This window comes from Xiphophorus maculatus, chromosome 9 (assembly GCF_002775205.1).
Source record: "Xiphophorus maculatus strain JP 163 A chromosome 9, X_maculatus-5.0-male, whole genome shotgun sequence".
In the NCBI taxonomy this organism is placed as follows: domain Eukaryota; kingdom Metazoa; phylum Chordata; class Actinopteri; order Cyprinodontiformes; family Poeciliidae; genus Xiphophorus; species Xiphophorus maculatus.
In genome coordinates this window covers 21,089,016-21,360,281 of record NC_036451.1, presented here as the reverse complement: position 1 = coordinate 21,360,281, position 271,266 = coordinate 21,089,016, and the positions used below count along the sequence as shown (strand labels likewise).

The 271,266-nt window shown below is 40.8% G+C and overlaps 11 protein-coding genes across 20 annotated transcripts; 4 read left to right on the top strand and 7 right to left on the bottom strand.

Annotated features, from left to right (window-relative positions):
- Nucleotides 1-22,394: 22,394 nt before the first annotated feature.
- Nucleotides 22,395-26,044, bottom strand: LOC111609735. The gene is made up of 3 exons (XM_023339808.1): nt 25,799-26,044; nt 24,402-24,444; nt 22,395-24,229 (listed from the first exon to the last, which is right to left on the bottom strand). Exons 1-3 carry the CDS (start codon nt 26,042-26,044, stop codon nt 23,865-23,867), a joined length of 654 nt encoding a protein of 217 aa, XP_023195576.1. The 3' UTR covers nt 22,395-23,864.
- Nucleotides 26,045-38,345: 12,301 nt separating this feature from the next.
- fam20b (FAM20B, glycosaminoglycan xylosylkinase) lies at nt 38,346-58,818 on the bottom strand. The gene is made up of 9 exons (XM_005795557.3): nt 58,617-58,818; nt 55,836-56,145; nt 55,093-55,340; nt 54,147-54,233; nt 53,942-54,051; nt 46,528-46,699; nt 41,681-41,872; nt 39,474-39,533; nt 38,346-39,377 (listed from the first exon to the last, which is right to left on the bottom strand). Exons 2-9 carry the CDS (start codon nt 55,962-55,964, stop codon nt 39,146-39,148), a joined length of 1,230 nt encoding a protein of 409 aa, XP_005795614.1. The 5' UTR covers nt 55,965-56,145; nt 58,617-58,818; the 3' UTR covers nt 38,346-39,145.
- A 4,845-nt stretch (nt 58,819-63,663) lies between these two features.
- ralgps2 (Ral GEF with PH domain and SH3 binding motif 2) lies at nt 63,664-152,285 on the bottom strand. Of its 7 annotated transcripts, none has more exons than XM_005795558.2 (21): nt 151,979-152,283; nt 128,045-128,160; nt 125,236-125,367; nt 124,209-124,316; nt 123,050-123,100; nt 107,827-107,910; nt 104,173-104,262; nt 103,355-103,447; nt 103,061-103,187; nt 79,185-79,322; nt 77,587-77,677; nt 76,687-76,754; nt 76,482-76,611; nt 76,098-76,249; nt 75,945-75,999; nt 75,290-75,367; nt 71,468-71,573; nt 69,954-70,046; nt 68,187-68,292; nt 67,416-67,507; nt 63,664-67,315 (listed from the first exon to the last, which is right to left on the bottom strand). In XM_005795558.2, exons 3-21 carry the CDS (start codon nt 125,299-125,301, stop codon nt 67,286-67,288), a joined length of 1,758 nt encoding a protein of 585 aa, XP_005795615.1. In that variant the 5' UTR covers nt 125,302-125,367; nt 128,045-128,160; nt 151,979-152,283; the 3' UTR covers nt 63,664-67,285. The 7 variants fall into 7 exon arrangements, with proteins under 7 accessions (XP_005795615.1, XP_023194671.1, XP_023194672.1 ...); XM_023338903.1 differs by having other exon boundaries at nt 125,236-125,363; XM_023338904.1 differs by lacking the exon at nt 151,979-152,283 and adding an exon at nt 147,164-147,252.
- Nucleotides 81,216-97,872, top strand: LOC102218337 (angiopoietin-related protein 1). Its single transcript, XM_014471505.2, has 7 exons — nt 81,216-81,620; nt 82,984-83,421; nt 92,020-92,267; nt 92,342-92,950; nt 95,404-95,597; nt 96,391-96,661; nt 96,741-97,872. Exons 3-7 carry the CDS (start codon nt 92,078-92,080, stop codon nt 96,926-96,928), a joined length of 1,452 nt encoding a protein of 483 aa, XP_014326991.1. The 5' UTR covers nt 81,216-81,620; nt 82,984-83,421; nt 92,020-92,077; the 3' UTR covers nt 96,929-97,872.
- Nucleotides 152,286-152,773: 488 nt separating the features above from the next.
- LOC102235623 (cytochrome c oxidase assembly factor 7) lies at nt 152,774-155,566 on the bottom strand. Its single transcript, XM_005795560.3, has 3 exons — nt 155,444-155,566; nt 154,553-154,693; nt 152,774-153,541 (listed from the first exon to the last, which is right to left on the bottom strand). Exons 1-3 carry the CDS (start codon nt 155,547-155,549, stop codon nt 153,096-153,098), a joined length of 693 nt encoding a protein of 230 aa, XP_005795617.1. The 5' UTR covers nt 155,550-155,566; the 3' UTR covers nt 152,774-153,095.
- A 198-nt stretch (nt 155,567-155,764) lies between these two features.
- zyg11b (zyg-11 family member B, cell cycle regulator) lies at nt 155,765-168,050 on the top strand. Of its 2 annotated transcripts, none has more exons than XM_014471130.2 (18): nt 155,765-156,009; nt 156,355-156,520; nt 158,166-158,377; nt 158,473-158,790; nt 158,866-158,979; nt 159,689-159,805; nt 159,888-160,028; nt 160,173-160,349; nt 162,943-163,007; nt 163,111-163,210; nt 163,282-163,332; nt 163,427-163,588; nt 163,736-163,783; nt 163,887-164,084; nt 164,169-164,221; nt 164,898-164,995; nt 165,593-165,787; nt 165,860-168,050. In XM_014471130.2, exons 1-17 carry the CDS (start codon nt 155,785-155,787, stop codon nt 165,775-165,777), a joined length of 2,430 nt encoding a protein of 809 aa, XP_014326616.2. In that variant the 5' UTR covers nt 155,765-155,784; the 3' UTR covers nt 165,778-165,787; nt 165,860-168,050. The 2 variants fall into 2 exon arrangements, with proteins under 2 accessions (XP_014326616.2, XP_023196053.1); XM_023340285.1 differs by having other exon boundaries at nt 155,812-156,253.
- Nucleotides 168,051-168,215: 165 nt separating this feature from the next.
- On the bottom strand, nt 168,216-174,562 carry echdc2 (enoyl-CoA hydratase domain containing 2). Its single transcript, XM_005795680.2, has 11 exons — nt 174,203-174,562; nt 173,170-173,237; nt 173,014-173,101; nt 172,846-172,932; nt 172,666-172,758; nt 170,627-170,683; nt 170,465-170,527; nt 170,253-170,377; nt 168,809-168,859; nt 168,673-168,720; nt 168,216-168,514 (listed from the first exon to the last, which is right to left on the bottom strand). The coding sequence occupies exons 1-11, from the start codon at nt 174,441-174,443 to the stop codon at nt 168,437-168,439; spliced, it is 999 nt and encodes a 332-aa protein (XP_005795737.1). The 5' UTR covers nt 174,444-174,562; the 3' UTR covers nt 168,216-168,436.
- Nucleotides 174,563-184,434: 9,872 nt separating this feature from the next.
- On the top strand, nt 184,435-212,226 carry LOC106699836 (leucine-rich repeat-containing protein 52-like). The gene is made up of 2 exons (XM_014471421.2): nt 184,435-185,663; nt 204,174-212,226. Exons 1-2 carry the CDS (start codon nt 185,015-185,017, stop codon nt 204,500-204,502), a joined length of 978 nt encoding a protein of 325 aa, XP_014326907.1. The 5' UTR covers nt 184,435-185,014; the 3' UTR covers nt 204,503-212,226.
- Nucleotides 212,227-231,533: 19,307 nt separating this feature from the next.
- On the bottom strand, nt 231,534-234,939 carry mmachc (methylmalonic aciduria (cobalamin deficiency) cblC type, with homocystinuria). 2 transcript variants are annotated; one of them, XM_005795681.3, is made up of 5 exons: nt 234,826-234,939; nt 234,427-234,624; nt 232,923-233,075; nt 232,648-232,824; nt 231,534-232,193 (listed from the first exon to the last, which is right to left on the bottom strand). In XM_005795681.3, the coding sequence occupies exons 1-5, from the start codon at nt 234,937-234,939 to the stop codon at nt 232,011-232,013; spliced, it is 825 nt and encodes a 274-aa protein (XP_005795738.2). In that variant the 3' UTR covers nt 231,534-232,010. The 2 variants fall into 2 exon arrangements, with proteins under 2 accessions (XP_005795738.2, XP_023195090.1); XM_023339322.1 differs by having other exon boundaries at nt 232,652-232,824; nt 234,826-234,916.
- Nucleotides 234,940-238,376: 3,437 nt separating this feature from the next.
- On the top strand, nt 238,377-258,496 carry LOC111609675 (uncharacterized threonine-rich GPI-anchored glycoprotein PJ4664.02-like). Of its 2 annotated transcripts, XM_023339269.1 has the most exons (6): nt 238,377-238,444; nt 244,359-244,402; nt 244,858-245,319; nt 253,237-253,746; nt 254,848-254,999; nt 256,421-258,496. In XM_023339269.1, exons 3-6 carry the CDS (start codon nt 245,226-245,228, stop codon nt 256,463-256,465), a joined length of 801 nt encoding a protein of 266 aa, XP_023195037.1. In that variant the 5' UTR covers nt 238,377-238,444; nt 244,359-244,402; nt 244,858-245,225; the 3' UTR covers nt 256,466-258,496. The 2 variants fall into 2 exon arrangements, with proteins under 2 accessions (XP_023195037.1, XP_023195036.1); XM_023339268.1 differs by lacking the exon at nt 238,377-238,444 and having other exon boundaries at nt 244,313-244,402.
- Nucleotides 258,497-262,273: 3,777 nt separating this feature from the next.
- On the bottom strand, nt 262,274-269,773 carry LOC111609674. The gene is made up of 12 exons (XM_023339267.1): nt 269,558-269,773; nt 268,737-268,805; nt 267,203-267,245; nt 266,933-267,081; nt 266,337-266,418; nt 265,459-265,621; nt 265,279-265,352; nt 265,103-265,179; nt 264,917-265,017; nt 264,130-264,218; nt 263,904-264,050; nt 262,274-262,492 (listed from the first exon to the last, which is right to left on the bottom strand). The coding sequence occupies exons 2-12, from the start codon at nt 268,800-268,802 to the stop codon at nt 262,338-262,340; spliced, it is 1,146 nt and encodes a 381-aa protein (XP_023195035.1). The 5' UTR covers nt 268,803-268,805; nt 269,558-269,773; the 3' UTR covers nt 262,274-262,337.
- Between the last annotated feature and the right edge of the window lie 1,493 nt (nt 269,774-271,266).

The window sequence follows — 271,266 nt, the reverse complement described above, 5'->3', positions numbered from 1 at the left end:
GCATTATATCAAGAGTAGATCCAAAACTCATCCTCCAATTATTATGACATCACATCTTTTTTTAAAATTTTTTTTATTAGATGTGATTAGTTTTCAAACCATGACTGAAATTCATGTCCTCATTACAGCAAACATCTGCAGTTTCCAGCACAACGCACGCCCGCCTTGTTGGCTAATGAGTTACTCCTCGCTAGGAGCGGGTGTCACGTAGGGGTGAAGTTACCAAGTCCTGGCTTTGAAAGAAACATCCGCCCACCTTTTCTCAGATATTTCATTCATGTCACCATCTGCGTCTCGCTAAATATTTGCACCGGGTTTGACTGACATTTGCCTTCAGACTTGCTTTCGTCCTTTATGGCGTGTAGTAGATTATGAGGGATTTTTGAACAAGAGCCATGGTAGTTCACATGACGGCGTAATGCTGCAGACCCATCAGATGACTCTCCTGCTGTGAACTCAACGTTAAGGTACCGGTTTGAGACAGAGCGCTGTGACATGCGGCTGCAGAGAGCCACCAGACGACAGGCCCACTGATCCCTCTTTTCTTTGAGTTTTACATATTCAGGTGGGAGGCATCATGAAGCACAGGAAATGCATAATGATACAGGACTTTCCATTTAATACCATGCCAAGTTCTGTTCTCTTAAGTATCCAAATGGCTTCTTCTTAGAGAACCCTGTGCATGAAATCGCAAAAACTCATTACTTCTGTAAAGGAAAATGATTATTTGTTGGCGTTTAATACAGCTAATATACGACATGTGTAAAGGTACAGCCAACACTCTTATTTGGAACAGTTTTCTGTTGAACATGTGGGAACTGATATAGCAGGGCCCTTTTGCCTCCCCCACACACAGAGCAATAAAGTTACATTCCGATGGGGCAGAAGAGACTTCTTGGCGCCAGGGATCTTCCGTATCAGGCAGAGATGACCACGGGGTAGTCCGCCCTTTGCTTAGATAAAAAACAGACACCTTTGCTATAAATGAGGGAGTCCCAACTTTCTCTGGGGGCCTGAGGGAGTTCTAATTGGTCAAAGAGCAGAACGCCTACTTTGCATATATTAAATAGGGAAACGCCTCTTTAGTTAAAATTCTAGGTCAGCACCGGAGAGTCAGAGGTTTTTTCCATCTTTTCCTCCACATTTTGGGCGCCTTTGTCTGTCTTATGTGTTTTGTGTTTGTCTGTCTTCCCCCTTGTGTGTTTTTTATTTTTATGAGAAAATGCATATCTCTGTATCTCTGCAGCTTTGTTGTCGATTGCTCTGTATGAATTAAACTCTGCATTTCTGTGACGTCATTGGGCCTGCCGTTTCCTTGCCAGCTGTGACGACATCCGCTCAGGACCCGGCTAACAGGAGGAAAAGGAGAGCCATGCTTTTTCCAAAATTTAAGCTAACATAATAACTTTCCTCCTTAACACTTCTGGACCAGAAGGTTAATGCTGTTGTCTGTCAGCTTTATATTTCGTTCTTGCAACTCTTCAGAGAAGCCTAACTTTCAGCTAACATGCTTACCGTGTTTATGTTGTTGTTGTTGTTGTTGTTTTGGAGATCTGTTTCAGCCCAGATCATTTCAGGTTAAAGCACAATCTGAATGCAAATGAAAACGTTATGAATAGGAGGATATCATCAAAAGGCCTAATATGTGTTTGGAAAATGATACAGGATGGCTACAGGGCAGCAAAGGTTAATTAACAAGAAAATCAAGCATTAAAGTTGCACTAGAAATGTGAAAATAATGAAAAAAGTTATTATAGATTAAAACTTCAAGAAAATATGAGTAGTAAATGAAATAGTTCACATAAAAGATACATTTAAAAACATATTCCAAAGATGCAGACGGAGTCTTTTGGGTATTCAGTAATTTGGTTTCTTTGATGCTGATCCAATGGTTTCATAGTTTTGGGACAAAGTTACCAAAGGTTTAGCCTCCTATCTTTTTTTATGCCTGTTATAGGGAATTTGCAGTAGATTGTCACTTTAATGGCTATAAAGCAGGTTTGTGATCTGGTTTGGTACAAAGCCACTTAAAGGTTTGGATAAGAATCTTTATCTTAAGTCTAAAAGTAATGGGATTTGATGTGTTTTCTCTTGTTTTGAGTCAGTAGCCCAGAAGTAATATATTGGGCAATTTTGAAGCAAATTTGACCTTTTGAATACTCCTGAAAATATTTCATTGTTTATCTATTCCTGTTGATGCAGAGGCAAGAATCATGTTTTTTAATATTTTTGTTAAATTCCTCAGTTGGAGTTTAAGTTAAATAAATTACAGGTTAATTGGAAAACCGTAATGGTGACCACAGACATTTTCCCCTCTCCATTCTTGACCTCTCCCAGGTTTTGATCATCACAAATGTTTTCACATTCACATAAATATGCAATCTGAAAGCTATCCTTTGTTTTCCGGTTGCCTGATGAGAATATTTTCATAGATAGCTCAAAACGTGAGATTAAGTGTGAGTTGTTTCTGTGGTTTGTTTTAGAAACGCTTGCATGCAAAGAAACATTTACGGTCTTCAGTGTTGAAGTTTAAAAATGGAAACGCCTGCCCAGCGCAGACTGATGGCAGACACTGAACACAGCATGGCCTCTTCTGTCGTACAAACCATTTATAAATCACCAAACATGTCAGGTAGGCAACAAGATGAAGATACTTCAGCAAATATTTTATCACGAGTTGCATTCGACCACAAAAAAAAGTCAAATTGCAGTCGCTGCTGATTCTTTTTTTTATTATTATTATTATTTTTATCTAGACGTGTGATCGTTTTCTCAACCACAGGTGGTCTGAGACGGCGGCTCAGCTAGAAGGACAGCATTACCTGTGCCGTAGCAGGCAGACACAGAGGAAATCAGCTGACCTGCGTGGTTTAAACTCTGGTGACACGTAGGGGATGTTTATGTGTCATAGCGGAAAGACAGACCATGACAGTGGTGTGCATGCTAGGTTCCAGCTTAACCTCCCCCGGTAGATCAGAAGTAAAGGAAATGGATGATGGTGGAGAGATGTTATGTAGGCGTGCCCCGGTTTGACAGTACACACACACACACACACACGCACACACAACAGGGGGGATGTATAAAGCCGATCAGATGGGCAACCTGTTGGACTGTGGTATAAATGGAAAAATGAAGAGCTTAGTGACGTACGGCATCGCACCACAGACTTTCCCAAATACACGATAGAGGAAAAAAATCATCCGCTGACTCCTACTTGCCCCTGATAATAATGCTAAACATACATATAAAAATGTGGTTAGTAATAAGTTCACTGAGGACAACTTAAATGTCATACTTTCCATTTCTATGGTTAGTTAATAACATCATAGTCTGACACTTTAGCTCATACTACTGTTACTGTAACTGAGCATTTCAATAAATACCTAAATGCTACTGAGATTGTGCAATAACTACCTTTTACATAATATTAATATTAGTGGCTTAGAGCAACCTCTCCACGTGACAAACCGCCACCCTGCAAATCTGGTTTTTACTGAATCCAATTTACTCCATTCAGATCAGTTCAATTCACTGCAACACAATCCATTTAAATATCTGTATTCTACAAAAAAATACAATTTGAAAGTCTGTGTTCCCTCTATAACGAGATTTGGTTGAAAATGAATTTATGAGCTTTATATCATGCTATGATGTCATTCTCTCATCAAAAACACACCTGGAGGCGCGTGCCGTGGTGGGGGTTAGCGCGACCCACATTCAGAGGCAACGTGGCCTCGACGCGGCTGTCGCGGGTTCTACTCCCGGACCCGACGACGTTTACCGCATGTCTTCCCCCCTCTCCTTCCCCCTTTCCTGTCAGCCTACTTTGAAAAAGGGACACTAGAGCCCACAAAAAGACCCCTTGCGGGGCGATAACAAAAAAAAAGAAAAAAAAAAGTTTAAAAAAAACACACCTGGAGTGTCGCTTTGACTCATGCATGGCGTTTTGAGGAACCCTTGCATCTCCCGTGGCAACCATTTGAGGGTCCCTAAACACTTCCTGATGAGAGGCACCGCCTATTTCCCCAAAGCCGTCCCACACAGGACCCCTCCCCCACAACACAGCTCCACAAAAACCTGGTGCAGGGTAGATCTATAGGGTAAATACCCCCCACACCCATGTTCATTTACCAAAAATATATAATTGTAAGCACCAAGGGTGTAAGAAAATGGATGGATGTAATTGTAAATATAATCTCAGGTTCCTGAAAAGCATAGTTACGGCCCTGCATAAAACACAGCAGCACCTGCTGGTGCTGACACATTTAGGAGGCTGTTATTAGGAAAAACATAAAACAAATGTAACTTAAATTGCATAACCAGAAAGGCATATTTATACCTTTCACAATAAAGGATAGAAGCATTTTCTATCTTCCAGTCCCGTTTTTTAAATTAAGCATATACATATATGTATAAAGCACTTTAAAAACAGCAGCCATTAACCAAAGTGCTAAACAAAATGATTAAAATAGAACATGAGAATTAAATACAAATAAAATTATTAAAATTGTAATACAATACAATTCGGATTAAAATGAATTTAACAACTTATACCAGGTAAAAAGCCAAAGAGTGTAAATGGGTGTTAAGAGCGGATTTAAAATTGTGTGGTGAAGATTTTCTCATCAAACTGCAGCGGTAAAACTACAGCGTGAAACGTCTGATTTTCTGAGCTTCAGCCGTTTCCTCGACACTTCCAACCACATCTGGTCATCTGATCTGAGCGACCGAGAAGCGGATTGTTTTTATTTTGGCCAGTTGCACCCTTTAGTATGAAAAACATCACACTGACCCGGTCTAACTTTGCACTGTTCACCTGTAAATGCGACGATAGGCGTGCTGCTGCACTGTATGGGGTTAAACATAAACCCCACCCCCCAAAAAACAACACTTTGATCAGCTGCCAGTTCAGCCTGGAAACGATCAGGAAACCTCCTGAGCCCTGGACCAAACTGAGAACAGGCGAGTAGTTAATCCATGAAGTGCGCCGTTACCTTGAACTGAATCTTTTCATTGAAGTAAACGGATATTTCCGCTCCACACTGTCCAGGTACAAACATTCGTCTAGGACTCTGAAAGCATGATATAAAAGTTTAATATAAGCACCACTGAAGACATTTCTCAAACAGTGTTATGAGTCACTTTTGGAACCACATTAACATGTGAGATAAAATTGTGACCATCTGTTACATCCCCCAGGCAGTCTAGGGGTTTTAGAGGGGGGGCTGTAACAATAGATAAACCAGGGAGAAATGAAGAGACAAAACCAGGAGGGTAAAGTTAAAGGTTTATTCTTTAAGTGGGATCGGAAGAAGTCTCAAAGGTGAAAATGGGAACCTAAAAGAAAAGATAGGGGAGAATAACAACAAACACCAGGGTTTCTAGCAGACAAATCCTCCATCACAGCACCACAAAGCTGCAGCACACATGCTGCCCAATTGGCCAAGAGGCCCTGAAAGTCAGTTTCCCAACTAACCTTATACTCTGCTAATCAAGAACCTGAATTGGGGGGGAAATCCTACATGCAGCCACCACTGCATGCAACACCATCCACAAATGAAGCTAAGGTGGTTTGCTTTTCCATTCGTCTACCAAAAATGTGTTCATTTCCAATCACGGAAATAAGGCAGTTTTTTAAATTTTTTTTATTTAAAGGTTAGACATACCACTCACTGTCCCAGTGGTTCTGACCAGTTTCCTACTTCACCAGCTGAATATTAATCCACCCCCACTACACTGACTGAGTGGGCAGCCTGCTTTCATTCTTCTGAGAAACCTTAATACGTGACCAGAGATGTTGATGCTTTTTAGAGACAGAAAGAAATAGTGAAAGTTTTATAAATAGAGCTGCTGCATTCTTTGGTCATATGGTTGAAAATCAAAGTCTGGATTTTTTATTTAGGTTTTATTTTTCATATTACTGCCTTTTGTCTGTAATCCATAAATGAAAAAAAAAAAATACTGGAGCAACAAGCGTTAACTAAAGTAAAGTGTAAATGTTTTAGAAGGCGATACTTCATTGAGGACTTTAATAGAAAATGGAAATAAAAGTTCCCATGTGCTCACTTCTTTATCATCTCATCATCCTCCAAACACACCCTCACTTCATTTAAATGAGTGGAGGTGGATGTTAATACACACGCAATTACCATAGAATTAAAAAATAAACTTCTGGAGCAGGAGTGGGCAATTATTTTCCAAAAGGGTGTGTGTGTGTGCGTGTTTGTTATTTCATATACAAAGATAAGCACCTAGATTGTTAAGAGGAGATCATAAATCTCGTCCAAGGAAAGTCAAAATTCTCCAAACACAATTTGGGTTTTCTCTCGATTTCTTTTGTAGCTCAAGCACAGTGTCCAGGTTTCCACTGGAGTCTTGGCAAATAAAAACTAAAGTATTTATCAGGATAAGTAATTAAAATACTCACCTAGGATATTTAGTTAGTAATTGTGTTTTTATTGTTTTGTATTTGAGAGTCCCTTACATCTGCTGATAAAGGAAATATTATCAAATTGACCATCAAAGACCATTTCTGGGACCTATTTATAAGTCATTTGATCACAAGTACAAACACCTACATGCTGTATAAAATAGGATGAACAACGCATAATGTGTGAAGAAAAAAAAATCCCCTCACTGTCACAGTTTTTCTGTGGTTTGGAAAATAAATGTGTGTGCCACAAAGTCAGGTTTGGGTGAAAGGAACATCGACAGACTTTGTCCCAGAAGAGTGTAAAATTTTGGAAAGCAAGGCTTAACAGGTTTTATTGGGGGGGGAAATACAGAAAAAAAAAATTTTTGTTTTCTCTTGTGCAAATGTTGTGGTATAGTTATTTGAGTGCAGAGGCAGAGCAACCAGCAGTTTACATCATACCAGAGAAATGGGTTTAACGACAGAGCAGGTAAACAGTCACCGTACATATTCAATGAATCCACACACACTCTCCACTGACTGTTGGGATGTCAGGCGACCGTACAGATTGCGACGTTACTCGTGACAAAGTCCATCATCTCCCACAATCCAAACGAACACTGGCAAGTTTGATGAGTTAGCTGGATTAGCTTAGCCCCCCTTTCTCCTCCGCCAGGTCATCCACCGCAAACCGGCAGCCAGCAGCAGTACGGCTGGTGCTCGTCTTCGAGACTCTCAACCTTATCAACTCAAGAAGTTTCCAATAAACACAGATTCCCGGCGAGCAGATTGAAGATGCCTCTGAGCACACGTGTCAGGTAGACATCCACTCTGAGTCTGTTTTGACCTCAGCAGAATGAAGTTAGTTTGGTTATGTGATTGCTCTTAATTGACGCAATAAGATTACTTATCATTCAAGCACTCTGATTGCACAGGCAATCAAGACAGAGTGGCCTGACTTGTCACTCCAGAGAACACGTCTCCGGCGCTATAAGAATTTAGTTCCGGCATGTTGTAAACCGTTTCCGGTGTCCCTAAGTTTCAATGCACTTAGGGACATAAACCTTGGAAACAGCTTCTTGGACTTGGAAACCCGATCCATTTGAATAGAAACAAAATATTCTTTATTATCCCACGATGGGGGAAATTTCTGTGCAACAGCAACAATGTGGCAGGCAATCAAAGCAGGTGGACTCTCAGTGGATATAGAAACCGAATAAAGATTTTTGTGGCTTTACCACTTTGTGGTGAGGCCACAAAGTTGACTTTATTACCAGTCACGTTTACGCTATTATAACTTTATTATGACTGTGGAGTATTTTGAAGCGATGATCCTTTCAGGACGAGGGTAAAGTCTTTTTGTGGTAGTCAGCTGGAGCTCTCGAGAATGATCCGTTCTTTTGAAAATTTTTAGAGAAGATGCATGTAGGCATGCACTGGATTTTATACACCAGTCACTGTGGAAGTTGCCCGGCCATTGCCTTCCAATGCAACTTCACTTGATTTAAACCTCTTTTCACTTCTCAGTTTGGGTTTTCTCTCATTGACTTAGACTCCTCCAGTGGAGTTTGCACTGGGCCGATCAGCGAACAGAAGAGAAGTTGTGAACAATGACGTCAACTTTCCACACCGTTTTAGGATTGCAGTCTGCCTGTAGTTTTAGCAACGGCAGCGGAGGAAGTGAACAAAGCCGTTCACTCCGTGTTAGCCACGCTTCCAGATATTGTACTAACGTTAACAGTCGCCTCATTCGGATCGACGCTTCTCTTTTCACAGTGGAGGATGGTTGTTCACAATGCAGGTGATTTCCGGTAAGCTTCATACCGTCGAACTGGTGAATTTTATATGACACAGACGTACATTAGTGATTGGGTAAAACTTCAAACTTCAGAGACCCACCTCCAACAAGGAATCATTTTTGGATAGTCGAGGGTCCAGAGCCAAAGCAAAGTGTAGTACAAAGGGCTGGTCTTTACCTTTTGAGGTCAGTTCAAGGGCTGTGAGGGGTTAGCAAACACTTGTTGGTGTAAGTGTTGGTGTAAGCTGTTCACTGGGCCTTTTTAGATGATTTGGGCCAATAAAGTCAAACACAGTAACATTACGCTGGACATGTTCCTTGACTGTGACACTAATCTATTAATTGTGACTATCAATTGCACAATGTGACAGTGTCATTTCCGCCCAGACTTGGACTGAGTCATTCCTAAGATCTTCTTCTTTAGAGAGTGTTGCACAACTGGCACCTTTGGGAGTGAAACATGTGACTCTGTGCCAATTTATTTTAACCTGCCCATTTTGTAATCTTGGAAAATCCCAATACCATTAGCACAAAAAAGAATCAATTAAAGTGATAACTCATCCAGTAAGTAATTAACAACATTAATGACAGACAGCAGTTTCTGACAGAGAACTTTCTTTCTGCACTTTTTTTCCACAAAAAGTTGCATGTTCCATTTAATGTTTTTAAAGAGACATTTAAAATCCAAAAAGTAATCTACAGGGAGGGCAGCACTGAGGCCTACCAGCAAGGGCAGGGCTGTCCCAGCATGGGGAATTGGTTCCTAAAGTACAACAAAAAGGTAAAGCCAAATAAATCACCCCAGACACCCGGATACACACTCAGTCGAAGAAACGCCCAACACCAGCAACTCGCACAGCGCAAAGGACCAGAACCCCTGGAGGCCCTCTTAGCCTGGACACAGAGATGAGGGTAGGGTTATTCAAAGAAAAGAAATACTACAGTTTAGAAAGATTTACAAGGACTAAATAAAGTCATCCCAACCTCAAGCACATACGTCCATTAAATGTCAAGGCTTTAATTAAATGACTTAAATCCAAGGCCACTACCAGCAGCTGGAGGCCACACAGAGCAACCCCAAATGGAAAAATAACCCCAAGCAAACAAACGTAGCAAGACAATTGATTTTGTTTAATTCACAACAAAATGCAGCCCCAAAACACGTTGGGGCTGCATTTTGGCATATGCAGCCCCAACGTGTTAGGCCAAAGCAGCTGAAGGTTGAGCGTCTGCTGGCGATTTTTGTTTCACAAAACTGGGGAAGCAAAACAGCAGGGAAACAAAACAGGGTGTCCACCAAGCTGCTGCAGCTTTCTATCTGAAATGACATTTTAATAAGCCAGTTTAGGCAAATAGTAGCATGAAGAGGAAGCAGCAGCTTTCGCCTTACCAGAGCTGGTTTACGCCAACCAGAGAGCTCCTTCCTGCCCAACGGCAGCAGCAGGATCAGCTTGCCAGTGATTTGCAGGGGATGCAGGGGAAACAACGCTTACTGACGTTAGCAGTTCATGCTGAAGTGTGACCATGTCAGGGTGTAAAGCAACAGGTGAAAGAGCCAAGTCAGCAGGTTTTGTAAAGGCCTGGTTGCTAAACATTTATTTGATCAAGAAGAATTGAATCAATCTGAGTGTTATTTCCCCCAGATGAAGCAACGCATGCAGGGCTTGTGGGCACACGTGTTAGACAGAACCTGCGGTGTTACTTCTGGCATTACGTCACAATCACGGCATGCCGCTTTGCAGCTCCAACCAGACGGACTGCATGAAAACCTCACTTCCTATCACGATTTGCATGTGAATTCACATAAGACGTTGTCAGGGGAAGTTGGTATATGCAGCCCCAACGTGTTAGGCCAAAGCAGCGGAAGGTTGAGCGTCTGCTGGCGATTTCAATCGCAAAAGAAACTTCTTCGTTAATACACAAGTGTAATACGCAGCTATAACACGTACGGTGCAAAAACACCACATTTTAAGACACGTTTTTGGTCTAGATTTGAGTTAAAATATGTTAGTGCACTTGATGTAAGACAAGACTAACTTATAACTAACTTTTTTTTAAGGTTTTGTTGGCTCTAGGGGCCTTTATTTGAAAGTAGTTTGACAGGAAACAGGGTAATGAGAGAGGGGGAAGACATGAGGCAAATGTCGCCAGTTTTTTTTTTATATATATATATATATAATTTATTATACATAAAAAATCAAGGTACATTGTACAGTATTATACAGCGTATTTACAGCAGTACATTAAATTAATTCCCCAATTTTTGAAAACTCAAAATTTAATAAAATACAAAACATTGTCATAATTGAAAGAAGAATATACAGAGAGAGAGAAAAAATAAACACATTAAAAGTTTACACGTTATTTTAGGCAACGTTTTTACAGCATTGCGTCTGTTTCAGATTATTTTTTTACAACCTTTTAATGAACTGTGCTGTCAATTCACAGGTTACAGGTATTCATCTTGAGAGATGAAGATGACTGTCAAGGATTCTCTCTTTGGTTCTGTTGGTGCGAAAGTGAGATTAACGCACACTTCGCTATTCCAGCGGTGACTGACAAGAAAGCAGAGCGCATTATGAATTGCCTTCTATATTTACCTGTTATTGAAATACTTTTACAAGCTGCAGGCTCGATTTTCGGGGTGAATCTCCCCAAACGGAAGCTTTGTGTTGATGTGGGCTCATCACAGGAGGTGAGTCTGCTCCCTTAGTGCGAGCTTTCACACCTACCTCTGCCTGTACGCAACTTTAAAAACAGCCATCACGTCAAGCGAAAGCAGGTATGCACTTGTCAAACTTGATTGATCTCTGCACAGCATAGTTTCACAAGTTATTTAGAAACATTTCAAAGCCATCCCGATCACACTTTATAAACATGAAAACGGCTGTCTGTGCAAGATTTGAGTTCGCCAGGAACGAAGAGACTTAATTTTGTGTTTTTGATCACTGGCATCTCTTCAAAGACAAAGAAGACGGTCTGTGTTTGGTCCGCTGTCATTTTCACTTCTCGCTTGTCGCTCTTATCAAAGTGGATGAGAGTGAGCTGCTGATGGGTAACCTCAGAAAACTTCACCCAGCCGTAGACTAGATACTTTGCAGAGTCGTCTGCTGTAAATATGTCGTACGTTTCCTTGCGGTCACTCTCTAAAGAAGAAGTGAAAATAATTCCCAGTGAGTGCACTCAGACAACACAACGTTTCATCACCAGCAGCAGAGAAACGATAAACTGCACTCACCTTTCCATGTGCAATTTGTCATTAGTGCTCCAGGATCCCTCGCAGGTGGAGCTCCCTGTGTCTGATAGCAGGAAGCCACAGGAATAAGCAGGTAGAACCAGTATTAATACATGAACAAGAAGAGGGGAAAGCACCGACAGTATTTTTAGTATTGCAAATTATCATTTTTTCCTACCTGAAAGAAACAGTAGATGAAGGCAGTCAGCAAAACCACAATGAGCAGTCCCATCACAGCAACCAAAGCAAGCACCAGCTTAAAACGTTGCTTTGATCTACTTGATCCACCAGTGGCTTCCAGAGCCCCCGGTGTCATCCTCTTGCCCATCAGCGTCTCTTCCAGTGCCACTTGCTGCTTTTCCATGATGCAAACTGTGAAAGCCACAGGTGAGGATGCCTTAATATAGCCGTCTTCCCACACACACAGAGACAGTGTGGGAATCCCACACTCAGACTCCGCCCTTGAGCAATAAGGAAAGAAAACAGAAATGAACGAGGGAATCCCTCTGCAGCTGCTTGCCAAAAGCTGTTTAATTATTAAACCTGACCACAAGGAGCCGTCCTTACTTATCAGGAAGTTTTTCCTCAGGCAAAGGGAAGGTGACGGAGGCATTGCCTGCCTTCTGGAAGTTGGAAACAAGTCTCAGTGTGTAATTTCTCTTTCCAAATCTAATCCTGAAACACATTCCTATACGGTTATAGCACAATAAATGACGATACAATCAGAAAGAGAATTTGCTTCACTAATTCAATGCAGAAAGTGAAATTCAAGCGTTTTACAGAGTCATTGTGCACAGCGATATGTGTTGGATATTTTTATTTTTCTTTACAATCATGGGGGAGACAGGTGTCACTGAGGCCTCCACAAAGAGGTTAAGTCACAGGAGCTTGTTGTTAAAGATGCTGGCTCTTCAGAGAGCCTCGCAAGTACGATAATGGAAAGTTGAGTCTTATTTTTTTAAAAAAAAGAAAGCACAAGAAACGGAAATAACTGCAGACCTGACAGGACTTTGAAGCAAAGTCTTTCCATTCAAGAGATTTGGAAGAACAAGCCGCTTCCTGAACGTGGACTGCAACTTTCACACTCCTTTTGTTTAGCCATTTTTTATCCAGAGATAGTCTTAGTTAATGTCTTACCTGGGCCGAAGAGACAAAGAGCTGGACTACTACTCGGTCCAAAGTCCTCTTTTCAGATAAAAGGACACTCTGTGATTTCTTTGGGTAATCAAGATTTCAGAGTGCGGAGGAAGACGCAGACTACAAGGTGCTTAAGGTTCAGTGTAGTTTCCACAGTCTGGCTGTTTCAGAGGCCATGTTGGTCCACTGGGTTTCATCAAGGCCAAAGTCAATGAGGGAATTTTAAGGGTCTTCCATCTTCTGACAAGTTTCAAAGGGATTTCATTTCCCGACTGGACTTGGAAGCTGCGCACACTGCCTGAAGCACCAATACCTGTTGCAATGACTGTGGTACCGGCGAGGCCCAGTGACAGACTGGAAGCTATGGACTGCCTCACGCCCAGTGACCACCAATGACAGTCAGATATTATAGACGTTGTTTCCATTGAGACTCTTCTATGCATAGATTAATGCATATTCTATGCTAAATGTACTTAGAATATAGGACTGCCCCAAAGAGGCATGCAGATTTAGCTTGTACTTATCATCAAGTTTAGGATGAGATCATTTGCTAATGTTCTTTGTTTCTTCCTGCCCCTTGATTACTTTTGATTTTCTTTTTAATAATTAGCTTCTAAACTAATATATATGTGTTTAATTATACAAATCATTACAGTTTTCTACACTGTGATGTTTACATGCACAGCACGGACTTTATGTCTTGCAGATCAGGCAGCTGTGCTATAGAGAAAACTGTTGATTCGATGTGTAATTCGGACCCCATCACAATAATTCTGACACCTGAAGACACTCATCTCTGGCTTCTGTTATGATTTGTAACCTTTTCATAATCCCCATGCATAGAAACCGAACGGGCTGAGAGAAAGTTATTGACAGCCTTCCACAGCACCAGTGAGCCTGCACAACCTCCCATTCTGCTGCACCCAGGATATTATTACTCCTCCTCTATTTCCGCAAGATGCTTCAGTCCAAATATAATGGTGAGAAAACCGAAACCCTGACTGAAACACAAAGGTACAGTGAAACACGAAGGTGGGCCCCCATCTATGTTTTTCTGTTCTCTGCGCCGTAGCCTTGAACTACTTGGCAGGATCCTCCACGAGAGAAACTGCAGTGTTACATCACAGTCATCGTCCCACCCACTCACAGAGATTAACCTCCCACTGACTCCCCCAGTTGCGTCATTTATCAGTCTTGACTTCCAGTCTCACTGCCGGTCATGCTTGCAGCGAACATTTCTGACGAAAACTGCACATCTTTCTGCTTCTATTGTTGTTTTTCTTACATTACCTGAAACACTTCCTTATCTTGTTTGTGACTGTCCTGAGTTTCAGGTTTGGTGGTTTGAGTGCAGTTACACTTGGAGTTGGTTTCACACCAAAACATCACATATTTTATTGGAAGCTACTGGTTGCTATTATTGATTGCTGCCTGTTTTTTTTTTTTTTTGCTTGTTTTTTTTTTTTTTTTTGGCAGTTGGAGATTCGTCAGCGATGAAATAATACAATGAATTTCACTCAAAAATCTAATTTAGATTTTTCCAGCTGTCAATAAAACCTCTTTTTTATTCTGTTAAATTTAAAAAGTGGTGGTTAGCTACTAATATTATAAAGGTTTCCACTTGTCAAACGTTTCTATGAGTTTTCAACCATTTTATCACATTTTAACCACAAACGTCAATATATTTTGTTCCTTTTTTTTGAGTGGCAGACCAACGCAAAGTGGTGCCTAAAAGTGAAGTAGGAGCAAAAGTAAATGTGGTTTTAGTTCCACAAATAAGTGTAAAAGATGGTGGCGTGCTTTTGCCCTCTGACCCCTTTACTCTGGTACCCATAAATAAAGTGCAGCTAGCAAAAACGGGCTGCAACACATTTCAGAAACTAACCTGCAACTAAATTAAACTGTGCTTACAATTTCTTAGCTTTTTCACAATATTTTACATGCAGAATAACTAAATAGTCTTGAAAACACAAAAGAATAACTTTTTATGCAATAGTACGTAGCCTACCAGCACAATGCATGTCCTGGTATGCTATGTACTGGCTGTGCACTGTGCATTAATCACGTGTAAAAGCAAAGTGACGAGACAAGATAAGATGTGGTAAAAAATAAAATAAAAATCACAATGTTTTGTCATCTATTTAAAGTGATTGTGGATTGTGAACAAACTGGACTGGCTTCTAAAATCTACTTTCTCAGCAGGAATGTCCGTTTTGCAAAAAGGAGTGGACCAACCCTAATAATCAAATTAGCCCAGACATGCAGATGGTTGATCTTTGGTTGAAACACTTGACAGTAAAAAAAAAAAAAGAAAGATCTGCACTGCATTGTGTTATGCGGTGAAAAATTGTGATTAATGTCGCTGCATCTCTGCCTGCTGAAGACACAAATACAGGCATGCACACCCCCAGCTAGGTTCCCTTGATGCTTCACATGTGGTTTTAATTCTGTCTGTCTGTGCAGCACATTGTCTGACACCTTTGCACATAACAGACAAGCTAAATACAAAATAAATACAAAAAATAAAAAACACGTGGCTGAAACAAAGGAATGCATGTTGATCGCTTCGTTTTGGTTAAGAGTTGAATTTTGGTCTAAGAAAGACTCAAACCAGAAACATGTTTGAATTAAATTCGAAGGATAAAATGGTGAACTCTAGATTTTTTTTTTTTTTTTTTAACACAAAAGGTTGTTTTTTTTTCACCCCTGATTTTTCCAATTAGAGCATATTCTAGTTTATATTTTTTTCTGTCAAAAAGCAAAACTGGGGGAGTGGAGTACACAACCTTTTTTTTTTTGATAAAGAAAGAAACACATCTCCTTCTTTCTAGGGTTCTTTCTGGATTAAGCTAAAGTGGTTGATAGATGTGAATTTAGTCACATTTTCCTTAAAAGTTACCATCTTATAGGCATGTTTCACAGTGACACCTATATTATCTGATCCATAGGGAGGCTGCAAAGGCTTCTGATACTGCAGCAGTATGCAAAATCAGAAACACCATCTGTGAAAAACATATGAAGTGAAAGATGAATAAAAAAGGCCTTCGTTTGTAAGGAAAAGCAGACCAGAGTGAAACTCTTTGCTGCAAAACGATAGAAAGCAATTCATGTTTTACCTCTCAGCCTTTGTTCTTTTTGTGGTTGCAAAAGGCAAGAGCAAAACAGCAGCACCGTAAAATGTCAGAGTTCAAGGTCTGCGTTTCTTTTTCTTCTTTTATACAACAACCGTTGCCAATTTTAGGACATTATCCGGTGAGCGAGACACTGCAGCAAGACATAGGAAAATTCTACTGGTTTGATCGGAAAGAGAAACTTGCCGATGTTGCAACTTACATAAATGTCAAAAGGCCAAGACTTTGCCACTAGGAAACTGCCCTGGAGAAACCTGTCCTGTGTTCGTACGCATGTCATCAAATTTCTTGTTCTACCAGGCGTCTTTTGATGATGTAACATGCATGTTGTAACACGCAGAAGCTTCTTATTTTCTTTCTCTTTTTTTTTTATTCGAAACTGCTTATGCTTTGGTCCCTGTCTGAAAACAGATTTTATATCTTGAACGGGACTTTCTATAGTTGGGAAAAGGATCCATAAAAGGCAATTAAAATAAGATTAAAATGGCATTTACTACCAGTTGGCACCTGGCTGTTGTTTTCTTTAACTGTAGTTTAAGAAACATTTATCCAGAACGGGGTCAAGTTGTGTTTTGTTTTACAGCTGTGCTCATCTGTTGACATTTAATAGCAGAATTTTAGATTTTTTCACAATTTTTTTCAGAGAATATGACTAACACCAGGTGTTTTTCACTTGTGGTTAGTGGTTAGGTGAAGCTATTTATTGTCAAACAATTGTACCACTTTACAAGTCATTATGACTACAGAAGCTACCCCAAATACCCTCATTAAAAGTTTGCATGCCTTGGTGATTTTGACCTTATAACATGCACACAAGCTGGAATAGATGGTTCTGAATGGCTACTAAAGGAAACCATCTTCATCTGTGATTTGTTTGCTTGTAATCAGTGTGTGTGTGTGTGTCTGTGTGCGTGTGTGTGTGTGTGTGTGTGTGTGTGTGTGTGTGTGTGTGTGTGTGTGTGTGTGCGTGTGTGTGTGGGTGTGTGTGTGTGTGTGTGTGGTGGGGGGGGGTGAGTTTCTGGGTTCCAGACAGACCCTTGCATCTTTCCCCCAGTGCAGCATCGATGTTTCTGACTCACGGGGGAAAGTGAAAGAAATGTGAAATGCTCTGCTGGGAAAGGCGATTGAACAGTTTAATGCAGGAAATGGAGACACAAAGATGTCCAAGGAACTGAGAATCCCAGTCAGAGGTGAACAAACTCTAAAAATGCAACATGAGGGATTCTGTTGAAACCAAACCGCAGTCAGGTAGACCAGCAAATGTACAGCCACAGCTGCCGGGAAAACTGTCTGAAAACCCACAAATAACTTCAGCTGAAATGCAGAACTTCCTGAAAAAAGTAAAATAAAATGGCCGTGGCCGTTTCCAGATGCACTTGAAGAAAAATGGACTGCGTGCTAGAGTTGCCAGAAGAAGGGCATCACGACGCAAATGCAGCAAAGGTTCTCACTTACTATACACCAAGCAGCGCAGAGACAAGCCTCAACCACAACCACAAACTTTACATTTGGAGACAAATCATCAAGGCCCTACGATGAAAGGTGTGGCATTCCTGCTGTGCAACACAGAGGTGGATTGCTGACGTTTTTGGGGGCCTGCAAAGGCACATGAAGGCTGGTCAGAGTTACTGATGAGTTGAACGAAATACTGGAGAAAAATTTCCACTCATCTGCCAGAAAGCTGCGCACAGGAAACCCAAGGCCAAGTCAATCAGTTACTGGCTGCAGCAGGACACAGTGGTGTTTCTGGAGTGGACGTCTTAGTCTCCTGACCTCAGTACCCTACAGTCAGTCTGAGGAGAACTCAAACGCACACTTCATGCAAGACAGCCCAGTAGATTACAGGAACTGGAGGCTTTCTGTTATTTTTTTCATTTTAACATACAAAAATGTATATTTCTGACACCCAAGAAGAAAACAAAAACACATGCATGCACACACTATTACCTAAAGGCGGTTAGAGTTGGTATCTAATCTAACTTGCGTGTTTTTGAAATGTCGATTAAAAACAGGAGTACCTTGAGAAAAGCCAATGAATGCATCGGGAGAAAACCCATACAGGAACAACGATCCTTTAACCACAACATTTTTACGTTGGAGGGACAGATGTTTTGCTTTTGATGCATCAAAGACATGCTCCAAATTAGTACAAAGTGGTATTTGTTATGTTTTTACATTTGTAGTAACAAGTGACTATGTCTGGGTTACTGTATTCTGTTTGGTCTCGGTGCTTTGATGACATACTGTAGGACTTTTCACTGCTTCTGGATCTCAGATCAAATGTTTAGCACAGGGAAATATTATTATTATTATTATTATTATTATTATTATTATTATTATTATTATTATTATTATTATTATTATTATTATTGCAGATCCAACTGTTTCAAAAAGCCACTTTAATAAAACTGCCAGGTTAACATTTTGTCAAACAGCAACCAGTGTTATAGTCAAGACCACCTAATCCGAGACAGAGTCAAGAGCAAGACCGGCGCCCCGCGCTACATGACACAATAAAACGTGAAATATGATCAAAATTGCTTATCAAAATTGTTCTGAAAGATCCATATTCTCATTTAAAAAACACCTAGATATTAAATGCTTAGAGTTTAAATAAATTATAATTATCAATTCAAATTCTTCTTTCTTCTGTTTTGCTTCCATCTCTGTGCCACAGTCTGCAGAGGTCTCAGATCATCTTGTTATCCTACAAGATAACGCCCTGGGTGGTTGCTCACATGGCCAAAGTCAGGAACCACCACTGTCTGCACCATTAAACATAACAATCATGACAATGCTCCAACAGTAAGCAATGCTCAACTATGAACACTGACCAAGGAGCAACAAGCAAGAAGTAACCAAGCACACGGAGAGCACAGTGACTGTTGTCACTCTGTCTCCCGCTGCATGAAGACAAACGATGAAAATAATCAAAGATAAATGAGCATTCTCTTTGCGTGATCTTACGTTCTTATTTATTTATTCGATGATTAAACTAATAATAATAATAGCTACTGCAGTGTGTGCAAAGCATTACAAAAACAAAGAACTGTTCTCAGTCCTATTGTTCACATTGAAGAGCCGTTCAGAAGAATCGGCTCGTTCTTGAATCATTACATTCCAGACTTTGGTTACAGCTTCGTCGCACATGTGCAACACGCCAGTCAACACCCCCACAATAAGCGCAGGAAGAGCATTTAGAATCGGAAATGCAACATATGTGTCACTGTACAGCTAGCTTAGCTAACATCCACATAGCTTAGCTAACGTCCACATAGCTTAGCTAACATCCACATAGCTTAGCTAACGTCCACATAGCTTAGCTAACGTCCACATAGCTTAGCTAACGTCCACATAGCTTAGCTAACATCCACATAGCTTAGCTAACGTCCACATAGCTTAGCTAACGTCCACATAGCTTAGCTAACATCCACATAGCTTAGCTAACATCCACATAGCTTAGCTAACGTCTACATAGCTTACCTTTCTTTGAGCTTCCTTTCAAAGTGACGCCAGAAGTTGGACATAGTCCCCACCGTCTTTGAAAGCAAAGCGCTGCTGAATTCACATGTTGTCAGATGCTTTCTTATGATTTATGTAGGTAAATTTATTACCGACGATTAGACACATCATCTCCCGCTCCGAGACAAACACTGGGCTTGTCTCAGGGAAGCGACAGGTGGCAGTGGGAACAAAAACACTAATTACTAAGTCACGTTACTGCTTGGACTTTGATCCAAGTGTTTTGCATCCAGTGAGAACAAGAATGTTGACAAATGAACCGAACCGTATGCTGACAATTTTGTGACATTTCCACAGTTGTGGTCAGAACACCGGTCTTGAAATAAAATCCTGAGTCCTCAACGCCGAGACAGAGACCATCAAAAAGTGGTCTGGAGACTCCAGTACTACAAAACTACTTGCAACAGTTTGGAAATTGAACCAACACTGATTTCATTTTACAGTTTATTTGCATTTTTTCCCCACTATCTCCTAAAAGATTAATTGCATCATTTTGCAATTTTAGCTACAACTACAAATACATGCTTTCCACCATTTGTTGTAAATATCTTGTCTGTTTGATGGACATACGTAATGCTACATTTCTGCACGTCTGCTGCAATGCATATCGCCCCTCGTACTTTGAGCTCTCTGTCGACCATTGTTGCACTTCATGGGATCTGACTCATGACAGCATCCAGGAAGCAATGCTTTGTCTGTTACTTAAGAGTAAAACATGAAAATACATGCAATCCTTTTGCTGGATGGACCAGTACCTGAATCTCACTGTTCCACCACATGACTGGGTTGTGGGGTTTCAGTCTGTGCAGTTGGACCCCAAGATAAAGTCCAGGACATTGGACAAAGCTAGGATCACTAATGCTAACAGCCTGGTTCGATTAATTTGAAACCACAGGGATTTTTACAACGGTCTTGGTTTCACATCCATAGTTCAGTAGTTCTGCAGAACAGCGATGCGAAATGCCAGACATGTAATCAGCAGCGGTTTAGAGATCCCACAAGTGCGGACGATTGAGTTTTGATGTGCTTAAGAGTCGGCTGCTAGCTTTCCGAGGGCAGCAGCCAGCGTCAGGCCAATGTCAGCATTTGTTCCTTTTGGTTGCATAAACAATGTACAGGTTTCTCTGCACAGACAGACTGCTGATAGATGCACCAGAAATAGAAAGTTGACACAAAGTTGTTTTTTCCCCCCACTAATCATAGCTGTAAGTTTTGGAGTATGTCTCTAACAGCTCTGCGCGTTCAGTGACTGAAATTTTGTACGTTGTTGGCCTATTTTCAATTTAAAAATGTTATTGCATTAATTTTGACCCTGTGGGAATCCCCACGGGCCTCAGGGCGAACTGAGACAAAATACTTTTTAAAATTACTAGTCAAGTGCGAACCATGAAGCCCTGGAGCTCTGGAACAAAGCGCCTGGAAAGCTGAGATGTACCGAAACATTTGGGTCTTTTAAAGTCAGCCCCCAAAAACATTTCTGTTTACTGCAGCTTACTGTAAGAGGCCAAAGTTGCTTTATCACCGTGTCATTGCTTAAGCTTGCCTAAATGTTTCATTGTATTTTTTTGTAAGTCAGAGTTGCGTTTTATTCATGACACTTAATTTGGCTCACTTTGATGCATCTCTGCTCTTTTCCAGTGCTCTGTGCTACACAAGTGAACTTGCCTTGAAGCAAAGCAGGAGTGCAGGTCAGGTTCAGACTTGCTGCTTTCACATTTATACGTAGGAAAGATTTTGTAACGTTTGCTGCTTTCGTCAGATGCACCTTTCAGAGAAAACAAAACCAAACCTTTTGATCTATTTATAGAACACAAAAGTTATAGGGCTAAAAATGCCAAACAGATTGTCCTGTTCAAACAAGAAACTAACTGCTGCTGCGAAATGAAAAACAACCTCAGGGTGTCTGATCCTAACTGGTTTCTATTTTTTGCAGGCTTGCATGTTTAGACAATGGACTATTTTTATGCCACTCTTATTTAAACCCTGGAGCAAACTTGCAATCAACGCTAATAAAAATGAACATTTTTAAAGCGAACAGAGAAGACCTGCACGCAGTTCCTATAAAAAAAGGTGTTTACATATGTTTTCGTTTACTTGTCATTATTTTTGGAGAAATCAGTTTTCAGTTTTTTTGTCAGAAAGGCCAAATTTTGTTGGCCAAAAAGAAAAGAAAAGAAAAAGTACCAAAAAGATATCCAAATCGGTGAAAACTTTTTAAATGAACTGTACTTGAAGATTTACAGAGCTAGACATATTTGCCCATTTTTGCACAGCTTTCAGAAAGAGAAGAGCTTGTTTTAAGTCAGTGATTCTTGACTGTTCATTAAAAGCAGCACTAGTAGTTTCTCTTTTCACTTATAACAAAACACTTTTCTCAATTGTGAACAAATCTGCCAATGAAACCCGTAGTCTAAGTAGAATTACTGACTTAAAACAAACTCTTATATCTTGCTGAAAAGTTACTTGTAGGTTAGTTCAGTTTTATTACAAGTGCACTGAGATATTTGCACTAGAAACTAGACAGACAATTCCTAGTAACACCTTCTGTTTTTTGCAGGGAAATATAACATAAGGGCCTGAATAAAATGCTGCAGCATGACCTCAAACAGGTGGAACTTATGAAATTTTTTTTACAAATTTCCCACGCAGTCTTTTCGGCCTTTGTGGCAAAACCAGCAACTGGCTTTATAGGACTTCTTCTTGCACAGGTGCACAAAATAAATCACTTAACATTAGTTTTGTACAAACCGACATCCTAATCTGACACGAAATCACGTCCGACACATCTGAAACATTATACCGTAACAACAGTGAAAACATTTGCAAGGGAAACAAATGCGTCTCGCATGTATTTACAGAGATGTGTCTCGCATTCAGATTTAATTTCAGGGCTCAGCAAAGATGACAGACGGCCGCCTGAAGCAAAACAGACGGTGTTGCAACACCGGGTCACTGCGTGACGTGACTGCTGGGCTTCCCCCCCCACCAACCCCCCTCTCTCAGCTCACTTTCACTTTTGGTTGAAGAGCGTTTGACGTATCAAAGCAGAGATGATGAAACTGTCTGGTCTCGCGGCAGACCCACCCACACACACTCACGTGCCGCCCGAGGAGGCGTCACGACAAAAACAAGGAGCAGGCAAAGATAGCAAGAGGGAAACTTGTTTTTATTAACGTTTCAACACAGAGACGAGCTGTGCCAGAGGTCAAAGGGGAGAATCAGCGCTGTAATCCCTGGGGTAAAGTACACAGGTCGTATCACGTCACACGGTAGTAGTTTCAATAAGGTCGGCTTTATTTCCGCCCCCCGTTTTTGCACAACCGCAAGTGAACACAACAGTAAACCTCTTATGTGCTTCACATTTTACAATAAGGATACAATCAATTGATGAGCTGCAACCTCATTCATAATAATAATAATAGTAAAAATAAAGAAAACATACAAACGCACACCATAATCCAGTGCTTAAGAAACAAATGTCTGCACCATGAGTGAAGAACCAATAATAATAATAATAATAATAATAATAATAAAAAAGATTCATTCATCTCCTGTCTGGCCTTTTCCCTTTGGCTTGTGTGCGCCAGTCCGGTTGTAACGTCAAACGAGTCTGAGATTAGTTTCCACAGACAGCGTTAAGACTCCACAGACACACCGGCACCGGATGAGTCGGGTCAGGTCGTGGGCGTTTGGACGTCTACTGGAGGTAAAACTGTGGAGGGATCCGGCCGGACCGGCGCGCACGCAAAGGTTACAGAGTCAGAGCGGAGCTTCAGTGCACCAACAGCAAAATACATTCATTTGGTTCCATCCAGCAGTCAAGATCAAGTACAACCAGGGGAGCAGCTCAGCAGTGCAGAGCTGATGAGCGTCCGTGTGGTTTTCCCAGCTGCACAGTCAGATTTAGCTCTGCTGTTTCATGTCATGCGAAAATACGGAGAGTCAGTTATCATTTGGCATTCAAGTCACCCTAAAGCAATAACACCAAAACGCACCATCCGGCTCCAGCTTTTGGGAAATGGTTTCTCCGAGCTTGCAGAAGAACCAGCAGAGCAACGTGTTGGTCACGCAGGCAATGCGACACGAAACTGTCACCGCAGCACCAAGAAACTGTGACATTCCTTGCTTGGTTTGAGTATTAAATAACAACAATGATAATTATGATAGTAATAATAAAAATAATAAACAGATACATTTTTGATAAATTAAGAATTAGCTTCATAACTTGTTTTCAAAAGCCTTAAATATAAATGAACAAAGAAAGAAAACATTTAAAATACAGAACAAGGCACTTTGTTAAGGAGGTAAAATAGCTTCTTTTTTTGTTTGTTTGTTTGTTTTGTTTTTTTTAAGTGAGAAATTAAGACTAAATGTCTTCAACTGAGATGCATTGATTTGCTCTTGTTTGGACACGGACATTTCCTGCCGACAGTCAAACCACGAGGCTCAGCAACTCCGGCAGAGGAAATCAAACCAGACAGTCTCTTAGCAGGAATCAATCCCGCTCACTGGCTCCCTGTGTCTTCTCTTAATCCATCCAGATCCGGTGTCTTCATCTCATCCGCATTATTACTTCTTTTTTTTTTAATTATTATTTTTATTTTTTTTTTTTTCATTCTTTGGATGGAGTCAATATTCACATTTATTCCCAAGCAGGTAGCTCAGGCCCATACTCACGTTAACCATCCGAAACCCCGTTTGTGAGGAAAAGCGGAATCTGGCTACATCTTCCGCCACCAGGTAGACGATACTGTGGAGCCCCCTGCAGACCACATCTCGCGTTGCGTCCATGGCGAAGGAGCTGACTGGCAGAGTGTGTTTCACCAGCAGCGTCAGGCTCCCGCTGACGTTCGCGGTATTTCCCATGCTCTCGTAGCAGCCCTGCATGTGCCAAACGTAGGGCCCCGTGCACCTGATGGTGACGTTGCCGTTGTTGTTCTGCAGCTTGTTCCCGCTGGACGTCAACAACTCCAGATGTGTGTTTGATCTCAACGCTGGAAGATAAAAAAAAATAAAAATAAAAATAAACAAATTAATAAAAATAAAAATGAAACGGTAAAACGGAGGAGAAAAGGTTAAAACGTTTGGGGGAGGGAAGAGGGGCGGGTCCCCCAATGTTTGAGTTTTTGAAAGGAGGAATATTGAGAGTTAAGGTAATGTCCTCACCTGAGTACGCTTGAAACTGTATGTACACGGTGTCTTCTGGCTGCTTAGAGAGAGACAGACAGAGGGACATATCAGAGACACGTGGTGGGTGTCTTGTGTTTTCTCCTGATGCTAGCTGGCCCCTCAAAGGCAGCGTGACTAACGAGAGCTGCAGAAAAGGTCACGCAGCGCAGCTCTGAGTGGGGATCCCTTGATGTTTCGTCTCAGGGAAGGAGAGACGGAACATCAAGCTTGTTTGTTTGATACCGTGGTTTAGCTTATGCAGTGTGAAAATAGACATGTTGACAGAAACCAGGGAAAATTTCACAGTGGGTGATTAATAGCAGTAGTGAGAGCAGTGTATCACAAACCAAACAGCACAGTGTAAAAGTAGAGCAGATGTTAGTCACTGGAAGCTGTGCAGAGAGCTGACCTGTCACACGGAGCGGCGCTCAGCAAAGCTCCGGGGTTAACATGTCCGTTTCGTCATGTTCATGTGTTTCTTCCCCTGACACCGACTTTGACTCATTCAGATTCACGGACGCTTTTTGCAACTTAACGTGCACGACTGCGGCGTATGAGCCAGCTGCGAGTCACGTGACCTTTGAGTTAAAAGCACAAACACTTTTCAATTTGTTGTCAGGGTTTTTTGTTGTTGATTTGTTTGTCAGGTTTTGTTTTGTTTGTGTTTGTAACAGATGAGTCTTAATCTGTCCCACATTTTCTCAGGAGCTGTGTTTTGCTTTTTTAAAACAAAAAACTTTTTCTGCAAGTTGCGGTTTTCAGTGTGAGAAGAAGAAGAAAAGAAAAAAAAAGCACACGGAAATCCCAGGTTCACGCCGCAGGTTGATTTCACAGGACCGAGTCCTGCAGGATTGGAGCTTCCGTAGAATCTGTCCATCCGATTTCAACAACGAAAAGTTTGAAGTTTCGCACACAGATCCTTCTTTCACTGACTTACAAAAAAGTCCAGCTCATCATTAATGTCCAGCCCTATTTCTTCTTTTAATGCAAAAAGTATATATAAAGTAAATAGTAAACATGCACGTCCAGACTGTAAGTTTCCCAAAACGTCTGCTTTACATTTTAAAATGTGGTTTTCCCCAAATATGAGATGGAAGACAGATTTACAAACTCAGTCGGAAAACAGGTGAGCATAAATGTCACACATTAAAATTATTCATTCATTTATAACCAGGTTTTTTTCCCCCTTTTATTTATATTCAGACGTCTTGCCCCCTGGTACCGCTAATTATCCTGCAACAGCCCTGCTGAGATAAACTTGTCCGTGCAGGAATCTGTCTGAAAGGACTCATCTGGAACAAAATAAACCCTCATCGTGACTTTTAACTCTTCTCACAAGTTTAACAACAACATTAAGCATTTCCCCGCCGCCGCCGCCGCCGTGCTGAACTCACCAACGCCAGAGACTCCAGGTAAATGTAAGCGGTGACCAGCAGGCAGGTGACCACCAGCAGGTTCTGCACGGCCACCACGATCGCCAGCCTCCCCACTCTGCTGCTCCGTCGGACCGCGCGACCTCCCTCGGCATCCATCGTCCTCTGGTCGATCAGCGCTCTGAGCTCCCAGCCGGAGCTGCGGGGCTTTTTTAACTCGAGTGGGCTCGCTGAAAGGTGGGGAGTGACTGGAAAGAAATTGCTCATGATCGACGCTTTATTTTGTCTGAGCTTGTGTGGGTGGGGGCGGGAGAGGGGGGCGCCGATCGCGCGACATTCACGCCGATTCTCTCTCTCTCTCTCTCTCTCTCACACACACACACATACACATACACACACACACACAAACAAACAAACACACGCGCGCGCGCACGCATACAGACACTTCTGCGCGAGCGCACTCTGAGGAGAATCGGGAGCGAAACCAGCGCACCGGACGCTGATTGGTTGACAGTGCGCTCATGCTGCGCGGGGATCCTCAGCGGCACAACGCTGGCACTCGAGACCGAAGCGAGTGAAACCTCCCACGTCGCGCAGAACTTTACGCTTCAATCACGGCCATGTTCCCGTCGTGCTCGCTCGGGAGGCGCGGGGACAGATGTGAGCCCGCCGAGGAAGTGAAGGCACGAGTTGTTTCTAAGAAACCAGAGGCACTTCACTCTAACCCGTTCAGTAGTGAGTGAGGGGGGGGAAAGACGGTGGTCGTTCGTTTCAGTTCGTTTGACGAAGCCTGGAGTAGGTCAGAGGTCAATCTGATGCTGTGAGCATCTTTGGGAAGGACGTCACCGAGTGTGGTTGGCTGGTCAGAAATGCGTAACCTTGTCTCAAGGATGAAGGAGGCCATATTGGCGCAGATATACAGTACAGACAACAGCTGTGTGATTAACTTTTATTTTATCAGTCAAATCACATCCGTAAAGCACCAAGCCGCAGCAACGCCAAGAGACGTTAAATAGTATTTACTTTTAAGAAATGGGTAGGAATGCAGAGGAAGCTGTAATATTGTAAGTTTCGGCCCTGTGTTAGAACATTCATGACCTCAACTCATTAAAGTGAGTTTTATGGCTGTTACTTTGAACTGCTCCCAATGTTGTCGCTTCATAACCACAAACATTAGCTTTTTGTAGAAATGTTATTTCATAAACCGAGAAACGGGACTCAATTGTGAAGTGGAAGGAGGTAATAAAAGTTTTAGAATAAGGTGGGACACGGTAATAAATGCTGTTGAGGGAGCGTGTCCAAATGGATCTTTGTGGTTTTACATATTTACATGACTTAATGATGAAGCTGTAGCCGAGTCACCTTAATTCTACCATGCCAAACGTAACGTTTGACAGAGTTAAGTTGTAAAACAATGACAGCTCCTGGTTACCATGGAGATGCTGCAGAGAGCCACAGCTCAGGTGGGAGATTCTGGCAACTGTGACTTGTGCCTCCCCCCTCCCCCAAAAGTCACATTTACAAGCCACACATTAACCACCCGAAAGGCGCTGTGGTCAGATGAGACTAGAATTGAACCTGCCTGCAAAACCCCTGCTAGGCCGCATTACCCTGACCCCACAGTGAAGCATGGCGGTGGCAGCGTCATGCCGCAAGGAGAAGAAAAGCTGGTCAGAGCTGATGGATGGAAGTTAAATACGGAACAGTTTTGAACAAAAAGTCATTAAAAACAGTTAAAAATCAAAATGATGTTTGCACTCTCCACCTTCAGTCAGTTTTGCTATAAATGAGGCAAAAACGTTAGTCTCACCTTAGTATGTGCTCAAGTTACACTGACGTATTCTAGAAGACCTTTGGGATACGTCTCTATCAGCTGAGATAAAGATGACTGTCATGTTTTCACTTGTTAAGAAAAAAAACTGAATTTTTCCCCCCCTCTGTTCCCCTTAAACGTTACTCTGTCCTTCGCATTGTCCTGCAGGGAGGTTCAATGAGGACGGGGAACTCTGTCAGCCGATTCATCTGTCTCCTCGGCGGTGATTGCCATGCACTCCCCCTCCAATGGAGCTACAGAAAGCGAAAGGACGTTCCACGTGTGAACACTCCCAACATGTAACCCGTTCTGACATGACGCAGCCTCCTCCCCGGTCAGCGCGTCTCTCCTGCAGTTTAACTTTTTTGGTGCAGCGCAGCGAAAGTTGCGCTGATATTTGGCCTGAATTGTCATGATTCACCCTTCTCCATTTCCATTGCTTCTCTTTCCCTTAGTAACAACAAAAACGCTGTCTGCTGACATCTTGAAAGGCGATATGAATCAATCCGAATGTTTGAAATAGGTCAGCCCGTACAGAAACATACATAACGACACAATGCGAAGGGTTGTATACATTCGTCTCAACCAAGAAACAGCCTTCGCTGCTGCCAGGAGGCATAAATATTTTGAGCAGACATTTACTTGTGGGGTTTCCCCTGTCCTTCTGTGCTGTATGTGCTTGTAAACCATCTAAACAGATTTACGAAGCCAAGAGTTCAACCTGAAATGGAGAACTTCTAGAACATCCCTTTCCCTTGATGCAGGCTGTGCCGCTCGAACTGTTGCTCAGGTTTCGAGGCAAAGGAGGCATTTTATTGATAAGAATTGTACACTTGTGCACTTTTTCAGTGAAATCTTTGCTTTGAATAATAACGAGTCAAAAGAGTGCAAACTAAAGAAACCCAGCTGATGGTTAAATCTACCAGCCAAGAGACTCTCGTAGCTTGATGGCTCAGGGTTCTGTGTCCAATTCTCAAACTATCCAATTTCTCTTGAGGAGCCAAAGCCAACCAGGAGGAGGTCGTTCTTTTAAACTACCACATGCTAAGTACAAAATAACTGTAATCAGTTTAGCTTGGTCACACCCAGAAAAAAACAACATTTGTCTCATAATTTTATTGGCAGTTGTACAAAGTCCAAACGTTAAGACTTAGTTTTTGATACTAGCATATTCAAAACTTGAGGGAGTTAGTACTTGCCTCTAAAATCTGCTCTAATTGAATTTTAAACACTCCATAGATTTCGATATGCAGAAAAAAAAAAAAACTGTGATTGTAGTTTAAAAAAATACATTGTAAATTAAAAAAAAGAGTCGGTTTTGGTAACATGCGGTAGAGCGCCCGGTGTTTTTGATTTACCGCCATTAGTGCCAGTCCTCCTCCATTTCCTGCCTGGTTACGGTGAATAAAGGCCACTGGAGCAGAGGCAGTAAACGCTGTTGAAGCATGCTGTTATGACGCATCCAAAATGCTTTATTGTGGCCGCAGCATGACCTCTTGATGATGTTTTTGAAGGTTTTGTTGGCTCTAGTGGCCTTTTTTTGAAAGTAGTTTGACAGGAAAGAGGGTAATGAGAGAGGAGGAAGACATGCAGCAAATGCCGCCAGGCTGGGAATCGAACCTGCAACCACCGGCACGAGGACTAAGGCCTCAATACATGGATTGGGCTTTGCCCCTGCACCACCACAGCACCCCAATGACAATGTTTTTAATGATGAGAACGTATCCGAGTGCTTATAATGCTAAATGTATCATTTGAAAATGTCTGACACCTGCAACTGTTTGGAAAAGAAGTTTGAACTATAGTAAGATCTTTTACATATCCTGGGAATGGCTACATATCCAGCAATTCCCAGCATTTTTCATGTAAATGAGTGACAGAGGTTTGTGGAATTCAGATGCTGATTAGAACCATTGGGCCTCCTTCCACAGCCCCACCACCTCTCAGGCCCGTGATTCATTTCTAGCAGTTCTTGGCACAGAAAAAAGCAAACACGGTCCGTAAACAGCTGTTAAATGCTGGGAATTGATCGAGTTAGTGGGTGTTCACAAGACAAGAAATCTGTTTTTTCTTTCTGTGTCATGTTTTTCTTGTGTGTATTCCTAATCAAAAGATGATTTCCTAATCTTTTGATTAGGAAATGTGAGCCAAAAAAAGCCTAACATGTCAATTATTACACACACTAAAAGAACTAGGTGAATCTATATATTTTTGTGCCTTAAATCTGCAAATAAAGGGATCATTTATGTTAACTTGATGTTTTTCTACATTAATTTCTTGCATCAGGGCTTTAGCGGGCAAGTGTCACTTTAGTTTGTTGCAATTTTAAATTTTGAACAATGGGATCCAGGATAAATGGTGTGCAGCAGGCGAAAATAAAAAGTGAGGGGGGGGGGATGAAATATAGCTTTAAAAAAATTAGCCAGAATGACCATTGGTGACAAATTTACTGTGCTGTCCTTAACCACACTTCAGTTCATTGCCTACTTGCAAAAAAGTGAAAACACAATAAAGTTTTTCAAAATAGATACAAAACACCAGCGAGATCTACATCGACAACGCTTTTGACAAATCTGACCTTTGAAGGAGGTAAACATGTTAAACTGGTCAAATGAGTCCAAAATGAAACTCTTTGGCCTTCAAGCTAATGCTAATGCTAATGTAGGGATGTGTGTATTCAGCCCTGATGCCGGTCAGAGTCGATACATGGCGATAAACAAAAGGTGATCCTGGAAGAAAACCTTCTAGAGGTCACAAAATGCCACTAAGGCAAAAGGCAACTTCCTGCAGGATGTGGATTTAATTTTCAGTTCAGTTTATTGCAGTAGTGTCACATCAAATGTCACAAAGCCCTTTACAAGGCAGTCAGACGATCTATGTTGCATATTGCCTGAATAGGCAGAGTCAACGTTAGTTACATTCCTAGCTTGGTGTTGATCCTAGTTATAAAACAATACCTTCAAGGTTAGATATTAAGTTTTGTACAAACTGTTAAAACATTTTCTGCCCATAGAAACCCAGGTGACTGCATCGAGCTAAAAGCAAGCATGCATGTGGCAGCGGCGGAAAGGGAATCCCCCCTTTAACAGGAAGAAACCTCCAGCAGAACCTGGCTCGGTATGAGTAGTCATCTGATAAGACTGAATGGGGGTTTGAGGATACAGAGCACGCACACACACACACACACACACACACACACACACACACAAAAACACAAACAGTGATGACGGAGTTCTTCCTGCGTTAAAGAAAGAGCAGAGTTAGTGGCAGCAGTGGCTCCTCTTCATCTGGGAGAGAAACCGCTAAGCAGATGCGGCAGATCCTTCCATTGCTTTGTCTGGGAAACAGACGGAGTTAAACCCAGAGAGTCGAGACCAAACGTTTCATTTCTAGAGGGAAAATGTGAAGTTACCGGGGTGACGGTGGCTGGAGTTCGTCCTGCTCCGTATGTCTACAGTATAGCTCAACACCGTCGGTGCACGAAAGTCTGAATGTAGTGTAAAGTGCTTTGTAGTCCTCTGGACTTGATAAAGAACACAGACCATTCTCCATTTATTGGCAGCAGTAGCTCTACTATTGCCCTCCAGAACATCAGGCCAGATGTAGCTTCTATGAAGAGGAAAAGAAAAACAAAACAAAACAAAAAAAAAAGCAGAACAACAACCTAAGACAAACAAACCTCCATGTACTGCTTTTATACCTTTATAAGTTTGGCTGTATTACCTATTTAGGGATCATATTTTTCAATTTTTTTTGTTTTCAGGGCGTTTAAGTAATGTACTGTATATGTGTTCAGATTCAGGGGCTGCTTCCTTTGAGGGCTACGTCTGAGTTTATTTCACAGCCACGCGACAAAGGCTTTTCAAATCCAAAGGTCTTTTTTTTTTTTTTTAAAGTTTTTATCATCTCTGGTGCCGTTATTTGAGAGAGGTCCTGCAGGAAAGCGGGTTGTGAGAGAGGCTGAAACCTGTCAAAGTCATCTGCCACGTCGTGGACCGAGGCCTCTCTGTGCATGGCTCTACTCCTGCAGCGTAGCGTCCCACAGACATGGTTTTTTTAATATAATTTTTTAAGAATGAATTTAATTCATTCATTCATTCAATTAAAGAAAAAGGATTATATAAATAATGTGAAACTCAGCAAGATTTCAAGCTTGTGTTTTGCTTCATCACAGCTGCAGATTAATCTGAAACTTAGGCCAAACAGTTTCACCATCGCTCACTTTGGTCTTCATTAGCTGGATGAAGCTAATGAAGCAGGTTGAACAGTCTTGGCCTTTTCCTCACAGAGGAGTTTTAGATTTCAATAAAAAGATTAACTGTGGTAACTGGTGCAGACCTGCTTCACAACCACGGCAAAACACATGCATTTTGAACATTTCAGTAACAGTGATAGTTTAATTTATTTTGAAATAAATTAACTTTATTAATAAAGTTAATTTATTAATTAACTGACAAACCCACAGATTTTAAATGGCAAAACGTCTCAGTTTGGTGCTTAAATAAGCCCTGTAAACAGACCGGTTGTGTGTTTAACTGCGTAAAGTATGACGGGTTTTTGTCATTCTCAAAGGCCAAGCATGGGTCGTGTCAACGTATGACTTACCGAGGCAGAAACAGCAGAGTGATGAAACCAGCCTGCAAAGCCTCCTACGTTTTGGTAAAGAAGCCACCTTGGGGCTGTAATTGCATCATCTTTCACCTCAGTGGTCTATCAGCGGTGGATGTAATCTATCCCCTTATGGCTTTGTACTTTCACATGACATCAATGTTCAACAAAGGTGTTACCAAGCCTGGGTTCTGTGCTGAAGAGGTTTAATGAATCATAGGTCAGTTCGGGGTGATTAATTAAGAAACATCTCTCTGAAAACGGCCACATTAAAGGATCGGACCGTCAGAAGTGGTGATGGAGATCGCTGTGGAATATTACAAGAAACTCTAGCTCACTGGAAGCAAAACAAAAAGAAGCATGAGGGGCAGGGAGGCTGATAACATTGTTATACTTCAAAGTAAACAACAAGAGATGTGTTGGGTTTTTTTTTTATGAAATATCCCACGTTGCTTTTTTGCTCAGAAAAATGACCCTCACTGCCTCATTTATAGACCGATAGCAAGTGAGCTTGTGGCACTTGGTTTGAGTCAAAACCCTCGGCGCCATTTCACTGCTTTATTGTAAGATACGACACATGAAAGGTCTGGTGATTTCTGCAAGCGTTGGGACTTGTACAGCGGCTGCCGCATTCAGTATTGGATTTAAAGTGCACAGTTCTGGGTTGACTACACTTTAATCCTCGTTTGTCTGAAATGTGTTTACTGCTTGTAAGCCACAAATTGTTGGTAAACATAGAAGGGGGGGTCCGTGCTGTGGTGGCGGAGGGGATAGTGCAATCCACGTTTGGAGGCCTTGAGTCCTCGACGCGACCGTCGCGGGTTCTATTCCCGGACCCGGCGACATTTGCCGCATATCTTCCCCCCTTTCCTGTCAGCCTACTTTCATATAAGGGCACTAGAGCCCCACAAAAAGACCCCCTAGAGGGGAGAAAAAAATATATATATAGAAGCGGGAAACAAAACTAACAGCACTGATGTGAAGATCGCAACCTTGTACTGTAAAGTGACACTCTGTGACAAGAAGGAATGATTCGAATGCCATTCTTCAAGACCATCAGAAGACCCTTCAATCCACCTCTGTGTAGAAGTGTTGCTTTTTCTTTGAACGTGTGCTTTGACATGACCTGACATGCCCCAACATGACAAACATTGTGGTTTTGTTCAAAGTTTCAATGTTTTGATATGTGTCCAAAGTAAAACACCTGCTTAGCAGAACCGAAACAGGTGTCCCACATCAGGAGGATGTACAACCACACAACAGAAACACACACGCACGCACCCCCCCTGCACACACACACACACACACACACACACACACGCATGAGATGCTGGATGAGGCAAGAAGACAGCTGAGAAAGAACATCTGCTCGTGGGAAAAGGGAGAGGGGTGTCTGCATACTTCATGGTTTCATAATGATGCTTCCCCTTCCATAAGCGCAACAAACACAGCTCAGGCAAAGCGTGCACGCTTTGCAGTCGCGGTGCCAGCCCTGGCCATTGTTAAACACTTTAAAAGTAAATGTCAAGCGATAAGAATTAGCTGCTGTGGTGAAAGATGATGTGTATCAGGAGAGCATGCTCAGACGGGGAAAGTCCTTAGCAAGAGATACTGTAACAGTGGTGGATTAGCAGGGATGAGGGAGTTTTTTCTCTCTGTCGTTGGACACAACACGGGTATTTCTGCTTTAGCTGACACACTAAAACGGACTAGGAAAGATTGAGTCTGTGTTGGAGCAGTGAGATTTTGGTTATTCGTCGGCAGCCCACGCACATCCTGAAGGGTGCTCGGCCGGGTTTCTAAAATGTGACGACTCATGCTCTCGCACCTGCTTGCTCGAGTCGGCCCCGGGTCTGGAGTCAGATCTTGAAGACAGGTGGAAGAGGTCGGCCCGCTTGCAGGTGCCCTAACCACAGCTGAACTCGATCAATCGCAGTGCATTACCCACAATACCTCACAACAATATTTCTGGTGGTTGTTTTGATGTCTAACTGAGCACCTCACCGCACAGCGGGGGACATTTTAGTTGTTTTGCTCCACCGATTTGCGAGCGATTTGTGAGCAGAAATTAAATCTGGATCTGACTGAAAGCTGGAAAAGTGAAAGTAAAAGGTTTGCAGAAGGCAAGCCTCACGAAGATGAAAAGTAAACTAGATTATTAGAAATGAGAGGAAAGTAACAAGTCCTGCGCCCGAGATAAGAGCCGTGACACATTCTGTGTCAAATCTGAGTGAAATAAAACACGGCAAACAATAAAAGTAAAAGTAAAACGAAAGTCCCTTCCAGAAAGCCCTTCATTTACTGTCTAGACATAGACGGGGCTCTGAGAAACCAGCAGTGCTTTAACAGAAATCCTCTGCTTTGGTTTTTCTTGGCACTTTCAGACCGTGAGACAAAAACATTTTCAAATTCTGATTTCATTCATTAGTTGAAGATGGTGGTGTCCACCGTGGCAGCAGCAACAGTGGATGGATTTTGGCCCACTCTTCTTTGCTATTGTTTGGATGACATGAATATCTGGTTTCATCACCATGCCAGTCAGACCACCATCGTTTTTCAGTAACGAGTAATCTAACGTTACTTATCGAAATCACTGTGCGTTACTATCTTCTTTTGGATTTTAATCGTATTTCCTCTACGCCTCTTGTCGAGTGACCGACGTCTCTATGCGACAGAAATGTAAACAATGGAGGGAGATGCACATTTTGTTGGTGGACAAACTGGAACTATTTTGAGTTTCTGTCGCCAAGTCCGATTATTATAAGCGGCTTTGGGCTTTATTTTATTTATTTATTTTTTAAGTAACTTGCAAATTTAATGAGTGGCGGGTTGCGCCTTTTTGGGCTCGTTTTTGAAGTTACTCATTTGTGCTTGGAAATAAGCAGAGACTCATAATAAATCCCAGAATTTGTCCGTCATTAAGGTCAGGCTCTCCCTGCCCATCACTTCCCGGATGATCCGCCCCGCTGTGTCTTTGTTAATGTCAAGTTAATATATCACCTCTGAATGACGTCGAGCTTGGCGCTGCGCTCCAGAAAACTGCAAACATCGAGACTAATTTGAACAGCGCAATAAACGTGAAAACAGCCACGAATAAACGTGTCCGTAGCTGCAGGAGGAGCTCTGTGCGCGGTGCTTTGACACCAAACACAGGGCCGTAACGCAGAACCTGGAGGCTGGGGGGAAATATGGGGGCTTTAAAATCCTTCTTAGAGTTTTCCAGACAACAGTGGACCACACAAATTACTCACGTTTTTTTTTTTTTTTTTTTTTTTTTGTACTGTTATAACCATTAAAAAATCTCCCCTTCAGTTCAACCTTATAAATGGAGACACGTTGTTGATGTTACCATTATAAAACAGCTTACAATTAAGTATTGGCAAAGATCAATGTCATTTTCACAGCGTCGTTGTCAGCAGCCGCTGAAAGTAACTATAAAAGTTACTTTTAATGTAACTTAGTTACTTTCCAAATCAAGTAGTCAGTAATCTAACTGAGTTACTTTTTCAAGGAGTAATCAGTAATCTGATTAAAGTTACTTTTTCAAAGTAACTATGCCAAGTTGATATATATATATATAATATATTTTTTATATTTTATTCATAAATTATTGTTTGTATTTATGCCTAAGGAGAATTTAGAAACCAATTAACTAAACAGTCATGATTTCAGACTGTGGCAGGAAGCCGGAGCGCCTGGAGAGAAACCTGCAAACAGGAAACCTGTCAAATCTTTTTACCCTTTTGTCCCGTAAATTTAAGTCAGACACATGTTTGGTCCCAGACAGATTTCTCCAGCCTCAAGATGGTTACTAATTAGGTCTTCTAGAAATTTTTCTTCTTCTGAATTCAATATTTTTGGCTCCTCTCCAAAGGCACCTTTATCATCTTCCAGAGGAAAGGCTGGAGAAACTGTAACATCCGGTGTCTCATCATTTCTTACCTTCTCGTAAATGTAGATCAATTCATTTTTGGACATGTCTTCACTGCAATCGTCGTCTGCAGTGAAGACATGCTCTCCTTTTATTAAATAAGAGTAGAACTGGGTTGGCTTTGAATCTCCACAGATAATGGAGGAAAGGTGGAACCTCTCACTTCCACATTCACAATCTGCAGGCACATCCATGGTCTGATTGGCAACTACCTGGTGTATCCTGGTCTGGCTTTGGAGAAAAAACACCAGCACGTTGTTATCCGTCAGGCAGTGTTTCTTCTGTAAGGCTGACCAGCTGCCTGAACAGCGACCTTTGGCCCCCAAATCCAACCAACTGTTAAAAAGTTCAACTATGTCTGTTGGATATGTTGCCGATGGAAGGGCAACCAGGGGGCCGCTGTTCAGAAGCTCAGACATCTTGTGGGAGCAAGACCTTGCTTCAACAATCAGACGCAAAGTCTTGCGTCTGATTGTTGCTATGGAAACGATCAGATCAGTTCTGCATGACTCAAGCTGACATAAATGCTTAAATAAAAAGCTTTTTTTTTTATTTATTATAAAGAGATTAATAGATTTGTATATGATTTAATTTTTGCATTTGTGGTTTTCCATACCTGCTGTGGTAAAGCATCAGGCAGTGATCAGACTCCATCAGGGAGGACTGTTTGCTAGAAAGTAGTGGGAGCAACTTTTTTGGCAAACACCTGAGGCCACAGAACTTCTCTGTCCACTAGACTTTACAACCCTTTCGAGCTTGAAGACGTCAGCAACTTTTCTTCTGGTTGGCGAGACGTGAAGCTCTTTGCAGTCTTATTTTATGTCACCAGATAGATTTGTTTGTTTTAGTAAATTTCTTGATTTGACAAGTGAGGTAGTAATTAGTGCTGGGCTTGGCTTGTGAGACTCCACGATAATAATCTGATTAATCACATTTACTTCACATTTGACTTCACACGCAATGGCGTGATTAAGTGACCTTTTGCTATCTCACGTGAAAGAATAATGTGGGAGGTCAGCCCGCCTCTGTTATGCTATTCACTCACCAAACAAATGAAGAAGTCGCAGACCCGGATTGGCTTCACGAGTCGACGAGTGTTAGAGCGATGACCAATGACCAGTTACTTTCTGACAAAGAAAGTGATATAATTTAAATTTGATGCGTTTGCTCAACTGTCAATAGGATCCTTACATCATTAATGTAGGGTTTCACCAACTCAAACTTAAGATTTTCTAAGATAATTTTGAACAGAATTTAAGACCCATATCTCCACAGAAACTGCGATGGACTGGCAACCTGATGACTGGCCAGGGTGACACTAGCCTCTCGCTTGTTGACTGCTGGCGACCCCACTAGGGACAGGCGCGTTAGATTGGTGGATGGATGGATCTCCACAGAAATGTACAGACTTCGTTCAGCCAACTCAGAGTAAATTTGCACTTACTCATGATAGACGCAAAAAAGCTAGCTAGCTAGCTAGTCACAGAATGCAATGAAGATGCTCGAGTGTGACTCAAAGTTCGATGTGAAAACTAAAAAATAAAAGGGATTAACCCTCCCGCCTCCTTAAGAGACAGGGTTAATAGCAGGGTCATTGCGGGTTGGCACTGACCTCAAGTACACTTTTACAATTTTCTTTTATGTGTGTGGTTTCGGGAACTGACGGTCTGATGGGACACCACACTTTCCTGCTGTAAAACCATGACGATACTTTCCGAGGTTCACGCTAAGACCATTGGAGGGTCTAATAGTCCTGTTAATTCAAAATTTAAACCCTTTGATTAACGTATTAAAGGTCAACTTACTTTTCCGAACAAATTTAAGACATTTTAAGGCTTTAATTTGAATGTAACACTTTTTGCGGACTCCCTGTAATGTTTTGAAAAGAATGCTATGAAGTCTTCCAATGCCTCCTGTACTGCCCACTATATTGTTTAAAACTCATTTGTACTTGATGTCACCATCTCCTTCTCTTATGATTTACAGTCACAGGAAACTCAAGAGGCAGCTTTTCGTGGCACGTTGATGAAGGAAATGTGTTGTGATAGAGATTACGGTTAACTCCACACTCAAAGCAAAGAATATTTTCACATAGGCTCAATGACTTGGATAGATTTCTTGCCATAATCAACAAATCCTCATTTGAAAACTGTTTTTAGGTGAAAGTCTAATGGCAAATTATTTTGGTGACCAGACTAAGAAAAAGACAACTTAGGTAGACAGATGTAGACCATAGTTTAATGCCAAAAATGAACTAAAACACCCTAAAACCTCTGACCCCCACCAAGATTCAAGTCTGTCATGTCAGTAGCTTTGAGTTACGGCACAGTATGGCACATCATCTCATTCTCTCCTTTTTACTCTCTCTCTCACACACACACACCCACACACACTAAATTTCATTTAATATTATAGTCCAAATATTTATATCCCATCAGTTCATTAATCTACATCACTACTTAAATATGTACAATACTGAGCAAAAATGAGTCAACTATCAGTTCCGTTTAAAAGTCAAAATAAATTGAAGGAGTATTTTTTTATATATATATAATTAAAGTAACTTCTCAGTTTATTGGCTCCTTCAGCTCTGGTCTGAAGTGTGGCTTTCACAGACATGTCGGAGTCTCATTTCAAGCTTTCACACTTCTTCATCCGTCGTCTGCGGATAATGAGGCGTACATCAACAAGCATGACCGATGAGGGAGGATTTGGCACGAGGTGGGAGGAACATCGACACCAGCAGTGGTAGAATTTGCTTGCAGTGTTTGCTTTCCTTTTCACAGCGGTCCTGAGAGGCTGGATGTGAAACGGTCGCACTCTCCGACTCTTTGGCCAGAGTTCTCCATTGAGGATGGCATTTCTCAGAGAGTCGATAAACGGATGGAGGGTGAAGAAACGTGGCGCCTTTCGCCCACCGTGCCGTTTCATTTGCTGCTCCTGCTTCCCCCGAAGCTGCAGAGCCACTGTCTGAAGACGGCTGTTCGGACGAGCCTCGCCGCTTGTTTTTGCTTTCCTACGGATGCGGGAGGTTCATCCGATCCTCTATCAGCGCGTTGTCTGGGCCTTGTGCTTCCATGCACTGCTTCACAGTTGCTATGACTCCGTTCAGACGCCTGTCCAGAGCTGCGAGGTGAGGCTCCGCCAGGACGGGATTAATGGGATCAAAAGCGAGCGCCTGCCGCATGGCCGAACTCAGGACTCCACCTTTCAGGAAGCTCAACCTGTTCCAGGTGGAAACACGAATCCTGCCGCAGGGAGTTGAAAGCAACAAAACACGCAGAGGCGATTGGTTATGGGAGAGACCAATCTGATGAATGTGACTTGACCGTGTGGGGACTTACATGCAGCACTGGTAGAGGGGCGCCAGGATGCTTCGCTCATCCAAAGAAGGATTGCCGAAGCTGCCGAGAAAACACAACAGAGATGAACAAGAGAAGTTAAAGGTGTGTGAATACTCCATGCATACATAGAACTATTGAGCTCTTGCCTCAAAATTATTGAGAAAGGACTATTTTAAAAAAGAAAGTCTTTATACTGAGCACCGATAGACAACAGATACATGTTAATGTTGCTCATATTTTTACACTTATAGGTGAAACACTCAGCCCGCCTTCATTCGACCCACCAACATCAGGATCACTCATCCAAAGAAGCAAAAGTCATCAGACCGTGACCTACTAGTAAGGCCCCACACTATTCACGCTATTTTGCATGGGCAACCACCGTTAAGACAAAGAAAAAGTACAAAAATGTAAATAATAATTATAATTACTGAAGAAATGAAATAACTATACAAATAAATAAATAAAATAAAAGTAAAATCCCTGCTTGATGAGATTAAGAAGGTTTGGCTTTGAGTCTGCCTAGGCTTCCTGGATTCCAGAGAGAGAATAATAATTTATCCCTAAAGCTTGTTAGTGTATGTCTGATATTTTTGTTTAAGCTGCATCAGATCTCCTCGCTTTAGACCAGCTTTTATAGGGCCTTTGGATTTATATTTGTAATAAATATCCTTGTGTGTGCAAGCAAAGTAGTGAAAGCAATGGTGTGTGTACGACTTTTCCTAATTATGAGGAAATATAGCCATTGCTGCTTTGGGTTGTGGATTAGTATTTAACCACTATGGCAAACAGGAAGAACTATTCGAGGAATAGATCTTCCTCAAAACTGAAGAAGTAGAAACTGTTGTGAGATATTGTCACATTCTCACTTTAGTTGAATACATTAATTGCCTTTCCTTTTACTCCATTTTCCTCCATTTTTCACCTGTGGCTCTGTTTTTGTTTCATGCTCCGCTTCTTTTCCATAATCTCCTCCTTCTCTCTCCTTCTTCCCCCCCACAGTAATAACGTTGTTGAAATAAAATTCTCCAATAGGCTTAAACCTCTGACTTTGTTTGTTTATCTTTCTCGATTCTCAGTTTGTGTCGCACCAAATGCTGCTCCAAAAGCCGCTAGCAGCAGCAGCACGACCGTTGTCTGTGTGGAGTTTGTTTTTTTTTGTTTTTTGCACAAAAATGCAACATTGTACGGGTTGGCAACGGAAGCGAGCCAAAGGCAAAAACCGACGTCGTCCCAACTGGCAAGAAATTTGCAGTCGACTCAAACTGTTGCCTGACGAAAACTCCTGTGAGGAAAACAAAACCCTACATAAAAGATACGAGATTAAATAGTCCTGCCACTACAATATTTTAAGACGTATGGGGAATGCATTTAAAACCATCTTATGTGTTTTTTAAGTGAATTTAAGACTTTTTAAGGCCTCGATTTTACGATTAAGGCTTTTTAAGGAGGTATAAGTTATTTAAGGTGGTGCGGTTTGTTAGAGAATAATCCTCATCATCCACCCAATGTAAAACCAACACTCCCTCATCCTACCACAGCAGCAAAAACGAAGTGGCTCAATGTTCAGATGAATATCTGCTGTTTGGTCCAGAAGCAAAAAAAAATAAAATCAAATTTAAAAGAAATCAGATACGAAATAATGTATTTGTTCTGCCAGGGAGAGACTTTACAACCAGACAAAAAAAAAAAAAAAAGCCTGACACCATGCTTCTCAGAAAAAAAAGAGAAGTTATCAGTAAAACTGTTCACAAACCAGACTGTGTTTATAAAACAAACAAATTTAAGAGCAAGACTAGAAAAACCCTCTTCTTTCCATCCGAGGAGTGGGTGTGTATGACTCAGTTATAAAGCGGTTTCAGTGGCGGTAAGTTCTTGAAAAAGAGATGGGCAAACTGGAAGAGATGAGTGACAATTTAACAGGATATCAAAAGTGAGATGTAAAAAGTGGATTAACAATATCCTTATGGTGCCGATACGTTTACTAAAAAGGAGAATTTTACTGTAACTCTTCAGGAGTGACTAATCTGTTTGTTCAGTGTCAACGCTGCACACAGACTCCGCTCCAGAGTCTCAGTTACGGTAAAAAAACAAGGGACTTCTTTAAATTTGATGCAAAACAAACATGGTACGACTTCAAAAAAATAAACGAATAAATAAAAAATGCAATCAAAATAATTTCATCTTGTGGTTTCATCACTCCTCACCTCTTGGCGTTATCTAGCAGGATGAGCATGCTGGCTCCGCCGTCATCCTGGAAACTCTCGTAGTGATGGCGATCGGCGTTGCCAATCAGATAGTCAAAAACGGCTGTATCAATCACATCAAGGAGCCGCGGCCCCGCGTCGTATGGGGGCATTTTCTTCACCGCTTCGCAGTAGCTTTCATCATACTCCCACCTATGTGGAAAAACAAACATGAAAGTTCTTTTGATAGATTAAAATAAGTTTGTTTGCAATGGCAACTGGAAGTACCTTCCTGTCAGCCCACAAAAGATAAGATCAGGTGGTTAGAGCCGCACTTAAGAAGGAAGCTAGGTTGACAGAAAAGTCATTAAATTACAGACATCACAGAAACCAAACGGCCAAATAAATTTTACAAGACAGGAAATGAGGTGAAACGTCGGGTCTGCAGCTCCGTTTATTTTCTCCCAATATGATTTCCTTGAAGCTCTTATTGCTCTTATTGGAGCCGGTGGAGTGTGCTCGTAGCTGCCCTCTGTCTACACGGTGCAGCTGTGCACACACAGGAGCCAGAAAGGAGAAACCAGAATTCACGCAGACAGGAAGAAAAGTCAGTTAGGCTAAATTTAGATAAAGGGGAACAAACTTGTAGGTCTGGGCTGATGTGAGTTAAATTACTCAGAAGAGGGTACTGGCAGCCACTTAAAATAGTTATTTCATGGACTTTTTAGCTCAGCACGTAGCAGCATGTTTGAAGAAATAAAATAAAATAAAATAAAATAAAATAATAAAAATAAATTGAGAATAAAATGCAAAATAAATGGCCATGGAGGAAGGTGTACACTTCTGCCAAAAATATCGAAAATATTGAGATTAATTTGACATTTTTAATATTAAAGAAACTTGGATATTGCCTGACGTCAAACTCAAAGCCCAGAGAAAAATCTCTATACATTTACGATATTAAAAAGACATTCTGGGCGTGCCGTGGTGGTGTAGAGGATAGCGCGACCCACATTTGGAGGCCTTGAGTCCTCGACGCGGCCGTCGTGGGTTCGACTCCCGGACCCGACGACATTTGCCACATATCTTCCCCCCTCTCCTTCCCCGTTTCCTGTCAGCCTACTGTCATATAAGGGACACTAGAGCCCACAAAAAACCCCCTGGAGGGGTAAAAAAAAAAAAAAAGACATTCTGACATGGTCAAGTAAAATATTTTGAAAAAGAAAAACAAAGTTGTGTGAAATTCTAAAGTCCACTTCCAGGTAGAACTTGGCTTTTTTCCTGCGTCAAAACATCTGAGGACCCGATTCGATGCAGCCACAGGTTTCTTACAAGTTTCTGAATTTACAATTTCAAAGACTACCCTAGTTTTAATTTCATAAATATATATGCCTTTAATCATGATGAACTGTAATTTTTTTTTATGCAAATGTACAACTTTTCAACATCAAATAACATCACATTCTTTTCTTGTAAGCATTTCTTTGGGCAGAAATTTATGCCTCAGTGGATATTTTTTAACGGCTCAAAATTCTTTTAGTAAAATTACTATAATGATTTGTACACATGAAAATGCTTTGCACTCTATTATGATCAAATTTGTTATTAATCTACAGAAACTGAGAAAAAAGTGACACGCTGTTCAAATAAAACTAACTTTTTCTTTACAAATTTCCTGTATAGGTTGAAAAACATTTGAAGTTTTAACTTTTCTGTGGCTCACTTTTATACTTGTAAAGTATTTATATATTAAATACATTATTCCCGTGTGCAAATATAGTCCTGGTAAGAGCTACTAACAAACATTATTTAGGTCTCCAAAACTAAGTTCTAGTTAATCTTGTATGAAATGTGTCTGGTATTTCAGATTAGTATTATTAATTGTCAAAAGTTATTTAAAAGTAGGCATTACTACAGTATATTCAACGAGAAAATGCAGCCCAGTCTTGACCGAGTCTTCACTGGAGGTGGAAGAGTTTCATTTTTAAAAACTTTCCGTTAACCTTCAAAAGCATTTAGTAGGTTAAGCTTCACCCACTGGTTCTAATAACGTCATGTCTGGTGCAATAAATGGCCAGGGAGTCTGCCAAATTACACAGTTTACAAACCACTTGTTGATGTTTGACAGATAAGCCGGTTTCATCATAGACCAAGCTTATTTGGCATTTATTAAAATGCATCTTTTGTTTTGGAGTAACGTTGGAGTCTTTCGTTATTGTCCAAATCAAAAACCTAGCAATAATGTTGTGATGTGTCTTTAATGCGTTAAAAATCAAGCTAACGATTTGAAGGAATCGTTCGCCCACCTGTAGGTGGATTTATACGACTACATTTTGAACAGAACCACTAGTAATCACCTGGAATTTTTTTTTTTTTTTTGAAAAACCCTGTAATTTGCTACTTTTATTGCATCCAGTTAATTTCTCTTTCCCAAAAATCAAATTCAGGGACTTCCTCTTTACGATGATCTTTTCACTGATCTCATTAAAGAATGTTACTGTGCTAGAAGTTCCCAGGCAAAATACCATTTCACAATAAAGATTCACCAGGACATCTCACTCTGCATGGGTAATGATGCTTCCCTACATGTATCCGTCATCTGGACCTCCTCTGACTTGAACAGTCTTGGATTTATTGATACTCCTCTCTCCTTTCTGCCATCTCTTAACTAAGAGTAACTAATAAAATATTCTTCTTCACATAGACATGCTGTACTTTTTCTTCTACGGCACAATATTTATTTACCCATCATAAAAAAATACACCCACTAACATTCCTGCTATCCGACAACATAAGCTCTTCGTGACCAGCAGTCCATTTTTCTAAAGCTTTTGACACCATCGTCCACTTCACATCACTCAAATGTCTTCCAGATGTTTATCCTAAACAAACTGTGAAAGGTTTGGAAATGATCTCATAAGTAGTACCAGGCAGTTCAGATGGACGGTTCTATTTGGACCCATTGCAAATACCCAAGGGAGTTCCACAAGGCTTAATTCTTGGCCCATTGGGGGTTTTTCTCTTGTTTTTAAAAGACAAAAATAAAATAACCTGGGAGGATTTAAACTTTAAGCTTGCCAGATATTCAAAAGTAAGAGATGAATTGGAATAGGGAAGTGTTAGGTTGCTGGCACTTAGTGCTCAAAACAATCTTCAGAATGGAACAACCTGGCAAAACAAAGTCAAATATATAAAATAATGAGCAATATCAGCGTTGAGGACTGAAGATGTGGTAAGGCATTTTAAGGATCAGCATCTCCAGAATGCTTACTTCCCATTTTCTAGCTTGCAACATAAATGCACAGTTCCATAAAATAAGTATTTTTCCTCTTTTCTGACAGGTGTATATTTTGTAGATCAATAAACAAATTTTAATAGATGGTTAATAACAACAATTGCCGTGGAAGTGTGTCTCCTGTTTAAGGTCAAGCTAAACCGTCAATATATTTTTAGTCTGGACTTTGACTTTGCCTCTCTGAAATAACAACTTTGATTATTTTTCTGGACTTGTTAATGTGTTTCAGATGATAATTCTTTGTAGTAAAACAAAACAAAAGTCTTCTCCCAGCTATTTCATCACAAAACAAACAGAAATAAAAAAAATAAATAAAAAAATGAACTGAAATCTAAAATTCTGACGAGTTTTTACAAAGATTAGCACATTGGTTGTCCTGGTGAGATAAGAGATCTGGTCAATTTTTCAACATATTATTATATTTTCTTACAACAGCTATTACTTCAGTAACAGTGGCTAATAATTTAGACATAAATGCTAATGACTTTGTCTTTCATCCATTGATGAATTGCTTTAACTGGCCTACTTCGTGTTATCAGAGAGGTTCCATTTGTGTGACATCTTGATTCATGCGGGCCAGGGCGCCATCAGGCCTGGTTGATCTCAGTTATTTTTATTGGGGGACAGCCCTTGTTTTTCAAATGAGACCATTTTAAAAATAGCTTTTGAATTGACATGTCTGTTGTTACTTGAGTGCAATGAGGAAGCAAAAGTAGAATAAACTAGGGGTCGGGGTTTCATGAGAAGTTGTGGAATGATTGTGATAACGACAAAAGTGACGATACAAACTATTCGGTTCTTTTTTAGGCAACTGAATGTCCAGCAATCATAGCTCCACAAATACAAACTATGCTCTTGAACATTGGTAATGTGCTTCTTTGGGACACCAGTCACATAAAAAAAGTGTGATTTGTATGACTAAACTCTACACAGCAACTACATCTAATCATATTTTCAAATTTATTGATACGTTCACTGAACAAACAGTGATACAAACAATAATAGCAAAACTGACAATGCCGACAGTACAGATGCTTTTGGGTTTTTTTTGGTTTTTTTAAACAGCGTTAATTGGAATTTATTGTGACAACCAATTAGCTTTCTTGTTATAATAAGAGGTTTTTCACTTTTAATGGCAAATTATATGATGAATGCCCAACCCTTAGAATAAATACTCCAATCTTTTCTCCCAAAACGCAAAACATTTCCTCTTTGTGCAATAATTGCTAAAAGAGAAGCAGACCACCATCATCTATACCGCAGTTTTCTGCTCCATTCACCCATGTGAAAGCCACACTAACCATCAGAGGTCTCTTGGGAAATGATGGGATGTCTGAGTCTGCAGAAGGGAATTTGTTGCTGCAAAGCAGAACTGTGTGTAACTTCCCTCACCAGCCGAAACAGCGTACACACCCGAACTGCATTCTGACCTCATGTTATGAGCAATCAAAGCTCAACCACATTCAGGCATCATCCTGAACAACGCAACATTTAAATTTTTCTTGATAACCATCAAACCGAATCGCGCTTGTGTCACAGAATTGTCCCAGGCGGCCATAAATTCCTCACCCACCTGGCCAGTTTTCCCTCTCTGTATGTGCGGCCCCACGGGTGTCTGTGTTTCTGCAGGGGCCACACGTCCGGCAGCCAGAGGGTCAGCGAGCCCTCCATGGTTTCACCGTCCGCACACGCCGGCTCCGTCTCCCGGCAGTAGTAGCACTTCCCATAGAAACACGTGTTGTTACCTGAAGAGAGACACGATGAGAACGGGAATGACACGGCTGCTGTGATTTAGCACAAAAAAACAACAAAAAAAAACTTAAAATATACGTTTCGTCAGGAATAAGTCATGAGACTGACATTTTACGGAAAGTTGTTAAAAATATTCCAACTTCATGGGCAGCAGTGAAGTTATTGTGTTTTTTTTCATCGTCATACAAAATGTACTCTGAAAGTTGCAGGTTTGACTGACGAGTTCAAACTTCATATGTTGCTCATTTGCATTATAGTAAAGCAAAAAGGAAAAACAAGAAAGCAAAATATTAACCCGGGTTCAGAGATGAGTCAGCGTGACGTACTGAACCAGCGGTGAATTCACAAGACGTTTAGATGAACCGTTTTATTTTTTCATTTTTATTTTTTCATTTTTATTTTTTCTTTCCCCCTGCGGTGTGATGTGAAAAAAAAAAAAGCTTTTCCAGATTTGTATGATGTTTTCAGATGATTTATCAGTGTGACTAAAATCTACAAAGATTAAATGTTTCTGTAAGATTTCAGAGTTGATTAAAAAAAACAACAAAAAACAAGGTATAAACTATCCAGAAAGAAAGAAAGAAAGAAAAATACTAAATCAGCCAGAAAAGCTATTGTACCACTTGGTGTTTTGGTTGACAAAAATAAAATGTAAAAATCAAGACAAAAATCTAGTAGAGTAATTACAATAAGAGTCAGCAAAGGTCTGACGATGGCAAGTAAATTAATGTTAGCAAATTAAAAACTGTAAATATAGAACGGGTCCGAGTCAATTCAGCCCTTCATCCAGTCCAGGGGCCTCCAACCTGCGGTTCCGGAGATGCAAATGGATCTTTGAACCTTCTGCAGTGGCTCTTAATAACTTTGGCTAAAAATGAAAAAGAACCAGCTAATGTTTTTAAATTTGGAAATAACAACCAACACAGGTCTTTTAACAGTTACTTAGTCTATTTCTACAACATTTGCATTGAATTCTAACAAAGAATGACACTAAAAGTACTAGTAATATGTTTTTTGTCATTAATTTGTAATCTGTTTTATTTTACTTTTAAAAACAATCCAACCTCTTCTTGCTAAATTTTATGTTTATTTTAAATTCTACAAACAGAAATAAAATGGTTGCCGTTTAAAAATAGCTAATTTCCTACAGTAGACATTTACCTAAAATTAAAAGTTGTCCTTTTTCAAAAAGTCGTGACATTTGCGGCTCCAAACGAGTTTTATTTGGCTGGCCTGAAAGACCCCTCTATGTAGTCCTACTTCCTGTTTCCTGTCTATGATCTGCCATTTCAGACAAAAAAACCCTTGCTACCCAGATACTGAACCATAGCGGATCCGTCTACTTTTCTCCACAATTTCACATCAAAAAGATGCTCAGATTTTGCTGATAATTTAGTTCTACATTTTATCACCGTTTCAATTGAACTGGTTCTAATCCCACTTTGGATTGAAGGCTCTTACAATATGTCAGATTGTGACCTGGGACCAAAACTAAATAACTGCGAGACCTCCTGCAGGAGAACCCAAGTTACCACATTTTAACCTGAAACACTAAAACCTGTTTGTGTATGAAAAGGTGAAGGGCTGAAAATGATCTTCTCACAAAAATACTGAAGTTATTAAATGAGTAACAAAAATAAAAACAACATAAACATAATCTATAAGTCAAGTTGGTGACACAGAGCGAACTCGTGTGATTTAAATGGGCAACTCTGCTGCACTGTGCAATAAAAAAAAAGTGAGCCAGAGCTGCCTCTGTACATACTTCACAGAAGAAAACTCTCATATGCAAATTTCTACACATTCTGGATTTTCTCTGCCAGTCTAACACTCACAGTGTAAGATATCACCTTTACCTGTGATACAACCTGATAAAGCTGCACAGTAATATAAAAGCCTCATCGATCGTCATTTAACATCTGAACTGCGACTCACCGACACGGAACTCTGTCGACTGTATTTATCTTCTAAGGTGGTTTTATATAAAGCTTCTCCCAAAAATATCGATTCGGTCTCCAGATCAGTGATTAAATGAATCATTTCAGCCAATCAGGCTGGAGAACTCGACAATCCCCAAAGGAAATGAAAATGATCGGCCATAAAGTTTCCACACTCCCCCCAACATCAACCTGTGCATAAAAATCGGCCTTTTTGCTTTTGTTTTATTTCAGGGATAATCGCAAAACTAATTATACTTTTCCATGTAAATTTCTGCCATCTGCCTGAAACTTGACGTGTTTACCAGAGTCATGCGTTGATTAAACCTGCCGTCTTCTGTAATAATTAGATTTGCTTCTTTTCCCCCGCTTTGATTTGATTTAGTCTAGAAACGTTGTAAGATTCCTGCAAAGATGAATATATTCTCGCAATTGATCTTCTGTTTATTTTAGATTTATCAACCGTAATATTAACTAGATCTGGATTACTTTCTTCTACGACTGAAATATGTTCTAATTTTAAGGTATCTAAAAAGAAAAAGTTTTTTATCCCCTGAGAAAGTAAAATACCACTGACGTAAAAACACATCTTACATCGAGTATCTTTAATACAGAGTCAATGCATTTCTTAATCCTGCTATGGGAGTGTGGTGTGGGTTTTATGACTGAACTGAAAGGGCAAATAAAACCACATTTTTGAAATGTCTGAAATAAATAACAATAGATAACAGAATCAAACGGTTTTTCAGCATCACAAATCAAAATGACTGATTTTTCATTTTACTAATGTGTCCCATTAAATATAAAGCTCATCCTGAGTCTGTTTGTCTTTAAGAAATTCTGTTTGGTCTAGCAATTATTTGCAATATTTAGTTTATGCTTGTTAGTTTAAAAAGAGTGCAATCAAAATGACTTGGTCTGACTTTTTCCCCAAAGAAATTTTAAGGAACAGAAACACTGGTTTGCTTCAACACGTCCAAAAATGGAGGAGGAGCAGCAGCTCCTCTTCATCTTTATGAAATAAAAACGGACTTATAGAGCAGATAAAGAACAAAGAGCATTTTTATACAGCTCTTTTCTAAAATGAGGAGCCTCTCTGGTAAAGGCATCTACAAAGACTTAAAATAAATTCATCTTTTATTGTTGTGACATAATCACAAAAAAAAAAAAAAAAAAAAAAAAAAAATCGGGGTTCAATTTCAACGAGGGAAATCCCACAAACACAGAATATAATAAAACATTTTATTAAAGAAATTAATCTCAGTAGTTTGACTCAACATGTGTTTATTTGTGTCTCAGAAAATCCAGATATTACAAAAATATATACATATAAATATATATACACTGCTCAAAAAAATAAAGGGAACACTCAAATAACACATCCTAGATCTGAATGAAAGAAATATTCTCATTGAATACTTTGTTCTGTACAAAGTTGAATGTGCTGACAACAAAATCACACAAAAATCATCAATGGAAATCAAATTTATTAACCAATGGAGGCCTGGATTTGGAGCCACACACAAAATTAAAGTGAAATAACACTACACGCTGATCCAACTTTAATGTAATGTCCTTAAAACAAGTCAAAATGAGGCTCAGTATTGTGTGTGGCCTCCACGTGCCTGTATGACCTCCCTACAACGCCTGGGCATGCTCCTGATGAGGTGGCGGATGGTCTCCTGAGGGATCTCCTCCCAGACCTGGACTAAAGCATCCGCCAACTCCTGGACAGTCTGTGGTGCAACGTGACGTTGGTGGATGGAGCGAGACATGATGTCCCAGATGTGCTCAATCGGATTCAGGTCTGGGGAACGGGCTGGCCAGTCCATAGGTTCAATGCCTTCATCTTGCAGGAACTGCTGACACACTCCAGCCACATGAGGTCTAGCATTGTCCTGCGTTAGGAGGAACCCAGGGCCAACCGCACCAGCATATGGTCTCACAAGGGGTCTGAGGATCTCATCTCGGTACCTAATGGCAGTCAGGCTACCTCTGGCGAGCACATGGAGGGCTGTACGGCCCTCCAAAGAAATGCCACCCCACACCATTACTGACCCACTGCCAAACCGGTCATGCTGAAGGATGTTGCAGGCAGCAGACCGCTCTCCACGGCGTCTCCAGACTCTGTCACGTCTGTCACATGTGCTTAGTGTGAACCTGCTTTCATCTGTGAAGAGCACAAGGCGCCAGTGGCGAATTTGCCAATCCTGGTGTTCTCTGGCAAATGCCAAGCGTCCTGCACGGTGTTGGGCTGTGAGCACAACCCCCATCTGTGGACGTCAGGCCCTCATACCATCCTCATGGAGTCGGTTTCTAACCGTTTGTGCAGACACATGCACATTTGTGGCCTGCTGGAGGTCATTTTGCAGGGCTCTGGCAGTGCTCCTCCTGTTCCTTCTTGCACAAAGGCGGAGGTAGCGGTCCTGCTGCTGGGTTGTTGCCCTCCTACGGCCTCCTCCACGTCTCCTGGTGCACTGGCCTGTCTCCTGGTAGCGCTTCCAGCCTCTGGACACTACCTGACAGACACAGCAAACCTTCTTGCCACAGCTCGCATTGATGTGCCATCCTGGATGAGTTGCACTACCTGAGCCACTTGTGTGGGTTGTGGAGTCCGTCTCATGCTACCACGAGTGTGAAAGCACCACCAACATTCAAAACTGACCAAAACATCAGCCAGACAGCATAGGTACTGAGAAGTGGTCTGCAGAACCACTCCTTTATTGAGTGTGTCTTGCTAATTGCCAATAATTTCCACCTGTTGTCTATTCCATTTGCACAACAGCAGGTGAAATTGATTGTCAATCAGTGTTGCTTCCTAAGTGGACAGTTTGATTTCACAGAAGTTTGATTTACTTGGAGTTATATTGTGTTGTTTAAGTGTTCCCTTTATTTTTTTGAGCAGTGTATATATAAAAAAAAAACATAAAAGGATTTTTACATTTTGGTCCCGACTAGTAAAGACCGATACATAGTTTGTGCTACAGACAGAAAGATCTCCACAAAATGGAAAACCAAGAAAATGTCGAAGCAGAAGGAGCTGGATGCTCAGAATGCTGCACCTGTTCATGGAAAATTGAGTGGAAGGGAAAAATGTGGCAGAAGGTTCACAAGCAATGAATCTGACTGAGAATCTGCAGAGTATTTTCAGGAGGAAGGTGTGAGAAGTAATGATTCAAAAAGATCAGAAATGAAAGTTTGGACGATCTCATACCGTGAGATTCACTTTCTGAATAGCACTCCAGAAATAAATTAGCGGTTTGATATTCTAATTCAAAGAGGCGCACCTGTTCCTTAGAGCTGGTGTGAAACCGAGCTGTACAGTAATATCAAAATAACATCATCATTCATCAGATTAGCCTGTCACCAACACATTGAACTACATGCTACTTTTCTTCAAACTAATCTTCTCAATCTTAAGTCAAACTCTCTCCTGCAGTGGTGTGATAAATGTTCTCCCCCGCATTAAAATGTTTGAGATTCAGCAAATTCTAATATTGGATAAAGATAACCTGAGTCAATACAAAAAGACGTTTTTAAATGATTTTATCCTTAAGTGTGGGTGGGGGGAAATTAATCAAACCAGCCTGGGCCTCTAAATCATAAATCAGATGTCAGTAAAGTACATTTTTATGAAAGCTGAGCTCAATTTTAGAAGCCAAACTAAGGCCTGATAATCATCTGACCTTATATATTTTAAATAGAGTCTCTCTGAAGGCTGAAAGATTTCAAACAGTTACACATCATGTAAAACAATGTAAAAAAACCTAAAGGTTACAAAGTCATTATTTTAGACAAAGTCTAAAAGAAGCTGCAGCAGTGCTGAACCCCACAAGAAGAACTACTCCTAGAGCACATCGACAACGTTTTTCCCATGATTAAACTAAAGGTTGAATTTTTTTAAACTAATGATAGATAGATTTTTTTTTTATACAAGCGTTCGAAGCGAGCATCTCTCATAGGGCGGAGGAGAAACCCAGAACTGACTGGAGAGGCTCGATTTCCCGTCGGGTCTGGGAACGCCTCGGGATCCCCAGAATGAGCCGGAGGACTGGATGGATTTTCATAAAGTCGTTAAGGCTTTTATACTTACAGTAACTGTGGTGTTAAAGGTGGAAAAGTCCTGAAAATGTTTACAGAACATGACGCATCATCATAAAATTGCAACTTTATAAAAATTTATTGTTTTTTTGGATGACCAAAATCAGAAAATCCTTGTTGATGCATGTCTGAAGACTTTTACAGACTACAGTTTCTGTGGTGTTTAATTTGACCTTTGTACCTGCAAAAAAAAAACCCCGAATTGGATCATCTGTAGGTTCCAAAAATAAAGAAAAGATTTTTATAGATAAAACAGACTTTTATCTATAAAAACCAGCTGAACTAACTTTAATCAGCTCTATTCCAAAATTTCAAAGTAAAGAATGGAGTACAGTACGCTGATAATAGATGTTTTTAAAGCAGAGTTTGGACACGTTTTACCTTTTATTAGTTTGTCAAACTCTAAAAACAATTGTGCAAAGTCCTTGGTTTGGATGTCTAGACAGGAGATGAAACTGAACTTTTTCTGATTTCTTAATGCGCGTACATTCAGTCATTGTGTAAAAAAGCAAAATACTGATGGCTAAAATGTGAAACTCCAGGTATGATGTTGCAATTCAAAAATCAAGAATGTTGATTTCACATAAAATAAAGGTACCAACTGTGAAAACCGCTGCATTTCTTCAGGGTTTTTTTTAATCTTTGTGCATCAAAACAAACACTATTTCTCCAACTCTTATCATTTCCATGTTCCATGGGAAATTATACAAGCAAATTCCCGGCTCAGGAAGAATAATAATTTGGTGTTTATGATGTACTTTGTCTTTTTAAATCTCAAGCTGGTCCGATGCATACTTCAAAGCAGATTCACACAACAGGTTTCAGATTATTTAGATGAAGCTGGTGCACCCAGACTGGTCAAACATGTTTATTCGGGTCATTCTCACATCCGTAATTGAAATTCTCCAGAGTTTTGCTTCATCACAAGCATCACCGATGCCACGCCCCTACAGGGTGGATTTCTAGACTTTATTCAGACTCAATGTGCGGCGAGACGGAGCCAGAGAAATACAGGACATGCCAGTTTGACGGAGAGTGAATATGAGTCTCACAAAGCTCAAAACAAACTCAGAACGAGAAGAAAACTTGACAGAAATATACGAGGATCTTTTATTCCAGACTCAAAGCCAGAGGACTGAAAACGCTCACCTCTCGTAAGAAATTTGCATGCGGAGCGGAAGGAAAGTGCAGACTCACCCTGCATGAGGAAAGTGCTCAGCAGTTGATCGGTGGCGACGGGTTTGATCTCCGTTCGCAGGTTGACGTATCGGCCCACCACCAGGGGCGCCCTCCTGAACCCCAGGATCCTGAGGATGAAAGGAAACGTCACGTATCGTTTTGAGCAAGAATAAAAGACAGCGATGTGTGACGCTCACATAAACACACACACACACACACACACCTGTCCAGGTGGAAAGCAGCCACCTCTGCATTGTGTCTGTCGTATCCTGCGTACGGCTCGCCTTCAACCACGTAGTCTCTGTTGTATCTGAGCAAGAAAATCAGACAAAGTCAGAATTTTAACCACTTTAAAAGGACAAGAACACCACAGATGGATGCAAGCAATTTATTGACTTACAATTAATAACTTATTAGATCAAAATTAGTTCCAATCAATTAGCTAATAATGTCTGCTTAGATCTTGCATTAGTGTTGTAGTTTGGCCTCCATCCAGCAGAAGGCGCCGCTGGTCATCCTTAATAGCAGCCAGTAGATACAGAAATAAAGAAGGCAGAGCCATACAAGGATGGGAAAAAGAAACGGTCCAAACAGAGTCCGGTGTGGGATGTAACATGAACTTTATGCTGTTTTGTTTTGAAATATAAACACTTGAAAAGCTCCTTTAGTTTCATCTTAACACTCATGTGGTGAAAGAAAAACAGAGGTTGTTACGCAGAAAAATTATTTATGATCGAAACAAAAACCATGTCAATTAGCATGATTGATTTTAAAGACTATCACGACTTAACGCACTTCATGGAGCAAAATTTTACTATTCCGTCAAGAGCAGCCGCACCATGAACATATCTGTTCATGGTGGATTAAGTGTTTCACATATTTTCATCTGTTATTGTTCTATTCAGCAGGAGGTTCCTGTTTGGTTATACTTTCTAAATACGTGAGAAAAATCACAAATCTCTTTTTTATTCAGTCAGTTAATACAGTTGACAAAATAATGTTAAAATGTTTTTTTGTTTGTTTTTTTTAATTCAGCACATTATGAAAAGTGCATCCATGCCTTCATGTGTCAAAACCCAGGGTTTAAAGACAATGCTTATCAATTCATCGTAAGTCAATCAATCAACACATTAATCGATATCTAATCACAGAATGATCTGAAGTCTGACCTCTTGGGTTTAAAGACCACTTTCTGGCCTCCGTCCAGCACCAGCAGGGCTTTGAGCTGCGTGCCTTTGTAGCCCACGTCGGCGCGCTCTATCCTGGCCGTGCTCAGCGAGGTGAGCACGGCGGCCAGCTCGGGGGTCTCCTCGGGGTACACCTCTCGGGGGCCCACCCACTGGCTCGCTATCTCCCACGGAGACTGGAGAGTGTGTGTGAGGTGGGCTCCCCGGGGCAGAGAGAGACCCGACTCCATCTGTGGGGATTATCGCGCAGTTATAAACGCAGAATGTAAACACGGAACAGATGGACGGATGAACTGCCAAACAGATGAGGAAAGCTTTATACAACAAAAAATTATTTTTATGCACAATCTCTTTCATTTTTATTGCGTGAAATCCTTTTTGATAAGACTTTATTTGAAGGGGTGTGCATAAGACTAACATGACAACACTTGTCATGAACATGAAGGAGTCTTCATGAATGCGGTCATGAAGTGTCAGTCGGTAAATAATGACACTTTTAATGCAAAAAAATCACACATTTATTGTAACTTTTCTTTAAAAATGTCATTATCCACAGAATGACACTTCATGGCAACAGTCACAAGCATTCATGAAGACTCCTTCATGTTCATAACAAACGTTTTATGTTTATGACAGGGTGGTGTCACTGTCATGCACACCCCTTCGTATAAAGTGTTACCACCTTTTCAAGGAACAGGAACCCTGTCAGCTAAGTATGTGCTGACCTTCCGGAAGGCGCGGAGGTCCCGCCGACTGGCCGCAGAGCCCTCCCCTCCGTCCAGCAGGAAGATCTTGGCCAGGCCCAGAAGCAGGAGCACGGCACACAGCACCACCATGCGCTGTTTGAGCTTCATCTCCGCCTCTCCCGCCGGTGTGTGTGTGTGTGTGTCCCTCGCAACGAGTCGGCCCTCACCGTCGACACATGGCGACCGTCCCCGACCTGCCGAAGCCGCCCCGGAGGATCGAATCTGTCGCCCCGGATTTTTTGCCTTTTTTTTTTTCCCCCCTCGTGGACGTCAAACTTTTGAGTGTTCCCTGCAGGGAAAGAGGAGGGAAAGGAAAATGAGAGACGGAGCAGAACCAATCAGGACAGTTGTGCTGCTGATAACGTGTGATGAGGAAGGGATTGATCTGCTGCCCCGGTGGGTTATTCCCCTCCATCCTCTCTGCTGGGGGCGGGGGGCGACCCAGTTCTTCTGCCACTCAGTGGAAGCCTACCCAGCATATAACCCTGTTTCAGTAACGACCGCGGCTTTATTTCAACAGCAGATAAAACAGGAGCTACTGCATCGAAAACCATTGAAACCTTGTGCAAACTTTAGAAAACTGTTCTTTTTAGCTGTGAATATGACAACTGAAAATATCGTATCTACATTTTGTTTCCTAATTTAATAAGTCAATGATTTTATTTTTTGTCCTTGCACTGAATTTGTTTTTATCTTGTTTGATATGTTTTCAAACTCTCTTGATTTTTCTGCAAAGCACTTTGAATTGCCTTGGACACAAAATGTGCCACACAAATACATTTTTCTTGCCTAGAAAACTCCTGGAGTCGATTACATGAAACATGGAGAAGAAAAGTTTTTGGCAGAAAGAGAAAAGCGATAAATCATGCAAATGGAAATTATTGAGCTCGTTTTAATTTATCATGCAATTAATTGATTTATTGATTATTGTGACAGGCCTGGATAGCCTGTATGTATTTAGTGCTTGGCAGCAACATAAACAGGTTACTATGCAACGTTATGATCCCATACACATGACGACATCATGTCTTTTATCTCCGATTCTGTTCTCAGGTGGGACTGAGATGGAGTCATCAGCAACAGACACACCAGGTGGGCTTGGTGTAAGACCAAGGATGAACAATATAGTACTGAAAGAAGCCAACACTCACTAGCCGCGTTTCCGTCAATGTTTTTTTCATCCGTAAAACAGCAAAATTCAAAATAGTTTCTCCAGCTTTGCAAAAGAAAAAAATATAACAAGTTGGAGAATATGAACTCTTTTAAATACCACGGTATTGAGATAACCATGGTATTTCAATACCATGGTTATCTGGTTATTGGTATTTCAATACCAATACCAATAACCATGGTATTTCAATACCATGGTTATTGGTATTGGTATTGAAATACCAATAACCAGATTATTCAGATTGGATCATCTGAAAAGAAATGCAGATGTGGCTCACCATGCAGGAACTAAACCTTCTGTCTCAACCACCACAGTCTCCAAACGATGAGAGCCAATATCCTCTAGGAACAGGAAATTACTGAGCAGGCTTTGAATGCAACACACACCCACGCGCTCCACCATGTTGCCAGCATCAGATTAGACTACATAAAATGCTACTCTGAACATATGCCACACTTTAATACCAGTTAGTATAGCTGTCAGACGTTAAGGAGACCCTCAGTTGTATGTCAGATGAATGTCTCAGAATTACTTCGGCCGTTAATCTGGCTGTCAGTTTTTTTGGGTTTTTTGGCAATAATGAAAGCTGATGTTCAGAGAAATATTTTCAACCCCTTTGTTATTTTGCAAAGAGGAAATCGAAGTGCAAAGCTGATTACCGAAAAGACTTGCAGCAAAAGCTGCTCTGTGACGTATCAACTCGGGCCTGAAAACAGATGCGTGCCACACTTTTCAGATTGTATTTAATAATTATGTGCCGATCGTGTGATGCTTTCTGTTGGTCATGCTCAGTCTCAAACACATATATTGAGGTTTGTGGTCGTTTTGACAGAATGTGGTTATTGACTGTTTTGTATGTGTCAGTAGAGACTGTAATTTACATTTTAAACAGAACAATATCTTCACAATGAATAACATTTATGTACACAAGAATCTGACATAAAACTCGGCTGCTGTAAACTGGGTCACAATAAGACCATTAAACGTATCTGGGTCCAGCGACACCAACACTGCGAGGCAACAACCTCCTGACTTACTCTGACTCAGATAATAGACATATCATGATCCCCAGCAGTGGAGACGAGACATTATACGATGAATAATGATTCAAAACTTGTTCTGTCTGCTAAATATATTCATAAATGTGGGTTCAACCTGGGTTACACTGTTGCATCACTTATAATATTTACCTGCCACGTTAGCCAGAATGTTAGCTAAGGCTATCACACCCAGGGTAATCCTGCCAGGCTGACAGGTCAACATTTACAATACCGTAAATATGTGGCGTGTGAGCCACGCAGGCAGGCGATCCTAAACAATCGCTCTTTCATGATGCTGCTGCTTAACACCTCAGAGAAAACCAATCCAGGGGTTAAGATCCCTGACACGGCATGAAAACAGTCTAAACCTTCCCACACTGCTTTAAACCAGACGCACGCCTACGTTTTCGCCCTATTAGGTCACCAAACCCTCCGCATCTCCCCGAAGAAAGCTACCAGCCTAGCAAGCCGCGGCTCATTTATTGCATTAGCTAAAAGAAGCCGCTAGCAGGATAGCTTCCGCTGGGTTCACGGACCGGGTTGACTTACCTTACGGCCTTTTTATGCGGCTCATCGTAAATGGAGCGGCCTCTTGGTTTATCGGTAATGACGTGAAAGCCAGGCACAAATTATTCCGGCTGCTAGATTAAAGCCAGTGTCATTTCCACAATCCAGTCGGTTGCTCCCGTTTCTCCGCCCTCTCCCTCGATCCCAGCTCTGCCGTTGAGCGTTCACTTCCGAAACACTTCCTCCTGCTGCCGCAGGGGCAGCAGCCGCCCGCCAGGTGGCGCTGTTTCACCGCTGCGCCATGACGCCAGGCGGCTTGCAAGCTAATCAGCTGGAAACAAACTGCACTTGAGTCACGGTGGTTCACATGTGGGTGTGACACCAAAACCACAGGATTGAATGGTCCACTATGAAACTATTTATCATTGTTATAACAAACCATATCCAGAGGCGTAACATCAAATTATGCGTGACATGTTTTTTTTAATGATTGCAGAGGAAATTCCAGTCTTTTATCAAGATAAAACCCCCAGTTTTTATCTTCATATTATGTCTAAATAAATATATTTGAATCTTATGCTCTGACCTTTCACTTGTTGAGCTGGTCCCTTGATGGAAAATTGGTACATTATGTGCTATGAAGAAAAAACAAAACACTAATCTAATGTGGTTTTGTGGCTTAAAAAACAGTTCAGTGCTCTATATCACGTCTGTGTTACAGAGAATAAGCTTAGATAATTAATAAGTCAAATATTTTTAACAACTCCCCTAATACAGTTACAGCTCAATAAATGAGAACATCTTACAAATAATTTATTTCAGTAATTCAATTCGAAGAGAGAAATTAATTTATAAATCTATTTTTTAAAGAATTAATTCCAGTTAATTTTGGTTATCATGACTTTCGATAATGAAGTGCTATGTCGTGATCACTGTCAGGAGGGGGAGCGCCACAAAAGGGGATTGTTAAAGAGGCCAGTTCGCAGAGCATTATATCCAAATACGTTACTGGAAAGTTTAGTGGAAGGAAAAAGTGCAAAATTAATAGAAATAACTGCAACCTTCAGAGGGTTGTGAAAGTCCTTATAGGGTTTGATAGAGATTCACAAGGCGTGAGCGGCTTGTGAAGTCAATTTTTCAAGAGTCAGGAAAATGGGTTATAACTGTTGCATTGCTTGTGTTAAATCACTCTCTAACCAGAAAAAATGTCAGAAACATCTTAAGCCAAGGAGAAAAAGGACTGACCCATAGTCCTGTTTTCAGAGGAAAACACATTTTACGTTTTATCTCAAAGTCCCAGATCCCTGAAGACGGTGGAAAGACGTAGAGCTCTATCCATCTATCGATTAGTCCAGCTTCCACAGTCAGTGATTACTTTTGGAGCTCTGACATTTGCTGGTGTGGGATTTATAACTTTCAAAATGAAATTAAATAACCAAACCACATGCAAAGATTTGAAACATATCACTCTGTGTGTATTGATAGATATATCGCTCAGATTTGAGCTGAATTACTGAAGCAAGCTGACATTTCAGTGACATTTGAGATTCACTTGTATTTTAAACAAGCCACTGTCAGATGGATCCCATCACATCACGCGTCTCATGGTTTCTTTTATGTGACCACATGGGGAAATCCCACTTTTTTTATCACACCATTTTAATTATTCTCACTTCTAAATATAAAACCTTGCATCATATACGTTGACCTTTTACGTGCTTATCTGGTGGCCTGTCTGCATGATGACCCCTTTGTGGAATATTGGTACATTTCGTCCTTCAAAGACAAACCAACAGACTGATCTGAGTTATTTCTGCAGCTCATGTACAAGGAAGAGGAAATATCTTGAGGTAACATCAATAAGATGAAGCTCAGCGATAGCTTTCCGTGTACTTCTGTGTATATTCATATAAATAAATGTATTGCATGTATAGATAAGAACACACAAGTTAATATTTATTCCTTAAAGGCTTTTGAATGAATGTTTAAAGTAATAAATACAGTGTACTTAAACCTGTTTTTATGTAAATACATGTAGAACGATCAGTAGGTTCTAAGCTACAATCAATTTTTTTAGTTCAGACTTTTTAAATTTTTCTTTGGCTTTTACTAAAGTTTATGTTACACCATTTAATGATGTGATTCTTAACTTTTTTTATTTGTAAGTTAGCATCAATAGATCATGGATATAAAGAATAGATAAATAAAACAGCTGGGTTTTTCAGTACAACTTTTTCTGACAGAAAGCATAGAGCAATTTGAGAGCCAAATGCTTCACTGCATTTACACATAAATCTTAAAAAAAAAAACTAACATATTTTCTTTAATTTAGCACAATTACTCCTTTTATCTCATATTACTGTCAGCATAGTGTTAACTATAGCACACTGATTCTCATACGAAAAATGAAGAAAAAATAATAATCTAAAGGATCACTAAAATTATGAGTAGTTTTAAAATAAGTGTGCGTATTGCACATAATACATTTTTTGTCTTTCTGCTCTAGGTATGAAGTAAACTGAGCTGATATTAGCTGTTCACTTAATCCGGCTCTCTGCTCAGGCCGCCACCACGCAGCGAAATGTTCATTTGTTTCTTAAGCAATACAGTAAATGGTAGCAGCCTTCACCGACTCACCTCAGCAACATGTGGGGGAGGGGAGCTGCTGCGACACTTTACGCTCCGACCAGCAGAAGAAAACTGGTCACTCTGGTACTTCCATTAAACCTCGTCGGGATCACAAATCCTTTAGCAAATTACACAAAAAATAATAACATGACTTTTTTTCCACTTAGATAAGTTTTATTTAATTATTAGGAAAGTAAGTGTTGGTTTTACTCAATGTTGAGTAAACTGATCTAATTTTGAAAACATTGTAAGGAAAATGACGCTGTAGCTTTTCTAGCAGCTTTGAGGTTTTCCAAACAGAGCAGCTTCCTGAAACGTGAGCCGTGTGTCACAGAACCGTCGGTCCGTTTTTATTCTGCTTGGCGACGTCCTCATCCTGAATAATGTCCCTTTTATCACCATCCCTCCTTTTGACTGATGCAGTGGAAAAATTCCCTGTATGACTGTACATTTCCTGCAGAGGTAATGGCTGCCATCTGTCCTGACCCGACACTCCACATCATCAGTATCTGGGAACACGGGCTGGTTTCCTTCAGCCAGACGCCTTGAGATGACACCAAATAAACGTTTGGACATCTTTTCTAATGCAGATTCATCATCCATGACCTCTACAACCCACTGAAAGCTTTTCATTTGTCCCCCTGTGGGTGTTTTTAATGGGCTTTTCAGGACGATTGGCTTCAGACGTTTTCTTCCCGTTCACCTTTTCCTTTTTATGTTGTGTATTTTCTATTCTCAAGGAATCTTGATTTGAGCTTTCAGTCCCAAAGATTCAATATCTTCCGTGGTCTTACAATCTTCCCCTGATAGATTTTAAATAAAAAATAAAAAAATCAAACTTCAATAATTGTTTAAAATACATGTTTAAGCTGTTAGGAAGTTTACGTTGGAGAACGAAACATTGGTGCCAGATGGGATGATGGCACAGAGGAGAAATGTAAAAAAAAAAAATGCAAATTACAACTTCTACAAACCAAATGTAGTGCTGTTCTTCACTTAAATGATAAATAGTTGAGAACAATTAAAGAAAATACTGTCAAGACTTTAATTTTAAAGTAGTTTGCATACTTAATATGTGCAACACAGGTATTGCCTTACTGATCATAGTTCCTCAGATTTTTGCCGCTTAAATTTTTGCCAACTTTAGTCCAAATAGTTCTCTTTAAATGCAGACTATTTATTTTATCCCAGAGCTGCAGCTAATGAGTATTTGACAGTCAATAAATCAGTCAAAATATTAAATTAGTAGCTGATTAGCCAGGGATTTAAATCCAGCCCAGATTTCTGCAGCAGCTGCACCTTCTGATATGAATACATTATCAAAAACTCCCACAAATTAAAATGACTCTTCAAATGTAAATTGGACAAATCAAAAATGTAGACCACCTTGGGTTAGGTAACGCCGACTAACTACGTCGATGAGAAAGTGGATAATATTTTTTTAATGAATAATAACAAGAAGAGAAATTGGCTTCAATTAATCAGAACTCAATCAGTCTCTCTTTGAGCATGTTGTGAATCTGTGACTCGGTTCAGGCCTCTTCTCTTCCGCTTCCCACCGGCCCACATTCAGCCCGCTTTCAAAGCTTCCTGGAAACACCTCTGCTCAGCAGTAAAATGATTTTGAATTTCCCGAAGGATTAGGGCTATATTTACTAACCAGGTGACTTCTGAAGGCAACTGATTGCATTGGATTTAATTAGGAGAATCACAGACGAGGACTGGCTCCATATTCATGCCTCACTTTAAATTTCAAGTAGTGGACATAATTTTAAAGTTGCAATATTAAGTCAAAACTTTCTTGAACTTTACATCATGTTACGTTATTTCCTCATCAAAGTCATATTTTTGAGAGTTGCCTTGATTGTTCCAGGCATGTTTGAGAAATCTAATCTCCTGTGGCAAATATTCAGCTGTGCCTGCGTGGGACCTAGTCCCACCTTTAGAGACAAAGTTCTTCCTTGGTTTTCAAGATTCCCTCACTCAGTTCCTTCAGATTAGCCAGGAGCAATTAGCAAACACCTTATGGAAGTGCGCATCTCCTGAGCTCATTATGCAAGCTACCTCTCTGTGATGACTTCCTGAAGGCATCGTTTCAGAAAGAGGAGTTTTTAAAGAGACAGAGGCCCCATTTCATGGCGTTAAATCACATAGTCAAAGTTCTTTTTAAGTCATATTTGACATCATTTTTATAACAACTGAAGTTAACATGGTAACTTGATTGTGCTATAAAATGATGTGGCTGGAAAACGCATCCATCCTTTTAATTCCCCTCAGTTACACATCACTTTGTGCTGGTTCACTGAATAAAATCCCAGTAAAAACACATTGTAGTCTTGGGGGCTTGGGGGGGAAAATTAATCATTTTTGCTAACCACTTACTAAAACAGTCTGAATATTAAACCTTAAAGAGAACAAAAACACAGAGCTGAAGTGTGGAGTAAAAGTAAAATAATAATAATAAAAGAAACAGGGCAGAGTGTTTATTGGTTCTCAGTCTTCACACCAGGCAGCGCATCACTCAGAGGAGAGGTCACAGCGCTCGCCACGGCCACAACACAAGTAGACAGAGACACACGGAGTCAGCTGAAGGTCAAGCCGTCGTAGCCGTTCTTGGTAAACAGTGAATGAAACCCGACAGGTGGCACAGAGTCACATTGGTTCAAAGAATAAACTAACACTTCCTCGGGGTCGAACGCTTTTGCTCGACTGAACTCAGGTTAGCGACGCAAAGCGGGTAATACGGTGGAAGCTGTGCGTGTGCAGAGAGTATGGTCAGTTTAAAGGAAACAGTCTGGTGAAGCAGAGAAAAGTAAAGCCTGGTGCTTTAAGCTCTAAAGGGAGACCAATACTTGCAGTTTCTACTCCTACACAAAACAAAAATGGATCTCATGTCAATGTCGGCTCAGTATCTACCACTGAAACATCCCAAAATTAATTCAACGCGTTTCCATTATGTTGACCATACGCTGTACAGAAGTGAATAATAATAATAAACAATGTAAACCCAGGTAACAGTGAGGGGAAAACGTCACAAAAAGTGCTTGTCATGATCATTAAACTCAAATTCACAGATAACCCATAAAGCACTTATTTGCTCTGGTATAAAACTCAGTTACATAGGTTGTAATTTCATTTATCATTGTCAATTAGCATCAGATAAAGCAAATGCAAAGAAAGGAAAGGTGATCGCTGTCAGGATGGGGATCCGTTCCCCCAGCTACTTTGCTCCACAGTCCTCTCTGCAGATTCTCACATCCTTCGCTTTGATTCTCATGCAGTCACCCGGTGCCCACCGGCGCCGTCCGGTTAGGAAAACGGCCTCCAGCGTCCCCAGGGTTAAATACACTTTAACCTTCTTTGTCTCTTCGGGCCAAACCCCCGGCCGGGCCCGTCTCCACAGTTTGTGGCACTGTCCCTCTAAGCAGTCCCTTGTTCTGATCCGGTTCAGTTCCCACTTCCGAGTCCGCCTTTTCTTCACACGTCCAGCGCAAAGCAAGCCGGCGTGGAGCCGTAGCGTCAGCCGTTAGTCACACGGATGATCGGGTAAACTGGCCGCCCGCCGCCCCCCACCACTGCTCAGCAGTGGCAGGCCGCCTCACCTGGCTTTGATTACATTGCGTTTAAAAAAAAAAATAATAGAGAAGTATGAACAGGCTCTCTCCCTCACACACACACTTGCAGAGACACATTACACATGCCTTTCTTTGGCTTCCTCATTCATTCTTCCACAGGTTTGTCCACCATAACATCTCTTTTTCTCTCATTTGTTTTCCTAACCTGATCCTGTCCATCTACATAATGTCTGACCTAAACAAAAGTGGCTCTTTTGAACCATTAAACTGTACAGTATGCTGGGCTAAAGGACAGATTTTCTACATCGGGGTGTGTGTCTGTGACGTTGGGGATCACCTCAGAGATGAAGGACAGGAGGTAAGAGTTAGTTCTGAGATTTGCCTCCCATTAACCACCTGCTCTGCTCCAGCACTGTACCTCAGAGACAGGCCACACATGTGCCTGTGCACAAATCAGCTCCTACTAGTACGGTACAGCGGGCAGAGTGAAGGGGTTAGGCTGTATAAACATACTGGTGCATCGAAATAAATTACTATTCCACTGAAAATGTGGCTTACTTCAGTAATTCAGTGACGTATAACTCATATTATATAGATTTATTATAAACAGGGCGATAAGTGGCAAGGTTTTATTTCTGTTAATTTGAACAAATGTAGCTAATGGAAAAGGTTACTGCTCAGGTCGGGTAAGCCACACAAAGTTGCTGCTAAAGAAGCTGGTCGTTCACTTGAGTATCCAGGCAGATTAAGGAAGGTTTAGTGGAAGGAAAAGATGCCCATTCAAGAGTTTGGAAGTGATTCCGAAGGAGTGCCTGACTTTATGTTACAATTTCAATTGAAATAAGCTAACTTTTTGACAATTTTACAATTTACTGAGATGCACCAGTACAATGTAAACAAACACCTGTTCATAAAATGATTTGCTATTTCTGAATATCACTCCGCCCTCCTCTCCTCTACCAGGTTCTGCTCGTGAATCACGGAAGGATTTCTGCGGCCCACAGACTTTAGCTGATAACCCTTCAATGCCTCGTCAACCAGAGGGGGGAAAAGAAAAAAAAGCAGTGAGGCTGACATCACTTGGCACTAATCGCCACCTATGAGGCTTCCTTTTTTCCACCCAAGGCGCCACTTCGTTAGGAGCCTAAAACTGAGCCGGGATTAGTTGAAGCGGACAAGCAAAATTGATTTTTTTTTTTTTTCTGAAAATTTCCCACATCAATAATAAAGGATTCAAAGAAAATATTCCAAAAGTAGAAAAGAAAACAAACAAAAAAAAAAACAACAAAGAAAACATTCGTATGTAACAGACAAACCTACGTTGCTGGGCAACAGTAATACTGTGAGCTGCACCATCCCTCTCTCCCAGAAGAAAAAAACACAACAAAAAAACTAAAACAACAAAAACATATACCGAACAACACAGAAAATAATAATAATAATAAAAAAAAAAAAACAGCCTAAAAACAGACTCTGTATGGCTCCGGGTAGCTTCGAGTGTCTGCTCCAGAACGGAGGCTCCAACAAACCAAATGGGCCAGAGGGGAGCAGAGGAGATAAAATCACGAGTCATTAGTTCTTGTTTCTTTCCCTCCTGGACTTTTCACAGCTTCAAGTCTTTAGTGTTTTGAATGCGCGAGTCCAGGAAACGCAGCATTTCCTCTCTGGTGAAAACATTGGAATAATAATAATAATTAAAAAAAAACGACAACAAACAAACTGGAAAGCATCCGTCCAACCACGAACTTAGCTTAGATTCTGGGTTTATCGTACCACTGTGGACCACAGACGAGATTTCTGAAAAATCCAAAGAAGCTCCGCCCGCCCTGATGCAGTTGTACAAACATCTAGTAAATTCAGTAAATGACAGAAAAACAAGGGCAAGTTCTCCACTAAAAACTGTACACACTCAGGAAAGGAGGGAATTGTTCCTGCAGAAGCTGGAGCCCTTACGTTCAACACCGGTGTGAAAACAGAACGTTGCGTGTGTGTTTCTCTGTGTGTGTGATCCAAGTAATCGTTAAGCAAAAACAAGCAACTAAAACTGTAACATTCAAGCAGAAATGGCTCTGGAGCGTGTTCTGACCGAATGTGAGCTGGAAGAAGACGTGATTAAAATGAGCTCGCCTCTTCAGAAAGAATACTAATGAAGCTGCAGATGTTGACGTCGGGGTGGGTGTGTGTGTGTGGTGGGTGGGGGAGAGAAGTGTCAGGGCTCCGCTGGAGTGCTGAACAAAAGACACGGAGAGCGAGTGGGAGTCGGGAGAAGTGGTGCAGGTCCTTGTTCAGTGGTCAGCACATCCAAAGCAGTCGCTTGTCTCCACACAGACCTGCGCTCACACACACAGACACAACTAGGAACTCTGGTTAAGGCAGTAGTGGCAGGTGAGGCTGCGGTGAGGTCGGAGGGGGGTGAGAGTCGGTCTGTCGGGGCTCATGGCAGTGAAAGCTTCCACTTCCTCGTCCTCCTCGCTTCCGTTTCCTCAACCCTCTCTTCTCACCGTCCGCTCACTCAAATGACATCAGATTGGCTGGCACCTGCATTAAGAAACAATAATTTACAGAATGCACGCAGTGCGTTTGTGTGCATCTGTGACCCTTATGGTGTGTGGGTTTTTTTTCTTTTCTTTCTTTTTACCTGTTGCCTATTGCTCTGACAGGCAGCACTAAGATGTTTGAACCAGAGCAAAGCGTTCATCCTGTTTCCTGCCTGGTACTTGTAGGTGTTACCTAGGCAACAGAGAGAGAGAAAAAAAAAATAGGGTGAAAAGAGGAGCGCCTCGCTTCCACCAGCGCTCTCAGTGGTCTGCAAAGACGGCTGAAGTGCTGCTCGACTTTCAGGGTCCCAGTAAAATGAAAGCAAAGCGACAGTGGATGCTACTCTCATGAGGAATGCCAGATTTGGAAACTTTATATGAATTTGTCCTCCTAAAGAAAATCCAGTTTGACCGATTTTTGCCAAAAGTTCCCTAAATTGTACAGATGCCTATAAAAAGAATTCACCCCCCTTGGATGTTTTACACTTTTATTGGTTTTACAAATCGGCACGTTTATTTGCTGTGAAATCAGATTTCGCTTTGACATTTTTATTTTTTTTTGTCAAAAAAACCCCCTAATTTTGTCGATTCTAATTATTTTTAAAAGCAATAACAAAAGGGTAAAAGGGGATGAATACTTTTTACATGCACCTGACATATAGACTCGGGAAGTTCTTTGTTAATAAGTAATTTAACTATGTTTTAGATTAATATGTCTCATTTCGCTTTGAGGGAAGCAAATCCAGTAAGCAGACTACAACACAAGACATTGTAGGTGAAGACAAATTATCCTCACAGCCACAGCTGGCCATAACTGAAATAACATAAACATCAAAGTAGCTGAGGTCGTATTTTTAGTGCACGAGTCTCACCTTGCTCAGAGTCGGTCAGCAAGAAGACGTCAGGATGTTCTGGATCGTCGGCCATCATGGCCATGAGACCCACCACACACACGCTCTTGCTGGACGTGGACTTAAACTGAGAGGAGGACAAATAAAATGGACACAGTTAGTTTTTGCACAATGTGTCAAAATGTTTTGCATGGAGCAGGAGATCAGAAGCCGACATCCTCCATAAAATCACTTCTGGATGAGAATAAAAACATAGTACTATGACTGCATCAGGAAAAAAAGGGGAAACTCCATGACTAGTGTTTGCATTTTTTAAACAGTCGTCGTAGGTTCTAGATATTTAAGGGTAGATATCTTAAAATTAGGACCAAACACTAAGTAAGTAACACATTTAACATTACGTGCTTTAAGTGAAAACACTTCTATTTGTCAAATATGATTTTATCCATTATACAAAGTGGAGCTACAACTCTGGTGATCAGTCTATTGAGAGTTTACGTTTAATTACATAAAGAAACCCTTTCTAGCTTCACTTTGAGCTTTTCTTAAGGAAAATTGTAAAACTTGTTTTTGTTTTTTTAAAACTCAAATGCTTTAAAATGCATAAATATAAATATTTGCACTTACTCATGACAGTAAATGTGACTTTTTATTTCTCGCTGTATAGATCACGGGATAATGTCCGACATTAACTAAGGCTGCGGCAGCCGTTTAGTACAAATAAGAACATTTTCGATAATTTTTGAGAAAAATCTGGAATAAATCCCCAATTATTAGTGCAAAAAAGTGCACGGATTTGTTGGTTTTGCGTGAATTTCCATAATAATTCTGAAGAAACTGTAGGGACTGATTGATATAATTTGGCAGTAAACAGACAGAAACTGCACTGATTTTATTGATAACATAATATTCTGCAGGAATAAATCACAATTAATGTTTAGGCTAGAATCTAGAGGGCCAAATAAAAAGCTACGGCAGGCCGGATTTGGCCTATGAGCCTCGAGTTTGACTTGTGCTCCAAAGGTTCTCCTTAGAGAAAATGCTAAAAAGAAGTTGGATGTATACAGGAGAATGATTTACTATACACATTATTGGGATACACAGTTTGTGAGGACTCCTGCTAAACTATTCAGCCATAATAAATGAGATGCAGGTAGGTTTTTTTTCCTGTATGCTCTCTCTCATTTCTCTACTTTCCTAAAAGCCACTTATTAACAGAGGAAGCCTCTAAAAGCTCAAACTGAAGTGGAAGAATTACTGACAAAAGCTTTGTGTGAAGCCACTTACACACGGCTCCTATTATCTTCTGTGGACAAACTACGACCGGTCACTTCACACGAACCCAACAGCCTCTGGACATCTTGTCCCCTCGGCTGTTCCCTTCTCCAACCTTTCGGTTTTACTGAATCTTTTCTTCCTTCAAATTACCGAGCAGAACGATCCAGTGCATCACACAACATCTCGTTAAACAGCTTAAAAAGAAAAAAAGAGGATGTAGCTTTTTGCCTTTGTTTTCTGTTAACAAGGACAAGCAAAGTGTTTTTCTCTGAGTTCATCGGGTAATTAAGCTGTTTTTAGAGGCAAGTAATGACCATCATGTGTTCACTCCTTATAAAATACACAGACGCTTTTGGAGCATTCCTCTCACAACTGCAGCTCATATGGAGAACGAGACACTGTGAGTCTCTGTGTTCTGTTTGATGCCCTTGTCTGCCAAAACAACTAAAACAACCTTGGGCAGCGCTCTCCAAAGCGCAAGCGATGACTGAAGGTTTCAGTATGACTTACATGCTTCCTCTCTGTGGCCTTCAGGGACTTGGCAGGGTAGTAGTAAAGCTGAGTTCCACAAAGCGCGACCCAGTATTTGGTCCAAGATGCCACCTGGACGCACAAAGACATATTAAAATGAACCCAACAGTGAATAAGTAGCCTCACTTTTTTTAAATCAATAGAGAAAGCACAAAAAAAATACGTGTGCTCAGAAATATATGTAAAAGAAAAGTAACCCGAAAATTATTCGTTTTGATGATTAAAAAGACATTTTTGCAAAAATAATTTCATACATTTTCAAAGCATGAAAATTTTAAAGATGTCTTTCTTCCAGATAAATTTTGCAAGTAAAAGTTTTGAATAGATTAGATGAACTAAAGCACATACAAAGTGCTCCCGTATACATCATTTCTGTTTTTTGTGACTTAAATGTTTCTCAGATAAAGATGACTGGAGCAAATACGAAACACTTTTCAGATGAAGATTTCACTTATAAAGGGAGAAACGCAGCAATCCAAACCAACCTGATTCTACGTGCCACTTAACATATCTTCAGCCATTTAAATATGATAACTAGCCATCAGTGTGTGAAAATGTAAATTAAGAAAGGTGTTGTAGTAAGAGACAGTTCGTCTTTAATAAGACTGTGGGGAAAGTTTGGCTCACTCTTCAGCCATATTGAAGAGTTTGCCAGGACAACAAGCTGTTAAAGTTAATCGTTTTATCTTAACAAGTCCAGGCTTCAACTAAGCTTCTCGAAAAATTTATTTTTGGTACATGAATCATTGTTCTGCTGGCCCAGGCCTACTTGTGCCTAATGTCACAAACTGATGGACAAACCTTCTCTTGTAAGATCTTCTGCTAAACAGGAAGATCACTGTTTAGCAGTAACTCCATTGATTATTGATTACCACTCATCCAACAACAGAAGTAGAAAACAATCCCTGAAATCTGCTGCCAACACCATGATTCTCTGAGTAATTTTGTAATCCGGTCAATCACCGTAGCCATATAAATTACTCTGTTTATTCTCTGCTCTTAAATCTCTTTGTGCTGCTTTAGATATCTTTTCCTACTTTGTTTTGTCAAATTGGTCCTGTTCAAGTAATTTTTTTCCCAGCAGGTTTGCCAATAATCAGGCCTGGATACTGCAAGTGAAGCTGGAGCACAAAAAAAAAAAAAAAAAGTCATGGAGGTTTATGTATTTTCCAAAAGTGCCAGGCTGATTTAGAAGGATTTATCCCTTTACAGTCATAATCTGATGCTTATCTATGTCATGCATTAAAATCTGTTTTATGATCTGATATGTTTAAGTGTAACAGACATGCAAAACCAGAAAAAAACACCTGATATATTTTCATAGTGTTGCACAGGAAGCAGAGGCATTCAGCAGATCATATTCTTCCTGCACCCATTTTACACATCCGTTCTACACTACCCAGGTGTTTCTGTATCAAGTTTTTAAATATAAAAAGCACACGGATGCACACTGCATGCTCCTGATTTAAATAAGCGTATCGGCATGTTCTCACGGTTGGTTTCTTGCCCTCTTTGAGCACGGTCTTCCGTCTCAGCACCCCTTGGACGGTGACGGCTCCGGGATAAAGGTGAACGGCAAGTTCCTCCGACTCAGCCGAGCTGCAACAGAACAGAGCCAGACATCACACGCCGTATAAACAAAGTCCCATGCATCGCCATGCAGAGCAATGAACCAGAATAAAATCGGAGAGAGACCAACAATAAAAGCAGAAACAATCTGCACAGCTACCTTTAATCCCGCCTGTGCGGAACTGTAACGTTTTTATGGAACATTTTTCTGTCCGCCTTTGACAGAACTGATATTTCACAGATATAAATCTTAACGCTGCCGTTTGCGGAGGCAGGAAAAGACGCGGGGAAGGTGGTGTGCAGATTGTGTCTGTCTGGAGGATCCGAGCAGGAAACTCAGTGAAGAAGGCTGACAGATAAAGAGAACCACAGGCTTAAATATTCACCCTACAAGAAAAATATATGGAAGCAGAAAGCAGCCGTCCCCACTTTATAATATTATTGTTACTATAAGTAGTTTTGTTATGTCATATTGACAGATTCTAAGCACATGATGAAAAATATATGGTGAGGTTCGTCTTTAATTCAGTTTAATTCGTTAACCCTTGTTTGCTCTCTAGAGCTTTCCAGGGTTCCTACAGCTCATGTCATAGCTTCCAAAGTTCCCAGTCTCATTATTCATTGTGAAACAAAACTGTGAAGTTCACCGTGAACTTTTGGACAGATACATACAGACAGAGCGCGAGCTAGGTAGCAAGATAGACAGTCATCCATCTATCTCTCTAGCTGTCTATCCAGTTAGCTAGCTAAATTCCAGACTTTTTCCATATACATAACTAGCTACCTATTTTTCATATTTTCCCAGTCAGAGTAAGAAACCAGCCTCTTTGTGGCAACACCTGCAGATAGCTATGATGATGCATTTAGGGACTTATCATAAACTACGTAACTCATAAACTTGTTATAAAAACTTTATTTTTTTATTGCTAACAGATAATTTCACTGTAATCCAGCTAAAAATGTCCAAGATTTAACAATGTGATGTTTGATTATTTTGGATCACCACCACAGGACAGCCTACTGATGTTATGGGCAAATTATTTAACTTTGTGCATCCATGTTTTTAAATCTTAAACATAAGTTTTAAGCATAACTGGATCTTTGTACTTCTCAGGATTTATTTGTATAGACAGATGTGTGTTTTTGATTGCTGACTTGGAGATTTCAGTCAACGCTTTCACAACCAGATTAATTCTGCTATACATTTTAAAGCCATCTGCAGTGACGTTTTCTGACAGCAACACGAGATGAATCTTTTATAGCCAATTTAGTGTGAATGATGTAGTTTACTGGCTGTAATTAAATGCACCGTCACGGCTAGTCTGTATTTGTAGAAACATAACGCTCTGCGGAAGAGCAAACATGTCGACACCATGAACAGATGAACAGAAGGGGAGGATCAACAATTTGTCATTTTTTTTGGACTAAAACATTGATCTCCAGACAAACATCTTATCATGAAAAAACTTATTTCCTTTCAACATGAAAAATACGTTATTTTCCAACAATGAGATCCCAAGAAAAGCACACAAAAAAATAACAGCATTGACGGCCGGTTTCTGCTTCCGTAGAAATGTCTTCACTGATTCTCTTCGTTTCTCCATCAGCAATCAAGATCTACTTTGTGTCCATTAATATGAGGAGCGCAGGGTGTCTGCAGGGATTCATTATGGCTCCAAGCTGTAGAATACTTTGGAATTACATGAAGAGCTAAAGTTTACAGTCTAGAAAGATCAGAATTGACACATAAGATGTCTCCCACCCCCCTATCTAAAGCTTTAAAGTAATTTATTACCAGATAATATATACATAATTGTTCAACCTAGGAGTGGGCGATGTGACAGAAATATCAACACCATCGATTTACCGCAAATTCACTATCATGATTTTCACTCAATTTTCCAAAAAAAAAAAACAACATTTAAAGCTTTCAAGTGGAAGAACTTTAAATTTTTTTTTTTTTTAAATTCATCCATTTGTGCAATTTTGCCAACTTCCATCAACCACGACTCAAACTGAAAAAGCACTCAGCCTCAGACTGTAGAGCCAAACTCAAAGCCTGCATTTTAATTAAAAAGGCATCAACACCACTTAGGTAAATCTCACTGCAACTGTTTATAGCCGGTTTTATGAATCCAAAGCTGAAAGCTGCTTTAAGCTGCAATGGACAGAATTGCCTCACACAGGGTCTAACACTGTGCTGTTTAAAAAAAGTATTGAACCCCTCACAGATTTCTTTGGTTTTTGCTTTTGGTCAAACTGAAATGTTTCAATTAATCAAACGGATATTAATATCAGACAACAGTGACACAAAACGCAGTTTTCAAATTATGATTTAAGTTATTAGGGAGGGGGGAAAAAAGCTGTCCATACCAATATGACCCTAAATAAGAAAGTTATTGCTGTGTTGTTTTTTGAGATGCTTTAGTTACTTTATGTTGTCAGACAGGTTCATTTTAGATGATTTCATAACAGTGTTCAAGGCCAGGTCAATTTGATCATTATTTTTTCTTCCTAAGATATGGAATCATAACTATAAATCTGGTTTTTTTGCACTTACTCACATTTGATACTTCATATTTATATAAATATGAAACAGGGTTGAGCAATATGGGCTTAGAATTTTATCTTGATATTTTGTGGTGCTATTGTGAAACCGGTAACAATGTTTTATAACTATAGATTATTTCTCTTTTAGGTAACTGTATGGCTGTGAACGCATCATTCATAGCACCGCAAACAATTTGTGTTCTTGAAAGCATTTCCTTTTCAAACAGGCTTCTTCAGGACACCACTCAGTTAAAGCAGTGTGATTTATATCACTAAGCTGCACACAGCAACAGCGTTTAACCACATTTTCAAATTTACTGATATTTATTGAAGCTTTCGTGGAACAGTGGAGAAAATAACAAAAAAAACCCCATTTCTGATAATAATGTCAGTTATATATGTTTTTTTTTTAAACATCGCTAATTGGAATTTTTCAACAATGAAATCAAAAAACTTTCTACAATTGATCAACAATACGATAAATGCCCACCCCCTAGTAAGATATGACATTGTATTTACTTTGACATTAAAACTGGTTTGACAAATAACAAAAAAGAAAAATCTGTAAGAATTAAAATATTTTTCACAGCACTAAATATAATCAAACGTTTATTGGCATTTATTTCCAAGTTGTTGTCATTACAAAGGGAGAAAAAGATCCCAGATTCCATCTACAAATTGTATCATATTCTCTGTTTTATAGCAGTTTTCTTATTAATTTCTCTACTGCTGTAATCAGGCCAGATTTGGCAGCTAAAATGTTTTAAAAACATTATCACATCGCCCACTCCTACTTTAAGCTGCAGCTCTAGTCATCCTTTCTGTTCAAAGCTATCGGAGGCCCACACCTCCATTTTAACCCCCCACCATGTGTGTGTGAGTGACAGACATGCAAGAACAAGAAAATCTAAGAAAAGCCGCAGTTAGAATACAGAACAACAGCAGCAAAAAGACAGGAACCTGCAGCCCCGAAGAGAACCTCTTCTCTGTGTCCCACCAACACCCGGCACTATCACCCCAAACCCCCAGATTATGCCTCAACTCTACACCGGCTAAGCACCAGCACGCAGCGGCTCGGCAGCGAATGAAGCGTGCGGGAAACAAAAAACAAACAAACAAACAAAAAAAAACAAACAAAAAGGCTGAGAGAGATTTTTGGATCAGATGGAAGTTGGTTCTGGTCGAGGTGGGTGTACCTGCTGGGCCTCAGGACTCCTCTGTACGGGATGCGGGCCACACGGGTCACTGGGCCCAGAGAGTGATAGAACCGAGTCCTGTTCAGAAATTGGATAAGATAGGACAGGATAGGATACGGGGCACGGGTCACTGTTAATCTGTGTGTGGGTTTTTGTTTTTTTCCCCCGTTCAAACTGCACAGGTTAGCTCTGAATGAGGAGTGGTCAGTTAGTTGGAGGATTTAAAAATGGATGTGAGGTACTTTAAAAACAAAACAAAAACAATGGTGCTTTGGGAAAAGAGGTTAGGATGATTCTTCAGGCTTTTAAAATGTTATTCCCGATCAGGTCAGTGTGGCTCCGTACGTTTCACACGCGCGCACACAAGGGGGCATTAGTAAAAAGATTTATCGAAGCACAGAAATGCATTTTTAGGCTGCTGGACAAGCAGTAGCGTCTGCATATCGTCGCTCGTTTTTGAGAGCAGGAGTGGCGGGATGAGGCGTGACGGCCTGAAAGCAAACGCTGGGATTGTTTAAAAGATTTATTGCAGTTTATTTGCACAGGCTTCTTTTAAAAAAAAAAAAAAAAAAAAAAAAAAAAAACAGACATGTGATCACAGCGATGACAGTGTTTTATGATCTGCACGGTAACCTGCAGAAATGGGATGCGTTACCTCTCAAAAGCTGGCCAAGACATCTCTTCACTGAGCTCGGAGCCCTCACTGCTCCCTGTACCGGGGACAGAAACCATAAGGTGAATGTCACCGTGATGCAACCTGGCTACCGCTGTGGCTTTTTCATCAAGGTTACGGAGGCTTCAGTCTCACCGAGTGAAATGCCACTGGACAGAGTTGAGCTCTCTGCCTGTCCCCTGCTGGGACTGTGGCTCTCCAACACACTGTCATCCAGCAGATGACGGGAGCCAGCGTTGGGAAATGTGGCGCTTTTAAACTCTACTGTGTTCATCTTATGGATAAAACTGAGGAGACACAACACAGCAGAGAGGAGGGACATAAAGGGAGCTGACAGCACTGCTGTAGGATAGAAGAAAAATTAAAAAAAACCTTCGCTTCTCGCTTTCTAGCTAACTTAAAGCCATGATTGAGGGGGAGCTTAGGGCGTGGGAAATTAATAAATGAATGAATAACATAAATACGTGAATGAATAAATGGATGAAAGAATCGATGAGTGAAGACAAAAGTCAGACTGACTTGTAGCCCAGGCTGTGGCACTTCCTGTGTCCGTAGGGCAGCAGGTTCCTGGGGGACGGAGGAGTGGCGGGGACGTCGGCCGCTACGGAACCCTTACGACCGCAGAGAGGGGAGGACGACGCTTCCTGACCTGTTAAAAAAAATGAAAATACACATAAATTGAAAATTACAAAAGTCGAAGAGAGATCCAATAATTCTGACTTACCAACAAGATCCTCTTTGGAGGCGTTGGCTCGAGGGGTGCTGGTGCCTGGCTCGATCTTCTGAGACAACCTGCGTGAAAACTGTGAAGTTAGGCGCTTTCTTTAAATTAAAAATGAGATGAATAGTGATTGTCGTTGCAATAACAGAGAGCTGGAAACCAAATCAGATTAGCACTGTGAAGCATTTTGGTGCCTCAGTGGAAGAAAGTTGTTTCAGTTAAATAACCAGCATAACGAGGGAAGATTAAAAAAGGCATAACTTTTTTTGGGAGGAAAGCATGATACTGCCACCACCGTGTCTGGGATGGTGCTCAGGGTTGTTCGTGGAAACTCCTTCTCAAATATGTCTTTCAATGAATATGTCACATATAAGCATAGTAGAATGTGTTGAAGTCATTTAAGAGTATTTTTATCGCAAAACTGTTCTTGATTCTACATGAACAGTTCCTTGAAACACCACAAATATAAATATATTAAAAGCATCTGATGTGTGGCTTGCTTAAAAATACAAGTAGCTCTTATGGAGACTTGAAAACCCCTGAGATGTCCCTCTTAGAGGAACTTTGCCAATTCAGTGTTGTTTTTTTTCCCTTTTTATCTTTTCTGATTATACCCAAATAAATTTTGGGTCTTTATTGTCACAGTCCAGTTGTTTTAAACTTTTAAGTGTTTGTAGATGTGACTAAATTTAGGTAAATAGTTCATTTTGTGTCTCATGGAGATTTCCACACATGATGCACATGTCCTTTTGTCTTTCCTATTGTTAACAGTAGAGGTGTATGACATGGCTATATCTCAACAAAACAGAAACAGAAACATTAGCTAGAAACTAATGTAAAAAGTTGCAGTTTTAATTCAATTTTTTTGGTGCTTAATAAGTGAGCGACTTAAGTGTGTCTTACTTGTAATTTTCATCCTCCACAAACTTCTGCAGCTCCTCGATGTACCTGACAGAGTTCAAATACTTCTGGATGTGAGGCAACACTGGGATATCTGAGAGAGAAGACACATTCATGCACCAGAGCTGAAACATGAGTGAATTAATTCAATTTACAACAAAACAATCAAAAAAACCTCAAGATTCTGGTCTTAAGAGCCGGCAAAGGAATGGACGCACTCACCCAAAAAGCTACAATTTCCAGACTACTTCCTCTTTTAATCCAAAAATACTGATTTAAAACAATGATTTCTTTTTCTTTTCTTCTTTATTTCTCATTTAGGAATAGTTCAAAAGTTGTGCTATGCCAGTATTTGTTTCAATATTGACGGTGTTCACCCTATGGGATTTTATGGAATAAAAAACTCGCTGAACTATAAGAGGTAACGTCACAGTCTTCCCTCTTAGGGAACAGGAAATGAAGCGAAGAGATTGCGATTCTCGTTCCTCGTCTTTTTACCCCCTCTTTATTTTATTTTTTATCCTTAGTGTTTTGAATCAGCTTTCATCATGAAAAATATTTACATTTTTAAATTTAAAAAAATGCATAATGTCCACTTTAATGGATATGAAGGTGTCTTAATTTTCTCTAAACAACATATTAATTTAAAACTGCCAATAGTTGTTAAATGACATGAGATATCTATGTGCTGTTATCTATAGTTATGTATTACAAAATATTAACAAAATAGTCCTCAATTGATCCGACTGCTGGATATTCTGGCTCAGAGAAATCAACTGTGAACATCAGTGGGTATCCAGTAGGGGGCAGCGTACAGGGCGGCTAATATCTAATGCCTAATCAAGTAGCTTACAGTCCCAGTATAACCAGTAGGGTTGCATAAGGTTTGAACATTTAATGTCCAAAGGTAGTTAAATTTAAAGGGATTTTTTTAAGTATTCAAATTTGGAAGCTTTCCATGAGAATTCATTTATTTAAAGACACTGGATCATATTAAAACATTTTTGTTTGTCCTAGGTTAGTAAGGTCAACATCTGTTGTTACTATTGTTTTTAGTCTTTATTACTGTACAGAGTCTGAGTGTCTTGAAAAGCACTTTATAAATAAAATGTCTGATTATTATTATCATTATTATTATTATATGTAAAAAATGTGAATCTTATAAAATCTGCAAAATTTTATTTAACGTATGTAGTTCATAAACCAAAATGTGTTTAGAATAAGTCTTGAGCTCTGAACTACAGCTATAGAGAATGTAGGGGGCATGGCCTCAATACCTCAGCAGTCAGCAGTGCGAGATGATCGTCTCATTTAAGAAAAGCATCTATATTCAAGGCTAAATACAGAAAATCTTGCTTGTTTTTTCTGACAACTGTCTTGTGAAACAGATCTTCCCTGACTGTAAACTGCCACATTAAATCGTTTTAAATTCCAAGTTTATCGCAGTTTATTTCCAAACAAATCCATTCTAATTCCTGTGAATTTCAGTTAATCTTCTTTGAAAGTTTCAAACGTTTTGAACACGGCTGAAATATTGCCACCCCATCTACAATCAACACCCACACGCATCGAAGAAAACTACGTCCGTGAGCGCGTCTCACCGTAGGTGCAAGATCTCTGCAGGTCCGATATGATTCGGAGGATGTTGTTCATCAGGTTGGACCGCTGCTCGTTCTCCAATATGCTGCCTGTGGACGGGTAGGCCGAGTCGATGTAGGTCAGGTCGGACAGGTACATCCCTGGAAGGAGGAGGAGGAAGAAGAGATGTTTTATTGGGAGAGCAGAGCTCAGATCAATGGGTAAGCCCGGACGAGACGACGGAGTAAAATATCTCTAGGTTCACTCATTCAGGTGGGATGTGTTCGGTGTAAAACCAGCAGGCATCTTCAGACTATTTGAGTCTACATGTGTTAGATGACCACAAACAAAGCAGCTTTTTGAACAGGCGTTGCTCCAGTATAAGCAGACAATGACAGATCTTGTTTTTTTGGCAGTCACTCAGAGCGAAAGTTAAAGGTTTATTACATAAATGATGACTTTAGGGGACAAACGCGGGAGCTGCTTCCCGCCACGCTGGGAGATCCATGAACGATGAGCACATTTCAGGAGCAGTCTGATGGGGGACGTTTTTCTTACCCTCTTGTCTTACTCAATGGCTCTTTCACACGCCAGGCCAGAGATTGAATGCAGATGTGCAAAGTTTATCACTTAGCAGATGAGAAGAAATCTTTCAGCTGTTTATCCTCCTCGAGAACAGAGCCGTTCTCAGATGGTTGGACAAGCTAATGGCCGAAGTCCAGGACCAGAAACCAAAACAAAGATGTGTAGGAAAGGTTAAGTGGAAGAAGAAAAATGTTTTTTTGTGCATCAGGTTTTTCTACAACATGGCTGAAAACATGACGATGTCAGCGTTTCATATCAGTCGATAGCCAATTATTTAATTGTTTTGGTTTTTAATATCTGAAATACCTCATATCTAGTTTCACTCCATGCTGTTGTTTTTATTTTTAAGCAAGTTTTTATTTCATTTATGAGGCAATAAATAAAATAAACCTTAAACTGCCTCGGCGCATGTTACTCAGCAGGTTGTTGCTAGGCAACCAAAGAGTGAGCGAGTTCGTTGATGCTACCAGCCTTGATCAGCTGGCTGTGAGGCTAAAGTCTGTCCACTGCCTGCACGCCGCAGAATGCTGAGCGGTTCTGGATCAGTGGAATTATTGAACATTTTATCAGATGCATCATCTATTGACATTGATCAGTTGTCTATCGCAACTTAAATTGTTATTGATTTATTGTCCAGTCCTACAACAACCCATTGAGGGCAAATGGGAAATGTTGCAGAACAAGCTCTGCTTGCATGAGACCCATTTAGAACTTGTTTGCATACAATGTTTTGGTTATGTGTAATGGAAAACCCAACACCCTGAACCCACCATTCCCATTGCAAAACACGGTGGTGGCAGCACCATGCTGTCAGAATGCTATTCTTTATTGCATTAGGAAGATGCATGGAGCAAAATACAAGACCGACACTGGAACCAGTTTCAGCAGGACAACAAACATGACGAACCAGGACGAAATCCAATTGAGAAAATTTGACAAAACCTAAAAATTGATGCAGTCTGAGGTTGAGGTAGTATACAAAGAAAAAAAAGTCAAAATGTCCATCTATACAAAACCAAAAAGACTAGAAGCAACACAGATGGGAGCTAAATACAAACGGACGCTTCACTTCATAGATTTCTATTTGTAAACCATTTTGTAAAGAATAAACTGTGAAAGAAACGATGATGATGCACTAGTCTGTGTTGGTCTATGACATAAAAGTTTCTGATTTTAAGCTACAGAGGTGTGAATACTTTTACAACACACCATGTTCAGCAGTCAAAGCTGAAAGAAGAACAGAACCGTGTTAAATAAACTCAGATAAAGAAAAGGGTGGGAAAGTGAGAATCATTTACAGGAATTTGGAGGCTGTAGCCGGGAATGTGAGAGACGGACAGGGGAGGAGGGAAAGGATCCCAGAGGCTTAGCTGCTATAGCTGCTTTCTGTGAGCAGAACAGCAGCTGGCTGGAACAGCAGCACAGCGTGGCCTCATGTTCAGGGAACCTGTGGTTAGGATGGTTGTTACGTGAGTTTACATGCACTGAAGCCAAGAGGATCAATAAACGTCAGAGAAGTGAGGCGGTTAAGAGTGAACTTCTTCCCCCCTCTGTCCTGTCTTCGTCTCTTGAGTTTGCTGCTTAAAGAGGATAAGTCCACTATTCCTTTTTGTAGGAACATGACAGCGGTGATAAAACAAAACAAGCTGTCAACAAGTCTCAGGCAACACCTGGAGCGAGCGTTCTGCCGCGATAGCGCCACAAATCAGTTTTATCCGGCCGCTTGTGTCCAGCTGTTCTCGACAGGAAGGCGCCCGAAGAAGACCCCGGCGGCATAACAAGCAACCCCTGTGGTTGCTACAGAAGACGGCTACTGAACAAGAGGAGGACATTCTCAGGGGTCGTACACTTGTAAAAGTCAAGCTCTTTTCAAGGTAAGTTTTCAAACTTTTACAGCACCACATTTTGGATATAAAAGCAAGACAGATAATATAAAGAAAGACTATTTCAATTCATTATTATCTGATATAATTCAGGGTTTCCTCAAGGACTTTTTTACACCATGGATGTGGCGTTCTGGAGGATGGATGGGTGGGTGGGTGGGTGACAAAATGCTGCTGACTAAATGTAATCAGGGAGTTTTCCAAAATGGATTTGAAACATTGCGGCCTATAATAGGCCAAATTATATTGACTACGTTGCTGTCGTTCAAATGCAACAAACATTAAGCTCATTTTCACAGGATTGAACTAAAAAAATGCATTCAACTTCATTTTCTTTAGGTACCTTTCTTTGAATTTTTCACTCTGTTAAGTTTTCCTTCACTTCTGAGAGGAGCGAAGTGCACAGTAGCCATCTCCGCATATGTAGAGCACATGCTTTTTGTTGTCAACATGTATGTTAATCAAAAAAAGAAACTTAATTCTGAAGGTGTGACAGATTTTGTTTTGGCTTATTAATGTCTTGTGATGGTATTCTACAGCAGGAACAAGTTAAATAAAAGATAATTTTATGTTTTGAAATGTTGGGACCTGACTGGTCCAAGAACAAAACACAAATTTAACAAAGAAAATTAAATAATGCTGTTTAACATATGAAACACAAACTAACTTTTAACTCAATCACAGACAAGATGCCACTGAGCCGTTGCAAACAAGCATTCATTACATTGAAACAAGGCAAACACATTTTGTTAAAGTGACTCTACTACTCAAATTATGTGTTTAAAATTAATAATAAAAAGCAAGCAAAAAATAAACCCCCCCGAAAAAGCAAATGTTAAATTTCCTGGCATTTCATAAATAGAAATAATTTAGAAAATTCTAACTGAAAACAAGAAAAAAAGTCTCTTTTTTTATTAGGCATATGAAAATATCTGGTTTCAATTGAAAATAATGTTTTCCAAATTTAGGCTTTTAATCAAACGCTAGATTGCACTTTATTACCAAACTGTACAGTTTACTGTACAGTTTGGTAATAAACTGTACTGTATATGAAGCCCTTTCAAGGACTTGATGCAAAAATTAAGAACTTTCCAAACCTTCAAGGACACCTCATTGAAATTCCAGCCTTCTCAAGGGATTTCAGGCACCTGAACGAACCCTGCATTCAAGACAAAACGTGACTCATTCCTGCTGCTCAAAACTCAGCCATCAGCCTGAGAAAAAAACAGGCCTTCAATGTTTTTTTTCATTTCAAGTCACTGGCATAGTAAGAGAAGCACCACCGCTACTGTTGAGGAAGCAAAGTTTAATGAAGTACCTCTCTGATTGTGTTTTATGGGTTTCTTTTCCTCAGTGACATCAGAGGGAGGCCGGACAACTCCCAAAAAAAAATAAACCGAGGGAGAGAGAGAGAAAGAAAAACAAGCAAAGCCCTCACTGCCCTCCCTCGCCGACATCCCCCCCCCTCATCCTTTGTGAAAAAGCTCAAGGCATCAGCGGTTGGAGCTCAGTCCGCTGAAGAGGCTGGCTTTTGAACCATGCCCCCAGCCTGAGCCCCGGTACAGCCGACGCTTTAAGGAAACAGGGCCTGCGCTAAAAGGCTGGCGGCTTGCTGCTACGCACGAGACGGAAGGGGCGAGTGAGGGGGGGAGCGGCTCAAACCACAAGGACAAAGACACGAAAAAAGGGATGATTCCTGAGAAGCACAACTCAATGAAACCTCAACACGACAGGCACACTAAACCATAACCGGAGAAAACCAGCACCGACCCCACGACTGGTGTCAAAGCAGGTAAAAGTTGCAGAAGTTTGTTGTGGAAATTGGGGGTGAATGTGTGTGTGAGGGTGTGTGTGTGTGTGTGCGCGCAGAGGTCTTGTGACCGGAGTCTGCAGCTGCAGACAGATATTTAGCAGTGCTGCTTCTCCTTTCCTCTAGAGTCTGTAGTATTCTGTAAGCAGCGTGCAAGGATGTGCAACACTGAGGATACTGGAGGAGATTTAAAAAGTTAAAACCCTTATATGGACAAGTCTGGAAAGAAAGGGAGGGAATGTCAAGAGTAATGCATTCCAGAAACTCTCGCAAATGATGCTGATATGATCAGATGGAAAGATCAGATTACTTGCAGCAGGGATTGTTTTTTGTTATGGTTTTTGGAAGGTCGTAATACAGCACCGTCTGAGTTCTGACTCTAAGAGAAAAGATAGTTTGCATAGTGAAGGTCCCATCCAGTCAGACATACAGATATGTTCTGCAGCTTCTAAAATCCGGCATATCAGAAGCACAAGGACGCAGTAATTAACATCCCGTGGATGAAAGACACTTCAATCACAACTCTGGCTTCTCAGAAAAAGCTTTGAAGACCAACTACATCAATCTGGTGTTTCCACATCTTACAAATGTCTTCAAATGTTCCCACCGACTTCCTGCTGCAATGGTTGGAGACACATCTGCGAGCCCCAGACCTGACCACAAAGCGACGCGCGGCGGCCAGTAGGCAGAGGCCCGAGAAAATATTTCATAAGCTTCCTCGGTTTTCCCTCGCAGCAATAAATCCTAATATCGGTAACTCCAGTAACTCAGGCTGAAGCAGAGAAGAAAAAGATAAAGAGGAGGTCGGAGGCATGGCCAGAACATTCCGTGCTCGAGCGCCGGAGAGCCTGGCCCCGACGTTCAGCAGGACCTTGAGGAGCAAGGAGACAGGGTGGGGTGGCTTTCAATGGGTCATTAGTATCAAACCAAACATCAACTATTGTCTTAACCTTCCACCTCTGCTTGATGTCGCTTCTGGGTAACACTTTGGAAACTTCCCCAATAAGTGGCAGTCAAGTAAGGACGTAATGTTGTACTGCAGAGCCTGACTGATCGCTCATCCAGTCTGCAACAACCAGCTGTGGTCTTTGGAGGACAGGCATGCGAATAATCATATTTTACTGCTGAACCTGAGCCTGCGCGCTCTCACAGGAGGCAGAAAGCGATAGTACGCGTTGGATGCAGCCACAGATTGGACTGAAACCACTAATCCTGCCCGCTGACCACATGAGGTCAGATCCAGCCGCAGACCACCGCTCTGGACTCGTTATAGCGCCTGAAGCGAACAGACTCCAAACATGAGGAGTTACTAAAACTTTTTTTTTTCTTTTTAAGGTTGCAGCACAAACTCTGCAGCCACATGATGAAGCTCACTCTGAATCCCCCTTAATGAGGTTCTGGACACAGCCGAACAGACGGGTCACAACAGGGAGCGTGAGGTCAGCCAGAGGGGGTGCCGGGGTAAACACAGGAGGCACGTAACTCAGCCGAGGAGCTGGGTAGGGGGGCAAAGAGCTTATGCTGCAAATTTACGAGCTCCTCCGTGTTGATCCAGCTAATAGGAGACATGTGTGGCGTAAGAAGCGTAAGGGTGAGGTGTGACTCAGAGGAGAAATAAATACCAGCCGAGAGACTGCGAGAGGCTACGAGTCATCCCCTGAATCAGAAAGTTTAAAAGCCAAAACGGAACGCAGTAACTTTTTAAATGCTCTCTCTTCCCGGCTCTCCGGTCTCTCCTGACTCCCCTCCAGATCTTTTTGGAGGCTGAAATGTTTGGTCAAAGCCAAGCATCCTCAAAGCAGTTCAAGACGCAAGCCACCTGTCACCCTGGGCAACAATACAACACATGAGACAAGGGCTTGGGAGGGAAAACGAGGCAAAAAAGTTGTTGGGATTTGATAAAAGAGAATAGATGAAGTATTATTGCAGTGGAAAGTATTTGCAGGCAGATATTTTATACTGTAATGGAAGAGAAACTAATGGTCCGAGGTACCAAAAAACCAGTTGGTTTTTAGCAGGATCAGCCTTTACATGTGACAAGATAGATGAATCTTTTTCCAACCATTAAACGCACCATGTTGCGCTAGCAAAAACACTCTTTTGTGGAAGTTTTAGGAAGTGGACAGAGTTAGCCATTTCCAGTAACTAGGAAGCAAATTAAAAAATAAACTATTTTCTCCTGAAGCATGCCAGCTGCTACAAAACAGCCTAGTGGTAATTTTGCAATTTTGCCATTTTATGCTTGGAAAAACCCAACAGCTTGGCACGTTTTCTGTCCAAAAGGTTATTGTGCTGCAGGGCGTAACTTCGTACCCGCCCAGGAAACACTTCATAGAACGGGCGAAGGAATGAACTGACCTCAAGCTGACTTCGGTAAAAATTAGGGAAAGTGAACGGCAAATGTATTGATTTATTTGTTTTTAGTACATTTGAACTTTTAACATCAATCCTCAGTATATTAAGAGTAAGAAGGGTTAAATGTCTGCCTTGTTTTGGGAATACACACAGGGACTGCTGCTCATAGTTAGCTAAGCTAACCATGCTAATTGTGTTACTCACTGGTACAAAATGCTAAAGACTGTACATTAGTCACATTTAAAATGAGGAAGAAAAATTACTGCTGAAAACAGAAACAACTTAAGAGACCTAAACTGCATAAAAAAAACAGAATCAAAGTCAAAACTTTACAAAGCCCAAATATTAGAGGTCGGTGACAGATCTCTGTAGCTTAGAGTCCTAGAAGAAGAGAAATAGTCAGCCTTATGTGAACCTCGGCCACCAGAATCCCACAAAGCTCCCCGCAAAACATATTTTTTTCCATGGCTGTGAATGCTGTGCATGACGAGAAAGAGGGGGACCCCCACTTCCCACAAAGACCAATTGAATGCAGGGTGTGTGAAGTGTTTGAGTGGGTGGGTAAAAGAGAGGAAGGGTGGGTCTACATGCCAAATCCCACATAGAGACCTCTGACCCCAACATCAGCCCACATGTATAGCGTCTCTCTCCACAAGAAGCAAAACAGATGAGTCCACCCAGTGGGGGGCCAGGAGGTGTTTTTTTTTTCCTTACTCTTCACTTATACGGCATAGAGAGGGATGAGGTCTCTTTGCCTAGAGATGAATGTTTGGAAAACCATTAGAAAAAGAAAAAAAATCTAACAAAAAAGAAACAACATTAATAAGATGTGTCGAGAGGCAGGATTTAATCTCTGGGAACCTTGACGGTTTTGTTTCAGATTCCCTTTTATGAGTTTTCCTCCTTCTTATTATTCCTCAGTGTGCGACGGTGTTGTTTTTTTTTTTTCCACCCATTAATTGTTTTTATAATGTCAGTTGTTTTTTAATGCATTGCCCGCTCATGCTGAGTGGGTTCCTCTTCGAAGCTTTGAACCGATTTGACCGCCACCTTTTGGAGTCTAACTCGCTTCCTCTTGTGGAACCGTTACCAAGCCTTTGGGCGAGAACATAAAACATCGCATGACTAATAATGTCGTTAACGCGTCTCTGTGAGCAGAAACGGTGCCTGGTGACATCACGCATTGGATGTTTCACTGGAAGGACGTTTGCATCCAGCTGTGCAGACACACAAAGGTTGACTCACATCCATGCTGGTTACCTTAAAGCCAAGTCGTTGTGGATTACACTCTTCTTTTGCTCTTACAGACAATATCTCCTCTTTTATTGCTTTTTTCTGAAAAACAATGAATCTTTCAGGATTGTTGGGGTTTTTTTTGTTTTTGGCTTCACTGTAAGAAAGTCTGAGGACCAGATAGTGGGCGGCGTGGAAGCACTGGATTTTAACTCTACTATAAAAATCCAAATGTATTGTTATACAAGTTTATGGTTCCCTGCAGCAGCAGTCAGTCAGGCTGCAGACTGGTAAATCTTTGCAGGAGATCTCGACAACAGGAGCCCTAAGACTAACGCAATGCAGATATGACTTTGGCAGACATAATGCCTGTGTGTTTCACACTTGGTTGAGAAGAGAGTAAAATACCAAGTCCAAAAGTTTTAAGTTTCCAACACAATCCACCGATAAAGACATTTATTTTTCAGTCTTAAATTAATATTTTTCATCACTACAAATTTAGGACAGTTGGAGCCAACTAGCTGAAACATCTGCTATACTTTTTTTTTATGTCTACATTAATTTTTGTCGGTTTTGGGGTAATGCAGCACTGCACCTTCCCTATCTGTTGCTGAGCACTGCAGAACAACCGGCTGAAAAAAGACTCCAACATATCTCTCTTGTCAAAGAGAAAGACTAATTTGATTGTTTGAAAATATTTCCACTTACAAGAGAAACAACAACTGACGATATATGGGCGACATGACTGTAAAGCATCGGAGGGTAGGCTAGTTAACCACCAAACTAAACACTTAATGTACCGCTCTCTAAATAACAGAAAAAAGGTGTATTTTGTGCAGCATAGTTAACTACTACTACAACAAAATTCAAAATCATAATAACAGAAAAAGGATACTACTGTACATTATTTTGGCTTCAGATGAACACTTCAGCTTTTTCTTTTAAACAAAATAATCTTTGTCCAAATACTTTGAAATTGAGCTATTTTGTCCTAATATCGTACCTTGAGAATCTCATACCAGTTATGTTTAGACGGCAGCATTAGAAACCTGCTTAAATGTTTTCAAACTATCAGCATACCCACCATCTGGCCAATCCTTTAAAAACTTTCTGGAGGCGCCCACAAAAATCGAGTCCAAAAGTTCACAGTCAACACCAACTTTGCCTCCAACCAGACACCTGCAGGGAGTCAGATTTCCACACAAACAGTTTGAATTGCACGTATATTAATCAATTTGTTTGGGGAAAAACTGATTTGTTCGGTGTTACAGGCTTTATGCCAATAAATGCCGTGTAACCCGAGGCAGTAGGATTGCCACATGGCTGTCTTTGTGAGGTACATCTACCATTCATATAGCAAGTTAAATAAAAGTTCAAAGCTGACTTTTCCTGTCTGGAAGGTACCCAAGCAGCCAGTTTACTAAATGACTCCTCTTGTTCAAAACATGCAGGAAACTATTTAATATCACTCTCCAACCCAAAGATCCATGAGCAAAATCAGCTGCCACACACAGACTCAAGATGGATGAAATATTGTTTGTCTTGAGGGGGGAAAAAATGCAAACCAAGATAAATGGAGTGGGGCGAAAGCGTTCTGGAAAAGTTAGTTATCTCAACATCACCTCATTTCTGTGAAGAAAGAGCAAAGATAAAGAGGGGAGTCTGTTTTTGTTTGTGTGAAGCAGTCTAGAGGCCCCAAACTCTTAACACTGACGGGTTTAAACAGCAACTCAACAGGGATATAATGAGCAGAAACAACCAATCAAAGCACATATTGGATAAGTTTTATTTGCTTTAAACAAAGAAAACAAAAAGGAACATTGTTCAACTGGAACCGATTCCCAGCTGAAAGAGCGTGTTTGGTAGAGGAAGTAGGTTTAACCCTTCAGGCTGACCTTATTATTGACATAAGAATCAAGTGACCCAAAAGCATGGAGATAAAAAGCGAGTGAAGAGGAATTAAAGAGATAACCAAACACATTTCATCATAATTAGGAATTAGTATGGAGTGAAGACATCATGAAGCAACAGCGAAGATGTTCACAGATGTTGCCAAAACACAAGCCAGGCCAAGTGAACTGCAAATCCTTTTTTCCAGACGTTATTTCACTGCTTGCACAATGATATTATGACAATAAATAAAGTGTGTCGGCAAAAGCCGAGCCAACAGGATGAAGAATAATTCATATTAGCTTCAGGGGAAAAAGAATGTTCAAAGTTTCTATGACTGGTTAAATTAATAGCAGTGCTTGACTTTCATACGTATTTCAATATAGATGAAAAAGAATGGAATCGGAGAAAGGAAATACAGAGGACTGTAATCGAAACAAAGACAGAAAAGAGTGCGATGGAAGGCTACAGCTGAAATGATAACGTAAAATAGGATTTCTCAGAAGTTATGCTGATGGCCCCTGGCCAGGTGGGATAAAGAGCCATAAGTTATTTTCTGATCACTACTTAGCTTTTCTTCCATTATCTGAATCCTGAGCTTTCTCTTTAAATGCTCATGATTTGTTTCTGCCTTGCACCAAAGAACCCAAAGCTCTGTGCAATGCAGCAAAATCATTTCTTCAAGATCAGAGTAAGAATGTCGGAATAAACCTGGCCACAAAGAACGGCTGCAGTACAATAGCAGCACCCTGCAAAAGTATCCATACTGCTTTTTAAAAAAAAAAAAAAAACTTTTTGCCATGTTACGTTCAGAATTTAATGGATTTTAGTAGATTTTATATATGCCCACAAAAAGTACCTTTTACTGCATACATAAAATCCCAAAAAATTAGAGGCCGAACCATGACCTTTTTTTTTTTGAGAAAAAAAAATAGTTTTAAGCAAACTTTGTATATTCTATACCTTCATGTGACCTCTCAGCATTTCCTGGAATGCCTTTGATATGTTGTGGTTTCATGAACAACGTGAGGCCCTTCATAGTCAAAGCCTCCAACTGCATTGGAGGAATTCAGACAAAAAAAAAAAATTCAATAAAAAAATGAGGAGTAGCTGTGTCCGGCTCACAGATGAACTCCAACTCTGACCGTCTCGTTCATGCCCACCTAAGCGTTTTGCGAGCAGTGACTTTATAAAGCAAAGAGGTTTCGAAGAAAAGACACACAGGAGAAGAGATGCTGCTGGTAAAGTCATTAGCAGCTCTTACTGAGGTCAGCTGGGATACAGTACCTGGTTCCGCTGTCAGACACACAGTCTGCTGGAAAGAAAAAAGAAAAAAAAAAGAAGAAAACCCCAACCATGAAAAATGTCTCCAAATAGTCATGCAAACACACACACGGCATATTCAATCACACAGACAGCCGTGCAAGCTTATTGCCTTGAAGCGTGCATGCACTCACGCAAAAAAGCTGCAGCACTGGCTGCCCTCCGGTCTCTCCCTTCAACATTGTTCCAAGTGACATAACGGCCAGAATTCCTGAGGAACCACAATGGCGTCATACGAGAGACACACGGGGCCTGGGCTTTTCGGGGCGGAGGCGCGGCTCAATGATGTGGCACCGCTGGGAAGGCCAAACGGAGTCGGTCTTACACGGCTCGAGGAGATGAATGCAGGCGTAGCGGGTCTGGCGGGGTTGTGTTTTTGTTGTGTTTATATAGTAAACAGAACAAGAATCGATGGGGGAGGAGGATGAAGGTGCAGAGAGCTACACCTCAAACAAAGATGAAAGAGGATTTGCTTTGTTTCACACCACTAGCGTGACGGGCTGCCACAGTGCGAGAGTCCCTCAAATCTTTCAAGTAAAACACAAACACCGCCTGCTGCCCAGCATCCCCATCGGCATGTTTAACCCGTCTCACGGGAAGCTGCACAGGAATTTAGGGTCGAGGGTTTTCTGCAAGGGGTTGTGTGATGGGAGTGGATGGCAACAGGAAAGTCACTGGTTATTGTGCTGCACCCACCGAAAGAGCCTGCATGAGTCAACCCAAGGTTAAAACAGTCATGTACAAAACACATGAACTTTTTCATGGTTTTTACATAACTGTACATACTACATCAACTTGTGTTTATGTCCACTCCACTGACTATTGCCTCTGAACAGAATCCAGCAACAACTTGCCTTCAGAGTCGTTGGACCTACTGAGTCCACCTGCATGAGATTTACGGTGCATTCACACCAGCCCCGTTTACTCCACTTTAATTGAACTCTGGAAAGTCCAGTTTGTTTGGGGAGGTGTGAATGCGCAATCAAACTGATGCGGACCAAAAAAGGGAATTCTGGTCTGCATAAAAACCTGGGTCTCAGTTCGGTTGAAGTGAACTCTGGTGCGGTTTGAATGCGTTGTTTGAACACAAACGGACTGGAGACTGAACTAAAAGCAGGAAGTGAACTATAGCACTGGGCAAAGTGGGAGAACACAACCAACGCTTATGACACATGACCCACACTACAGTGCTCCAAATGGAGGAGTCTGGTTTGAAGTTTTATTTATGCTTATTTACATATCTCATTTATAAACAAACTGAGAAAGAAAGTCTAGAGTTTGAGGAGATCGAGCCTTGCTGTTTTCCAGAGACCACAACTAAGGCATTCTGAAAAGTTTCAAAAATGCTTCCAGGAAACAGTTTTACAGAGCTATGCCTGATGTCGGACTGTTAAAGAAACGCATTCTAAGATCACTGGAGAAAATGCAAGCATAAGGACAGAAAGACAAAGTAGAGGGACTTCTGGATCAGCAGGTCGTATTAGAGGAAATGGAGCAGAAAAATGAGCTGGGTGTCAACTGAGAATTCATCGGAGACAGAAAGCAGACCTCGTCCAGTTGGCCGGACAGAGAAGATTCTTTATGTCACTCCTTCCACCCAAAATTTATTCAGAAGACAACTCTGCTACTTCAGGCTTGTCAATTAAAAAAATCCTATACCTATTCATTACAGTGGAGTAAAGGTTGGTCCAGGAATAACACACAATAAACAGCCTTCCTGGCTTCACTCCTTTTGTTAGTCACTGTTTCCTTAACTCACAAGGTCTTGTATTCTTTCAGGGAGGCCTGGAGGGAGCCCCAGTAGCCGTCCGTCAATCCATCCAGCCAGCCGGCAGCGATGCAGGGGCCGATCTGGAGCCTGTGCGCCTTGCTCTGCCTCTCTCTGTGGGAGGAAAGTTTCTGCAGGAGCTCAAGGGACACCCGGAGAACCAAAGAGTTCTCCCTCCAGAGGAGTAAAAGAGCCGCTCAGGATGCGGATGACAAAAAATGTTCCTATACATTCCTGGTGCCTGAGCAGAGAATCACAGGTACATAAAATGCAACCTCCTGGACGAATTCCAGTTTCTTGTTCCTCCCTTAAATGATTAATTTCTGTCATCAGGTCCGATCTGTGCCAGTACAACAGGCCCAGAGCCTGACAAAGACAGAGTGACCCGCATGGACATCGCAGATGTGCGGGAGGTACTCAACAAGCAGCGGCGGGAGATTGAGACACTGCAGCTGGTGGTGGAGGTAGATGGCAACTTGGTGAACGAGATGAAGCTGCTGCGGAAAGAGAGCAGGAACATGAATTCCAGAGTGACCCAGCTCTACATGCAGCTGCTGCATGAGATCATACGGAAGAGAGACAATTCTCTGGAGCTGGCCCAGCTGGAGAACCGTGTTCTGAACGTGACCTCGGAGATGATGCGACTGGCTTCGCGGTACAAGGAGCTGGAGGCCCGCTTCGCCACCATGGCCGGGGTGGTTAACAATCAGTCCATTCTCATCGCCGCTTTGGAGGAACAATGCATGAGGACGTTGGGACGGAGCGAGCTGCCCCCAGTTCCTCCGCTGGTGCAGGTGGTGCCGGAGAACATACCCCTTGATAACCGCTTCACCAATGAGATCGTGAGGAACAATCGGGCCTTCCTCAGAGACTCTCGCATGGAGGCACCTACAGCTAGACCCTTTGATCCCCCGCCACCCCAAGGGACGATCACCTCTGATGGTATGCACCACTTCACTGTGATTCCCCAGTGTGTTTTTGTTCCTTATGTAACCCACTTAAGCACAATTAGCAAAGGACAGCAAATTAAAATGCATTTTCTCACCCTAGTCAGTAGTGCTGAGGCACAGTTGGCTTTCCCTTGGCATGCTACAGAGGCAATGAAATAATGCATTCCTCTGTTCCCACTTGGCTGTCTGTACTGGCTGCACTGCCTTCAACATATGTACTACATTAGAAGGATGTCGACTAAGTCTCTTTGAACAGCTCTGGGAGACACCTACTGCTTGGTTTGGACCAGAATATACACTAACTGTAGGAGGCCTGGTGAGGTAGAAGAAGAGTCACAGATCTGACAGGATGTCAGAAATTCATCAATCTACACCTGTCTGAAATAAATCATGAGTCCTTTAGCACAGACAAGGTTTTCCCCCAAAGCTAATGCCCATTTCCCAGAGCTCGTCTCACTGTGACATCTGAAACGGATCATCTCTGAGATGAAACTCATTTGCAACTTTCAAATTTTACTTGGAGGGAATTCCTAAACCTCAGTTCAAGAAGTTATGTTTTTGCTGGCACTGAGAGTATGTCGGGGAATGCTGACGAGGTTTATCCAACCTGTAAGTGAAATGGATGAAGCATTCATAACATCCATGAGACAGAAGGAAGAAAGCTTTTCTGGACTAAAGGGTGGTAACCTAGTAAGGGGATATCATGTTTTCTGAGGCAATTTATTGACATTAATTGGACCAGTCATCTAGAAGTTGCATTAGTCGATGCTTCCACTGTCCTCATCCTCGCTGTAACCTAAACAAGGCTTTGAAGTAAAACCTAACAAAGAATTACGTTGGAAACATTTGGTGATGTAGGAACAGGAACCCGAAACTTTCCAATTTTATCGAGCTGTATTTGATTTTCATAGTGGTTTGCTTCATCTATTTACCTTGTTTCTAACTCAAATGTCTTGGAGTACTAGCATTGTTTGTGAAAGTTTGGGGATATTAGTTTCTCCTGCGACTTTGGTACATTTCTAGTCAGCAGATTAATCAGACTGACCTTGATTTAAAATCTATTTCACTTTTTACTTATTTTTAATTACCCAAGCATAATGTGAATTGTGATTAAATCCAAAGTTTTATGTATATCACCGTTTTTCAGAAAGCGGGTGTTTGTCAAATTCTATTGATTTTTAGCTCCAATACTGAGAAGCAGATGTGCAAAAAGGAAAAAGGCAGCGGTGGGAAAGTTTGTCTAAGAGGTAAAAAGGTGGGTGGAAGGAATTTGACTTCAATGGCATTTGAAAGATTCCTAAAAGAAAGAGACAGCAATAAAAAAAGAAAAAAGACAGTAAAAGTTACATTTTTCCATTTCACCAACTATTTATGCATAGCCACCGTAGACAGCAAAATATCAAACACTACTTCTAAATAGGTTCCATGTAGGTTCAAGCAGAACTATAATTACACCTTGCAGGACCACAGTTTGGTCTACTTAAACACGTTTTAGGTCAGCATGTAACACTTGACTTATTTAGAGCTTCCGCCTGAAGAACTTGAGGATGTTTGAAGAAGACACAGCTGGACAAAAACAAGCGTGTAGGTTTTAGATTTCTGTCCAGAGGCATTACTCTGGGTCCGTTCAGTCCAGAGACATTTTTGAACCAATCTACCAAAAGCCTGTAAGGTCTTTAGACCCTCCACCCCCAACACACGCACACAAAGCCTGTGTTCATGCTGATCTAATAAGTATTCCCAAAAGGCGGAAACAGTGAATATACTGTATGTTGGTATAGGTTCAGCTGGTTCAGTTTTGGGTAAAGCTACATAATAGAATCAATTGAGGTTTTAAAGCCTATCCCCAGATGAATATCCATGTACCAATTTAAGCATGCAAATTCATAGAAAGACATTGTTAGGCCAGCATGTGTTTGTTTTTGGATGGCCTAACTAAAAGCAGAGCTCACTTTAACAGTTTCAAGCCAACCATAACAGAATAAGGTATACAAATATAGCAGATTTTTCAATAGTGATGGCACTTAGTTTGATATGTTTCAAAAGTTGAACACCAGATCTGGTTATACAATGTCTTGAGAGTAATACTCACTGCAACTGAGAAGGCCAGTGGGATTTTCTAATTATTGCTGTGTTGACTATTACTGGTGCAAATCAATAACGAATGAAGGAGTAAGTTTGGAAATAGAGGTAGGTAAAATAAAATCCCATTGTCAAAAGTGCAAATAAACAATATACCTGAAACTTTCATCACACTTTACATCTCTAGCAGTCACATTATACAATAAACACAGGAAGCGACCTGTGAGGTCAAAACTCACACCAAGTCACCACTTTCTCTTCTTAGTCACCCGTCTACCCAATGATGTTTTTTTGTTGTTTTATTTTTTTAAATCAAGTACTCACTTTGCTTGAAGAATGACCTTAATGACTCTCTCACCCCAGGACCTTTCAAGGACTGTTACCAGGTGCGACGGGCGGGTCACTCCACCAATGGTATGTACCTGCTTAAGACTGATAACAACGAAAGCCTAATCCAAGTCTGGTGTGAGCATAGCCTCGACAACGGAGGATGGACAGTGTTGCAAAAGAGGAAAGACGGCTCCGTCAACTTCTTTCGGAACTGGGAGAATTACAAAGTAAGTTTATTAATGGAAGGATTTCGTTTTAGGAAGGAAAAACTAGTGAATCATTCCCACAGTTTATGCTATCGCTCCTTCATCAGTGACCCAGTCTAAGCAGTTCAGTTTAGAGGCTCTAACCAAGCACTTACTCCAATAGATTAACATCCTACACAGTAAACGTGCAGCCAAGAAAAGCATCCAGAGACCAATGTACAAACAGATGCAATCTCCAAAGACTTGGAGGTTAAAGTAGCTCTCAAGTTGCTCTCAGTGCTTTTTACCCTGAGGTGATATCCAAAAGTAAACTTAGGAGGGACAATTATGTAACGGACACCTTTCCCCTCAACAGAAAATGACACCAAAACGTACAATAAAAAGCTACTGGTCTTAGTTTTCTTTTTCAGGAATAAAAGGGAAATAAGCTAAGAGGTTCCCTCTGTCATAAAAATCAGGCTTTGAAATCAATACTAGCGTACTTTTTGAAATGGAAACAAAAGTTTGTCTAAGCAGCTCTGACTTTGCAGCATTTACTCTGTCAGGTGTCTGCCAGATCGCCAAAGCCTCAGACTTTTAGCTAATTTGTTGAGTGAAAGGTTGAGAATCACTTTAGAGTCCCAATTGGAAGCAGATGTGAAATTGTGTTGCTTGATTACAAGCACCAGTTACATTAAAATTCAACATTCTGAAATTTCATTAAACTCATTCAGGTTTATAATTTGTGTTCTTTGGACTGCACAACACCTACCACTAGATTAATGCCATACTGAAAGCGCTGTGACATTTAAAAACTATTTTCTGTTTCCTACAGAAAGGTTTTGGCAACATAGATGGGGAACACTGGCTTGGGCTGGACAATATCTACAGCTTGGCAAAACAGGGCGACTACAAGCTGATGGTAGAGCTGGAGGACTGGACAGGGAAGAAGGTGTACGCCGAGTACAGCAGCTTCTACCTGGAGCCCGAGAGTGAAGGTTATAAGCTAAGGTTGGGGACCTACCAAGGAAACGCTGGTGACTCCTTCAGCAGCAACAACGGCAAACAGTTCACCACCCTCGACCGTGACAGGGACGAATTCTCTGGTAGGTCGACGCACCAGACAAATAATCTTCGCATACCCACTGATTTTGTCTCCTGATCCTGTGTTCTTCTTCTCTTCAGGAAACTGCGCGCACTTTCATAAAGGTGGCTGGTGGTACAACGCTTGCGGTCAGACCAATCTAAACGGAGTTTGGTACAGCGGTGGAGTCTACCGCAGCAAATTTCAGGACGGGATCTTCTGGGCGGCCTACGGAGGGGGCTTTTACTCTCTAAAGTCTGTCCGTCTCCTGATCCGGCCAATTGACTGAGACTTGGGATGGTGGTTCATCCTTGCTACATCTTCTACCCATAAATAAATAATATCAAGAGGTGGAATCAGGAATCCTTGCCATCATAACAGAGTAAAAATCAGCTGAGAGACATTGGTCTATTGCCAGACAATAATAACTCCAGCAGAACAGCTGAAATGAATATTGTCTCCTACGATCTCGGGCGGTTCCAGGCTATCAGTATCCCTGAGGCCATTCAGTATTACTCCAATACATTTTACTTGATTCTGTCTTTCAAGACCGAGTATGTAATAAAGGAAAATGGTAATTTACTACAGATATGAGATCTCTCTTGAGCAGCTAATGATGACTTATTGAAAGTAGTGCTTCTTATATCAAGTGGCACCGGATATTTGTGCAACATAGTGAATGAACAATAATGAACAATATGAGTTGATGCCATTTTAATTTGAAATGTTAAAATGCCTAAAACAAAATCTAACAATGGAAGATGGTTCTTGCTCAATTTACTGTCAAATTGTTTGTACGATTATTATAATTTTTTTTTTTTTTACAACCAAAAGAAAGTGAACTCATCGATATGTGTGCTTGTTGATTGTGCATAAGGCTAAGCTGGCTTTAGTATGTAAATATTGTTGGCTTTAATTGTTTAATTTAAAAAAAAAAGGTATGACTCGACTCAGGCCTCATGTTCAGTGTTCCCACTCTGCTATTCTTTGTTGTTATTTATCAGTGTATTTATAGTAATTGTAGTTATCTCTGGCAAATTTATATCTATTCTTGTAACAGTACAAATGTTCTTATGTTTTTATCCCATGTAGAGGTGCATTAGAAACCCCAGAACAGATGTACGCAGGGGAAAGAAAAAAATAAGGAGTGCACGTCTGTTTGACAAGTGGATGGAAAACATATGATGTGAACTTACAGTCATCCAGGAAAAAATAAAACACTTTAAAAAAATCCTGAATGGTCTTTCAGGTTTCACTTTTAGTAGTATTCTGGGATTGCATTGATATTGGCCTGCAGAGGTATTTTGTTTTATTACAACAACAAATTTATTCTGACTTTTTGTAAATGGCCAAAACAAAGTAGTGCATAATTGTGAAGTGAAATGGAAAAATAGGCACGGCTTTCAAAATATATTTTTACAGTCAAATCCTGTTATCTTACTACACTTGAATAAAAAGAACATGAAAAAGTCAGAACATGGACAAATGAAGGGATGGCCTCCTAAACTCATGATATATGAGATCAAATATGTCTTTCACTGCTCATCATCCCTATGAAACTTGGTGGAGGCAGAATTATGCCACCCTAGAATAGGGGATTGTTTGTTTTCCGCTAGTAGGGACTGAGAAGCTGGATAAAGTTGATGGAAAGATGGATGGATGTGAGAGCGATAAAAAGCTGCTACACACACACACACACACACGTTTGTAGCTCATAAAATCCCAATAAAATAAGTTGTGAAACAAGGTAAACTAATGTATAACTAAAATAACCAACACTGTTCAAATGTACAACATTACATCAAGATAATATATACAGTATATGATAGTTTTGAAGTTATCTTAGCACTTCAATAAATATATAAATACCGCTGGATTAAATAATTTAAGCATTGTGAGAAGGATAATTCAGTCTATATATCCCCGAGGCACTTCACAACAAAAAACAAAAGTCAATCCATAAACATGGACTGAGGCAGCATTTTAAAATTCACATTATCCTTGGATGGAAAAATAGAGACGCCTGAAGGAAGTAAGACGCTTCAAAGAATTATACCAACAGAAAAAAAGAAAACTTTTCATAGGAAAATGGGCCCATATCAGAGAGAGAGCTGTAGATTAGAGCGGATGTTAATTAACGCTGTCGTGAAGGAATTTAGTCTAAATTGGAAGCTGAAAGAGACAGTAAACTTGATAAAAACCAAGAAACATCTGGAGAAGACTCAGAGGAACATTCTTTTCACATGAAGCGTATATTGGGGAAGAAAAAAAAATAAAAAGAATATAGGCATGTGTTGAAATGAGGGTTCTTCTCTGAACATCTTCCTCAAGCGGCACCGAAAAATCAGAACAGATCAAGGCTTTCTGACTTAAAAAAAAAAAAACAACAACTAATAAGACCACAGCAAACACTCAGCACAATGTGCCTCATGAATTCAAAATAACGAACCAAGAAGGCAGATAAGCTTGCATCAAAAATGCGGCACAGTCGCAGGGGCCCCGACCTTGGCGAGGACCGGCTGTACTGGCTCGCAACACGTAGATCCATGTGTCAAAAGAGCCAGATGGGAAATTAGTCTCAGTTGGCTGACGTTTTTGATCGGAGACAACACTTTAATCCTGATGTTTTCCATTACATTGGTTGTTCCATACACGGCTGTCCGTGTCCCAAGGCAACTGTAACTCAGAGTAAACACAAATGAAGCCCTATTGCATGCTTCTGGCCTTCGGCGAGGTCTTTCTCCACTGAACGATGCCAAACATTAAAAGAAGAATGGATCAGCTCATCATTAAGCACAATAAATTTACACAGGGACCATAAAATATTAACAAGGCAAGTCACAAAAGCACCATGTATTTTCATTGTTTCTCATTAGTTTCATTGAGTACCATCAGTTTCTATTTTAACAACAGTAAAATTTAAAAAAGCTGAACCTGTACAACTGCTATCAAATGCTTATTTAGAGAGTTCAATTACTTTTTTTTACACTGTTTGCCTACCTGCTGAGATATATATCTAGTTTCAAGCTCATTAAAGTTAACTGCGTCATGCATTCACAGAGGAAAAACAGAAACTCGGTTACTGGAGATACCCGTTCCCCTTTCGCCCCACTTGTTAGAACAAGAGGTATTACTTTCAGGATTGTTTCTGTGCCTCTGGACAGACCTTGTCCAACTTCCAGCTGGCACGTTAACGGACTGTCCTTGTTTAACCGCCAACTGTTACTTTGTTTTGATTGAGTACAAACTATTGTTGGATTTGAAATGTGGATGCTATAGCGATATAATGACACATCCAGCTCATGAGAGAACGGTGCAGATGCTGAAATCCTCAATGAGAAAAGATGTTAGCAATATAATATAGCCAATATAGCCGACCAGCTCTCTCCCCATGATTTCGGCCCAAAGCATGACTCCACCATCTCCTTGCTGACGTCACAGCCGTGTTGGGATGTGGTGGCCATCCACCACCAATCCAGTACTGCGTCCATCTGGACCATCCAGGGTTGCACTGCAGTCATCAGTGAACAAGTCTGTTTGAAAATTAATCTTCATGTACAGCTGGGCCCACTGTGACCGTTTCTGCTTGTGAGCTCTGGTTAGGGGCCCAGTAGTAGCTTCATGCACCGCAAGCCTCTGGAGGATCCTCCACCTTGAGGTTCCAGAGGCTCCAGCAGCTTCAAATAACTGTTTGCTGCTTTGAAAGGCCATTTTAGCAGCTGCTTTCTTAATCCGATGAATTTGTCTAACAGTAACCTTCCTCATTCTGCCTTTATCTGTACAAACCCATCTTTGTTCTGAATCAGCCACAAATCTCTTCACAGAACGATAAATGATTCAGTTTTTGTTAAATATCTAATGTTTTTATATCTTGTCATACGACACTAAACTATCTGATGATTTTCATCAGCAGAGAGATTCTTTCTCTTTCCCATATTGCTTGAAACCTGTGGCCTGCTTAATAATGTGGAACATCCTTCTTTAGTAGATTTCCTTTAATTGAGCTCAGCAGACAAACTAATCAACCAGCTCTCTGAAATTAATTATAGTGATTCAAAGAGCCCTGACACACAATACCATCTACAAGCTTAATAGCACAACAAAAAATTTAATCTTTATGACACTTAAATTCAATTTGCATAATAATTTGGAACCCGGTGTAGATGCTACGGCAACAATGGTATAACCCATTTCAAATGTAAAAGTGAAACACAGCCTTCTTTAGTCATTGATTAATATGGAAAGAAAAATATTTAGATAAAAAATGTAGAAATGACACCAGTGAACTGTTAAATAAGTATTTTTTCAGCATAAGATTTTTTTTTACCTCCTCTGAATATTTTTTGTTGTCGTTCAGATTTATTTTTATAAGTGACATTTTTGCTATTACATTTAACAACAACTTTATTTTAAGACTTCCTAGCATCTTTACGAATCTTTACCAATAAATATGGCGGTGATGTTAAAAAGCAGTCAATTTTATGTTGCAATTTAGATGCAAAGGAGCAAAAACATAACTCAAAGTTATAAAAGCATCCCAGAAATACATTTTCAAAATGTCAAATCCTTCTGTCTAGAAAAACACAGCAGCCATTCAAACTCCATCCTGCAAGCTCTCACCAATTTAGACACAAATTAAGCGACTTCTCATGTGCAAACACACCAGGAAGCCCTCCCCCAGATGTATTATTTATGCAAGCAGTGGTGAAGCTTACATTAGCAGAGAAGCACTGGAACAAGCTTCACTGTTTAAATCTCTCAGAGTGATCGAGAGAATTTATGATGAAGGGAAACGTTCCAGAGCGAGCCAGTGGCGATTTCCCTCCTCTCAGCCAACTTGGCCCGTTTCATCCCCAAAGACAGCCAGACGGTCACACAGCACACATGTGTTCACATCACTAAAAAGCTCATCTCATAGGGAAACACCATCCCACTCATACATTAATACTCAACAAGGCTCCACCCTGTGACAGAGCAGCTGGTCGCAAATCATCCAAACGCTTAGCGAACGGAAAGTCTTTCCCTTCTAACACGCAGTGAAGACATACAGTTAAAGCTGGGTGATGCGCGCTGCTTCACAGCCCCGAGTTTGCATTCGTCTTGAGGAAAATGGTCACCTCCGGCTTTCTGTAGCGACAATAAAGCTTTTGGGTTGGTGTCCGTGTTTGTGCATATTTAAGTCTGCGTGCTTGAACTGCAACGGCAGCGATGAAGCAGGGCCTGACGGCTAAAGAGGAAGAAAAAAAACCAAACTGTTTGGCAATAAAGAACATCAAAGTCATCGTCGAGCCCAAACAAGAACAAACAGTACGGCAGTAAAACCACACACATGGACGCGAGCGTTTTCCCCTGAGCTCCTCATCAGGGATTCCTGTGTGATGTCAGCCAGTCCAGCCAAAAATAAAAGAAAGCTTTTACATACAGAAGACAAAAAAGATGATTTTTTTTCCTCCCTCTTCTTACTGATTCATGTGTTTGTTCTTGTTTAAAGGAACCTTGAGATGTTTCTCAACAGAGCACCAAATTTATGAGCAACATTTACTCCTCGTCTCAATTCCAAGAAGCCAAGCAAAACAAACAACAAAAAAAAGAGAGGCAAAGACAGTAAACGAAGGAGCACAGGAAAAGCAAAAGCTGCAGCAGAAAGGTACAGCAACCTGAGAAAAAGAGAGAACATTAAATGATAAAACACGACCGACCGGCGTACTTAATAATCCGTACAATCAGAATACCAGGCACAGCTGCAGGGCCAGTCAGATGCTTAATACGCCGTTAATCATAAACCTGAAAACAGTTCGTAAAGTTTAAAAGGCTGGATTTTTAACGCAACTCAAAGACTTTTCAATACTGTTTCATAACATGCACGGCTGATATAAGGATCACTGTCAAGAATCTAGTTTCTAAAGGGCTTTTCTTGGGCTTATATAAAACTAAATACGCCAAACGCTCTGAAGCACAGGACCACAAACGTGATGAGCAGCTGAAGAGACAAAACCCAGAGCTACTGACGAATGACCACAGAGACAAATCAACTTTAATTTTTCATTAATCTGCAGGAATCCCCTCTATGAATCAAACATGTTGTCGTCCTGCTACTTCTCCCCTGAGTAAACATTTCTGGAAAAGCTTAGCCGCACATTTGGCTGATTAACAGCAAGCCTGCGTATTAATGTGCAGGCTTTGTTCAGACGACCAAATAAAATTTGCTTCATTCCATTTCAACCAAACTGAATGGTGTAGAGAATGTTAAGATCTAAATAAACCAACTTTGAAACCAGACAAATTCTTGAACAACTTCACACATGAACATTTTATTTGTAAGTAAATAAATGGTAAGGACTTCTGTTTATTTTGTCATACTAGACGTGATTTTCTTTGGGGGGGGGGTGTCGTTATAGGTAGAAATATTGGTTTCTCTTACCTAGGTATGGTATGCAAGAGACCATGCTCTGGCTGCTGATGAAGTCTCTCAGACGTTTGTAGTTGTCTTCTTTGGACATCAGGTAGTCGAGCCTATCAAACGTAGACTTGTCCTTTCGACTCAGTAACTGTTAATAATAAGGCAAAACCAGAAGGCAAGAAAAGGGAATTAGAGCAAAAAGCATTTTTACAATTACAGTGTGTCAATTAAGCTGCCATATTTCACTGGAAGTGGTGCAAAACTCATTGGGCATTCCATAACCACATGTTTTAACAGTAAGGTAAATACACTTACCGCCCACGTTTTTGTGAGCCTGAAGATGGGCGCACTTTGTAACCCCGACACCACCGCCATGACAGCGTGGAGGTTGTTCATGTCACACAGTTTCTGTGAAAAGTTACACAGCATCGAGCAGACATTTAGACACGTTCGCACAGTAAGACAGTCGTGCTCTAATGCGTGATCTGAGTCGTTCAAGAATGGAAAGAAAGTTGAACATTCACAGTCTGATACTTAATAAAAATTAATGAAAGCAGCATCTATAAAGCAGTGATCCTCCAGACTTCGGTCATCCTAATGGCGGCACTTTATGCCAGCTGGAGTTTCTGTAGGTCTGAATTTTGTTTCCCCAACATGTAACCGACTAAAACATAAAGCTAGTTATTACTAAACTCGTGTCTTGCTCCTGCTGTTGCCATCTGTAAAGGTGATGGGCCACGAGTCTGAATCCTTCAGACTCCAAAGGGACATTTTTGCCTTCAGTCCAGCTACATAAGGCTCACTTAGAGCCACAAACGTTACAGGACCTTTTTTCAAAAGACAACATATAACTTTTCTTAAAGTATCTACAAAAATAAATGTGTTGCTAGTAAAGAGCCAACATTTTTTGAAGGTTTTCAGCTGCTTTCTTTGCAGCTGAAAACTTTGCAGCAAAAAAGTTGTCCAATATTTCAGCATAGCACACAGAGCAGGTCACACCTACAGAGGAAGCTACAGCAGCCAGTGTAGTCTCTCTTTTACTATTAATCTGATTATATAAAAAGGTAAATGAAACTTTCTAATATTTGTGTGAATTACAGTATTAATGTTGTGTTTTGTGTAGAGATGTATACCTTGGCAGTGCGGATGTACAGACTCAGCACTTCAGCTCGGATCTTCAGCGTTTGAGCGTGGAGGATCTCTCTTACCACCCAGAAACTTGTCTAAGAAAAATAAATAAATAAATAAAACACACACACCCCTTAGAGATTACTGCACCAAGCAACACAAAAGACCCAACAACAAACAAACTGGGGAAACCATCAAAAGTTATAATCTGCAACGCAGAATCAGGATTTCAGGTATGTAAAGACGGGGATTGTTCTCCATCACTTGATGATCCCTTAATCTCTGAGCCAAAGTTGCAGCAAGCCGTGAAGCTCTGGGCTCGGCGTGGTCGAAAGTAAATCAATTCACCACAGGACAGCAACGCCTCATTTAGGCCAATTAGAAACGAGCTCTTGATAAAAAAAACAAACAAACAAACAAACACAGGATCACAATCAGTTGGTAGATACAGTCAGGAACGCATGAAATGCCAATTGGTAAAGGAGAGAGAAGAAAAAAAAACAGAAGCACACGTGTTTGTTCAGAGCACTTGGCCAGACAGTGAGGGATGTCGGAAATCTGTCTCTTTGGGGAAACTGCTGGCAAGACAAGATTCTGATTGCACATACGCAGTTAAACAGGTCAGTCAATCAATCTTGTTTAAACCCTGGGGATGGATGGAGGGAATGGGAAGAGGGGATAGTGGGGAGAGAAATTTAACTTGAGGACTGAGGCCAGCAGCTGTCTGGACATTGTGTTCTGAACAGAGACAAAAAAAGGCAGTCTGTCTATCTTTGTGTCTTCTTCTGAGATAATCGTACTTTTAACTCCAACACTGTCTAAATTTAAACTTCTACCTTTTAAAATCCATGTAGAGGGGCAGTATTATGTTTTTTTTATAGCACAATCAAATAACTGTTAACTTCAGTTATAAAAAAAAATGCTACATCTAAAATACGACTTAGAAGAAGTGTGACTTCATAATTTAACACTTTGAAATTGCATGTATTGAGCTCAGCAGATGCCCGGTTCCACCAGGCAGTTGCTAATTTCTGCTGGCTAGTCTTAAGGAGCTAAATCTGAGTTTATACTGGCTTTGATTTTCCTGGCAACGGCACTAAGGCTCAGTGTTTCACGAAAAAAGATAAGGAGTAGTGAGAGTATCTATCCCCTCATTTCTGCTATAAACAGTACCAAACTCAAACCAAGCTTAAATTACGAGAACAAAGTCTCAAAAAAGCCCAATCACAGCAATAGTGTTTAAAATGAAATCAAATGAAGTCTTCCAGACAAAATTATACTTCATCAAGTGCTAATCATTTCTCTTTCGCGTTTTTTTAGTTTTGATCGTTTCTCACTACTCGATGCCGGGAAGGCTGAATGAATTATGGGCTGGTTGCCCCGTTTGATACATTTCACTTTTTAACCTCCATCTGTCATGGAAAACACTGGCGTTGGACACGTTGGCCATGTTTGAACATCTCAGTTAAACAAATCTCACATCTTTCGTGCTGGATTTATAAGCGTACCAAGTCCGTCAGATGAGAAGCTCCCAGTGTTTCAATAATCCTAAATAAGGTGGAGCAGCCAAAGCAAACACAGATGCATCGGCTGTAGATCAACCAATTTTCTGGTTTAATGGAAGAAACTGGTGAAGATGAAAGTCTTGCATATAAAAACTGTAACGATACGAGTCAAATAATCATCCAATCTCTGGCTGGGGAGCAATAGAGGTCTACAGAACAAACTGAGAAGTTAAAACCTAGAGTTCTCATTTGACCATAAATATTAACTCTTTTGGTAAGCTTTAAGGAACAGGTTACAGAGCATTTATCGTAGTGGTTTAAACTTGCTGGCAAATTGTCTCCTTTATTGGCTCCTAAAAGCACCAAGTCAACAAAAAATTTGAATCAAGGGGGAAAAAAACAAAAATGGCCGCAGTTAATGTGGAATGGGCTTTCTGGGACTCTCTGCCTCGACAGGCCAAGACCGTCTGTCCAAAAAGCTCATTTTCCTTGGCTCGCAGCGGCCGAATGCGTGCGGCAAACATCTTGAATCACCGTTTGGGATCTGCCATACATAAAGAAATTTCCACAGAAACACATTCTTCTTGGATCATATTTACATGTGAGGTTGGTGAAGTGGGGCTCAGAAAAGACTGGCAAAAACAGAGGAAGTGGATTAAAGGGGATGGCTGCCCCTTGAATCATTCCCCACAGCTTCCCGTTGACGTAACTGGGTAAGGAGAGAAAGATTCTTCAACATGTGCACAGTCATTTGTTTACTCTTCAAAAATATTTACACCCTAACATTTTGCAACGCTGGCAGACTCGGAGATTTGTGTCTTTGGGTGAAATAGAGAGAAAATCTAAATCGTGTGGAGTTATAGTCAACTCTCAATGATTGAAGAACAAACTTTTTATTACAACAGCAGCTGCAGTAAAGTTTTCTTTTTGTTTTTTGTTTCCACCAGCTTTACTTATTTTGCTCAGAAGCCATCTCAAACTCATTCAGATTAAATTAGACACCTCCAGCATCACATTATTGCATTTTATCAGTATTCAAGTCTTGCTACAGATTCTCTTTTAGACTCTTTCCATTTTCACATAATGGGCAGAACAGAGCTTTTCAAAGCTGGGATATTAACTACTTCCCTCTGCTTAGAGCAGAGGGTCTTGTAACCTGTTTTTATACATTTTCTGTCTGTTGCTTAATTATTTCGTGTGTGTAAATGTTGGTTTCTTTCTGCTGTTTTTAATAGAACTACATGCGCCGTGTTCCGTCCTGTACAGTGAGATGCTTTGTGTTTTTGTATTGACTTGTCTTAGGAGGACAAAGGTTGAAATGTAGCTAGTGTGTCAATTCCTGCATATTCACACTGCCATGAATTGTGGTAATGTTGATTAATGTGCACTCTCCTAATCAAATACATCAAATCAAACTAAAATATGTTCGCCTGATATGTTCCTTGGTCTTCTTGAAGATGTTTGTTCCTGAATGTTCTCTGATATATTCAAAAGAGCAGCTTTCATTCAAAAACTTAGTTACAAAGGAGGCATCGATTCAATAATTATGTGATTTATAAAGGCAACTGGATTCATGTTAGGTGTATCAGAGTAAAGGGGACTGAATTTAAAAACTTTGTGAACAAAAAATAAAAAATAAAACCAAGTACACCTCTCTGCCACTTCTTAGTAATTCACTACTTCACATAAGGTCTATCACATAAAACCTCAATAAAACATATTAAATTGTGGCTTTAATGTGACAAAATGCAAAAGTAATGTCAATATGTTTGCAAGAAACTACATAAATGCGAGTAGCTGAGGATAAAAAGATGTCTGCCTTTAGACACGCGTCACCTGGGGACCACTTGTGATGTGCATAAGAGCATTTCACGTGCAAGAAGAAGACACAGGGAACCTTAGGAGCTGCCATGATAAACACAGCTTCAAAAACAAGCACATCTGGGAGAACTGGGGTGATGACTTGAGAGCAGGAGGATGGAGACGGAGGGCATGATGGAAATACGAGCTGTCATCCCCTCAAATCTCAATAGCCAAGCCTCATAAATCTCCACAACCGCAGGGAGGAAGACTTTCCCCTTCTTCTCTCTATTTTTGGGGGGCGAGACTTCAGATTGAACTCGGCTGCGAACGCCGAGGATGTCGGGGTCTCACCTGATTGAACCTGCGGGTGAAGGCCACGACATTCGGAGCGGAGCTGTGCTTCTCCTTCTTGTTCCAGCCACAGCTAGAAAGCTCCTGTAAACAACAAATGAAATCCAGATTACGTTCTGAGACAAAGGGAACGTTGTGGACGCACACATGCCGCTAATGTGTTTCACAGCGAAGTGGGAAGATTTGCTTTAGGAGATGGAAAAGAGGGAAGGACCAAGACATGATAGTAGAGGAAAGCGGTGGAGGAGGAGAAAGAATAGATGAGTGAAGACTGAAGACTTAAAGGGATAAATGAGGGAAAGCAAAAAAACAAACAGGTGAGGTCATACGGGAACATGTCTGTTTTAAATATGCAGCAAATATTTCTCTGCTCTTATAACACTGTCGTAAAGCTTACAGTAACAGGTAGGAGAGCACAAACTGGACACATTTTGGCACAATTCAAAAATTCTAAGGGTTTATTTAAGAGCTAAGAATATCTACAACACAACCACACAATCTAACTTCAAAGTAACTAATTCAAGTTTAAGTGGCAACAGTTTTCAAGCCCTACTAAGTTTTTGAGTAGTTACAGGTTTTAAAAAACACAAGAGGAGTTTAAAGTCCTTTAATGAGAGGCCAGAAACATGAGGAGAGCAATGCTAGCTACTGATGAGTAAAGGCCGCTAGTGACAAAACAAACCTAAAAAAGCAAAAATCTTTTTAAACTGCTGTTGCTAGCATACACAACTGTGGCCAAGTCTCGTCAGAAAACTAAAATCAACCCCAAAAATTCTGATTGATGCATCTCTATAGTTTCTGTATTTTCTACAAAGAACTGCACAGCACAAATACCTAATATTCTGTCTGATAAGCACGATTGCTTTGAAATGCTAATAAATTTAGTGAGTGTTTCTTTTTAAGTTTACATATCAAAAATAAAAAATCTTTAAAAATAAATAAAAAAAATCCCATTAAACCCTTACGTATCATGGTACATTACAGTGGAAGCAGTAGGAATATGTTTTTAGTTTGTTTGCTTTAAATCAAAACAAATAGATCATGTTGTGTCTCAGTATAAATGGTATTACATTACAGTGGCCCATGTCTACTCAACACGCAAAAATGTCTGCGAAAATCATCTGAGCTGAGACAGGAGAATGTTTGAGCTATCATAACTTATGACAGCTTTAATGACTGTTGCTAAGATGTGTATTGGTTGTTTTTTTATTTTTATTAAAAAGTTTACAAATGCCCCAATAATGCTCTTACAAAGCAGCAGCAGCTGTGGACAGTGTGTTTTCTGTAAACTTGATTAAAAACAAAAGCCGTCGGAACGTTGGAAGATGAACAGAGAAAATTCCACCAACACGCAAACATTCATTTGTTTCTGTCTCAGAACCAGGCTGGAAGTCCGCTCGGCCTTCAGCTGCCGTCCTCGGCGACGAGGTAGAAGGCAGGAGACCAAACATCCAGTCCAAAGGGAACCCAGGTCCAACCCGGGCCCTCCACAGGATGTCCCAGAGGCCAGGGACAGCGACGTAACGTTGGGGGGGAAACTTTGTGTGAGCCCTCCTGCTAAACATTTCTCCAGCTCGGCTTACTTGGGACGCGGCCTGAACAGCTGAATCAGCCTGCAGCCGCTCAGTGACTCATGGCGACTGTCTGGAAGCAGCAGCGTCCAGTAAACCTCGCTGAGCTCCCCCGGAGCTGGACTGTATCAGCGTTATTTTTTTGGTTTGGTTTTGTTTGCAACGAAAGCCTGTGTTCATTCAGGGCTAAGTCTCAGAGGCCGAATATCAGATGCAGATGTTAAAAGCAGACATTCATGCGTGGGTGAGGTCAAGCTTTAAGTCCATGTTCAACGGTTAAGAGCGGAGATGTAGGAACAAAAAGGGGGGGTGGAGGGGGGAAGGCTATAAAACTGAAACTGTCGAAGAACCAAGCGGGTCTTTTCACAACGACTTTTAAAATCAATGACATGAAGCATCACAGGTTTGCTTAATGAGACAAAGTTCAAACAGAGCAGGACATTTCAGCTCATTTCTATATTATTATTATTTTTAAATTAACCCTTGCATTTATTTTATAAACCTTTTATTTCCTATACTTAGAGGTGAGTTGGTTTGTTTTCTCTGAGCCTCATGGCTCCGCCCTCTCGCTGCCACCCAGGCAGCGCAGTGGAAGCCACATTTACTGGCACCCCAGGTAAACACGCAAAAGTCTAAAAATAAAAGTAATCTTTTAATGCAGCTGCATCATCTCACACTGAAAAATCCAACTGTTATTGGTGTTCACATTTATGCAGTAGGATGAAGGTAGCTGAAAGATTTAGTTTCTTACCTTGACTTAAATTTCTCAGATCCTAGAAAGGCTTAAATTCCAGTTTGTTTGTTTTTTTTAAGTTAAACAGGTTTCCTTCATGTTTGTAATGTAAAAAGTGCAGAGCTGTCAAACTTTTTAGTGAATTTTTAAAATATAAACGACACAAAGAAGTGAAATGCATCGGTACCTGTTTATTTCCGATGCCGATACAGACATCTGAAGCTTGGTATTGGCCGATACCGATCCGATACAGAAAAACAGTGCTGAGTTGACTTAAAACGTCAGGCATGTAAAAACAACAACTTTAATTTGTTCAGTCAGTGCAATTAGGGTTAGTATAGAAACCAATGAAAAAATAAAGAAGCTGAAAATGACAAAAACAATAGACTGACTACCTTGGTCAAATGCACAAAAGTAAACTGCAACAAACCCTCTTTCAAATGGTCCAGAAAGTACAGTTAGGAATTCTAAATATAATGTAAAATATATAATATTTCAAGCAAATGGTCACAGACACCTGATCTAGAATTGTTTTCGATATCGGTCCTGATGCAGGTCGGATATCGGATCGGTGCATCTCTGCGAGGAGTGATGGACAGAGTAACGGAAGGCTGAACACGAAAAAAGGATGCAATGAAATGGCACAGAATGAAGGAAGGAACTTTTTGACACTAGAATAGGAACTTAAGTCTAGAAAAGCAAATATTTTTCCAGATTCACGTTTTCTTTCCCGTACTTCTCCAGATTGCATAGAAATCCTGTATAATAATGCCACAGTGGCCCATTTCCTTTGGGCACTAAGCTGGACAAGGATCCATTTACCTTGGCACCACAAATAGTGAGGATGGTGACGGTAAAAAGAAAAAAAAGAAAAGAAAAAGTCCCCAAGTTTCCATTTCATCTTTTAAACCAGGATGCCAACCAGTTGCTTGTAAGGAAAAAGCCCTTTCTGTCCTTCCATCGCATCATAAAAATGAGAAAATGAGATGCCTGTTGACTGAAAGTTAAACTAAACATTCTTCATCGTGAATAAAATGCAACCAAATTGAAGATTGCAAATTATGGCATTTTACAGTTTGACATTAAGAAGCCGCACTAAAAGACTAATTTAGTTTTTAACACGTCTGTACCGTAGGTGCCAATAAAAATTTTTTTGCTTTTTTTTTTTTTTTTTTAATCAACCCAGCAGAAACCTTGACACCAGACCGCTCGGTCCTCCTGTCCTCTCACTTTAACACACATCAAGTCCGTCCAGGTCGTTTTCCAGTTGAAGTCATTTCAAGCCTTCCTGTTGTTCGGTGGCGTTATTAGAGAGTCCAGCTGCCCTGATCCGCAGCCATTCCAAAACCTATTAGGATTTCATTTCCTTAAATTTACTCGTGACTTTACTGCCTCTCCTGACAAAACTCCTGCCAACATAAAGGAGAGAAAGAGAAAAAAAGAAAAGAAAAAAACAACAACACTGGATCGCTCTGAGAAAGGCTTTGAAAAAGGCGAAGGTTTTAAACGCTGCAGTAAAACAGTGCAGTAAAATAGTTTGCTCTGTGAAACCACAGACAGCCAGTCATTTCCTCACGCTGCTTGAACCGAACACCCCCGCCCCTCAAGCAAAATCCTGCAGGTTTCAGAGAAGCCGACTCCATCATCAACACTTTACTGAAGTAGAATTAACACAGAGGCTGTCAAAAAAAAAAAAAAAAGTAATAACTGATCTCACTTCTGGCTTGGAAATAGGCAATTATCTACAAAAACAATTAAACAAGATAAAAGATGCATCCGAACTAGAATGAGACGAAGGAAATTCGCAAGCTAACAATTACAAAGTGAAATCTGAACAAAGTGAGGTTCTGCTGCGGAGCCGCAAATAGCGATGAGATCATGTGTGATGCCACAAGAATCCTCTTTGTTTTACGTCTGCTCTGTAAGTGGAAAACTGTGCGCCGGGACCCCCGGGGAGCCCCACTTGGAGGCCAAGGGCCACGGCAGGAAGCCCTGATAAAGATGAGCAACTTTATTGGAGGGGTAGAAGAGAAAAAAAAAAAAGGAGAAAAGAATAAAATAAAAATTGCTGCAATAAAGGAGGGCATAGCAGCGAAGAGATTTACAGGGGATGACAGGGAGGACCGCTGTGAAAAATGATCCGAGTTGTTTCTGTTCTCTGATTAGTGCTTTAGGATGAAGTGCGATGGAGGAACGCTGGGCTGATTGCCTGGTTATGCTTAATTTATGGCAGATCTGACTCCCTGCAAATCTGCAGGCCAGGAAAAACATGGGATGGCAAAAAAGAAAAGATAAGGGGAGGAGAGGAGGAGTAAAAATCTGCTTTTAAACAATTCTTTCCCTCTGCCTTAAACTTTCAGAAACCTTTAAACTAGCAGTCACCTCCTCTGCAAACCGCAGAGCTCTGTTTTATTTTTTTTCCCTTTCTTTCTAGGAACAGACGCATTTGTTGACTCGTGTATGGAGATGGAACGTGGCGATCAAAACCAGTTATCGGCAAGCCATAAACTTAAAATACATGCGTTTTCTTCTGATCGGTAAACCACATCGAGGCATGAGCATGTCACGGCAAAATCAGCAACTTTTGATGCAGATGGTGACTTTGTTTTCAGTACCACTGACAAATTCTCTATAATGAAATCAGACGAAGCACAGTGTTATGGACATTTATGTTGAATCTTTTGTTTCTATTAATTTAGCTTTTTCCTTAAAGAAGTTACAATTTTGGGAACCTAAATGTGTAATTTGTTATATTTGTAAATGTTCCGATTATTTTGTGGCTTCCTCCCATTAATTTAAGAGTTTAAAAACACACATGGACATGTGGTGGAGATGTTTTTGGTTGTCAGGGGGCAGGGGCGGTAAAGATGTTTTGTTTTTTTTTACCACTTTTTGAACTTGTAAGATCAGGTTAAATCACCTCCAAGTTGTAAGAAATGTTCAGTTATTACTGTGTTTCCTGTCGCCACCCACAGATTTTTCTTGGAATAATTTTATTTTCGACGCCCCGACACACTGAGAAAAACAAACTAGAGCTCCAGGAAATACTGAATAATTATAATTAGCACAAAAACCCTGTTGGCCAAAACTGTTCACACGCCTGGCAGGTGTAGATTTGTGCTTAGAATGAAAGCCAAAAAATGATCAGGCGGTAAATAAATCTCAAAAGTCAGTAGAACAGAAAATCACTCATCAGTTCATCTCTACTCTTTAGTTTTGTTTTTCCCCTTTCCTAGTATATCGGAGAATGTGTTCAAGCTTATTCTCCTCGTAACTGTTGGTTCACACTTGAAGACGGCATTAAATATAATGACGAAATTACATCAACGGCGGTGGAAGGAATCCACCCGGACAATGGAAAACTTTGTCACTGTGGGTTTTTTTCGCTCTCTCCTGCCAAAATGTTATTTCTCTCCCACTCCGACGGTGATAAATGTGTCCGGAGCTCGGAGCTGACAGACTCCAGTCCGGCAGGGGGGAGGAGTGCGGGGGGTTCCTTCTTGTTTTTGTTGCATAGCGATCACTGTCCAAACAACATGCGCGGACTGTGAGGATCTGCACTGAGCTGTGAGCCAACAGCCTGATAGCCTCTTTCATGCACGGCTTCCCATCAAATGTGTCGGTGTCGGCTGGAAAATACAACCGGTACTGTAATTTTGTGACATTTTGTGGCAGAAACTAAACTCTAGCAACACTTTTATATCGCTTTACACATAAACCACACGTGTGTGTGTGTGTGTGTGAACTGATTTGTGTGTACAGTAGTGGTGGTTTAATTCAAAACTTTTGTTCCAACTGTTTTACCAAAATTAGCTAGCAGTAGAAGCAGCTTATTGTTTCTCAGCGTCTCGGCCAACAGAACAAAGGAAAACTTTGAATAAAAGCATCTGATCTGCAGCCCAGATCCGTCCTCTGCCTGGGAAGACGTCGATATTTTCAGCTGTGGCTTTCTCTAACACAACGCAGCTAGAAATGAGAATATTATGAGAGAAAATGATGAGCTGGATTCGCATTATGGCAGACAAATCAGCGACACTGGAGAGGTTGTTCTGAAAAATGTAGAACGGGAAGACTTGATTGATTGTGTTTTGGGTCCCCCGCCCCATTCATCACACTTTTTCCACAACTGTATCTTTGGCACGAAAATATAAATCTCAATATCCAGGATAGTCTTGTAAAAGATTTTTGATCTGGATGAGTCTTTTCCAGGTGAAATAAAATCCAATAAAATGACATCTTTTAATTATTCGCTGGAGGTATACTAATAGCAGCTTTCTGGCCAATCACGATCTTTAAAAAAAAAAAAAGCCTGACAGCCTGATTCCGATATTTCTTTGTCTTAAAACGTCGGCAAGTTGACAACAGTGGGGTGACTATTAACCACGTTAACAGTCTTCTCAAATGTGACTGAATCCTTTCAGATGAACAGATTCAGAAACTTATTAAAAAGAGATCATGGATGCACCAATCCACTTTTTTCACTTTTGATACAAATACCAATATCTGAAGTTTAGTATTGGCAAAAAAAACAGCCCTGAAGTGACTCAAAACCTTTTTTTTTTGTTTTTGTTTCTTTAAAACACAGACGTAAATATACTGAATTACAAATTTATTTGACAACTCTGCTCCAGCACAGCACACATAAGCACACCAACAGCTTCACAAAACTGCTGGTCAGACATGTTTAAACAACTTTAATTTGTTCAGTCAGTGCAATTGGGAGCATAGCAGCCGATGTAAAATAAATAATAAAGACACTGGCAAAAAACGACAGGCTGACCATCTTGGTCAAACATGCAGAAATAAACCTCAACAAACCTCCTTTCAAAGTATAATTAGAAATTTTAAGTATAAAGTAAAATAAATAAAGCATAATGTCAATCAGAGCACAAAGCGTAGAATTACACTGAATAGATCTACCCTTATACATTGGACACACTGGCACCGATACCGGATTTAGAATTGTTCTCAATAATGGGACTGGTCCACGTTAACATCAGATCGGTGCATCTATGCAAGAGATGGTGGCATTCTGATCTGTGTGTGCGTGTGTGTGTGTGAGGGGGATCTATTTGAGCTGGGCTCGTGAAAAAGAAACATTGCCTGCCTTCAACTAGAAAGCCATCATTCTCTGCGACCTTCAGCGTGTTCAGAGGAGATCTGCTGTGGCTGATAGGACATGTGAGGAAGGCCACATAGTTCTGGGCCGTATGTAAAATGCAACCTGACTGCTGTTCCCTGAGAGCTGCAGCAAAGGCCGCCGGCCAAAGCCGCTAAATCACTCAGCTTGGCTGTTGCCATGACTCTTGTGTTAAAAACAAAAGGCAGAGCTCTCTCTCTCTCTCTCCCTGAAGCCCTTCTCCATCACTCACACTCCCCCCCTCTCAGCCACTATTTCATAAACATCCAGCTGCAGATCGTCAGCAGCGTGTCTGATTACAAAATCGGAAAAACAGAGAGGGAAAGAATGGGTTCTATTGTTTTCCCCCCGAATCAAAGTTCTTTTCTACTTTCACTTAACACATCATTTCGTCTCCTCCTCCGCGTCGGCACAGTTCATCTAAGTGGAGTCGCCAGCAGTAATCGCCGCTTCGTAAATTCAGATGAGCGGGAGAGATTTCCTTCTAGTCCCTTGCATTCATCCCTCCCTCCCCATCCCTCCGATCCATGTTATCATATGTCATTATAATGGCATTTCACTCTGCTAAACGACAGCCAAGGAACATAACCGCCATTCACCGGAGGGCCGTAAATTAAACGACAGTCTGCTCTGCAGCATCGATTATTCTACGTCCCAAAAAAATACCGTCTTCTGTTCCCATCGATTGCGCATTCCTCTCTACTGAGTGAATGGCTTTCGCCGCTCGGCCGGCAACGGGCTCCGTCCCGTTCGCGTGGAAACGGCGCTCCTGGATCGATGTTTTGTTCGCTCGCCGAGTCTGCGGCGTCACGCTGAGACGTGTCTTGAAGATGAAATCCCTTTGAGCAAATCCTCTATCACAGAGAGCTAGCGGCAGGTCTCTCCAAGTACAGGAGTACAGGATGTACAATTTTCTGGATCGTATGAAATAAGATGTTTACTTCCTGTCCAAAAGTCCTGGCTGGACTTTATAGTAGCCAGGACTTTTGGACAGGAAGTCCTGTCCTCCTGTGAAGAGCAGGAGGGTTACCCAAAATGCTGGACAACTCATCCTTGAGGTCAGAAAGAACCCAGAAAAACACCAAAAGTTTTTAACAGTTTTCACTCCGCATCACTTTTTTTTTTTTTTTTGTTCACGTGGAAAGAGAAAACGCATCTTTTGTGGAAACTGACATTATTAGCCAAACCTCTAACCTGAGCTATGACCCTCAAACGCATCACATATAACAGCAGCAGCAGGTTACATGTTCATTGAGACGCTGCAGCAGCAGCATTTTCTACAGCGTCAATTTATTGTTCACCATCCTGGTTTTCTTGTGTTTATCGCTGACCTCACATGGGTGGACTTCCCATGTTCTATATTTAGCGCCACTTAAAGACCCGACAGAGTAAAAACAGCGTTTTGGGCCAATTTCAGTGTTTCTGTGTGGATGGGAAAAAAAACAACAACAAAAAAAACGTCTCTGGCATACGTGGGATAACTCCGAGCTCAAAACCACTGCTGATCAAAAAGAACATCAAGGTCTCATATTTGCCCAAAAACCTCCTGATGATCCCAAACACTTAGGAAACTATTCTGTGAGCTTGCAAAACAAAAGGGTAAGACTTTTCAGACTGTGTCCCTCCAGCCACAGTTTTCTGTAAAACTCAGGAGTATTTTAGAAAAGAGCATCACATTAACAGCTGAAGGATACCAACGTGGCGGTCTGGACTAAATTTTTACCTGAATGTAAATTAATGGAACCATGAATTCCGCTGGAAAATCCTGAAGGAAAACGTCTGGCCATCCATTTGTCCCCCTAATATCAAGCATGCTGAGGTTATGCAGCAGTGCAATAACCTCTTAAAGTGGCCTAATCAAAGTCTGGACTTGAATCCTCGGATAAAAAAAAAAGGCACGAGTCTGGCTGAATTGATACAAATCGGAAACGACAGGTGTGTCAAAACACCCCCACAAACCTCGAGGCCAGTGAGCGGAAACACTCGACGGCAGCTGTTGCCGCAGAGCGTGGCACGGCCGGTTGTTGCGTTTAGAGTGGGATTACTTTGCACTCAGGGCCGGGTCGGTTTGGATGGCATCCCTTCTGAAATCGAATCATCGTGTGAAAACCGCGTTTTGTTTCCACATTCTCAGCACGACCTCCTCCTGCAGTAAAAACAGTTTCTTTGATAATCCGAAACATTTAAAGGCGATCAAACCTGTAAGGGTGCGAGCACTGCGCCACCTCCACACAGTGCTGGACATAAATTCACAGCTTGAATGCTGTTTTTTTGTTGATTTTTTTTCCCCCCCACTGCCTTCACGGCACAAGGTGAGAATTTCTTCTTGATCCACGACGTCTGGCTGGACGTCCCAGGCTCTTCTCCATACATCTGCTTCAAGTCAGCGATGAAACGTTTAAGCTATTATCATCTTCTGTTCTACTGCAACATTGTCGGGATCATTTAGGCAAGTAAAAGTGAATCAGTGAGGGCTGTTGCTCTCCTAAAGAGTCTCACACGGGCTCTCTGTGTGATCTTGTGATAGTTATGAAGTGTTTATGGAGACTGAGTGAAGGAAAACAAACACTTTAATAAAAGTGCTAACAGCCCAAGTTATGAAGTCACGGTATTTAAATCTAGCAATAGCAGGATTATAAAATCCAGCCAAAATGTCTTGTAAAGGCATTCCTCTTTGTTGTCTCGCAAAAACAGAAAAGAAAAGATAGATGAAATTTATTGAAAATGTTGATTCCACTTTTTTCCTTTTAATTAACTTTTGGAGTTATGTTACTAAAACAAAATCAGCCCTCAAAACATCTGGATTTGTTAAGAGAGTTTATAAAAGCAATAAAAATCTCCATCGAACGCAAACTGCCTTAAAGCTATGAAACAAAACGAGAGTGACGTCATGCAGCGTCATGGAAACGCGAGCGATCATGGCCTCGTTTCCACTCTCTCACCTAAAGGGAATTATACACAATGTAAAAATGCCTTGGAAAAAAAAATATCCACGCCTCCTGAATTTTTCCACATTCTGTCAAGTTATGGCCTGAAAACTTCCAGGAATTTTATTGGGATTTTAAGTAACCTGACCAACGCTACACGCACGCCACAGGAAACATCACTTGTGCTCGCCCCCTTTAGTCAGATACCCCAAAATGAACCAAATCCCTTCAGACGATTAGCAAATAGAGTCAATTTATGTATTTATTATTGAAATAACTAGAGTGAAGTCATGGAAACATTTTTTTGGCTTAAACTAAAATAGAGTCCCAAGAAATGAATTAAAATGTGTGGTTGTAACAGGATGTGGACGATATGGACTTGGGATTTTATTGTGATATTTTGTTGCATAATTGTGATAACGTTAAAATTATGATCTAAAAAATTTTTGTGTTTTTTTTGCTTCTTTTTTAGACAAATGCTTGATCTAAAACAGCATTCATAGCAGTACAAATAAATACTGTTCATGAACATCTTTCCTATTTGAAATCTTCTGCAGGATGCCACTCACTTAAAGACACTTAAACTGCACACATTACCTGCATTTAATCAGAATTTTAAACTTACTGATATTTATTGATCCTCTTGTGGAACAAACTGAGTGAGAAAATGTCAAAAATAACATTTCTGATAATGCTGTCACTTTTGTGTGGAGACAACGATGAATCAAAATTCTTATAAGAAATTTTTTATGATAAATGATTGAACTTTTTCACATTTTGTCAAACGGTAGGAAATCTTTAGCGAGGTGCTGCACCGAGTTCACCTTCACACAACATTCAATGAAACTAAACGGTCAGAGGTTAAAAGAAAAAAAAAGAAAGAAGAAGAAATGGGAAAATGGGCTGGAAGTCAATAAAAACACCATTGCATAACTCGTGGAATTGAGTTATTTAACATTTTGGGCCGTGAACAGAGCGAAGCGGCAGGCGTGCCTGAAGACGCACGCCTGGCTGCTTTTCCCATTATAACTTTGCAACGAGGACACGAGGAAGACAGCGGTGGAAGCTCAAGCAGAGTTCCCTTCAGTCATAGCGAAGTGTGTTTTCTCGGCAAGACGGAAGAAAAACCAAAGGCTCCATGGTCCGCTCTGCTGGGTCACACACTCTCTGCTCCTTCTCTCTCCCTCCAACACCAATCGGACTTCGACGTAAAATACCCAGTCCGCCTCAAATTTAACTCCTGAACAAGCTGGAAAAGCTACGGCAAACTAAAGCTACGGCAAACAAGCTGGAAAAGCTACGGCAAACCAGAGCTCCGACTTTTCTGTTGTTTCCAGCAAAAAAAGAAATGTGCGAGACTCGAAAAGAAAACAGGACGACAATGAATGACAGCAAGTGCTGAACACAGTTTCCAGCATTACACAGATATGTTGGCATGCCGTTTCTCTAAGGCTACAGTGGTAAACCTTAAACCCTGCTAATCCGGTCCTGCTGTCAAAAAGGCCCCAGCAGCTCAAAGGGGAAGACGGATGAGATCGCAGTGACTCTCGATGGGCCAAATACCAAGAAACGGTGGGACACCCTTCTTCTGCATAGCTGTGATATGTACAGCGGGTTTGGGGGACTTTGGTTACTGATAACAAAAGTTGAAAGCAAGTGATAGGGGCACGAGATAGCAGATTTTGGAAAATTGGAAGAACTTTTAACCTCCAAAGCTGATAATTTTATTTGACTTATATACATTTTCATTTCAGAGAAAAGGGCATGTGAGGTCAGTTATTTTTTTTTTTTTTTAGACACAACTTTCTATAATATTTTTATAACACTGAGAATTTGAGCAAAATCTATTAAGTTTCTACATGCATCAAACGCAGACCGGTTTCTGAAAGTTTCACCAACTCATATTTAAGACTTTTTAAAGACCGTTATGAATGAAATTGAAGACCTGCATCACGACAGAAATTTGAAGAAAATGACACATTTCGCAATTCTCTCGACAGCCTTAACCCCATAGAGTCGAGCTTTTTTACACAGAACGCACCAAGCATTGTATGGGTTGGCAAAAGACGTCAGTCAATAGTGAAGGCGAATGTTGTCCAGCCAGCTGGCTACAGGTTTGAACTTTGCCATGACAAACAAAAAAAAGCAAAACAAACTTTGCTATATAGCTAGCAAGGCTATATCAGCAGTTAATAGTTATTAGATAGTTAGCGTTAGCCTCAACCGTCGCAGAACGCAATGAAGATGCGACTCAAACTTCATTTTTAAAAAAAAATTAAATAAACAGAATTTAAGATCTATGATTAACATATTTAAGGTCAACTTACTTTTCCCAACAAACTGAATTTAAGACATTTTAAGGCCTTAATTTTAGATTCACACGTTTAAGACTATCTGTAATATCTGTAGGTTCCACAGCTTATGGAAAAGAAAAAAACAATCCTTTATTTTGCTTAAGATTTCTGTAGTGTGATAGGCATTTTACTGCTCTTTTAAAATTTAAAACTTCTGGACATTTTAAATAAGTAACTGAATAACCTAAAATAAATGATAATTTCTTTAGAAAAAATAGTGTCAATTTTGCTGCATTTATTCACTGGTTAAAACTCCTAAAAAAAAAAAAAAAAAAAAGTCACAGGTTTCGTGCTTCACTAAAACTAAGACACCCAGCCTAAGAGACACAAGTTCAACCTGAATTTAAAAATGTGTGGCGGCCAAACAGGTCTTACTTATGACCATAATGTTAAATTTAATGTGTGAAATGAAAATACAAGAAAAAAAAAAGATAAGTTAATACATATCAATGTGAAAAATTTAATGTATCAATAAAATACAATAATGAACAGTAAAATAATAAAAGACAATTCCACGCTTCCAAAAAACAACCAACTCACTGACAAACTTCTGTTTATTTAAACTCAATAAACCAAGTTTCCCGCCATGAGTTGGACGCCCCTAACTAGTCATCCTACCAATGTTGGACACCTCATCCGTCCCTGTGCCACGCCACACACCAACACTAAATTGGGTTGAGGTCAGGTGAGCTCAGAGAGACGCCTATAACAGGCAACACCTCTGAGTCCACTGAGTATTTATGTCCACTTTACTGCTGTGGTGTAAATCCCCAAACCAGTGGGGCACAATGTCTGTGAGCAATAGAGAGATACTCTTTATTTGTCGAGTTTCACCAACTCAAATACATGCCGATTAACGCATATAGTTGAGTCGCTACATGTGGCCAGTCAATGTATCATCATCATAGTGCTTCACTCTTTACATCAGCAGACACATTTACTGCTGAAAGTAAGATACAAGTCCGTAAGCAGGAGCTTTTACAACCTCGACTTTACAGTTGTGGTGTACTTTATTTTGGTCTATTACATGCAGCCTCAATAACATGCATTAAATTTGTGCAACTGTAGAAAAGTAGGTTGCAAAACCAAAATCTTACCAAGTACTTCTGTTCCAGTTTCTAGTGCAAATATCCTAGTGCACTTGAAATAAGACAGAACTTCAAAGTTAATTTTCAGGAAAAAAAACAGGAGATTGCTTTAAGTTAAAAAGTTTTTAAAAATCCTTAATATTGAAAAAGTATTAGTGGAACTAGCATTAATTATGCTAGTTCCACTAGCATAATTAAGGAATTATTGACTTAAAACAACCTCTTATATCTTGTTGAATAAATATTTGTAAGTTAGTTCTGTCGTATTACAAGTGTACCAAGATATTTGCACTAGAAACTTGGCCAAAAATACTAGGGAAGATCGTCTTTTTGCAGTGTTGGACAAGTTCAAAGGGCGGTTCCGTTTCTACTTCAGAGGAATGTTAAAAGCATTTTTTATCATCTTCTGAGTTCGCCAGAACTCGTTGTGGTTTCTGATGACTAATGCTGACTGGACTTGGTATCCAGCGGATGTTGGACAGTCTGACGGTGAGGTCTTTAATCAGGCAGCTGGCTCCTGTTAACAGCCGCATGATTTGCCGCGGGCTTGGCGAATGGCACGATTACGTTGTAAGCCATGATAAATAAACACTTGACGAAACAATGTTCTCGTCTTTCTGCTTCTAGTTTTAATGTAAACTTTGACCTCAGATGAATGCGTGGAATTAGCTATTAATTACTGCAGTCCACGCAGCTCTTGTGAAATTCTTATTACTCAACTTTAATATTACAATAAATCTGCAACATACCGCCTTCTTAATTTATAATCAACAACAGACGTTCAAGATTAAATCAATGAATGATGAAACATTTACAGTGGAGATGTTTTAGGTGGGAAAACAAGATTGTATTGAGCTGGATCTCTGGCTGCGGAAAACCAAACTGGCTCTTTAATAGAACCAGTAAGGAACAGACTCCTGGTTTAGCACTGGCTCTGCTTTGATTAAAAAAATAAATAAAAAAAAACAATTACTGCATGCGACTGCGGTTTCAGGTCATGCTGCGCCTTCTTAGAAAGTTTAACCCAATCCAGTCCTGGGTTTAACATTCTCACTTCTGACAAAATTGCCTTTCAAATGTTGTCGGTGCTCACGTGATTTTATGATTAAACCAAATCCACCTTACAGGTTAAAGCATCCCACTTACAGACATTTAACAAAACTGGTGTCATTTTTTTTTCCTATTTTGCAAAGTGTGAAAACCCTGAAGTCTGAAAACTAGCTAAAATAAAAGAACTAAAGCTAATAATAATATCTATACTTGCTTGATTATAAAAATACACTCAAAGGATAAAGTTTGTAGTTATTAGCCTGAGAACCCTAGCCAATGCCTCTCACTCAGTAGAGAGAACTATATTAATTTAATGGTGTTAAATAAGCCGTTATCGCGTCATATAGTTTGGAGACTCACGTCTGGTTGGATGGCTTTGAACACAGGAGCGTCCATGAGGGTGATCTGGCCCTGAAGGAAACAACACAGCAGATGTTAGACTTCCAGAAAAGAAGAAGATTAAAGTCACAGCTTTCCTCAACAACAAACCTCCAACATCAACATCATTGTTAATAACTCTTTTTACATCAACAGTGCACAGCTTATTCAAGCTAGACCAGGCGTCTGCAACCGTAACAGTCAAAGTAGATATTTTTCCTCCCAGCTCAGCTAAATAAAAGTAATTTAGAGCAGCCAATGTTAAATGAAGTTTTTATTTTTGATAAATATTTGCCATACATTTTTTAACACAAATTAAAACTTGACAACCTTCGTAAAAAAAAAAATGTAAATCAAAAATGAATGGGATGTCAATGCAACTATGTAAAAAGAATAAAAAATGCATTTAGGTTCAACCTAATGACAAGACAAATAGTCATTAGCTACTTTTAGTGTCATTCTGTTGAAGAAATTCAATGCAATTATTACATTAAAAAATGAAAAAGCTTCAAAAACATGAATTTGTTCATATGCGTCTTTAAAAATATTAAATGTAGTTCAAGTTTTAAAGAGCCATTGTTGAAGGTCCAAAGAGCCACAGGTTGCAGACTCTTGAGCTAGACACTTCTCAACTACTAGGAAACAAATCATTGAGATCTAAGAGTGATTTTGAAACCTTGAGCACATTAGAAATGCCTTTAAATCTTAGAGAGGAAGGAGTTTGACACAAAAACAAAGATCAGACTGCCATCTTGTGGTCACAAACGGCAGAACAAGCAATCGCAGCAAAACGTTTTAACCAGAGATCAAGAAAAGATCCTCGCTTGAATTATCACAAAAGGGAATTGGGAATCGTGGAATAAAGCCTGTAAAGTATTACAGATGTGACTCTGAAGTTTATTTAGAGACACCATTGGAGAGTGTGTGCAGTGGCAGCTGAGGGAATTCCCTGAGCGCCGACTTGGCACTGCCAAACATCATTAATTATTGCTGCTCCAGACCTCATTTCCTCTTATATCACTCCATCTCAGCTCAGCACTTCCCATCTGAGCTTACTGAACACTCTGCTTTTAAACACTCACACGGACGGTTTAACTAGACGAGCGGAAGGAAGCGGCAGACGACTTCGAACTGGACTCACCGCATACTCCTCGGGAGTGACCTTCAACACGTCGAACACGACGGCGTCGAAACTCTTCTTCAGCTCGGAAGAGGCCTTATCGCTGAGAGACTCTGAGCTGCTGCTCTTCTGTGAGGGAAAAACAAACAAAGTCAGGAATTATGGACAGATTCTTTTCATGATCAAATAGAGATTTACTATTTTTCTTTGATGATTGAAAGATTTCTGCTCATTTCAGTTTTACATGACTTCCTGAGGGTCACAATGAACAAGTGCATAATGGATTATGTACATACCCTTTCTAACTATGTGTAGTTATCCATATCAGGTCACTGAAACCTTTACAAACCAAAGAGCTATTTTGGCCCATATACCAGCAGAATGAAACCCATTTAGAGCCGCAAATGGTACACAGGCTTTAATTTAAAAAAAAAAAAAAAGTATAAACATCTACAATAAGAAATTTGAGGTCACTTTGTCATCATTTTATTTCTCTTTTCAGGTTTTAAGGCAAAATGAAAAACAAATATTAAAAGAGGATTGATTATGTTTCTTCAGTAGGATGTTGTTTGTGGGAAATTATTTAAAACAATAAAAGCACTTCGTTTGAAACATAATGATGAGAAAAAGAACTTACAGCTCTCGAGAAAATTAAGGGCACTTAAAATGATCAGTTTCTCTGAGTTTACTCTTTTTAGGTTTATGTTTGAGTAAAATGAACATTGTTCCTTTATTCTATGAATTACTTGTGTACAACATGTCTCCAAAATCCCAAGCAAAAATGTAGTATGCATTTGTAGAAAATGAAAGTGTTTGTAAGCAAAAAAAATAATAATTAAGGTTATTAATTGTTTTTTTAATAAACATAAATGAAAATTTTTTTCTTACATTTTAGCATTATGACATGGTGACAGTCAAGCCAATAGGGGAAAGTCTGATTGATTCTGATGTGGGGGCAGTGAACCCGTCCTCTACAGTCACTGAGACAAGACTATAAGAGATGTTGTGCAAAGGGGATGAGATGATCTGGGCGCAGGTGCGACCTTACCTCAGAGGCTGTTGCAGCTGTGTTGGAGATGCTTGATTGGCCATTAGGGAGGTCCATCATTCCCATACCATCGAGCTTCAACGCAGGAGACCAGTCATCGCTCTCAGCTGCAGTAAAGCCTGCTCGGCCTCTCTGGACAGAAACACAACATCTCATACAACGTCCTCGTCGTCGCTGCCTTTAATCCTACAGTGCAGCAGCAGCACCCCCTAGTGGATAAAATGGGCATATTTATCACTCGTCTTGAGAGCAAATCATTACAACAGCTCAAACTGAATGTACTCTTTAAAGAACGATCATTTGTGATCGTGATAAGAGTGTGTGTAGGCTCAGCTGCTGTCCCAGGAGCCATATGGACGGCCACTTTCACGGCCGGTCTTTACTACACACTTGAGGTCAAAAGGGCAGAAGGAGCTTAGGCTTCAGCATTAGTTAAAGATCTCATGTTCAAGGAGTTTGTTACGTCCACGGCACAAACGTGGCTTAATCGACCTGCTGCCACGCAGAACAACAACAACAAAAAAAATGTTTTAAAGCACCGCAGAGATGAGGAGGTTATTTTTGTCTTTCAATTTATAAACCACACAGAGTAAACAAATTTAAAAAAAAAAGCTTATGTTGAAAATTTTGGTTAAAGTTTCTAGGTTAAAAGAAAATAAATAAAATCACAACTTTATCCTTTTCAAGGAATCTAGTCCTGTTATAAATAGACTGAAATTCAACTTAATGGTATTTTAACAAGAATTTATTGATAAATACTTTTTCCAGCTCAGGACTGAAATCACCTTTATTTATTTATTTTTTTTAAGAAACAAGCTACTTCATAATCGTAATAGTCTAAAAATACAAATATATCAGTGCACTCAGTAATGTTGTTGCGACATGTTAACGCTATTCGAACAACAGATTTAACATCACATTTATTTTTTTTTAAATGCACTAATTCTGACTCGTAAGGAGACAATTTAAACTAATAATTATTTTTACTTCTTTTTACAATAATTATTTTTTTATCTAACCTGTGTTCGTACCATTTAAAATCCTTTTCATTAATAACTAGAAGGTGCTGGTTTGACTTGTTTCCAAACGTTGCTGCACATTGCCGGTCAGCTGGCTGAAAGAAGGCAACAACACTTTTACATCACTTCTGATAAAGACATCTGATTCTTTGAAAAAACTCCCAGTCGCTTAAAAAAAAAACAACCCGCAGACAGCCATGGAGTGGACACTAAAGGAGGGCCACCATCACACTTACTGAGGTAACAATGATCATAATTATAGTTTGTAATTTAACTACATGCATAAACGAGATTAAACCTGATCTATTTATCCAAAGACCAACTTGTAACGCCTGTTTGGATCGTCCAAACTGGTTTTCTTTCCTTCATTAGAAGATCAGAAAAGTGAGCCAACATGAAGTCGGTTCGATGCCAATGTGTTGAGCTGAGAGAACGAGACCGTGCAAAGCTACACAGCAGGTTAGTGGCAGGTTTCAACGTCAATGGAGATGATCATCAGACGAAATCCTAAGTTCTGGTATCGATTAATAACAACTGATCTTGTTTGACGACCCCAGAGTGCATTTTCCCCTCATGAATGGATTGTGCTTTAAGGACCATTAGCAGGCTTCCACCGCTGCTGCCCAGCAAAAAGCAAACAGCGTTACGTCATGCGAGCTGTCGGACAGCAGAGCCTGATTGCACAGGAAGCAATCGCTCCCTTGTGTTTACAAGTCTGAGTCTGTGGTTTATTAAATCTCATGTCTGTAATTATCTTTCTTTACTTCCTGCTCTGATGCCTTATGGATGCCTTGTTCTGTTCCAGACGTAATAATTTAGATTCTTCAGCACACTAAACATCATGATTTGTATAAATTCACATATGAACAGATTCCTTTTCCTCCATCGGTGGTGGGTCCTGAACCTTTTTTGTGTCGTGTTTCTTTCATTTTGCTTTTGCATAACTTTGTGCAAATGGCACAAAATCTGACTGAGTTGTGTATTTTTGGAATGAGTAGTAATTTTTCATGATTGTTTTCTTTTCCACTGAAATATGATTTCTATTTTTACTTTTAACTCCCTTTATAAATCTTTTCTAAATGATGTTTTTCCATATTTCATAAACTGAAAATATTAATTGGAATGAATAGGATTGAAAAGAGAAAAAAAACACTATTAGAGGGGTTGGTAATTCAAGAAAAATATAAATATATTGAGGAGAACTCAAATTCATAATGACTTTTATAAATAAATGTGGATATTTACTCTTGGAGTGATTTATTTAACTATTTTTAATCACAATCACTGCTACTGCAAAGATTTTTTTATTATTATTATTTTTCCAGTCTCAGAACCACATAAATCCCCCTTAAAATTACACTTTGCAAGTAGAGGGATAAGAAAATAGAAAATTACTAAAATGAAAAACAAATTTCCACTTTTTATCATAAATCTAGAAAAAATATACATTTTAGTTGGCAGAACTGATATTTAAGGAATATTAGTTAATATAAGTTAGTTAGCTAATTGTATTCAGAAAAGAAAGAAACATTTCAACTGTAATTATCAAAACTGAACCAGATGAAAGAAAACTGAAGGAATCAACAATTGCAAGAACCTAATGTGTGTTTTTATGGATCATCCAGCTACCAATAAAAAGCTCAGATTCTGAAATATTCTTAAAGATGGTGGTGAAATACTCCTAAAATACCAAAATGACATATTACCTGAGAGGCAGAAACATTGAGCCACTGGAAACAAAGCGCCACATAAAAAATATATATAAATAAATTAAAATAAGCTGTCCATACCTAGTAGATGTGTGTCAGATGCACATAGTGCCAGAGGGGAAGCTGCTTGTTTCTCTGTATTCTCTTCTCTCCCTCTCTATCGGGTCCACTCCTTCTCAGAGGTCTGCTTCTGCAGCCTGGGTGGAAGAAAAAGAGAGAGAAGCTGAAAATGGAAAGGAAAGCAGCACGATTGTTTTCTAAGAAAACCAAAAAAAAGTAGCTGCAGCATGTAGCATGTGGCACACAGACCAAAAATCCCCAATAACACATCATAACACTCACCTTATTATGCTCAGCTCTTATTGTCCCTACATTACCAAAAGTGGCCAGTAGGTGGCTCACTACGCTCAGGGATTACAGCTCATGTGATGAAATGAAAGCAATGTGTGCCTGCTGGCAGACTGACGCTGGCCTTTAGACTTCATACAGCGTCTCAGATCTCTTCATCATCACGATCAGCAGCAGATCAAACAAAAGATCAACATTCATACTAATCACAGTCATCTTTAAGGGCTTTGTTGGCCAAATCACAGGCCTTTCTTTCTGATCTTCTACCTTTACAACAAAAAACTGTGGATTCGCGTTTTTGAAGGGTAGAAAAGGCTTATAGCAAACTGCGTTCATAAAGTCTACGTCACTGTCGCACAGCAAGCCTGACCTCAGCGGTGTAAAAGCTCCAGGTTGAATGCAGGACTTTGCTCGTCAGTGTCATTCATTTCACCTGGGGCCGCTTGTCAGCCTTGGATTCAACGTCCTCCAAGCGGCTTACGGCTCCTTAAAGGAGCAGTACAGGTTTTGGGAAGTGAATTTCCAAGAAGTTATCAGCGACCAGACACGGAGTTAGAAATAAAGAAGTGGAAACAATAACATAATAAGGTGAACCATCCAGCGAGCTGCTGTATATGTCCACTTGGTGCTGCGGCAGCATCTGATTTAGGACATTAAAGCCAAAACTATTTGGATTACTGAAAAAAAACAAAAAACACTAGTACCCCGATTGGAAGTATGGATGAGGATTTTTTTCCCCAAAATGCCAGATTACTTCTTTCAGCCAGCTGACTAGCAGTGTGCAGCAACATATGGGGGAGGGGCAGAGTTACTCAATGCTCTGCAGAGGCAAGGAGAAGTCCTGTCACTCCACCACTTTCTGTGTCGCCTCATCCTGGTTTTACAACTGTAACTTTTACCAAACTTTACTGCTTGATGTTGGACATCGTGTGACTGGGTACAACTGTGACATTCAGCATTGTCAGGCATCTACTGCAGTCAGGCTTCATCCAATAAGCTGAATATCACAATACTTAAAATCATATCAGTAAACAATTATGGCATTTTGAAGCATTCTTTTGGATTAAGGGTGCACCGATAAATCGGCAACAAATTTCCTTAATTTTGGGAGAAACACGAGAAACTGATCTTTCCCACTGACCTTTTTACCTCAGCCCACCAGGTTGCACCTGTAACAGTAACCCCACTGTTGCCAACATTGCCGCAATATTTGACAGTTTTTCAGACAAAAAAATAAAATAAATAACTTAGTGTTAGCCAAAATCAGAATCGCCGGGTCAGATTTTACTAAAAATGATAACACCAGTGAAATCCAACATCTCCAACAGTATCCCATGTTAACTTTATTACAAACATCACTAGTAGCGATATCTTCCCATCATTACAACAGTCACTTTAAAAAACCCCCACTGTGTAGGGTTTTTTTTATGGGTGCAGTCACAACCAGCCCTCACTTCTGATAGAAAAGTCCTGTTGTCTGACATCGACACACCTGCCAGGAAAGCAAGACTGTTTAATGTACGGTGACATAATTCCTCAGGGCCGAGTGTTTGGCTTCCTGAGGTTCAGAGTCCAGGGAATGTTAAGTGTTCAGCTGACAGAATTTGAAGCATGCGGTGATAAGGATTTGGTTTGTATTTGGGCAGCCGCCAAAGCTCAACATGAGCCACGACAATGTTTTAGAAGAGCAAGCACGTCTTAAATAAGGCGAGCTGGGAACTGAAGGATGAAGCTGGAAAATACCAGAGGAAGAGTGACAGAATGTAGAGCAATTCGAGTTGAGGCTTGTAGGACGGAGATGTGTCATTAAACTGAATATGACTCATGGCAGTTGTCTTAAATAAGAGCCATTTCTCCCTCTATTCACATTCTAAGACATCACAAGCACATAAACTGAACTTCACATGCTCAAATACAGGCCAAGCTGCTGAGAGGTACATTTAGATGACGAGATTTTTTTTTTTTAATGCCCCAATATGCCTGCGCTGGCATATTTGCGCATGCAACACACTCCGGATACTGCGACAAGCATTTACACTCATCTCTCTGGAGGCTCAGAAAAGCAGGTCTTCAACACCTTCATCTAACAAACCCACTGTCCTCTTTACACTTCTTATCCTGTGTCCTTTTTCTCTTCACCTCAACCTGCCTTTACATACAACCGTTTCATCTGTTGAACTTAAACAGCATATAACACGATTTGTACCTTTTACCCAACAGTTATTGGATTGAACCTCACAATTGTGTATTTTAGTAGCTATTCTCATGTCTACAGCTGAGAAATGTATTTTTTTTAAAAGAACACGTACTAAAGAAATCAAGCACAAAGAAAGAGGTGGTTGGAAATTCTCCAAGTCAAAAATGAATTCATAAACAGCAGATTTCTGATTTCTCCAGTAAAAACGAGGAAGCCAGGAGAAATGTTTTCCGAAAGCCGTAGCTCTGTAACATCGCAAACCGGCATCTTTTCCGGGAATTTAAAAGCACTCTGGTGAACCCAGAGTACTTAGAATACATTTAACATATTTACTTATTACAAGATTTGTTTTAATACATTTAAAATGTGCAAATATATCTACAACACCATTATTTAAAGCTAATCTACAGCTTGTTTTCTCAAAAGGATATGCAATTTAGTTTTTTTTTTAAAAAAGTAGCTCCAGCTAATGCTACACAATACCGATGACAATCTGTTGTTCACTTGGCTCAGACACTGAGAAAAATTCAATGCTAGTGCAGATAATTTCTATTGGTAAACATGCTGGGGGAATTATCTGGAAACTAAATTGTCAACCAACACCCAGAGTCAGCAATAGACAATGGAAAAGCTGGCTGTGATCTACTTTTGTACCTTAGTTTTAATAATTTTTTTAGTTTTCTGCCTCTAAAGTACAGTATTTGAACACTGAAAGGTTTTTCTTTATAACAAATTTCTAAATATGCCAGCGCTACAGGAAATAACAATTACATGAAAACAAATGTGCATATTCTCAATCATTAAAGTCATTAAGCGGTCAAGATTGTCACTGCCCTGCACCCAGGAGACAACCTGAGGGTTAAAACATTTCTAAAGAAAAATGTTCCATTCGTCTTTCTCTTCTAAAACCATCTGTTGTTCATTGTGCAATTATTTGGATCCAACGTTTCCAAGGTTATTTTCATAATTTATTAATCTGTGGCAGCCATAACAGAGCTGTGGCACTGCTTCCCAGATGGTGCTGGGAATCAGGCATTCAGACCCAATGCTGCTCCACGGCGTTCCCTAATGTTAAGACAGAAACCGGAATCATCATGTTTTACCGCGTAAAGCTCCTCATGTGTCCAAAGAGCTAACTTTGGGATTCTCTCTATGCCCAGCATCGTGCGATCATAAACAAATCTCAAGCTGTCAAGGCTGTATATAAAGGGTCTGGTATGTTTAGCATTCAGCGCGAACAGAGCGGTTGTGACAGCTCTGCCAGTCGCAGTCTGCGGCACCACATTTGACACCTAACAGCCCGACGAGTCTCATGTCTGAATCTGTGCCCGCCGTGTGAGAGAATGCCACAAAACGCCCTCCCTCTCTCCCCCATGCTCGCAGATACGAGCGGTCATTTGAAGCTCGCGTGTTTCTGCGTTGCATGTTTTAGCTACCTGTGCTGTTTGTGTGTATTGTTTAAGAGTGTTCGCCTTCGAAGGAGAGCTTGCTGCAGTTGGTAAAGAAAAAAAAAAAAAAAAAAACTGCAGCAAATGCACCAAAGTCAGGGAGCCAAAGTGGGTCAGTGTGCTGAGCTGAGCGGAGAAGGATGTGACAGGCCATTAAGCCGTGCTCCCATCGTCTTCTCTTTAGAGCACACGGATACAAAAAGCACCGACAGGGTCAAAGCGATAGTTTCATTTCTTTCTTTTTTTTTTATTTCTTTTTTTTTGTATTGTTGCAAAAAATGTGCCTGTAAAATGTGAAGAACCTGGGAAGTAGGGCTGAAATGATTAATCGGATTGATCGTGATGAATCGATTACTAAATTAGTTGACATTTATCTCAATAACCAATTCATTGTTAATTGGACTCAAAAAGGTAATTTGCTGAAAGCAGCACCACAGAGCAGTAATTAAGACAAAACTGTATGAAAAACTATTTATATTTTGCATTTAAGAAAAAGAAAATCTTCAATATGCTCTACTCCGATCTCTTCAAGTCGCATAGATTTAGCTTCACCTGGTTCAAATTATGCAATCCAAATAATCCCCAATTAATCTCTTGCTATCAATTAATAGCACAAGATTCCTGCATGTAAGTATTTTTTTAGATGCATTCTTTGCTACAAGTGATCAAGCATTCACTAAAGGAATTCTATATCGTCGCATTTTAGCCAACATGTCCACATTTTTATTTGAAAAAACAATTTGTTTATCTGGATTCTTGTGCGTTTTTAATATTGCGAAAATAAACTTAAGCAGTTAAAATGAAAAATCTACAGAAAGTGCCAAATTTTCTTTAATCTGATTAAATAAATAGAATAAATGGTAACTAAAATAATAATTAGCTGCAGCCTTACTGGGAACAGGTTCATTCAGTAACAAAAACAAGGGTTACATCCAGATTTGGCCACAGTGCATCTGTCATGAGGCTGTTAACCAACAGGGACTGAGTCAGCAGAGCTCCAGAGTAATTCTGTTAAAAACTGGATCCTCATTAAGCTGCTCGGGTTTGGCAGGGGGCCAAGGGGAGCCGTATCGATCCGGAACCACGAGGGGGCCGGGCTGATCACACATGCTCACTAATAGCACACAGGCTCGGTAATGAACCGAGCGTCACAGCAGCTCGATATGCGATGCTTCCACTCAGCAGGTCGGCCATTCAATCAGGGGCTGGTGGCGCAGCCTGTGGAGTAACTGGTGTGAGCGTGTGTGAGAGAGTGTGTGCGACTTTGCTGCTGTTCAGGGAACATAACGAACAGCCCCTTTGCACCATCACTTAACATGCTGCTGATGTTCTGACCTCCTCTGAAGGTCAACAAGAGAATAGGAGCAGCTTCATGGTACTTTACACTCAGCGGACAAGAGAAGCACAGAATATGTTACAGTCGCAGCCATGACAGGTAAACAGTCATGGTGGCTCTATTCTAACGTTTTAGGAGGCATGTTCTGCACACCGCTCTCCCTCGGTGTATTAGAAGACGTGCTACTTTCAGCAGAGGTGGTTAGTCTTTGCAGTGTTTATTATGAGACTATACAAGAGATTTTGTAAACATAATTGTTCTGTGAATTGATATGGCAACGTGAAACCATTTTCAAATATTTACCTTCGTCATGCCACTATGATGAACTGCACGTATTTACACTTTCTGCCTGGCAACCGGGATACAAGTACACAGGGTAGGTTGAATGCTGAGAAACGTTCAACACCTCTACAATAAAGGCTAATAAATCTCTAGGAATTGCTGAGTAGAAACTACTAAACCTGGGCAAATGTGTGCACTTGAGACATTTGGAGAGGGGGGAGAAGAGTTTATTTGATCTCAACAAGCAAAACCAATGTATAGTCCGTTTAACTGCTGTGTTAAACAGTTAAAGATCCAATGAGAGCATATTCAAGTTTAAACTAACAGATTGTACTGGAGTTGTGAAGTATGCAAACACAAGCATAATTGTTTAGTCTTTTTTTTTTAGGATTAACATTTATGCCAAATTTGTACACACATCTTAAAATATTTTCCAGTTACTCTCGAATGTCAATGTAATTACATTTACTTCTTAAGTTAATTGCATCTGTACTTTTACTGCACTGCGCCTGCTCTCATAAAGCTCCGCCCATTTCCACCAAGCTCCTCCTTGGAGTTGCAGTCTCTAGCTTTCTTAAAGAGACGGAAGCTAATTTAAAGCCGTCAAATTGATTTCAAGTCATGTCTGATATACACAACATTTTAACAAACAAAGGTAACAACTTGATTGTGGGACAAAACTATGTGCATGCCATTTCATAATATTGCTCCTTTAAAAATCTCTGGTGCTTCCCTCATCTACAGTTTTGATGCCTTGTATGATCTTGTTAAGCTCATTATTCTCTTATTTTTTTCTTATCCATTATAAAACATTTGTGTTGACCTCACTGGTTATGAAAAGGGCTCTCTAAATAAAACCAAGTTACAGAAACCATCTCAATCCATAATTATTCAAAGTGGAATTGTGTGACTGTAATAAAACACAAACCATGCTTATACTTCTAAACTACAGCAGGTTAGACTGCATTTTCTCTGTGTTAACGGAAACCTTATAGAGTTCTAAATCCCCCATTATAAACCAAACTACAGCTTTTTTTTTTTTACCCCTCCAGGGGGTCTTTTGTGGGCTCTAGTGTCCCTTTTTTGATAGTGGGCTGACAGGAAACAGGGAAGGAGAGGGGGGAAGACATGCGGCAAATGTCGTCGGGTCCGGGAGTCGAACCCGTGACGGCCGCGTCGAGGACTGAAGGCCTCCAAATATGGGTCGCTCTAACCCCTACGCCACCACGGCACGCCCAAACTACAGCTTTTTGACCAGTTTCTTCTTCTTATGAATATGCTTTAAATAAAAATTTTAAAAAATGTGAGGAATTCTAGTGTTTTGCTATGGAAAACTAAGATTGCATTTAGATGCAAGTTCTTTTTAAATGCGAGAGTGGCCATTAAACAGCACAAGGAGAATCAGAGGAGTTTTCTCCAGTTTCCTTATGGCTATGTACATATTCACTGAACCAGAGTTTCGCCCAGCAACTCCTTCCCCTCAGGAGATTAGCAATAAGTTACAACACGACACCGTAATCTCCAGGATGTGTAGGACCAGACTTTCTAATCAGTAAGGCGAGATAATTTGGCTGTTTTAGGATGCTGAACTGACCAGTTGAACTGTATAGTTGTTGCCATATCTGTGTGGCCAGTATCAGTCCTTCAGAAAAAAAAAGCAGCTACTGCAGTAAACGTGAGCTAAAGTAGTTCATGTTTTGTTTAACAGTAAATTTATTACAGACGACGCTTTTTGTTTACAAAAGCAGAAAATGTTTTCTGCAAGTATTAGCTTGGCCTGGTAAGCTCATTAAAAAACGGAAACGGTGATGAATCAACCTAGTTGATTCATCATCAACATGGCAGCTGAAGCAAGATGCAAGTTGTTCCAGTCAAAACAAGTTGGGGTGCAACAGTGGAGCGGGCGCCAAGTGTGCAGAGACCGCAGGTCGTCAACACGGGCAATCTTAGCTGCTTACCTTCTTTCTTTTCCCATTTCCTGTCTGAATACGGTTGTCAACAGCCACAAGTGGCTCAAAAATAAAAAAAATAAAGAGATATGCTGTTGGGATGGAAATAATACATTTCATTTCTTCACAAAGCTGAATGGACAACTCCATATCTGGGCTGTGTGTTTGAATCACTGCTTACAGTTTTAAGAAACAACTAAAAACATATTACAAGAATAATTTGTTATAATTCTAATAGGTATATATGTACAGTATGTGTTTGTGTATTTACATGAATATCATAGCATATAACAGAGTAAACACCACTGTAAATTAATGTATACGTTTCTGCCATGTATGGAAAATCTAAAAATATTTCGCCATCTTAAACTACCAATTTTCTTTAAAAGTGATGGAAATATTTCATCTGTAATATGATTTCTTGCAAAGGTAAACTGACCCCAAGCAGAATAGCTGGTGCTAATCAGGATCTCAATAAACAGAAATATTGTGACATACACCAACATAATTGCATGTTTTCCAGATATCATGCACAATAACCTTTTACTAAGACTTAAAACCCCCCACAAATATATGTTGTGCTGTGGTGTCTTTCATCTCTTCACCACTCTCAATGCTAAGTAATCTAAGTGAAGATGGTCATCTTTATAAAAGGTTCTCGTGAAGACGTAATGTCGCAGCAGCCTACACTGATGTGATTCAACTTTTTTTATATATATTTTTTTATTAGAGATACAGGCTTTCCTCCTCCTTATTCCTCCATCTGAGCATCCTAATGCTTCGATAATTAGAGGCCAGGCTGCAGAGACACGCTGCTCAGGCTTGCCCCTTCCTCCGACACATCCCACTGTGACAGAGTCACTTGGTATGTACCGTCACACACCTAGCTAACACCTTCAATCAACACCTCCATGCACCCCAGCTGCAATCTACAGCTCAGAGACGCCTTGGAAATGAATGAAAAAGCAGCTGCGACAGGATCCAAATGACATTGTCCATTTATCCATAAAATGAGCCAAAAAAAAACCAACAAAAAAAAACGGTTGAGTGGTGCCAAGCTATGGAGAAGTGGCATGAGGCAGGCCCTCAGAGCAGAAGGCTGTCACGTGTGGGCAAAGTACTGCTGTACAGTGTGTGTGTAGGCGCGTGTGTGTGTATTGGCTTGAGTTTGATTTGTGGCCCAAATGGGAGCAGGCAGCCAGCCCAGCCCAAGTTCAACCCCACTGCTGAGGCCTGGGCGACCTGAGCGCGGTGACAGATGAGAGCAGGGTGGAAAGGCAGAAGGAGAGGAAGAGGAGGAAGTGGGGAGGAAAGGGGGAGGAAGTGCAATGCTGGCAGCAGCGCTGTTGTTTGTGGTCATTCCTTGCACGGGCTGTTAACAAGGAAAGGGCCGACGAACAATGCAGGGCAAGAGAGCAGTCAGTCAGAGCCGTAATGTTTAGAGGAAGCCGATAGGATCTCTATGTCTTCCTCTATGAGCCTCAGCGGATTGGCACAGTCATAAGGGCTGAGCAAGCCTTGCTTTGAGTTAAAGTTAATGTCTTGAGAAAATTGCTGAAGTGCTAAAAAGAGAAATATTGTCTTCCTAAATTCCTGCTTTCTACCAGCGAGAAAAAAAACTCAGTAGGGCTTAAGACAAATGAGTGCCACGCTTCTTCGTTTTTAATAAGGTAAGGTTTTAAAATGAGGCCAAATTTCCCACCGCTACAATCCAGTTTTGATTATATTTTTATGATAAAAGAACAAAGCTTCAAATGAAAGTAAACTATGAAGTCCACTTTGCGAGCATTCCTTGACAATAATCTGGGAGTCATTTGTCAAGGTTTTGGAAGAAGTGCTTTTGAAAACAAACTATTGACGGACATTAGCAGGCCTGTCGCGGTAACAAGTTTTGCTGGATGATAAATTGTTCCTGAATAAACAATATTATTGTTTTGAGATCATTTTCAAGTAATCTTATGGTAACGGCATAATAATGCAAGAACACATTCTCAAAGACCAATAAATGTTAAATTCCAATGGACATTTAACACTGGAACTGCAATTACTGTAATTATTCCAACAGGCCTAGACATCATAAGCTTTGGGTGTACAATCCAGTATGTCATTATCAAAGCAGTACTTTGTTATTAATAATCAGATTACAGTACAGTACAAGTTTGCAGTGATACAAGTTTGCAGAAATAAATAGAAACTTTTGTTTCTACAGCTTGATGTGCTTTAGAGGACATGACATTGTCAGAATATTAATGCACAATAACTACTTATGGTTGTGGACAAGTGAAGAAACATTTTTATTTGAAAACAGAAAAAAAAAAAAACAATAATGAGAAATTGCATGCAAGTTTTATCCCCCACAGACAGGGGGCGCTAAGAGGATGCTGTTTTAAGGTGAGTAAAAGACAAACCAAACATTTGTGCAAACATTTGATGAAATAAAAAGGAAGCCAGGGCTACAAAATCCTCCAGATTTCCAGTTTCTCACTTTTCGCTTACACATTTCTAGGTAGACGAGAAAGGCGGCGACAAAATGAAACTCTGCACCCGACACGCTTAATATCGACACATGATGCTAAAGTTCACAGCCAATCAGTCCTGCTTCATGGACGGCTGTGAAACATGTACAGGTGTCCATGTTAATATGTAAGGTCAAGAAATAACCAGTGATACTAGTTCCAGATCTGACCCAGATTTCTCAGAAAAAGAAAAGTAGAGTTCAGCCAGTAGTTTCTCAGGTGTCTGTACCATTTTCAAATCTGATTAAAACACATCTGTTTATAACATTTTTGCGATTAATTGTACCCTTTCTCAACACTTGTAACCAAAAAAACTGGTTCCCATGGCTACTCATCCTTACCATTGGGTCAGGTCTTTACGTCTCCTGCCACAAAATAAACTTTCCATTGATACAACCACGAAGACACAGTCACAGATTTTCCCAGGACTCGACTCCCTCTGGGCTTTAGACCGAGAGCTTTTGACTCAACAGAAAGAGCATGCTGCAACCTGACAGACTGAACCATTATGTGGAAGAAAGAAAACATATAAACCCCCTACAATCCCACTGCAACAATGCCAATTCCAGACATGACAAACTAGGAAAATCCAGGCGGAAACTGGACAAATCCTGGATGTAAAAGCTTGATCCTATCATACAAAAGGTTCGTAGCTACTTTATTTTTCTGCTGAACGCTTACTTCAATGCAATTATTATGTGTACGACCTTTAAAAGGTTTTGAAAAGGGCTAATCTTGAATGTAAACTGGTACCTTCATAAAGAATGAGGGATTGAGGAACATAAAGAAGGAAAACAAAAGAGGATTTCTTTAAACACAGGAAAGACATCAGTTCTTAAAAACAGCAGTCAAGTCCTATCTCTGTATCACCATAAGCCAACTTTGCTCTTAAGATAAGATACTTAACCCAAAGCAGATGTACGAAAGCCATTAGTGTTCCTACCTGTTCAACATTTTCATGTTGAAAACAGAAACTTTTCTTATTGGGTGACAGACCAACAAAAGATTTAATTAAACCCTTAGAAAACCTGTTTGCCTTCCTGCCTGCGGTGGCACTGCATCAAGAACTAATGAAGGAAACAACACAAAAACATCCAAAGAAGACAGTGAGCGCAACTTTGTTGTTCACAAAACGTAAACAAAAACGGAGCGATTTTAGCGGTTGTAGCTTTTGTCGTTGGTAAATGACCATTAGCCATTTCTCCGGCTAGAACTACACCGTGTTCCAAATTATTATGCAAGTGATATTTTCTCAGATTTTCTTAAATGGTCACTGCAAATGATGGTCAGTATAATTTTCAAGTCATGAACTAGTCAAAATTCAAATCAAATTTTACTGAACAAAGCTCCCCATGAGAACAGTATTTTTTTACAAAAATAAAAAACTCAAAATGCATTGTTCCACATTATTATGCACAGCAGCTTTTCTAAACATTTTATGGATTATAAAGAACTGCAAATGATCATTCTTTGAATGTGCAACATTAAGTGATCACATGTACTAAAATCAAAGCTATTTCAATCAAAAACATCTTAACAGACCGAGTAACATGTTGACATAGGACCCCTACTTTGATATCACCTGCACAATTATGCATCCATTGAACTTGTGAGTTTGTGGAAAGTTTCTGCATGAATTTCTTTGTAGGATGTCAGAATATCTTCCCAGCGCTGCTGGTTGGATATGAACTGCATTCCACCCTCAGATCTTCTGCTTGAGGAAACTCCAAAGGTTCTCAATAGGGTTGAGGTCAGAGGTCAGAGGAGGATGGTGACCATACCATGAGTTTCTCCCCTTTTATGCCCATAGCAGCCAATGACACAATGAACCATCTCATCCTTGCAGCATGAGATGGTGCATTGTCATGCATGAAGATCATTTTGCTACTGAAGGTACGGCTCTTCTTTTTAAACCATGAAAGAAAGTGATCAGTCAGAAACTCCATATACTTTGCTGAGGTCTTTTTCACACCTTCAGGGACTCTGAAGGGGCCGACCAATGATTCTCTCCCCATGATTTCAGCCCAAAGCATGACTCCACCACCTCCTGGCTGACATCACAGCCGTGTTGGGATGTGGTGGCCGTCCACCACCAATCCACTACTGCGTCCATCTGGACCATCCAGGGTTGCACAGCAGTCATCAGTGAACAAGTGCGTTTGAAAATTAATCTTCATGTACAGCAGGGCCCACTGGACCGTTTCTGCTTGTGAGCTCTGGTTAGGGGCCCAGTAGTAGCTTCATGCACCGCAAGCCTCTGGAGGATCCTCCACCTTGAGGTTCCAGAGGCTCCAGCAGCTTCAAATAACTGTTTGCTGCTTTGAAAGGCCATTTTAACAGCTGCTCTCTTACTCCGATGAATTTGTCTAACAGTAACCTTCCTCATTCTGCCTTTATCTGTACAAACCCATCTTTGTTCTGAATCAGCCATAAATCTCTTCACAGAACGATAAATGATTCAGTTTTTGTTAAATATCTAATGTTTTTATATCTTGTCATACGACACTAAACTATCTGATGATTTTCATCAGCAGAGAGATTCTTTCTCTTTCCCATATTGCTTGAAACCTGTGGCCTGCTTAATAATGTGGAACATCCTTCTTTAGTAGATTTCCTTTAATTGAGCTCAGCAGACAAACTAATCAACCAGCTCTCTGAAATTAATTATAGTGATTCAAAGAGCCCTGACACATAATACCATCTATAAATTTAATAGCACAACAAAAAAATTTATCTTTATGACACTTAAATCCAATTTGCATAATAATTTGGAACACAGTGTACAGTATTTTTTTGCTGTTGTTTTGATGAAAAATTGTTAATGTCTAGATGCACAAAGAAAAATACTGCGACTTTAACTGCGGTACGTCCTAAAAAAAGACTTTTAAGACTTTTTAGAAACCTTTCAAAAACAATGTTTTGGTTTCCTTACACTTGGGTCCAATGTATTACATTTAGTTTATGTAAAGGGACGAAAAGGGGTGTGAATACATTTTTCAGAGAGAGCGAAGCAAAGAATGTTTTTCAGCAACTTTTAACCTGAAAATTCAAGCGACTTTGAAGTTGCTTAACTGAGCAAGACGGAGTAAGATAACCGGGTGCTGCACCGCACGCCTCACTTCCCCTAACACAGCACTGCCTGTGCTCCACCACCCAAAAGTTTAAAAATAATAAAAGAAGTGAAACCTGCAGTGGGTACTACCAGGGAGGTGAAGCAGAAAGAAAATGAAATAAAAACAGAGTGGGCAGATGATGAAGTCTGCGATCAAAGTGTGTCAACATCTTACACCTGTTTTTAGCAGAGCGCCAAGAATGAGAGTCAAAGTCTTTCAAGAACCCTCGAACTACACACCGACACACAGAGCTGTTTGCTCCGAAAGGTCAGGGGGGTCAGAGATCACAAGGGGAGGAATAAAACTTGACACCGGCAACACACACAGAGGACTTCAGAGAAGAAAATGACAAAAAAACGCTGAAGATTTTCCTCAAATGTCTTTGCGTTTACAGGGACGGGAAGATCCGCTCGGATTCTTCCATATCTGGTGCTGACTGGCCTGGCGTACTAATATGGAGAAGGAGTTACGATTCCCATCAGATAGCAGCAGGAGAGGGGTAAACTCTTTCATCTTCCTCTCCGAGCGAGGGACGGCGTTACACAGTGTGTCTCTTCCTGTTAGGGCGCCGGCGTGCGTCTGAGAGATAAAGGGAGAAAGCGAGTCTGCCTCGAATAAGAAGAGCAACAGCTGAGACGGGAGAAACAGCTGTACCGCTTCAATCCCCTCCCCCTCAAACCGCTTTTCTTCTTCTTCATCCTCGCTGCTCTCTTTTCACACACCCTTGTTCTGATCCTCTTCTCCCGCCGAGCGCGTGTTGCCGCAGATATCACCGCGTTCCCTCGAGACGGCATTACCGGCAGAAATGTCGCTTTTGCTGTCCTTCATCACGAAATCCTTTTCAACCCCACTTTGGCTGGGGTTTACCCAACCTTTTGTTTTTCAGGAGCAAAGGTAAATCAGATGCAAGCCTGTCCGTCAAGTTTGTCTTCCCAGAAGTAGTTCATTCAGCAACACAGTCACACCTCCCTGAATCAGTTCCTTTCAAATTGTCACCAAACAAACACAACAGAATAATGCGATGACTTTCTAAAAACCTGACCAATGTAGTGACTTCATTTCCACTCTGACAGTTGGCAATGTCGAGCGTGAAACTCGGGGCATGCGCCTACAAGCCCGCGGCAGCAAGCGGAGACGTGAACTGCGGGAAATCCGACGCCGGCGACAGGAAACGAGTGCCAGTGACAAAAGTCTGAATGGACCCTTTAAGAATCGCGGGAACGTGTCGGTTTCATTTGTGAATCCTTAGCCATTCATGAAAAGTATTTGTCATCCTCTCTTAGATCAAACATATTCTATTGTGACACTGTAAAATGAAATCGCAGTTTTAAAATCCTTCATGAAGGGGGGGAAAAAGTCATCCACGCTTCAACCGTAGTTAACCGGATGGGGGTATTTTTGGGTTCAGTTCACCTAGACAAACCCAGGCCAGCCTGATCTGTCCGACAACATGAAGGGTAAAAATATATTTTTAAATAAAGACTAAGTTCAGAAAAAGATCCTCATATTCACAGTCCACTCAATTTAGGATTTAGGGGGTAAATACTTTTTCGCATAGGTTCAGATTGGTTTAGGTAGCTTGTTTCCCCCCCTTAAAAACCATCAAAATGTGGAAGCTGCTTTTATTAACTCATTATCTTTGTCTGATGATCCAAAACATTTAAATGTGACATTTAAACATAAAGAAATGAAATTGTCTTTTTATTTTCTGTTTCTGTTTGTTGAGTTTTATTTTGGGAATATTAAATGTCTTCCAGTTGAGGTGAGGAATATTCTGTATAAAATTAAAGTTTTAGACTTTAAGAAAGCAAACTTACATTATTATGCCATTATCAAATACCTGAAAATGGTCTTGAAATGACAATATTATCATTCATCGCAATAGTTTCTGAGACAATTTATCATCCAGCAAAATATGTTATTATGACCAGCCTAATTACATCATTACATTAGAAACGCATAAAAGATAAATATATCCTGCAGGTTAGCTTATAGATGTAGTGGATTTGATTCAAATTGAGAAAAAACTAAATTACATGGTTAATTCATCCAACTATCAAAGTACTTATCCAACTTTATCTTTTTTGATTTGCTAGTTTTGATTCATTTAAGGTAAAAGGAGAAAAACAAACATCTGATTTGTGGTCATTTCATTTGCCGGTCACTAATCGGAGCACGTCGAGAGAAAATAATCGTCTGATTCCGACATCCGTGCAATTAACCGGTGCGCTTTAGCAGAAAACCGGGAAGCCGGTTGTGTCTTAGGGGATAAAATGTGCAAAAGCAGAACGCAAAAAAGGAGGCGAGCACCGAGAGAACGCAGTGCTGAAGCCACGTCTGCGTGTGATATATTGTCTTTGGCTGCGGAGCGGCCCCCCCGAGTTCACGAGTTTCCATGACATAGCCGGCGCTCAGCTCCAACGCGAGCCAAGCTACTCCGAGACAGATAGATGAGGCCACACGCTGCGAGGCCAGAAAAGACCCGTCGGATGTCTGATCCAAACCGGTGGATCAGGACAATATGCAGAGGAAGTGGAAGGGTGAGGCATCTGTCTGTTTATGCTCATTTCAGCCGGTGTATAAAAGCTTTCTATTTGTAGAAGAAAAACGGCCCTGACACTTGCTATGCTAAAAGACATGAGGATTCACGTTGTTCCAGTGCCGCAGATTAATCGCAGAACTTGAGGCTGCAGGAGTTTTTAAATGGCAGAAGACACCCATGCTTTTCTTTAGCAGAGAAAGGATGCTGCAAGTAAAGGATGGAAGGAAATCCTGAAAACAAAACCTGCAAAAACTGGAGTGGGAGGTAATGGTCTAGTCAAAGTTCAGATCTACATCCCGTTGAGAATCTGTGGCAAAACCTTAGAAGCTGATTGTCAAACATGCTCTCTAGTCAATCTCACTAAACCCTGGTCCAATAAAGTCATTATAAAAATACTAAAAATTACAAGATATGAGAAAGGTCAAGAGGTCAAATATTTTTGCAAGGCACTGCAAAGTGTGCATTGCACTAGACTTAAAGCAACAGATTTAAGTCTAGTGCAGATTTTGAGTTGTACACTGCTGACCAGAAAAATCAAACACTGCTCCCTTCACTGATGCACACAAGAAATTCCAACCGTTTGAACTAGATACTCAGGTTGTATTAATGTGCAGTGAATGTTTACTATTGAAGGAAATCCATGTTTGAGCGAGAGCCCAGAAGATGCCTGCACAGCTGTCAAGTGGGACATGTACATGTTTTTCATTGACAATCTTCAAAACAAAAAAATTAAAAGAAAAGGTAGAAAAGGAGGACATGCAGTTCAAGAAGGGCAGAAATAGATGCTCCCATATTCAAAATCAAAGCAAAAATTTGAAACTTTTAAACTAATTGGAACTGTAACAAACAAGGATGGAGGAGACTATGCAGTCTCACTCAGTCCCATAAAGAACTGCAGAACCAGAACTGTAGGACTTCAGGTGTTTTTTAACGACGGATACTTTTGCAGCAACTTTAAAGGAGGACAGGAGAATGTAGATTTGCCATAAAGAGCTACATTAAATTTTGAGCATTATGGTACATTCAAATAATATCCCAGTTACATAGGTTTGAGAAAGAAAAGTTGCATACTAAAACAAATACAAGACTAAACTAAAACTGGGGCGTTTCACTGATAAATAAATCAGGGTATAATATTAATAATATTCAATCCCTGCTGAAAAACTGATCAAGAGCCGGGTGGTTTTCTCTTGCTGCATAACATGCTGGTACCGACCAAAACAAACACAAACAAACAAAAAGCGAAACTGCTCTGCTGCATGAGCGGCACACGCCATAAGAGTTATTACAATAGATACAGATGAGGAACGATTCAACAAGCACCATACAACCATAATGTGCAAGGAGAGCTTTGGTGTCACAAATTTGACTAGGCTTATCCAGAAACACCAGTTTGGTCATCTCTGATTATAAGCACACCAATTTTCTCCCCAAACTCTCAGATATTCACCTTTCAGTAAATGAAAGAAATAATAAACAAAGGAATAATAATATTCGCCTGTAGCTCTCCATGTGGAAGCCGTAACAGTCCAGTCGATAAATGATAATAAAGCGCTACACGCTTTAAGGTCTATTGTTTTCACTCGCTCACTGACACAAGAACTCCCAACAGTCCAGAACTGTACACACAGACTGTCTAATGCATTTTAAAACCATGTTAATATTACAGGCAAAGTGAGCTTCAGTGTTTAGGCCAGGATGTTCAGACAGGAGGAACGGCTCTCTCTCCAACTGGAAGGAAAGCTCAGTACATGCAGTGCTGGCCACATTTACTGGCAGATGCTTAAAACACCTTAAAATAAGTGTATCTTTTACTGCAATGGGATGTCACACTGAAATTTTGAGGAAAATTCAACATTTGTGTGTTTTGTTTTTTTTTCCCCCAGTCGGGGGATACGTGATAATTGCTTAGACCAAAACTAGTCGCAGGACAGCACAGTCCTCTGGGATGGAACAAACTCATATTGTAATGACGAATGAAATTCAATTTATTGTGAATCTGTAGTTTAAACATGAGCAAATGAAGAGGCTTTTTTTAAACACCAAAAAGTTTAAGTATGTGTGACGTTTTTGAGCTGCTTCCAGTTTGACCAGTGTGAGTGTACTGGTATCAAGGGTGTGGCATTCAGCGTTTAAATGAGTAAGAACAGGGCATGTTATTTCTCCCGTGAAGCCATCTTCATGTTAGCGTCACACCAAACCCATAGGGAGAGGGAAAACCCAAAAATGGAAAGGCGTCAATCTTAGGCTCATTTGACCAAAGTATGTGGTATAAGAGTGAAGAAGTGCTGGACGATACAGATAGTGACCAAAGAATTTCATATCAGCCAGTATTAATAATTGTCGCTAAGATTTTTGTTTCAAGTCTGAAATACTACCAAGCTGGTGATGTGACCATTCCTGTCCCACTCTTTTTGTCCTTTTATTTTTAAGCACTTATGAGGCACAGTGGTGAAACCTGAAACTCCAAGTTACTCAACAAGTTGTTGCTAGGTGACCAATAAGAGTGAGTTAGTTGATGCCACCAACCTAGCTGACCTCACACCTGCTCGACCAGTGTGAGGTTGAGCAGGTGAAGCCTTTCCTCTGCCTACATACCCCAGAATGCTGTGCGAGTTTCTGGAATCGGAGTCCAGTGAAATTATGAAACACTGTATCGGACATATTTCTATCGATACTGTTCACGTGTCTATCGTTACACATATTGTTATTGATTTGTTGCCCAGCCCCAAGTTGAAGTCTCAACGACAACATTTAGGATTTATGCCAGAAACACCTTTTCTGTCCCGTTACAAACAGGTGTAGATATCGTCTAACTGGCTTTTTGTTCCAGTTCTTTAAAAGCGCACTTTGGAGAGTTTTGTGTTTTGCTTAGGTTTCTAGGATTAGACTCTCCTAGAAACTTTGATCAACTTAAGAAAAACAAAACTAGCAACATAAAAAAAAGCTTTGCTCACATTTATTTTAAAGCAATTGCTAAGGTTACCAAGAATTGTGACTCCAGTGATCTTATAGTAAATAATTATTTCCTACACAAAACTTATTTTCCCTCATGAATAAATGTATTCCAGATTTTTCAGTCAACATTTTTCAGTCAGATTTTATGATTGCAACACAGTAAAATAGGATAAAATCAAAGCCATACGTATATTTTTCCCCCTGCTGTGTATTTAGTGTGAATGACTGAGATTCTACTCTAACTTAAGCCTATGCTACAACTCTGCCTGTGGCCAGCAGCTCTCGGTGGCCTCTACTTCTCCTAAACAGTAGCTGTGATGACAACACAACAGGAACCACATGGCAAACATACACTCACACACAACGAGAGGGCAGCAGGGGAAACACCGTAGCATTACTTCCTCAAACGTCGTAGTGAATAAAAAGGCAAGTAGCTCAGTCTGCACCTTGCAACGTGGTGCAAGCCTTTGAGACTTAAGAAGTGGAATCCTGCATTATCCTCCCCTCTTACCGTCCTGCTGCACATTTGCACACAGTCGTGCAGGCAGCTAATCAGGTGCTGGCCGAGCCCTGGATTGACGACACCCACTTCACCCGACTCCCGGCTGACATACAGTCCTCACCAAACCCACGGTCGTCCACAGTACTTTTATCAGTGTTCCAAAACAAGTCATCGCGCGCCGCAGACCGTGTTTGCCCGTTCCCGACAGGAACAGAGAGAAGGCCGCTAAAAGAATAGGAAAAAAAAAACCAAACAACAACAAAAAGTGTGTGACGACATGTGACTTCTCAGTTCCATCTGTGCTGAATGGATATGCCAGGCTCAAGCATTAAGTTACCGTGGCAACAGAGCTACGGCCCTGATTGGAGGTCACGCAGAGATGAAAGCTGACGCGGACTAGAGAGAAAAAAAAAAAAAGGCTCAAAGACTATCTATAGCGGCCAACATGAAGACGGCTTGTTAACTCACCTGCACGCGCATCTGGAACCAACAACAAGATTGTTAGAAACACGCCTGCCATGACGGCACATGATGCAATACAGCATGGAGGAACATAATCTGAGAGACCGGGGCCTGCACTCGATGACGCAGAGGCCCCTTCAGCGCTTTATCCTGTTCTCTTGTAAACACGAAGCTCTGATTGTGAGAGGGGAGTTTCATTTCACACACACACGCAGAGATGTAATCTCTGACTAATCACATTTGCAGACCTGGGACCGAGCAGTTACACCGCGGTCCTGGGCAGATGGGCCAGCGTTCGTCAGGCAGCGCTGGGATTAAGTGGAGGTGCGGCGTGTAGCTACCGATGGGTGGCTTCCTCCAACCGGCCGCCGGCCTGAGTACATTACAGGGAATCTGTGTTGTTACTGCGTTCCTACACAGCTTTAATGAATCAAAGGCATTGTTATTAGTATTAGGGCTGAAACAACTCAAATTAAGTGTGATGAATAACTGGTATGAACCGACTCAAAAAGGCAATTTGCTGAAAGAACACAGTCATGTCATAGCAGCAAATAAGCCAAAACTGTGCAATATATACATATATGTATATTATGCATTTAAGATAAAAACAAGTATGTCCGTCAATATTCTTTACACAAAGCTCAGGTGATGTAGTTTTAGCTTAACTAAAGGAAAGCTATGTGATTGCATTTTAGGCATTAAAATCTTTATTTTGCTATTTAGACAAAAGAAATGTAATTATTTATTTGCATTGTTTAATGTATTTCGAAAAATGTATGAAAAATAAGAGGTAAAATCAATAATTAGTACAAGGTGCCGTTTTTTTTTAAATCCAATTCATCGATAAATTGTTAGAATAATCGATTACTAAAATCGTTAGTTGTAGCCGTAATTAATTTGCAGTAGATGCATAGGTTGAGATCGGGCTTTAACCAACACCTTCAAAACCCACGGGAAATGTGGCAAAGAAAAACTCTTTTCTCAACAGGAAATCGTTTTAATTGATGCCAAGATTAATCTAGAAAGCTTCTTAGCATCTGCTGAGACTCCGATTTACAGTTAATTTTACGTCGAGAGATAAGACCACACGGATTGATAAAAATTGTAATAACCGATAATAAAGTAGGAATTGAATTCTGGGGATTAGTTGTAAACAATGGTGCATCGTCAGCATAGAGGGGGATTCTGTATTATGACTTTTTACAAGAAAATTCTGAGAATACTTCTGAGCAAAGTAAAGACACCAAATGCCAAACTATTGAAAACACTCGAAGCCAGAGACCAAACCAAATCTCTTGAAAGTTTCAAATTAACACATCACAAATACTTCTCCACTTTTATTGACAAAGAAAACTTTATATTTTGTTGTTTGAGAAAGCTGGAAAAACAAGCACTGTGAAGTATTTCACTGTGACATAATTTTGCAGCCAAACTGAAGTAGGTTTCGAATGCACCTTTTAATGAAAGTAGCTAGCAACATGGCCGCCAGTTGTGTAAAATCTAACTAGTTTACTGCCAGCTCTTGGAGGAGGAATTACAAGATAAACCTGCCTTCAAAAGCCAGTAAAAGTGGGATTCAAACGGTTAAACAAAAGCAGGGATCAGAGGTATTCATTTATGGTAGATGTATTTTGAATGTTTACTCTCAATTCCATGAAATTAGCTTTAAGTAACAAGTACCCAGGTTGGTGGCTAAGATCAAGCAGGCCCCACCACTTTACTCTAGTATTTTCATTCAATTCTGAACCAAACCCATCAAAGTCCACTACCAAAAATTTAAAACATGTCATTATAAAAGCACTGCAAACATCCAAGCTTTTAGAACTTGCTCAGAACTGTCATCATTTTCCAAGAATGTCCTCTACACATTACTAAATGTCAAGGAAGATGGTTAAGAAAAAAGAGTGGGATTGTATCAGTCTCCTCTGAACAACACTACAGCTCTGTAAAAAGCACGCTAGTCATGAGTCTGAACCTGAGACCTCTGGGTCATTTGTGAAGCGTCGAGAACAAGAAACTCACACAGCCGTATGAAATATCAAAACGTAACGTTCTTGAATTTCTCAAAAGAAAAATCTCGAGGGGAGAAGAGGGAGATACGATGTCACCATACGGGGAGGCCGTTTGTGTGTGAGGGTGTAGAGGGGAATGCAATAGTGAAAGGCCCCAGAGCATTATTGTAGGTCTTTCAAAATCACATCTAGCTATTATGCAGCAAACAGAGTGCAATGTGTCGATATAGCAGCTAGAAATTGCTTAGGCATTCCATGGGTGGTTTATTTTCATTTATCCAATTCACAATACGAAATCATGGAAAAATGTAAACAATGGTCCACTCTATTCTCTGAATAATCAGAACAGCAATCAGGAAGCATTAAGGGATAAAATCGAGTCCTAGTCAGGGTGGCGCAGGACGTTTTCAAACCGAGTGTTCATGACTGCTCATATAGCATGCTCAAACAGCTGAGAGTCAAAGAGAAACTAACAAAAGGAAAGTTAACCTTCAACAGATATTCATGCACTATGCCCCTAGAACTTTTTCCACATTATCTCACTTTACAACCACTAACTTCAATGTGTTTTACTCAGACTTTATAGAGAAAGCCACAATTGTAAAGTGGAAAGTTGTGTTCAGGTTGTGCGCTCAAAAAGTCGTGGGAACAAGCAGAAGTTTTAAAAGAAATTCCATAAGGAGGTTTGCATATATTAAATTAAAAAAATAACATTTTTCTTTTTTTTTTGGTCCATGTGTCCATTTTTCCTGTGTGTGGAGGAAAACTAATATTCACATTACCCTGAATACACCATCCTCATGATATAACATGGTGGTAGCTGCATCTTTGGTGATGCTTTTCTTTAGCAGGAAATAGGGAAGTTGGTTAGAGTTGATGGAAAAACTAAATAAAAGGGCAATCCTGGACGAGGATACAAAAAACCCAAGATGAAGGAAGCCAAAACCTACAGACACAATGCAATGTCTTCAATACAATTCATGTGTTACAGTCACACAAAGTCTATATCAAAAACCATAAGAGAAGTTGGGGGAAGACTTAAAAATTTACTTTAAAAATTTATGCTCCCCATCCAGTCAGTCTGGGAGAAAATGTTGTGAAATTGTCAATCATGTGCAAAACCGGTAGAGACATAACCCCAAAAGAAGTTGCAACGGATGTTTCTGCAAGTAATGGAGAAACAGAGATCCTGAATAAGAAGAGAGGTCATACTCATCACGTGTTGAGTATGGAAGAAAAAACACAAAACAAAGAAAGCCATGTATGCTTTTCATTTCACTTCCCAATTACGTGCTACTTTGTGTTGTGTCTATTAAAGAAAGTTAAAATGAAAATGCATTATTTTTGTAACGTGATGACATTTCTGATTCTGACTGTTTAGCTACAGTAGTGTTAACATAAAACAAACATTTATAATTTATACAGTTTTTTTTTTTTTTTGGACTGTCTACTTAATTTCAGGTCGAAAACCGCTTCTGGCCCATTTCCCAATTTCAAAATTCTCCTACTTTTCCTGTCGCACAGCTTTCTCCGATATGCTAAGGCTAAGTTTGGGGTAAGCCAAGGCTGCCCCCTCGGTATTGTTTGCGGGTGAACCCCCCGCCACACCCATAGCGTTCCCCCCCTGAAGGGAGCTGTGCGGGGGGTTCATCGCCTATGAGCTCTCGGAAGAGGCAGCAGGTACTGAGCCTGCAGTGGCTGCTAACAGCGAGCTAACTAAACTGGCTGCCCCACGTAAACCCAGCGGCCTTTGAATCACATGCTGAATATGAACGAACAAAGAGAAAGAGAGGGAGAGAAAAATAAATAAATCAGCAATGTTCACTCTCAGAGTCTCCCTCGCTATACGCCTCCATATTAGCATGTCACAAATACTGCTAACTAGCTTGACTCACTAGCTTGTAAAAGAAGGAGGGGGCGCATGATTTACTGCTGGCATCAGATCAAACACCCTCTGCGCTCCCTCTCTCTGCGTTTTAACCTCACCTGGGCTGAGTGAAGAAAAATAAAATAAAAGCTTTAATACATCTCTGCACCTATAGCCACAGATACCAACAGTCTGCGCAAGAAAATCATCCCTGCATTAAGCGTGTCGGTTCTAATCACGCTTTCATTGTGGATTCACGGTGCTTTGCTTCTATATATATATATATATATATATATATATATATATATATATATATACATATAAAAAAGGAGCATGCTGTGAATAAAAACAAACACACCCAAATCCGTCCATGGGGATTTAACGTTGCCTTAGCTAGCTAGCTCGATGCGCGGGGGATTACCGAATGATGCGGCTCACGATATCCAAGTTGCCCCACCGGGCCATGGTGTGCGGTAAACTCACCGAAATGCCCCGTTTTCCTCCGTCTCCGTCTGATGGTACTCCAGCGGGCACATCAGAGGACGGCGCTTCGCAGTTTGCTATAAACCACAACGCTCCGCAGCACAACAGCGCGTCTCGCAACAGCTGTGTTGTGTTTTGAATGAGAGCTGAGGAGGCGCACAGCCGACCGACGGGCGGAGCTTCCAGGGTGCTAACTGGGGCAGGCTGCTCATCATCCTCAGCAGACCTGCCTTTAGTATCTTCAAGTACAGAGATCTCTTGTCGTTCTCGGCATTATTGTTGACTAGTACAGTGTCGGTTTGACAGATGGGGGCCGCGTTTCTCTTTTGTTTATTGTTGCAGGCAGGGTGCAGCAGAACGCTTCCATGGGGCTTTGAAATGAGAGTAAAGTTCAAGTGTTTGATTCTGCTTCCCTCTAGTGGTGAAACTTTTTTACTTTTAGTTTGGTAGAAACAAAACTACCACAGGTGCATCTCGGTAGAGATTGGTAGAGTCGACTACCCAAAAATTCTCAACTTTTCAGTAGAATTTTGCAAAAGTTTTACTTTTATCTGTTATTTTAAATGTTTCCTGTCACTGGATGCTATTTTTAAGCTGTTTGTGACTGAGATGCAGCTTCTTAGGGGACATTTAAACAAATACCATCAGCTGCACATCTGGTGTTAATCAGTTAATCATTTTTACATAAAATACATAATAAGCTCAAACATGTGTACCCAGAATAAAATCATTTCACTCTGGAAAAAGAACGGCTCAAAAATGTTTTAATAAGAACACAGCAACACCTTATTGTGCTTTGTTTCTTAATAACATTTTACTGTAACCTTATCCGTACTTTCTTTTAACAACTACAGGTTACAAATTGTAGAAGCACAGAACAAAAATATTAGAATTTCATTCATTTATTGTTTGGACATCAACAATTTTCTATATCACACAAATGTACACATTTCTGACAATCCTCCCATCTACAGATTGTAGTGAGGCAAACAGATGCATTGAAACAACAGCGTATTGGTATCCCTTCACTGCATTTATCCCATTTTACTCCAACAAAACTGCAGGAAGTGAAACATCGTGTGGCAGCGTAAAAATAAAAAAAAAAACAATGAAGCCATCAATCCCCAAATTTCAGCTGCCTTTCCTTTTCTACACTGTGCAGCTCCCTCGCTCGGTTCTTCAGATCCTCTGCTTTCTTCTCGTCCTTCTCCGTGCCGTCCCCGAGTTTGCACATCCGACTGGCGTTGGCACACCCCCACACGTGTCCGAGCTCGCAAGCCCTGCTGGCGTACTTGAAGGCTTGACTCATGTCCGGTGGCGGCCCTTTGGCGTTGCCCTCGATGAACATGGCGCTGAGGTTGAAGCAGGACGGTGCGAAGCCACCGGCGCAGGCCTTCTCGTAGTACTCCCGGGCCAACGTGGCGTCGGGGCCGCCGTCCAGAGCTCGCCCGTCGTGGGCCAGCAGACCAACGTTATGGCATGCGTCTATGGACTTCTTTCCTCCAGCGTTGCAGGAGCGCACGAAGCAGGAGTAGGCGGTTTTCAGACACTTGGTCACTCCACCTGGTGAACAGATTCAGCAGAGACTCACTAAGACGACAGAAATCTGTTATAACACTTAACGTCTAAAAATTTAATTTAAATTCATATTAATTTAAAACAGTAAATGTAACTATTTATGAACAGAAAAACAGTCCATACACATCCCACGGTTCATTTGTGTAGTTTTTATGTGTTAAAGATGCATTAAATTGTATCTTTAATAGGATTAGGATCAGGAATACATTAGTAATTTATTAACTTAAGAATATATGTACAAGTACAACAACCCACAAGTCTGATTCATACTTGGGTACCAAAAGGGGAAAAAAAAAAATCCAGAGGAACTTACTTGTTCCTCATCATCTTACTTATCGGTTTACTGTATGAGCAGGACATGCTGGGAAGCTGTGGCTGCACTTTTGTTTTTCAAGAATTCATAAAAAAATATTTAAGACAAAATACTTTAAATATTGTGTACAACAATGAAAGGGCAGATAACAAAACCAGAAGGAAAGTTTTTGTTGAAATGTTGAAGGAAAAATTAATCCATTTCAAACACTGACATGAAAAAAAGCTGACAAATCATTGCTGGAGAGAAGGGCTTTCAATTCTAGGGTTTTTACATAACAGGACAGAAATGTTATCTAAAAAACGGTTGGAAAACAATTCTGGCTAAGTTTCATTGTTGGACTGATGGCCTCATATTTGACATACAAAGTGGTTCAACGCCAAGTCAGTAGCTGCGAACTGAAATCATGACACCTCCACCTCCATACGTCACAGTTGCTGTCCAGGGCTTTTCTACGACCTTATGTAGAGTCTTTAATGTGTTTGATTGGAAATCAAGTGATTGTCTTTGATTAGACGCTATGTTTGCTAATGACAGTGTTGACTCTGTGGGATGTTTTTACACATTTGAGGCAGTAATTAAGTAACTTTAGAGCCTGATTAAGGCCATGTGATTGAAAGCTAACAGTTTAAAGAGTGAGGCCGTTCTTTCTTTCCTTCTGGAAAAGCGGTCTGTTCACACACCTTTGCCGACGACATGGTAAGCTCCGAGTTTATAGCAGCTCTCTGAGTGTCCGTTTGTGTCACAGTTGTGTTTCAGGACTTGTGCTGCAGAATCATAGTTTTTCTTCACGCCATCCAAATAGTCTGCTAGCCTCTGGCACCCTAAGGAGACACATCAGAAAGTTAGTGACACAGAGGCAAACATAACAACATGTCATTAAACTAAAACTATGACTCTGACTCAAGGATTTTTATATATTATTTAAATGCATGTTGTTTGTTCTTTATGTGTCCGTTTTATCTTATATTTATTCTCCATCATTCTGAAAAACCTTTAAAACTTCTACTTTCTTTAAAAACCTTTACTATTATTGAGATATACATGTATTAAACGCTATAATACACGTAAACTGTAATGTATTTGGGCAAATATCCGATTCCAACATATTATCATAACTTAAAAACAACAAAAACAGAATAAAAGCATAAAACAGATATATCTCTTAAAATAAAATAACTGATTATACAATAACTTAAAACAACAGTATGCTATAACGCATAGTAAAATAAGGTAACAACAAAATATAGTAACTTGGAATGACAGAAAAGAATAACTTAAAATAATCTTAAAACTGTGTAAATTAAATAAATAACATTGCAAAACATAAAAAGAACGACATAAGAATATAAAAGGCACAACTTTAAATAACATTAAATATAAAAAAACATAGCCTTATCTCACAGCATTACATAACAGTACAGTCATATAAAATACTGCAGCTCTATATCGTATAATAACGTAAAACACCATGAAACAACATAAAACAGCAAATCTTAAAGTAACATTATTCAGTCTGCTTAACACCGTGATTCAGCCCCGCTGGTCTGTGACCAGCTCAGGGTTGTAGTTACCTTCAGGGTCCTTCTCCTTGTAACACTGGTAACTGTACTCCACTCCCAGGTTGTCCAAGAACTGCTTCACCTCCTCCTCATCCTCAAAGTTTATAAGTCCAGCCATCACTCAACTTCTGCCAAGTCCGCAGTACAACAGAAACCTGACCTGGAGCTGCTCAACAACACCAGCTGTGTGTGTGCTACCAAAGCCTCTCCTGCATGTGGACCCGGTCTGGTTCTGCTAGCACCAAAGCTGTCAGCTACCTTCCCTCATGTGCTGCTTAACCTCTAAAACCGAGGAGCGTTAGCTCTTTCGTAACCGTCCTGTGCGGGCTTCCGTAGCGCCGCCTCCTCTCCTAATGTATTTCCTGTGTTGTGACCTTTGTTTACTGTCTGTCGCTTCGCTTCAGCCAGAGAGACAGAGGGGGGGAAACCAGACGTCGCTCGCAGTGAAAACGTCGCTCCTATCTCGTTCCTCATTTCGCAGGTTTTCTGTCGCTTTGGTCGACATGAACTCCGCCACCTCGGGAGGCGTCGGGTGTTTTAGCAGCGGGGCAGGTTTCTCAGCTCAGTGGCAACAACAAGTAAGCTAGCTGCTAGGTCCAGTCTTATCGCTCGTCCTACTTTCACTGCTGTCCCTCCGCTCCGCTCAGCTCTGTGTCAGAACAGGCAGGTGAAAAAGAAACTGAAAAGCTCTGATACAGACAGAAAACAAGCGAAGCTGCATTTCTTCTGGTTCTTTCTGACGCCAGCCCTCTGCTGCTTTCAAGCTACAACTATCCTCTTTATTTTCTCTTTTACACTATGGCTTCTCTGTTTTTAAACACGGTAGGTTGTAATTTTATTTTATTTTTTGCCAGTATGTTTTTTTCCCCCCTTCATTTGGAAAATCAACAGATAAACAAAAACACTTCTGCATTGGTTTCCAGGATGACGCCTCCCCGGCGGCTCTGACAGACCTGTGCCTCACCTATGTGAGCCAGAACCTGGAGTGTTTCTGCGTGAAGCTGCCTGACGGCTCCTTGTGCTTCAGGGAGGCTGTGCTCTTCCCTCAGGAGCTGGCAGACCAGCTTCTGGCCAAGATGGCCACTGAAGGTGAGCCTAACCTATATGTATAAGGGGATGCATGTTGTGGGAATCTGGGAGAGGTAGGTCAGCGAGAATTTGACGATTCTTAATAAACTGAGTGGATGCAAAAAGCCTAAAGGCACTCATTTCCATCTCAGTGTAGAAATGTTTTATTGCTGTGAAGAAATGATGTTCCCCTACACATGCTTTTTTTTTTATTTGCATCTACTGATTTCAATGTTTTTAATTTATTGTTTACTTTCCTTATGGCTTTATTTTTGTTTAATTAAGTTAACTTTTAAATCATTTCTCATTCGTCAACACTCTCTTGTCCGTCAACATTTGCGCATTTTACCCCTGTTACAGTTATGAACTTGTGCAGAATCAAAGTGAAGATGAAGAATTATAAGTCTGTTGTTGAGAGTATCATCTCAGAGCAGCATCAGAGCCAGGGACCTAAAAAGGCTCAACAATCTGATTTTTAAAAAAAAGAAAAAAAGTCTGGGTCAGTTCTGGGGATGACCGTGGGACCTCTGGAGAAGAATCTTACATAAAATCAAGAAAATTATGGATAACCCTGACCATCCTCTTCATGAGATTGTCATAGAAAAACAGGGTCTTCAGTCAGAGGTTTCTTCAAATTTGCTACAACACACACTGCTACAGCATCTACAACTCCTTGAAGAAACTTGAATAATTTGAGTTACAACATTTAATTTCCTACAGGAAAGTGTTTTTGAAATTGAAAAGAATACATGGTCCTCAACATTTTTACAAATCTACATCTAAAAGAAACAGTCAATACTTCTAGCTGCAGTTACAGCTACCAGCTTTGCACGTCAAATAGATGTAGGTAAGACCTTAAATACATTTTCTTCCCTTTATTTGTCTTCATCCAAATATATGTTGAACACCGACTAGCTGCTCTGCACCTGCCACAACAATGTTTCACACATTTTGCATAGAATTTTGCATGCAAGTTAGAAAGGTGAATTTTTCTCACATTTGACATCTTCCACATGCTTGGAGTGTTTCTGCTGCTCCTCCAGAGTCAAAACAGGCCTCTTGGCTGCTTCTCTTTTTACGGCTGTGCTTTGGCATGTTTTTGGTTCTGGGATGTCCCCGTCTGCTGTGCTTCTTGATACTGTTTGTTCACTGATGTTCTCTAACAAGGCTCATGGACTCATGTTTATAGTTATATACAGGTGTACTCTATTTTATAATTAGCCGACTTTTGAAGTCAATCGGTGTGGTTGAATTTTACGCTGCCTTTACAGTTTTGTTTTGTTTTTTTAAGAAATTTAAAAGCAATGTATGATTTTTACTTTCATTTCACACTTATGTGAAACTTTGTGTTAATTTATCAGATAAGAAACCCACTTCACAGGGAGACTTCAGCTAAAATACACACCTTTTATGTCAGTTGAGATTTAATTAATTTGAAAAAAAATATATAATACACTGACTGCCATAGATTATTGTATTTTACTAAATCTTTTTTTCATGTTAACAGGCTTCTGAATTGAAACACAAGGTTTTGTCGTGTTTAAATATTGGCTCCGACATTTCACTGTTACCTCCTCATGTCAGGTGTATCTGTTCCTCAAATAAAAAACAATGAAATGTTGACATGTAGAGAAATTGTGACAGATGATGCTTCATTCCCCTCCAGGTCTCCTGAATGACAGCACCGTAGGGGTGTTCAGGAACTGTCAGTATCTGCGGCTGAGACGAGCCTGCATCCGCACGGCCCGGATCTCTGCCGAGGCGTTCCAGAAAGCCCTCTGCCCGCACAGACTGCTGGAGCTGGATGCCGCAAGGGTCAACGCGGACCTCACCATTCCTGACATCCTGCAGGGATTGGCTACCAACAAATACTGTCAGGTAAAATAAACTGGGAGGTGTCACCTGCTAAGAACTCCATTCTTTGTACAACTTGAAGTCAATCTGAACTTTTTTTTTTTCCTCTCTCCATGCAGGAGTCTCTCCAGCGGTTAATCTTGACCGGACTCACCATGGCTTCTCTGGAGGAACCGAGTTGGTACCGTTTCAGCGCCCTGCGCGGCCTGCGCTCTCTGTCTCTAGCCAACGTGGAGTTCTACGACTCCGGCCTTGTCGACGTCTGCTCCCTGCCTCGACTGGAGAGCCTGGATCTCTCCAACACGTCGGTGACCAACCTGAGCCCGCTGCTGGGCCTGAAGGAGCGCCTCCGCTCGCTAACGCTGCACCAGCTGAAGAGGCTGGAGATGAGCACGGCTCAGCTGCTCGGAGTCATAGGCCAGCTGAATGTCCTGCAGGTTGGTAGCCATCATTCTAGTGTTGCCGCACATTTACGGCGGCAGAGCAAGAACTCATGCTTGTGCTCAACGCAGCACCTGGACATCAGCGACGATAAGCAGTTTACCTCCGACGTGGCCTGTCAGCTGCTGGCACAGCGGGGGATCCTTCCTGCTCTCGTTTCCCTGGACGTCTCAGGCAGGAAACAGGTGTGTTTTCTTTATCAGGGCTGAGACGATTAATTTGCAATGAATCGGTTATTGAAATAATAGTCAACTAATTTAGTAATCGATTAATCATTAACTGGAGTACACAGACTAAAAAAAAGAGGTAATTTGCTAAAAATACATACATTTAGCATTTACGACAAAAATAAATAAGCTTTGTCTGTAGAGACGTTTGACCCAGAACTCCTGAAATGGAAAAGTTTCAGCTACACACAGTTAAAATTCTGGAAAAGAAATAAAACAATCTCCTATTAAGCACCTTTTGCTATCCAGTTATTAATTAGTTAATCAATACAATAGTATAATAGATCAGTCCTATGCTGAATTGATAAGTCAAGCAGAAAAAGCTGAGTTTTCACATGTTGATGTTAAAAGTATTTTTTACCTGCAGGTGCGTCCTTTGTTACAAATGATCAATGATTCACAAAAGGAATGCTGTTGTATTTGACGCAAAACAAATATTTGCTTTGTTATTTTAAAAAAGCATCTTTTAATGTATTTTATCGTATGAAAAAGGTTTAAGCAAATAAATGGAAAATCTGCAGAATGTGCCAATGGAAAATCTGCAGAATGTGCCAATTATTATTATTTCTTTTTTCAGATTATTCTTTAGAATATTTGATAGATCAATGGATTACTAAAGTATAATCGATTACTAAAAGTGTATATGTTCTGTCTTCATTTGTTGCAGGTGTCCGATAAAGCCGTCAGGGCGTTTGTCGAAGAGAGGCCCGGGATGACCTTTGTGGGCCTTTTGGCCACAGACGCCGGCTTTTCCGACTTCCTCTCCGGAGAAGGAAATCTTAAGGTAGGAACAGGCACACAAGGATTAACGTGGAAACAAAGTGGAGGATTTTGGGTCTGCTGAGGCTTTTTCTGCATGGAAACAGGTAACAGGAGAAGCCAACGAGACTCAGATCTGCGAGGCGTTGCGGCGATACAGCGAGAGGGAGGGATTCGTCAGGGAAGCTCTGTTTCATCTGTTCAGCCTGACTCACGTCATGGAGAAACCGCGGCCTGACATTCTAAAGGTAAATAGTTCCCTCAAAATAATGCGGAAGGAAAAAAATAAACAATTTTGCCATGGTTGACAAACAACAAAACATGGGATCTGTTGTTTCTAAGCAACCTTCAGACAGTTTCCCTTTAAATTTTGCCTTTGACTTTCTGTGCAGCTTGTAGTTTTGGGCATGAAGAATCACCCGGCCACTCTAAACGTCCAGCTGGCCGCCAGCGCGTGTGTGTTCAACTTGACAAAGCAGGACCTGGCAGCAGGGATGCCGGTCCGGCTGTTGAGTACCGTCACCCAGCTCCTCCTGGAGGCCATGAGGACGTTCCCCAACCACCAACAGGTAAAACGTCAGGAGTCCTTCATTGCTGCTCTGTCATAAAGTGCACATGTGCTTGAGTAATCTTCTACATGAGTCTGTGTGGATGCTTGCTATCATTCTTTACCCCATTTCTCTTTTTCTGCAACAAAAGCAGTGAAGTTGGAAGGTGCTTTGATCTGTTTAATGCTTGTTACATTTTACATTTTCACTGAACTTGGAGTGATTTTTAAAACTGCTAAGGATCAGCATAGAGTTGCCACCCTTTTAGCACCAAATGTAATTTACACGAAATGCAGCAGAAGTCAAAACACAACCAACAAAAAGCCCAGAGAAAGTCCAGGGCAGCAGGGCTGCATTTAGAAGAATCTGGAGCCAGTTTTGGTTCCCTATCCATTAAAAATGTATTTTACACATGAAAATTACAGTACACTGATTGGTAGACCAGCACATTGGTGGGTACAAATCAATGCATTGTTGGTTTAAAACGTATGGTAGGCTGCTACATGCTAAAGGATGTTCTATAATTACATTATCTTCACATTCTGTTGATTTAATGACCTATATTGTTTATAAAAATTCACCAATATAAAAACACCTTTCTTGATGTAGGTCTATGAGTTTTGTAAGACCCAAACATGTCAGTTTGTAATATTGTTTATTATTGTATGCCTTTTGCATACTTAGATATTTTCTTAACAATAAGGTTTTATTTTAGTATGGTTTTTGTAGAAAAGCGCCACCTAAAGGACGTAATTGGAAATATATGAAAAGTGCTGTTTCACTTAGTCCAGAAAGAAAATTGAATGTGGTGTGGTTAATTGAGCTCTACACAGTTTTTGACCGTCAAATGTGGAATGCTGCGCAACATTAAAAAATCCTTATGTAATGTCTGCTCAAAGAAAAGCCCTGAAGAAAAGTAAAGTTCGTCGTTCGTCAGACTTTGTGTGGACTAGTAAGTGCTTCTTTAATGCACAAGAGCATATCGTTGGACAGAAACGGGTCAGCTAAGAGCTAAGCTAATGAACGTCAACAAAAGAAAGAAAACCTTAGCTTGTTGAACAATATAGTGGCTTTACACCAAAACAAACAAACCAAAACACTACAAGTTTGCTTGCAAAATATGTATCCATAAAAAAAAAATCTTTGGGTCCCTGAAACACTTGGGTAAGCAGTTTTTAAAATCTAGCCCCAGTCGTAGACAATGATTTTCAATATGGTAGAAGATGGGGTCCATTTACTTCACTTTCATACATTTCTTAAACTGATTGTGGGAGGTGACAGGTGGAAATATAACAATTAAAGTTGAAACATTTTTGCCAGATTTATTGTCTTTATTCTCCCAGTTTGGGATATATTGTTGGTTTCAGAACAACTCGGCGTGATTGTAAGGAGCATTTTTGCTTCTCTCTTTATGGAACAAAATTTGACACGGCAAAACTCTTTGCTTGTACAATGTAAGCTTTTCTGATCACACACTCAGCAGGAGCATAAGCGACCCCTCTGGGACTCACAGAGCAGAGGGATTCTTTGCCACTGTGCTTTCCTGAGCAGAAAATGATTATATGAGAGCCTCATTTATCAGCAGCTATCTTAAATGATTATATCAATACCTCATACATCAACAGGTATCCGAATAATAATTAGAAAACGATCCGCGGCGGAGACAGAGAGAGGTTAGATCATCACTTATTTAGTCCAACCAATCATTGTGTTGAACATGTACGTACTGAACGATCAAAGCTCTGTTTTCAGGAATTTGTGTGCGCCTTAGCGACGTGCAGGGAGTGGAACAGAGAGCGAGACCTCGTGGGACTAAAACCGTCGTTCTGAATAAATTGGCGACAGAGAGAAGTAGCTTTGTGATCTGTTCTCACATGACCAAATATCCAGAACCAGGTGTAACATGCAGATTTGAGCTGATCTGAAACTGTTGGTGCTTTACTTTAACAAGAGTGTTGATTGGCACGACTTCAGTTTCCACCGTCGGTGTCAAATTTGAGTTTTTATGTAAGTGGTGGGAACGTGTAGCAGTTTTCTCTAGGCCAGCTGTGTGGCAGTGTGTAGGTGGGGTAGCGATGCCATACTCTGCTCCAGACAGTTGTATAAACCTCTGGGACGTATTAACTTATTTATACAAGGAAATATTTGTTTATTTGCATATTTAAATGCATTTCTAATATTGTACAAAAAGGCTTAAGTGGTTAAATTTTTCTTTTTTTATCCGATTAATTGTCAGAATAATTGATTGAAATGTCGATCACTAAAATAATTGCTAGTTCCGGCTGTATAATGTACATCAGACATCACTTGTCTGAATTTGTAGCAGTAATAGTTGTCACCTTTGTGGTTCTGTCCCGGAAAACGCCAGAATATGGAAAAACTAACCGGTGTGAATCTGAAACTGTAAATGCAAACATGTGTTGTGACATCTTAAAATTTGAATGGAGGAACTTTCAACAATCAGAATTTTTAGCTTCCCTTTTCTTGTTCTGTTTTAATCTTTCGCAACCAAATTTATGGGTCTAAGTGGAACTTTTTTGGCAACAACATGAAGATGTGTTTTTTTTTTTTTTTACAGGTTCTGAAATGTCTGTTTTGCTTTCTCTTTTTGCAGCTGCAGAAAAACTGCCTGCTGTCTCTGTGCAGCGATCGCATCTTACAAGAAGTTCCGTTCAACAGGTGAGAAACAGATCTTCGCACCGTCTCTAAATAATTCACATCCCACTATTTAACATCGTCGGGCAAAGTCTGGATTGTGAGTCGTCGTGCCTTTGTTCACAAGGTTCGAAGCAGCCAAACTGGTGATGCAGTGGCTCTGCAACCACGAAGATCAGAACATGCAGAGGATGGCTGTGGCTATCATCTCCATACTGGCTGCTAAGGTACACGTTGACTGGCTCACAGTCTTCTCTGCATTCCAGATCTTTTTCACGGTCGTGTTTGATCTTTGCAGCTGTCCACCGAACAGACCGCCCAGCTGGGAGCCGAGCTGTTCATCGTGAAGGTACGACTCCTCTCACGTCTGGAAAAATAATCACAAGTTTACCATAAAAGTCGACAACTTTAGACTAAATACACGCTCTCTCCCCGGCTTGCAGCAACTGCTGCACATTGTGCGTCAGAAGGCAAACCAGAACGTCGTGGATGCGACGCTGAAATTTACGCTGAGCGCGCTCTGGAACCTCACAGATGAATCGCCGACGACTTGCCGCCATTTTATTGAGAACCAAGGCTTGGATCTGTTCATTAAAGTGCTGGAGGTACACACAAGCCTTAAAAATAAGACTCTGCATGCCGATTCCTACAGGAGTTAATCATCATTAACAGCACATAGCACATTTGCATATCACTGTAAGGCATTGTGACTCACTTTTATTTTCCATCCTTCCCCTCCTCCATTGCTGCAGTCTTTCCCCAATGAATCTTCCATCCAGCAGAAGGTGCTAGGTCTTCTGGTATGTTTACTGACCTTTTTCTGCCCTTCCGAAAAAAACTCTAGTTTGCTTGACCGGCCAACTTAAGGGCCTCGACATTCCTTTTTCGCCCTCTGCCATGCAGAACAACATAGCAGAAGTCAGGGAACTGCACGGGGAGCTCATGGTGCAGAGCTTTCTGGACCACATCAGCGCTCTGCTGCACAGCCCCGAGGTGGAGGTCAGCTACTTCGCCGCCGGGATCCTCGCACACCTGACGTCACGAGGCGAGGAGGCCTGGTCGCTCAGCCCGGCTCTGCGGGACTCGCTGCTCGAGCAGCTGGTAGGAGTTCAGCAGAACCTCTTCAAAGTGATGGATGTAAAACATACAAAGCACCGTGGTCATTTACGTGTCCGCCTTTTCTAGCATGCTGTCATTATGAAGTGGCCCCCTCCGGAGTGTGAAATGGTGGCCTACAGGTAAGCTGCAGATGTGGAGATTTTATACAGCGCATCCTTGAAAACTTTTAAATTCATCTATCTGAAATTAAGGCCTTAAAATATCGTAAATTCATTTTTTTTAAATTACGTTTACCTTAGATATGTTAATCACAGGTAATGTTTTGTCATGGCAGGACTATTTACTCTCATATATTCTATGTAGTTTGTTTGTTTTTTGAAACTTTTCTATCAGGCAAACATTTGAGTCGCACTCCGAAACTTCATTACGTTTTGTGATTTGAGGTGGTTGAGGCTACCGCTAACTAGTTGCTAACAAAACCTTCATAGCTTCTTAGCATCAATCATTGGTAAATGTTAATTATCACCAGTTGACCCAACGACGTTCATCTTTGTCACTGGACAACTTATGTTGCTAACCTGTTTGATGCTATGTGCTCTATGGGCAAAAACGCCTGACAGTGCCATATGAAATATGACATTTTCTTTTGTACATTTCTGTCATGAAACAGGTCTTAAATTTCATTCATAATGGTCTTAAAAATGTATTAAATCTGAGTTGGTGAAACCTGCAGAGACCCCGACCTTCCATCCGTCATGATAAAAAGTAGACATTATTGCTACTGTGGTTGTTTAGTAAATCTTTACAGCTTGTGAGAAAAGTTTAAAGTGAACTTGTCCTTCTCTTGTTCCTCAGGTCTTTTAACCCGTTCTTTCCCCTGCTGGAGTGTTTTCACACACCCGGCGTCCAGCTGTGGGCAGCCTGGGCCATGCAGCATGTGTGCAGCAAAAATGGTGAGACTCGGGACACTTTTAAATAGCGTTTCTTACACATCTGTTTTTTCTGCGCTGATGTACTGTATCGTAAACAGTCTGTCTTTTTCAGTGCTCAATACATGCACACATTATGTACACTTGTAGAAAAGTCATCAGACTCAGTTGTACGTCCTTTGGATCGCGAGTCCAATACTTTTATTTCTAATAAGTGGATAGTATTTTCTGTTTTAGTCTTATGCAGTATATTATTATTATTGTTATTAACACTTTAAGAAATTTTAAACTTCATGTTGCCGTTGCACCTTAATTTCCCTTTGTAAGACGATTAAGGTGGCTCCTGTGCTATTCAGATAAAAGTAAAGGTATTGATAATCCTTGACTTTTGGGGGATATGTGAGTTTTTGTCAAGATTTGTAAGTTCAAAGACGTTTTTTATGCGTTCTGCCTAAATAGATTGGCTAAAAGTTGGCTTACGCAGACCCCAAACTCAGGCTGGAAACAAATACCTGCCACACTTTTCAGATTTTTATCAGGTGAATATTTTGAAAACCCAGCATCCATTTCTTCACACCACCCCGCTCACCTCTCCGATGCTCCGTTGCCACTTTCCTGCAGCGTCTCGCTACTGCAGCATGCTGTTGGAGGAGGGCGGCTTGGACCAGCTTGAGCTCGTTCACACGCACCCGCAGACGCACAAAGACGTGAAGCTGCTGGCCGAAAGCATCCTGGAGAGCCTGCAGCGACATAGAGCGCGCACTGGCCAGCCCGCGCACACAAGTCGACGTCCGCCCGCGCAGTAACGCCACACAGGTGAAGAAAACTAAAAAAAAAAAGAGCTTACAGCTTCAAAGACGTCTCATGATCTCGCGTCTTCCCTTTCAGAAAACGGTGAGCCCTGATGAAGAAGAGGAGCCGGAACGCGGTCTCGTCACGGAAAAGGGAGTCGTGTGAGAGCGCATGCGTGGGCGATTGCGACGCCTGTCGCTCACGCAAACGCTCTCGGATGCTTCTGAAGAAAACAGGAGCAAAAGACAGAGAAAACGCAAACGTTTGCACACTCTAAACCTTATTTATTTCCTTTGTGTTCATTTCAAGACAGAAATATTTTGAGCCCAGCGATGGAGAAGATTGAAATCTTGATAAGCTGGGTTTTGTATTTGTGCTCGCTCTTGTTCGCCCGAGCACTTGGATGTTTCTCACGCCAGAAAACGCTGAGGTGTGTGGAACCCCAAACCGACTGACTGAGCGGTAGGGGGGAGCTTTCAATGGCTCCAGCTGTGTTGCCAACTTCTTTATTGTCTGAAATGGGGGGTAAACTTTAAATATATGCATGACACTGAAGAGCTCAAGCATGCTGGTGTGAATGCTCGTACTATTGGATTTAATAAACGCCTGCACCCTTGATTGTAGCGGAGCTCCGAGCACTAAAATCATGCCTCTGCGTCTGCAGCGCCCGCTTTGTCTCCCTGCTAAAGGGGAACTTGATACGGATGTGCTCGGAGGGTCAAAATGTTCCCCAAAATTACTGAGAATTTCTAGTACATTGATATTTTCTAAACTGGTTTTGAAACAAATCAGTTCCAAAACTCAGAAGCAGATTTTATTGGAATATTTAGCCCATTATGTCTGTTGTTTTGTGCAAGTATATTCTTCTGGACACAAATGCTAGTAATGACCTGGGCAGAGTAGGCGTCATCTGTTTTCTCCTTGGGAAACGTGTGTGTGTAAACGTGTGTGGGAAACGTATGTTTACGTTTTGCTCCGCTTCCCAACGTGCATTTTTTATATAGTGTAATATATAATGAGGCCAAAATAGTTATCTGCCAAGGACGATTTCAGTTTTTGCATGCAGTTCTATTCAAATATTTTTTATTTTTTTTCACCCCTAACATAAATAGGAATCGTGTTGAAGAGAAAAACTGCTGACTGTGATGCCACACCGTGTTGGATGCCTCTGCTGTCCTCAGATGCCTCTGCTGTCCGTACAGATGCTTGTTTTGTCCATACAGCTTTAAATCTGAAACATTTTTTAATTGTAGAGGACGTATCACAGGACCACACAGAGTTGAGGTTCAGCATTGTGGGAGGGGCCATTTGCAGCAGCTTATTTTAAAATCTCTCAAACAAAATACCTTGCTAATACCTTATTCAATAGTATTTGAACTTATAAAAATGTTTTTCCATTACAGCTTATTAATGAGCAGAGTGACATACTGATTTCATACCACGTCCAATTTTTTATTTTTTTTAGATAGTTATGCATACCTTCCCTTCTTCAACAATGTACTACTTTGTTGCTTTGTGTTGGTCCATCACACAGAATTTAAATAAAATAGTTTGAGGTTTGTGGCTAACTGAATGAAAAGTATTTGCTGCAAATGCAGTTTTTGTTCTCACTTAATTTATTAGTAGTTTGGAATCACTGATGTGATGTAAACATTTTTTTTATACTCAAATGTATTTTTTTTTTTAAATGCTTATCCAGACTTTGAATAATATGAGTTAATTGCATGTCCAGACTACATAGGAACCCTGAGGCCAGAGGCTGCCACTATAATTATTCACTAATTAGTTTCTCACCTTGCATTTTCTATGCAAGTCACATCAACCTCTGTTTTACAAACTGCAGTTAAAAACCGTGATGCCATAAAGGACAGGTCAGTTTGCATACATAACCAGGTGAACTATGACAGCAGGTCCAGAAACCAAAAAATATATATACACGTATATACTAGTCAGCAAAGCTTACCTACTGTACACCGCCTCATCTGCTCAGTGAGTTATGGCCTTATGGTTTTGTTAAATCTGTCATGTCACATTTATTATGCATCCAACTGGGACTGGATTATGAGTTTTAGTAAGGATTTCTGTCTCTTTCGTTGAATTTGGCTGTTTCGTCCATTGCTTGAACATTGCTCAGATTTAAAGCCAGTTTTAGTTTTCTTACAATTTATTTCAACTAGAAAAGGAAAGGGGTAAAAAAAAATAAAAAATACCGTATGTATGCCAAGACTGTGCCACACTGCTGCTCAGTCATATTTTCAAGTATGAAAATAAAGAATGTATGTTGCCATATAAACTGGTTTGCTTCTATTTTTTTTTTTTAGTCCACTCAAAAGATCATGAGCTATAAGATATAACACAATAAAAACATGGCCTGTGATATCAGTTTTCATAAAACTTAGGTACAGACTATCAGGAAAGCAGATCAAGAATATTTCTGATCAATACCAATTAGTAGTTTTGAACATTTTCATTTATTTTTCTAAACGTATAAAAAGAGCTATTGGTTCCTCAATAGAGGAGATATTTTTGCACAAAATAAAATATCTCCAACTAATAATTTTGCAGCCATCACTGACCAAGAACTTTAAAAGCATCGTTGGATTTGGGGGGGAAAAAAATAATTATTTTGCAAACAGTGTTTTATAAATATCTTGGTATGCCGGTGGAGCGCTTTCATTCCCCAGTATAACGTGGCGGTCTCTTCTCGATGAATGCCGCCATGCCTTCCTGTCGGTCCCGTGTGGGAATGACCTGAGAAAGAAGAGACGCCACGTGAGGATTTGATCGGTTTCAAGTGAAGGCAGTAAAGCTCTTCCTAACAAGTATGTCACATGGGAAGACAAAACCATTGGAATCGTCCACTTCTTTACATTAAAACAATGATTCGGAAACATCGCCGGAAAACTTACCCTGGCGTAACACAGTCTCTCTATCGCCATTGCTGACCCAATGTCAACCTGCGGGAAACGGATTGCAGTCACTCCTTGTTTTGATATAAAAACATTGCAAGAAGCAGATTATGAAGATGAATCCCTCGTGTATCACCTCAACGCCTCTATTTATTGCTTCTTTGGCCATCCGCACAGCAAAAGGAGCCTGGTGATCACAAAGGAAACAATGTTGGGTTTTACCATTTTTTTAATAGATGTATTTAAAACTAGACACAAAACCTTTTCAGTTTTTTTAATCAAACAAACAACAAATTAAGGGGTCAGGAAAAGTACAAAAATATCACACGTACATTACTTTATATACATGGCTTTCTCAATCAGGTCACAGTTTTGCAGAATGGAGTGTTATCAAGGCTCCATTTACTTCCTGAACTGTTTATGAAATACATTTCTGGTCACATTCTTAAGAGATTTAAAAGGATTAAAGATGTATACTTTTTATTACAATAGCGTCATCTTCCACTGCGTTTAGAGAATTTTTTCTTTTTTTTGATTTGGTCACAAGTTTTGAATCACTATCTTACTGAAACACCCAACCAAGGATGTCAAAAAAGGAACAGGCCCACAGCATCATGGATCCTCCACAAGGTTCCAACATGGTTTTACAAACAGTAGATCAAGTATCTTGAGTCAAATTTCTGGATACTCTATCAACACACCCTACAACACACAGATGCATAGTTTTACATAAAGTTTTATAAGTTTTATATTAAAAGAAATTGATTTGGATTATTTTTTTCCGTTTTGTTTTGCCTAATTTTGTTATTTTGTAATCATTATTTAAATTATTTTCATTTTACTTTAAATGAAATACCAACATTTCCACATAACTTTATATATTATCCATCTGATAAGGTAATTTTTTAAATATTAAATGACTGATGTTTTGTTTTTACTTGAGTAGTCTTTTTACCAAATAGCTTTTTTACTCGAGTAAATTTTCAGACAGCTATTTTTAAAATATGTTGAGGACCTTTTTTATGTACTCTACCCACCTCTGGTCCATATTTATATCCCACTCTGGTCCTTCAGAACATTCAGATGATAAGACTGGACGGCCATGTTAGAATAATTATGTTTTGTTATTCTTACACAAGTAGCTACCAGCTTGTTTTGCATCTAAAGGTTTAGTATTCACACCCCAGAGAGGAGAAATTTGTTAAACCGTGAGAAAGACAAAACTTGCTATTTCCCTAAACCTTGAAGCTGCTTATCTTGGGATACTCCTTAAACTGCTTGTGTGTAGAATGTAGTTCTTCCTTGTTTCAGAATAGCCATTCTTTGATTTATCACTCTCCCACATTTCACTCTCGACTCCCTTCTTTCTCCTGCTTAATAAAAGGACAGGCTCTGCTGAAGGGAGTCAGAACGCATAGTAAACACCTTGGAGGAGTGGTTTGCTATGTTTTCTCCTGCAGAAGCTTGGTTGAAAACTCATAAACGTTGTCTGTGGTTCTCGTTTTATGTAGGTTTGAGAAATACCTATCAGGCCACCACTTATTAATTTGCAGCTAAAAATAGACAAACTGTGATCTAACCTGGGGTAGTATCTCTCTGGCCAGGGTCAGAGCCTCTTTGTAAGCAGCATCTCCGCTCTGGTTCTGTTCTACGGCTCTGTTTACAAGCCCCAACTCGAGAGCGGCCTGCCCTCCCACACGCCTACCTGAAAACACACAGAGACGGACAACCGCACTGCTCCATCAGACCCTCTGAATCTGCTGAGACGTCTGCAATTCTGTCTCACCATCACCTGTGAATATGAGCTCCTTGGCCAGAGTGACGCCGACCATCCGTGGCAGCCGCTGACTGCCCCCTGCAGGACAAACCCCGTCAAGGTGAACTTCTCGCAGCTCCTTCGTAAAACAAAATCTGTGTGGCTCGGGGTGATTTCTGTGAGCTCTGGTGGACTTACCCGCTCCCGGGAGGAGCCCTCGCGTCGTCTCAATCAGACCCATCTGGGCAGAAGTTGCTGTAAGACACGCACGCAAAACAGAGGACGGGTGAAGGTCAACGTCTGAGTGATGCCTCTGTCAGAGCGTCGGACCCAAACACCTGCTCACCTCGCTCAGCCGTACTCAACCAATCACTGAAGTGCCACATCTAATATAACCTATCGCACGGTGATGCATGTACATGCACAGCTGGGCAGATGGCTATCATTAGCGCCACGGCTCCACGCCAGGTCATTAAAACACCTGAGACATTAAAAGTGATAGAAAACTTAACCCCTTTACTGCCTGAATTATTTGCAGCTATGTAAAGAAATAGATTGTAGATATAATATAGAGATATTTAGTGGGGAGAAAATCAGTTAAAACTTGACCACTAGATGGCGACAAAGGCTTCCAATATCACCTTTGGATCGTGTGGAATTTGCATCATCAGGCATTAGTTAGATAAATTAAGCCTGGATAGTAGACGCTGGGAATTCACAATAACAAACTATCTGATGACCAAAAGTTATTGAATTAATTTCCTCCTAATCTCCAACATAGGCATTATAACCCTAACTTCCCATGTGTTAAATTGACATTTTACCTTGGGTAAATGTTTTTAGATTCATATTACAAAGAGTTTCACTAAATTTCCCCACCCAAAAAGACTTCTTGTATCCAGAAAATGTTATAGTACTGTATACCAGCTTAATTTTGTCATCAGACTGAACAATTATTTACTGTAACACTACTGAATTTTATGATTTTTATATGGCTGAAATCTGCTTTAAAAAAAGCCCCAGTGTGGTTAACATTTAGCCTTCCAGCTCCATGACGATTTCTCCTTGTTTCTTCAGTCAGTTTGGTAAGATACTGAAAACAAGCAAGTACCTCACATATCCCCGTCACTGTAAAAAGAAAACCCAAGCTATTCTGTTATTGCCGTTCACTGTTGATTTTTAGGCATCTTGTTCATTCTCGTTTTCTGCACACATGGATAATTTTTCAAATGGAAACATTTGTGCTGCGCTCTCACTTGGATAGTTTCCAATGTCCTTTAAATTGCTCAGTGAAAAGGGAAGATAAACATGTTTGGGTTTTTTTTTTTTTTTTACAGCAGATCAGTGTTGGTACTGACAGGCACTTATGGTTCCTTGCAAGTATTTGCCCCACTTCAAATTTTCCACCTATTGCCATATTTAAGCTACAAACTCCAATGTATTATATAACACAGAGAGGTGCATAAATATTTAGAGCAAGAAAAATGACAAGACTTTCCAATTTTTTACATAAGAAAAAATAAGCATAACTCTGATCTTGAAAAGCTGTGCATAAGAATCGATGCTTTGAATCAACCCACATTAGGGTCCAGCACTTCCAGTTCACAGTTTTTGTATGCTTTTTTAATGGGATTTCACATAAAATACCATTAAAATACATTGAGATGGGGCGTGCTGTGGTGGCGTAGGGGATAGCGCGACCCATGTTTGGAGGCCTTGAGTCCTTGACGCAGCCGTCGCGAGTTAGATTCCCGGACCCGGTGATATTTGCCGCATGTCTTCCCCCCTCTCTTGTCAGCCTACTTTCATATAAGGGACACTAGAGCCCACAAAAGACCCTCTGGAGGGGAGAAAAAAATAAAAAATACATTGAGATCTGGGGTTGTTACCTCACAAAATGTGAATGTTAAAAACAGACGAATACTTTTGCAGGTTATATGCCCACTGAGAATATTTTTTTGTGAGACCTTGGTACACACCAGTACCTCACGGTGAGCGCCACTGCTCTGAGCAACACTGATGCAATCTGGGAACTGTCAGTCTAACGCAAAGACTGAAAATGGAAGTTCCTATCCTCCGTCACCCTGTGTAAACTCACCCGCTGACCTTATATGACTGGATTACTGACAGCTGCAAAGAGAGAACATGACGTCCCCCTTCCAGCTGAATTAGCATCACCTGACTGAGCAGCCGTGCGCCTTTTCCCAGCCAGGCTTTTGAAAGGTGAGGTCACTCACAGGCAGTGCGCAGGTCGCAGGCCAGCGCGAGCTCCAGTCCACCTCCCAGGGCGACGCCGTCCATCGCTGCGATGGTGGGCGTGGGTAATATCGCTGCCGAGGCAGTAAGACGAGGTGAGGAAAGTTCAAAGCTCCACTCCAAACTCATCATTCAACCCCGTATATTGATGCTCTCGCTACCTATTTGAGTCATGAGGGAGCGCAGGCTGTGAACAAACAGATCGGACTCGGAGTTGTCCATCAACGCACGTTCTTTCAGGTCGGCACCTGTGAACAGAAATTGTTATTGGTTCACAGATTCACTGGGAACTTTCCGGCAGAGCCTGGTACCCCCTCCCGCCCCCTCACCTGCACAGAAGACTCCCGGCACCAAACTCCTGAAGATCACCACACGAGCCGCTGAGTCATGGGACAGAGTGGACACCAGCTCCCTCATCTGCACACAAAAGAGTTCAGGTCTGTGTCTGTTGTGTGAATGTGTGTGATGTAGACAGGTCTGCTCACCTGTGACACAAACGTGTGACCGAGAGCGTTCCTTGCTCTGTGTCGGCACATCAGCACTTCCACTATTCCTGGGGGGCAAACAAAACACAAGACGTTAACCCGAATGGTTAATAATGAACGGATTCATTAAACCTGTAGGTGTATAAGCTACTGATTGTCAGCAAAGTTCATCACCCCTTCCCTGCTCTGGCTGTGTGCAGTGGAAGTAGACTAGTCACTTCCTATTTTCTGTGAGTTTGAGTTGTTGGAACTGGTGTGAAATTATTGAGCCAGCATGGGATTCCCAAACAGGAAAGCGACAATTATTCCTACAGCCGCTTATTTTATTATATTTGATTTCAACTTTATTAAACGTCTGTTGGTTTTTTTGGAACCAGAAATATTTCTAAACAAGTTTGTGTGTATTACCTTTTACTCAGCCAGCTGACAGGCAGTGTGCTTTGAAGTTTCCCCAAAGCGCACTTGAATTCTCACACATTATACATCTCAAATTTTACATTTGCTGATAAAGAACAAGCCTCTGAAACGGCTAATTTAGAATAGCTAATTTATAGACTTTAAATTGACCACTAGGGGTTCCCTAGTTACCAATAGACCATCTCATATTAAATGTCCAGACAACAAACAATCAACGATGGACCATATTAAAAAATGTCAGCAGTGGTGGGTTTGACCGGAAGTGAAGCCCCCTAAAGGAAGTTCTTCTCAAGGCTCCGTTGAACTTTGGCCCGGCTGTGGTTTCAGGTATAGCCGCACAAAGACATAATTTACTCTCTGATTTCCCTTGTGAGACAAACACAACTCTACCTTCTAATAATAATCCAGAAGTGGGTCACCTGTGGGAATGCTGCTGCTTCTTCCTTTATAAGTAACCAAGTAGCTGCGCGGATGCTTGCACTCCATACAAAAGATTTAACTATTAGTAAATAACCCACCAAATGAATAACATGTACCAGCTAACATGACTGCTGTCGAGCTATAATTATGATAATAATAACAATGTGTGTGTTTTTTTTTTTAAATGTGTCCCTACCCTCGTCCTGTCCCTCTAGCCGCTTTAGGTCCACCTCCACGGACACCTCCGCCGCTGTGTGCTGTGAGCGGCTGTCGGCGCGGCTGCAGGCCGCGAGAGAGCGACTTCCCCCGGCTACCAGTCGCGTCCCGTCCCGGTGTAACCCATGGTGTTCAAGTCGTTGCGTTTCCCGCCGTGGCACAGCCAAGCGCCGCAACAGAGAGCACCTCGGTACTGCCAGCCTGTAAAGGACAGATGCCATGTTCAGTTTTTTAAAAAAAATAATAATTTGGTCCTAAAAGAAGCGGAGTGAGAGGAACTAGGGAAAAAAGTGTCTGGTCGAGGGCAGCAGGAAGTTTGCTGCAGGTTCCTTCCTGAGGAAGGAGGGACTTGCCTGCTCCTGGACGCAGTCAACAACTACAGCAGCGACAACGCCGAGTGAGCGACTCCTTTTATTCACGGTTATCATCAGTTTAACTTACATTTATATAAATAGACGCATATCGAAATTATTTTAACTATTACTAGTGTGTTCACAGGGGTTTTTTTTCATGCTATACCTGCTAACGTTAATGCATTTTTGAATGTGAGAGACCTACACAAAGTAAGGAAAGTAAAGAACGCATGGTTTTCAGAATGTTTACTAAACATGCAGTGATAGTCACTATACTTTACCTTGATACCCACAAATAAAATGCGGCGCAAACAACAGCCTTCAGAGGTTACTTGGTGATAAAATGGCACCCAACTCTGTTTAATCTCAAATAATTCAGCTGTTCCATGAAAGTTTTGCTGGAGAGCATCAGTGATCAAACATTAGTGAACAAGCAGCACCATGAAGACCAAGACAGCGGATAGGTCTGGGGGAAAGTTTAAAGCAGGGTTAGTCTTGAGCATCTAACAGAGGTCTACGCAACCAATCATCCAAAAGTTTGAGCACTATCTACAAAGAAACTTGACTCTCACACTTTTGCTGGCATTGGCCATTTTGGACCAAGCAGACACACACACGCAACCGAGCCACAGGTTGCAGCCGGACCTCTAGTTTTGTTGTTGAGGTAAGGTTTTCCATCAGACTGCTTCTGTCTAGTCTGACCATGCATTATTGAGCGCATCTTTTACAAGTTATGCAATCAGTCAGTGACAGAGGCACGTCGTTTGGAAGAGGAGAGAGAGAGAGAGAGCTGGCTATCTGCATGCACGTCCACGTGATCCGGGCAACCTGACAGAATCTGACCGGTTATCAATCAGACTCCTTTTCTGTCTGTCACAACGACTTTCGGTGTCGGTTTTTTTATTGTCGCCTGGCTTTGTTTGCTGCCCCTAATTAACTTTGATGCCGCCGAGTCTGTGTAGTGAATCACACTAATTTGCAATTGGGACCTAAATGAATGCTATGTGAAGGGTGTTCAGAGTGCAGGTGGCTGTTTGTAAGACTGTTGTGAAACTGAAACATCAATGAGGGTTTGCACATGTTCTTATGCTTGCCACACACTAGTCACTGAAATGTGAGAGAGAAAAAGATATATATATATATATATATATATATATATATATATATATATATATATATATATATATATATATACAGTATATACTGTATATATAGTACAGACCAAAAGTTTGGACACACCTTTCTAATTCAATGGGTTTTCTTTATTTTCATGACTATTTATAAGGCAAGAAATCCCACTTATTAACCTGACAGGGCAGGTTGACCTATGAAGTGAAAACCATTTCAGGTGACGACCTCTTGAAGCTCATCAAGAAAATGCAGAGTGTGTGCAAAACAGTAATCACAGCAAAAGGTTGCTACTTTGAAGAAACTAGAATATAAGGGGTATTTTCAGTTGTTTTACACTTTTTTGTTTAGTGCATATTTCCACATGTGTTATTCATAGTTTTGATGCCTTCAGTGTGAATCTACAATGTCAATAGTCATGAAAATAAAGGAAACTCATTGAATTAAAAGGTGTGTCCAAACTTTTGGCCTGTACTGTATATTGGAAAAATAATTTAAAAATCAATCTTTTAAGTTGGAGTTTGAGTAAACTTGTGGGTGGAAATCGCAGCTGGAGACCGGCCTACAGGTTCTGCTGCGTGCGGCCGGCGCTGCGATGCGATACCTGTAGGATTTAGAGCAGAACATGTCGTTCAGATTTGATGTCTGGCATGTTTTCATTCATGTGCACCACGAGACGGAAAGTGACCCTGGCAGCTTGAGAGTGAGGCTGTCTGAGTGACAGAAACCGAGCCTGATGGAGTACACTGCAGACGGTTTGTTCCTGGAAAAAAAAAAAAAAAAGATGCACAAGTTGGACGCCAGAACCGCGCTCTGCTCTGACGCAAACACGTCAAGGTTGCTTAACGTCGCCTTGATTGTCAACAAAGCAGTTGCCTTCACGTCAAATCGAGTTGCACGCTGATTTTAATTTTAGGCTTGAGTTGGATCCGTTCGCACTCTCGCCTGCATGCTGTGCTTTTTTCTTTTTTTCCCCGCCTGAGGCCACTCCACACACCATTTTCCTCTCTGGTCCTCCAGAGGTCACCCTCATAACAGCAGGTTCCCAATGAGCTCATCAACATCTTTGAGCTTTTCTCCCGTTTCTGCTGAGCCACATCTCAATCAGGTCTTTATTTGACTTTAATGTAACACAAAACATCCGCTTTCTTCCTCGTTTCTTTCTTCCCCGTTTCCTTCTTCCCGTCTCTTCGGATGCAGGAGCGAGTTGCTCACAGCCCTTTGTGTTCTCAGCTTCATCAAAGCCCAGGGCTGAATGCAAGCAGGGAGGCCTGGTGACAGGGTATGAGGTCAAGCATGAGTCACGGGGATGAAATGTCTGTAAGGAGGAAGATGGCAGGCACAGTGATGATCTGCTCAGGGTGAGTGCAATGAGTTTGACCTTTGTGTCTGATGATAGTAGAGCGTAATTCTCTTGTTGGCTTTGCCTGCACCTTTAGATTCGGCTCAACATGTCGCACACACACACAGTTTACACTCCGATGAAGGCTACTGAAAAGCTCTTCCTCGGGACGTTAGATTGATCTTGAATAACTCTTTTTTAAAGATTTTTTTGCCTGAAATGATCAGAACATGAATTGTTGATGACCCTCCAGTTGTTCTAATGCCATTTATATGTCAGTAAACGCATGTATTTTTTTTATTGTGATATAGAGAAATCAGTTAAAGATGTTAAGATCAAGTGAGCAGACACAAAAACAAAATGAAATGTGCAAAAAAAAAAAAAAAAAGCTGTGTGCTTTAGGTATTCAGTGTGTTTTTGTTGATATAGCAGGGAAAGAAAGGTAAAAAAAAAAAGTTTTACACAGGAAAAAATATACATAAAAGTTGTTGATTAAATTCCAGGTCATAATAAAAATAACAATACTTCTAATGATAGTGATACTAATAATAATAAAGCAATAATATTATTAGCTATGATAAATTCAAATTTTGGATTTCTGCTTTGTTTCTATTTTGACCACATCTTGCCATCTCAACCTTTTCCTTGTAAGTTTATCTATTTCCATCTCTTTGAATTTGTTTTCTTAGGTTAGTTTTTCTTTAAAATTTTTTCTTTTAAAATCTGTTTCAGGTCTTATGTATTTCTTTACCTCCCTTCCTCCATTTCATCTATCCCCTCCCCTCAGCCTGCTTTCCACTTGGTCCAAAATAATTATTTAGTGCCTTATCAATTATAACATTTCATGATCCCTGTTGGTGACTGTTTTGGGTTCCCAACCTACACTTTAGAGAGGAAAAACTCAATTCTTCACCCATTGGCATATTATGTGTATCATAGGAGAGAGCTGGAAAAGCTAAAGAAAATCTCAGATGATTATTAATTTAAGGTGCAACTTACTTGTCTGCATGAGGAAGGACGGGATGATACGCCTCTAGTCATGTGAGCCCGTCAGCACTCGGCCAAAGTACGTAAAAGTCCTTCTGCAGGTGTGGATTGCGTTACCAGTGTGTGTCGATACTGGAAATGCAATAGCTTTGAGCTTCCCAGTAGAACATCCCAACCTCAGAAGATCATGCATGTTTCAGCAAACCTTAATGCCGGTCAGGAAGCTGCTGGTCGTGTTCAGTTGTTATTTTTTCTTCTTTTCTTTTTTTTTAAACAATTCAGGGTGTTATTAGCTCATGCAGGGAGAGAGTAGGAGGTGGGGAGCAATATGGACTTATAATTTCATTGTGATATGTTGTGGTACTATTGTGATACTAATTATTAATTATTTAATGCTTTTTGTTTTTTTAGGTAACTGTATAGCTGTGACTGCGTGGCACAGCATTCACAGTTCCGCAAACACAAATGTTGTCCTTGGAAAAACATTCCCATTTGACACAGGTTTCTTCACCTAAATAACTTAAAGAAGTGTAATTCTCACAAAGTAACTGCATTTAATGTTTTCGAAGTTATTGGTGTTGTTGACGTTCTCGTGGAACAAACGGTAAAGAAAATAGTACAAAAAAGCTGTCAGTTTAAAAAAAGAAGTCAGTAATTGAAGTTTACTGAGAAAACAATAAATCAAAATTCTTGTCATGATAAATTTTACATGAGAAATGAGGAACTCTAGGGTCAGTGATGACCTGATTATTGTGTGTTGAAGCAGAAACGGGTCTAAAAGCTGCAGGACCTCTGGTGTGTCACATAAAATCTCAACAAAATGCATTGAAATCTACGTATGTACTATAGCAAAAACGGACAAAGTGCAAAGAGCGAGTTATTTTTAGCCATATTCTGATCCAAAAAGTAAAATCAAATGTCCTGTCTCTTCATGTCGACTCTTCTCCCTTTCCTTTCCAGACGATGATCACACAGCACCGAGCCGGTCAAGATGCACGGATCACTGACTGGTCTTGATCCAAATACATTAGAACGATGGAACCGGACTCAAGACCCGAAGGACGCAGACTGATTGGACGAGAAGAAGAGAGGGGGAGAGTTACAGATCAGTCAGCTACCTTGGTAGGAAATAAGTTTCATTATTGATTCTAGTAAATCTCCCAAAGTAAAGAAAAACTGACCATGTGAGGTAATGGAGAGGCAGCAAAGGTGACACCTGCGCTGGCATGAGGTTGCCTCCTTCAAAGGTTGGGAGGATCAGGCAGCTGACAGAGGAGACGGAACACACCCTTAATAAAATAATAAAGACACCTCACTGATCACGTTCGCAGGAGCCCATCCGTCAATTCGAGGAATGCGTGTGTGCCCCCTTGCCCTCCCCGTGCGTCCTTGCACGTGGGCCTGCGCTGCACACAAAGCCCTCTGGAAGCTGACACCATTTAGAGCAGCCAGAGAGGAAAGTTTTACATTAAAGATTCTGATGGCCCATGGCTTCACCAAGCCAAACAAGAGCCAAACAAGCTTGTTTTCCTCCAGCTGGCTCTGCACTCGGCCAAGCTTTGCTTTAATAAGGACACATCAGAGTCCAGATAGATAGCCGCGCCCGACCTCAACGGCTCTAAAATGGAACGATGTTTGTGTCAGGGCTGCAGTATGTGAGCCTGTGTCGTAAAACCACCTCTGATTTATTTTCCTCCAGCCACAGGTTGCTAGTCTGGGAACTTTAAGAGCTGCTTTTTACTACCTTTGATTGCTTTATTCAAGCAGTTCCTTATGGATGCAGAGCAGCAGGTAGTCTTAGAATAAATTTTAAGGAATGGATAAAAAAATAAAGAGAGAAAAAAAAACACAGTAGAATCCACTTTTTCGAAGGGAATCTGTTTTACAGTGTCCTTTTCACATTTCAACTACAAATTTCAATGTATTTCATTAGGATTTTATGCTAGTGTCCAACACGAACTACACTATGAAAGCGAGGCGTTACCGTGAATTAAACTGGAAATGACATGTGGCTTTTAATAGTTTTACAAAAAAAAATTTTTTTTTAATCTGGCCTGCATTTGAATTCAGCAACACTAAATCAATGCTCTCTTAGGCTGGGATTCCAGCTGCATGTCTGTAGGGGTTTTTCTACGCCAGTTTACACATTGAATGACTGATGTTTATGTTTCTTTCCTCTTTGCAAAATAGTGTAAGCTCAGGTTAGAAGAAGATACTTTTCCTGTTGAAGTTTATTCACTAATGTTCTCTTAGCAGACCTCTGAAACATTCATGGAACAACTGGATTAATACCGAGATTAAATTCCAAACTCTGTTTGCCACTTTTATCACTTCTGTGGCATGAAACACACATTCATGCCACACTTTTCAGATTTTTATTAGTAAAAACAACTGACGGTTGTGCAGTGTTTGTGTTGATCCATAACGTGAAGGCTCAACAAAATGCCGTGAAGTTTGTGGCTGTAACATTACAATGAGATTATGAGTGGCTACTTCTGTGCAAACACCGTAATCCTCAAAAACCTTGCAACGATTTTATTTATTTTTTTTTAATCTAATTTATTTATTTATTTTTTTTGTCCATTTTTTTCTCCGAAGAGTTTTTGCGGCGCTAGTGGCTCGTATTTTTTGTACAGTAGGCAGACAGGAAGGAGGGTGAGGAGAGGGGGGAAGACATGCGACAAAGGTCGTCGGGACCGGGAGTCGAACCCGCGACGTCCGCGTCGAGGACTAAGGCCTCCAAACGTGGGGCGTGCTAACCCCCTGCGCCACCACAGCACGCCCCTTTAATCTAATTTAATCGGTGACCAGGTGGAAACTTAATAATGACACTCCAGCTGTATTCATCCACAGTTCGTCCACATGGATCAGTGTATTGTCAATATGTAGCTGAAATTTGCTTTGATTAACATTAAACTATATTTGCATTTATTTTGGACTTGTCTTTGCTTACAGCCCCAGTTAGGTAAAAGTGATTTTTGGAGGCAACAGTTACTCACATGGGGATCAACAAAAAGTGATTTTTCTTCATCAGGATCCTCTGTCTCGTCTTCTTATGGTTTTTGGTTGCTTGTTAGTGGAAGTCTCCACTCCTCTCTCAATAGGAGGGAGGGAGTGGCCTCCATGTTACTGTTTCTGCAAGAGCTCTGCAGGCCTCCTTTGATCCGTCTCATCATTGCTTTCAAGGCACAATCACTGCAGCCTCCTGCAGACACAATCCAACTTCTTGCACTGTTTTGCAGCAGCCATCCCTACTGCAAGCTAAGTGATTTAATTGAGATAGTCGAAGTCTCTGGGTCGAGTCCAGGAGTCTGTAGCTTTGGTTTTGGGGTGACATGCATCTCTTCAGTCTCTGCAGTGGATGTGTTTACACTGGCTCTCCAAACTGCACACACACCCCTGCTAAAACACCAGGAGCTTTGTCATGTAAAGAAAATCGAGCTTAATCATTTTTAAAACCTTCCGTACGGCTTAGGTACAATTATCTCAAAGGTGCACATGAGTACAATACTTTTTAAGCACTTAAAAAAAAAATTCAGTTTCAACATTCAGCTTTCTAGAGTTCATGTCGCATATTTTGAATCTGATTAATCAAATCCCACTCTCCTAATAAGATGATCCCGTATTCTGATGATATTAGGTGAAGCTGTAGTTTGCAGAAAGGTTGTGAAGAATCAAATATTGCAGAAAGCTATCAGAAGTAAGATGCAACAAAACCGTGACAGAGAAAAGCAAAACTTTTGTCTTTGCTGACCAGTCAAAGGTGCTGGTGCACTGCAGCAACATGGCTGACTGGTTATCCAGGCATGGCTGCTTTAGGTATGGCACTTGTCAATCAATCTTTACCTAACAAAATCTCTATAAATTAATCATTATAACACGGTGCATCTCCAAGCCTCGAGATCCAACTTACACACTCAAACTAATGTGATCGTCACATTAATCATTTGCCGTCCTGCTTAGTTTTAAGGGTTTAAATCAATCGGACCTAATCATCTTTCTTACGTAACGTATTTAATTGCCTGAGGCTGACCTCAGTTTCAGCATTTAAGCTTCCAGTTTCAAGAGCGTCCTCGTCAAAATGACTGTTTGGAGAATCAGGGAGCACAAGTGGTGACACTGGTGAAAATACCGTGAGGCTATTGAGTTTATCAGCAAATAAATAAACGCATGCATTTTGACAGCTAAGCGTGTGTGACTTCACTTCCTTCCTCAATTAAAAATTCCACAATGCCAAACAATTAAGAGCCTAACGGAGCGAACACAATCCAATCTGAACGCGTTGCATTGTCAAGAAGCTCCGGGGGACACGCACACGGAGGAGAAATTAACCAGCGGACCAGATGAGATAAGGCCCTTTACGTCTGTGTGTGTGTGGCTAATGCCGCCTGCTTTCAAATGGGACTATGTACATTATTTTGTATTTGTTTTGCTTTTTTTTTTAAACAGTCCAACCACCCCCACACACCCCAGCCTCCACATGAACACAGCAGCCAATCTTGGGCCCTAAACAGAATCCATTTGGGAGACGACGATTTACCACAAAGTCAGCTAATGTTCTCTTCATATTGTCCGTGTTCAAAGCTCAAGCATTAGAGGTTGGGTGTAATCATTGTTATTGTCATGAAATGCAGTAGTAGATGGTGAGGTAGATGCAGTGGGCCCAGGTTTGGTGAGAGAAATGATGATGATTTAATGATCAAAAGCACAATGATCCAAAATCAAGGCAGCACAGAATGAGCGGAAGGCTAATAGCCCAATGCTGGTAGCAACTGGTAACAGGACAATCAACTGATGACGGACTTGACAGCTTGACAAGATGTCAAAGCAAGGAATACAGGTGGGTTTAAATACACAGGGAGACAATCAGGGAAAACAAGGAACAGGTGTAACTATTCAAGGGGTAGCCAGGACAACACAGAGACTCCACAGAACACAGAAACCTAAATAAACACACAGAAAATCTCAAATCCTCGCAGTTATAGTTTGTAACTGTAACCAAATGTGTTTTCTAACTAAGACAGAGTTAAAACATTCACCCTCCTAGTACTTAGTGTTGCCTTCTGGTTGCAGTAACTACAGTGAGACATTGTCATCTAGTCTCTGAAGTCGGTCTGACGAAGGTTTGCTCCACTCCTCGTTTTCATCTGTGAGATGTTTGAGTGGTTTCTTACAAGCCACTCCACGCATTTCTCAGTAAATATAAGATCTTGTTTCTTTCTCCTAACTCTCAGCTAGTTCTGGGTGGATTTAGTAATGTTTTTTTGGGTTGTATCTCGCATTGTCCAGTTCTGCTTCAGTTCTAAATTATTTTTATTATTTTTTACAGATGGCCTCAGCTCTGTGGGCAGACTCACCTGCTCCTGGAGCTCCGGTGATCCCTGCACTGGTAAGATCCGCCCTCTTGGAACCTTCAGACTTCATCATCATCACTTTTTGTAATTAAAACTATTTTTTGCATTAGTTCTGCTGATGCATTGAGTCTGGACTGAACCATGACAAGCCAATAATAAAGGATAATCCTTTATTATCCTCTAAAGGATAATAATCATCAAACTGGAGTCTGATAACTGCATCCCAGGTTACTTCTGAAAATTAAAAGCTGCAAATTGTTTCACTCTGGATCTATATATGGGATGATATGACATTCCAGTATCACATGACTGAGTTTTAACAAAAAATCTAAAGCTAAATTGGTAACATTTGCTTTATTGTGAAATGGAAAGGCAGCTATTAATTTCTTCTACTGCTAAAATCAAACAACATATTAAATGTTGAAACTATAATAATGTTATCAGACATTTGTTTTCTAGATTTTGAAACACAAAAACAGAGAATAAACAGCTGACAAATTATAAATGTGTTTATGTATATCAACTTTTTGTATGATCAGCAGTACATTTTTATTGCTATATATGTTAAATCTGTCATTCGTGATGTGAATTATTTCATATTCATTCTAGATGCAGTGCTATATACATTACACTAATCTCCATTATGCTGGAGGACACTTTAATCACTCTGCGACCTTCTCTGGCATCCTAATAATAATAATAATGATAATAATAATAATAATGTGTTAAATCGATCGACTTATGCGGCATGGTTCGCTTCTGCCTCGGGCCGGCCCTGCTTCTCACATTTTGTTTGCGCATCTGTGCACCGGTCGTCTGGTTTTCTGAAAAGGGCATCACCTTGTGACGTCACCAGCACAAATCACCTACATGGCTGAGTCACACACGGACACACACGTAGAGGCGTGTGTGTCCGTGTGTGTGTGTGTGTGTGTGTGTGTGTGTAGCTGCGGTTTGAGCGCGTATATGCAGAGGAGGAGGAGGAGGGGGGAGCGCAGTGGGGCGCGCTGAGCGGCAGACAGAGCGTCAGTACAGCGCAGCAGAGCGCCGCGGTCACACCGGGGAAGGACGCACCGATCTCCGAGGAGAGGGGGGGAAGTCGGCTTTTGTTTGCTGGACAGCGTCACACACACCTGACAGGCGAAGATAACAAGACAAACAACAACAAAAGGGAGGTTGCGCAAAAGTAGTTGCAACATTCAGGATTTCAGCCGATTTCTGCAAGTCGTGGCATTTGTTTGGGAACTAGTCAAACAATGCACTCTGTCGGAGACGGCTGATGCCCCAAGATGAGACTCGGAGGAAGTTTTTGGCGACGTTCCGCTGTTTTGTGGTCCTCAGGTGGGACAAAGTCTGGTAGGTCTCTCCGGTCACCTTCTGCTATAATGCCTTGTGGCGGCGCGCCGGCGTGCGTGTGACTGACTGACTGACTGACAGTCTGCCCAAGAGAGAAAGAGAGGCTGGATAGAAACAGCAGACAGGCTGTCAGGCAGAGACGGCTGGACTCCCAGCGCAGGCTTCTCTCCTCTCTCCCCGCTCCCCAGACTCATGCAGGATGCCCGGGAAGCGCCGCCGGGGAGCGCTGGTCCAGCTCAGCCCGAGTTCATGACGCCCTGGGCGGCCTCGTCATGCGTTTCCTGCCCGAGCCCAGCGCCCATTCCCTCCGGCTTCTCTTCCTCTTTATCTTCGTGATGGGGGTGGCCCCCTCTCCGGCGCTCACAGCCGGCTGTCCCGACGGATGCGTGTGCGACGACCAGCTGGTGGTCCAGTGTGCCGGACAGGATCTCACGCTGTTCCCCAACGACCTGCCCCTGGCGACCCGGCAGCTCATCCTCTCCAACAACCGCATCGCGGACCTGCCGCCCCTTCAGCTCAACTACCTGTCCGACCTGGTCTATCTCGATTGTAGCAACAACTCGCTGACAGACATCTCCGAGTCTACTTTCGGGAACTTGCGGAAACTCGCTTACTTGGACTTGTCTTTCAACACGCTGCTGCAGATCGAGGACCGGACTTTCGGGCCCCTGGCTTCCCTGGTGATGCTCCGGTTGACGGACAACCCGAATCTGGGGGAGATCCACCCGGACGCCTTTTCGGAGAACTTTGCCCTGCAGGTCCTGGACGTGAGTCGGAACAACCTGACGGTCTTGAACATCAGCAGTCTGATCGCCCTGCCTGCTCTGCGCTCTCTGGGCCTCAGCGGGAACCCGTGGAGGTGCGATTGTGACACCGAAGACCTCTGCCTGTGGGTGCAGATAGAGGGATTCAAGTTCCAAGGTGAGTTCGGTCAAACCCTGTCAGATTAGGCAGTTTTCAGCAATCATTGTTGATGGATGTAGGGGTAGGCGATATGGACTTAAAGTTTTTGATATTATGGGGGTGGGGGGATTTTTTTACCACCTTTTTAGGTAATTGTATGACTGTGACTGTCACAGCAATAACAGTGTTACAAACACACATGCTCATGAAATCCCCAATTTTGATCCACCCGTCCAAGAAGTGTGTGTGTGTGTGTTTTAATCACTGAGCTGCACATGGTAACTGTATTATTATTATTGAACAAACAGTGGAACAAAGAGTAACGCTGTCAATCCTGCAAGGACACTTTTGGGAGATTTTAAACATCATTCATTTGAATTTATCATAAATCAAAAATTTCTATCATAAGTAATTTGTCACGATAAATGATCAATGATACAATAAATGCCCACCCCTAATGCATATCAAGTTATTTTTTTATTTATTTATTGCAAGAAACATTCCAACATAAAATATCTTATGCATTGTTATTTGTTGAAAATGCCTCTATGTGGCATCTTTTCCTTTTTCTGGCTTGGAGAGTAAATATAAATCTATAAGCAAAAGCACCCCTATGCTCTTAATACTTATTATCGACACTTTCACTCAGATAATCAGTTAGTAGCTATTAATTTAGCTACTAATGAATGGCATCTTTGCTCTTTATGCATTTTGTGAATGTGCATGCACATCCTCTTTGTGTCTAAACAGTCTTGCAAGAATATTTATTAATTTTACCCATCTTGTCACATCACAACTGCAGCCGTAGTGCATAATTGTGAAGTCGAATAACAATAACATGATTATTGTTTGTAATTTTCTTTACACCTTTACTCCGACATCGCTAAGCAAAAATCCAGTGCATCCGGCGTCCTCTTAAGGTCAGCTAATAGAACCCAGCTGGCTCTTAATGAATGAGCAAACTGCACCAAAGCCCAGGAACGCAGCAGGCAGGTCAGGAAGAAAGTTGTGGAGGAGTTTAACAGAACAATATCCTCAACTCTGAACTTCTCATGGAGCACAAGTCAAGCACAAGTCCGAACCTACCAAGACGTGGCCATGCACCTAAACTCACAGGCCAGGCAAGGAAGCCTTACTTGTGCATAAATATGAATTCAACAAGTCTGTCCTTTGTTAATGAGTGGCAACAAAATGCATTGTTGAATTGTAGTCACTAAAAAGTGCCATTGAAAGTTTGTCTCAAACTATAAGGGGAACACGTCATGCGTGTGGAAGTAGGACGTCTTGTCAACGTTTTGGCCTCTACAAAGCACTATCTGTAGATGAAGATCCTCCTGGTGGCAGCAGCAGGCTGTGTGGGTGTTTTTTTAAACGTGAACACTGGTCAGACGGTTTTAGCATTTCTGGAATTAAACCATAAGAGGCTGCATAAGCCTTGAGCGGACAACTACGAGGACAATACTGAGCATCGGAACCGATTAGGTCAAAGCATATTCGGTTTTTTGTTGTTTTTTTTAAGAATGGCCTAGTCAAAGTAAATCCAATTGAGAAAGTCTGAAGAGTTTCTTACCATGCTTCCTGCAACACACTCCCCTCAAGCTGCCCTTCACTACTCAATAAGGGTTTAGCGGGTTTTTGCCGACATGTCCATTAAAATGTAAAGACGGACTTTGTCAGAGCGATTCCTCGAATAAGATAAACCAGGACATTTCCCTCCGATTGAGGACTAGCCCAGACGAGCTGTCTGTAAATATTAATGGAGCGTATATAGCTCCAAAGCAGGTGAGCTAAGGTCAGGACTCGTAACAATATGTGTGTTGCTTTTTATAGCTGATGTGTTCATCAAAGATAACTCAGTGTCTATAGGAAGCCTGAGGGCAGAGTCGGTGTTTAAGGGACGATGATGTCCTTCAAGCTAGTTTTCTTTTTCTTTTTTCATTGCTCGACACAATCCCCTTCTGGATACACAAACACACACGGAGATTAATCCACAAAGGCTCATCAATGTCTGTGAGTAGGCATTAGCCAAACACACACTGCATATAAACTGGGGTGCGCTGTGACCCTTCAGTCCAGATGGTTAATGATGGAGCTCGAAAAAGATGGACATTGACGATCTGATGAAGGGCAGTGTGCGTGAATGTGGGTGTTTCTGCAGGTGTGTGTGTGTGTGTCAGAGTGCTAATCGGTGTGCGAGCTGAGGGGACCTGGGGTGAAATGAGGTGCTTGAGAGGAAGCACTCCTCCTGGCACAGAGTCCCTAAAGTTGTTATCCGCCTTCAGCTGAGCTAGACTCTAAAAAAGTGTTGCACATAAACAGAGAGCTCACTTATTTCTGTAGTCTGATGTTGTATTTCTCAAAATCAGAGTTAATATTCTGACTGAGCAGCTTGTGTAGGTTTGTTTATGAATGCCTCATAGGTTCACATTCATGAACATGAGTCGCTTTGGTGCTTTGAAAGGACGAATAAAAAAAAAAAAACAAGTTTGACTTTCTTGTGGACATTTTCTATCACACATGTAGTGAAAATGACTTATACAAGCTCCAGTTTGTTCTTACACCCCCCTCTAAATATTTGGTGAAATATCCTGTAGCATGTTGCACGTCGACCAAACATTTTTGGAGCTTCTAGCCCAATTTTGGCTTATTTGCAAATTTAACTGTTTGTTTAAACTGTTTGGTTTCCTGACTCTGACTTGATTTTTTTTTGTTTTGTTTTCTGCATAATCCCCATGTTTTTGCACAATAATGGCAATAATGGTGTTCTAAAAGTTCAATATGAACTTACTTAAAGGGTTCACCTGTGTTCTTGGGCTCGTTGTCTGGTCGGATAAGTTCCATCTTACCCAAATTACAGTCTTTGGAAATTACCCAAGAACCACCAAAGCTTCGGACAATCATAAAGTATGAAATACTGGAACACCAGTGTCGTTATCAGGGAAACCAGTTTAACACAGAACATTAACTGAAAACCTCCAAACTAATATTAATAGATTAGTTAGCAATAGAAACCAAACACATTCAAGTTAAATCTACAGATTTTGATATAAAAAAAAAAAAGAGCGCTCAAATACGCAGCCAGAATTACTCTGGAAGCTTATTGGTGTCTACAAAAAGTGTGTGATTGATGTGTAAATTACTGCGGAGCGTTCATCCTAATATCATAGGGATTCATGTGTCTGTTTGACCCTATATGTGTAATTTCGTCCCTGTGTAATTTGGAAGAAATGAACAATAAATTCAAACTTGGTTTGAAAATTCACCCTGGAAAAACAAGAGTTCAAAGGCATTTCTAACAGCTGAATGTTAGAACTTCTTCAAATTTAGCTGAGTTTGTTTAAACTGTTTGGATTCCTTCATAGGTTCAGAATGAACATACCATTCATTATGCATCCATGACCAGGATGCATGCATGAATAAAGTCTCACAAAGACAAACCCGCGTACGCACACGGCACTCATAAACGACTGGAAAATAAACGTGAGGCACGGTGAACGAGGGTCAAATGAGCAGCTCTGTGTTGGAACCGTCAGCGTTTCCTCAGCCATGAAAGCCTGGCGGTCTGCCTGCAGGGATGTGAGTCTGACGTCCCCAGACTGCAGCCGTCGCCATCTCTCATTGTGAATATGAATCAGGTGCGTACAGCGGTGGATGTTTGTGGGTTCGAAACTCAAAAACGATCACGTTGTTTTGCTGCTGGTGGCGTGGCTCATACTTCACACATGGATTCGTGTTTGGTCACATTTTGTTTCAATTTGAAGGCAGCGGTGGGAATCAGGAGAGGGGCACCGTGTCACTTTGAACACAAATAAACCAAAATAAAACCAGGGAAGCATATGTTTTAATCATTAAAAAAAAAGTTTTTAGAAAAAAGTTTTAAAAGCTCTCTGATTCAGCATATTCAGTATCAAACCTTCTTTTCTTTTTAGTGGGAAAATTATGATTGTTTACAGGTGTAAGAAGATTTTAATCTTTGGTTTAATGAAATTGTTTGGGAAAAATATTTCTACAAATCAAATTAAATACTATGTGCATTACTAATGAATACTGGAGGAAGTTACCAATAAAGTTATTGATCATGAAATAGAAATGCTAAAAATTGCTCCAGGAATCTCATTTTTAATACACAGTTTAGAGAATTGGGCATGAACAGCTGATGCTGTTCCATATTATATGATATCACATATGATTTGTGTCAGAGAGTTTAACTTGTCAGTGCACACAATTAAAATAAAATAATTTTGTTTGCTAGATGGAACATTTTCGAGTTCGTGCTACTTGCAGCTGATTTGGGAATTTTGTTCCTGAAATCTTAATAAACTTTATGTTTAGTCTGGTTACAGGCCTATTTTATTTTTCCACGCTACATTTTAATGAAATGGCTTGTTGTCCAAGCCAGCACTGGAAACAGCAAGGGAATTTATAAAAGTCGGAATTGCAAAATATTACATCAGGTCAGTTTCAACGCATTTCAAAACTAGTGAATATGTTAAAGAAAAAGAAAAAATCGACAGCAAGAACCAGACTGCAGCTGAAAATGGAGTTTTGCTGAGGCAATGCTGAACTCAGGCAACAATTTGTCCAGTGTGGTGGAGGAAGTTAGAAGAAATGTTTTCTGAGAGCAGAGGTGTAGAGACGTTGTAGACCGGCACCCTATCCACGACTTTAAAAAAGGCCAATCTGTCTTGATTTTGCAAGTTAGCCTTTCAGAGAAATAATCTAAATTTAATCAAACCATTTCAAAATGACAAATTTTCTGACCAGGCAAGCTTTACACCCACAAATAACATCCATCGTCAGTCACCTTAATGGTCTGCCTGCTGATTCGTTGCTTGAGCGATCTCTTGTCGCCGTGGCATGAATTATGTTGCTTCTTTATTCTTCAGAGGTCTTTCTTTTCTTACGGCAAAGATTTTATCTGATTCACAACCCACAAGTAAAAACTGTTTTGAATAATGTGCCTGTTTTGGGTTTTTGCCTACAACAGGCAGGTGAGATTTGAGAATCTGGAGAGCATGTCTTAATCCGTGTAAGGATGATGCACTTCCTGTTTTGAGAGGTGACGCTCTTACGACTCTCTTTGTGTCTACAATTGGTTTTAAAATGGCTTATCTTTCTCAGAAAAACAGAGATGAAATGTGATCTTGAAGAGCAACTCTTTCTCCTCTTGCTGAGCGTGTTTGTTTTTGTTATGGAGCCAAGTGGAAAAAGTGATGAAAATAATAATAATTAAAAAAAACGGCTGTTCAGTCAGTGCAGTTAAAGAAACACGGAGTTAGCTGAAAATCCTGCAGTTTGATGAAATTACAAAGAGAAAGGAGCGACACACTGCTGAAATTGTGTCACCGAGTGTCACAGAGCGGCATGAGAAAAACAACCATCGAGAAGCGTCCTTTTGTAGTGTCAGGAAATGGCTTGAAGAACTAAACAAACTGCTCTCTCAGTGTTCCTCTGAATGGTTTGAACGGAGGGAACGGCTCATATCTACTCCGGGAGACAACTAGGTCTTGCTCAACATTCTCCCCTTGTACCTAAATTAAATTTGCAACCCTTGATGCAGGTTTAGTGTGTTTCTGTGAAAGCTCTGTGAGATTTCTTCTTCTTTTTTTTCTTTTTTTTGCAAGAAAAGTTGACATGTTCAAAGTCAAAAGTTTGGCTTCAGGACGGTGAGGTTGGCAGCTGCTTTCAGTTGTCTGTCTGTGGGGAAACAAACAGGAAGAGCGTAAAAAAAGTGAACAAAAAACAAGAGGATAGAACTTAGTCCAAATAAAAAGGTCTGAAATGTTTTGTAAAAGTATTCAATACCTTTTAAGCTGAATGTTTTATAACCAGAAACTTAAATGTGTTTGGTTTGAATCTTGCAAAAAGGGAGGAAATGTGAAGGGGATAAATGGTTTATAAAAATCTTAAAGGTGCAGCGTACTTCTGACCTGTTTATATGTGGCTGGAAGCTTTTTTCCACTTTTTTCCCTGCTCTCTCTCTGCAACATCACCTAGGCACACTCGCATTGGTTTGAGAGCATCTGCAACCGTCAAATCTCAAATATCACTACGTATTTCCAGTTGTAATTCTGTCTGGACTTTGACTGGGCCATTCCAGCACATCGGCGCACTTTGATTTTAATCAACGCAGTGTTGCTTTGTCTCTGTGTTGAGGTCTGTGTTTATCTCCGTGAGCAGCTTTCCTGTCCCGGCTACGGAAAAGTGTCCCCACATCATGATGTTGCTTAACAGTGGGGATGGAACTTCTAGGTTGATGGTTTTCCACCTCACGTTGTGTTCTGGAAACCAAAACGTTACGTCTTGGTCTCACCAGCTCGAAGCGTCTTCTTTTACATATTGTTTTTTATGTTTTTTTAAACTTTTATTAAGACTATTTCGTAGCATAAACAGCTAAAAGTTGTAACATCATGGATTGAACAGCCCTCTGTAGGATGTTTAAACATCTATGTGCCTCCATCGCTGACCTCTCTGACGTGTTTCTTGATCTTCATCTCATTTCTTTTTTCTTCTCTAATGTTCTCTAACAAACCTCTGAGGCCTTCACAGAACAGCTGGGATTTGTGCTGAGATTAAATTACACACCGGTGAACTCTATTAATAATTATTTATGGCCTCTGAGGGAAATTTGGTGCTCCAGATTTTAGTTTTTTGAAGGTATCAAAGTAAAGGGGATCAATATAAATTCAAATCCCGCTTTTTGATTTTTATTTGTAAAGACAAGAAAAAGAAAGGAAAACACTGTTTTAATTTCTTACTTTGTGTTGGTATATCACTGAAACTGCCGATCAAATACGCTGGTTGCGACAAGACAAAAGCACGCACACACACATACACACATATCTTTGTGGGGATTTTCCATTGACTTCCATTCATTTCTACAGCCTAAACCTTACCTTTATCCTAACTCTAACCATTATATACCTAACCCTAACCCTAACCAAAACTCAATGCACACCTTAGTCCTAAATTTAACCCTTGACCTAAAAACAGCTTTTCCCCTTGTGGGGACCAGGCTTCAGTCTTCAGTCCCCACAAGGAAAATGGTCCCCAGTTATTACATACACACACGCACACACCCCAAACAACAAATGGGCAATATCATTTATTATGTCACTGGTAATAAATTAATTGCTTATTGTTCCGCTTTGGCACCTGCGTTTGAACCATAACAGAATAAATTTTGTCCACTTAAAGCCGGATTGTGCATTCGTCCTTCCCTGTCGCTCTCTCCCTCACATCCGCAGCCATCGGTTCCTTCCTGGCGTCGAGAGCATTCGTACATTTTCTTGTCACAATGTAACGCCGGAGTCGCTGAATGACTCACCGAGCTTACAGTATAGGGCTGCTGATTTTGATAAGTGTGTCGTTTTAAATGCACAGGACGTACGGCGCGTGTCTGACGCCGGGCTGGCAGCGTTTCCGAGGTGACGGCCCTCGCGCTTTAGGGAAAGCGTTTCTGGCTGCCCCTTGGTGTCCTGGACAGCTCATAAGCGTGGGGCAAAGAGCCAGAGCTGTGGGGAGCACACACAGTCCAGGAGTTAAATATTCATAAAAGACAAACGGCGAGCTACACGACAGGCAAAATGGTGGAAATGCATAAAATTTCCAAAGAATTTGTAGATTATATAAAACTTTGCAGCAAAAGATGAAGAAGAAAAAGCGTGTAAATAAAAGCGGGTCACTGGCCTTCAAAGGAAGCTGAGGAAAACAAAAAGGGACAAATAAGGAGTTACCTTTAGCTGTGCCCCAGATCTGTCACTCCGGCCCATTAAAACATTCATTATGACAAGCAGGCATCGATTCACTTTAATACAGGTAGATGATCTATTATTCATCAGCTGGAACCGTTCCTCAGACCCATCTGGTGCTGAGAACCGTATCAAATTCAGCCCGCCTGCCCGGCCACTGGGAGCCTGCATATATTTTTATGTCCCGGCGCATTTCACGGCATGAACTTGAAACCAGGACTGATGCGATGCATGACGTGGGCGTGTTTGCAATGCGATCACCTGAGATGCTGAGGAGTGTCAGCACGGGAGCCGGAGTTTGGATGCGCAACGAGGCTGCATGTGGGCGTGTGTGTGTGTGTGTGTGTGTGTGTGTGTACGGGAATGTGCGTGACAGCAACGAAATGGGACTGGAAATGAGAGAGGAGAGTGTGAAGAGCAGAAAGGAGGATGGATAACAGCGAGTGGAGGATGAGGGCAAACTTGTCAGAGTTGGAAGAAGAAGAAGTGATAAAGCAGAGGAGACAGAGTGACAGAAGAAGACTGCTCGGTGTGTTTCTGTTTGACCCGCTCTGCTTTCTGTTGCTGCATCCGATCTCTCGAGTCAGAGGAAGTAGGGATCATATAAATGATGGAGAGCAGCACGTCGGCAATCTGACTAATACTGCGTCTGTGGGACGAGGGAAAGTGTGTGTTATAAAAAAAAGAAAGAAAAGGGGGCAGCCAAGCATGGTGTTACGGACTGTCAAAGGCTCACCAAAAACTTTTAATAATCTTTTTGGCTTCTTGATTCCCTGGGAAACACACAGAGATGTAACAGAGACTCTCTTCTTGCCAATGCGCAAGAACTGGGCTAATCGCTAAGATAAAACTCTAAAGACTTAAAAAAAAGAAAAAAAGGAATTACTGCTCATGGAAGAAAAGATAAAAATATATTTGAATGCTCTTCTTATATTTCCCCATAACACTGGTGTTAGAGAGGAACTGGCGCTGACTAAAATGGGAATCAATTGGAGTGATTACGATGGTCGTTATCGTAACTTCCCTGGTCCCAAAAATACAGAAACGTGTCTGGATATATTTTGTCCCACTCCACAGAAGCACAAACTCACAAAAGCAAAAATTATTCAAAAACGTTTGGTAAAGACCTTGATGTAAAAGAAAATATCTCCAAATTTTCCAGTGAAATTGTTAGCTTTATTTTAAGGTAAAACATTTTGTTTCTACATCCAGACTTTCAGCAATTGTGTCAGCAGACACAATTGAGACATTTACTGTTCGTTACCAAAATATTCATAAACCAACACAAAGTTTGCTTTGAGTGTCGGGACGTAAAAGGGGGTGAATGATTTTCATTTGTAAAGCCATGTTTCATATTCCTTCCACTTCACAAAAATGTTCTACTTCATGTTGGTTTATCACGTAAAATCTCAGTAAAGTACATCAACGGGACAGTATACTGTAAAATTGACTCCCCCACTCAGCTCCTTCAGACTAGCAAGCAGCAATTAGCAGACACTTGGTGGAACTTCGCACCAGCTGAGACCTTCATTCGCTGCTACTTGGAGAAACGCTGGTAAAAATGACGTTAAAGGGTTAATAGAGGAGCCATGTTGCGATGACTTCCTGAAGGCGGAGTTTCAGAAAGAGCCGGAGTTTCTTAAAGAGACAGAGGCCCAATTTCAAGGAGTTATGATGTCAGATTTTTTTTTACGTCATATTTGATATATGTGCAACACTTTTTATAACAACTGAAGTTAACATTGTCACTTGATTGTGCTATGAAATGAGACTGAGTCTGTAAAATACTTAATACTCCCCCTTTAAAGTTTGTGGTTCTAAAAAATAATTTAAAAAAAGTTAATTTTGTATTTAAAGAATACTTACAGACATATAAACACATAGAGACTGCTTTACCTTGTATGCACTAGTTACTTTAAAGCTCTGTTTATTCTCTCTGTTAGCGGTTGTTTGTGCTGTCAGTATCTTGCTGCGTCTGTAGCTCAGTAAGATGCTTTCTGTGTATTTTCCTCTTATTGCTGCTGTTTAATTCCTGCAGTACTATTTTTATCCTAATAGCCCCTGGCACTGATGGTGTCACTGAGCCGCCGGGCTTTGTGCACTCTCAGCGGCAGGCTTCTCCACACTTTCCGCCCTGCATGGCCACAATCCTTGTTGCATGCCGACGTCAAGACAGCGAGAGTCTTCATCATAAAAACAAACCTCAACTGCAGCCTGCTTCCTGTCCTCCTCTGGAGACGCTTCAGCGTCCATACCCAATAATAACACGACAGTTTTCTCCATGCTTGTGCAGATTTATTAATTTGTTTGCAAACGTTAAAGTTTTCTCCCCCACATCTCACAACGCCACGACGCTTCCTGACCCGGGCGTGTGCTGCAGGGTTTTCCAGGATGCAGGTTAAGATGAGGATGTGTAGAAACTGCAGTGCAGTAAGCATGCAGAAGCTGTAGATTTTTTTTTTTTTTTTTTTTGAGGCAGCAGTTACTTTCGTAAGAGGAATTAGACTGCAGGTTCCTGCTACTCTGCAGCAACAAAGGGGGGTACGGGGGACGCTCTTGTACATCTTTAAATTTATGTCTGGTGTATGTATTTCTCCCTAACCTCAAAACATCCTGTAGTTTGCTCCTGGGGTGTCTGTGTCTTTTTACAGCATTATGAAATGCTGCGTATGCAGAGACCTAAAAGATGTCCTAATGAGCTGCAAGACGGTGGTGAAATTCAGTAACAAACACATGGAAGAGTCCCCGTCCCGAAAAAGCGAACAGTTTAGAAAACTAGAAATATGACAATTCCATTGATACAGGTCCGTCAATTTCCGATTTGTGGTTTTTGTCAATTTTTGAGACTCAAATAGTTCTTTACCAATTTATGGCTGAATTAAAGATCTTGTTGATAATAACAACATTATTCAGGACAGAGACGGATTTCACAGTTGACCTTATTGTTAGTGAGTTCATGCAAAAAAAAGAAAACGCCCTCTAACGGAGAATGCGTCATACCTGAGCATTAACTGGTCTCACACAATATAGCATGTGTGAAGGTTGTTAGCGAAGAATGAAAACTCAGACAGCTAAAAACATTTTTAATAAAATCAAAGGAAGCAGAAAAGATTTAAGAAACCTCTAGAAACCCAGCAGACATTTTCTACTGTGGCATTTTCTGCTGCTCATTCAGACTGATACCTTTATACAGGAAGTGAGACTCCAGCAAATATCAGAAATATTAACATATGACTGCAGTGATTCCTCTGCTTTATCCTTTTGAAGACTTCAAAGGGAATATAATATTATTATAAGCAATGTCTACCTGACCACCTTCAATAATATTCCTGTCAGAGGATTGCTAATTGTGCTGTTGTTTATTTACCTCTTTGCCGTGGTGTGTTCACTGACCATGCAGACCAGTCCTCCATAGTGACTGCACTCAAAATCCAAAGGATCAGCCAGCAAATTCTGCGTGACACACAGATTTTGAGCTAATCTGTTTCAACTCAAAAAGGCTAGAACATGGAACCAAAAAAGGAGCGAATCAAGATTTTTATATTCAGCTCATTTAATATTTTGCAAAGTTCTGTTCAAAAACTAAGTGTTTTCTGCTCAGTTGAACAGAGATCCATATGATAATGATGCATTTTTGAGATTGGCATTTTTACAACGTTGACCTCATGATTTTCTGTATTCGAAACAATGGATTTTCAAAGACGACTCGTGGGATTTTTGGTAGTTGGTGGGGGTTGGTGGGAAGTGCATATGAGCATGTTCTACTGAAGACAAGACTCAGCAGAAAAAGTGAGCACTGTGGTAAAAACGGAGGCAAACTGAAAATGTCAAGGGCATTGTGCCAGAATAATGTCTGAGTGGTCTGAGTGATGGGACGTGCGACAAAGAAAAAGACGGTGAAAAATGCCGAAGCGGAGAGTGAATCATCCTGACTGCCACCTTTTCCTGTGTTCTCCGGTAATATGCACATTATTTTCTCTTATCTCTGATTATAGCAATCAGTCATGAATTTTCTCTAAAATGTTGCCATGAATGTTAAGTAAAGACACAGCGTACGTATATATGCAGGTTGACTTTTTTTTTTTTTTCCTCTGCTGGATTTCTTAAGCGAGCAAGCCAAACTGCTGGAATCCAGCTTTATTTTTATTTTATTTTTCTACTTTATTCACTGTTTGGGATAATTGTCATTTTATCTGACATGTTTGGAATCAATGAAAGCTTACAGTGATGGGCTTTGAAGACTGAGATTGTCCTTTTGTTTCCAAAATTACCCTAGGAGACCATTTTATTTTGTATTTACTTTCAAGAAGAATACAATGTCCTATGTCAATAACACTGCACAGCACATGTAACAAAATATGTTTTATCAGCTGAACAGAACCATTATGTCACAAAAGTTGTTTTATGTGTTGCAATACTCAATTTTTTGTACTCTTTATTGTCAATATAAGCTCATTCCTTTGTATTTAGCTTCTTAATTTATTGCAATGTTCCATTTGTTGTGCTATTGGGTTTAGTCCTCTTAGTTCCTTCTGCTTACTTTGTATTTATCATTCAGTAAAACTTTCAGTTACCTTCTGCTTATATCTGCACTTTATACTGCAAACAGGACATTTGAAAACAGCCAAGTGTTTTCAGGTTTCAACTGTCTGACCCAAACTATTCCTCCTGAATACAGAGAATTGGTTCTCACGCTCAGGAACAACCAAAGACCCTCCCAGACTCATAAACTATAACAACTACAACAAAGTGGACCGTGTGCACCTAACTTTTGCTTGTGACCATTTTAGCGTAAAATAAAAGTGTAAATATCTCATAATTTTATCTGATGGTTATGCACACAGGCTAATGTAAATGTCTGACCAAAACTAAATGACATATAACCAACTCAGTCCAGAGATCTATGGGTTGTAACACAGCAACATCCTGATGTCATTCTCTTGTTTATTCCTCAGCCAATGCGTTCAGCCTTTGCAGCCTCTCGTTCAGGAAGTCCTGTCGACGTTACAGATTTGCCTTCATTGCATTATTGGATTATTGCAGCTAATGTATTCGTTGTTTTCTTTAATTTTACAGCGTTATGGCAGCTTATGGTCAGCAGGACAATCCTTAAGGTTTGACTGATCATTGCTTCTTCCCCTATAAACTCTTACTTGAGCCTGTGAAACAAAGAAAGGGGTTTTATTAGAGCATGCTTAAAGTAATTTCAGCTGCAAATCCTGACGCAGAGTTGTTTTATAGATCACTCCTGGCTTTTGTTAGTGTTTTTTTTTTTCAGAGAGGAGGCTACAGAGACATAAATCGACAAATGTTGAGCAAAGCTGAAAATGTGGTGTTTGAAAGAGAGATCAGAGGAGAAAAGAAAAAAATAGACCCAAATATCCGGAGGGACGTGTCTGTTCGTTTCTGCACATACAGGGTTTCCATACAGCTACAAAAATGATGCTGTGTAAATGATAATGCGCAATCCTCACACCTAACTTGGAAGAAAGCCTGGCAGGGTATTGAGACTGACAGAATCGGCTAAACGGCTCGAACAATCACAACATGGGACTCAGAGTTGTGGACAGACAACCGTATGAGGCGATGCACAGAGAGCCTCGGAGGAATGAAAGTATGGAGACATGAAGGTATAGATATATATATATCAATCCCATCCGCACTGACAGTTACTCACCTCAGCATGCTGAATGCTTAACAAAACTCCAACAGCACAGTAGTTCAACTTACTTTCCTTAGTTTATTATTTATTATAAAATTGTTAATGTATTATTTATACGATTATTAATTGATCGTTTACATTTTTATCCACTTTGAGGTGATCAGACTGTGCAGTACATCAAACTTTTGATGGTTTTGGGTTCAGATACTCTGTCCCAACAGCAGGGCAGACTTTAGGCTTCTTCACTGGTTTAGATGGCAACACAAATGTTAAATACACGATGGGTCTTGTAAAATGTGATTCCTGAATATACGTGATGAGTTTGTAGACACGTAAAAATATGTGCCGGTGAAAGGAACTTATTTGAGTTAGTGAGGAAATTTATTAAATTGTATTGAATAATTACCTGTTGTCTTAGTCTTAACTTTGTATAGGACATAAGACATCTTCAAACAGACCGCTTTTTTTTTCTTTTGATAATTGTTCCTGTGTAAAATAAACACTAAGACATTTTTTTAAAACACTATATATTTTAGTCATATTCTAAAACTTTTATCAGGTTGTGTCAAAGACTTTTGAACATGCTATGTTTCTGCTCAAGGCAAACAGATGATCAAATCTAATCAGGATTAATAAATGATGACAGGAAATGAAAAACAGAAAAATTAAGACGAAAAAGCCACTTATTCTTGAGCAGGACGGTTTCCAAGTTAAAAACACGGATGAAGCGGTTCTCTGTTTTAAATTCTCTCAGGGTTTTGCATTAGGCTCTGTGAACTTTCAAAGTAAGCATTTGCCTCAGTTTCTTCAGAGACCGAGGTAAAGTAAAACCAGCTTGATGCGTTTTAGTCTCCTTTGAGCTAAAGGAGGTGTTGTGAAATGTGAAGAGGAAGAAGATAATAAAAAACAGGGGGGTGAAGGGGAGGTTGACCACCACTCCGGTCGAGTCGCACACTGCCATTGCCTGTCAGCAATATCCTCATCTGAACTTTTACTGCAGAGCAACCTCCCTGTAAACTTAACACACGCCCAATCACTAATCCCACAAAATGCCTTAAAATAAAGTTAAAAGCTTCCCCAGCAGCTTAAAGTGTTGTGAATGCTCTTGGTATACCTGCACTGGGGACAATTGTCAGGTAAACACAAACACATCTCAGCTGCTGTGTTAAGAAGCAGAGGTCCGGAGCACACATGACATAAAAGCATTAACAGGAGACGTTTGGCGAGACAAATCCTTAGGCGATTGCTGCGTCCGTATTGATCAAAAAAACCTTATCAAAGCTGTGCAGATGTGTTGCGGAAATTCTCTCTGGTGGGCTTAGAGATAGCTTATCGGACCACCGAGCTGGCTAATTTTGTTACATTTAATCCTCACGTCCTACGTAGCACTGATATAATCATCATCATCATCATCATCAGATGGATCTTGTCTTGTCTCAGGTTATCTGAAGGGTTGAATCTCAATAACACAGATAGAGATTTGTAAAGTGTGCATGGGTTTAATTGTTTTGTCTGTTTCCTGCAGCTGCTGCTGCTGCTAAAAAAAAAAAAAAAATCAACCAGGCCCGGTAGATTGACAAGTAAAGATCCTATCCTGCCGTTCTTCGCTGCCGCTCCCTTCATTGTCGTCGGGACTTTTACTGGTAGATAACTGCAGCTTAATTAAGATAATAAGGTAATCCATTAAAAAACAAAAGAAAAAACTTCCCTTTCCTTCTAAAATCAGACTCATCATTTGGCGCTTTGATTTAAAAGCATGTGGATGTAAATATTTTAAATCTGTGCACACGTTAGCATTTATTTTTTTTCTCCGTCTGACGGGATTCTCTGCTATTATCTCTGTCCCCACTGCCTCTGGACTTTCATCTCTAAAAGTGCTGCCGCTGTTCGTCTTTCCATCTCTTCTCTGTCATCTCTCTCATTGTTCTGAGCTGGAGGAAGGAGAGAAAAAGATGCCCTTTCTGGAGCGCACAAGGCAATTAAAGAGGCAGGGAGGAGCAAGGGAAGTAGCAGGACTGGTGAAGATGGACTGATTGAAAACTGCGTTTCCTGCTTTCTTTCCTCTATTAGATGCGTGCAGAAGTCACTCTAATCGGCATAAACTTGGACAAACCCTTTTTTTTATTGTTAGTTTAGATTTAAAGTTCAGTGGGGAATATTTTACCTATAATGCAATGTCTGTGTTTTTTTTTTGTTTTTTGTTTTGTTTTGTTTTCTGCTGTTTGAAAGTGTCAAGAATAAAAACTCAAACACAAAGTAGAAGTGTGCGAAATATCGTTTTGGTGTCGATCCAATACCAAGTAAATATAACAGTGGTGTTGTATCACTGATACTGATACCAATACTGATACCGACGCTAAAACTATGTATTCTTGTTTGATATCTCATCAACCTTCTGATCGTTTATGTGTTTTTTCCTTTTAAAATGAATTTGGAATATGGAGAAAGTTTATATGTGTCTGCAAAAATACTTAACACATCAGCACCCTAGACAGAGAAAACAGAAAAACAAAACTTTTGAAAAACAAACTATTTATGTCCTTTAGCATTTGAGAAGAAATCAAAGCAAAATCTTTTCTTTTTTTAGATGGAGTTGAGAAATTATAATACCCCCCCCCCAAAATAAATGTAATTCAAGAGAGAATCTGAAACTAAAGTGATACCAACTTAATATTGATATTTATACTTTGGATAGAGCCATCCATCTCTAATGCAAATTATCTTTATAGTCGCCTTCTTAGAGTGAATTCTTGCCTCTTTAGATTTATTCAGATTTATCACTCTTTTTGTGTTTTTTCTTTTTTCAGCATAGACGTCATGAAAACCATAGACGGAGTTGTGGTGGGATAACTTACCTGTGAATAGCACCTTAATGCACTGGTCATCATTTCATTTCGTTACTTTTAATAAATGCTTTGTTAGCTTGTCTGTCGTACGGCAGCAGTAGATCTCAGTCGAGGAACAATCTGTGGAGGGCAGAAGGAGAAAAAGCTCCAAATAAGACCACATTTTAAAAAGACAAAACTAAAATGAATAGTATTCAGTTTAACAGCATCGCATCACAAACTGAACTGCTGAGTTTCCTGCTATTTTAGTGGACATGCTGAAATAATCCATTAGTGTCTTTAAAAAAAAAACAAAAAAAACTCTGCATGCCCTTTTAAAGGCTGAGTGTTGTTGATCGACATGAACCTTTAGTGGCACCGCCGTGTGAGATCTCACAGCTTTTAAGCACATGTTTTGCAGCTGGGGGAGAATTTGCGTTGGTGTTCGGTGCAATATGTTTTTGTACAGCATTTTTCAAAATGCCTCCATTTGGTTGGAGGGTTTTCCCCTCTCCTTCCTCCCAAGGCCTTTGTTAAGTTACATGTTTACTTTTTAGCTTCTGATGCCGAATTGTGTTACGGATGCAGAAAGGTTTTCCTTCTATGACTCATCCATGAAAGTCGTATTTGTCTGCAGCGCACAGCGGTGAACTCCCACTGCAGAGACTCTGAACGTCTTCTGCAGTCAAAGTTGTGATTTCCAGCTCCGGGAACGGCTGACCCAGAAAAGGTTCTCCGTCCTCCTGATCTTGTCTTGACCTTCGACTTTTAACTGCTGACCGAGATCTCTCAGACACAAACTCATTTGCTACCAGTTCATAAGTCGACGTTGTCATCTTTGCTGGGATTTTATTTGCAGAGTCAAACAAGAACCTCCTAAGGGAATTTAATTGCAGCTTTTTATAGTAACTTTTTGTAAATGCATCCAAATACAAACCTTAAAAAGAGGTTTGTATTTGAGTAAAACATACTGGTAGGTTTGAGTGTCCTGCCCTAATTGTTTTTAGAGTCTAGATACTCACCATCCAATCTGACTGAGAATAAACAGCTTGCAAAGGAGAGTGAACAAAAATGTCAGTTTGTGGATGTGAAGGTGCCTTAGGGAAAATAGCTGTAATCTCTTCTCACAGACAAAAAAAACAAGAGAGATCTGCTTTTATGTAACATGCAATTATGTGTTGCATGGTGATCTTTAGTGAAGAATCTTGAAACAGAATGACACGTAGTTTCTTGGATGGAGTGGGCAGCTCAGCTGTGAAAGACATCGCCATCATCCAGAGCAAAGACCGCCGATGCTGCTCTAATTCTTCTGCGTGTGACAAGTGGGAAGCTTGAGTTATAAAAAGAATCCAGCTTCTGTCTCAGTTTAGAAAGCAAAGAGCTAATGTTAACCTGTCGCCTTCGAAATGCTTTGTGTGCAAGTCAGGGGGTCCGTGAGAACGCTGGGTCCGTCACAAAAGTTAAGGGGTTAAGGTTTAGTTTTGTACACCCTGTTACCCACATGTTGGTAATTCAATCAAAACAAACAAAAAAGTTTTCCTTTTGATTTATTTTTGGAGTAAATGGCGAACAAAATCTCTACAAGAACAGAACGGTGTCGTCAGCGTAAAGACGTATCGACTCCGGCATGCTGATCGGTGCTCCTGATAAGCTCTTCGGAAACACTTTTAATCCCATAAGCCTGTTTGTCTGGCTGTTGCGACCTTTATGCGCCGAGCGGCGTCCCCTCCACCTCCAGATGAACCCTTTTCTGTGCGCAGTGTTTTGTTCATACCAATAATTCTGCGTCTTTTGTGTGGTCAGCCGTCAGTCAGGCCGATTATCATATTCCTCATTACGAGGGCAGATGTCTTGTCAGAGAAAACATTTGTCTCCTTGTCTCTCTGCAGCAGCAGAGCCATTTGTTGGTGTTTATTGTCGGAGGCGGGAGCGAGGGAGGGAGGGCTGGTGTCACCTTTCCTTGTATTCATGCGTCGGTGTGTGCGGCATAGTAATGTTTCGGCGTCCTGCACGCCAGAGACTTCTGTTTTTCTTATTACTCAGAGGAAATGCGTTAGTGGCTTTTGGGATCCTTTATCACGAAGGTTATCAATGCATTGTTGAAGGCAACGTCTGAGTGGACGTTATTGATGGTCGCCCAGCATTTCCTCCAAAGCAATTACATTTGTTTTTGTCCATTCTGACACTCTGCCCTTCATCCTCCACCATATGCACTCATTATTCTCAGCCCTGATGTCCTTTCATGCAATATCCCTCCTAATTAATTCCCCCATCTCACCTCCACTTCCAGATGAGGGCCAGACGATTTGCTACAACCCTCCGGAGCTGGCGGGCCAGCGGTTGGCGGAGGTCGGCATGCAGCTGCGGGCGGACTGCCACCAGGGTCTGGGCTACTGGGACTACCTCTTCTTCATCGCCATCGGCTTCGTCATCTTCTCGGCCGGCACGGTGTCGGCCTGGGTGATGGGCGTGCTCATGGTGCTGTACGAGCGCTACAGCAAGCGGAAGAGCGAGGAGCTGGACAGCGAGGACGAGGACGAGAGGGGGCCGATGAACGGGAGTGGCGGAGGAGGCAACCAGGGCAACGGGGATCTGAGCAAACCCAACATGCAGGTGTGACGGGCCGCTGCGGAGAGGCGTCCGGAAACGCTACTTGAAGGGAAGACGGACAGAAAACGGAGGAGGGACGAGCCAACGCCGTGAAACTGCTTGTCTCTTCTTGTTGCAGATTTGGATATCGCAAATGCTCTTTAACGTGACGAAAAGTGGGTGTTTAAGTGTGTGTTGGCGTGCGTGTGTGTGTGAGAGAGAGAGAAACAATCAGAGACAGCAATAAGGTTGCCTTTGAGCTAGGAGAACAGATTGACCTCTGAGATTATTGAGAGCAATAACCCTGCACATACAACCACAAGTTCCTCCATGCGATGTAAAGTGCTCTTTACCAACACCTTGTGTGAGTGGCACATCCAAGCACACGCGCACTTCATTCAGAAAAATAAAGGTAAAATAGGGGGAGATTCACAAAAAAAGAAGAAGAAAAAAAAGACCGATGCCTTAAATCTGCCACAGTCGAAACAGGGAAACTTGTTTATGTCAGTGTTTAAACGGTATCTTCACTTGAAATAGTCAACATTAGCTGTTCTGTGTTCAGGACGAAATCTGTCCACATAGAGCAAAACGTCATTTTGGGGGCACATAATTAAACAGATAGAAAACACAGTAGTGTGATTGTACATAAAAGAAGTGACTCGCAACTCACTGAAACACAAGCAACGCAGAAAGTTCAGGGACCCGCCGTTCAAAAGTCAACGCATTCTGTTCTTCATTGAGGCTGCTGAGATCGAAGCGGCCTCGGAAACTTTCCGTGGGGATCTTAGAAATATTTCAAACTGTAAACTTTTCATGGGAAATCACGAGGATGAACTGGAAATTTGAGGAAACCACATCACATACGGGCATGAATTTTATTTTTTTTTTGTAACTAAATTTCTATTAATTCCCATGAAAAGTTTCTAAGTTTGGCAACCGTATTTCTTATGTCAAACAGGCACTTTGTTGAGGTTTTTTTTTTGTTCTTTTTAGCTACAAGTACTATTGGAGATTATTTGCTTAATTGGTTTTGCAGTCTTTTTGACTGACAGCTGGTAAGAGGCAAAAAAAGCTGATGCAGTCTTCTCACACGAGAAATATTAGCAGAATTAATTGTGTGACATTTTTTTGAATGTAAAAACATCTTGGATTCTAAAAAGCTTTGCCGGTTTCTAACAAAGCAGCTTGACACCACTTAAAAACCTCGTTTTGGGCTGATCTTCCAGGGTGCTTAAGCTTCGTAGAGTGAAGCCTCAGTGCTCTTCTCAGCTAGGCGTGATTACAGGCTCCCGCTTGTTCCCGAGTTTCGAGTGGCCGTTTGAGAAATTTAGGCTTAGAGCACACTGCGCAGTGGCACAAATTGTACATGACTTGGAACATGTCACCTTGTTTGGGCTGAGCATTATGAAATCGTAATCTTTCTCCTGCGGGACTTGCTAGTGCAGCAGAATCACAGCAGGAACGTCAGAGATGCAAGAGTTTTGAGTGTTCGTTTGCCTTATTTAGAGTAAACAGGACAATGTTGGTTGCAGCAATACTAACATTGTTCTGTCATTGTTTCCTTTAACAATGACAGAACACTGATTTCTTCTCACAAGATTTTCTTTTGCAATGGAAGATTTTGTCTAAAATGGCCGACAATCCCACATTTGTAGACTTTGGTCCCTCACTTCATCTGTAGAGATTGTGCAAGTTGTCCAAGCCAGAGTTGCCAACTTTTCAGCTGTCGGTAAAAACGGTAATAAAATCTCCTTAATTCTAATGAGATTTGTCTAGGCAGAGTTAGAAGAAAACTCTGAAACGTGAGAGTTGGCAACCCTGCAGGAAGTCGTGTCTCCGGTGACCCCAGGGTTTCATTTGGCTGATTTGTGGCAGGTTTATATGGTGCATTTGATTTGTACTCAAATGCTGGAATCATATAACTCCAAATTAAGACTCCAAGTACACATTCAATAAATAGGCCATGCATGTAAAACTAATTGAAAGTCACAGTCAGCAATATAGTGGATATCGGCATTCCCTTGTCAGGGACCAAAGCCAGCTGCAAATAGTTAAACTCCAGGAGTGATTGAGACCCCCTCTAGAAACGCTTGGCTATTTTCACAGTTCAACACTAAATATACCTCATTATGCATTAATGCGTACAGGGGAAACCGTTTTAGCACTACCACAGAAGCTAACATCTACAGCGGTCTTCCTTATTTCAGCTTTCTGGGGTACAGCCAACCAGCACCAGTGAAAGTAAATGCAGCTCCTGCATTGGCTGCTTTGCAAACGGCAGCCAATAGCATGTCAAGTAGCAGGTCGCCCAGTTAATCCAGCTTCCCGCCCTGCAGTTTCCTTTCACGTGTTTTAGATGTGCGCCACAAAAAAAAAAAAAGAATACTCAGAGTTTCTGCAAATAACTTTAAGTTAGGTTCCACAGTAAAATTGGTGAATCTGCAAAAAAGAAATGTGAATAGGTGGCAGTTCACTTGTACATCTGATGATTCCTTATCGACTTAAATCCGTATAACAATGTGAGAGACTGTAATCGGTACACAATATTCCAGTCCAGGACTGACCAGTCCACATTTGCATTATTCTGCTTATCTGCTTCTAAGCCGACCCTAAATATTAAAGATTTTAAACTATCTGATGCAGCCCAGACTTGTCGACACAACTTTTCAAAAGTCTGTTAGCTCTGATAGGAAAATGTGAAGCAGGTTAACATTAAAACTATTTCTGAAGTGCTTAAAAACCTTTTGTATCTTGCCTCTGTCAAATATTCTATTTTCTAGTGAGTACTCAAAATGCTCCTGAATAAATATTGTACATTATGTGTAGGGTTTGTCAATGTTTCTCTTCAATTCTTCTTCCAACGAGTGCTGCATAAAAAGGCAAGTCTCAAACAGATTTTTGTTGCTAAGATAAAATCATCCACTTCATTGCTAATACCAGTAGATCTGCTACTACTGCCCTGCTTTAATGTTTATGTTGCAGAATGTGCTCCTGTTACATTTCCCTGCAGACAGCTGTTAGCACAGCAACAGCTAGCAAATCTGTCTTTGTTTTCCTGCTGCCTACTGGACCGGGCTCAGCCCAGCTCTGAAGTCAATTCCAGAACCATTACTGTTGCACAGATCTTTGTTCCTGGACATATTTTCTGGTTTGGTGTCAATTTACTGCTCAAGCTTTGTCCCCTGTAAAGGCAGACAAAGTCTTCCTTTGGGAGTACCAAGTACTCCGGTGACCTGTGTATTGGCTTTTCTTTAGGTTTCACTGTGAACCTAAAGATTCACCCCAGTGCAGCAACCATATCTAAGACGCTGGAGTTATAGAAGTGGGACAGATTCATGGTGGCTGCACATGAAGATGGTAATCAGACGGATTTAGTCAGTCAAGCACTTAATGATGACTTGATATGATGTGACTAGTCTTATCTTCTGGTTAACCTCACGTTACACTGAACATACAAGGCTGACAAAACAAATTTAATTCCTTTTAGTTTTTCCTTCTTTAAATTTTATTTTTTCTCTTGTCCTAAGTTTCAGGCACATTTCATTGTTAAAGAAAGTGAATCTCTTTTTGGAAACAAAGGCCATCTAGTGTTTGTGATGAGTGAAAGTCACTGAGGAGAAATGCTGGCCCACTCATCTTAGTGTACATTTTCTAATTAATTTGAAGGATTTAATGCGTGAACAACGTGCAATTGGATCTAATTTAAGTTTGGACTTTGACACAGCCACCCCCGAACCTTAGTTCTTGTGCCTTTGTTTTAGTTTTAGTCAGAACTGTTCATTTGTGCTTAGTTTCACTTTCTTATTGTTAAATCCAGACTTTCTGCAGGTTTCAACATCTGTCTCGGACTTTTTAAAAACATTATGAATGAAATTTAAAACCCTCAACTTAACTTCATCCAGCCAACTGGCGATAAATTTGTACTTACCCACGAGAAATGCAAAAAAGCTAGTCAGCAGTGAGTTAGTGGTAGCCTCAACTATCTTGAGTGTCACGCAATGTAGACGTCAAAACATAGAACATACAAAAGTACAACAAAATTTAAGAACTGTGACTAACATACTAACATAAAGGCAAACGTATTGCTTCAAACTGAATTCAAGACCTTAATTTTAGATACATAAATCTAAATTTAAGACTTTTAAGGATGTGCGGATATCCTGTGAATCATGTCCTCTGAACTGAGCGGAGTGAGACCTGCAATGTGTTGGGCGTTCTGCTTGCTTCTTGTGGGACCTCTCTGAGTTGTCAATGTGCTCCTGAAGTAATTTTGATAGGCCAGTCACTTGTGGGAAGATTCACCACTGTTTTATGTTTGGTTCTCATTTTGGTTCTGCGTTCTCCAAAACCCTTTAAAACGGCTTTGTAATGTCCTTTCCAGAAAGATCGATGTCCGCTGCTTTACCGTCATCAAGATCAAGGCATGATGTTTTGCTTTTTGACATCTCTCAGCCTACTTCATGTTGTCAGACAAGTTATATATAAGTGAATGTATTGATTCTACAGATTTGACCATAATTAAGCGTGGGTGTTGTTTGTAAACATCATCTTAATTGATAAAAAAAAATAGGTCACCAACCCGTAGGAATGTGCTTGTTATTTTTGAACGCCATAATCTTTGTCCTTGTGGATCTAGAATGTGACAAAGAAAAAGCAAAAACAGAAGAGATCTGTGGCCAATACGTTGAAACAACAACATTCAAGGTCACCGTGGAGCACCGAAGGTGGAGTGTTTGTTGGTGCGCGCGCGACTGCGTCTGTTTAATTGGGTCAGAGCGATCACAAAGCATCTCTGCGAGCAGCATGGGTGAATGATGTATGGACGGAAGACGATCAAAAGCCCCTTCGCTTCCACTCCGCGTCGCCTCCAGCCCGTCCGTCACGGGTAGGAGTTCGGAGATGATAAACGGCAAACTTGGGCGGGGAGAAGAGTGCGGACAATGTCAGAAGTGTGAATTCTTTCCGAATGACACGCTGAGCCATTTGAGAGATTGATGGGCTACATTATTGTCCTTTGCTGAGAACGTAAACGCTTAAAGGATAAATCTCAAGAGAGCTCGATGCTTGTGTCACTGAGTATCTGTGAACACACGCAGGTGTATATTTATGGCTCCGGGTACCATCTTTTGATGCTGATGCACATGAGTGGCTTCAGATTTATTTACAGCTGTGGGTTAACTAGTCATCAGGGTAACACACCTTATTCGACACAAAGTCAAGCACAGGAATCAGCTCACTGTCTGCTTTCCACACATACACATACACACATCCAGCACATGCAAAATGAATCTCAAGGGCACAGTTAAAGTCAGAGCCGCAGGCCCGAGAACATTAACACTCCTGTTTTGGTCTCTCTTGCCATGCATCACTACATCCTCTTATCCTCCCCTCCATCTTCAATCTGACGCCGTCATCAGCTTTAACACACACACACACACACCTGTACTCATAATTTGCCTCTGCTAAATCTTTATGCTGTCATTATCAGATCGTTTTTGTCAAAGGGAAGCTTAAAGCGCCGTCCGTCCGTCTTATATTACATCACAATCATTTGGCACACAAGGGCACGACCTCTCAGCCACAACATGCCGGTACTTATCAGAGGACAACAATACTTCCTGTCTGGAGTGCGTAACTATTTTTGGTCTGCTGTACAGCGGACAGAGAGTGGCTGTTGCTTGCGTGCTATAGGTCAAAAACAGCAGGGGTTTGGCAATGGAAGCGATTTTTAACTGGTGCTAACATGTCGCCGCACCGAACAGAGGACAGAGTAAAAATACAGCGGACGTTAAAGGATGAGGGTTTGTGTTTGTTGACGTGTAGAAAGTCTCAAACAATCCTCTGAGAAACACATCTTTGGTCGATAATCGATTTATAGAGAATTTGAAAAACCCGTGGTTTAAAGGTCTAGTTGAAGCGAGGTTCTCCGTAATAGGCATTTTCCCGCCAAAGCAGTTCTTTACTGGTTGATTTACTTTTACAACCCGAAAGCCAACTTGACATTACATCAGTCAATCAGATTTGTTTGCATAGCACATTTCAGCGACAAGGTAGTAAAACTTGTGAAACCAGTAACAGAGATTACATTTTGTCCAGTGTCTTCATTAAAATCATCAATACGTTGATGTAAATGTTGCCATTATTATGGGACATCATTATAAACGTCTCATCCAGTAAATACTTTGTGGAGGATCATGGTGCAGGAAGACATTTTAATGTTATCAGTGTCAGTAAACAGATGTCCTCATCTCATTATGTTAATATATTAACACTATTTCACAGGTTTTGTGAATGAACAGAGAGATTTATTAACACCAAGCGATGATAAAGATGATTTTTATTAGGAAGTGAGTTGTAAATGGTCTCTATGGATTCATTGATTATTTGTGAGTGCATTGACCTCCTTAAGCTCCATGACAAGCGAGTAATTTGATTACTTGCTAACACTAAAGGAATATGTTTTTAATTTTTGTTTTTTTGTGCCTAAATGAATAAAGACTCTAAAAGGCCTATACATATTCCACAAGAACTGAGTAGGGCTGGGTGATATGAACTTACATTTTTATCACGATATTTTGTGGTACTGTTGTGATATCGATAAACGTGACAATGGGAACTATTTATTACGGCTTTTCTTGGTTACTGAATGGATCTGAAAGCATGACGCAGCAACCATAGCCCCACAAACACAAATACTGCTCTTGAAGAACACACCCATTTGTAATATGTTTTTTTTTTTGGACACCAGTCGTGTGATTTGCAACAACAGAAGGTAGTAAATGCATTTAACCATATTTTTTTGTTTCTGAGCACTGCAGCTCAAGGCGTATATATGTTACCTTTTTACATGAAAAACAGCCATTTTCTCCAGTTACTGTTATGAAGTTTGTCATTTTAAAAAAAGTTAGCCTGTTGCAAACCTAGAGCAGTAAATCTGTTAAGCACAGCGGGTGTTTAATCCGTATTTTTACTTTAGTCTTCCACCACTGTGTGCATCTGTTAATAAAAAAAAATAAAATAATTTAAAAAGTCTTTGAAAATGACTTATCATGAGACACAATGTTATATCAGCAGATACTGACTTTCTTCACTTTGCAGAAGACCAGTCACACCTTTTACCAGTCATTCTGAAAATATCTCCCCTCACTGAAAAATGCCATTTTTCTAACTTGAGAGAAAAATAACATGGCTGACTGTCTTATTTAAAGGAATATTGCATATTTTTGAGAATTAAGAGCACAGCTTTTGCTGCTGAGGAATGAAAAGGTGAAGTTGTTGCTCAGTCAGTCACTCATTGCTGAGGGTGTTGATCTTTGCCTTGATCCAAGGAAGTGATGAATGAGAGACAGGGGCTGCTTTGAAACCTCTCCCCTCCACTCATAATCTCTTAACACATACTGTGTATGTGCGTGCATGGGTGCATGGGCGTGTGTGTGTGTATGTGTGTGTGCATACATGCAGGAGAAGATATCATTTCACCTGCTGTTTAGAACTCAGAGTGCTGTGATGGCTCGCTGCTAAAGCTGCAGATTTCATACATCCTTTAAGACTCCTACTGTCCTCCCTGTAGGTGTGTGTGTGTGGGTGTGGGTGTGTGTGTTTATGTCCGGGATTTCTGACACAGAATTTGACCTTCTGTACCTGCTGAGAAACAGTCTGTTATATGTTTTTTTTCCCTCCCCCTGTCATTTCTTTGAGATTTTCCTTTAGTTTTGTACGTGATGAAACATGAGCAATAAAAAGTTACCGAATAATTCTGGTTTCACTGAAGCTGAGTGTCGGAGTCCTGGGGGCTTTAGAGGGACGAAAGATGTTTGGTTAACTCCGTGACTGAGTGAGGGAATCCTCTAGCTCACAACTGTGAAATGACTGTAATGTAGAAATAAGTGTTTGGCTAAAATCGTATCTACAGTGCCTTGCAAAAGTATTCATATCCTCTGAACTTTTCCACATCACTCCGAATTATTTCAGTAGGATTCGCATCGACAGACCAACAGCAGTGCATAATTGTAAAGTGAAAGGTAAAGAATACATGGTTTTACAAATAAAAATCTTAAAAAGTATGGCATGCTTTTGTATTTGGCCTCTTTTGCAAAAAAACAGACTTGGGCCATATGTAGAGGCCTCAAGGTTGACTAGGAGTTTCTGTTCTGGCCTGCTATTCTTTAAAGTCCAGTTATGAAACGCTAAAGAAAGTACTGGAGAGATTGGATTTTTTTGTTTCTCCAAAAAAGAAACAAAAAAATCGCTAAAGAAAGTACTGGAGAGATTGGATTTTTTTGTTTCTCCACAATGCTCCCCATTTCGCAACTTCTGGCTACTACACACTGCCAGTCAGCTGGCCGCTTCACTTACAAAAATATCTCTTAAAAACTCCTCCTGATTAGAAACAGTGGGTCACAAATATAGAGGGCTATTTCTGCTATCTGTGTGGATGTAAATTGATTAACATTGTCAAGTGTACTCCCATCATCCTTTTGATGCATTTATTTAGTTATCATTGCAACTAGACTCCATTTTTCCAATTGGTTTTGCACCTCTTGTTGTATTTACAAGCTCTGCGATAAACTAAAATTCCCATGAAATGCACCCAGAAGATCTTCAGATGACTATAAGTGATAAATTCAGCATAGATTACCTATAAAGTAACACTGTGTTCAAAATACGGCAGGCAAACTCCTACTGAGTTGTCTGTACCCATAGAATATGCACAACATGTTTATGAAGCAATCACTAACTCAGGATGGCAATTTTGTCTTTTTGATTCATTTGAAATGAAATGACTCAAGTCATGACAAAAAGTAATTTGAAATGACTCAAAGAGAATATGAATTTTGTTCATTTGACAAAATTGAAATGACTGAAATGTACAAAATTTATTTTGAGTCATTTCAAATGAACCAAACTGACAAGCTCTGGATGGTGATTTTGCATCATTCTGAGTCATTTGAACTCTAAAAGGCAAAACTTTTTCAGTACACTTCCTGCGTCCTTCCACTTGTGCCTGTTCTCGTTCTCACTCAGTAGATTATCAAAGGAGGAACTTAGGTGTGAAGCCATGTGAGACAAAGCAAAAAAACTAACAAAAACACCTCACAACTGTGACTCATTTCATATCAATGAAAGGACTGTTCATTTGGGAAGGTTGTAATGCAGAACTCATTGTGTTTAGCTGCAGCAAAACTTTCTCACTTTTGCAACAAAGTCTCCATCCTGTTTTAGTTTTTTACCCGTGCTTAATTGAGCATTAAAGCAGGAGTATTACGTTAAGAACCCATTTTAGCTTTTAGCATGCAGAGCTTATTAAATCTTCACTGGGCCAGACAGAGCATCGGCATAGCGTCATAATGTCACTAGTGAATAAATAAGATGACAGGGTTTTTGGGTTTTTTTTGCAAGATTAAAATGAACTGTCCTTAATATTCTTTTAAAATTTCTATTATTTTTGATAACTCAGAGCTATCCTTCAGGTAAACACAACTTTTATTTTGTTTGATATATGGTCTGCAGTGGACTATTCTGCTCAGAGAGGTTACAAATTATCTAGGTTTTTTTATTGACTTTACTGCAAAGTGACCTGTAAACACCTTCTGCCTGCTCGTACAAAGCTTACCCTGTCAAGAGCTTCTCATGGTAAGGATGATATTTTTTTTTGTCTTCTGGTCTTTGAGATGTTTTTAAAGTATTTTTAATCATAAAAAATAGATTTGGAGAACAAAGAGAGAGGGAAAACTTGAACGTTTCTTTCTTTTTCCCTGTCTAAATGAACTGTGACTTGAAAACCGAGGTACCTCACCGAACCGTGACTTATCTGTGCCGTTACACCCGTGGTTTTACACATAATCCGCTGTTAGATATTGGCTTCAGTGTAAACAGCTTAGTCTCCTTCAATTGTATCAGAACAGTTTCAGGTGACAGCTGAGTCAAGCCAAACATCTCTGCTGCTGCTGCTGCTTCACATTTAAAGGATGAACTGCAGCAAAGCGCTCCAGCTTCTCTCGTGAACCCTGCTGATCTTCCTGACTGGCTTTCTTTCACTACAACTACTGAGGGAAAAAAAAGAAAAAAACACTGCCTTCACATCTCACTTCTGTAGACTTAACGGCAGCAATGAAATCAGAAATGAAGCCCTTTAGATCACAATTCGAAGGTGATGCTAATTGTGTGCAACATTTTGTGTGTTTCTGCTGAACTTGCTGATTGGAGCGGATTTTCAGAGAAATCCATAAAAAGGACAATTCAAGCTCCACTTTCTGGAAACTGGACGCACTCTGTCACAGATGCAGACAGAGTCGACATACGTACATGCACATATAGTAGGAACTGTGATGTTGTTAGCAACCAGCTGATGATTTAAGTGAACATTTTTCATGAATATTTGCTCTCTCCTCTTCTTATCTGTCCTCACACCCCTCTCTCTGGCTAGTAGCAGCCCACCCCTCCACTTCTCTGTCTCTTTCTTTCCACTCCCTCCTCCCCTGATACCGGTTGTTCTGCCAAGTGCTCAGTCGCTGCGCTAACACCACTGGCAGGGACTGAGCTCTAATCCATCACACAACCCCTGAAACTGCTGGATCTCCAAGCTCTGGCTCTCCCGAAAGCTTTTCCATGCAGGAAGGCTGAAGAGGCTGCAGAACGGACCAAGCGAAACTAGGCAGACAGACCTACAGAGGGACGCCAGGCAAACAATGTGGTGAGAAAAGTGTTTCACCCTCAAAGATTTATTCTGTTTTTAAACGTTTTCCGATCATAAAAACGTAAAATTGGACAAACAAAACCAGAGTAAATCTAAAAAGCAGTTTTTAAACGACGATTTCACCCGTTAAGAAGAAAACAAAACAATCCCACTCTTCTTTGCAGAAATGATTTCAGCCACACTGGATGGGCTTTCATGCACGAACAGCCTCTGTAAGGTCATATCACAGCATCATAATTTGATTTAAGTTAATTTCCAAAACCTTCATTTAGGTTTTTGAAGCTACTCAGAGATGGACATGCTGGTTTTTTTTTTTTATTATTATTATCTTACTTCACAATCCAAGTGCATCTGAGGTCAAAAGGACAAACTGATGATAGGATACACTCTGTCAGGATATCATGGTCGTAGCTCCAACTAAAACCTAAAAAATAATTTAGATCCTGAACCAGCAAAGCAAACCCAGGTCGTCACACTACAGATAAACATTGTGGTGATGTTTAGCCGTCTGTGTCGTGATTTGAGTTTCTCTGTGTGTTTATTTTGAGTTTATGTGTCTCTGAGTTTCCATGTTGTCCTGTCTCCCCTTGATTGTTCCCACGTGTGTCTTGTTCCATGATTACCCTCTGTGTATTTAACCCCACCTGTGTTCCTTGTTCCTCATCGGGTCCTTGTCTAGCTGTCGTTAACCGTAAGTTGTAAGTCATCAGTCGTCCGTCCATTTTCCCCGTTGCTACCTGTGTTGAGCCCTGGCTTCCTCTCAGCAGTGCTGCCAGGGTTTTGGACTATTTTGGATTGTGTTTTGGACTGTTTTTGTGCCTTATACTCATCATTAAAACCATCATAACTCATTTTCAACCTGGGTCCACCGCATCTGCCTCACCACCTCACACCGTTTCATGACAGTCTCTTTGTTGTTGGGTTTTTTTGAAACACTATTAGTTTCATGAATGTTTTCCAAAAAGACTCAACAGAATATATTCTCAAAAGTCATTGTGATCATCCAGATATCTTTTAGAAAGCATGAGTGAGGCGTTCAAGGCTTTTGATGTTGCTCTGGGTTGCTTTTTGATCTCCTAAATGAATCATAGATAAACTTTTTGAGGACTTTTGATAGGCTGGCCGCTCCTGGGGAACTGTTTCATATTTCTCTGTTGTGGTTCCCTTTGGTCTCAAAGCCCCAGAAGTGACTCTCGTTCTTTTCCAGACACACAGAAGTCAATGTCCCGGTGTTATTGCAACCCGCTTCAAGGGTTTATGTTTGAGAAATTCATGATTCTACAGGTCTGGCTGTAATTAGCCCCGCTAAGGAATGTAATCACAAAAATGTGGTCAGTTAATTTATTACAGTTAACTTTTGATTTAACAAGTGGGATAATTACTTTTCCCAATTGGGCCAGATTAGTGTGGATAGCTTTGTTTTCCCCTTAATAAATGGTTTTGTCATTTGAAAAATGCATTTTGTATGTAACTCTGGTTATCTTTGTCTGAGATTAAAAGGTGCTTTAAACCATTAAATGTGACAAAAAAGCAAAACAGAAGAAATCTGTAAGGTGCCAAATCTGTTGTCTTTTTTTTTTACACTGTTCTTGACACCAAGACATTTGCTGCACTAAAAACACAAATCACTTTGCGGTGTGCATCTGGGAGTGGGTTGTTGGACTGTCTTTAAGTTTGTGCGTTCCATCTGATCCGATCCCTTCATTTCCCCCGACGGGAAATTTCGGAACGGGACCATGAAGAGTCCACCTAATGCAATAAGTCAATAAAACATCCCATCATCTCACAGACACTCTGCACAAAAACCTCCTTCCAGGGGAAAGCAGGAGGTTGCTTTCCTCACCATTTCAACATTTTAACATTCTGGTTCACATCCCCTCATTTCAGACTTGATGATAGTGCTGCGGTGAGTAAAGTTAAAGCACAGATAAATCCTTCTTTCCATTTATATTAAGTGGTGTAAATGACGTGTGGAGTAATGTGCAGGAGAAGGTGAAACGTTCCGCATTGCCTTTAGAGTGACCCGACTTTATGAGGGTGCACATATACTTGCACTTACGAGCATTAAAGCTGTAAGTGGCATTTTGAGAGAAGAAAAGAAAGGAGTATATGGTTGTTGGGAGAGTTTCCATGCAGTTATATTAAGATTAGCTTAGTGAATAAATTATCTGTCTATAAAAAAAAAATACAGTAAAGTATACTAGGTGGCCTAGTTTCTGTTATCTATGCAGTTATCAGCTTTGTTGATGAGATGATTAGAGTCACAACAAGATTTTGTCACAGTAAAAGCACAAATGAAGAACTCAAAAAAAATAGTTTGTTTATTTGCATTGTATTAAACATTTTATCACATTATAACAAGTGTCGGTGTATTGTTTTGAATTTTTGTGACACAGCAACATAAAGTGATACAATATTGTGAAGTGGAAGCAAAATTATAAATGATTTCAACTTTTATTTTCTGAACAGTGTGGCATGCATTTGTAATCGGCCTCCCTGAGTCAATACTTTATAATCATCTTTCACATTTGGAAAGGTCCTTTGTAGAATATCTCTACTAGATATGCACCTCTAGAGACGGAGATGTTGGTGCAGTTTCTGCTCAAGCTTTCTCAGACTAGATGTAGACGAATCTCTGAGCGTAAATGTTTAATAACGTTATCAAGATATTTTAAGTGACTGACCAATGCAAAGTGGAGTATCACTGCAAAAACACAACATTTTCTAAAGTATGTTTGCTTACTTTTTAGTTTATTATGCTTAAAATACTGCAAAACTAACTTAAGTTATTTTTCAGCAAGAGACAAGACTTTTTTACATAAATAATTATTGAATATTGATAAAAAGAACTAATTCCACTGGCAGATTATTTTACTTAGAACATGGGAAAAATGTGAAACAATTGGCCAGTGGATTAAGTTTGTTTTTATTATTCAATGGTTATTTACTTAAAACAAGCTCCTATATGTTGCTGAAAATGTACTTGTGAATTAGTTTTGTTATATTTCAAGTGTAACAAGACGTCCGCACTGGAAACTAAACAAAAATACATGGTGAGATTTTGTGGTTTTGCAGTGGATTTGTCAAATGACCATTTGTAAAAACAAACAAATAAATCAATTGTAAGAGATATTTCATTGCTTGACAGCACTGAAAAGAGAGTTTTTGTGACATCTGCTTTGGAGATTTCAAAGTGTCGACTGAATTCTTGTCGCCAGGTTCTTGGCTTTGAACTTCCCTTAATGAGCTAAAAAAAAAAGGACACCATGTTGTGAAAAATGAGACAAACAGTTTACAGACTCACTAAGGTTTGAATATAAAGCAAAACAAAGCAAGAAAATAAGCATGAAATAGTTAAAAGTTATTGGAAACACACTGTAGACTAAGGAAATCAAAGGCCATAGTGAACACTGAAGCACCTTGGGGTTTCTGCTTGCCTCTAATCTTCTTAGTCTCTCATCTCTTTCTATTCTGATTCGAACAAATTACTGCTTCCATCTGATTTGCACTTTTAGCTATTTAAAAATTTTCCAACTTATATTATGGTTTATCCTGTACTCTTATTTAAAGCAGTAGTTCAGTTTTGAACCAATAGTTGTACTTAGGTTCTTTTATAAAGGTGTGTTGTTTTAACTTTTCTTTTCTTGCTTTTCTGCAATGATGTAAATCAACACTCTCCTCCTTGTCAGCAAGGTAGAGAGCTGATTGATTTAGGCGCTGCACCATCGCCCTGGCACTGGAACAGGGAGTGACTGAAGGGAGACCAAACAGGAAGCAATCCTGCAGCAGATCTCAAATGTGTATCCCTTTTTTATGTTAATATCTCATCTTTTCACCTCTTAAAATCCATTATTTTTATTTCTACTAATGCCTCTGGTGTGTCGTCTGACCACAATTTCCACTCTGCCTCCCTCCTTACTTGTGTTGTATCCTCCTCATCTTTCTGCTCTACCTCATGCAACCTCTTCTAATTTTTTATTTTTTTTTTTTGGCAGGAACAGCACTTTTTTTTATTGAAAGTGACCTCTGCCGGGATGGGTCAGATACTGCAGTGTGGGCCCGTTTTCTTCGCTTGGAATTTAATGTAGGGATAAGTAGAAAAATACCTTCCAGCTGAGGAAGGTAGATAGAGCGACGTCCAATCAGAGAGCCCATCAATCTTAGGTAGGTGTGAGGGTTAAGCAGGGCGGCCAAAGGTTTAAAGTACAGTATCTCTCTGTCTGAGATTTTGAGACTTGAGTCCTGGTTGCTGCTTCCCTGCTTAGTTCATCAGTTTAACTGACTTTCTACTGAAGGACGGGAGACCAAACGTGGCACTGCGGAGCGACACAGTGCCACGTTTGGTCTCTGCTGCCATCTCAGAGGAGCCTCGATCAGTCCTGACAACTCAGTGTGTCACCCGGTCAAGCTGGCTGAGGGAGGGAATAAAACAAGAAGCCAAAGCATCCTAGTTCTCTCTCCCGCTGCAACCAGTGTAAAAGTTGCAGACGATGTTACACCATTTTTTAGATCATTTGGTACTTACTATTTGGGACTCTCAGCTTTAGCCTGCGTTGAATTTATTTGTCTTGGCTGGGGCCGGATTTACAAAGATGTGGGGCCCTGGGCTGGAGCAGCTGTTGGTGCCCTATCCACTAAGGACAAATTATTTTATGAATGCAAATTGCAGTAATAGGTAGTCTTATGCATTAGCAGGTATGACTTGACGCAGGGTAGGTTTAATGTCTCCCCTCCCCAATAACTTCATGTTGTTTCCAAAGAATTCAACTTGAATGTTGCTTAGCTTCATAAACAATACCCCAAGCTATTTATGCAACTCATCTAATGTTGACCTATGAATTTGTGTAAAACATTAAAAAGTAAAATAAACAAATAAATCCAAACCCGTCTCCCCAAAACAAAAAATTGTAGCCCTTTCTAAAGTCACATACATTTCCAGTTGCTTCTGCTAAAGTTTGTGGTTGTAACATAACAAAATGTAAAAAAGTTCAAAGGGCGTGAATACCTTTGAAAAGCTCTGTAACGTTCTTATTTTGAAATGCCATGCAGACTGCAAAATATGCAGAGGGCTATTATGGGTATCTGGGGGCTTGTCCGGGATTTTTCTTAAATTAAGCAATAATTATAATCTTCCAGTTCCATAAAATAACAGGACTCATGTTTTGTTTTAATAATTAGACAAGAGAATCCTGGATCAAAAATAGAGCCATGATGGGAAGTGTCTCCGGGAGACGCTGACTTTCTGACCTCGACCTGCTGACCTGACTCCAAATATCCCTGCAGAACTGAACTTCCTCAGAAAATGGAATTTGAGTTCTTATTTAGTGGATGAATAAAGGATGAGCACAGTTCAATATTTAAAGAGACGAGAGCTAACCAATAAAAAGTGAAGTGAGAGGAAATCAATTTTGTAAAACAAACAGAGACTGAGCGATCCTGTGAGACCGAGCCGCACTTTCTCCAGACTCCTCTCTTTCGACTGCGATGCAATCCGAGTGCTTTTCTTGCTTTATATTTGGTGCGTGGTCAGGGTGGGGAACCTGAATCTGTGCTGAGCTGCAGGAGAAGGTGAAAAAGGCAGATTAAACCTCAGAATAGCTGCTCAGTCTTCCTCTAATAGAGCTCATCTTCCTCTGAGACTAATAGCTCATTACCACAGAACTGCCCCCGAGGACCATCCCACACCCCGCTTTTCGTCACAAGCTCCTAACCCCTTTCTCTAAACCCCCACATCTGCATTAACAACTGTTAATAACGTCAAAGTAAACATCATCCAGCCTTCTTTTTTCATGTCACATTCACTCCCAGAGTGAAATCCACCATTCAGTCCGACAGCTTTAACTTTCAGTCGACTCTCTTCTACCTCTGTTCCCCGTCGTTCCCTCGCAGGGCGGCTCTTGTCGACACTTTTCCTGATTTGGAAGGCTTGGATGAGAATTCCCCACCTTAATCTCCTCTGTTTCCTTACTTAACCCTCCCAGGGGTTTCAGAGAGCTGCTCTGGCCGGCACGCACCCACTGACGCGCTCAGAAACGACTGGATCACGATCATTCCCTTTATGTACACTTAATGAGGTCTTGCGTCTTTTACTCTCGTTCCCTTTTCTTCCCCTCACCCTCCTCTTAGTCAGGAGCAATAATTGTCATTCGGGTCCTCGACTTTGGTGTCAGATCAAATCATCGGATAAAAAAAAAAAAAAAATCTGCTGAGCTGCTGTCAGAACCTAGCCCGGCTGGATAATTATTTAAATAGTTATGGTCGAAGCCCTACGAGAAATATGAATTCAGCTCTTTATTAATCAAATAAATATTGAATATACATGTATGTAAGAAAAGACGAAAGGAGAGGCTGTGTTTGTCGTTTGCCTTCTAAATGAGAAATTCTTTACACGCCTGCTGTTGAGACAAGATGTGTCATCATGAATTAGACGACCTGCATGTGGGGGAGCGTGCCTCATTAGGCTGGCTTGTGATCAGCTCCATCCCTTTAAGTATCGTCTCAAACGCCCGATGTGGTCGGGCTTTGATTTCTATTTTTTTCCACTTATAAAAATCTAAAAAAAATAAAAAATGGTGGAATATATTTGCATTCAGTCCTTTTTAAATCTGATGCCCCTAAATAAAATGTGTAATTAAGAAGTTTATCAGAGATTGTTAGTGATCAAACAGCATCGTGACGAGCAGCTCAGAAATAAAGTTGCAGAGAAGTTTAAATCAGAGAGTGGCTGGAAAATAATATTCCAGCCATGTTTAGTTCATTATCTGAAAAATGAACTATGTTAACAAATAAGAGAGCAAAGGCTGGACAGGAAACCGGCTCCATCTCATTTGCAAACACTTGTTATAGCAAGCGTAAGAGGAGAGCAAAATGAACTTTCTGACTAAGATGCAAAACACAATGGTAGAAAACCAACACCGGAAAAAAACAAAAAAAAACAACAACATGAAGATACTGGTCCACCTTAAAACATGGCGGTGGAAGTCAGACCAGAGGAGCCTGGGATGCTGGTCCGAGTTGTGGAGCCAGATGCAGGACAAACCTGCTGCAAGAGACTTTGGGGAGCTTCACCATCCAATATGAGAAAAAAAAAAACCCGGAAATACCAGAGCTGAAGTGAAATGGTTTAGCTCAAACAAAGTATGTCTTAAAGTGTTAAAACGGCCCAGTCAAAGTCCAGATTTGGAACAGCCAAGAATCTGTGTGGAAAATTGCTGGTCAGCTTGAGCAGCTATGGAAAAAAGCAAATAGAGCAAACATTTCAATCTCTAGAAGAGCAAATTAGCTTTACAAAGTATTGACATAAACAGGCTGAACGCTTTTTTCTGATTTTAATTTGAAAGATTTTTTAAAACCATGTATCCTTTTCTAGTACTTTGTAATTATGCACCCCTGTGTGTTGGTCTACTCTACTCCATGGAAAAGCTATAAAATACATTGAAGATTAGATAAACAACATGAAAAAGACCAAAAAAAACCACAAACAAAAAAACAAATTCGTGGGATGAGTTAAAGGTTTTGCATTGCTGATTTTACTGTGACGATGTTGACCTCTCAGAAATGAATTTGTGCATTTCAGTGGAAACGCAAATAAATTCTCACATGTCCTTCCTCCCAGAAAGTGCTGGCTCAGCCCTTTGCGTGCCAGTCTATAGCTGCAGTCCTGGTGTGATGGATGGCCTGCTGAACCAAGTTTCCGATAAAACGCTCCTGTCTGACTCCCCTCAGGAGACGCCGGACAGTAAAAACCAACAAAGAAGAAACGGTGCGGCAACTTTGAGTCAGGCTAACTGACTTTGAGATGGACCAAGCGGGCGTGTGAGGAAACCTGGGACGTGGTTTTGTGGGAAAACCCAACAAAACACACAGGATGCAGATAATTACGCCTTTAATCTGTTTTCAGGTGAACTTCATCACCCAGAACACTTCTGAACTTTGGCTCTTTTCTCTGAAATATTCCGTGGATCACCAGGAGATTAAATGCTACATTTTTATTTTTTTTTACCATCATCTGTCTCGTACCCACTAGTAAACCTACTCAAAACTTTACAAGATGATTCAATAGGAATAAGCGTTTGCCTAATGTACGGGTTTGCAAATCGGCAAAAGCAAGGTCAGCTGCACTGAGGCCTGCAGCTAAAAACAGCCTTTTATAGATCAATGCAGAAACGAAGGAAGGGAGGCACAGGAAGAAGGCAATCGGAGCAGAAGAGGCGTAATTTAATTTTTTCCCGTCCTCCAAGTAGCCTCTCTCTTTTCACCAAGACGCTTCGCTATTGATCTGACATAAGAGCTGTGAGCGAACGAGTGAGGGGAGAGCAGATGAGTGCAGCCCTCCGCAAGACTGATTCAGCCTGACTGAGCTCTGAATGTGTGCGAGAGTAAATGAAAAACCGCTTTGAGCCTCGTTTGGAGGATTTACAAAGTCGATCCTCACATGAATCCTGACAGCTCAGAACGAGACATGACATATGAAGTACATCTGTGGGGGCTTGCTTCACCCTAAAATGAGGGTTTGTTTGGGCGTTTTTTTTTTTTTTGCATAGTTTAGAACAAGTAAGTAACGTACATTGCTGGCTATTGGTTTAATTTTTAAAATCAGATGAATATCTCATTGAAGTCTTTTGCAATGAATAATAATATGTCACTATCTGAACAAGGTTGTGGGGTTTATATGCCATGTATGCCAGGGTGACATATTGTGCAAGGAAAAACTTTGTCACCGACCAATCACCCTTCAATACCTGCACTGATTGGCCAGATACTAAAACAAACCAGCAGTGTCAACACAACAAGGTCAAAATGTGGTTGGAAATACAAGCGCGTGTGTGCTTGCTTGTTTGTTTATGTCGTTTTATGATGTTTTAATATGCACTGTGACATTTCCTCTGTTTTTACAGCTTATGATTTGTGAAACCTTTCTTTGTAAAATACAAAACATATTTCTTTTAGCTTTCCCCAAATATTGCTAAAATCTCAATTTTATTCTCATAAACTTGACGGCTCACCGAATGTCAGCCGAAAACCAGACTGTAATGTTAATATAAGATATTTTTAAAAAAGTTCATTGGTGAATCCTAGAACAGCTTTGGCTGTTTTATTGAGGTTCACTTTAATACTGTCGTTCAAATCAGGACTAAAGCTCAGTTTCATCCACAAGATGGAGATTCAGAGGTTCAGGGATCATTAGTCAGACATTTCCTCTAGAGAAATTCCAAAACAGGTAAAAAGAGATCATTAAAGCATTCTTTACAAGGTATGGCGTAGCTTTTTGCATGCGATTTTCCACCTACTGTCACCAAGTGCCTGAGAAAAGTCCTCTGAAATTACGTAAGTTGCGAAATGATAACATACAAATAAAACTCACATATAACGCCCAGCTGCATCAAATTAAAAACCAAGGTTACTATGGTTAACTAAAACTAATAAATTAAAAACTGAAATTAAGAAAACATCTTCGTTAACTGAAGTAAAAATGGAGAAAAACCATAACTGAAACTTTATTGTGTGTTATAAAAACTAAAGCATACTGAAATTATAGACATATGTCATTTTTGTGTTCATGACTCTATTGGCCTTTTGAACTGATGTGAAATTAATATTTTCTTCCCCACTCAAGCAATTTGCGTCAGCTGTCAGAAAATTGTGGTTCAACAATAACTGAATACAATTTTTGAAAACGCTGCGACACTTTGACCTTTTTGAATTCTGCACTTAACAATTAACCAACGCATGAAAAAACTAAAACTATTATGAAAACTAAACTAAAACCAAACAACATTTAGCTAATGACGGCCAATAAGAACTGGCAAACACAACCTGAAACTGACTGAATCAGAGCAACAGAAAGTGACGACGAAACAAAACTGAAGTTTATTGAGAAAGTCCAACCCGTCTGTGATTAAAACACTCACACTGTCGCCTTCCCTGCAAGGCCTGCCAGGTAAATGGGAGCGATGCACATTTGTTTTCTTTGTGTTGGGTCAGATTAGAGCGCTCAGAGAAGTCCTCTCCAGCTGCGCTCAGCACCGGCAACTCTATTTATAGAGAGAGAGCAAGGCGCGGGAGGAGAGTATTATGTAGTGTCAATATGTTAGACAGCAGCAAACTACGGTGATATGTTGCTCTAGTAAGAGAGTGGAGAGAGGAGATGTCTGTGTGTCTGAATTCACACACACACACGCACACACCCACACACACACCCCTACACACACTCGGTGGCCTGGCCTATAATCGTTCCCATTTAAAATGCTAATTTGCTCTCTCCCGCAGGTGCCTGAGTGTGTTTTAGACTAAATTGCTCGTCATAGCGGGTCAATCTGAGCTTAATGAATTCGTGTGTTCTCTCATCACACTTACCGATGCAGGATGTCGGACGGCAGGCAGGCAGGCAGGCAGGTGCTCTGAGCACTTCAGGGGTTTGAAAGCGAAGCCCGTGCCCTCTTCCTGCCTCCTCGGTGGGTGCGCTCAGATGAAGTTCCACATGTGCCCATGAATATTTCACTCAATCTCTTGGATTAGACTTGACCTGTGACCTTCTTCGTTACGGGATAAATTTACTAAGATCAGTGACTCTAAGCTACCAGTCACACGGGATGACCGGTCCTGGGGTGAGCCTGACTTTGAGGTGAAACAGCAAATGGAGGCAGATTCCCTAAAATGATTGGGTTTCTGGCTCTGTTTGAAACAGTATTGGCACACAGCCATAAGTTCTCAACGGCGTTTGGGTCTGGACTTGGACTGGGCCGTTATGACCTGTGAATACGGTTTGGTCAACATCATTTTATTGCAGTTAGGGTCTTATGCACTGCAAAAACGCAAAATATTACCAAATATTTTGGTCTAGTTTCTAGTGCAAATATAGCACTTTGAAATTAAGACAAAACTAAATTACAAGTGACTTTTTTTTTGCAAGATCTTGGAGCTTATTTTCAGTAAACAATTCTTCAATATTGAAAAAATATTAGTTCCCCCAGTAGATAATTTCTCTTACACCTAATACTTTTTCATCATTTGTTTACTAAAAATAAACTCTTATATCTTGCTAAAATGTTCTAAGTTAATTTTGTCTTCTTTCAAGTTCACTAAGTTCTAGCACTTTACTTTCATGGTGCTAAAAACGCAGAAAAAAAAAAATCTATCCACTGATGCAGCGCCATCATATCAGCACAGGGTAAACATACACATACACATTTATCACATCATGCTTTTAGCTAAACTCTGTGCTTCATCATCGTTTTCTTGCTATAGGCTGAAACCAATGTGGAGAATGCAAACCCAGAGAGTGCAGCTCTCTGCGGTCTCTCATGTTGGCACAGGCCATTTTGCCTCCAGCGATGGAAGCGGGGCACGACGAGGGTTGGTTGTAAGATTTCCTGAACACTAAACGTTCTCCTGGCCGGTCGACATCGATCCTCTTGTGCTACAAAAATGGGGTTACAGCCCACCGACGTGAATCAAAGATAATGATCCGCCAAAAGGGAGGCTATCTGAAGGGTTAAGGAAACGAAGAGCAATAAAAGTCAAAGAGGAAAAACGTCCAGCATAAAAAGGTTGCATGGACGATGTGAACCTGGCCGCTGGCTGTTTGTGCTCCAAAGAGAGGCAATAAGGAATCAATATTGTAAATGTGACTGATTTAGTGTTCATCACCAGCTCTGATGTAATGCTCAATGCACGACTATAAATTAGCTCATAGAGAAGTGGCGCCATGGAAGGCTTTAACGAAGCACACACACACACACACGCGCACACACACACACACACATACACACACACACGTGTGCACCCCCACAAGCGATGCGATCATTGTAACCATGCAGAAAGAAGCAAGAGGCTTCTGGCTAGCCTGCGTTAGCTTTTGCCTCTTAATAAAAATTCAAAAATTACAGGAAGGCTCCAAAAAATAAACTAATAATAATAATGTTTGAAACACACACACACACACACACACACACACACACACACACACACACACATATGTATATATATATATATGTATATATATATATATATATATATATATATATATATATATATATATATATATATATATACATATATATATATATATATATATATATATATATATATATATATATATATATATATTTTTTTTTTTTTCCATGCAGGCCTTATTTGACTAAAACTATAAATCTGGAACAACAAACAGGTAAGATCAACTCCTCGTTTCAAAAATCACACACACATCCTCAGTGTTTCCTCAGGAGCTGCATTTCCATTCTGCAGCTCAGAAAGTGAAATATCTCACGTTTCCAGGGGAATTAAGTTCATCTAAAGGAGGGGATTACGGAGAGAGCCTTACACCTTTATGGTGTCAGGTGTTGGCCTGCAGATGACTCTAAATCGAAACAGGAAATGTAACCTCGTGAATAGGTGGCAAAACTATTCATATCCCTTCAAAAAAAAAATTTACATTACGACTCAGTGTATTTTATTTAACAAACACACAACCGCCATGTCAAAAATATCAAAATTTCCCAAAAATACACATAGCTCATAGAGTGAGAACGTTTGGAAAGGGTTGAATATTTGATTTACAGAAAAATAAGCATTGAAATATTTCAGTTAACCTGAGAAAAGTTTATTCAAGTGTGCGTTTATGTCCCTTTTATTAAAAAAGGGGGCGGAGGGGGCTATCTTACCTGATTCACATTGAGTAACTGGCCAGCATTTCGTGGAGGTAAGAGTCTTTTGCATGAATGTGGACGAATCCAGCTCTTCCTGCCACATTTCAATTCGAGAGTTCAGTGTTTGTTTGTGAGGCTTGGAAAACCAGAGGAGAAGCGGCTGAAAGAAAGAAGAAGAAGAAGAAGAAGAAGAAAAAAAAGGCCCGCTGGCGTTTTCTGATTTACTGATACCCAAATCGACCTGTTGCTTTATTTAACACATGTGCTCGGTGTATGTGGGCGTAAAAGGAGCAAAGCACTTCTGCTTTTAAGCTCTATCGGGGCTGGTACTGCGCTGCCTCTCCAGGCGTCCCTGTTCACTCCGGAACCCCCAAACCGCCACCGTCTGGCTGCAGGGGGGACATCTGAGACTGCTTAGTCGGCGCCGATGGTTATGATGCAGGAAGAGAAGAAGAAATGTGATTAAAAATAAAAATAAATTTATAGCAGTCTGAATATTCAGCCACCCTCTCACTTGTGTTCCTCCCTCCGCTCAGCTCCTAATTCCTCTGCAGCTGGTTTGCTGCTGGCCTTTCCCCTCTCCTCTTGTTAGCCGATGTCTGTGGGCGGATAGCGCCGCTTCACTGACCCCTCGACCCGCGGAACACCGCTCATCCTGCGTTTCTCTACGTTTTCGTCCAACTCTCAGCACCAGATCGTTCTGCTGCGGCATGCGAGCCATGCAGCCACAGGGCAGGTGCAACGTCGTTTCCTTAAGATTTCAGAGAAGCAGCGACCACTTAGGTTTAAGCAGCAGCAGCAGCAGTGCGCCACTTCGCGTCAGTCTTACGGGACTTTTCTACGGAGCTGTTCTAAAAACGCTTTAGTGCGTCTAGTCAGAGGAAAAATGGCGGGTTTGGGAGATGAGACAAACTCCTCCTGCAGAGTATTCATATGCCTTCATCTCCCACACAACGCTTAGTTAGACAAGCTGCTGAGAGCAATATGGTGACTCTGGAGGAGATGCAGAGATTCTCAGCTCAGGTGAGTCTGTGGGCAGAACAAGTAGTTTTTATTTAGACCTGTCCGTTCTGACCAACAACCAATTGAGAACATGTGGCAACAGTTGAAAATTTTCTCAAAAGAGAGGTTCTCCATTTGTTTTTGCTGGAACTTGAATTATTTCAAAAGGAAAGTTGGGCAAAAAAATAAAAAATAAATCTACAAAACTGGCAGAGAAATTCCTCAAGGTGGTTCAGATCAGATTGTTTATGTAGTGTAAGTTCACAACAAATGCACTTTACGAAAGAGGTCCAGTTTATACACCGAAATATGTCATCGGTTCAATCCAAACAGAATCGAAGTTGATTTTAAACATCCCAGTTCCATCGCGTTGATTAACAGTGAAGTTCATTCCTACTGGAAAAAAAGTTTAATATCTAAGTAAACCCACCAGATTGCATCGAGTCGCCAACTTCCATCAGTCTCTCCTCCTAATCCAGCACACTGACAGTAGACTGGTCAATTAATTCATTAACGTTATAGTAAAAGCGCAATTAATGACAGTAGAGAAGAAAAATCCCTCTTAGCAGAAAGAATTCTCCAGCAGAACCAGAACCTGGTTCAGTGTGAGCGGCCTTCTGCCTCATTCCGACTGGCGGTTTGTGAAGACAGAGCATCCGCACACCATGGGCGTAGGTTTGGGTGTGGACGGTCGTGACATGTCACGACCAATATTCAAGGGATATAAAATAGTCCCGACCAATTTTTGCCATATTAATAAAAAAAACAAAAACAAAACCATATGTATTTTTTTTAACAAAAACAAAATAAATAAACGAAAATCTACATTGATTAGTTTAATATTTCAATATACTACGCAGTGGTAGCATTCATTTTAAAATTCGCTGTTATGAACTATGACGACCCGCTATTGGCTCACAGAACGTGGATCTACGTTCTTTGATTGGCTGCACCAGGCGGCGGCCAGGTGGCCACACGCGGAACGGAAGCTCGGTCCACGGTGCTGACAGTGAACGCGTCTCCTTCTGAGTTTGACATTTATTATGAGTCTCCGAGACCATGTCGCCACCAAAAAGTAAGTTGTAAGGTCCCACCAAAACTTAGACCAAACCTACGCCCTTGCCGCACACACACATAAAAAAAACAAAAAAAAAAAAACAAAACAACGGTCCTGGAGTACTTTCTATGTCAAAGAGAAAACAAAAAGTCAAGATAAACACGTAAACTCTGGCCCAGTTGTAAAATTCGTTAACTATTGACGTAGAGTCCTGAAGACAAACACAAAGCCACGGCTTCAGATTTCTTACAGGAACATATGCGTTGAAAACTATCTACCTTTTAGTTCCACTTCACAATTACACGGTGGTCTCTTGTAACGTTGTGTTTACATATGTTAAAATTTATGGCTCTCATCTTCCTAAATCAGTATGTTTTACTTTGTACATGAAACCTGTTGCTGAAACCACCACATGTTCACATGGTGCAAGCAAGCAGGGAGGTGAAGTGAAACAATGGTCTCAGTCCTCTCTGTAAAATGAACAGCAAATCAGAGGAGTTGCTCAAAAACAAACAAACTGAAGAGAGATAAAAGATAAGAATGGAAGGGGAAAAACTCCAGGACGTCTCTGACCATGCTTTGTTTTTCTCCCTTTGCTCCAAATGTGTTAGACTGCAGTCTGAATTAAGTGCGTTCAGTTTAGAGGTCCGGCAGCCATAACTCTCCAATCAAACCTTTATTTGTTCCCAATAAAATGGAAAATAAAAAGCCAAATAGGATGCATTGTTATTGTTTACATCCTCGGAAGACGACGTAGGGTTGGGAATCGAGCTGGACGTGTCGTTGAGAGAGGCAGGATGAGTAGTGAGGAAAAAAAGAGGGGGAAGGAGAGTGGGACAGGGCAAGAAAGGAGGGGAGATGGAGTACATAATTAAGTCCATAGTCTGGCTCTCTGCAGGCCTGCGGCACACTGCTCTAAAATGCTGATTCAGTACACAGATAGACCTAGCAGTACAGGAGACAGAAGGGGTGGGAGGCGGGGAGGCTGTACAGAAGAAATGCACTGAGGCGCTAAAAGAAGGAGGGAGGTGTTGCAAAGAAAGACCTGCAAAGCTTTAACATAACCAAAGTTAAGCTTCTAAGTTATCCGTTAAAGAGGACACAGTTATGGATCTGCAGTGTTAAACTTTAACGTCATCTGCAGCCAGTCCCGGACTCCATCAAACATCGAACATTTTTCCAGCTGCTTCAGAAACAGCAGCACAAACTCCCGGTCTGCGCTAACAGAGGAGGACACTGACACTCAGAGGCTCAAGCATGAAAGTGTCTGTCGCTGCAGAACGCCCTCCCATCACAGTGCAGCTTGGAGCTCCTCAGTTCTCTTCCATAACCAGATTGGAGCGAAGAGAGCAGTGAAAACCGTTTGGTTCGAGTCTCGGACCGACACCGGGTCCAGCCGGGAGCCGACAAGCAGAGGGGTTAGTCACAGTTTAAAGTCGTCAGTCTGTCGCCGGCCTGGAGGAGCAGAGGGAGTCCACATCTATAATTCATCAGCCTGGCTGCCAGTTGAACCTGAGGCCGTACACACAATGCACATCAAAGGAGCAGGGGACTTCTTACTTTTTAATTTTGTCTTTCTAATTAAACAGCAGTTTTTCTTGTCATAAGAAGACAGTTTTGACAAATTGTGCTTATAAGAAATTTCGATGCAGATTTTGATTTTGTCAAAAAAATTTATTCTTATATTGTTTAGTGTTGCGAAATCTGGGCAAATATAAGTAAAAAAAAGTACCAAAGTGTTCATTCATGCTCAACATTGTTTAACTGACCCAAGCAAATCACATTAAAACATATTTCTCTCATCGGTTTTTTTCCGTCTCTGGTTGAATTGATATCAAGAGGGAAAAAGCTTCACTGTTTCATCTAAACTTGCTGTAATGTGATATAAACTAATCATAAGGTAACTTGTGATACCAGCCGCAACGTCTTCTAATACCTGAGCACATTTAATTAATAAACATTCATAATACAATCATTCGCACAAAAATGTCCTCCTCTAGCTTCAAATGACTTTTAGCGGAAACGTAAGAGCTTAAAACCCCCCCAAAAAAACACGCAACACCAGACTCAAACTCAGCAGGGGTTGAATGAAAACAAATGAAAGCAGCAGAGGGTTCGACTCAGCAGGCCCAGGTGTCAGCCGTGTCCGTTGGCCTGGTTCTGCTCACATGGGCTGAGATCAGGTTGGGCCTCTTCTTTTGGCAAAAGACCCCAACTCCTGAGCAGGGCGAGGCGCTGAGCCGGGGGAGTGGAGAAGTACTCCTTCTGTCTCTCTGAGTAGGTCTGTCCCACAGGGACGATGTCTCGGTAGCTCCAGTCCTAGTGGTAAAGAGAAATTGTAAAATGTGATTGTTAAAAAAAAAAGGCTTGGAATAATCTAACGTTTATTGTGTTTGGTATGTACCGAGCTTAATTGCTATTAGAGCAAGGCTAGAGAGGATTATACCAAATATATTGTCTCGGTCAGGGATTATGACGTTGTTGCTGATCAATTTCTAATGTCTGGTTCATCTTTTAGGCACCCACATTTTAAAAACTTTAATTTCTTTCAGCAAATATCTGGGGGGGTTTTTTTATAAAAAAAGAAAAGATTTAAAAAATATTTTTTTTATTTATTCTCAGAATCTCCAGCACACAGAAGAAACTCCAGAGTTTCAGAGAAGGCAAAACTGCCACATGACTGCTCTTTTATTTAAAGGTTATCTGTCTGCAGTTGTTTGGTTTAAGACAGATTTATTTTTTTTGGTGTGTGTCTATAAGATGGCTTGTGAACCTGCCAGTGGAGGTTAAAGGCCTCCAGCAGCTTGATTCTGTCTTCTCTGGAAGCAACGCAGTCCGGAGGATCGGGCTGCACCAGCTCAGGGCCCACCGCCACATCCTCAAACACCAGCAGGGCCCGGATGGCAAACCAGCCGCCGAAGCTCGGATGAATGCAAACTCCAAACATCTTCTGCCGAACAAACAGACAAAACGGATGAAACCTGAGGTGGAGAAACAGCGACAACAACAAATGTTCCTGTTTTTGGACGAACAAATGGATGGCATTACTCTTCCGCCCCAGGGCTGGTCTGTGACGTCAGACTGCTGGTAGTAGAACGCCGCTCCAGACACGTGCGCGGCAGTCTGCGCCAAGAACTTTGGCTTCCTGCTTGGCAGCAGCTCGTAGTCGTACCTCACATCCACCTTCAGTTCTGGAAAACACTGAGGGAGAGAAGAAGACGATATTTAGACGTCCTAAACAAGTCAGAGATGACAAGAGCGAGCGGATATAAATTTGCGAAACGCAGAACGAGAGAAGAACTGTCAACCTCTCCATCAAACAGCAGATAACGTGTTATCTACTGTTTGACAGATAACTGTATCAGTGCCTGTAGGTCTTTAAGACAAAAGTTTGTAAGGATGCAACGAGTCCTTACAACAGCATTTACACAACAGTTCAGTAGATATTCTGCTTTATTGCCACGCCTCCTTCGCTGATTCTTGAGTTATATAAGAGACTCAAAACGGGGGTTTGATCAAGCCAAGTTCATTTGCACAACCCAGTTCAGTAATAACACAGTTCCAAGTGCTGTGCACTATAAAACATAATACAGAAACCAATTAGGAAATAAGCAACAATCAAAATCTTCTATCAAATACACATTATATGACGTACCCATGATACCCACAGGCCCTTCTATAGCTCACCTCAGTTGCTGCTTTGATGTGTCCATTTATAAAGAGCAAAATGCATTCCCATCCTTAAAACCTGTCTCGTTTTGTCATATTGTGACCAGAAAGTTTACTGTATTTTACTGGAATTTTAGGGAATAAACAAAAAATAGCATATATTTTTAAAGCAAAAACAAATGATACAAGATTTTCATTTTTTTTTTTTAAATAAGGTGAAAAGTGTGGTGTGCATTTGTAGTCGGCCCGCTACTCTGATGCCACTACATAACATCCAGTGCAACCAAATTAGTGCTGATGCCCTCCAATGTGTGATTTAATCTGAGTATAATCCCAGCTGTTCTGCGAAGGCCTCAGAGGGCTGTTAGAGAACATTAGTGAAGAAACAGCATCATGGAGGACAAGGAACACAGTAAACAGATCAGTGTGCAGAGACGTAAGCGCGTTGTGTTTAGACGACATCAAAACTGAACTCTTTGTGTGATGAAAAACTAGCACCAAACATCGATTTGAACACATTATTCCCACAGGTGAAACACAGTGGAGGCACCATCATGCTGTAGGAAAGTGTTTCTTCTACAGGTGCAGGGAAGACAGTCAGAGTCCTATTAGAGGTGGCAAAAAGACCTAAGACCTAAGTGAAAGTTCACCTAGTAGCAAAACAATAAAATGCGCTTAATTTTCTGGATGTAAGACAAACTGCAAGAAAAAGTTTTAGTAGGATGAGTACTTTTGCCAGGCAATGAGTCGTGATCAGAGTTAGTCTGCAAAGATATAACCTGGCATGTAAGCTGTGAGTTTCTGCAATAAATAGTCATAATATTTAATATAATGTCATAACCAGATTCCTGTATCTGTCAGAGTGCTTTACTTCTACTCTCACCTGTGAGACTGCAGTGGAGACACAATGCCGGACACATTGGTCCACAGGGTCGGATGGCTTCTGAATGCTGCTGTGCTCCAAGAAGGGCAGGAAGGCTTGTTCAAACATAGCAGGAGTGCTGAGCACCACCACGGCCAAGGCATCATCTGGGTAAGGCAGGTGAAAGGAAGGAGGCAACACTGAGTTATACCAGCCTACCTACAAACATGGAGGAACAAAAACTCCGATAAGAGCAAGCAAGGGAGAAAAATGTGAACAATTTGCATGTAAAGCTAATTTGCTTCAAATCCCAGCTGTTCAGATTAGCTTTACATGTAGCTAAATATAAATAAGAATTAAGTAAAGCTAAACATGGATTCAAATTAGAAGCTAATTCAACTAATCAGGACGCTACCATACCTTTAGAGGGCACACTTCAAACCCTAGTTTAGTCAAACAGCTGCCTAGTGGTCCTATCACACCCTCCACACTGGCAGAGGAAGCCGCCATTGTTGCGTTGGTAACGCGAGGCATTGAATTGTGGGATATGGTGTTCTTTTGCGAGCCACATCGAGGACTTACGCCATGTTTCCGGTTGTTTCTGCTATCATTTGTGTGAAATACAAACGTATTTTATAATACAAAAATGATAAAATACGTAGCGTCGTGTATTCACTGAGTTACTGTTGGAATTTGTGTTTGTTTTTTACTTCTTAATCATAAGGTAACTTGTGAACAACAACTCCCACAAATCCTAGCTGCTTACGCTCCTCAGGAACTACGTAGTGGTTAGGCGTTTCAATTTTTCCCCCCACAAATTGCGTCGCCCCCTTCTGGAGGAACGTAGGCACTGCGGTTTGACCGGGAGTCAAAGAAGTCAACCAACTTCTGCGGTAAATAAAAACTTAATCTAACGGGTTACATCTTTCAGGTATTTTACAGGTGATATCTAGATCATTTACACTGTAAGTTATGCTACGTTTTTGGAGCAGGCGAATCTTGTTTTGAATGTCAAGTGAGCGCTCTACGAACATTATAAAGTGTGTTTTGGTGGAACTAAAAGCAACTTTACAAGTGTGCTGTAACAGATATCTTCAGGTAGCAGCTGCTGTTTTGGAAAGCGAAAGAAACCGCTACACAGCTGGCGAGGGAGTAACATAAGAGGATCAGGCTGAAAAAGTACAAATTATTCCCTTTTTTGTCTTTGAACCCTCAAATTTTACTTCTAAATTATTTTCATAACTGTTTCATAACCTATTTTCCTTTTGTCAAAATTGTATTTTAAAAATGTTTTGTATTTTTTAGCCAAAATTGCTAATACTGTATTTTATGATGGCAAAACCAAATTATAGCACAAGTACTATTAATCTATTTTAAAAAAAACACTAAACAAGGCCACAGCTAGAACCTTGATGATAACACTTTCAAGACATTTAGCTTTGGTGAAGGTTGGCCAGCAGGTGACGCCAGAGCTCAGGATATTTCATGAATACGGCTGATGAGTAACAGTATCAATAGGGGACAGGTGTGTGTGTGTGTGTGATTGCTAAGGTCGTCTTCAAGATATGTCACTGAAGTTTTGCCAAAATCAAGAACCGCCTTCAAGACGAAAACTTGACGCTCTGAAGTCGGAACAGTGTTGTTTCCCTCCACACTGGGGCTTCAGACAGCTCTCAACGGGACACGGAGCAATTATATATATTAATTTATCACTAATTTACTTATTTATTTATTTATTATAGGGCTGCACAGTGGAACAGTTGGTAGCATTGTTGCCTTGCAGCAAGAAGGTGCTGGGTTCGATTCCCGGCCTGGGGTCTTTCTGCGTGGAGTTTGCAAGTTCTCCCTGTGCATACGTGGGTTCTCTCCGGGTACTCCGGCTTCCTCCAAAAGTGACTGTCAGGTTAATTAGTCTCTCCAAATTCTCCCTAGGTGTGAGTGTGTGTGTGAATGGTTGTTTGTCCTGTATGTCTCTGTGTTGCCCTGTGACAGTCCAGTGACCTGTCCAGGGTGACCCCGCCTCTCGCCCGGAACGTAGCTGGAGATAGGCACCAGCAACCCTCCTGACCCCCCTAGGGACAAGGGTGTTAGAAAATTGATGGATTGATAATATATTTATATTATAAGTCATACTTTTCCAGCGCAATATAGTACTAAAATCATATTTTATATGTTCAGGTACCCTCTGTGCAAATTAAGTTATTCCTAGTGAGCGATTAGATTAAAAATGGACAGTAATGTCAATTCAATTGAATCTATGAAGTCTTTCTCAGGTGAAGTCTTCATGGATTTTATTTGATTTTGTATCACTTTGAAATAAACTAATAGAATAGATAAACTAGGAGTTTTTTCTGGATTCCAAGTTTGTTCTAATTCCTGCTCTGGGTTGAGCGAAATATCTTCTGGATCACTTTGTTCTAACCACTAGATTTGATTCCTGCTCTGGATTGAGTGACGCTGTTGCTGTCATCAATCAGGGAAGGGTTATACTTCCAAACGAAACGAAGTGCACCATTATGCAAAAGATTTTTCACAAATACTCTAAAGAATGCAACAAAAAAAGAGCTCCTTGCCATTACAGTTGCTCAGTTTCCCCTTTTGGTAAACTTATTTTTAGATTATGTTTATTAGTGTGGCAGTATGCCCTGTGGGCCCTGAACGCACCACACAAGTGCCTGACTTTAATTGGTTGTAGCGCTGTCTGTATATAAAGGGCCCTCCCTCACCTGGTAGACAACACGTTCTCCTTCCGGTTCAGACTTGACTGTTTACTGGCGCTATACGACTGACGCGCTTAATACATTAATTGCTGTTCAAGCCTTCTTCTGGTAAGAAGTTTCTCACACCTTTAATATCTGTAAGTCTAGCTTTAGCTCAGCTTTACTTGTAACATCTAGGTGACTTGTACCAGCTGACTGCTTCTTCTCCCTGCCAGAGGCATAACGCATCAAGCTCAGTGGTAAGCGAAAGCTCATTTTACGTATGCTTCCAGATTCTATTTTTGACATGTATGTTTGATAGACGCTGCTGTTTGTCTTTGGCCGGCTGCTTGCCCGTACTCTGTTGTCCCTGGTGGACGGTCCGTCCGCCTGTGACCTGGTTATTCGTCGTCGGCTGACGGCGGCCTGCCCGTCGCCCTGGTTGTCGGCTTCATACCCGCTGTCCTGGTCGGCGTAAGCTGGCTTTTGACTCTCGTCCAGTGTGGCTGATTCAGGCTGGTTTATGGCCAGCTCGTCCTGATCGCTCTGGCTGGCGTTTGCTGTGGCGCGGCGGTTCGTCTCAGGACGGACTCCTAACTTGGACTGCTATTGCTTGATTTGTGAGGACTGAACTGTATAACCAAGAAATGTATGTAATTTGAATGTCTTTTCTTTTGTTGACAGGAACGGCCAGCTCGTGGTGGACTTTCTGGGTGGTGGTATTTTCTTTGGTTTGGTGCACGATTTTCTTTTATTTGGTTTGCTGTGTTTCCTTCGTAGGTCCCTGCCAGCTTCGAGCTGAGCCGTAAATGTCATTTTAATGTGTGAGTGATTTTAAACTAATATATTTCTGACTAGAAGATTGAAATAATAAACTGATTGGACTGAGTGGAATTGTCTCGTGCCTCATATGTAGCGGGCCTGTGCGCCTTAAAGGTAACTTTATAGTATTATTAAATTAGTTATCTTAAAATTCAAGTTGCCAATCGGGATAGCATAGGTACCGTCACATTTGGCGCTGTGAGCAGGATCTCTTTTTTTTTTACAATCTTGAGGCTGAGACTTTTCCATTACTTCATTGTATTTTGTGCTATTTAATGGTCAAGCAGTAGTTTTTATTTATTTTTTTTGGTTCTAAGGACAAACAGCAGCGGTTGATTTATTTTCTTGAGCTGGTTATTTGTAGTAATGGAGGAAGAACTACTGGAATTGAAGACCCTGATTGCTCAATTAAAGGCTGACAATGAGAAGCTGCGTGCAGAGCGTTCGCCTTCCACATCTAGCTCCAGTGCTGGGCCATCTTCAGCTTCTGCACTCCCTACTGCCCAAGTAACAGACAGGTTAGTGCTTGTCCCACGTGATCGTAAGTGTCCTATGTTTAGGGGACGGATGGGGATTAGTGTGAGCGAGTGGGTTGAGGAGGTACAGGCGTGTATACGGGCACGAAATTTGTCAGCAGCAGATCAGGCCTTCTTTTTGTACGACCATTTAGAAGGAGAGGCTAGGGATGAAATCAAATATCGCTCTAGTCAGGAACGAGGGGATCCAGCTAAAATTATTTCTATCCTCGAGGAACTCTATGGATGTAATGAGTCACATGTTGCATTACAGGAGGCCTTTTTCTCCAGAAAGCAATTAGAAGGGGAAACATTGCAAGAGTTCTCCCTTGCTTTGATGAGCCTCATGGAGAAAGTAAAAGCACAGGCTCCTAGGGATATGCCTAATACTGAAGTTCTCCTGCGTGACCAGTTCATAGAATATGTCCTTGATGGTGCGCTCAGTCGTGCGCTGAAACAGTATGTTCGTCTGAAACCGGCAGCAACACTGCTTGATGTCAGAGGTGAGGCAATGAGGTGGGAATTAGAGGGGTTGCCAGCTAGTATGCGAGGCAGGAGTAATTCTCTGCCTTTAGCGTCCAGTTTTCAGTTTGCTGTGCGTGGTGGGGCACCATCTATTGTTGGCCCCACTCAGAGAGAGGTTAATGAGTTAAAAGAGCTTTTAAAACAGCAACAGGAGCAACTTAATCAGCTTACTCAAAGCATTTCCCTCCTTCAAACTGCACAAGGGCGTAGCCGCTCTCCACGTCGCGGTCCTATTATATGTCGACGGTGCCAACAGCCCGGACATATTGCTAGGGAGTGTGGGGGGCCCCGCGTTGCCTTCCGTCAGCAATCTCTCTCAGGGTCACGTCAGGGAAGCCAGCTTCCGGAAAACTAGCGCCCACCGCGTTGCAGAGCCACAGCTCGGGTGGGGCATTCATAGGCTCAACTAATGGTTTGTATTCAGCAGATGCGCCTAAATTAATTGCTTCTTGCCCACACATTGAAGTGGACATGGCTGGGGTAAAGGTACCGTGCCTGGTTGACACTGGTTCAATGGTGTCCACTATTACAGAGAGCTTTTTTATTGAATTCTTTGAGCCCTGGGGCGAAGAGCGTTTGAGAGCTTGCCACTGGCTACAGCTAAAAGCAGCCAATGGTCTCCCTATTCCTTACATCGGCTATTTGGAAGTATCTATTGAACTGTGTGGCAAGTTGGTGCCCCACTGTGGGGTGTTGGTGGTGAGAAACCCTCCAGATAGTGGGTCAGCTTCTGTTCCTGGTGTGTTGGGGATGAACGTCATAAATAAGTGTTACCAAGAGCTATTTGGACAGCATGGTCATGCTTTGTTTAATACGACTCCGGTTGTGGCATCTCCCAAACCCTTGATTAATGCTTTACAGAAATGTCATGCAGCTGAAATGCAGCAGACTCCTAAGCAGCCTAGTAAGGTTAGGGTGCGTGGTGGGAGGGCCTGCCGCATTCCAGGAGGTGTAATGAAGATTGTGCCTACCACCTGCTGTGAGAAATACTCAGGCACTACTGTCTTGTTTGAACCATCGGAATCTGGCTTACCAGCTGGTTTGTTAGCATCCCCTGCGCTAGTTCAGGTTGTCCGGGGCACTGCTTATGTTCCAGTGGTAAATGTGGGCCACACGGATGTGTTGCTTTACCCTCGTACCACTGTGGGAACTTTAAATAGTGTTAGTGTGGTGAGTCTTCCAGCGGGTGTAACTGAAGTCCCATTATTTGTGAATGTGTCTTCCCAAACAGCGGCTGCTCCTGCTGCAGATGGGATCGAGGCAATTGATTTATCATCTTTGCCTGCGGAGGAACAGGGTCGGGTGAGAGCACTTTTGGGTAAATACACTTCGGTGTTTGCCACTAATGATCAGGACTTGGGTTGCACCAACCTGATCAGTCATGACATTCCCCTTCTTGATGACGCTCCCGTTCGGCAGCGTTACCGTCGAATTCCTCCATCAGAGTATGAACTTGTGAAGGACCACATAAATCAGCTTTTGGCAGCAAATGTCATTAGGGAAAGCTCCAGCCCCTATGCATCACCAATTGTGCTTGTGCGCAAAAAGGATGGTAGCATCAGGCTTTGTGTTGATTATCGTCAACTTAACATCAAGACACGGAAGGATGCTTTTCCACTCCCTCGCATTGAGGAGTCCCTTGATGCTTTGACAGGGGCCCAGTGGTTTTCCACTATGGACTTGGCTAGTGGTTATAATCAGGTTCCTGTCACAGCAAGTGATCGCCATAAAACCGCTTTTTGTACACCTTTCGGGCTTTTTGAGTGGAATCGCATGCCTTTCGGCCTATGCAATGCCCCGAGCACGTTCCAACGCTTAATGCAGCGCATTTTTGGTGACCAGCAATGCCAATCCCTTTTACTGTATTTAGATGACATTGTTGTGTTTTCATCCTCTATACAGCAACATCTTGAGAGGCTGGATGTGGTGTTGGGACGGCTGCAGAAGGAGGGCCTTAAAGCCAAACTGAGCAAATGCCACTTTTTCCAGAAGGAGGTGCACTACCTGGGTCATGTAATTTCTGACCAGGGAGTGGCCACTGACCCTGCTAAAATCAAGGTGGTAGCAAATTGGCCTGTGCCCACCACAGCCACTGAGTTGCGTTCCTTTTTGGGATTCGCTAGCTACTACCGTAGGTTTGTAGAAGGTTTTGCTAAGATGGCTGCCCCCTTGCATCGTAGAGCAGCAGAGCTAACTAGTAAAGGGCCTAAAAGGAAGGCTACCCAGAGTATTGTTGGGGCCTGGACTGAGGAGTGTCAACAGAGTTTTGAGGCTCTTAAAGCCAAGCTCACTTCTACTCCAGTCCTTGCTTATGCAGATTTTTCCCTCCCTTTCATTTTAGAGGTGGACGCAAGTCACAGTGGGTTGGGCGCAGTTTTGTCACAAGAGCAAGGTGGTAAGATAAGACCCATTGCTTTTGCTAGCCGTGGGTTAAGACCTAGCGAGCGAAATATGTCAAATTACAGCTCAATGAAATTGGAGCTGTTGGGCCTGAAATGGGCAATGACAGAAAAATTTAGAGATTACCTTTTGGGCCACAGGTGTATTGTCTATACAGACAACAATCCTCTGAGCCATTTGGACTCGGCCAAGCTTGGAGCAGTAGAGCAGCGCTGGGCAGCCCAGCTTGCTTCCTTTAACTTTGAGTTAAAATACAGGCCTGCTAAGTCCAATCAAAATGCTGATGCTTTGTCTCGCCGGCCTTGGCCGGCTCCCCCGGAAGTGACTTCTTTGGGTTCAGGTACTCTTGTGCCTCAGCCACTACAGCAAGCTGTGAAAAGTGAGCAAATACAGATCTTCCAGTCTTCTGTGACTGTCTTTCCCTCTTTTGACCCTGGTGATCTCCGTGTTCTCCAGCAGGCTGATCCAGCTCTTCAAGAGGTTCTTTCCTTCTGGCAGAGAAAAGAGCGGCCAAACCGTACTGAGCGGCAAGGGCTTTCACAATCTGCTCTTGCATTGCTCAGCCAGTGGGATCGCCTGACTGAGTTGGATGGCCTAATATATCGGCAGGTGTTTCGTTCCGATGGTGGTGGGGCAGTGTACCAACTTCTCCTGCCAAAGGCCCTGATAAAGGACGTACTGACTCAGGTCCATCAGGAACATGGACACCAGGGAGTGGATCGGACTTTAGCGTTCCTACGGTCTCGCTGTTATTGGCCAGGTATGTCACAAGAGGTAGCAGACTGGTGTAAAATCTGCGAGCGGTGCCAGGTTGCCAAAGATAGCCAGCCACCTGCTCGTGGTTTCTTGGGCCATTTGCTTGCATCGAAACCAAATGAAATTCTGGCAATGGATTTTACTTTGTTAGAGCCAACTCCATCTGGGCTAGAGAATGTACTGGTAATGACCGATGTTTTTTCCAAGTATACCTTGGCTGTCCCAACCAGGGATCAGCGCGCTTCCACTGTAGCGCAGGTCCTGGTCACGGAATGGTTTGCAAAATTTGGAGTACCAGCACGCATCCATTCAGACCAGGGCCGCAGCTTTGAAAGCAATTTGATCCAACAGCTTTGCAGTCTATACGGTATCATTAAATCTCGTACCACGCCTTACCATCCAGCTGGTAACGGTCAATGTGAACGTTTTAACAGGACGCTTCACAACCTGTTGAGAACTTTGCCCACGTCCCGGAAACGAAACTGGACTGTTTGTTTGCCCCAGTTGCTTTATGCATATAACACCACTCCTCATCAATCAACTGGTGAGTCACCATTTTTCCTGATATTTGGTCAAGAACCACGTCTTCCAGTTGATTTCTTGTTGGGAAGAGTTCAAAATCCAGTTGCTGGAACTGTTCATGAGTGGGTCAAAGAACATCAGACCCGCCTGCAAATAGCATTTGAGGGTGCTAGAGAAAAACTGAGGACTTCTGCAGGACGCAGAAAAGCTAATCATGATAAAAACATCAGAGAAGCTCCTCTTAAGGAGGGCCAGCTTGTGTTGATCCGAAATCTGGGGAGTAAAGGTCGTCAGAAAACTCAGGATTTGTGGAGTTCAGTGAAACACATAGTTGTTCAAGTCCCAAGAGAGGGTGGGGTAGTGTATTCAGTGGCACCAGTTCATGACCAGACCAGGGTAAGAAGGGTACATCGCTCTTTGCTGAAGGTTTTAATTGGTGCTGATGCACCTATTCCAGTTTCTGTTGAAGTTGAATCTCCTGAACATTATTCCATTTCAGATGGTGAGCTGTCATTTGAGGGTGATTTGTTCTTGAGGCCATGGCCTGAGGAGCAAGTAACATCTGCACCACCTGCTGCTGTGGTTTCTGATGCGGTTCCTAGGGCTTCAGGATCTGCTGTGGCTCCTAGCGTGGCCACAAATCAACCTACCTCATTACCAGTTGTACCAGCTGCAGAGTCTGGTCCCAGCGGGGTGTCGGTGCGTAAATCCGTACGATCAACTGCTGGCCAGCATCATAATCTCCATCATCTTCCAAGGCCAGCAGTAAGAGAAACACCTTCATCCAGTACCATGTTTGCGGTATTTCGACCTTGGTGTTAAGTTGGATCATCGTCGGGACGTCGATGCAGTTTGGGGGGGTGGAATGTGGCAGTATGCCCTGTGGGCCCTGAACGCACCACACAAGTGCCTGACTTTAATTGGTTGTAGCGCTGTCTGTATATAAAGGGCCCTCCCTCACCTGGTAGACAACACGTTCTCCTTCCGGTTCAGACTTGACTGTTTACTGGCGCTATACGACTGACGCGCTTAATACATTAATTGCTGTTCAAGCCTTCTTCTGGTAAGAAGTTTCTCACACCTTTAATATCTGTAAGTCTAGCTTTAGCTCAGCTTTACTTGTAACATCTAGGTGACTTGTACCAGCTGACTGCTTCTTCTCCCTGCCAGAGGCATAACGCATCAAGCTCAGTGGTAAGCGAAAGCTCATTTTACGTATGCTTCCAGATTCTATTTTTGACATGTATGTTTGATAGACGCTGCTGTTTGTCTTTGGCCGGCTGCTTGCCCGTACTCTGTTGTCCCTGGTGGACGGTCCGTCCGCCTGTGACCTGGTTATTCGTCGTCGGCTGACGGCGGCCTGCCCGTCGCCCTGGTTGTCGGCTTCATACCCGCTGTCCTGGTCGGCGTAAGCTGGCTTTTGACTCTCGTCCAGTGTGGCTGATTCAGGCTGGTTTATGGCCAGCTCGTCCTGATCGCTCTGGCTGGCGTTTGCTGTGGCGCGGCGGTTCGTCTCAGGACGGACTCCTAACTTGGACTGCTATTGCTTGATTTGTGAGGACTGAACTGTATAACCAAGAAATGTATGTAATTTGAATGTCTTTTCTTTTGTTGACAGGAACGGCCAGCTCGTGGTGGACTTTCTGGGTGGTGGTATTTTCTTTGGTTTGGTGCACGATTTTCTTTTATTTGGTTTGCTGTGTTTCCTTCGTAGGTCCCTGCCAGCTTCGAGCTGAGCCGTAAATGTCCTTTTAATGTGTGAGTGATTTTAAACTAATATATTTCTGACTAGAAGATTGAAATAATAAACTGATTGGACTGAGTGGAATTGTCTCGTGCCTCATATGTAGCGGGCCTGTGCGCCTTAAAGGTAACTTTATAGTATTATTAAATTAGTTATCTTAAAATTCAAGTTGCCAATCGGGATAGCATAGGTACCGTCACATTAGTTATTTATTAGCAAAAAAAAAAAAAAGAAAAAAAATTACTTCTTAGCAAGCCAAATATGATAGCGGCTTCATAAACAGAAAATAGCGCTAAAGCGCCAAAGAATTTCTCTGCGTACAGGTCATAAACTAAGGGGGCGATTTATTTCCCACTTCCTCCTTATCATACGCTAAAGTGGAGTTATTTCCGGTCCCCGCAATAAATGACTTTTAGATAAAGGGTGGTGGAACTGTATTCTCTCATGCATAAGTAATTTCACTTTGCAGAAACATCCATCAGACAGAGCGAGTCTGCGTCCTGAGTGGCGAGGTCCAACACGGACAAGCAGACTCGCGTTGGACACGGAACACGTGGCACTGCTGCTGCTGAAAGAGAGAGAGAGAGAGGGAGAGAGAGAGAGGGGAAGCAACATCAGCGACTCTCCTTCCTTCAGTCCCTCCAGCCACGCGTCCACAGGAGCTCCTGCTGCCGCTGGTGACCAGACCCGCTTCAGACACCCAGCCGCCCAGTTCCGACCTCATACACTGGAGGAAAGTCTTCCATCGGACCGCGAACGAGGCGGAGAGGGAGGTTCCTGCCTGAGACGTTTTTACAGGAAACGATAGTCAACTCCGCTCGTTTTCTTTCTGAAGAGATGATGATGATGAAGAAGATCGAGATGATGGAGGCAAAACTCTGGTTTGCTCTTTGTGCGCTTTTGCTCGTTAACATGGGATCTGCTGATAAAGGTATATATATATATATATATATATATATATTTTTTTTTTTTTTTGCTTTATTGTTCAAATAGTGCCACTGCTGTTTTACTAAGTTACCGTCAGGGGCGCCTCTAGAAAGTTTGGGGGCCAAGAACAATCCTGGGGTGGCACACCAAAAAAAAAAAAAAAAAACAACTTAAAACACAAGAGAGTATCATTACGTATAGCTAATGACGCTCTCTAGCTGGACTTAACAGAACAGAACTAGTTTGAAAAGTAGAAGAAAAGAAAAACAAACTGTGAAACTGTGGAAACTTGTGCTTGGTTTGTTAGATAGATTTGAATAAAGAAATATCTTGTAAATTTGGTCATTCTGTTGAAATTAATGTATTTATTTTGACAAATAACTAAATGTTGCAGTTCTCCAAAACTCGTCAATTGTTCTCTTACATTCATGTCTTTATTATAAAACTGCAAATGTCCCTGCTCCACCCACTGCTTACTGACACGCTGCATCATACTAGGACGACACGCTGCTCGTCGCCGCCGCCAAATATGTCAACATAACAATAACGGCCCTTCAGTTGTCATCACCCCTTTTTGATGGAGTCAGCTTTAAAAAAAAAATAATAATAAAGTGATCACCTTTAACCTGACGAGTAACATAAATGATTAAATACATTCATAATTATTTCAACATGTAAACATAAATACTCAAATGGGAAATGTATTAGTTAGGGTTGAAAACGCCCAACACACTGCAACCTAAAGTGAGCGTTCAGGAGCTTCGCTTCACCTCCACCCTGCTTTCATGGCTGCACACTTCGTCCTCCTCTGTCTACCTTCCTCTTCCTTTTTTCGAGTCATACGTCTCGCACATCCTGTGTGCCTCTCTCAAACCGCTTTCCGTTTTCAGTCCTACCTGTTTCAAACCACTTTGTCTTTTTTTTTTTGTTGTTGTTGTTGTCATTTTTTTCCCATCATCACCTCCCACATGAAAGGAGAGAATGAGCCTCTGACATTTGAAAAGGTTCTCATTGGCCCGAGCTGTCTACCTAAGCGGACAGAAACCAGCAGGACTCCGCCGGAGCGCATTTGTTGACTGTAATTGACGAGAGTAGAACATTGTGATAAATGGCACATCTAATTATGCGCAGCAGCACAATGTTATTTTACGCACTTCGTGCTAATTGGCTTGCCTCTGTGGTGCAGCTGACTTTCTCCAGAGCCTTAGAGCTGCTTACTGTGAAAGGAAGGGGGGGGGGGGAAAGTGGCATTTAATGAACTTTCTCCCTGAAAATCTCCACAGCATAGTCTTGACCTTTGTGACCTCTTGAATCTTTCTTGTAATTTCTTTTTATGCATAGAGCTAACGAAACAAAATGCTTCCACTGACACAGAGAGCTTATTATGTAACATATTGCAATAAATACCATACACTGTAGTGGAAAAGTACTTACCCAAAGTGCAAGTAACTACAAAGTTGTTTTTTTTTTTCACATTATAGATTACCATTTAAAATCAGACATTACCTGAGTAAATACAAGACAATATTTTAGTGATGACTTCATTTATTGAGAGCGGGGGAAAATGACCCTCTAGCTGGTTGTGCTGCCCTTGGCAACAACATCTGCCGCAGACTGTTTGTTATTGTGGAAAATAAGTCTTTTAAATCACAGTGAGGGGATTTTACTTTGTTTTTATGGAACCATTTTTAGATGAACTTGCTAGTGTTTTTTTCTTTCTTTCTTTCTTTCTCTTTCTTTCTTTCTTTCTTTCTTTCTTTCTTTCTTTCTTTCTTTCTTTCTTTCTTTCTTTCTTTCTTTCTTTCTTTCTTTCTTTCTTTCTTTCTTTTTTGTTCTGGTTTTGAAGCAGTGAAGTGCAGTGAACACCTGGTTGTTTTTGGGAAGCAGTGGTTTTTCCCTGTGGGAAAACTACCATGGATGGCATTTTGCCTCTGCGTCTCTCTACGATGAAATCATGAAATGTGGAAGCCCCAAAGACTTGGAAAAGGCTTTGTAAGCCTTTCTTGACTGATAGATGTCAACCACTTAGTTTTTCATCCTTTTTTTTTTAGATTTTAGATGTGTTGCTTTTTTTCCGCTCTTCTAGCCTACTTCATGTTGTCAGACAGGCTCTGTTTATGTGGTTTCTTGATTTAAAATATCTGAAAGTAAACCTGAAATCCACTTTCCAAAAAAAACAACAACAAATCAATTCCTTCATGACTACATAAGGAGAGCAGTTACTTTGTCCCGCATGTCTAGGTTGGCTTGTATCACTTTTCTCCTTTTATCAATGACACAAAGGAGATACAATGCCTTTTATATGTTCTCAGGATATCTTGATCTGATGATTTGACGCATTTTAAGTGTGACACAAATGTAAACACATTTGAGCCACAGCTACCTAAGTTCTTGTTATATCTTGATGTCACTATCTGGGCCCTCCTGTGTCTTCTCTGTAAATTTGGACTGAGCTCTTCCCAGCAGTGATAGCTGAGTATGACTGCTGTGTTTTACTGGCAGGTTCAGGCGGTGAGGGAAATGCACTTCCCCAGGCACATGCTGCATTGCTCAGAGAGTGCACGAGTAAGACGCACTAATATCTTAAGAGATGGAAGAGCTTCAGTGGAAAACAGTGAGCCTCTTGATATGCCTTCTGCTCACACACGCAGAAACATAAACATAAATATATATATATTTTTTAAAAAAGCCAGACTCTTAGTCCAGCGTTTGCGAAAGCCGCTTTCGGCGAACAAGGGCTGCATTATCCAGGCTACCACCTCTGTCTATTTATGAGTGTATCAGTTCTGGTATCATCCAGAGTTCAAATAGGGCCTCTCTTTTTCTCTCTCTCTGCCAGCGTGTTCTGTGTGAATGATTGTGGAGGTAATGAAAGGCATCAGGGTAGTGTGTTAGTGAACGGTAATGACTCCACATTAGATTAGCGCTCTGGTTTGCATCAAAGAGAGGAGCAGAGATGGATCTTTGGGAAATAGCGATGAAGACATTAAAGACAGGGCAAACAGAGGACACAAAGGTCATCATTAAAAGGATATAAGTGTGCTTCAGTGACTAAACACTACTTATTGGCAGCAGCAGCAGCAGGGAGCCTTGAATACAGTGACTGGAAACATTAGACTGTAGCTGCAGTGCGTCCGGAAACTATTCAGCGCTTCCCCTTTTCCACTTTTGGTTATTCCAGATAGTAATAAATTAATCTCTTTCCTCAAAATCCTGGGTAAAGATAGCTGAACTAAGCCTGTGGTGTTGCGTTCAAAGACGCGAGGCTGTGATTGCTGCCAGAGGTGGACTACCAAAGACTTAATCAGAGGCCGTGAATGCTTTCGTAAATGTGATTCCTTGGTTTTCTATTTTTAATAAGTTTGCAAAATACTCAAAAAAAAAAAAATTCCACATTGTCTTAATGGGGAATTTGTGTGCAGAATTTCACACATAATTCAATGCAATTTGGAATAAGGCATTAACACAACAAAATGTGGAAAGTTGTGATTACATACAGATAAAATCAGATATTTACATTCACTCTATAAACAGACACATAATTATACTCCCAGGTTATGACATTAAATCGGACACATATTTCCCTGTTTTAGTGTGAGTGTAGGTAAGAAGATTTAAGACCACTTTGCCTTTAGTAGGCCTGTCACGATAACAAATTTTGCTGCGCGATTAATTGATTTACTGTTTATCGCGACGTGCCTAGCCTTTAGGCGATTCTGAAAGCCCAGGCCAGGTTATGGTTTCTGGACACACGGTACAGAGTATTTGAAATACAAGGAGACAAACCTGTGAATGTATTTCAAGGTAATAGCTTGTTGAAAAAAATCAAAAGATAAGCAAGATGTCAAAAAGAGAACGGTTGACCTCCAAAAGTCTGGTTTATGCTTGGGTGCAATTTGCTTCCTTTGTTCAAGCAGTTATGCACAAGTCTGAGCAGAAATCATGCCTTCCAGGACATCTGGTAATAAATTAATAATCCACAGTGAAAGAAATCCTGCAACAACATGGGCAGAAAGGCCACTCGGCAAGAAAGAATCCAGAAAAAATGCAGATCACAATTTTTAAAATGCTTTCTCCCTCTGTGAAGTACAGAGGGAAGAGCATGATGTTGTTTGGGGTTTTGCGGCAGGACTGCTGTGTTTCACAAGATAGATGGCATCATAGGAAAAAAGCCCGGGTGTGGAAATATTTAAGCAACACCTCAATACATCTTCCAGGAAGTTAAAGCTCGGGTAGAAATTGTTCTTGCAAATGGACAAAGACTAGCTTTAAGAAGATCTCCTGCAAGGCATGCTTGTTTTGGAAGACAAGGAGTTATCTGAAGAAGAAAGTAGCGAGAGATACAGCCCAAGTTATGATGCAATATCTTTAAGTGAAGAAACGCCTCAGGCTAAATGAAAAGGTTTCCACATGTACTCTTTAAGTTGTTCCTCTCTCAGAATGTCTGGTTGGATAGTTCTGAAAAGGCCTTCAGTAATTTGGACTTAAAACTATCTTCTGTATGTTTGTCATAATTGCTTCGACTGTACAAGTTCTGTCTTTCCATTAAAAAAAGGTTTATCCACTTTTTACTGCATTAAGAAATAAACGACTTTAATAAATAAAACATACATAAACAACTGGTGTACACTGAGTGAATGCAGTGTTCCTGCACTGCGTAAAGTTTCACATTTTTTAAAAACTGAGGATGAAATACAATGAAAATAGACCAGAGGACAGAAAAGTTGTTATAAACTTTGCATTAAACACACACGCATACACACCTCCACACAGTAAGTCGTGTTTTCATCACTGGTGGGGACTTCACATTGACTTCCTTTAATATCTACAGCCTATCCCTTACCATAATCCTAACCCTTACCTTAACCTTTACCCTAAACCTAACCATCAGAGACCTAACCACCAACCCAAAAACTAAAATTTCCCTCATGGGGACCAAGAAAATATCCCCACAAGGAGCAATGGTCCCCATATCCCCACATTGTAGACAGAAATAGGTTCCCATAAGGATATAAAAACCTGGTACACACACTCACACACACATGCATACAAAACAAAGAGCTTCAACTTGATTTGGGAAAAATTGGGGCAGTGGTTAAAGCTCGCATCTTTTAATGGGTCACAACTTCGAGGCCTGCGTCAAAGGGGGGAACGAGAACAACCACACAACTGCAAAAATGTTTTTTAAAAGAAAAGTAAAAAAAAGAAAAGTCATAAGCCACAACTCTTGTAGTTCCTCCAGGTCATGGTGGCAGCTCCCTTTGGCGTTTATGCTGTTACTAAGTGAATTCTTAGTATAAGTGAAGTGTTTAACATAAAGTCATTGGAAGCATAGAGATGTGCTAAGTTGATTGAAAGGATAAGGTCCTTTATTTTCCACAGCACATTCATGGATGACTCTTTCTTCTAGCTTGTTGGCTGCTAACAAGCTAAAGCAGATAACAGGAAGGCTGAGCAGCAAAGATTTTCCTTTTTAACTTTCGACCTCTATTCGATGGATTGAGGTGGCTCTGAAAACACTAGCAGCTCTTTGGAAATGTCTGAGGTGAAAAAGGTCTGTGGGGAATAAAAGTCATGACTGAAAATCATAATTATTTTGTCTTTAAAATGCCAATGAAACCCTGTCTTCATAATAGTAAATCAATAGCTTTACAGTCGTTGTCCCCTTCCTACTGCCGTTGCATGTGTGTAAATGAACCATCTCGTGTGTTTATTTCCCTTAAGTATTTAAATGAATTCTCAGGGAATAAAACCACAAAAATACTCAAAGCTCGTACAATTGATCATTTTCGAAAACAAGATCCTATTACACCCAATTTAGTTTACTTTTGATTCTTTTCTTTTTGTAGCCCAAATAACTCATAAAATGCAAGGGATTATAACACTTTATTAAAACAAAATAACTAACCATCTCCTGATAGATATTATTTGTTTGAATGACTTTTTCATGTTTCTTCAGTGCATCATGAGAGTGTAGAGAATGTAAAAATTACTTTGTTTGTCAAAACTGATAAGAATTGTTCTGCTAGCTGCTATTAGTAGAAGTCTAGTCCAAACATCCCACCCACAGACGGCTCCTATTTGTATCCAAAAATGTTGGGTATGAAACGACCCAAAACTACAAAAGAACAAGACGGCAAAGAGGCAAAATGACCAACAGCCTTCTTATATCTCCTGTTATAATTGTTAAAAAAGAAAGCAGAATGAGTGGGACTCGGTATGTGCAGGGGAAGGCTTTAAAATGAAAGGTTTGGTCGTTAGACCTTTTGTTTTGTGTGCACATAACTTAGTATATTACTTCAGATTTGCACTAGCTAGATGACAAAAAAAGACATATTTGTCTCCGTCCAGTTTGCATGAACTACCAACTCGATTTCCAGCGACGCCAGCGTGATCAGCAGCTGAACTGGACAGTACCCGCGGCACTTCTGTGTTCATAAATAAAACTCGCATAGAAGAAAGAATTGTACACTCATACGCTATCCGTATTTGTTTTGGTATGATGTCTGTCGGGGTTTTGAGGCTATTGTCTTTGTCTCTTTGAAGCTTATCAGTGCGGAAGTCCTAACGAACTTTAAAGGAGCAGGAAAGGAGCAGCTGCTTCAGAGCTGAGCGGCTATCTTTAGCATGGTTCTTATCTCAGTTTTTCCATGTCCAGAAGTGGGTTGCAGCGCTTGCTTGCGAAAAGGTTACAATGCTACCAGACGTGACACAAACATAACACCTGCAGCCCCAAAGAGTTTGCTACCTAAAACGTAGAGCAAAGAGAAGGTCAGACCGCCGGACTGAGAGACAGAAGCTGTGCCTGCAGTGTGTCTGGAGAATCGCAGCGGTGGATGATGTCGTAAAAGTTAGTTAGGATGTGATTCAGATGCTGTTGGGGGGAGAAGAGAGAAGTGATTAAATGCTGTGTGACTTTTCACGTGAAGGTGAGAAAGGTAGAAGTGAGATCCTTCCCCCACCAGATATTCACACACTCATCCTCCATCTGTCTTTCACACACTTACGTTGGTTCACACTTCAGATGTTTTCACTACCAGGCAGGCACCAAGAATCTGCACAATACTTAATGAAATGATTGAAGCAGGCAGAAAGCTGCAGTTATATTTGCCTTTTTAATTTTGATATTGGATTTTCATCCGTCCATCGTCTCTACCCACTGAAGAAAAATATTCAATTATTTATTCAAACAGATGTAGCATTATTCAACCAACGTCGCATATAAGCATTTTCTTCAACACTTATTCAGTGGAACATGTAGCTCACAATTGATGTCTGTGACTCTATAGAGCACATAAAAAAAAAATAAAAGGTAAGGTATTAAGTCGGTTTCCAACTTCCACCCATCAGAAATGGCACTTACTGTAAACATTTGTATTTTTTAACTTTAGCTTCTCAACCTTTTTTACACTAAGTTCTAACTTTTATAAGAAATTTTAATTTAACCTTTATGAAAGCCATTATTTTTATGCTCCCAACAAATCAAGTTGCTAAAGGAATCAACTACAAATTAAGGCAACGAGACATTGTCGCATGCAGGAGCCACCGACAGCAATTTCCAGTAAAACAGTAACTTTAAACAATTTTAAAAACTCACTTATAAAGCGTATTTGTCTACAAAAAATAGTGACATCAATGGCCTGTTATAGTCGAGACAATCGAGTGTGTTGAATTGAGACGTTGTTGAGTTTTCTTTGCCTCATTGATTTCCTCATGTCTTTCTTGCATGCCAGGTAAGAACTAAATAGATACAGTATCTCGCTGATGAAATACATTCTTAAGCTGAAAATGAAAAAAAATAATACGATATTTGTTTAGGCTTCTATGCCACGCACTCTCCATGAAGAAAAAAACCCCACTTTATTAGTTTGGCAGAAAAACAGCTGTACTTAATTGACAAAAAGTTGTTTTCTTCCTGCAGATGCTGAAGCAACGACTGTGCAGACACCTGAACCGACCAAGAATTCAGAGTTCAGGACATCGGTGACTCAGCAGCCATCAGTGTCCCATGGTGCTTTCAACCTTTTCACTGAAGCCCCTGGAACTGGAACCAACGCCACAAACACGACCGGAACTTTCTCCACACCCGCGCCACATACGACTCAGTCTACATCGAATCACACAACACCTTTACATGACGCTATAACCTCTTCGACGCCTTCAAACAACTCCACTCAAAATGAAACCTCCTCCCCCACTTCTGTCTCAGCACCTAACGCCACGACGATGGCGGCGGCAGCGGCTACAGCCGCCAGCACCGTTTCCACTTCGGCGTTCAACGCCACGTCGTCTCGAGACGCCACCACTTATCAGCCGTCCACAGCTGCTAATCAGGCAACAACTAAACTCTCCTCAGTCAATGCCACGACCCTGCCGAACATCACCTCCACCCAAGCAGAGAGTTCACCCCAGCTCACCATCAAGGGCAGCAGTAAGTACAAAATAAGTGTCCAGCTTTTGTCCAGAGTGAATTAAAGCGACAAAAGCGGCGTTGTTCTTTGTTTTCCAACTCACACCAGCACGTCTCTCCTCACTCACAAACACAAACGTCCCGTTGACGTCCTGCTCAGGCGCTGTCACCACCAAGCACTACGTGATTATGTGTTTGTTTGAGAAAGGGACAGAGGCGTCATGAGACCCAGGCTTTGACAATTCAGTTGTCTGTCTTGTATATCTCCCTGTTGTTGTCTGCCTTTCAGATGATTTGTATATCTGCAGCCACAGATATATGAATACTCAGTTTAGACATCTTTTGTCTTTCAGTAGAGGATTTTATCTAGGCCGTATGTATTAAAGTAAAAGAAGTGCTTCTCGTCAGTGGAGCTTCTATTCCAGTCAAAAGTTCTCGCCTTGTTCTTCTCGCTGTGTGGTTTTATTAGGCCTTTGGGATTTTGTCATTTCCCATTAAGCAGAGGAACGGCTCCTTGTGGTTACTGTTAGTTTAACCAGAGGATGTCAAACAAAACTTGTAGGTGTATTAAACATTGCTCCATGGCAACATCCATTTAGGGAACTTCCTCTTGGGCTAAAATATACAGACAGCAGGGCTGAAATGTTGAGATGCTTTCCAGATCAATGAGAGAACTTTGTTTAACCACATTTCAATCATAGGTTTATTTAATTTCTGATGAAAATTCATTATTTGTTAATTAATTTTCACTTTTAATCACATTGGAGAACAGAAACACCAATGTATTTCTAGGATTTCATGTAAAAAAGAAAAAATCAACAGAAAGTGTTGTATTGTAGTGAAGTGGAATGGAAATAATTAATAGTTTACAAAAATATTTTTAGGAAATTTTGCCTGTGTAACTTAGCATCCCATCATGTTTGACTTTTCTGCCTTAAGATGCATAATAAGCACTCTGAGTGCTGCTACAGTGCCTCTATTTAGCTACAATCACAGACTAAAACAAATACTTTGGTATTTACATTTGTACCATGTTAGCCAAAAGTAAACACTAATCTCACATGGTGGACGATACGATGGCAATAGAGGAACAGCGCCTTACTGATTTTCTCCCTCCGACAGATTCTCCTGACTCTCCCAGACTGGACCCCCTTCTGGTTGGCTTGGTGTCGGCGTTCATCATCGCTGCCATCGTCATCACGCTGCTGCTCTTCCTCAAGTTCCGCCGAAGACAAAGCGGACCACAGTTTCACCGGCTGCAGGACCTACCAATGGTAAACCGGCTGCCTACATTTAGGCAACACTGAGACTGTCAGATGTTTTCAAGCTCAGAGATTTCTTCTACATCACACAAAAATATGGTGGGCCTCCAGACTCACCCCTACTGTCCCAAACTGCTTCACTTCCTAATGTAAGTTTTATATTCACCCTCGCCTTGCAGAAGATGCTAATTGGTCGTCCAATCTGAACTTGCTGATGGTTCCTCGGACCCTTTTTAAGACTCGAGGAGACAGATCTTTTAAAGCTGTGGCGCCTCGCCTCTGGAATGAGCTACCTTGTACCATTCGATCTCTGGATTGTATAGACACTTTTAGGAAACAACTTAAGACCCACTTTTATAAACTTGCCTTTTAGCTTAATACTGTGTTTTATTGTTTTGTATGTTGCTTTTAAATTATTTATTTTTTACACTTTGTGCAGCACTTTGTGACCCTGGTCTGTGAAAAGCGCTATAGAAATAAAGTTTACTTACTTACTTACTTAGAAGTATCTTTTAAAACCACAAATTTAAATTTACTTTTGAGGGGCTTTCAAGTGAAAGTGGTGCACAGTTATGAAAGTAAAAAGGGAAATGCCCAAAGAAATGTCAATATCTCCTGGCACTTGAGGCAAACAATGTAAGGAAGTACCGGTAATTTGCTTTTGCGTGTTTGATTGTTTTAAACATATAAGGAATTTAGAACTTTTATTTCTATTATTTAAAACCATGAAACGGCCCTTTTATTCAGAAAATGCTAATAACAGCAAAACTTGTTAGCATTAGCATGTTGAAATCAAGACCAAACAGGATCTACTACTCAAATCAAAAACTATGCTCCCACTACCTACAGTATTTGCAAACAGGCTGCAAATAGCATGAAAGCTAAGATTGTGTGCTGTGCTAACAGAAGCTATTATTCTATCATTAGCTAATATGCTAACACTATTTAGTCACCAAAATAAAACATAATCATATGGTTTTTATTTGCTAATTTGCAACCCGTGTCTGCAGTGATGCTAATAGCTCGTTAGCTAATACTTTTTGGTATGCTAACAACAACTCTCCTCACATTGACTCTGACAAGTGCCCTCTACATTTGCTGTGTTTTCACCGGATGCTGTTTTGGAGTGTCCGAGTTTAGGAGGCAGAATGCGTTTGGAAGCCACACTATTTACATTTTTATTGGTGGAAAAAGGCGCTGTGTATCCAGGCAATACTAAGTCTCTCTCTTAGACGCTTTTTATTTTTCAAGCGTAGCTCCACTGTTAAACGGATTCCCAGAGTCCCAAACACTTTAAATTCCCAATACATCACCTTTTTTTCTCTCTTTATATCACATGTGTACAATTTATGATCTGGTTATTCTCAGGTCATATCGGTAACCAATCTGTCCAGTACTGTGATTATTATTGTTTGTTTTTTTTTCTTCCATAGGACGACATGATGGAGGAAACACCCCTGTCCATGTACAGCTACTGAAGGGGTGTGGAGGCCCAACCAGAGTCTTTTCTACTCTTCAGACCAGGACAGTAATGCTGTGGTTGTTGAACCGGATCCTCTTAATTAGCACCAGACAGAAATTCACATGGATAGCAGTAAGTGTAGGCCTGGATTGCTTTTACTTACCCAGATTATCTGGGCGCTTAGCGGACACGGACCTAATTTAAATGGAAGTTTAACGATAAAGTCAAACAGCCAGGAGGAATCCATCTGGAAAGTGATCTGTGTTTGGTGTGTGATTTTTTTTTTTTATTATTATTTTTTACTGGGGAAAAAAAAGCTTTTGTTCACTTCTGTACATGTAAAGTTTGAGGTTGTAAATATTGTTATGCACTTCAAATGGTCGATAAAAGGTAAAGCAGAAGGAAACTGCTTTCGGTCCCATCAGTCAGTGACGCTCAGACCCAGGCTGAGGTGATCGTGAGGCTTCGTTGGGTTTAAGTCGGTACAGAGAGGAAGAGGAGGGAGGGAAGAAACCTTCTGATTTTTCTGTTAAAAAATCTGCACTTTACTTTTCAGGGGTAAGTGATGAGGAAAAACATAGAGAAATTTGGATTCTGGGGAATTTGGAAAATGGATTTTGTAAATAGATTGTTGACATTGTGCTTTTAAGTGGGTTTTTTTGCTGTTGTTGTTTTTCTTTAAAGTGTTAATAGATTTGTGTCTGTCAGTTGCATAACAGTGAGGAGTTGCAGGCATAGCAGGGATTATTTAGTGTTTGATTTTCATGTTGTTGAAGGTTCTGTTGTCCTGTAGTCCAGAGTGCCTTACACATTTCAGTGAAAAGCCTTCTTTGATTTCTCAATTTATTTGCCGGATGAACAAAATTAATTTCCAGGTATTAGCAATTATCATGTTAATAGTAATTAACATGATAATTTAGCAATTATCATTAACATGATAATTGCTAAAGTAATGAAGCCAAGTAATGAAGCCGCGCTGTTTACTTGCTGCAGGTCTTCAGTCAGCACCAATGGAAAATAAAGGTCGGACGCTTATTGTTAGCATTGCACATACTACTGATGTTGATTGCCAACATATATAGGTCTGCAGTCTCCATTCAAATTCAGCACAAATTTATAATAAGTGGAGCCACTTGGCAACACGGTGTTTTAAGTTCAGAAGTATTTTGTAGATTTTTTCTGTACATAAGCCATGTTTTATGCAAATGTTCAAATGAAAAGGGTGAAAATGTGCGTTGTCTCCAGTTAGCGATGGGCTGGATATCTGTGTGACCTATATCCACACAGATATAAGGTTTCTATTAACTTATGGATCTGAAAGTTTTATAATAAAGTATTAGAGAAAGTGCTGGTAACTTGATACTGCTGCAGTGTCCCATCCCCCTCCCCCGCCTATTGCTTCACAATGCCAGTCGCCTTGCTGAAACAAGACTACGGCACATTCCCCTCGTTTACAAAAAAGAAAAAGAAAAAGTAGTATCTTGTAAACCTTTCTGGTAACCACAAACACAAACGGTCGTAGGTTGAAAGCTAAAGGACAGACACCCATCTGGTCTGTACAGCACCTGGCACTTGGATGATGTTATAAAGTGATTTTGAATTCAGGCGTGACATTTCATGAGACTGTTTTAATTCTAGGTTGTCGTAGAGAAAGTCGTACTGAGCCGTGCCTAGTTCCGATGCAGAATCAAACCCGACGAGTCTGAACTCAGTTTTTGTTGCATTGTATGTTTGCAGGAACCACTGATTCAATTGAAACGCAGCAGAATTGTTGAATGTGCAAGTTACACGTATTTGTTTTAAATTGTACATATTCATAAAGCAATGTTACGTTTTCCTGATGTTAGTTGATTTTTCAGCATCTCAAAGGTAGAAATGGTCTCTGTGTGGCTGAGGCTGCAGGTCTTTAAAGCCCACAGCAAATCATTCATGGATCAGTGTCATCATCACATGTGTTAAGTGAATATTTCTGCCATTTGTAAGTCACAGATTGCTTATTTTTTTTATGATTAAAGATGGGGTTTTTTCTCCCGTGTCAGACGTCTGCCATAGACAACTTCTGACTTCAGCGGCACCAACAGAAACTCTGTGAAAACGTCTGTTCGTACATGCCGGAACACAAAAGTCAATCTCTTGTTTTTCTCGGAAACAGACGTTTGCTGTGGGCGAAAACACAAGACGCGCCCATGCAGAGACTCCCTGCATGCATCAGTGCTGTGTTTCACACAAGGCACACTGAACAATAAAGGGCAGATTAACATAAAATGTCATGAAAATGGGTTTTATTCATTCGCCATCATGGAACTTCAGATAAAATATGACTCCTTTTAATTATGGTTTCAAACAATATTTGCGGCAAAACGAGGGTGGTGTATACCAAAGATTTTCTTCTGGGCCCCCCTATGGATTACAACAAAATCACCCCCAAAAAAGAAAAAAAAAAATCAACTGGGCACACACATCGTTCAACCAGACATAAACCTATACACATATTTTGTTTTCAAACTCCACTGAGGTTTATTTCACACTTCAGGTTGCAACAAAACACACTACAAACCATCTTTACAGTGAAACACTGTTGTGTAACTGTTTGGGTTTTTTTTCCATTCATCCATACCGCTTCCCGCGCCCCCGGGGGGCGTGCCCCACACTTTGGGAACCGCTGGTGAAACGGAAGTACTGGTTTAGATGTTTTAAAATGCCTTAAAACAAAATTATATTTTATTGCAGAATTATAAAATCATTCTGGAAGTTGTAGAAAATCCAGTCCAACAAATTTTAAATTTTAATACTACTTTTTATACAACTTCCTTAATCCTATAGGACAGCGCTTAGTCTAATATCTAATATTTCACAAATAAGGAACATAAAGAGAGATGTATCTTTGACTATTCCTCTCCATAGATCAGTCAGTCTCTTGCTCTATTCAGCGCATGCTTTTTTTTAATAGATACACCTTCTTTGCCTCCTGTGTGTGATGGCATTTCAAATATTAGTTTTCATCCAGGCCAGTGGCTCAACAAAAAAAGATTTCCATCTGGGTTTGTAAAACGCTTGGGGGAACCAATCGCTGCCTCCTACGTGGAGCTCCTCCTCAGAGCTGCAGTTTCCAAGCCGACCACAAGGTGGCCCTTCCCAGAGACACCCCCACTCAGCTCCTCCAGACTAGCCACAAACAATTAGCAAGCAAACACCTCTTGGAAGTGCATATCTGCTGGACTTGTTATATGAACTATTTCTCAGTCTAATGCTTCCATGAACGTCTGTGAATGCTTGAAAGAGGAACATTGTTGTGTTGGCCAGCTTAAAAGCAGAGCTTTGGGAAGACCAGGAGCTTCTTAAAGAGACAACGGTGCTAAATTGAAAAGTCAAATTTCTTATAAGTCGTATTGGTGTAGACGGTGTTTTTATAACAACTGAAAGTGACATAATTACTTTATAGTGCTATAAAATGACACTGTGGCTGGAAACACATAATACTTCCCCTTTAAATAAAGAAAAAGCACTTTTTTAATTTTCAATTGATTGTTGTTGATACTAATATCAGGGCCACTGGTGATTTTGTAAAAAAAAACAAAACAACAAAATGTTTATATTTAAGGCTAGATTGGACAAAACTTTTCAGTGTGAGTTTATGCCAATTGAATAAATCATCTTTAGCAGGAAGTGTGTAAATGCTGTACAAAACGGAAATGAAATGTTCCAACTTTGTTTTGCTACAGTGGAAGCATAGCGTGTGTGTGTGTGTATGTTTTAGATTCAATGGCTGCAGCACACAGGAAAATCGTCCACCTCAGCAACACACAGCACGGCTGTGGGGGTGTTTGTGTGTGTGTGTGTGTGTGTGTGCCAACCTGACGGAGCAACTCGTGGCAGACATGATAGCACGAAGAAGAAGAAGGCAGAGATCGCTGCGGAGAGACTGGCTCCTTAATATCGATAATGGTTTTCGATTTCTTCCCGCCTCCACTTTGGTCAGTTTAACGGCAGCCAAAAAGCTTCCCTCACTGGATTCCTCCTGGGCTGGAGAGTGCACCATGGGAGGATAAGATGCCCATTAAAAATCCATTACTCTGCCCAGCGTGGCAGAGTAATGGATTCTAGCATTGTGCCATCCACGATACCCAGAACTTTAAGGCCAAGTCTGTGATTCTTTAATGTATGTATAGACTATTAAAAAGCTGTCTACGTGTTAATTAGTGAGCATAGCTGCTTCTTATCTTCTGATCAAATAAAGACATCACTTTAGGGCAATTTGGAGTTTCTGTTTTACTTTGCAAACGACCAGAGATCAGTTGTCTCGATGCAGATCCCACGGTTGCCCTGAGCAAAGTTGCCCACATCAAAGCGCCACTTCGCCCTAGCAAGCTATAATCAGACCTCGCTTTTTAGTCGTCTCTCGAAAAAAAAAAAAATCAAACAATGTGGTTTAGCGATCAGCCTGTCACTCTGTTAGGACCTGTAATTTTTCTGTAGTCGGTGCCGCATGTGAGTGGAAGCTACGGCAGCTATTACAACAGTGCCATTAGTGAGGCTTTACGTTGAAATATTGTAAAAAAAAAAAAAGGAACCCACTGTTTCCCATGCTTTATCACTAACCATTATAAAACAAGTGAATGCCGAGGTCATTCAAAGCGATCTTTAAACAGCTGCCAGCCCGTGTTGGTTCCCACAGCCCAGGATTTGTTGGAACATGTGGGCCAAAGTCCTGGCAGAACCTCAAACCGGCATGAATCGGGAATAATTTGCTGAAATCCCCACAGCTTACACAGACGTATAAATTTGGCATGAATTTAAAAATGTTTTAAAGTAAGCTTTCCCGTATGGCACAAATGGAGTTTACAAAATATCTACGGTTTCCAGGTAGGACTGCCCTACATTTAACTACAGCGCAAATTGTGACAGCAAATTTTTACTTAGTGTTTCGACAGAATTGTTTGTTTTAGTTGACTAATGATGAATTTCTGTCGACTACATCTACAAGAATTTAGTGGACAAAATTATATGTTAACTGTATAGTGCTGAAACGACTAATCAAATTAATCAATTCTCGAAATAATCGTCAACTAATTTAGCAATTGGGAATTGCATTTTAGATAATACAATATTTCTTATCTTATTTTAAAAATGAATTTAATTATTTGCATATTTAAAACTTTCAATATATTTCTAGTATTTTATTTAAAAAAAGGCTTAAGTGGCTAGATGAAAAATCGGCACAATTTTTTAATCTTTTGCTTGGTTGTCAGAATAATCGATACAATAATCGATTACTAAAATAATAATCATTAGTTGCGGCCCTGAAAATGTGAATACTTTTTCACCAATTCACTTGAATGATCAACACAAAATATATATTTTTTTTAGCCATTTACGGCATAATGTTATTTTCTGAATATGCAACGACCAGCTTCCCTGTCCCTGCTGAAGAAAAGCCTTGGCACAGCATGATGCTGCCACCACCACCATGCTTCACTGAGTGGATTGTGCCGTTTTCTTTCCCTTTCTCATGGAAACTCTAAAAGGAAGTGAGCCTTACGCTTGCTTGTTTGTTTTTGCCAAATTTTATTCAGTCTGCATCTAAACGCTGCTATTTTTACTGCTTCCCAGTAGATTACAAAAATGTCTTCTGTTTTTTTACCCCTCCAGGGGGTCTTTTTGTGGGCTCTAGAGTCCCTTTTTATGAAGTAGGTTGACAGGAAAGGGGGAAAGAGAGGGGGGAAGACATGCGGTAAACGTCGCCGGGTCCGGGAGTCGAACCCACGACAGCCGCGTCGAGGACTTGAGGCCTCCAAATGTGGGTCGCGCTAATCAATCCCTACGCCACCACGGCACGCCCAAAATATCTTTTTTTTTTTTTTTTTTAATTTATTTCCCAGCATAGTCCGTTAGAGGTCTGTCAGACTCAGGTCAGATTCTAATTCTGGGCAAACATCCACGTCATTAAGGAGATCATCGTCACCGTCATCCTCCACGTCTGATTTCGGAGCAGTGAAGACGCTCCGTGTGGACTTGGCGCTCCGAGGTTTTCGTCGTCGTGGAGCTGGCAGAGACGAAAAAAGACGCTGTTAATTTGTGAATGAAAGTCACTGCTTATCTCTGTTGATGTCATCGGGATTCAAAGGTTTCTTTTCTTTTTTACCTACCCCTTCTAACAACTGAGTACTATTATCCAGCTCTCTCTCTCTGTGTGTGTGTGTGTGGGCGTGTGTGTGAATGCAAATTATTCTGATTTAACGGTCCCAAATTGCTGTGGGAAACATTTCCAGCACAGATTGTAATCTCTATCGGGAACGTTACAGGAAGTCTCAGGAGTTAGCAGCACATGGCCGACGGGAAACTAAACGATCCCAGAAAGGACCGCTGGACAGGAAACTATCGCTTACGAGCTTCATCCGCACACGGCGGGACTTTTAACGTATTCCTTTGCTGCTGCACGTCATTAAGTGTGGATTTTTCAGTTCTAGTCTAATATTGAAAGCCTAATATATGTGACTTTCTCAGGCCTTTAAATATTGTAGAGTACAATTAGCATTAGGTGAGAAAACAGCTCCTTACCGGACTTCAAAGTGGCAAACATGATGCCAAAAGTAATTCTATTAAAACAAAAGCAAAATTGGCAGGCAAAGGTTTCTGTTTCACTTTGTGAGTCAAATCCAACGGCATCAGTCGGACAGGCTGAGCCAGGTGTGCGGGGGAGGCATAACGAGTAAACTACAGGTCCCAACTTGCTTAAAAAAAAAAAAAAAAAATCCGTCACCCTGTAACCATTTGGTCGAACTGTTCTGCTGTTTGTGAGAACAGGTTTATGAGCTTGTCCCGGATAATGCTTCGGCACGCTCAGCTGTGCGGTTCCCCAGGAGACACCGGGTGCATTTCCACGTTTTCCTCAAGTTGAAACCACAAACCTCAATGTGTTTCACTGGAATTCTATTTGACACAAAGTAGTGACAGTAATGTGGAAAGAAAAGGATGCGTGGTTTGCAAAAGCTACGCGCAGACAAAATTCCAGCGAAATGAATTACTTTCAGTTGTTAACTACTCAGAAAAAAATGTCTTTCTGTGGTTAACTTAATCTTGGTATAAATCCGGCTTACTCTTTCTTGCTTACTTAGCAACTTAAGTATCGATAATTTAATTGAAACTTTGTACAGTTTGCTCAGTGTTTTCCAGTTCTGGCATGTGAGTCAATTGTTCTTGTACTTAAGTTATAACTTTAATCCCTCTTACCCACAACCTGCAAAATATGAATCATAATAAGTATTGGCAGCATCATTTAGTCAATTTTTTAAAATACTTGTTTTTAAAAAAAAATATTTGTAAATATTTTGCAAAGCATCAAAGATTCTCCTTCCACTTCACAATTACTAGTGTTGTTCATTCCTATGAAATCACTGCAGTCCAAAACGTGGGAAACCTCCAAGAAGTGTGAATAGTTTTCTGTAAATTCCTACCGGGCTCTTTGTCCTCCAGCCAGGACAGATCATCAGAGCTGATCTCCGAGAGACTCGGGGTCGGACTGAAATCCTCCGAGTCTGAATCCGCCTCATCAGCTGTGAGTCCTTTGCTGTGGCTCCGAGGGACCGGGAGCGGCGGGTCCCCTAGAAAGCGAACGATAACTGCGGTTACAGGCCCGTTGTGCTGAGTGACAAAGAACCGGAGAACAAAAGAGGAGCAAACCCGATGTGAGCTGTTGCGGCGAAGATGCTAACTCTTGTCCTCGGTGAAAGAGACTCCTCACTTCACTCTTCAGTTCTGACACAGCTGTTCTGTAGGAGGAGACGACGCCATTTGTGAAGCAAAATAAAAAGACGAAGCACACACAGAATGCAAAAACTTTGCTTTTTTCCCCCCACACTTTTTCTCCATTTTGATGCGGTTTGTGTTAGATAAAAGCAATCGTAAGTTTCACTGGATCAGTTTCAGACTGCTGCATCCTAGATACACAAAGAAGCGTTACCGCAGATCCTTCCTCCCAGCAGCTGTCAGACTTTAAAACCATCACTGCTCCCAACAAAATCAATGTAAGTGTTTACATCCATGCAGGCGTTTGGACAATCTGCTCTGGTCTTACTCATCTTTAAATAATATTTCCACTGTTACTGCACGTCTGTTCTTCTGCACCAATATGCTGTATTGTAAATAATCTACATCTTTTTTTTTAATGTTCAATACACATCATGCGCACTTTTGGAAAAGCGATCCGACTCAGTTGCACCTCCCTTGGATCATGAATCCGATACGTCTATTTCTAAGAACTGCACATTATTTTTTGTTATAGTCTTGTACAATATTATTATTATTATTACTGTTAATCCTGTTTTTTATACATTACTTTTAACACTTTAAGAGCTTTTTATGTGAACCTTTCTATCTGTGGCACCACAATTTCCCCTTGGTGGGACAGTAAAGGGCATTTCTATTCTATTGAATTAATGTAAAAAGGAAAACACACACTCCCTCGCACCTCATCTGATGCACTTCTTGCTGAGTGAGCGAATAGCGGCAGAGTGTCCTCATCAGATCGCTGCTGTGTGTTCTGCAGCTGCCTGTCAGCTCCTCCAGTGTCTGAGCAACAAAACAACTGCTGAGGATCAGAGACAACACAAGCAACGAGCCTCAAGCAGACAGAGAGGTGTGTGTGTGTGCTTACCTTGTGGCTGTGTTCACATTGTCTTCTCGTCTCCCTCGCCTCCGTCAGCTGGAGATGCATGTCCTCCTCTTGTCTCCCTTTAACAAGGAAAGCAGGGGAAACATGAGGAGCGCTTTTCCTTTCTGCGGCTGAATCAATGAATTAAGAGCCGAGCTGCGGTTGTGTCTGCGACTCACTCATTTGTGTTTTCAGCGCGTCCAGCTCTCTCCGCAGGCGTTCCAGCTCGTCCCGACCGAGCTTGGAGCCGAAGCTGAAGAAACAGACAGAAAGCATGTCACGGCACTGACAGGCAAAAAAACGTTCATGTCGTTGCCCTCGTGCGATCCGTTGAGGCGGCGGCTGCAGGAGTTTTGCACCTCTCCTTCAGGTCGCCTCGCAAGTCGTTTCCCCTCGCAAGGCTGCTGAGCTCACGGCCAACCTCTCTCCTCCACTGCTCCATCCTTCGCTCCACGTCTGAACTCAGGTCTGCCCTTTCTCTGTCCTTCTTCCAGAGCTCCCCACGAAGACTCCGCACCTCCTCTGCAACAGCCAGCGATGGAGTTAAATCAGAACAAAGTCCTAATTTAGTTAATAGTGGGATACATCCTCTGCTGAAGAACAGTCGGGCGCCATGTGCTAATTAGGCTACTGGCTGTACTGTCACGTTATACACATGCTGTGTGTTTAGAGTCTGTTCTCAGTGACAGAACATAAAACACTCATCGTCTATAAGCCCCCTTGTCGTTGGGCGAGAGGTGGGGCAAGCCTTGGTCAAGTGAAGGAGCGGGAAGGAGAAGCACACACACTTTTACCTAAAAAACAATTTGGAATAACTGATTAGCCCAGCTGTTACATTTTTTCACTTTAGTCAACTTTAACAAAATTGTGCTTTAGAAATGATGACATAGTTTAACACATTATGATGTCTCTCTGTGGTTCTACCTCTGGCATAGATGGGAAGTGATCGGTAAAACCTTACAAATGAAAACGAATAACTTCCATTCAAATGTTTAAACGTCCCTGTTCTCAATCATTTTTACATTTGGGTTTTCCACTTGTGAAAGTATCCGTATAGATGAACTTTAGTAACTTATAATTATTGTAACTCTTGTATTGCTTCAGGAATTACGTCTAACACCTTCAAGTTTTCAACTTCTCCCTAATAAAACGAGTCATTGCATGTGGTATGAACAAGAAGATAATGGCATCGAGTAGGAGATTCGGGGGAAAAGTTGTAGATGTGGAAGTGAGATACCTTGCAGAGTCTGGATGTGGTATTGCTGAGACTGCTTCTCCCTCTCCAGGCCATTGAGTTTCACTGAGAAGGACTCAATCAGCTGGAAAGCAAGAGCAGGAAAAACAAAGTCCAGGAATTTTGCTGCATTTGAAGGCAGTGAGCAACACAGACGTTACAACCACAAACGACACAGAAAAAACAAGCCCACGATGCTCCAAAATGCTGTAATGTGCCTAATTTTATTTTTAGGAGGAGAAAAAAAAAACTCTGATGTCAGTTGTGGCAAAAATAGTTATTACCTTTAGAAAGCAGTTACTTTTCACACAGGTTCAGGTTTCTTCAGACGGTTTTGTTACAGCACAAAAAAGTCATAGTTTGAAAACATTAAATCAGGTAATATTGAAATCAGTTGAATGATCTGAAACATTTAAGTGTGGCAGTAGAAGAAAAGCCAATCCCTGCCACACTTTCAGATTCTTACTATCTAACATATCGAAAACCATTCATTCGTTTTGTTTCCAGCTCACAATGCCCACGACTTTGTATTGGTCATACACATAAAAAAAAAAAACACCTGAGGTTTGTGTTTGTAACAGGATGAAATGGACACACACCTGACTCTGTATCTGGAGCTGTGACTGAATGGCAGCGAGGTCAGCCCACTGCACACCCGAACGGAGAGATGAGGGAGGCCTGTAGTCGGGGCGCGCTGTGCAGAAAGAAGTAGGAGGGTCCCAATGTGAATTTAATCCACTCCTCTTCACTGCAAATGCGAACCAAAGGTAAAACAAAGTCATCTGAAATGATTCAACTACAGTTTGAATAAAATGAAGCTAAACAAACAGGTGGGAACTTCCCTTTTGAATCTGAAATAATTCACCTACCTTCTGCTCCTTCAGGGAATTTCCCAGCAGAGGTCAGTCTTTCCTGTTGACGCACAAAAAACTATTCAGAAATACAAGGGGGAACAACAAAACTCTCATTTGATTTTCGAGAAGCCATGAACCATTTTAAAACTCAAGTTGGTTTGGAGGATTTGAAGCGGCACTACTGCCACCTGCTGTTTTGCCACTAAAATTGTAAATTAGAAGTCGAGTCAAACTTGTTTATAATGCACCTTTCATTTGACAAATGAAGACTAGATCTGCTAGGAAAGAGAAGTAGAATAAAAACAACTATTGACAAAAAAGAGATCCGGTAAAAACCTAAATTGAAGGAAGTGAAGATAGTTAAAACATATTAAGTAGAATGCCGTTTATGAAACCAAATATGCCTAACTAAAATTCTGGGAGAACGAGTATGTTCCGAGTTTGCTTTAAAGGTTAACAAGCTAGAAACTGATCTGAAGTCTTATGAAAGAGAACTTCAGAGGACAGGAGCATAATGACGGGAAAAACAAGAGCAGATCTAAAGTTTATTCTGGGTATAAAGAGAAAATGATTATTGGAAGACCTCAAAATAAAAATAAATAAAAGGCATGAATCCGTTTTTCTAAGTCAGGTTGTGATGGAAGGGATCTGACTTTGGATGTGATTCTAGGGTGACAAAATTCAGACATTGGATGTCTTTTATGTTTCATAAAATTAAAGTCACTATTCAAAGTGACATGTTGGTTTAACATGCTGAAAAGTTAAACCAACAAAGGATTCAGATGTTTTTCAGATTATCAAGGTGCACAAGACGAATCTCAGTTTTGTCCTCATTGAACTTTAGAAACTTGACATCAGTGTGGCATTCAGCAAGATTATTTACAAGGTTACCGTTGCAAGCATAAACATATATACACAGATGTGTGTCATCAAGACCAAGAAAAGTAAATTAAACCCAATAGGACCAAGAATTCATCCTTGTGGAAAACTGTGAACAACATAATCTTTCTTGGATTCAAAGTTACCAATAAAGACAAAAAAAAATGTTGTTCCAGTAAAATATGAAGACAACCAATTGAGAGCAAAATCATTCAAACTAAATTGATGTTCAAGGAGGCGCTGAACGTTGATGTTCAGCGCCCTGAACAGCGCCACAAAGTGATCAAGAGTATCGAAAGCGTCACTAAGATCAAGAAAAATTCTAATAAAAATTCTAACAGCGATCAAAATTAATTTTCAAGTTATACTATTGTAACCAGGGCTTTTTTGTGTGACGTACTTGGTTCTAAACCTAGACTTGTACGTATCAATCAAGTTGTTTTGGATTAAATATACAGATATACATATGTAGGTGATGATAAACACTCTTTTCTATAAAATGGAAGATTAGGAATTGGTCTGCAATCATCCAGGAGAAATGTGTATTCTTCCTTAACGGTGACAATAGCGTGACTGAGAGCAGAAGCAAAACTTCCGCTAGGAGTCAACAAAACCAAAGGAAGATTCTACACTGATTAAAAAGTAATGGATAATCCTTGAATGTACTCACCCTCATCTTAGCGACGTTGCCGTCGGCTACAGACAGGATGGAGTTTAACTGACTGTCCCAGTTCATATCCTGAGATAGAAGCAAAAAGTCAAACATCACAAGTACAGTAATTAGTCAAATTGATCATTGATCAGTATCCTGAAGGTTTTTCTAGCAAAAATAGTAGTCAAGCTACGGTAGCGGAGTAACATGAGACCCAATTTGTTGCAGCTCTGTGATGCAACAGCTGAGTTAGGCTTTCTGACACTGTAAGGAGGATTATGTTGCAAAACCTTTTGCAATTTAAAGTTGAAATCCAAGATCCTGGATATTCAAGTTGTCCAATAATGTGATAGACTTTAGCAAGAGATCTCATAACATGAGAGTGTAGTTGAACTGATCTTGGCAGAAACATTTACTGGGTCATGGTAAAAAATAACGTTTTAAAACACAATTTCATTGTTACTTTTATTCCTTAGAATCAAACTCTTATTCCAACAGAAGAGGCTTTACATGCAGAAATTCACAAACAAATCTCTAATTACCTCTGTAGACACAGGCGTTTGTTTTTAATGTGACTATGCATAACTAACGTCACGGCATGTAATAGTTGATCAATTAGATACATTTTAACTGCATTTTACTGTCTTATAAAGACAATAAGTTTATTTCACAGCGGTTGGAAAGTAACGGCAGCTTCGCTCCGGGGTCTGAAATCTGCTACAACATTGTTACACACGTATCATAACATAACACATTTAATAAATATATATAAGAACAGGTAAGACGCAATATAATGATATATTATAGCCTCTATCTTTTATTTATTTTTCTATTTTTACCTCAATTGGGGATCCAACTCTTAGTTATGGGGTTCAGTACTGTACTCCTCTCCCCGCTGTAATTATTCGCTACGTGAGCAACATGAAGATAAAAGTCAAAATAGTAGCATGGCAGAGAAGTTAGTTTAACTACAAACAGTATTGAGACACTTAATCCTTCCTCTCTTTCGGCGGGTCGCCACTCAGAATAAATGAATTCCCAGCTTCATTCTTCGTTTTTCTTCTATTTTGCGTTTTCATACTACAGTGTAATTTCTAGCTGTATACCGCCACCTACTGTACCGGAGTAGGCAAGGCAGACATGAAATACCAATACCCGTAGAATGCAGTCTAGTTCTGACTAGAAATGTAGCTTCTTTTATGTGTTTTCTGTGTTTCGTTGAAACGTGTGCCATGGATACTTACTAAACACACACCCATATGTATTTCCCACATTTTGCTGATCCATTCGTTTTTCAGATGAATATTGTGGAGAATGCAAAATTGTATTTTCAATTTAATCAAAATGGCGACGGCCTATCGTAGAATTAAAATGATATATTATCTATTATCCTGCAAGATCTATTCATTATATTCTGTATACATATAAAACCACTGCTAAAAAAAAAAAAAAAGAATGAATAAGTAAACAAAACAAGAAGCTTCTCTTTTACATTTGCTGAAAATAATCTTGATGATCCCCCAAACTTGAGTAAAATTTCTGATAGACAAAACAAAAAAAAACTTTTGGGTAGGCATGTGTGGTGTGATGTAAAATCTTACAGAGCATGTCAACAGTTAAACATAGAGCTGGTAGTGTAATGGTCTGGAACTGGTTTGCTCCTTCAGGTAAAGTTGACAATTTCCTTCATTTTATTGAACCATGAAATCTGCTGTCTATCCTGGGGGAGGATGTCCAGTCATCAGTTTCCAACTTTAAGCTCAAACACACTTGGATTTTGCAGCATAATGATTAGAAGCATAGCAGCAAATGAACCACTGAACGGCTAAAATAAATAACTAACTAAATAAAAAGAACAACAAAAATCACAACCATACAAAGATTTTGGAGTTGGCTAGTCAAAATCCAGACTTAAATCTGATTGAGATGCTATAGCTTGACTTGAAACAGGTGGTCCATGCTCTGAATCATCCACTGTGGCCAAATTAAAACAATTTTCAAAAGAGCAGGCCAAAACTCCTCCACAGTGATGTACTCATCCCAGCTTTCTGGCACAGAATGGTGTTCAGTTTATCTTCCTCTGATATTGAAATGTTTTTTATCCAAAGGATTTCACAGCTCTACAGTTAATGAAACAGGTCTGTTCCATCATTCTTTATTTAAATGTGGTTTCTTAGGTTATAATAAGTTTATTATTCACCCTTCGGTATGATTTATTTATCCCAAATATAATACTACCGGGCTGCACTGTTAGCACTGTTGCCCTGCAGCAAAAAGGTCCTGGGTTCGATTCCCAGCCTGGGGTCTTTCTTCATGAAGTTTGTATGTTCTCCCTGTGCATACGTGGGTTCTCTCCGGGTACTCTGGCTTCCTCCCACAGTCCAAAAACATGACTGTCAGGTTAATTGGTCTTTCTAAATTCTCCGTAAGTGTGAGTGTGTGCATGGTTGTTTGTCCTGTATGTTTCTGTGTTGCCCTGTGACAGACTGGCGACATGTCCAGGGTGACCCCGCCTCTCACCCGGAACGTAGCTGGAGATAGACACCAG

What these genes read in the sequence shown, in the direction of transcription:
- mmachc (XM_005795681.3), bottom strand. Translation starts at nt 234,939, where the DNA reads ATGCCTCGCGTTACCAACGCAACAATGGCGGCTTCCTCTGCCAGTGTG. An exon ending in TTGAAGTGTGCCCTCTAAAG is followed by an intron (nt 234,625 to 234,825) that starts GTATGGTAGCGT and finishes CCATGTTTGTAG; the next exon opens with GTAGGCTGGTATAACTCAGT. An exon ending in CCTTTAACCTCCACTGGCAG is followed by an intron (nt 232,194 to 232,647) that starts GTTCACAAGCCA and finishes CTTTACCACTAG; the next exon opens with GACTGGAGCTACCGAGACAT.
- LOC111609674 (XM_023339267.1), bottom strand. Translation starts at nt 268,802, where the DNA reads ATGAACTGGGACAGTCAGTTAAACTCCATCCTGTCTGTAGCCGACGGC. An exon ending in CCACATCCAGACTCTGCAAG is followed by an intron (nt 265,622 to 266,336) that starts GTATCTCACTTC and finishes TGGCTGTTGCAG; the next exon opens with AGGAGGTGCGGAGTCTTCGT. An exon ending in CAAGAAGTGCATCAGATGAG is followed by an intron (nt 264,219 to 264,916) that starts GTGCGAGGGAGT and finishes CTCCTCCTACAG; the next exon opens with AACAGCTGTGTCAGAACTGA.
- LOC102218337 (XM_014471505.2), top strand. Translation starts at nt 92,078, where the DNA reads ATGCAGGGGCCGATCTGGAGCCTGTGCGCCTTGCTCTGCCTCTCTCTG. An exon ending in GCCTGAGCAGAGAATCACAG is followed by an intron (nt 92,268 to 92,341) that starts GTACATAAAATG and finishes TTCTGTCATCAG; the next exon opens with GTCCGATCTGTGCCAGTACA. An exon ending in TGACAGGGACGAATTCTCTG is followed by an intron (nt 96,662 to 96,740) that starts GTAGGTCGACGC and finishes TCTTCTCTTCAG; the next exon opens with GAAACTGCGCGCACTTTCAT.
- ralgps2 (XM_005795558.2), bottom strand. Translation starts at nt 125,301, where the DNA reads ATGGGAATGATGGACCTCCCTAATGGCCAATCAAGCATCTCCAACACA. An exon ending in GTGGAGGATGAAAATTACAA is followed by an intron (nt 76,755 to 77,586) that starts GTAAGACACACT and finishes GTTTTCACGCAG; the next exon opens with GTTGTCTCAGAAGATCGAGC. An exon ending in GTCAGAGCAATAGGCAACAG is followed by an intron (nt 67,316 to 67,415) that starts GTAAAAAGAAAG and finishes TTCTTAATGCAG; the next exon opens with GTGCCAGCCAATCTGATGTC.
- fam20b (XM_005795557.3), bottom strand. Translation starts at nt 55,964, where the DNA reads ATGAAGCTCAAACAGCGCATGGTGGTGCTGTGTGCCGTGCTCCTGCTT. An exon ending in GTGGTCTTTAAACCCAAGAG is followed by an intron (nt 54,234 to 55,092) that starts GTCAGACTTCAG and finishes TTTCTTGCTCAG; the next exon opens with ATACAACAGAGACTACGTGG. An exon ending in AGAGAGGGAAAACTGGCCAG is followed by an intron (nt 41,873 to 46,527) that starts GTGGGTGAGGAA and finishes TTTTCCACATAG; the next exon opens with GTGGGAGTATGATGAAAGCT.
- zyg11b (XM_014471130.2), top strand. Translation starts at nt 155,785, where the DNA reads ATGTATTTCCTGTGTTGTGACCTTTGTTTACTGTCTGTCGCTTCGCTT. An exon ending in GCCAGCTGAATGTCCTGCAG is followed by an intron (nt 158,791 to 158,865) that starts GTTGGTAGCCAT and finishes TGCTCAACGCAG; the next exon opens with CACCTGGACATCAGCGACGA. An exon ending in CCGAGCTGTTCATCGTGAAG is followed by an intron (nt 163,333 to 163,426) that starts GTACGACTCCTC and finishes CCCGGCTTGCAG; the next exon opens with CAACTGCTGCACATTGTGCG.
- LOC102235623 (XM_005795560.3), bottom strand. Translation starts at nt 155,549, where the DNA reads ATGGCTGGACTTATAAACTTTGAGGATGAGGAGGAGGTGAAGCAGTTC. An exon ending in CAAGGAGAAGGACCCTGAAG is followed by an intron (nt 154,694 to 155,443) that starts GTAACTACAACC and finishes GTGTCTCCTTAG; the next exon opens with GGTGCCAGAGGCTAGCAGAC. An exon ending in TTACCATGTCGTCGGCAAAG is followed by an intron (nt 153,542 to 154,552) that starts GTGTGTGAACAG and finishes TCTGTTCACCAG; the next exon opens with GTGGAGTGACCAAGTGTCTG.
- LOC106699836 (XM_014471421.2), top strand. Translation starts at nt 185,015, where the DNA reads ATGCGTTTCCTGCCCGAGCCCAGCGCCCATTCCCTCCGGCTTCTCTTC. An exon ending in AGAGGGATTCAAGTTCCAAG is followed by an intron (nt 185,664 to 204,173) that starts GTGAGTTCGGTC and finishes CTCCACTTCCAG; the next exon opens with ATGAGGGCCAGACGATTTGC.
- LOC111609675 (XM_023339269.1), top strand. Translation starts at nt 245,226, where the DNA reads ATGATGATGATGAAGAAGATCGAGATGATGGAGGCAAAACTCTGGTTT. An exon ending in CATGGGATCTGCTGATAAAG is followed by an intron (nt 245,320 to 253,236) that starts GTATATATATAT and finishes TTCTTCCTGCAG; the next exon opens with ATGCTGAAGCAACGACTGTG. An exon ending in GGCTGCAGGACCTACCAATG is followed by an intron (nt 255,000 to 256,420) that starts GTAAACCGGCTG and finishes TTTCTTCCATAG; the next exon opens with GACGACATGATGGAGGAAAC.
- echdc2 (XM_005795680.2), bottom strand. Translation starts at nt 174,443, where the DNA reads ATGGCATCTGTCCTTTACAGGCTGGCAGTACCGAGGTGCTCTCTGTTG. An exon ending in AGGGCTCCTCCCGGGAGCGG is followed by an intron (nt 170,528 to 170,626) that starts GTAAGTCCACCA and finishes TTTGTCCTGCAG; the next exon opens with GGGGCAGTCAGCGGCTGCCA. An exon ending in CCAGAGAGATACTACCCCAG is followed by an intron (nt 168,860 to 170,252) that starts GTTAGATCACAG and finishes TGTGATCACCAG; the next exon opens with GCTCCTTTTGCTGTGCGGAT.
- LOC111609735 (XM_023339808.1), bottom strand. Translation starts at nt 26,044, where the DNA reads ATGAGCAATTTCTTTCCAGTCACTCCCCACCTTTCAGCGAGCCCACTC. An exon ending in ACCTGGAGTCTCTGGCGTTG is followed by an intron (nt 24,445 to 25,798) that starts GTGAGTTCAGCA and finishes TCTCTCTCTAAG; the next exon opens with CAGCCAGAAGACACCGTGTA. An exon ending in ACAGTTTCAAGCGTACTCAG is followed by an intron (nt 24,230 to 24,401) that starts GTGAGGACATTA and finishes TTTATCTTCCAG; the next exon opens with CGTTGAGATCAAACACACAT.